This window comes from Salvelinus fontinalis, chromosome 33 (assembly GCF_029448725.1).
Source record: "Salvelinus fontinalis isolate EN_2023a chromosome 33, ASM2944872v1, whole genome shotgun sequence".
Taxonomy (NCBI): domain Eukaryota; kingdom Metazoa; phylum Chordata; class Actinopteri; order Salmoniformes; family Salmonidae; genus Salvelinus; species Salvelinus fontinalis.
The window spans coordinates 27,567,476-27,855,833 of NC_074697.1; the positions used below are offsets into that span (position 1 = coordinate 27,567,476).

The 288,358-nt window shown below is 44.5% G+C and overlaps 4 protein-coding genes and 3 long non-coding RNA genes across 15 annotated transcripts; 2 read left to right on the forward strand and 5 right to left on the reverse strand.

The window, feature by feature from the left end:
* Positions 1-28,906: 28,906 nt before the first annotated feature.
* On the reverse strand, positions 28,907-174,464 carry LOC129831921 (cell adhesion molecule DSCAM-like). 3 transcript variants are annotated; one of them, XM_055895541.1, is made up of 33 exons: positions 173,644-174,464; positions 153,482-153,799; positions 153,229-153,375; positions 77,769-77,915; positions 77,277-77,555; positions 76,846-77,121; positions 74,122-74,418; positions 72,688-72,960; positions 71,081-71,359; positions 70,690-70,809; positions 68,319-68,498; positions 58,066-58,262; positions 57,720-57,816; positions 57,376-57,504; positions 57,050-57,217; positions 55,362-55,432; positions 54,908-55,151; positions 53,082-53,228; positions 51,848-52,003; positions 51,498-51,631; positions 51,140-51,293; positions 50,824-50,941; positions 50,114-50,277; positions 49,864-49,962; positions 48,723-48,911; positions 45,994-46,284; positions 45,638-45,814; positions 45,234-45,264; positions 44,028-44,140; positions 43,780-43,929; positions 42,398-42,691; positions 41,872-42,174; positions 28,907-30,146 (listed from the first exon to the last, which is right to left on the reverse strand). In XM_055895541.1, exons 1-33 carry the CDS (start codon positions 173,684-173,686, stop codon positions 29,731-29,733), a joined length of 6,201 nt encoding a protein of 2,066 aa, XP_055751516.1. In that variant the 5' UTR covers positions 173,687-174,464; the 3' UTR covers positions 28,907-29,730. The 3 variants fall into 3 exon arrangements, with proteins under 3 accessions (XP_055751516.1, XP_055751517.1, XP_055751518.1); XM_055895542.1 differs by having other exon boundaries at positions 42,491-42,691; positions 173,644-174,463; XM_055895543.1 differs by lacking the exons at positions 153,482-153,799; positions 173,644-174,464 and adding an exon at positions 150,674-150,813 and having other exon boundaries at positions 153,229-153,317.
* LOC129831922 (uncharacterized) lies at positions 86,023-88,740 on the reverse strand. Its single transcript, XR_008755830.1, has 2 exons — positions 88,241-88,740; positions 86,023-88,010 (listed from the first exon to the last, which is right to left on the reverse strand). It is a non-coding gene; the product is annotated as an uncharacterized LOC129831922 (long non-coding RNA).
* A 17,199-nt stretch (positions 174,465-191,663) lies between the features above and the next one.
* On the forward strand, positions 191,664-205,346 carry LOC129831925 (beta-secretase 2-like). Its single transcript, XM_055895551.1, has 9 exons — positions 191,664-192,362; positions 200,686-200,774; positions 201,047-201,260; positions 201,823-201,954; positions 202,492-202,626; positions 202,956-203,057; positions 203,344-203,493; positions 203,642-203,810; positions 204,028-205,346. Exons 1-9 carry the CDS (start codon positions 192,072-192,074, stop codon positions 204,264-204,266), a joined length of 1,521 nt encoding a protein of 506 aa, XP_055751526.1. The 5' UTR covers positions 191,664-192,071; the 3' UTR covers positions 204,267-205,346.
* A 263-nt stretch (positions 205,347-205,609) lies between these two features.
* On the reverse strand, positions 205,610-213,914 carry LOC129831926 (uncharacterized). The gene is made up of 3 exons (XR_008755831.1): positions 210,097-213,914; positions 209,883-209,979; positions 205,610-208,463 (listed from the first exon to the last, which is right to left on the reverse strand). It is a non-coding gene; the product is annotated as an uncharacterized LOC129831926 (long non-coding RNA).
* A 2,714-nt stretch (positions 213,915-216,628) lies between these two features.
* On the reverse strand, positions 216,629-265,008 carry atm (ATM serine/threonine kinase). Of its 6 annotated transcripts, none has more exons than XM_055895545.1 (63): positions 264,923-265,008; positions 264,457-264,585; positions 264,247-264,368; positions 263,277-263,422; positions 257,668-257,832; positions 257,095-257,260; positions 256,502-256,740; positions 256,115-256,284; positions 255,767-255,942; positions 255,269-255,640; positions 254,927-255,124; positions 251,941-252,042; positions 251,615-251,840; positions 251,401-251,532; positions 251,186-251,311; positions 250,989-251,078; positions 250,652-250,847; positions 250,222-250,415; positions 249,992-250,074; positions 249,742-249,897; positions 249,568-249,643; positions 249,316-249,446; positions 249,069-249,186; positions 248,810-248,980; positions 247,880-248,043; positions 247,243-247,486; positions 244,751-244,869; positions 244,529-244,655; positions 244,157-244,356; positions 243,843-244,017; positions 243,527-243,685; positions 243,262-243,394; positions 243,044-243,139; positions 242,702-242,873; positions 242,147-242,288; positions 241,845-242,021; positions 241,500-241,677; positions 241,213-241,321; positions 237,823-237,981; positions 237,627-237,735; positions 237,457-237,545; positions 237,253-237,355; positions 236,996-237,144; positions 236,675-236,779; positions 236,451-236,570; positions 235,690-235,924; positions 234,608-234,775; positions 234,371-234,490; positions 234,017-234,234; positions 233,596-233,803; positions 233,268-233,393; positions 233,004-233,144; positions 232,703-232,841; positions 231,966-232,048; positions 231,620-231,760; positions 230,544-230,660; positions 230,077-230,226; positions 229,818-229,983; positions 229,601-229,687; positions 229,380-229,494; positions 229,207-229,270; positions 228,927-229,075; positions 216,629-217,190 (listed from the first exon to the last, which is right to left on the reverse strand). In XM_055895545.1, the coding sequence occupies exons 2-63, from the start codon at positions 264,526-264,528 to the stop codon at positions 217,007-217,009; spliced, it is 9,267 nt and encodes a 3,088-aa protein (XP_055751520.1). In that variant the 5' UTR covers positions 264,529-264,585; positions 264,923-265,008; the 3' UTR covers positions 216,629-217,006. The 6 variants fall into 6 exon arrangements, with proteins under 6 accessions (XP_055751520.1, XP_055751521.1, XP_055751519.1 ...); XM_055895546.1 differs by having other exon boundaries at positions 216,629-217,187; positions 241,213-241,324; XM_055895544.1 differs by having other exon boundaries at positions 241,213-241,324.
* A 274-nt stretch (positions 265,009-265,282) lies between these two features.
* Positions 265,283-277,501, forward strand: LOC129831927 (protein NPAT-like). Of its 2 annotated transcripts, none has more exons than XM_055895552.1 (17): positions 265,283-265,482; positions 265,703-265,821; positions 265,959-266,019; positions 266,127-266,205; positions 266,299-266,339; positions 267,077-267,334; positions 267,521-267,596; positions 270,079-270,202; positions 270,301-270,392; positions 270,516-270,597; positions 270,718-270,814; positions 270,952-271,071; positions 271,176-272,555; positions 274,751-274,863; positions 274,999-275,089; positions 275,179-276,530; positions 276,734-277,501. In XM_055895552.1, exons 1-17 carry the CDS (start codon positions 265,446-265,448, stop codon positions 276,812-276,814), a joined length of 4,203 nt encoding a protein of 1,400 aa, XP_055751527.1. In that variant the 5' UTR covers positions 265,283-265,445; the 3' UTR covers positions 276,815-277,501. The 2 variants fall into 2 exon arrangements, with proteins under 2 accessions (XP_055751527.1, XP_055751528.1); XM_055895553.1 differs by having other exon boundaries at positions 270,091-270,202.
* Positions 277,502-285,819: 8,318 nt separating this feature from the next.
* Positions 285,820-287,397, reverse strand: LOC129831932 (uncharacterized). The gene is made up of 3 exons (XR_008755832.1): positions 287,083-287,397; positions 286,767-286,877; positions 285,820-286,106 (listed from the first exon to the last, which is right to left on the reverse strand). It is a non-coding gene; the product is annotated as an uncharacterized LOC129831932 (long non-coding RNA).
* Positions 287,398-288,358: the final 961 nt, after the last annotated feature.

Genomic DNA, 288,358 nt, shown 5'->3' on the forward strand with positions numbered 1-288,358 from the left:
GATGAACCAGAGTGTCACAACCCACCATTCTAGGATGAACCAGAGTGTCACAACCCACCATGCTAGGATGAACCAGAGTATCACAACCCACCCTGCTAGGATGAACCAGAGTGTCACAACCAGCCATGCTAGTATGAACCAGAGTGTCACAACCCATCATTCTAGGATGAACCAGAGTGTCACAACCCACCCTGCTAGGATGAACCAGAGTGTCACAACCCACCCTGCTAGGATGAACCAGAGTGTCACAACCCACCCTGCTAGGATGAACCAGAGTGTCACAACCCACCCTGCTAGGATGAACCAGAGTGTCTCAACCCACCCTGCTAGGATGAACCAGTGTGCCATAACCCACCCTGCTAGGATGAACAAGAGTGTCACAAACCAGCCTGCTAGGATGAACCAGAGTGTCACAACCCACCCTGCTAGGATGAACCAGACTGTCACAACCCACCTTGCTAGGATGAACCAGAATGCCTCAACCCACCCTGCTAGGATGAACCAGAGTGTCACAACCCACCCTGCTAGGATGGATTAGAGTCTCATAACCCACCCTGCTAGGATGAAATACAGTGTCACAACCCACCATTCTAGGATGAACCAGAGAACGTCAACCCACCCTGCTAGGATGAACCAGAGTGTCACAACCCACCCTGCTAGGATGAACCAGAGTGCCATAACCCACCCTGCTAGGATGAACCAGAGTGTCACAACCCACCCTGCTAGGATGAACCAGAGAACGTCAATCCACCCTGCTAAGATGAACCAGAGTGTCTCAACCCACCCTGCTAGGATGAACTATAGTGGCACAACCCACCCTGCTAGGATGAACTAGAGTGGCATAACCCACCCTGCTAGGATGAACTAGAGTGTCACAACCCACGTTGCTAGGATGAACCAGAGTGTCACAACCCACCCTACTAGTATGAACCAGAGTTTCACAACCCACCCTGCTAGGATGAACTAGAGTGTCACAACCCACCCTGCTAGGATGAAATACAGTGTCACAACCCACCCTTCTAGGATGAACCAAAGAACCACAACCCACCCTATAGGATGAGCCAGAGTGTCACAACCCACCCTGCTAGGATGAACCAGAGTGTCTCAACCCACCCTGCTAGGATGAACCAGTGTGCCATAACCCACCCTGCTAGGATGAACTAGAGTGTCACAACCCACCCTGCTAGGATGAACCAGAGTGTCACAGCCCATCCTGCTAGGATGAACCAGAGCGTCACAACCCACCCTGCTAGGATGAACTAGAGTATCACAACCCACCCTGCTAGGATGAACCAGAGTATCACAACCCACCCTGCTAGGATGAACCAGAGTGTCACAACCCACCTTGCTAGGATGAACCAGAGTGTCTCAAACCACCCTTCTAGGATTAACCAGAGTATCACAACCCACCCTGCTAGGATGAACCAGAGTGTCACAACCCACCTTGCTAGGATGAACCAGAGTGTCTCAAACCACCCTTCTAGGATGAACTAGAGTGTCACAACCCACCCTGCTAGGATGAACTAGAGTGTCACAACCCACCCTGCTAGGATGAACCAGAGTGTCACAGCCCATCCTGCTAGGATGAACCAGAGCGTCACAACCCACCCTGCTAGGATGAACTAGAGTGGCATAACCCACCCTGCTAGGATGAACCAGAGTGTCACAACCCACCCTGCTAGGATGAACCAGAGTGTCTCAAACCACCCTGCTAGGATGAACCAGAGTGTCACAACCCACCCTGCTAGGATGAACCAGAGTGTCTCAACCCACCCTGCTAGGATGAACCAGAGTGCCATAACCCACCCTGCTAGGATGAAATACAGTGTCACAACCCACCCTGCTAGGATGAACCAGAGTGTCTCAACCCACCCTGCTAGGATGAACTAGAGTGTCACAATCCACCTTGCTAGGATGAACTAGAGTGCCACAACCCACCTTGCTAGGATGAACTAGAGTGTCACAGCCCACCCTAATAGGATGAACCAGTGTGCCATAACCCACCCTGCTAGGATGAACCAGAGTGTCACAACCCACCTTGCAAGGTGAATCAGAGTGTCTCAACCCACCCTGCTAGCATGAACAAGAGTGTCACAACCCACCCTGCTAGGATGAACCAGAGTGTCACAACCCACCCTGCTAGGATGAACTAGAGTTACATAACCCACCCTGCTAGGATGAACCAGAGAACCACAACCCACCCTGCTACGATGAACCAGAGTGTCACAACCCACCCTGCTAGGATGAACCAGAGTGTCTCAACCCACCCTGCTAGGATGAACCAGAGTTCCATAACCCACCCTGCTAGGATGAACCAGAGTGTCACAACCCACCCTGCTAGGATGAACAAGAGTGTCACAACCCACCCTGCTAGGATGAACTTGAGTGTCACAACCCACCCTGCTAGGATGAACTAGACTGTCACAGCCCACCCTGCTAGGATGAACCAGTGTGTCACAACCCACCCTGCTAGGATGAACAAGAGTGTCTCAACCCACCCTGCTAGGATGAACCAGAGTGTCTCAACCCACCCTGCTAGGATGAACCAGGGTGTCTCAACCCACCCTGCTAGGATGAACTAGAGTGGCATAAACCACCCTGCTAGGATGAACCAGACTGTCACAACCCACCCTGCTAGGATGAACCAGAGTGTCACAACCCACCCTGCTAGGATGAACCAGAGTGTCACAACCCACCCTGCTAGGATGAACCAGACTGTCACAACCCACCTTGCTAGGATGAACCAGAGTGCCTCAACCCACCCTGCTAGGATGAACCAGAGTGTCTCAAAACACCCTGCTAGGATGAACCAGAGTGTCACAACCCACCCTGCTAGGATGAACCAGACTGTCACAACCCACCTTGCTAGGATGAACCAGAGTGCCTCAACCCACCCTGCTAGGATGAACCAGAGTGTCACAACCCACCCTGCTAGGATGGACTAGAGTCTCATAACCCACCATGCTAGGATGAAATACAGTGTCACAACCCACCCTTCTAGGATGAACCAGAGAACCACAACCCACCCTGCTAGGATTAACCAGAGTGTCACAGCCCACCCTGCTAGGATGAACCAGAGTGTCTCAAAACACCCTGCTAGGATGAACCAGAGTGTCACAACCCACCCTGCTAGGATGAACGAGACTGTCACAACCCACCTTGCTAGGATGAACCAGAGTGCCTCAACCCACCCTGCTAGGATGAACCAGAGTGTCACAACCCACCCTGCTAGGATGGACTAGAGTCTCATAACCCACCCTGCTAGGAAGAAATACAGTGTCACAACCCACCCTTCTAGGATGAACCAGAGAACCACAACCCACCCTGCTAGGATTAACCAGAGTGTCACAGCCCACCCTGCTAGGATGAACCAGAGTTCCATAACCCACCCTGCTAGGATGAACTTGAGTGGCATAGCCCACCCTTCTCGGATGATCTAGAGTGTCATAGCCCACCCTGCTAGGATGAACTAGAGTGTCACAACCCACCCTGCTAGGATGAACCAGAGTGCCATAACCCACCCTGCTAGGATGAACTAGAGTGTCAAAACCCACCCTGCTAGGATGAACTAGAGTGTCACAGCCCACCCTGCTAGGATGAACCAGAGTGTCACAACCCACCTTTCTAGGATGAACCAGAGTGTCACAACCCACCCTGCTAGGATGAACCAGAGTGTCACAACCCACCCTGCTAGGATGAACCAGAGTGTCACAACCCACCCTGCTAGGATGAACCAGAGTGTCACAACCCACCCTGCTAGGATGAACCAGAGTGTCACAACCCACCCTGCTAGGATGAACTAGAGTGGCATAACCCACCCTGCTAGGATGAACTAGTGTCACAACCCACCCTGCTAGGATGAACCAGAGTGTCATAACCCACCCTGCTAGGATGAACCAGAGTGTCACAACCCACCAATCTAGGATGAACCAGAGTGTCACAACCCACCAATCTAGGATGAACCAGAGAATGTCAACCCACCCTGCTAGGATGAACCAGAGTGTCACAACCCACCAATCTAGGATGAACCAGTGTGTCACAACCCACCCTGCTAGGATGAACTAGAGTGTCACAACCCACCCTACTAGTATGAACCAGAGTGTCACAACCCACCCTGCTAGGATGAACCAGAGTTTCACAACCCACCCTGCTAGGATGAACCAGAGTGCCATAACCCACCCTGCTAGGATGAAATACAGCGTCACAACCCACCCTTCTAGGATGAACCAGAGAACCACAACCCACCCTATAGGATGAAACAGAGTGTCACAACCCACCCTGCTAGGATGAACCAGAGTGCCTCAACCCACCCTGCTAGGATAAACCATTGTGCCATAACCCACCCTGCTAGGATGAACTAGAGTGGCACAACCCACCCTGCTAGGATGAACTAGAGTGTCACAACCCACCCTGCTAGGATGAACTAGAGTGTCACAACCCACCCTGCTAGGATGAACTAGAGTGTCACAACCCACCCTGCTACGATGAACCAGAGTGTCACAACCCACCCTGCTAGGATGAACCAGAGTGTCAAAACCCACCCTGCTAGGATGAACCAGGGTATCACAACCCACCTTGCTAGGATGAACCAGAGTGTCACAACCCACCTTGCTAGGATGAATTAGTGTCACAACCCACCCTGCTAGGATGAACCAGTGTGTCACAACCCACCCTGCTAGGATGAATCAGAGTGTCACAACCCACCCTGCTAGGATGAACCAGGGTGTCTCAACCCACCCTGCTAGGATGAACCAGAGTGTCACAACCCACCCTGCTAGGATGAACTAGAGTGGCATAACCCACCCTGCTAGAATGAACCAGAGTGTCACAACCCACCCTGCTAGGATGAACTAGAGTGGCATAACCCACCCTGCTAGAATGAACCATTGTGCTCTAACCCACCCTGCTAGGATGAACTAGAGTGGCATAACCCACCCTGCTAGGATGAACCAGAGTGGCATAACCCACCCTGCTAGGATGAACTAGAGTGGCATTAACCACCCTGCTAGGATGAACCAGAGTGTCTCAAACCACCCTGCTAGGATGAACTAGAGTGTCACAACCCACCCTGCTAGGATGAACCAGACTGTCACAACCCACCCTGCTAGGATGAACCAGAGTGTCACAACCCACCCTGCTAGGATGAACCAGAGTGTCTCAAACCACCCTGCTAGGATGAACCAGAGTGTCTCAAACCACCCTGCTAGGATGAACTAGAGTGTCTCAACGCACCCTGCTAGGTTGAACCAGAGATCCATAACCCACCCTGCTAGGATGAACTTGAGTGGCATAGCCCACCCTTCTCGGATGAACTAGAGTGGCATAGCCCACCCTGCTAGGATAAACTAGAGTGTCACAACCCACCCTGCTAGGATGAACCAGAGTGTCACAACCCACCCTGCTAGGATGAACTAGAGTGGCATAACCCACCCTGCTAGAATGAACCATTGTGCTCTAACCCACCCTGCTAGGATGAACTATAGTGGCACAACCCACCCTGCTAGGATGAACTATAGTGGCACAACCCACCCTGCTAGGATGAACTATAGTGTCACAACCCACCCTGCTAGGATGAACCAGACTGTCACAACCCACCTTGCTAGGATGAACCAGAGTGTCTCAAACCACCCTGCTAGGATGAACCAGAGTGTCACAACCCACCCTGCTAGGATGAACCAGAGTGTCACAACCCACCCTGCTAGGATGAACCAGTGTCATAACCCACCCTGCTAGGATGAAATACAGTGTCACCACCCACCCTTCTAGGATGAACCAGAGAACTACAACCCACCCTGCTAGGATTAACCAGAGTGTCACAACCCACCCTGCTAGGATGAACCAGAGTGTCTCAACCCACCCTGCTAGGTTGAACCAGAGTTCCATAATCCACCCTGCTAGGATGAACTTGAGTGGCATAGCCCACCCTTCTCGGATGAACTAGAGTGGCATAGCCCACCCTGCTAGGATGAACTAGAGTGTCACAACCCACCCTGCTAGGATGAACAAGAGTGCCATAACCCACCCTGCTAGGATGAACTAGAGTGTCAAAACCCACCCTGCTAGGATGAACTAGACTGTCACAGCCCAGCCTGCTAGGATGAACCAGAGTGTCACAACCCACCTTTCTAGGATGAACCAGAGTGTCACAACCCACCCTGCTAGGATGAATTAGAGTGTCACAACCCACCCTGCTAGGATGAACCAGAGTGTCTCAAACCACCCTGCTAGGATGAACCAGAGTGTCACAACCCACCTTTCTAGGATGAACCAGAGTGTCACAACCCACCCTGCTAGGATGAACTAGAGTGGCATAACCCACCCTGCTAGGATGAACCAGAGTGGCATAACCCACCCTGCTAGGATGAACTAGAGTGGCATTAACCACCCTGCTAGGATGAACCAGAGTGTCTCAAACCACCCTGCTAGGATGAACTAGAGTGTCACAACCCACCCTGCTAGGATGAACCAGACTGTCACAACCCACCCTGCTAGGATGAACCAGAGTGTCACAACCCACCCTGCTAGGATGAACCAGAGTGTCTCAAACCACCCTGCTAGGATGAACCAGAGTGTCTCAAACCACCCTGCTAGGATGAACTAGAGTGTCTCAACGCACCCTGCTAGGTTGAACCAGAGATCCATAACCCACCCTGCTAGGATGAACTTGAGTGGCATAGCCCACCCTTCTCGGATGAACTAGAGTGGCATAGCCCACCCTGCTAGGATAAACTAGAGTGTCACAACCCACCCTGCTAGGATGAACAAGAGTGCCATAACCCACCCTGCTAGGATGAACTAGAGTGTCAAAACCCACCCTGCTAGGATGAACTAGACTGTCACAGCCCACCCTGCTAGGATGAACCAGAGTGTCACAACCCACCTTTCTAGGATGAACCAGAGTGTCACAACCCACCCTGCTAGGATGAACTAGACTGTCACAACCCACCCTGCTAGGATGAACCAGACTGTCACAGCCCACCCTGCTAGGATGAACCAGAGTGTCACAACCCACCTTTCTAGGATGAACCAGAGTGTCACAACCCACCCTGCTAGGATGAACCAGAGTGTCACAACCCACCTTTCTAGGATGAACAAGAGTGCCATAACCCACCCTGCTAGGATGAACTAGAGTGTCAAAACCCACCCTGCTAGGATGAACTAGACTGTCACAACCCACCCTGCTAAGATGAAATACAGTGTCACAACCCACCCTTCTAGGATGAACCAGAGAACCACAACCCACCCTATAGGATGAAACAGAGTGTCACAACCCACCCTGCTAGGATGAACCAGAGTGTCTCAACCCACCCTGCTAGGATGAACCATTGTGCCATAACCCACCCTGCTAGGATGAACTAGAGTGGCACAACCCACCCTGCTAGGATGAACTAGAGTGTCACAACCCACCCTGCTAGGATGAACTAGAGTGTCACAACCCACCCTGCTAGGATGAACTAGAGTGTCACAACCCACCCTGCTACGATGAACCAGAGTTCCATAACCCACCCTGCTAGGATGAACTTGAGTGGCATAGCCCACCCTTCTCGGATGAACTAGAGTGGCATAGCCCACCCTGCTAGGATGAACTAGAGTGTCACAACCCACCCTGCTAGGATGAACAAGAGTGCCATAACCCACCCTGCTAGGATGAACTAGAGTGTCAAAACCCACCCTGCTAGGATGAACTAGACTGTCACAGCCCAGCCTGCTAGGATGAACCAGAGTGTCACAACCCACCTTTCTAGGATGAACCAGAGTGTCACAACCCACCCTGCTAGGATGAACTAGAGTGGCATAACCCACCCTGCTAAGATGAAATACAGTGTCACAACCCACCCTGCTAGGATGAACCAGAGTGTCACAACCCACCTTTCTAGGATGAACCAGAGTGTCACAACCCACCATTCTAGGATGAACCAGAGAACGTCAACCCACCCTGCTAGGATGAACCAGAGTGCCATAACCCACCCTGCTAGGATGAACTAGAGTGTCAAAACCCACCCTGCTAGGATGAACTAGACTGTCACAGCCCAGCCTGCTAGGATGAACCAGAGTGTCACAACCCACCTTTCTAGGATGAACCAGAGTGTCACAACCCACCCTGCTAGGATGAACTAGAGTGGCATAACCCACCCTGCTAAGATGAAATACAGTGTCACAACCCACCCTGCTAGGATGAACCAGAGTGTCACAACCCACCTTTCTAGGATGAACCAGAGTGTCACAACCCACCCTGCTAGGATGAACTAGAGTGGCATAACCCACCCTGCTAGGATGAACCAGAGTGTCACAACCCACCCTGCTAGGATGAACCAGAGTGTCACAACCCACCCTGCTAGGATGAACCAGAGTGTCACAACCCACCCTGCTAGGATGAACTAGAGTGGCATAACCCACCCTGCTAGGACGAACCAGAGTGTCACAACCCACCCTGCTAGGATGAACCAGAGTGTCACAACCCACCCTGCTAGGATGAACCAGACTGTCACAACCCACCTTACTAGGATGAACCAGAGTGTCTCAAACCACCCTGCTAGGATGAACCAGAGTGTCACAACCCACCCTGCTAGGATGAACCAGAGTGTCACAACCCACCCTGCTAGGATGAACCAGAGTGTCATAACCCACCCTGCTAGGATGAAATACAGTGTCACAACCCACCCTTCTAGGATGAACCAGAGAACCACAACCCACCCTGCTAGGATTAACCAGAGTGTCACAACCCACCCTGCTAGGTTGAACCAGAGTTCCATATCCCACCCTGCTAGGATGAACTTGAGTGGCATAGCCCACCCTTCTCGGATGAACTAGAGTGGCATAGCCCACCCTGCTAGGATGAACTAGAGTGTCACAACCCACCCTGCTAGGATGAACCAGAGTGCCATAACCCACCCTGCTAGGATGAACTAGAGTGTCAAAACCCACCCTGCTAGGATGAACTAGACTGTCACAACCCGCCTTGCTAGGATGAACCAGAGTGTCACAACCCACCCTGCTAGGATGAACCAGAGTGTCTCAACCCACCCTGCTAGGATGAACCAGAGTGTCTCAAACCACCCTGCTAGGATGAACTAGAGTGTCACAACCCACCCTGCTAGGATGAACCAGAGTGTCTCAACCCACCCTGCTAGGATGAACTAGAGTGTCACAACCCACCCTTCTAGGATGAACCAGAGAACCACAACCCACCCTGCTAGGATGAACTAGAGTGTCACAACCCACCCTGCTAGGATGAACTAGAGTGTCACAACCCACCCTGCTAGGATGAACTAGAGTGTCACAACCCACCCTGCTAGGATGAACTAGAGTGTCACAACCCACCCTGCTAGGATGAACCAGAGTGCCATAACCCACCCTGCTAGGATGAAATACAGTGTCACAACCCACCCTTCTAGGATGAACCAGAGAACCACAACCCACCCTATAGGATGAAACAGAGTGTCACAACCCACCCTGCTAGGATGAACCAGAGTGTCACAACCCACCCTGCTAGGATGAACCAGAGTGTCTCAACCCACCCTGCTAGGATGAACCATTGTGCCATAACCCACCCTGCTAGGATGAACTAGAGTGGCACAACCCACCCTGCTAGGATGAACTAGAGTGTCACAACCCACCCTGCTAGGATGAACTAGAGTGTCACAACCCACCCTGCTAGGATGAACTAGAGTGTCACAACCCACCCTGCTACGATGAACCAGAGTGTCACAACCCACCCTGCTAGGATGAACCAGAGTGTCAAAACCCACCCTGCTAGGATGAACCAGGGTGTCACAACCCACCTTGCTAGGATGAACCAGAGTGTCACAACCCACCTTGCTAGGATGAACCAGAGTGTCACAACCCACCTTGCTAGGATGAATTAGTGTCACAACCCACCCTGCTAGGATGAACCAGAGTGTCACAACCCACCCTGCTAGGATGAACCAGAGTGTCACAACCCACCCTGCTAGGATGAACCAGAGTGTCACAACCCACCCTGCTAGGATGAAATAGTGTCACAACCCACCCTGCTAGGATGAACCAGAGTGTCACAACCCACCCTGCTAGGATGAACCAGAGTGTCACAACCCACCCTGCTAGGATGAACCAGTGTCATAACCCACCCTGCTAGGATGAAATACAGTGTCACAACCCACCCTTCTAGGATGAACCAGAGAACCATAACCCACCCTGCTAGGATTAACCAGAGTGTCACAACCCACCCTGCTAGGATGAACCAGAGTGTCTCAACCCACCCTGCTAGGTTGAACCAGAGTTCCATAACCCACCCTGCTAGGATGAACTTTAGTGGCATAGCCCACCCTTCTCGGATGAACTAGAGTGGCATAGCCCACCCTGCTAGGATGAACCAGAGTGTCACAACCCACCTTTCTAGGATGAACCAGAGTGTCACAACCCACCCTGCTAGGATGAACTAGAGTGGCATAACCCAACCTGCTAGGATGAACCATAGTGTCACAACCCACCCTGCTAGAATGAACCAGAGTGTCACAACCCGCCCTGCTAGGATGAACCAGAGTGTCACAACCCACCCTGCTAGGATGAACCAGAGTGTCTCAACCCGCCCTGCTAGGATGAACCAGTGTCATAACCCACCCTGCTAGGATGAAATACAGTGTCACAACCCACCCTTCTAGGATGAACCAGAGTGTCACAACCCACCCTGCTAGGATGAACCAGAGTGTCACAACCCACCAATCTAGGATGAACCAGAGAATGTCAACCCACCCTGCTAGGATGAACCAGAGTGTCACAACCCACCCTGCTAGGATGAACCAGAGTGTCTCAACCCACCCTGCTAGGATGAACCATTGTGCCATAACCCACCCTGCTAGGATGAACTAGAGTGGCATAACCCACCCTGCTAGGATGAACCAGAGTATCACAACCCACCCTGCTAGGATGAAATACAGTGTCACAACCCACCCTTCTAGGATGAACCAGAGAACCACAACCCACCCTATAGGATGAAACAGTGTGTCACAACCCGCCCTGCTAGGATGAACCATTGTGCCATAACCCACCCTGCTAGGATGAACCAGAGTGTCACAACCCACCCTGCTAGGATGAACCAGAGTGTCTCAACCCGCCCTGCTAGGATGAACCAGTGTCATAACCCACCCTGCTAGGATGAAATACAGTGTCACAACCCACCCTTCTAGGATGAACCAGAGTGTCACAACCCACCCTGCTAGGATGAACCAGAGTGTCACAACCCACCAATCTAGGATGAACCAGAGAATGTCAACCCACCCTGCTAGGATGAACCAGAGTGTCACAACCCACCCTGCTAGGATGAACCAGAGTGTCTCAACCCACCCTGCTAGGATGAACCATTGTGCCATAACCCACCCTGCTAGGATGAACTAGAGTGGCATAACCCACCCTGCTAGGATGAACCAGAGTATCACAACCCACCCTGCTAGGATGAAATACAGTGTCACAACCCACCCTTCTAGGATGAACCAGAGAACCACAACCCACCCTATAGGATGAAACAGTGTGTCACAACCCGCCCTGCTAGGATGAACCATTGTGCCATAACCCACCCTGCTAGGATGAACTAGAGTGGCACAACCCACCCTGCTAGGATGAACTAGAGTGTCACAACCCACCCTGCTAGGATGAACTAGAGTGTCACAACCCACCCTGCTAGGATGAACTAGAGTGTCACAACCCACCCTGCTACGATGAAACAGAGTGTCACAACCCACCCTGCTAGGATGAACCAGAGTGTCAAAACCCACCCTGCTAGGATGAACCAGGGTATCACAACCCACCTTGCTAGGATGAACCAGAGTGTCACAACCCACCTTGCTAGGATGAATTAGTGTCACAACCCACCCTGCTAGGATGAACCAGAGTGTCACAACCCACCTTTCTAGGATGAACCAGAGTGTCACAACCCACCCTGCTAGGATGAACTAGAGTGGCATAACCCACCCTGCTAGGATGAACCAGAGTGTCACAACCCACCCTGCTAGAATGAACCAGAGTGTCACAACCCGCCCTGCTAGGATGAACCAGAGTGTCACAACCCACCCTGCTAGGATGAACCAGAGTGTCTCAACCCGCCCTGCTAGGATGAACCAGTGTCATAACCCACCCTGCTAGGATGAAATACAGTGTCACAACCCACCCTTCTAGGATGAACCAGAGTGTCACAACCCACCCTGCTAGGATGAACCAGAGTGTCACAACCCACCAATCTAGGATGAACCAGAGAATGTCAACCCACCCTGCTAGGATGAACCAGAGTGTCACAACCCACCCTGCTAGGATGAACCAGAGTGTCTCAACCCACCCTGCTAGGATGAACCATTGTGCCATAACCCACCCTGCTAGGATGAACTAGAGTGGCATAACCCACCCTGCTAGGATGAACCAGAGTATCACAACCCACCCTGCTAGGATGAAATACAGTGTCACAACCCACCCTTCTAGGATGAACCAGAGAACCACAACCCACCCTATAGGATGAAACAGTGTGTCACAACCCGCCCTGCTAGGATGAACCATTGTGCCATAACCCACCCTGCTAGGATGAACTAGAGTGGCACAACCCACCCTGCTAGGATGAACTAGAGTGTCACAACCCACCCTGCTAGGATGAACTAGAGTGTCACAACCCACCCTGCTAGGATGAACTAGAGTGTCACAACCCACCCTGCTACGATTAACCAGAGTGTCACAACCCACCCTGCTAGGATGAACCAGAGTGTCAAAACCCACCCTGCTAGGATGAACCAGGGTATCACAACCCACCTTGCTAGGATGAACCAGAGTGTCACAACCCACCTTGCTAGGATGAATTAGTGTCACAACCCACCCTGCTAGGATGAACCAGAGTGTCACAACCCACCCTGCTAGGATGAACCAGAGTGTCTCAACCCACCCTGCTAGGATGAACCAGAGTGTCACAACCCACCCTGCTAGGATGAACTAGAGTGTCACAACCCACCCTGCTAGGATGAACCAGAGTGTCACAACCCACCTTGCTAAGATGAATTAGTGTCACAACCCACCCTGCTAGGATGAACCAGAGTGTCACAACCCACCCTGCTAGGATGAACCAGAGTGTCACAACCCACCCTGCTAGGATGAACTAGAGTGGCATAACCCACCCTGCTAGGATGAACTAGAGTGGCATAACCCACCCTGCTAGGATGAACCAGAGTGTCACAACCCACCCTGCTAGGATGAACCAGAGTGTCACAACCCACCCTGCTAGGATGAACCAGAGTGTCACAACCCACCCTGCTAGGATGAACCAGTGTCATAACCCACCCTGCTAGGATGAAATACAGTGTCACAACCCACCCTTCTAGGATGAACCAGAGAACCACAACCCACCCTATAGGATGAAACAGAGTGTCACAACCCACCCTTCTAGGATGAACCAGAGAACCACAACCCACCCTTCTAGGATGAACCAGAGAACCACAACCCACCCTGCTAGGATGAACCAGAGTGTCACAACCCACCCTACGATGAACCAGAGAACCACAAACCACCCTGCTAGGATGAACCAGAGTGTCACAACCCACCCTGCTAGGATGAACCAGAGTGTCACAACCCACCCTACGATGAACCAGAGAACCACAAACCACCCTGCTAGGATGAACCAGAGAACCACAACCCACCCTGCTAGGATGAACCAGAGTTCCATAACCCACCCTGCTAGGATGAACTTGAGTGGCACAACCCACCCTTCTCGGATGAACTAGAGTGGCATAGCCCACCCTGCTAGGATGAACTAGAGTGTCACAACCCACCCTGCTAGGATGAACCAGAGTGCCATAACCCACCCTGCTAGGACGAACCAGAGTGTCACAACCCACCCTGCTAGGATGAACCAGAGTGTCACAACCCACCCTGCTAGGATGAACTAGAGTGGCATAACCCACCCTGCTAGGACGAACCAGAGTATCACAACCCACCCTGCTAGGATGAACCAGAGTGTCACAACCCACCCTGCTAGGATGAACCAGAGTGTCACAACCCACCCTGCTAGGATGAACCAGAGTGTCACAACCCTCCCTGCTAGGATGAACCAGAGTGTCACAACCCACCCTGCTAGGATGAACCAGACGGTCACAACCCACCTTGCTAGGATGAACCAGAGTGTCTCAAACCACCCTGCTAGGATGAACCAGAGTGTCACAACCCACCCTGCTAGGATGAACCAGAGTGTCACAACCCACCCTGCTAGGATGAACCAGTGTCATAACCCACCCTGCTAGGATGAACCAGAGTGTCACAAACCACCCTGCTAGGATGAACCAGACTGTCACAACCCACCTTGCTAGGATGAACCAGAGTGTCTCAAACCACCCTGCTAGGATGAACCAGTGTCATAACCCACCCTGCTAGAATGAACCAGTGTCATAACCCACCCTGCTAGGATGAACTAGAGTGGCATTAACCACCCTGCTAGGATGAACCAGACTGTCACAACCCACCTTGCTAGGATGAACCAGAGTGTCTCAAACCACCCTGCTAGGATGAACCAGAGTGTCACAACCCACCCTGCTAGGATGAACCAGAGTGTCACAACCCACCCTGCTAGGATGAACCAGTGTCATAACCCACCCTGCTAGGATGAAATACAGTGTCACAACCCACCCTTCTAGGATGAACCAGAGAACCACAACCCACCCTGCTAGGATGAACCAGAGTGTCACAACCCACCCTTCTAGGATGAACCAGAGAACCACAACCCACCCTGCTAGGATGAACCAGAGAACCACAACCCACCCTGCTAGGATGAATCAGAGAACCACAACCCACCCTGCTTGGATGAACAACTTGCTGAAGGTAATATTTCTCCTGAGACGTGAGTAAAAAAGTGTCCTCTAGGTGTTCTGATGTGTGTGTTCCAGCTGAGCCCAGGCTGTAATATTTCCACCTCTCACTTTAGCCCTGTTTATACCTGGTGCTAACATGCGTCCTTTGTCCACATTCTGATTTTGCCCAATTTGCATTTACATGTGGTAATAAAATGTATCGCTTGTCCATCGATTGTGCCTGCATTGTGAACAGAATTAATGATACGGCCTCTGTTTGCAAACGTGTATTTATTTATTTTAAGACATATTGATGTCATAAGTGGTATAATGATGATTTAAATGGCTTCACTGTCCAGATCCATTTACACTTTTAGGTTAATTAATCATTTGGGGGCTGCTTGTATTTGTCCTGTTACACACTTCTACAAGTGTGTCATGAAAATGTGTTTCTTGCATATCCCAACGCCTCCTGAGACACCCGCAGGGAGTGGGGTTACAGCCAAGGGCACCATTGTCCAGCGCCCATAGAGCAATTGGGTTTGGCCTTGCACAGTGATGGATTTTTCACCTTGTCGGCTCAGGGTTTCAAACCAGCGACCTTCCGGTTTCTGGTCTAATGCTCTAACCTTGAGACTACCTGCTGCCTGGCTACCGCCGGAGGTGGTCAGAAACATCTGATCACAATCAGATCTTTTAATCCTCTACACCTGTCCAAAAATGTGGGCACAGTCAGAGTATGGACAAGATCAGGAAAAAGGATGTTAGCACCAGATATGAACAGGACTTTTGAGACAAGTACCTGGAACAGCAATCCTCTCCTTCCTGGTGGGATGATGTTGGAGGGAGAGAGTGGAGGCTGACAGGTCTGGGATGAGGATTGGGATGGGGGGGAACTGTGTCATTAGCATCGCCACTGGGCCGCAGATACCTCCCTGGAGAGGCCCAGGCTGGCGCCCTTCTCTCACCTATAAATTGGAGATAGATTGAAGCACCATGGGGTCAGCCAGCCGGCACAGGCTTCACAACCCAGACATTACAGTTGGATACAGGCCCTAAAATCAGCAGCATCTCTCAGATGAAGAAACTTAATCTCGTTCCACAATCTTAAGGGAAAAACAACACCTTTTTTGAGAAACATAGAGTATAATGGAATTGTGGTGTTACACATAGACATGTACTGTATGATGTGTTAGGGGGACACTTTCACACATAATACACTCAATATTTAACAGAGGGAGAGCCCATCTGAATACTGATACTGTATGTCTACTCTTTTGATAGAAAACCTTTCAAGAGCATGTTCCTGTCATCATAGAAACAGATTCGATTTCTATGGTTATCATCGTGGTGAAATATAATATATCACCCATAGAGGAATAATATCACTAATGGATGACTGTACTCCATAAAAAAATATTTCCCCTGTACTGTACTTCCATTTTAAAGCAACAGTATAATATATGTACACTACCATTCCTCCTATTCTAGACTGGACAAATACACAAATTAATTTCACAGTAGAAGGTTACTGATAATAATTAATCATCCCTATTGTTATGGGAAAGGACAGTTCAGTTATTGTGCCTTGCATCGCTGCACCGACCTACTTCTTCTAAATATGTTTCCAAAAAATTAAAGCAAATAATGTGCAGATCACTTCCTGAGTTCCTGTCAAGGGGTATCCTTCTATAATGAGAGCTTAGGTTCTCCAGACAGCAGTGATCCACGCACTTCCCCCATCTCTTGATTTGTTGGTTAGTACTTTAGTGTTTCCTCTGTTGAGAGAATGATTGTAGCCAAAGCCTACTGTAGATTTCATTCATTATAATTTATATTTTCAGCTAATACAGTAGAATAATAGTTTCAATGATATGGACTAAATTCACCAGAAAATAACATTTGTGTGAAAAAATGTTTGATTGTGTTGAGAGGTTCATCACTCAAGATATAGCTCCATGTTATATACTAATGGAAAAATTACACATGGGGATTATATTTGAACTTCAGCGCTACATTAATAGCTTCCACAAAATCGAATGAAGTTTACCTTCACTGATCCTCAGCTTTTTTTGTTCTTTAGCTCCACTCAAGTCACTTTTGATCAATCCGAGAGCTGGAAACTTTTTTCTGAGTTTCCCTAGATCCTCTTACATAGCAAACGCTTATCCTTGGGGATAGTGTAAATTGAATGCTGAAAGCATGAACAGAAACTTGATTCTGAATGCATTTGTTTGCATTTTTTGACAGTGCTGAACAAAGCTGCATGCTGCTGTTACTCTGAAAGCCTGATTAAAATGTTGATTGAATCCCAGCGTCACTACCAAACTGGGCCAGTGCCAGTAACTCACCGTGTTCACAGAACACATGAAGCTAGGGTTAGGTTTCAGGTCAGGGTTGAAGGTTACAGTTGAACCAGGATGTGGACATGATGCTAAGGTTAGGGTTGTGGTTGAGGCTAGGGTTATGGTTGAACCAGGATGTGGACATGAAGCTAGGGTTAGGGTAGGGCTAGGGCTAGGGACCATAATGGAATTCAGTTTTCAAACTGGCCTGTCAGAGATGGACTATAACAACGTGACGTAGTTAGTGCATTGCAAGTCTGGACGTGAGTGCTTGGCAATGGTTGTCATTTTACTTACTTGGCCTGAAATCAATGTGAATGGTGGCCAGGGAGTTCCTCTGGGATGGAGGCACATGTACTACTTAACAAACCATGCCTTTGTCTGTGTTACCTTCAGATTAACTCTCACACCACAGGTATTGCTCTCTGTATGGAGAATGATCAACTTGCATTTAGAGAAGGTTGAAAGTTCTCAGAACAGGCTATTTAAACAGAATGATATTGGACTAATAGATCTAAAATCAATACTAACACCCTGAAGGAGATCCACCAAGACAAATAATCTAACAGTGAACTTGTCAATGAATTTGATTAAACCTCACGAAAATGGATCTATTCATTTCAAAAGGTATAAATTAATTTCAAGGTCAAACATTAATAAACTATGGCTCAGTGTTTTTGAAAGGACAGTGATCCCCATTATAATATAATCTAATTCAACCCTCTGTGTTTCCATACTGTAAGTCATTGAGAACTCTCTTTTCTTCCACCTTGAACAATGGCCTAGAAATGATTGGTGCAGCCAGCAGTTAAGTTGCTCCAGTAGCCTCACTCATTCTGGGCCACCCCCTGAACTACTGACTATTTCTAACCACTGTAATGGGCCACAACTGTTCACCATCCCGTTATAGACATAGTTCTCAGGTGTGTTTATCCTGACATTTTTTAAATTGATTTTACAGCGTTTCACGTTGCTCCCCCTGTCTTTTTGGAATTCATACATGCATTAATGTGTATTTCCAATTAGAAACAAGAACTGTATCTTAAAGATTAGAAGGTATAGAATAAATAGACACTGTACGAATGTCTACACCATGGATTTCCCTGTTGTGTGAAAAAAGCATGTATTGCACCATTTTGTGGTCATTACAGCGGTGAAAAAATCACGTACGCATATTTCAGGTGTGTAATCTCTCCAAATTGCCAGATTTTCTCCATAGGGGGTCAGCAAACAAAGAAAAAGGCCAACTCTCGCAGCAGGCCTGACTGTCTCAAGGTTGAACATCTACAGTACATGTATATAACAGCACTTTTGTTGTTCATCCTGGTGGTAATAGCTGGATTTAGTCAGATCATGTGAACATGAAGATCAGAATAGATGTGTTGTTACTGTAACAGTCATAATGCTCAGACTAAACTTGCAGCAGCAACCTGATCATCTCTAATGGTTTCGACTTCTATGGCCTCGCTCAAGTAAAGGGACCATTTTACCACGTAAAACACACATAAGTGTAATGAATGCCCTCTTCTTCATGATCAAAATGCTAAATATATTTCAGAGTTAAGGAAAATTGGGGAGAATCCCCAAGAGCATAGAAAGTCTTTGGAAGTACTGCTGTACAGGTCAGACAGAGTGTTAAGTGTCCTTAATGTTAGTGTAGAAACATCATCCCAGGGGTGACTAGCAGCAGGCAACCTAAAATTGTTTGACCAACTCCAGGCAGACTGGTCTACTTACATGTTTTACCCCAGACACTCATTGACTTTGGTTGACAAGGACTGTATAACATCACTAGGATGTCCTATATACAGAGAAGTACTGAACTGACCCAAAACATGCCTTGAATCTACATGGACATGGGTTTTGGACACAAATAACATTGATACATCTTGTAGAATAGAGGCACTACTCACAGAACAATAGAACATCTTACATGTGATAATGAGGTACTATAATATAATGATAATGAGATACTATACAATACTGATGAGGTACTATAAGATTTATTTTATTTTTTTATTTAACCTTTATTTAACCAGGTAGGCAAATTGAGAACACGTTCTCATTTACAATTGCGACCTGACCAAGATAAAGCAAAGCAGTTCGACACATACAACAACACATAGTTACACATGGAGTAAAAACAAACATATAGTCAATAATACAGTGAAAAAAAAATAAGTCTATATACAATGTGAGCAAGTGAGGTGAGATAAGGGAGGTGAAGGCAAACAGATATATGTATAAATAAATAAAAATATAAAAAGGCCATGGAGGCGAAGTGAGTACAACACAGCAAGTAAAATAAAAACTAAAAAAAACACTGGAATGGTTGGTTTGCATTGGAAGAAAGTGCAAAGTAGAGACAGAAATAATGGGGTGCAAAGGAGCAAAATAAATTAATAAATAAATACAGTAGGTAAAGAGGTAGTTGTTTGGGCTAAATTGTAGATGGGTTATGTACAGGTGCAGTAATCTATGAGCTGCTCTGACAGCTGGTGCTTAAAGCTAGTGAGGGAGATAGGTGTTTCCAGTTTCAGAGATTTTTGTAGTTCGTTCCAGTCATTGGCAGCAGAGAACTGGAAGGAGAGGCGTCCAAAGGAAGAATTGGTTTTGGGGGTGACTAGAGAGATATACCTGCTGGAGCGCGTGCTACAGGTAGGTGCTGCTATGGTGACCAGCGAGCTGAGATAAGGGGGGACTTTACCTAGCAGGGTCGTGTAGATGACCTGGAACCAGTGGGTTTGGCGACGAGTATGAAGCGAGGGCCAGCCAACGAGAGTGTACAGGTCGCAGTGGTGGGTAGTATATGGGGCTTTGGTGACAAAACGGATGGCACTGTGATAGACTGCATCCAATTTATTGAGTAGGGTTTTGGAGGCTATTTTGTAAATGACATCACCGAAGTCGAGGATTGGTAGGATGGTCAGTTTTACAAGGGTATGTTTGGCAGCATGAGTAAAGGATGCTTTGTTGCGGAATAGGAAGCCAATTCTAGATTTGACTTTGGATTGGAGATGTTTGATGTGGGTCTGGAAGGAGAGTTTACAGTCTAACCAGACACCTAGGTATTTGTAGTTGTCCACATATTCTAAGTCAGAGCCGTCCAAAGTAGTGATGTTGGACAGGCGGGCAGGAGCAGGCAGCGATCGGTTGAAGAGCATGCATTTGGTTTTACTTGTATTTAAGAGCAGTTGGAGGCCACGGAAGGAGAGTTGTATGGCATTGAAGCTCGCCTGGAGGGTTGTTAACACAGTGTCAAAAGAAGGGCCAGAAGTATACAGAATAGTGTCGTCTGCGTAGAGGTGGATCAGAGAATCACCAGCAGCAAGAGCGACATCATTGATGTAAACAGAGAAGAGAGTCGGTCCAAGAATTGAACCCTGTGGCACCCCCATAGAGACTGCCAGAGGCCCGGACAACAGACCCTCCGATTTGACACACTGAACTCTATCAGAGAAGTAGTTGGTGAACCAGGCGAGGCAATCAATAGAGAAACCAAGGCTGTCGGGTCTGCCAATGAGGATGTGGTGATTGACAGAGTCAAAAGCCTTGGCCAGGTCAATGAATACGGCTGCACAGTATTGTTTCCTATCGATGGCGGTTACGATATCGTTTATGACCTTGAGCGTGGCTGAGGTGCACCCATGACCAGCTCTGAAACCAGATTGCATAGCGGAGAAGGTGTGGTGTGATTCGAAATGGTCGGTAATCTGTTGACTTGGCTTTCGAAGACCTTAGAAAGGCAGGGTAGGATAGATATAGGTCTGTAGCAGTTAGGGTCAAGGGTGTCCCCCCCTTTGAAGAGGGGGATAACCGCAGCTGCTTTCCAATCTTTGGGGATCTCAGACGACACAAAAGAGAGGTTGAAGAGGCTAGTAATAGGGGTGGCAACAATTTCAGCAGATAGTTTTAGAAAGAAAGGGTCCAGATTATCTAGCCCGGCTGATTTGTAAGGGTCCAGATTTTGCAGCTCATTAAGAACATCAGCTGACTGTATTTGGGAGAAAGAGAAATGGGGAAGGCTTGGGCGAGTAGCAGAGGGGAGGGCAGTGCTGTTGTCCGGGGTAGGGGTAGCCAGGTGGAAAGCATGCCCAGCCGTAGAAAAATGCTTATTGAAATTCTCAATTATAGTGGATTTGTCGGTGGTGACAGTGTTTCCTATCTTCAGAGCGGTTGGAAGCTGGGAGGAGGTGTTCTTATTCTCCATGGACTTTACGGTGTCCCAGAACTTTTTTGAATTTGTGTTGCAGGAAGCAAATTTCTGCTTGAAAAAGCTAGCCTTGGCTGTTCTAACTGCCTGTGTATATTGGTTTCTGGCTTCCCTGAAAAGTTGCATATCACGGGGGCTGTTCGATGCTAATGCAGAACGCCATAGGATGTTTTTCTGTTGGTTAAGGGCAGTCAGGTCAGGAGAGAACCAAGGGCTATATCTGTTCCTGGTTCTAAATTTCTTGAATGGGGCATGCTTATTCAAGATGGTGAGGAAGGCATTTTTTTAAAATGACCAGGCATCCTCTACTGACGGGATGAGATCAATATCCTTCCAGAATACCCCGGCCAGGTCGATTAGGAAGGCCTGCTCGCTGAAGTGTTTCAGGGAGCGTTTGACAGTGATGAGTGGAGGTCGTTTGACCGCTGACCCATTACGGATGCAGGCAATGAGGCAGTGATCGCTGAGATCTTGGTTGAAAACAGCAGAGGTGTATTTGGAGGGCAAGTTTGTTAGGATGATATCTATGAGGGTACCCGTGTTTACGGAATTGGGGTGGTACCTGGTAGGTTCATTGATAATTTGTGTGAGATTGAGGGCATCAAGCTTAGATTGTAGGGTGGCTGGGGTGTTGAGCATGTTCAAATTTAGGTCGCCTAGCAGCACGAGCTCTGAAGATAGATGGGGGGCAATCAGTTCACATATAGTGTCCAGAGCACAGCTGGGGGCAGAGGGTGGTCTATAGCAGGCGGCAACGGTGAGAGACTTGTTTTTAGAGAGGTGGATTTTTAAAAGTAGAAGTTCAAATTGTTTGGGAACAGACCTGGATAGTAAAACAGAACTCTGCAGGCAATCTTTGCAGTAGATTGCGACACCGCCCCCTTTGGCCGTTCTATCTTGTCTGAAAATCTTGTAGTTGGGGATGAAAATGTCAGAATTTTTGGTGGTCTTTCTAAGCCAGGATTCAGACACGGCTAAAACATCCGGGTTGGCAGAGTGAGCTAAAGCAGTGAACAAAACAAACTTAGGGAGGAGGCTTCTAATGTTAACATGCATGAAACCAAGGCTATTACGGTTACAGAAGTCATCAAAAGAGAGCGCCTGGGGAATAGGAGTGGAGCTAGGTACTGCAGGGCCTGGATTCACCTCTACATCACCAGAGGAACAGAGGAGAAGTAGGATAAGGGTACGGCTAAAAGCTATGAGAATTGGTCGCCTAGAGCTACTAGAGCAGAGAGTAAAAGGAAGTTTCTGGGGGCGATAAAATAGTTTAAAGGAATAATGTACAGACAAAGGTATGGTAGGATGTGAATACAGTGGAGGTAAACCTAGGTATTGAGTGATGATGAGAGAGATCTTGTCTCTAGAAACATCATTGAAACCAGGTGATGTCATCGCATATGTGGGTGGTGGAACTGAGAGGTTGGATATGGTATAGAGAGCAGGGCTAGAATCTCTACAGTGAAATAAGCCAATAAACACTAACCAGAACAGCAATGGACAAGGCATATTTACATTAAGGAGAGGCATGCTTAATCGAGTGATCAATAAGGGTCCAGTGAGTAGAGGTTGGTTGGGGTCGTGGCGATCCAGACAGCTGGCCGGGTATATGGCTATCGGTAGCAGCATAGGATGGAGGTCTGTTTGTAGATACCTCGTGCGTTTCCGTCGGTAGGGTCCGTGTAGTGGGGTTTTGTTCAGATAGCAGCCGATAAGACAGCTAACGATTAGCGGGCCTCAGATGAGCGTTCAGGTAACGTCGGGACGGAGGTGCCGGTTGGATAAATCCCTCGGGCAGATAACGTCGGCAGTCAGTCGTGAAGGCCCGGTGGGGTTCCGTATCTGCAGCAGCAACAAAAGAAACGGGTCCGGATGGTGATGGAACTCCTCAGCTGGCTAGCTCCAGCATGATTTGAGTTTGCTCCGGGGTCGACGTAAGCCAATAGTCACACGGTATGCAGCTAGCTAGCTGCGAAATCAAGGTGCAAGTGTCCAGAGCCTGCGGTTGGAATCCGGGGAAACTGAGAGAAAAAAAGTCCCGGAATGCTCCGGTCCGAGTCGCGTTGCACAAAAGTGCCGGTAGATTATCGAGCTAAAGGAATAGCTGATGACCGCAAAACGTGGGCAGCTGAAACACCAACGCTAGCCAGCAAACCGGCTAATTTCGGGGCAGCTACAGATTAGCTTCTGGCTAGCTATCGGAGTAGCTTCTGGTTAGCTTTCAGGCTAGCTTCTGAATTAGCCCCTGGCTATCTTCCACGATGGATTTTCAGATTGAGGTAAATAATACTTATTGTAATTGGTGAAGCGGGTTGCAGGAAAGCTTTTGCAGGAAAGCTTTTGTAGTTGAGTTCTTGGATAATAAAATAAATTAAAGATATGTGAAGAAAAGGTGTAAATATATATATATACAGGACACGACACGACAATACGGAAAAAGACGTCTGAACTGCTAAGCCACCTTGGAACAAGATACTGATAATGAGGTGAACATGAGGTACTACAAAGTATGAGGTAGGTTGTGAACAGTCCTAATGACATCCCTCACCACCCCTACACATGACCACACATTTGATTAATTTGCAGTCCCTCATGTACTGTATAGCCTCCATACTGTATGGATAGTTATTAAAAGGAACTAATAAAGAGGATTCAAGAAAGCCACCTGTCAATCAAGACCGGTCTACCCTGAACCAATCAATATCTCAATCAATTAGCTGCATGTTCCTCTAGCCATTTGGAGTGGAGAATTCTGTCTGACTGGTTTAAGAGAACAGTTAATAAACTTGTAGCTTGCACTGGCGGGTTGCGTGTAAATCTCAGACCGCCGCCATGGTTCATTTGGTTTGTAGGCCTACTTCAGAGGAAGTTGGGATGGGGGGGCAAGGAGATGAATACAGTTATGTGGCATAAGATGATAAATCCACCCCCTCGCCAGGAGGATGCCAACCCAACCAAGTCTTCCACCTAGTCCAGTTTGATGATAAATGTTCAAGAGAGACCATTTCTTGTCAGAAGCATCCAGGAGCACAGATCAGATCCTTCAGTTAGGACAAGGACAAGACAGCTTCAGGATCGATAGAGCGAGGAGAGAGAAGAGTGAAGAGAGAGGGAGAGAATGTCAGAAGGAAATTGGGGGAAGACAGACAGATGAAAGTAGCACAGGGTTACCTCCAGGGAGATGCCCAGTATTTTATGAGCTCCAAATTGCCCCCGTCTGATGCATGTTCTTCTGGCACCTCATTATGAGGCTTAGTGGAGAGTGGTGGTCTATTCCAAACCTGCCTAAACTGACACTGCAGCACAATCCCCTCAGAGCCTCCCTAACCAATAGAAGCGTCCTCAGTGCATTATCTCTGACCTGCATTATCTCTGAATCAGCTCGCACACACAGAACTTCAGAATTTCAGCTCATCTCAAAGTGGGTGATGAAACCCCTCCTCTATTGTACATTCACTCCCTGTGAGGCTGCATGACCCTTGAACACTGTGTTACAAACCTACAGTTGAAGTCGGAAGTTTACATACACCTGAACCAAATACATTTAAACTCAGTTTTTCACAATTCCTGACATTTAATCCTAGAAAAATTACCTGTTTTAGGTCAATTTGGATCAACACTTTATTTTAAGAATGTGAAATGTCAGAATAATAGTTTAGAGAATTATTTATTTCAGCTTTTATTTCTTTCATCACATTCCCAGTGGGTCAGAAGTTTACATACACTAAATTAGTATTTGTATTTGTAGTATTGCCTTTAAATTGTTTAACTTGGGTCAAACGTTTCGGGTAGCCTTCCACAAGCTTCCCACAATAAGTTGGGTGGATTTTGGCCCATTCCTCCTGACAGAGCTGGTGTAACTGAGTCAGGTTTGTAGGCCTCCTTGCTCGCACACGCTTTTTCAGCTCTGCATACACATTTTCTATAGAATTGAGGTCAGGGCTTTGTGATGGCCACTCCAATACCTTGACTTTGTTGTCCTTAAGCCATTTTGCCACAACTTTGGAAGTACGCTTGGGGTCATTGTTCATTTGAAAGACCCATTTGCGACCAAGCTTTAACTTCCTGACTGATGTCTTGAGATGTTGCTTCAATATATCCACATAATTTTCCTACCTCATGGCGCCATCTATTTTGTGAAGTGCACTAGTCCCTCCTGCAGCAAAGCACCCCAACAACATGATACTGCCACCCCCGTGCTTCACGGTTGGGATGGTGTTCTTCGGCTTGCAAGCCTCCACCTTTTCCCTCCAAACATAACGATGGTCATTATGGCCAAACAGTTCTGTTTTTGATTCATCAGACCAGAGGATATTTCTCCAAAAAGTACGATCTTTGTCCCCATGTGCAGTTGCAAACCATAGTCCGGCTTTTTTATGGCGGTTTTGGAGCAGTGGCTTCTTCCTTGCTGAGCGGCCTTTCAGGTTATGTCAATATAGGACTCGTTTTACTGTGGTTATAGATACTTTTGTACCTGTATCCTGCAGCATCTTCACAAGGTCCTTTGCTGTTGTTCTGGGATTGATTTGCACTTTTCGCACCAAAGTACGTTCATCTCTAGGAGACAGAACGCGTCTCCTTCCTGAGCGGTATGGCGGCTGCGTGGTCCCATGGTGTTTATACTTGCGTACTATTGTTTGTACAGATGAACGTGGTACCTTCAGGCGTTTGGAAATTGCTCCCAAGGAGGAAACAGACTTGTGGAGGTCTACAATTTTCTTTCTGCGGTCTTGGCTGATTTCTTTTGATTTTCCCATGATGTCAAGCAAAGAGGCACTGACTTTTGAGGGTAGGCCTCGAATTACATCCACAGGTACACCTCCAATTGACTCACATGATGTCAATTAGCCTATCAGAAGCTTCTAAAGCCATGACATAATTTGGGGGAATTTTCCAAGCTGTTTAAAGGCACAGTCAACTTCGTGTATGTAAACTTCTGGCCCACTGGAATTGTGATACAGTGAATTATAGGTGAAATAATCTGTCTGTAAACAATTGTTGGAAAAATTACTTGTGTCGTGCACAAAGTAATGTCCCTTCCGACTTTCCAAAACTATAGTTTGTTAAACAAGAAATGTATGGAGTGGTTGAAAAACGAGTTTTAATGACTCCAAACTAAGTGTATGTAAACTTCCGACTTCAACTGTATCTTATCACTTACGAACCCCAATGACCCTTATTGAATGAGCTCATTAGCTTATACTATAAGTAACACCTTTTTGACATTTGGATGCAGGCTATGATTTAACGGAAAGGTGTGAATCTCTCCTGATTGACACTGTGAGGCATTCACGTCTTGTTTCCCCAGGGGAAGGGCGTTGTGCCTCTATCTAAAATCTGATTCGATTTGGAGCTTCCCTCTCCGCTGTGCGCATTGGGAGGTGGAATAATGGGCTCCGGTCAGAGGAACAGAAGCACTCTATTCCTCCATTCTATACTTACTCTATGAGAGTGAAATCAGCACTCATATATTAAATTCACCCTCTGTACATGACACTTACTTATCACTGTCATGAGGCATATACTGTACATAGGAGCATATTGTTGATGTCTGATGAAAACCTCTACTCTCCAAAACAGAAACTTGATAGGAAATTGAAAAAAATGACCCTAATTTCCCTTTAACAAACATACAATTATAAAACATCAGAACCTGTTTTTAATATTTTGAATACATTTGCATGGTCCTAGTGTCATGAAATGTTCAGAGTACATCGACGGGTTACTGCTTTTAATACATGTAAAACAAAATGTAGTTTTCATCAGACAGCGACGATATGTAGAAAAGATGAGTTATGACCACACTTCCCACGCCAAGAGAGGATAATATTCTCCCCAGTTACATCATGTTAGTATGTACAGTATATACGTGATATCAAGTCAATTAGGAATATGTCATCATGTACTGAAGATGTGGGAAGCACAATAAAAGGCTCCTATGTTTTTCTAAACACAACATATTTTCCCACACCAAGTGCCCATATCTGTCATTACGTAAGCCCCATAGCTGTGATGTGACTCCTCAGGCTGGAGAGTATCATCAGATCTCCAGTGCTACATTATAGGTGGTCTGTCTACAAGTACACCCATTTGGGCAGGAGACAAACCCTAACTTTCAGGGAGGTAGTAGATTCATTAAGATGTCACTACTACTCCCTGTAGTGGCATAGTACTGTGTATGTGTGTGTGTGGTGCCCCATACTCCGGCATAGGGGGATCGGTGTGTGACAATGTGAACCTGATCTGGGACCCAGTGTCGGTATCGGGATGAATAATTGATTGGGTTCTGTGTGGTAGAGTCTAGCGATGCTCCAAGCGGATGGATAGACGACCGCGTGTTCTTGTCCTGCCCTTGAAGCTTCCCATAAGAATGTCAAAATCTGTTTAAGTACTGTACAGCCCTCTCCAAAGCAAAACCAATTTCTCCTCATTTCTTGTCACAGAGGTGCTGTGTTGAGTGACTACACAGCGCCCCCTGTTGGGGGTGACACTCCAGGCAAACCCAGTGAGAGCCATGTAGAGAAGTCAGATCAAACCCAGTGTGACCATGTAGAGAAGTCAAATCAAACCCAGTGAGAGCCATGTAGAGAAGTCAGATCAAACCCAGTGAGACCATGTAGAGAAGTCAAATCAAACCCAGTGAGACCATGTAGAGAAGTCAAATCAAACCCAATGAGAGCCATGTAGAGAAGTCAGATCAAACCCAGTGAGACCATGTTGAGAAGTCAGATCAAACCCAGTGAGAGCTATGTAGAAAAGTCAGATCAAACCCAGTGAGAGCTATGTAGAGAAGTCAGATCAAACCAAGTAAGAGCTATGTAGAAAAGTCAGATCAAACCCAGTGAGAGCCATGTAGAGAAGTCAGATCAAACCCAGTGAGAGCCATGTAGAGAAGTCAGATCAAACCCAGTGAGAGCCATGTAGAGAAGTCAGATCAAACCCAGTGAGAGCTATGTAGAGAAGTCAAATCAAAAGAGCCCAACACTCAGTTAGATACAACCAGTGCTAACGGATTTAAATGACCCCAAAACATGAACTAAGACACAGGAAGTCTCATCTTTCACTAGTTTGTTATCTCCCTGAAATAAGGTCACAATGCTGACAGATATGTCTAGTCAACACCGTTCACTGCAGCGTTCTGGGATTTCAGGTGATGCATGTATTGGATTGCCACAGTTTTCCACATACCAATAAGTCGTCACTAGTGTGGATAAATCATACCTATTTAACCAGAGAGCCCTCTGCACTAAGGGGGAGCGGGTCAATGGAGTTAGATACCCCTGAGGTCTGATAAGGAGCAGTGATGTCTATACCCTGCCTGCCCTCTACTAGCTAATATAATGTGAGACATCCGATCCAGGTGACCTGTTCAGAGTAATTTATCATGGATACACCCAAATCAATTATTGCAGTGTCTACATAGTGAAGGGTGCTTGTGTTACACAACACACAGGCTATGGAGTGATCGGTGTGCTGGGCTCTGTGGTGGCTGAGAGGGTAGAGATGGAGGAAGAAAGAGAATAAGCAGTATTGTCCAAATCTCAAATCAAACCCACGTGTGCAAACATGACTAAGGACTTTATTAACCAAATCATTTTCCCTGTAATATCCACAAATAAAAGTGATCTCTTTTATATATATTCACATTGTATAATTTTCATAGTGTGACAAAATTCTCTTTTGGATTTTCCAGCCATTCCTGTAATTGTCATAGATCAGTCCCCATGCAGTCATTGGAAAGGTTGAAGAATGTAGTAACAATCTATCTGAGTAGATTGAGTCGAAGGCATGGACAGACAGGTTCAGCTTTAATGCAGTTATTTTCCTTGGCTCCTCTCATTATTGAAAAACCACCAGCTATCCAATCATCGATTTGATCACACTGCGACAAACAAAATAAATAAATGAAGAAAGCAATATCCTCCTGCAGAGTGCTCCAGAGTCCTCCTCCTCTTCTTCTTCTTGTTTTTAGACATTTTTTTATTTTTATATATAATAATAATAATGACTATAATTATCATTGATATAAATTCAATAGTATTTTTCTCTGTCAAATTGAAATACATTATTTTGGCAATTTTCATATGGAGTTTAGAATAGAAGAATACTCAAATAGAAAATAAAACTGAGAAATCAGAGAGCAAGAAGAGGAAAGAAGGGAGCAAGAACAAAAGAAAGGAATAGAGAAGAGAGAAGAACGAAAGAAAGCAAGAGAAAGAAATACAGAAAGAATCAAAGTAACGCATCCACTTGGAGTCAGAAATATGTATTAGTTGTTGTTGAAAAGTGTCCATCATCATCATTGTTCCATGCCAGATCTCTGTGTAGAGCTGCAGTACAGTTTACAGTCTAAGTCCTGGAGTGTGTAACGTAACTCCTTGTGTTATACCAGCGTGTAGGACTTTGCGTAGGGGTTGTTGCTCTGTTTTAGGTGTCCTCTGGAGTCTAGCAGGGACTCCTGTGAGCTGCTGAGCTTGGCAGCCTGGGCCTGGGCCAGGTCTCCGGTGGCCTCACGGCCAGTGGGCTCACGCTGGGGCAGGGTGGAGGCAGTCCCTGGCTGCCACTGCTGCACCTCCCTGGACGTGGGCACCTCCATGGGTGTGGGTTCCAGGAGCGGGGGCCGTTTCAGTGTGCGGCTCTTCTGGGGCTCCAAACACGCCTGACCCAACGCCCCTGTCTCCCCTCCTCCTCCTTCTCTTCCTCCGTTACCACCATTGGACCCCCGGCCTCCCGACGTAGAGCCACGGTTTAACAGGAAGTCCATTCGTAGGTACGGGGGCAGGTGCACCAGCTCTCCTCCTGAGGGATGAGACCAAAGAGGCGGTTAGAGGGGTGCCCAGTCAGAAAGGTTAGAGGGGTACCCAGTCAGGAAGTTTAGAGGAGTACCCAGTCAAAACGTTTAAAGGGGTAGCCAGTCAGGAAAGTTGGAGGGGTACCCAGTCAGGAAGGTTAGAGGGGTACCCAGTCAGGAAGGGTAGAGGGGTACCCAGTCAGGAATGTTAGAGGGTTACCCAGTCAGGAAGGTTAGAGGGGTACCCAGTCAGGAAGGTTAAAGGGGTACCATTCAGGAATGTTAGAGGGGTACCCAGTCAGGAAGTTAAAGGGGTGCCCAGTCAGGAATGTTAGAGGGGTACCCAGTCAGGAAGGTTAGAGGGGTACCCAGTCAGGAAGGTTAGAGGGGTACCCAGTCAGGAAGGTTAGAAGGGTACCTAGTCAGGAAGGTTAAAGGGGTACCAGTCAGGAATGTTAGAAGGGTACCCAGTCAGGAAGGTTAAAGGGGTACCAGTCAGGAATGTTAGAGGGGTACCCAGTCAGGAAGGTTAGAGGGGCACCCAGTCAGGAAGGTTAAAGGGGTACCAGTCCGGAAGGTTAGAGGGGTACCCAGTCAGGAATGTTAGAAGGGTACCCAGTCAGGAAGGTTAAATGGGTACCAGTCAGGAATGTTAGAAGGGTACCCAGTCAGGAAGGTTAAAGGGGTACCAGTCAGGAATGTTAGAAGGGTACCCAGTCAGGAAGGTTAAAGGGGTACCAGTCAGGAAGGTTAAATGGGTACCAGTCAGGAATGTTAGAAGGGTACCCAGTCAGGAAGGTTAAAGGGGTACCAGTCAGGAATGTTAGAAGGGTACCCAGTCAGGAATGTTAAAGGGGTACGAGTCAGGCATGTTAGAGGGGTACCAGTCAGGAATGTTAGAAGGGTACCCAGTCAGGAATGTTAAAGGGGTACGAGTCAGGAATGTTAGAGGGGTGCACTCACTACATACTGAGCTGGGAGGACAGTTCTCAATGTCAGCATTACTTGGTTACGTTCTATTAGTTATTTTCTATTCCATATGCGTATTTTCATAAGGTATCTACTTACTGTGAGGATATATGGCATTTGATAGGAAATCAAATGAGTTGAGGAAATACGATTTGAGTTTGGATAATGTAATGTAAACTTTCGTATTGGGTCGGGAGGATACAGATTCTATAAGGGTTTCAAGACGATAGGATTTTTCATGGCTTGATGACGGGATTTATTATCCTTTGATATTGCTGCATTAACCTGTCAGATTCATATTCAAATCACTTTTCAATTTCTTCAGGACTATTATGTCAAACAGCCCTGCCCCACTCTCAAACTCTGCTCATCTGTACCTGGGGATAACTGAAGCAGAAAGGTGGTTCAAATCTCATTTGGAGACAGAATCTTTGCTGTCCAGGAGCCAGAATAAACCAAGCCTGTGATGTAACCCAAGTCTACATTTAGTTAATGACACTGCAGCACTTTAAAAGACTTGGGCTTTTCTACACAGTATTCCCCCATGCAAACAGTGAGTGAATCACTGGACATGGTTGAGTGGATGATGATACAATCACGTCTGCTGTAAATGTATCTCGTCCACTGAATAAACTACGTATTAATTTTAGGAAATTAGCTCATCACAAAGACGTGTCCAGTAGTCGTACTAAATATTTGACACTTGATTAGGAGTGGTGGGGAGACGTGTACTGTTCCATTACTGTTCTAATGGATGTCTTCAATATGAATCTTTCTGAGGTCAGAGAGATCAGCAGGCTTCAGTGACTGGCCTTTTCAATGCAAATCACTATCCCCCACCACCACCATCACCACCTCGTCACACAGAGGAGGACCGGCTCGTCTATGTAGATTGTATCCTACATGTGACCTTAGTGACTGAATTCCAGAGTTCATGGGGAGCATGCATAATTTACTGTTTATATTACAGGCTTTATTATAACAAGTAAAGATGATAAATGGTGACCAGCTTTAATTGAATTAAATATAGATTTAAGCTTTTCTTTGGGAGCTCATTAGGAATTGACTTAGCTGAAATCCATCAGGCTGTAAATTGCAGTACGTGGGTAATGGCACAACTTGTATCAGCTACACAATAATGATTGCCAGCCATGCAATAAGTCTCTAGCTGGGGGGTTTGATGTACAGTGCCTTCAGAAAGTGTTCAGACTCTGACTTTTTCCACATTTTGCTACGTTTCAGCCTTATTTTCAAATGGATGAAAAAAAATAATCCTCAATCTACACACAATATCCCATAATGACAAAGAGTAAACAGGTTATTAGAATTTTTTCTTATATTTTTTTTCATTTGTACTTATTTGCATAAGTATTCAGACCCTTTGCTATGAGACTCGAAATTGAGCTCAGGTGAATCCTGTTTCCATTGATCATTCTTGAGATGTTTCTACAACTTCATTGGAGTCCACCTGTGGTAAATTCAACTGATTGGACATGATTTGTAAAGGCACACACCTGTATATACAGTGGAAAGAAAAAGTATGTGAACCCTTTGGAATTACCTGGATTTCTGCATAAGTTTTACATAAAATTAGATCTGATCTTCCTCTAAGTCACAACAGCAGACATACACAGTCTGTTTAAACTAATGACACAAATTATAGTATTTTTCTTGTCTATATTGAATACATAATTTAAACATTTACAGTGTAGTTTGGAAAAAGTATGTGAACCCCTAGGCTAATGACTTCTCCAAAAGCTAATTGGAGTCAGGTGTCAGCTAACCTGGAGTACAATCATTGAGACGAGATTGGAGATGTTGGTTAGAGCTGCCCTATAAAAAAACAAATTTGAGTTTTGCTATTCACAAGAAGCATTGCCCGATGTGAACCATGCCTCAAACAAAAGAGATCTCAGAAGACCCAAGATTAAGAATTGTTGACTTACATAAAGCTGGAAAGGGTTACAAAAGTAATTCTAAAAGCCACGATGTTCATCAGTCCACGCTAAGACAAATTGTCTATAAATGGAGAAAATTCAGCACTGTTGCTACTCTCCCTAGCAGTGGCCGTCCTGCAAAGATGACTACAAAAGCACAGCACAGAATGCTCAATGAGGTTAAGAAGAATCTTAGAGTGTCAGCTAAAGACTTAAAGAAATCTCTGGAACATGCTAACATCTCTGTTGACAAGTCTACGATACGTAAAACAGTAAACAAGAATGGTGTTCATGGGAGGACACCACGGAAGAAGCCACTGCTGTCCAAAAAAACTTTGCTGCACATCAGAAGTTCGCAAAAGAGCACCTGGATGTTCCAAAATATTCTGTGTACAGATTAAATTAAAGTTGAGTTGTTTGGAAGGAACACACAGCACTATGTGTGGAGAAAAAAAGGAACAACACACCAACATCAAAACCTCATCCCAACTGTAAAGTACGGTGAACAGGACAATGACCCAAAACACAGAAGTAAATCAACAACAGAATGGCTTAAACAGAAGAAAATACGCCTTCTGGAGTGGCCCAGTCAAAGTCCTGACCTCAACCCAATTGAGATGCTGTGGCATGACCTCAAGAGAGCGGTTCACACAAGACATCTCAAGAATATTGCTGTACTGAAACAATTTTGTAAAGAGGAATGGTCCAAAATTCCTTCTGCAGGTCTGATCCGAAACGACAGAAAACGTTTGGTTGAGGTTATTGCTGCCAAAGTAGGGCCAACCAGTTATTAAAACCAAGGGTTCACATACTTTTTCCACCATGCAATGTGAATGTTTACACGGTGTATAAAGACATGAAAACGTACAATTGTTTGTGTGTTATTAGTTTAAGCAGACTGTGTTTGTCTATTGTTGTGACTTAGATGAAGATCAGATCAAATTTTATGACCAATTTATACAGAAGACCAGGTAATTCCAAAAGGTTCAAATACTTTTTCTACCACTGTATAAGGTTCAACAGTTGCCAGTGCATGTCAGAGCGAAAGACCAAGCCATTAGGTTGAAGGAAATGTCCGTAGAGCTCCGAGACAGGATTGTGTCGAGGCAAAGATCTGGGGAAGGGTACCAAAACATTTATGGGGAAGGGTACCAAAACATTTCTGCAGCATGTAAGGTCCCCAAGAAATCAGTGGCCTCCATCCTTCTTAAATGGAAGAAGTTAAGAACCACCAAGACTCTTCCTAGAGGTAGCTGCCTGGCCAAACGGAACAATCGGGGGAGAAGGGCATTGGTCAGGGAGGTGACCAAGACACCGAGCTCTACAGTAACTCTGTGGAGACGGGAGAACCTTCCAGAAGGACAACCATCTCTGCAGCACTCCACCAATCAGGCCTTTATGATAGAGTGGCCAGACGCAAGCAACTCCTCAGTAAAAGGCACATGACAGCCCACTTGGAGTTTGCCAAAAGGCACCGTAAGACTTTCAGACCATGAGAGACAAGATTCTCTGTTCTGATGAAACCAAGGTTGCCCTCTTTGGCCTGAATGCCAAGCGTCATGTCTGGAGGAAACCTGGCACCATCCCTACGGTGGAGCATGGTGGTGGCAGAATCATGCTGTGGGTATGTTTTTCAGGGACTAGGAGACTAAGTACAGAGAGATCCTTGATGAAAACCTGCTCCAGAGCGCTCAGGACCTCAGATTGGGGCGAGGGTTCATCTTCCAACAGGACAACAACCCTAAGAACACAGCCAAGACAACGCAGGAGTGGCTTCGGGACAAGTTTCTGAATGTCCTCGAGTAGCCCAGCCAGGGCCCGGACTTGAACCCGATCTAACATCTCTGGAGAGACCTGAAAATATCTGTGCAGCAATGCTCCCCATCCAGCCTGACAGAGCTTGAGAGGATATGCAGAGAAGAATGGGAGAAACTCCCCAAATACAGGTGTGCCAATCTTTTTCATATATATATAAATGAGCAAAAAAAACATTTTTTGCTTTGTCATTATGGGGTAGTATGTGTAGATTGATGAGGAAAATAACAATTTAATTAATTTTAGAATAAGGCTGTAATGTAACAAAATGTGGAAAAAGTCAAAGGGTCTGAATACTTTCCAAAGGCACTCTAAATGAGTGTTTTAACATTCCGTGTGACCAAGTTAATCTGTGCTGCTGGGGAAGAAGTTGTTCTCATTTTCTGTAATCTGGCCTTCCAATGAGCTTCCACAACTACCCACACACTAGTAAACAGACAGACACACATGCACACACCCCCACACACAAACACACAAATATACATTGACACTTTCGCTTGTTTAAAGGCCCATGACACAATAAACAGTGTTGCAGTAAATGTTTATGAGCTGAAAACCTCAAGATCTTCCTCTATAATTGGCTTCCTACAGTAATTGTACAGGACAGACTGTTTATGAGATGTCACACGGATCATTGCCCAATGTTTCCATCCAGCTTGCGCCAATGACTATGGTCACACACTCACATGAAGAAATGAGCTTGCCAAATGCCACACGTAGTGGACGCACTTAATGTCAAAGTCATGACCCCAGGTTGACCCAGTGTATCAGTATCAGGTGTGTGTGATTGTGATTGAAACGTGTCAGAGTAACAGGAGAGAGGGCTGTCCCCTCCTCCGTGTCACTGTGTGACTGACAGAGGAGGTCACAGGGTCAACTCAGGGCAAAGGTACATTACTACAGAAGGGGGGGGGGGGGGGGGGGGGCAGTGGGCCACTGTCAGACAGACAGACAGATATCCATCAAGCACTTTTGTATGCCATCACTATTGTATGCCAGCATCGACATGTATGTTTTACATTGAAAATATAGCCTTTTTTTCTTGAGGATTCTGATGCTACTATGTGACACTCATTGGGCAAAAACACCATAAAAATGAACTGTGTTCAAACTAACATGGGTGAATTCCACAGTGTGTGCCAAAACAGAGCTGGCTGATGCTATACCAGACTGGCAACAACGGTCTTCAACAGGGACTTATTGTAGAAACCTGTAAAGCGTGTCTACGTGTCGCTGGTGTCGCCCAGCTCCCGCTGGATGAAAGTGACACCAGGGTTAGCACGACGCTACAACAGGCTCTGTGTCTGAAAGACTGATATCGCGCTGAACATCTCCATTGTGGCAGTAAAGTGCTGTTTTGTATTGACAGACTATAGCTTTAGATTGGCTTGACAGATAGCCTCTACTTGCCCTCAGCTGACCGTTTAAGCCTCCCGCTGGCTGATGACTGTGGGCAGCTGGCTCGTGCGTGCACCATGAAAACATAATGAGGAATGGAAACTCAAGACCCAGCTCAGATAGACAAAACCTGTCTACCTTGTCTAACTCAGCCCAACCTAGGTCCTGCCTTCAGACAACATCCACACCAAGCTAGTCTTCATGCACCCAGCCCAGACTGACAACATGGCAGGCCAGGACTTGCTAAACGTACTATATACAATCTGTCTGTGTGTGTGTATTTTTTACAAAAAGTTTTTGAAAAATGTGCATTTCCTCATGTCTATGTATTTCAACCCATTCTGTTTGGTCTGTCCACAAGCTGCGCCAGACAGTGGAACCAATAGGAATAGGAGTTGAGTAGCAGCAGGTCATATGAGGCCAACCTGGGGGAGGACAGTGTCAGACAGACGGACAGACGGACAGACAGACAGATGAACAAACAGATCCTCCATGTGCAGACATTGCTGCAGAGCACTGAAGATGAATACAGCACTGTGAGAGGGGTATTACTGGGGTTTTAATGGTGTTTGTACTAGAGGTCGACCGATTATGATTTTTCAACGCTGATACCGATACCGATTATTGGAGGACCTAAAAAGCCGATACCGATTAATCGGCAGATTTTAAAAATGTATTTGTAATAATGATAATTACAACAATACTGAATGAACACTTATTTTAACTTAATATAATACATCAATAAAATCAATTTAGCCTCAAATAAATAATGAAACATGTTCAATTTGGTTTAAATAATGCAAAAACAAAGTGTTGGAGAAGAAAGTAAAAGTGCAATATGTGCCATGTAAGAAAGCTAACGTTTAAGTTCCTTGCTCAGAACATGAGAACATATGAAAGCTGGTGGTTCCTTTTAACATGAGTCTTCAATATTCCCAGGTAAGAAGTTTTAGGTTGTAGTTATTATAGGAATTATAGGACTATTTCTCTCTATACGATTTGTATTTCATATACCTTTGACTATTGGATGTTCTTATATGCACTTTAGTATTGCCAGTGTAACAGTATAGCTTCCGTCCCTCTCCTCGCTCCTACCTGGGCTCGAACCAGGAACACATCGACAACAGCCACCATCGAAGCAGCGTTACCCATGCAGAGCAAGGGGAACAACTACTCCAAGTCTCAGAGCGAGTGACGTTTGAAACGCTATTAGCGCGCACCCCGCTAACTAGCTAGCCATTTCACATCGGTTAACCAGCCTAATCTCGGGAGTTGATAGGCTTGAAGTCATAAACAGCGCAATGCTTCAAGCATTGCGAAGAGCTGCTGGCAAAACGCACGAAAGTGCTGTTTGAATGAATGCTTAAGAGCCTGCTGCTGCCTACCGTCGCTCAGTCAGACTGCTCTATCAAATGATAGACTTAATTATAACATAATAACACACAGAAATACAAGCATTAGGTTATTAATATGGTCGAATCCGGAAACTATTATCTCGAAAACAAAACTTTTTTTTTTGTGAAATACGGAACCGTTCCGTATTTTATCTAACGGGTGGCATCCATAAGTCTAAATATTCCTGTTACATTGCACAACCTTCAATGTTAATTCATAATTACGTAAAATTCTGGCAAATTAGTTCGCAACGAGCCAGGCGGCCCAAACTGTTGCATATACCCTGATTCTGCGTGCAGTGAACGCAAGAGAAGTGACACAATTTCATCTGGTTAATATTGCCTGCTAACCTGGATTTCTTTTAACTAAATATGCAGGTTTAAAAAATATATACTTCTGTGTATTGATTTTATGAAAGGCATTGATGTTTGTGGTTAGGTACAGTCGTAAAACGATTGTGCTTTTTTCGCAAATGCTCTTTTGTTAAATCATCCCCCGTTTGGCAAAGTTGGCTGTCTTTGTTAGGAAGAAATAGTCTTCACACAGTTCGCAACGAGCCAGGCGGCCCAAACTGCTGCATATACCCTGACTCTGTTGCAAGAGAAGTGACACAATTTCCCTAGTTAAAAGAAATTCATGTTAGCAGGCAATATTAACTAAATATGCAGGTTTAAAAATATATACTTGTGTATTGATTTTAAGAAAGGCATTGATGTTTATGGTTAGGTACACGTTGGAGCAACGACAGTCCTGTTTCACGAATGCGCACCGCATCGATTATATGCAACTGTCAGGGTTTTCTTGCATTGGTGAAGGAGAGGACCAAAATGCAGCGCGGCTAGTGTTCAACATATTTAATAAACAAAGAGACGAATACGTGAACACTATACAAAATACAAAATAACAAATGTGAAAACCGAGACAGACCTATCTGGTGCAGAACACAAACACAGAGACAGGAAACAATCACCCACAAAATCCCAACACAAAACAAGCCTCCTATATATGATTCTCAATCAGGGACAACGATTGACAGCTGCCTCTGATTGAGAACCATATTAGGCTGGACACAGAAACAGACAAACTAGACACACAACATAGAATTCCCACCCAGCTCACGTCCTGACCAACACTAAACAAGCAAAACACATAAGAACTCTGGTCAGGACGTTACAGTACCCCCCTCCTGAGGTGCGGACTCCGAACACGCCCCTAAAACTCAAGAGGAGGGTCTGGGTGGGCATCTGTCCGCGGTGGCGGCTCCGGCGCAGGACGAGGACACCACTCCACCATTGTCTTTGTCCCCCTCCTTAGCGTCATTTGAGTGGCGACCCTCGCCCCCGACCCTGGTCTAGGAACCTTCACAAAGGTCCCCCCTAGATAGAGGAGACAGCTCAGGACAGAGAGGTAGCTCAGGACAGAGAGGTAGCTCAGGACAGAGAGGTAGCTCAGGACAGAGGGGCAGCTCCGGACTAGTGGCAGCTCCGGACTGAGTGGCAGCTCCGGACTGAGTGGCAGCTCCGGACTGGCTGGCGGCTCTGGCAGCTCCTGACTGGTTGGCGGCTCTGGCAGCTCCTGATTGGCTGGCGGCTCTGGCAGCTCCTAACTGGCTGGCGGCTCTGGCAGCTCCTGACTGACGGACGGCTCTAACGGCTCGGGACAGACGGGCGGCTCTAACGGCGCTGGGCAGACGGATGGCTCAGACGGCACTGGGCAGACGCATCGCTCAGACGGCACTGGGCAGACGGATGGCTCAGACGGCACTGGGCAGACGGATCGCTCAGACGGCACTGGGCAGACGGATGGCTCAGACGGCACTGGGCAGACGGATAGCTCAGACGGCGCTGGGCAGGCAGGCAGCTCAGATGGCGCTGGGCAGACTAGCAGTGCAGGCGGCGTTGGGCAGACGGCCGACTCTGACCTGCTGAGGCGCACAGTAGGCCTGGTGCGTGGTGCCGCAACTGGTGGTACCGGACTGGAGACACGCACCTCAAGGCTAGTGCGGGGAGCAGGAACAGGGCACACTGGACTCTCAAAGCGCACTATAGGCCTGGTGCGTGGTACCGGCACAGGTGGTACCGGGCTGAGGGCACGCACCTCAGGGCGAGTGCGGGGAGAAGGAACAGTGCGTACAGGGCTCTGGAGACGCACAGGAGGCTTGGTGCGTGGTGCCGGAACTGGAGGTACTGGGCTGGAGACACGAACCACAGGGAGAGTGCGTGGAGGAGGAACAGGGCTCTGGAGACGCACTGGAAGCCTGGTGCGTGGTGTAGGCACTGGTGGTATTGGGCTGGGGCGGGAAGGTGGCGCCGGATATACCGGACCGTGCAGGCGTACTGGCTCCCTTGAGCACCAAGCCTGAGCCCAACCTTACCTGGTTGAATGCTACCCGTAGCCCGTCCAGTGCGGGGTGGTGGAATAACCCGCACTGGGCTGTGTTGGCGAACCGGGGACACCATTCGTAAGGTTGGTGCCATGTACACCAGCCCGAGGAGACGTACTGGAGGCCAGATATGTTGAGCCGGCTTCATGGCACTTGGCTCAATGCTCAATCTAGCCCGCCCAGTGCGGGGAGGTGGAATAACCCGCACCGGGCTATGCACACGTACAGGAGACACCGTGCGCTCTTCCGCATAACACGGTGTCTGCCCGTACTCTCGCTCTCCACGGTAAGCCCGGGAAGTTGGCGCAGGTCTCCTACCTGACTTCGCCACACACTCCCCTTTAGTGTTCAACATATTTAATAAACAAAGAGACGAATACGTGAACAGGAAACAATCACCCACAAAATCCCAACACAAAACAAGCCTCCTATATATGATTCTCAATCAGGGACAACGATTGACAGCTGACTCTGATTGAGAACCATATTACGCTGGACACAGAAACAGACAAACTAGACACACAACATAGAATTCCCACCCAGCTCACGTCCTGACCAACACTAAACAATCAAAACACATAAGATCTCTGGTCAGGACGTTACAGCAATGCAGGACACGCTAGATATCACGATCGTCGTATGGAATGGACCAAGTTGCAGCGTCGTGAGCGTACATTTTTCTTTATTTGCAAATGTCGCCAACAAAACAATAATACAACAAATTAACGTGAAGCTCCGTAAGGCTATACATGCACAAACGAAGACAACTACCCACAACTACCAAAAGGAAAAAAGGCTGCCTAAGTATGATTCCCAATCAGAGACAACGATAGACAGCTGGGTCTGATTGAGAACCATACCCGGCCAAAACATAGAAACAAACAACATAGAATGCCCACCCCAAATCACACCCTGACCTAACCAACTAGAGAAATAAAACGGCTTTCTAAGGTCAGGGCGTGAGTACCCCCCCCCCCCCCCCCCCCCCCCCCCAAGGTGCGGACTTCCGGCCGCAAACCTGAACCTATAGGGGAGATCTACCCTCGGTGGCAGCTGCGGCTCAACCTGGTCAAGAACTACAGGAAACGTATGATCTCTGTAATTGCAAACAAAGGTTTCTGTACCAAATATTAAGTTCTGCTTTTCTGATGTATCAAATACTTATGTCATGCAATAAAATGCAAATTAATTACTTAAAAATCATACAATGTGATTTTCTGGATTTTTGTTTTAGATTCGGTCTCTCACAGTTGAAGTGTACCTATGATAAAAATTACAGACCTCTACATGCTTTGTAAGTAGGAAAACCTGCAAAATCGGCAGTGTATCAAATACTTGTTCTCCCCACTGTATATATTTTTAAAATAAATCGGCCAAATACCGATTTCCTATTGTTATGAAAACTCGAAATCAGCCCTAATTAATCGGCCATTCTGATTAATCGGTCGACCTCTAGTTTGTACTTCATCAAGCATTCCAGAGGTGTTATCTGAGGAAGTGTACCTTATGACCATGATCATTATTTTGCAATAGGCGTTTTGTAATATGCTGGGTTAAATGAAAGCTATGAAACGTTGAACTTTGAACAGGCCTAGAGAGCTGTGGAAGTTATAGTAGTAATGCAGTGGCACAAGGTCTAATTGGGGCAGAACACTTAATTCAACTTGTCAAGGGCTTGATGAGTAGAATCAGGTATGCTTGTCCAGGGCCACAACAAAAATATGTACTGTTGGGGGTACTGGAGGACCGGAGGTGGAAAACACTGATCTAGAGTAATGAGGAAAATAATGAAGTTTCAGTGAGGTTTGAACTGTACTGTGCGTGTGTTCTGTATACCCGGTCTGTGGGCCTTGGGTGCTGCCATGTTCATAACCCGGCTGACGTCCTGAGGCTTGGGCGGGGAGGCGGTGAACCTGCAGATGCCTGACTCGGATGGCGTGCTGGACGTCAGGCTGTCTGTGTAGTCATTGGTGCCGGCAGTCATTTGCTCTGAGGAGGTGTCGGAGATGAAGCATTCTGTGATGGTGAACTTGGCGTGCCGCAGGTGCTCCTCCATCTTAGCGTGCTCGTATGCTCGGGCCAGCTCCTCGTACGTGGACGACGCGCTCTCTGTCGACACCATGCTGCTCCGCGCACGGTCTGCGTAGTCACACACACACACACACACACACACACACACACACACACACACACACACACACACACACACACACACACACACACACACACACACACACACACACACACACACACACACACACACACACACACACACACACACAGACAAAGAAGCAACATCCATTATAGTACATGCATATAGCTGAAATTTCCTAAGATATATAGGAAATATCTTAAAACATACCGTGAGCACTCTGACCCTTCCACGTACAGTAGTAGTGGTCTCCCCTTTGCTGCAGACTAATGTTGTATGTGAGACATAGGGTCAGTCCAGTACCTGTGTCCTGCGATGGGCTGACGCTGTAGCTATCGCTCTCCTTGTCCACAGAGCCGGCGGCGCGCGGTGTGGGCAGTCTCCAGTCTGTGCTCAGGGTGTGGGAGGAGGTGGGTGGTTGGGGGGGGTTCAGGGTCCACTGGCTGGCGTATCGGTTCCTGCTGGCTGCAGGGCCTGCTTTGGCAGTGCGGCGTGCTGTGGGGTCTGGGGGTGAAAGGGCCAAGGTCATTACTGATGAGAGGCTTAGGCAGTGTCGGAATTGGCACCCTATCTCCTATGTAGTGCAGTACTTTTGACCAGAGTCCCAATGGAATAGGGTGCCATTTCATACGTACCACTGAAGTGCTACTAGACAGTAAATAGCATACATTGAGTATTAATTTTCTGTGTATCAAATTACAGAGACATCTATTGATCAATAATAATTAATAGCTTTGAAACTATCATCCTAACCTTTCACAGTAGATATAATATTCCCCAAAGAAAAAATAGTATCATATTCGGTCTGACCCAGACATTTAACCTACTGTGCTATGCATCAATGGCACCAAATCAGAATGTCCCTTTAGAACGGCCATGATTAGATTAGGCCAGGAGAAGCCAGAGAAGAATAGCAGTGGTAATAGTAATAGGTCAGAGTGGAGTAATTCCATCAGTGGGCTGGAGACTGGAGCACCAGGCAGTGTTTGCCCAACACTCTGGATAGATATGGCTGAGTCAGAAGATAAGGTTTAGGCCCACAGTGCTGCCCAGCCAGCCTCAAAGAGCCCAATCAGGTGAGCTGTCAGGTGGAGCCAGATGCCTCTCCTCTCTTCATCAGTTCAGCTCCACTGAAGCTCAGCAGCAACAGAGCCTCCATAAGCCACTGTGCAGCCACTGGCTTGGCTCACACTGCTCTGGGATGTGGGCTCTGTGAGTGCATCTGAGGGTTGAAACTATGATAAGCTGAAAATTCTAGTTTGCTTAAAATGGATTTGGGATCAAGGTATGTGAATACATTGAGGTTTATTGTTAGAGCTGTTGTTTATAAAAACTAGAGTCTAAACATTGATTGAAGGACTGGGGTCCAGTTACAGGCACCTGAGAGATAAATAAATATGTACAATGATTTAAAGTTACAGCAGATGCTTGGATTGAATGCAACTATATCAAAAAATAAGAGAGCATTCTCTTATTTCACATAACTACAAACAAATAAACAACAATGAATTATCCCTATTCTTCCAGGGGACGACAGAGTAAAGGTGGTGAGGGGTGGGATATAGAGGTGATTAAATGGGTAAAGCTCTTACTGGTTCCAGGCCGGGCATCGGAGACGTCCACCAGTGGGCCGGTGGCCTGCGACAGGGACTGGTAGTGGACTGTGTGCGTGACAGTGGACGACTTCTGTTTGGACGTCTCCCCAAAGTCATTATCAGTCAGCAGCACTGTCGACCTGTCGTCTGAGAGACAGAAAACAGGCAGGAAGACATTGAGTTATTAGAAAAGATTAGCAAATATAACATGCAAGGGATAAACTGGCGTGGCAGACTTGTCTCACCGATAGTCTCCATAGTATCTCTCTCTTCGATGAGCAGCTGGGCTCGGGGGATGTCGATGTGCATTCTCATGGCTTGCTGTTTGTTCGATGTGTCTGGTGTCCGTGTGTTTTTACTAGGAGATAGAAATGTCAGTAAGGGACTTTTGTTGTATTGTTTGTAAGTTTTCTGTCATAGTTTTAAAGTAACTGTCCAGTGAGAATCTCACTTTTAAAAGTTAATCTTATGTTAACTCATACCAACATTGAAAAACAGCTTCTATCTCAAGGCCATCAGATTGTTAAACAGCCATCACTTACACAGAGAGGCGGCTGCCTACCTACAGAGAGGCGGCTGCCTACCTACTTACCAATTTGCTAAATGACTTAAATGTAATGTTAAATGTACAGACTTGATATCCTTGGCCACTTTAATAAATGGAACACTAGTCACTTTAATAATGCCACTTTAAGAATGTTTACATATCTTGCATTACATATCTCATATGTATATACTGTATACTGTATCCTTCACTATCTATTCTATACTATCTATTGCATCTTAGCCTCTCTGTCACTGCTCAACCATAATTTTATATTTATATATTCTTATCCCATTCATTTACTAGATTGTGTGTATTAGGTTTTGTTGTGGAATTTGTTAGATATTAAGTTTTGTTGTGGAATTGTTAGATATTACCTGTTAGATACTGCTGCACTGTTGGATCTAGAAGCATAAGCATTTCGCTACACTCACAATAACATCTGCTAACCATGTGTATGCGACCAATAAAATTTGATTTGATTTGATTTGTTGCCTCGTCCTTTGGCTTTGTGGCCAAAGCATAAATTGGCCGCAAAAACCCTACCTCAAACTGAAAAATACTTTTTATTTCCTAATAGAGTATGATGTCATACTCCTGAGGAGGATGAGCTGGCCAATCAGCAGTCTAGAGAAGGATGAGCTGGCCAATCATCGGTCTACTCCCGTTAATATTTTTAATGACTGGTATATGCCCACACCATTCCGTTGTTGGGGTACGCCCACACCCTTCCAACACAAAAAAGCTGCTTTTTAACACACTTAATTACCATTTTTTTTGTTACTATTTTACTCATATTGTAAGTAATTATAGGTCATATTTCACAGAAATCTAGAAACACTGGACAGTTACTTTAAAGTATTTTATGATTCCTATCTATAGTTAAGATTTATTCCTCTTCACGTACCTCATCAGCATTTCTGCCAGGCTTTTTGCATCTGTGAAGTCAGCATACAATAAGTTAGTAACAATGCAGAGTTGTGGTTGACAAAAGCTAACATATTACAATCATAGGCACCAAGCCAATTTCCTAGATTTTCAAAACTAGAACATTAGAGTGTTTGCAAATTAATAGTGGAACACTAGATCTGATCAGACCGTTCTACGGTGTTAGCTAAACTCATAGCCTCCAAATTACATAATGAAAGTCAATAGTCACAAACTCACAATTCTACTCTGCTCAAGTTAATTGATCCTCACTCTCTTGAGCATAAATCTCTAAAGTGCTTGTGTGTTATTGTTTGCCTTGTTTCTATTGTGTGTGTGTGTGTGTGCGCGTGTGCGTGTGTGTGTCTTTATGTTCTGACTCACCGCGTAGCCTCTTGAGCCTCTGCTCCCTCCTCCTCCTCTTCAGCACCATCAGGAGGATGAAGACCATGACAGCAGCCACCAGAATACAGGTGATGGTCACCATCATCTTCAGCCCCTCGTTGCCTGACATGTTGTCTGTGATGGGGTCCACTGTCTTCAACAGAGGAGGGATAGTGCCTGTGGGGAGAGGAACCATCCCGAGTATTAGGCATGACTATTTATCACCAGGGCTGGACTTGGGAGGACTAAGAATCGTAGTCAAATATGTTTCTTTGGAAGGACTTCTTTTGTGAATGAAACTCTCATGGTTTAGGAAAAAATATTGTCATCCTAGAGGACCACCGAACTGAACTTACTTCCATCTGCGTTGAGCGTGGCGAATGTGATTTTCTTCTCGGCGAAGCCAGCGCTGTTGACCACCTTCATCTGCAGCTCGTACCAGGTGGCTTCCGCCAGGTCGTACAGGATGTAGCTCTTGGTTAGTGAGGTGCGCTGGGCCATGGTCCACATTGCTGTCTCCACCGGACGGTACTCCAGGGTGAATGAGGTGATTGGGCAGCCGCCATTGTTCCACCCAATTAGATTGAGCCTGACCCGGGTGGAATTGATGCTGGCAAACAGCTCGTGTTCTTTGGCAAACTGGGGCTCTGGAAAAAAGAGGGGTGAAGAGACCAGATGTAGACTTTTAAGGATGCCAGTAACATTTTATTCATGAACCAAATCAGGTCACAATAATTGAGGAAGTTCAAGGAATTGCTTGGTAAATTCTTTAGATAGGACTTGAGTTAGAGTCAGTTTTAAGGGGACAGTGGTGGGGTGGAGATGCTATAGAGCAGAGATGAGCAAATTTGATGGGGGTGGGGGCCACAAAAAAGTTGCTTTCAGGTCTGCGTACCCACATGTGCATCCCCCCACCCACCACATTGCAAGCAAAATATTTTAGCAGCCCCACTCTTGACCTCGGAGAGAAATGTTTTACGTTTTAGAGTTAATGTCGTGCAATTCTACTCATTTTGCCATGGGATATAGAGAAAATGGTTATTTCATCCAATTCTACACATTTTGCCATGGGATATAGAGAAAATGGTTATTTCATCCAATTCTACTCATTTTGACATGGGATATAGAGAAAATGGTTATTTCATCCAATTCTACTCATTTTGACATGGGATATAGAGAAAATGGTTATTTCATCCAATTCTACTCATTTTGACATGGGATATAGAGAAAATGGTTATTTCATCCAATTCTACTCATTTTGACATGGGATATAGAGAAAATGGTTATTTCATCCAATTCTACTCATTTTGACATGGGATATAGAGAAAATGGTTATTTCATCAAATTCTACTCATTTTGCCATTGGACGGGGGAAAAGTTGTCATTTTACATTTTGCCATAGGGTGGAGAGAAATGTTTGCAGTTTTTAATGTGATACCTGAGTGAGACTGAGAAACAAAATCAATGGGGCTGGTAATTCATCCATGATTACTAAGTTTAGATTGCTGGCCGCTAGACTAATTTATCAATCTAAAAAATGTTAGCTGATATGGGCTAATTGAGTGACTATCAGTGACTGACATAACACATTTTTTATTACACCATGTCTATTCTACTATTCTAACTTGCAACTGTAAATTGAGACTCGACTGAGTTTTAAAAAAAAGAAATAAAAAATGTATCCGAGGGCCAGTAGCCCATCCCTGCTATAGAGACTCTACTTACATCCCATCCCCGCTACAGAGACTCTACTTACATCCCATCCCTGCTATAGAGACTCTACTTACATCCCATCCCTGCTACAGAGACTCTACTTACATCCCATCCCTGCTATAGAGACTCTACTTACATCCAATCCCTGCTATAGAGACTCTACTTACATCCCATCCCCGCTACAGAGACTCTACTTACATCCAATCCCTGCTATAGAGACTCTACTTACATCCCATCCCCGCTATAGAGACTCTACTTACATCCCATCCCCGCTACAGAGACTCTACTTACATCCAATCCCTGCTATAGAGACTCTACTTACATCCCATCCCCACTACAGAGACTCTACTTACATCCCATCCCTGCTACAGAGACTCTACTTACATCCCATCCCTGCTATAGAGACTCTACTTACATCCCATCCCTGCTACAGAGACTCTACTTACATCCCATCCCTGCTATAGAGACTCTACTTACATCCCATCCCTGCAATAGATACTCTACCTATAGCCCATCCCTGCTATAGAGACTCTACTTACATCCCATCCCTGCTATAGAGACTCTACTTACATCCCATCCCTGCTATAGAGACTCTACTTACATCCCATCCCTGCTATAGAGACTCTACTTACATCCCATCCCTGCTATAGAGACTCTACTTACATCCCATCCCTGCTATAGAGACTCTACTTACAGCCCATCCCTGCTATAGAGACTCTACTTACAGCCCATCCCTGCTATAGAGACTCTACTTACATCCCATCCCTGCTATAGAGACTCTACTTACATCCCATCCCTGCTATAGAGACTCTACTTACACCCCATCCCTGCTATAGAGACTCTACCTATAGCCCATCCCTGCTATAGAGACTCTACCTATAGCCCATCCCTGCAATAGAGACTCTACCTATAGTCCATCCCTGCAATAGAGACTCTGCCTATAGCCCATCCCTGCTATAAAGACTCTACCTATAGCCCATCCCTGCAATAGAGACTCTGCCTATAGCCCATCCCTGCAATAGAGACTCTACCTATAGTCCATCCCTGCAATAGAGACTCTGCCTATAGCCCATCCCTGCTATAAAGACTCTACCTATAGCCCATCCCTGCAATAGAGACTCTGCCTATAGCCCATCCCTGCAATAGAGACTCTACCTATAGCCCATCCCTGCTATAAAGACTCTACCTATAGTCCATCCCTGCAATAGAGCCTCTACCTATATTCCATCCCTGCTATAAAGACTCTACCTATAGCCCATCCCTGCAATAGAGACTCTACCTATAGCCCATCCCTCCAATAGAGACTCTACCTATAGCCCATCCCTGCTATAAAGACTCTACCTATAGCCCATCCCTGCAATAGAGACTCTACCTTTTCCGTGGGTCTTTGCTTCAATGATCTCACTGATGCGTCCGGGGCCCACTCCGTTCTGAGCAGTCAGGGTGAACTTGTACCAAGTGCCACACTTCAGGTTCTCCAGACGGTACGAGCGCTCGCTAGGGCTAATGGGAAAGCTTCCCCACTGCTCACTGTTGTCCTCTGAGTACTGCAGGATGTAGCCTAGAGAGAGAGAGAGAGAGAGAGAGAGAGAGAGAGAGAGAGAGAGAGAGAGAGAGAGAGAGAGAGAGAGAGAGAGAGAGAGAGAGAGAGAAACTGTAACATCTCTCCCAACACACTCCAAGTTAATCTAATAACCTAATAACTACATTACCCAGATAATCTCTCACAGTGCTGGCACAGCAAAGTGGAACCTTGAAGTATTTGCGCTTAGACATGGGCTAAATACTTATAAACATGCCAATGAAACTGATTAACATTACATGTAACATAAGGCAGGACCACAGCACATGATCATAGCCAATATTTACTTTATATTTACAGAAATAAAAGGAAATATGGGACTGTATTGGGGTAAGTGCAAGACTAGACAATATACTGTACGCATGACATGAAAACAAATACCATAGGAAATCACCCTGGACATCCCGTATGATCTCTGTTAAAAAGCCTGAGAGGCCAGAAGCGCAATGTTGTGTTCCAGTGATGACCAGTGATGACCATAAATCACCAGTGCTACTCCTTCAGTGATTGGGCTTTCTTCTTGACTGAGTGGTTTAATCTTCCACTTTAACCCACCTAATCTTCTTTGTTCCTTTTTTAATCTATTCCCTCTCCACTGTTTTAGCACCCCACTCAGCGCAATTACTAAGCCTGTCTAGGATAATGAGAAGTGGGGGGACTAGTAAGATTATTTTGTTCACCCAATGTCCTAATAGGGTCCCAGCCATGTTACTGAAGTGCCATTGGTGTGTCTTAGTAGTTACCAGTGAATTTTTGAGGTGTCGTTGGAGTACCCGAATGGAGGTCTACTTTATCTCTTGTTGAAATGTCATTAGTTAGTGGGTGTGAATGGGAATATTTGTCTTGTTGAAGTGTCACTGGGGTATCGGAAAGAAGGTCTATGCCTTGTAGAGGTGTCTCTTCTGTGTCTAAATGGCCTAATGTCACTCACCTCTGATGGAGCTTCCTCCGTTGTCCCCAGGTATCCAGGACAGAGTGATTGACGTGGTGGTTGTCTTGGTAACTGTGAGGCGTGGTTGGTCTGGAGGAACTGTAGAACAAAAGGAATGATGTTTATAACAAAATACATGACAACAAAGCATCTGTGCTACATCAAACTAGCCACAAAGTGTCCAAACTAGCCACAAATTGGTATTGGACAGTATTGGACAATTATCCTTGGGCATCTCTCTCTGTCTTACCTTGAACCTGCAGGTTGAGCGTGATCTCATCAGAGCCCCAGTTGTTGCTGGCCACACAGCTGTAGTTCCCAGAGTCCTCTGCTTTCACCGTTCGGATGATGAAGCTACCGTTGCTATGGACACTGCGGCGTCCGTCAATCAGAACAGGGGCAGGGGTACCATTGCTGTTGAGAGGTAGAGTTGACCAGATGATGTTCAGTACAGTATGTAAAAACGTGATTACGATTGCATTGTGCTGAATCATGTGACAGATAGGCCTTGACCATAGAGATGTATAGAGATCATTACTTGGAAATTACCTGGTTTTGCATGGACATTTGCCATTGAAGGCTTCCATAATTTTAAAGTAGTCAACTGGGTGGGGATTCCTATGGGTTGGGAGCGATCAGCCAATGATCAGAGCATTGCCTTCTTCTTCAAATTGGTTTGCATAGTTTGTAAATGGCTTAAAGCTATATGACCGCCCTAGTTTGTAAATGGCTTAAAGCTATATGACCGTCATTTAGTGGCCACAATAAATGAAGGACAATATTTGGTTCAAGACTCCAGCACTGCAAATGGCGGTAAGTCACCAATATTAGACTTTTTTCATACATCAAAAGAAGAAGAAAATGTAGATAGCTTCAATGGCGCTGCCAATGCTGTCACAGATGCCATAATGGTACAGATAGAACGTTGTGATCTCTATACAGCTCTATGGCGTGACTTACTTTCCCTTCAGCCACTTGATGGTGGGGGGTGGATCTCCGACCGCCTTGCAGGGCAGAATGATGTCCTTCATCCAGGGTGTAGTCACTGTTCCGTTGAACGTCAGGATCCTGGCAGGAGCTAGGGGGGTTACACACATGCATCCCTGTGACTTTACCATTCTATTCCAATGGATAACAATGATGAATAATAACAGAGTGCAAGCAATATCCTAGATGTCATATCAATCAACATCATACTGCAATCACTAATATTTCAGAAACATCAGTTTTGATTCCCAACGTTCAATAGTTACACTGTTACACAGGCAGCCCGTACCTTTGGCCCGAGGTTCCACTGTGATGGTCTCACTGCTGTTGCCTCGCCCAGCGGCTGTCACGGCAACCACCCAGATGCTGTACTTCCTGTTGCGGGCCAGGTTTGGCACTCTGTAGAAATACACATCAGGAGAAGCCTCAAACTCACTCATCACCTGAAGAGAGGGAAGGAGAAAGGGAATGGGGTTACACATCTACGTATTTATCATACAACTTGAACAGGGGAGTAATCTTCATGAGCTTTCTCTCTCCCTACAGGACTTTCTAATACAGCCCAGAATGGGAGAACTGGAGGCAGTGTTGTAATGAGCATTCAAGGCTGCTGTGAGAGCTGTGTTAATAATAATAGAGCTCCGTACCGTGGGGTGAAGGTTGGAACAGAAGACAATGTACTTCCTGATGATGCCGTTGAGTTTGAGAGGAGGGAGCCAGGACACAAACACCACGGAGCTGGTGGCGGCTGCACTCTTAACTCCCGCTGGAGGCCCAGGGACTAGAGGGAGGAAGGAGGGGCATATTATGTTAAACATACATATATACTGTATATATGAATAGAAACAGTGAAGATGGGCTTATATGGCCTCATTGCAGACAGTGCTTTATTACGTGCATAGCTTGAACTTATGCAGGAATCATGCTTTGATGTTAATGTGAAAGCAATGATCCACATCTATCTCAAGTGTATCTCAAGCCAGGATTTGTATCTCACCGTCTTCCTTGGTCCGGGTGAAGATCTGCTCGCTGCGCACCCCGTCCCCGGCCCGGGTGAAGGCCAGAACCTGGATGCTGTAGTTGGTGTATTTCTCCAGACCATCCAGTTCCAGAGATGGGTAGGAGGTGGTCACGTTCCTGATCTCTCCCAACTCTGTCAATGTCACACAACGGTTACAAACAACCTTTTATCACTCACTCTCATGCCATGTCAAATTAAGTCTATGATCCAGTGTGAAAGCATTATGAGAAAAGAACTACAGTGACCACAATAATACAATAATCCTAGAACCAGAGGTGGAATAAGTACTCAATTGTCATACATGAGTAAAAGTAAAGATACCTTAATATAAAATGACTCAAGAAAAAGTGAAAGTAACCCAGTAAAATAGTACTTGAGTAAAAGTATACATACCCCCAAAAAACGACTTAAGTAGTACTTTAAAGTATTTTTAATGAAGTACTTTACACCACTGCCTAGGACCACACTGCAAACTACCATACTAGACGATGCACATACACAGTGATTTTTGTGATTTTTGACCGAGGTAGTATCTGGGATATAGTAATGACTGAGTACTGGCAGTAGTGCTCTGTCTGCTGCGTCTCCTGTGTCCTTGACTGAGTGTCCTTGTAGACAAAACTGAAGCAGTGACCCTCAGTGAGTTACTGCATCTTGTGAATTATTGATGGAGCCCCGAGAGGCTGCAGGCTGGATCCCATCCACAGGGCCTGGGAGCAGGGTGTTAGCTCTGGGTGCTGCCCACTCTGGCCCCGTGGTACCTCCATCCAAATAACCCACCTCATCTAGAATGAAGCTACTGAACAACTAATAAACTACATTATATACAGAACAGGAACCCGTTTTAAATGGATATGTGTCTATTGAGATATAATACTCATTGGATAGTTGATTTGTAAGTAAAGCTAGAAGTGTCATTTGTAACTAATTTGAACCAACACTGGCAGAATGAAATTGAGGAGGAAATAGCAACGTTGCTGAGATATTGTAAACATTCAACAAGGCACACCCATGATCTAGTGTTGCCTTTTGAGAAAACTAAAAACTAAACCATAGCCTCACCTAGTGGCACAAATCTGTCAAGATGAATGACATGCTACATAGCAGTTAATATAGAAAATTAAAGAATGGGCTAAAACCATTATGATCATAGTGCTCACACCACCAGTGGTCCGCTAAGTATTCTGAGCGTGTGTTAATAAGCCCCTACCTCCGTCTGGCAGGTTGGCCCAGTAGATGACTCTGTAGCCCTGCAGGTTTCCATTGAGGGCCTCTTTGGGCAGGGTCAACCAGGACAGAGAGATTACTTCTGGGGACTTGGCCATGGCCAGGACATTCTCAGGGGGACGCGAGGGGACTGTCAAGGGACAGGAGGGGAACCAAAGTTAGGACATGTATAGACAATGGTACACTGAACAAATATATATATGCAACATGTAAGGTGTTGGTCCCATGTTTCATGAGCTGAAATAAAAATGTAAATAAAATGTTCTATATGGACAAAAAGCTTATTTCTCTCAAATGTTGTGCAAAAATGTGTTTATATCCCTGTTAGTGAGCATTTCTCCTTTGCCAAGATAATCCATCCACCTGACAGGTGTGGCATATTAAGAAGCTGATAAACAGCATGATCATTATACAGGTGCACCTTCTGCTGCAAACAATAAAAGGCCACTCTAAAATGTGCAGTGTTGTCACACAACACAATTCCACATATGTCTCAAGTTTTGAGGGAGCGTGCAATTGGCTGCAGGAATGTCCACCAGAGCTGTTGCCAGAGAATTGAATGTTCATTTATCTACCATAACCCACCTCCAACGTCGTTTTAGAGAATTTGGCAGTACGTCCAATTGGCCTTACAACCGCAGACCACATGTAACCACATCAGGCTTCTTCACCTGCAGGATCATCTGAGACCAGCTACCGGGACAGTTGATGAAACTGTGGGTTTGTACAACCGAATAAATTCTATGCAAACTGTCAGAAACCGTCTCAGGGAAGCTCATCTGCGTGCTTTTTGCACTTACCAGGGTCTTGACCTGACTACAGTTCGGCGTCGTAACCGACTTCAGTGGGCAAATGCTCACCTTCCATGGCCACCGGCACGCTGTAGAAGTGTGCTCTTCACGGATGAATACCGGTTTCAACAGTACTGAGGCAGATGCCAGACCGCATGTATGGCGTCGTGTGGACCAGCGGTTTGCTGATCTCAACGTTGTGAACAGAGTGCCCCATGGTGGCAGTGGGATTATGGTATGAGCAGGCATAAGCTACGGACAATGAACACAATTGTATTTTATCGATGGCAATTTGAATGCACAGACATACCGTGACGAGATCTCGAGGCCCATTGTCGTGCCATTTATCCGCCGCCATCACCTCATGTTTCAGCATGATAATGCACAGCATGCTGCAAGAATCTGTACACAATTGCTGGAAGCTAAAAATGTCCCAGTTCTTCCATGGCCTGCTTACTCACCAGACATGTCACCCATTGAGCAAGTTTGGGATGCTTTGGATCGACGTGTACGACAGCGTGTTCCAGTTCCTGCCAATATCCAGCAACTTCGCACAGCCATTGAAGAGGAGTGGGACAACATTCCACAGGCCACAACAACCTGATCAAATCTATGCAATGTGTCGCGCTGCACGAGGCAAATGGTGGTCACACGAGATACTGACTGGTTTTCTGATCCACGCTCCTACCGTTTTTAAGGTATCTGTGACCAAAAGATGCATATCTGTATTCCCAGTCATGTGAAATCCATAGATTAGTGCCTATATGAACGTTAACTCAGTAAAATCTTTGACGTTTATATTTTTGTTCAGACTAGGCTGCAATATCTCCTCCTACTAGCTTCTTACTGTATTAGTTATTTCACATCTTTTGGTTTGAGGTAATTCATCCAGAAGATGGTAGTGTACCTACGGCAGTTACATTTTCACACTGCAACATTCTCATGCTATTATTAAGAAGTAAACTAAACACAAACACACATCCCTACCCCACCCCTTAACCCCCTGATCCGTACTAACCATCCTCCAGTGTTTTGGTGATGACCTCCTGAGAGGAGGGGCCGGTGCCAGCACGGTTAGCTGCCTGCACCACCACCCCATACTCAGTGAACTTCCTCAGGTTGTCCAGGGTGATGCTCTCGCTGCTCTCCCCAGTGGTGTCCATGCTGATGATGTTAAACTGGAAGCTGCCTCCAGAGCTGTACTCTCTGTAACCCACCTGGTAGCCCCGGATCACCCCATTCTGAAGGTGCTTGTGGGGGGCCTGAGGAGGAGGAAGAGGATGGGGGACAACGACAATATGTTAAAACGCTGCAAAATATGTTCAAATGCTGCCATCCTTTTGCTTATAATTAGGGTAACACGTTTGGTCAAATGCTCTGCATTACTATTGTCATATCATACGATCAGACTGTACATAGACATCGATAGAAACAGGAAAATAGCTCTGTTTAACACCATGAGGACACAGTACCTTCCAGGTGACTTTGATGCTTTGTGGAGAGGTGGCCTCCAGTTGTACTTCCTGTGGAGGGCCATCGGGGGCTGTAGAACAGGTGTAATATTAACACAAAATACTCTTATGAGACAGTCAGTTGACTGTTGCAGAGATGATAGAGAAAGCAAGACATTTCATAGGCTCCTTTTTTTCTGGTTGGTGCGTGGCGTGTGAACTAAGTAGACCAGCTATCGCATTGGTGCCTATGGGAGAGCCACCCCTTAAGTAGACCAGAACTGTGAAACAAAAATACAATGGTAAAAGTCCTTTTTGAATAATTTTTATAACCCACCATCATTGACTGAGTCAATTCAGACATTAATTATTTTGAGTAAATATCTCACTAGATGGTGCTACAACGCTAGGAATCCCTTTGCTCTAGTTATGAACGAGTGATGGACCTTTTTTTAATTAATTTTTTTATTTCACCTTTATTTAACCAGGTAGGCTAGTTGAGAACAAGTTCTCATTTGCAACTGCGACCTGGCCAAGATAAAGCATAGCAGTGTGAACAGACAACAACACAGAGTTACACATGGAGTAAACAATAAACAAGTCAATAACATGGTAGAAAAAAGAGAATCTATATACAATGTGTGCAAAAGGCATGAGGAGGTAGGCAATAAATCAAATAATTACAATTTAGCAGATTAAAACTGGAGTGATAAATCATCAGATGATCATGTGCAAGTAGAGATACTGGTGTGCAAAAGAGCAGAAAAGTAAATAAATAAAAGCAGTATGGGGGTGAGGTAGGTAAAGTGGGTGGACTATATACCGATGGACTATGTACAGCTGCAGCGATCGGTTAGCTGCTCAGATAGCAGATGTTTAAAGTTGTTGAGGGAGATAAAAGTCTCCAACTTCAGAGATTTTTGCAATTCGTTCCAGTCGCAGGCAGCAGAGAACTGGAAGGAAAGGCGTCCAAATGAGGTTTTGGCTTTAGGGATGATCAGTGAGATACACCTGCTGGAGCGCGTGCTACGGGTGGGTGTAGCCATCGTGACCAGTGAACTGAGATAAGGCGGCACTTTACCTAGCATAGCCTTGTAGATGACCTGGAGCCAGTGGGTCTGACGACGAACATGTAGCGAGGGCCAGCCGACTAGAGCATACAGGTCGCAGTGGTGGGTCGTATAAGGTGCTTTAGTAACAAAACAGATGGCACTGTGATAAACTGCATCCAGTTTGCTGAGTAGAGTGTTGGAAGCTATTTTGTAGATGACATCGCCGAAGTCGAGGATCGGTAGGATAGTCAGTTTTACTAGGGTAAGTTTGGCGGCGCGAGTGAAGGAGGCTTTGTTGCGAAATAGAAAGCCGACTCTAGATTTGATTTTGGATTGGAGATGTTTGATATGAGTCTGGAAGGAGAGTTTGCAGTCTAGCCAGACACCTAGGTACTTATAGATATCCACATATTCTAGGTCGGAACCGTCCAGGGTGGTGATGCTAGTCGGGCGTGCGGGTGCAGGCAGCGAACGGTTGAAAAGCATGCATTTGGTTTTACTAGTGTTTACTTTACTGTATTCAAGAAAATATCATAATTGAAAACAACACGTATCCATGGCTAAAATCTGAAGACCAACAGAATATGTGTCAAACTGGTTTGGAACATAACTACATGATGTTTTGACCCAGTGAAGGACAGATCTGCGTGGGCCGACCTGCTTCGTCAGTGGTGATGGTGAGCTCGTTGCTGGTGTCGCTCTTGCCGATGTCGTTCTTGGCGAATATGCGGATGTTGTAGGTAGAGGAGGGGTGCAGCTCTATAATGGTGGCCTGGTTCAGCTGGGGGGACACATCTTTGGTTATCTGGGCTGAATTCCACGAGGCTAGGGGGGGCCAAACGCAATGAACCTATTAGCATCTCTGTATGACATGACAACAAACAAATTAGCTAATGCAAAAAAACGATTTAGTTATAACTATGTCATATGCAATTTCATGTGGATTTCTCACATTATTCCATAGGCCTTTGTGCCAGCCCTACCTGACTTGTTCTTGCACTCAATGTCATATCCTGTGATGGGGCTGTTTCCGTCAAAGCCCATGGTCCAGCGGAGGGCAATTGTCCGGTCTCTGACCTCTCGGATCTCCACCTCGGGAGGGTCCGGAGGTTCTAAAAGGGTTTAACACCACACACAACACACACACAGATTAGATAGAGAGGTTTATCTGTTCACTTAGTTGACCTGACCAGGAGAAAACAAACTGCAGGCTCAAGTTAACTAAGGCCCAGAGATATTAGCTGATGTGGTCAGGAAAAACTTACAGAAGCAACAAAAAGGTACCACTATGGAGAAACAGCGTAAGAAGCTGGAGCCAGGAGTTTACCTTGCACTGTTAACTGAATGATCCCTCTGTCTTCACCATAGGAGTTGATGGCATGGCAGGAGAAGAATCCAGAATCCTCCCGAACAGTGGGCAAAATCTGAGGAGAGGTCAACATAGTTTTCAACCAGGAAACATCTCCATAATACACCAAAACAGTTTGGTATTCAACTGATCATAACCTCTGGGTATTTTATAGGCTACACAAAATGTCCAATATCAATCACTGCAAGCACAAACGCTACTATGATCATTCATGCTTTATTGAGGACGTACTACACTAATACCAGCTCAGTATAAACACAATAATACACATCACCCCCTTTTGAGGTGGAGGCCTCAGGCGCACCTTCAGAGTGGAGATGACCTCGTCAGCCACCTCTTTGACCACGACGGTGTAGCGGCTGGTCTCTGGGTTGATGATGCGTTCCTCCTTTTCCCAGCGCACCATGATGGGCTTCTCCCCATGGGCTGTGCAGCTCATCTCTTTCTGCTGGCCCACCGTGGCCATGGTGGTGTTGGGGTACGACGTGATCATGGCCGGAACTGAGAGAGAGGGTGAGAGGAGAGAAAGAGAGAAAGGGAGAGAGTGAAGCAGAGGATGGAATTTCTATGTAACTTAACAGAGGCTCATACATCCTCCTTTAACTGGCCTCTGCCACCCTAAAGCCTGAAGGAGTACTCATTCCCAACGTCACGGCTGAGAATAGTCAACTATGGAGAGTCATGAATTCCTATCTAGATCTCCCTGATTCCCACAATGCATTGACCACTAATGGTTCAAAAACAGGCCTTCAGGTAAGCAATCAAACAGACAGCAACTGTTTATGTGTTGTTCCTGAGGCAGAGCGTCTCAGACAGAGACAGAGACAGGGTGCTACAGAGCAGAGGAAAGCTGTGACTAGTCTGAACTCCCCGCGGTGTGTGTAGAGCTCGTCTGGCGTTGCGGCACTACGACGTACCACGCTCATTAGCAGCGGTGCTGTGTGTGTGTGTGTGTGTGTGTGTGTGTGTGTGTGTGTGTGTGTGTGTGTGTGTGTGTGTGTGTGTGTGTGTGTGTGTGTGTGTGTGTGTGTGTGTGTGTGTGTGTGTGTGTGTGTGTGTGTGTGTGTATTTCGGGAAATACCCCAGTTCAGCTATAAACAGCTGCAGGTGTCCTCTACTACTGTACAGACACACAACACAGTCATGTACTGTCTCACATAGGTTTGTGTATATCACAGTTACATTGAAAGCCTTGATGATACAACCTGCTGTACTGATATCTGATACAAATGCTGCACATACTGTATGTGCAGTGCACTGTTGCTGATGTTTCAGAGAGGAATGGACTTCAAGGCAGACAAAAGAATGTACTGTATATGAATGTGTAGGTACATACGGTATGTCTACTGTACGTGTTTAACAAGATCATATATACAGTACATCCTACTGGCTAAGACAATGGGATACGTCTGGGGGCTGGTGCTCTAGCCATTCTCCTCTGTGTGTCTGTCTGTCTGTGTGTGTCTGTCTGTGTCTGTTAAAGAAGCTGTTTCTCCAGGAACTAAGTGGGTAGTACGAGCAGAGAGGACTCATGACAAGTCTCAGAAACACTGTCTGAGAGCATGTTCCCCTGCAGCAGTGTAACTGTGATCTCTCTCCTCTCTCTCTCCTCTCTCTCTCCTCTCTCTCCTATCCCACCAGGACGGCTATGATTTAATGATGAGAGCCCACTTTGATTATTCATACACAGCAGACAAGACTACTCCTCTGGCCCCACTGCTGTCTCACTACCCCTCCACACACACACTCAGAACCTCGACCTCTCCTCTGTCTTCTACACACACAGTCACACACCAACACAGAACACACACACATCTCCACAAGAAGGCAACACTCACACGGAACACACATACACACCCACACAAATTCTGAAAAACAGAGAAACGCATGCAGCAAAAACAAACCACACATAATCCCAGGTGACACACTCTCTCCATCTCCCTCATTCTCTCTGCACCACCACGTTTGAGGTTCTCAGTGCAGAGGAGGGGTGTGTGTGTGTGTGTGTGTGCGTGTGTGTGTGTGCGTGTGTGTGTGTGTGTGTGTGTGTGTGTGTGTGTGTGTGTGTGTGTGTGTGTGTGTGTGTGTGTGTGTGTGTGTGTGTGTGTGTGTGTGTGTGTGTGTGTGTGTGTGTGTGTGTGTGTGTGTGTGTGTGTGTGTAGGAGGGGGTGTGGCTCCGCTAGCTGACAGCCCCTCTCTGACATGATTGAATGTGTCACACTAAGGTCTGCCAACATTTAAGCCTCATCTCTTATTCACTCTCAAGCTACGCCAAAGAACGCTGATTTATTTTGCATGACAACTATGAATTTTAAGTGAGGCACATTAAAATATCCTCCTCAGCCTTCTCTAAATGTTATTGCTCCTTAACAAGGGTAGTTTCTCCGTACATCTGAGGTAGCAGGCAGCGCCGTGGCAGGAGGCGTCAGCAGGAGACCTGCCTGATGTTTTCCTACTCCTGCCCCCGCGAGACGGAGGGCATGCCTTGATGAGTGCTCCGCCTTTGAGGAGAGGAGGGAAGAGGGGGAGCTGGAGGAGGGGAGGACGCAGAATAGAAGAAGAATCCTAATTCTGACATACCTTTCAAACAACACAGGCATACGATCTGCTATTGTCATCACACACGTGGCTCTGGCACAGAACCCTGCTCCTCCACTGTTCCACCTGATCAAATTTCAGGGAAATGTCTGTCTGCTCTGGCTGCTTGTTAAAGCTAGAGACTGGCTGCTCTGTGCTGTGTGCTTCCACAGTGTCATACTCAGTTTGCTGTGACACTCCCAATACTGATACAGTAAAGGCCTCGGGTGTCAAAGATGACATAGAACAAACAGGCAGCTCAAGGTGTTCTCCATCTTAAACCATCCTCACAACAACCTGAGACTTGTTAAAGAAGGTCGTGGGGACAACAAAAGGCTGCTCCCAGCCAGTCTCCTCTCTCCTGCCTACATTCACCACACAGCCCTCAGTAGCCCCCCAGGCTACCAGTATTCTTTTTGATAGCCCATAATTGCTTGGTTGATGTATATTTTTTAATATCCAGCGATGTTACAGAGCCTGGTAATAATGCGCAGGAGAGAGAGAAAGAGGGAGGGAGAGAGAGAGAGAGAGCAAGAGAGAAAGAGAGAGAGAGAGAAAGAGAGAGAGAGAGAGAGCAAGAGAGAAAGAGAGGAGGTTTCTATTCCTATCTGTCTGTCAGGTGCCAGTCAGGGCTGGCTGTGTGTCACTGGGCAGAGGGAGACTGAGGAGGAGGTTTCTAACCTGTTGAGGCTAGGGGGTGCTGTTGTCACTATTTATGGAAATCGTGTAATTTTTGAAACGGCTTCCTACTAAATTCTTGATCGTACAATATGCATATTATTATTATTATTGGATAGAAAACAGTCTCTAGTTTCTATAGCCGTTGAAATTTTGTTTCTGAGTGGAACAGAACTCATTCTACAGCAATTTCCCTGACATGGAGTCAGATTTCACACATTTTGGCCCCTGATCTGGAGTCAGTTAAAAGGCCACTGTTATTGCTATGAGTATACAGACACTGCTTACGTCTTCCCCTGGATGCCTTTACGTGATGACGATTTGAATGGTATCGATTGCGCAATCACAGCCCCTATAAAACAAAAACACGTGTAGGTAGGAACTCTTTTCCAGGTGCGTCAGGCGCGCGGAGGACACCGACCTACTCTTTTTCCAAGCATTAGTGTAGCCAGTTATATTTCTCCGGTCATGTTTCTACTCGTTATAGGAGTTAAAAACATCATAAGGTAGTTAATTTAAACCGTTTTATAGCAATTTATATCCGTTTAGTGCGATTTTGGGACATTTATTTCTGAGACACTGTGAATCTCTGGGCACGGTTCCAATTCATGCCGAACGCAATGGGCATTTCTACATGGCAAGAGGACAGCTTTCGACCAAAAGACGATTAGACCCAAGAAAGGATTCTTTGCCCAAGATTCTGATGGAAGAACAGCTCAAAGTAGGAACAATTTATTATGATAAATCGTGTTTCTGTCGAGAAATGTTAATCGCTTATGACGCCATCTTGCTAGACGTAGCTTCGCTTGACGCAAACTGTATTGAAAAGTAAGGATAATTAAAAAAATGTAAATCAGCGATTGTATTAAGAATTAAATTGTCTATCAATCGCTGTCCACCCTATATTTTTTAGTCACGTTTATGAGTATTTATGTATACGACTAGATCACTGTCTAATATGGCGCACGACATTGTCTGACCAGCTGGGCAACTTTTGTCATTGTCTAACCATGATTTTGGTGGCTAAATATGCACATTTTCGAACAAACTGTATATGTATGTTGTAATGTGATGTTACAGGAGTGTCATCTGAAGAATTCTGAGAAGGTTAGTGAAAAAATTAATATATTTTGGCGATGTTTACGTTATCGCTCTCTTTGGCTAGAATCAATGCTCTGGTAACGTTTGCATATGTGGTATGCTAATATAACGATTTATTGTGTTTTTGCTGTAAGACACTTAGAAAATCTGAAATATTGTCTGTATTCACAGGATCTGTGTCTTTCGATTACTGTATGCTGTGTATTTTTACGAAATGTTTGATGATTAGTAATTAGGTAAACACGTTGCTCTATATATTTATTCTAGTCCATTTGTGACGGTGGGTGCAATTGTAAACTATGACATCTACCTGAAATATGCACATTTTTCTAACAAAACCTATCCTATACCATAAATATGTTATCAGACTGTCATCTGATGAGTTTTTTTCTTGGTTAGTGGCTATCAATATCTTAGTTTAGCCGAATTGGTGATAGCTACTGGTGTTGGTGGACAAATAAAAGATGGTGTCTTATGCTAATGAGTTTAGCTAATAGATTTATATCTTTACATATTGTGTCTTCCCTGTAAAACATTTTAAAAATCGGACATGTTGGCTGGATTCACACGATCTGTGTCTTTCATTAGCTGTATTGGACTTTAATGTGTGAAAGTTAAATATAAAAAAAAAAAAAAAAAAAATGAATTTCGCGGCCTTTTCAGTGGAATGTGGGGGGGGTGTGCCGCTAGCGGCACCCCAGTCCTAGACAGGCTAATCCTATCTGTCTGTCAGGTCCCAGTCAGGTCTGGATGTGTGTCACTGGGCAGAGGGAGACTGAGGAGGAGGTTTCTATTCCTATCTGTCTGTCAGGTCCCAGTCAGGTCTGGATGTGTGTCACTGGGCAGAGGGAGACTGCGGAGGAGGTTTCTATTCCTATCTGTCTGTCAGGTCCCAGTCAGGTCTGGCTGTGTGTCACTGGGCAGAGGGAGACTGAGGAGGAGGTTTCTATTCCTATCTGTCTGTCAGGTCCCAGTCAGGTCTGGCTGTGTGTCACTGGGCAGAGGGAGACTGAGGAGGAGGTTTCTATTCCTATCTGTCTGTCAGCTCCCAGTCAGGTCTGGCTGTGTGTCACTGGGCAGAGGGAGACTGAGGAGGAGGTTTCTATTCCTATCTGTCTGTCAGGTCCCAGTCAGGTCTGGCTGTGTGTCACTGGGCAGAGGGAGACTGAGGAGGAGGTTTCTATTCCTATCTGTCTGTCAGGTCCCAGTCAGGTCTGGATGTGTGTCACTGGGCAGAGGGAGACTGAGGAGGAGGTTTCTATTCCTATCTGTCTGTCAGGTCCCAGTCAGGTCTGGATGTGTGTCACTGGGCAGAGGGAGACTGAGGAGGAGGTTGCCATCTTGGATGGAGATGGACTACAACAGATTGAGTAAACAATCATCCAATAGCATTATTAAAAGGTGTGAATTGCAATAAATGCCAGTCTTGAAATTGTGCATGATGAACAGACTATTATAGAGTTACATTTTTTTGACAAGAAATCCCCAAAACATTGGTATATAAAATAAAATGAAAACATCTTACTGTAGGATTTCTAGTTGGCTAGGGTGTACACACTTTGAGTAAAATGTGTTAGCTGCACAGCAGTAGTAAAATCCTCAGTTGTTTTATCTTTCTGATCTGAACCCTTTCTCTGTAAGAGAGGGACTGAAAATAAGGTAGAACTCCACATGCAAATAACTGTTCCCCTGGGCCCTTACTTAGTCTGTCTCTAATTGAAGTATTGACGGGTTTAAATGAAGCAGAAACTCACTGAAGAGCTTCATCGGCCTGGGACACACACACACACGCATGTACACATGCACACATGCACACATGCACACAGAATAGTTAGGGCAGACAGGCAGCAGAATAGTTAGGGCAGACAGGCAGCAGAATAGTTAGGGCAGACGGGCAGCAGAATAGTTAGGGCAGACAGGCAGCAGAATAGTTAGGGCAGACAGGCAGCAGAATAGTTAGGGCAGACAGGCAGCAGAATAGTTAGGGCAGACAGGCAGCAGAATAGTTAGGGCAGACAGGCAGCAGAATAGTTAGGGCAGACAGGCAGCAGAATAGTTAGGGCAGACAGGCAGCAGAATAGTTAGGGCAGACAGGCAGCAGAATAGTTAGGGCAGACAGGCAGCAGTGCATACTGAGACACTAATGGTGTTCTTTTTCTATCCACTCAAGCGAATAAGTACACTTTTACAGAAAGCATCTTGAGTCTGAGTGCACAGTTCAGGGTTTATAAGGCATGAAATGTGATATTTTGATGAGTGACAAGAGTACAGCTGTACCATCATGTAATGACTGAGCTTCCAACCCCCCAGTAGCAAGATGGATACAACTAACAAAAGCCCCAAAGACATCGCAACTCTGGGCTTTCTGGATAATCAGAATGTTCTCATTTCCAAGATGTCAATCATCATTAAATTTAAGTAGTCTTGAGAGATTTGAGTAAAACTAAACAGGAAATGAGAGTAGGCTATAGGAGAGAACGAGCAGAAATCTATACACCTCACTACACGGAGACACGCTCACAGAGGGTCCCCTTTACAATTAGTATTACTGTAACACCCCTTACTGTAACAGCCCTAAATCTCCCTCCGTCTACCTGATTAAGCTTTTGAAGGCTTGTGGAATCTGGTGATAAGGAGCAGCTCTCAACCTAACTCCTCCATCCTGCATAGACCTATAGTACAGTACAATGTAGTCAGCTCACACATACACACACTTACAGTAGGCTATGAAACGCTTTGAGACTGATACATTAAAAGCAAATCTCTTGCTCTCCCCTCCTCCCCCTGTACATTCCCAATGATATCGTGTGTCCTGGGGCGTGCTGGTCTCAGTGTCAGGGTGGAAGCTGATCTGGGGCTGAGGCTGGGGCGACGGCGCTGTGTGAGGATAATATGCTTCAACCCTCATTTTATCATCTCCTCTCCTCGCCGGGCATGCTGGGAAAGTAGGCCACCACGCCATGCAATGCCTCACTGGGCTATACCCCCCAAACACACACACACACACAATGAAATGCATATAGCCTATAATACACCCACACACAGAGATGTACACTACACACTCCTCAGGCCGGTCCAGTGTTCTTCTTACAGGCCATACAGTACAGTGATGACAAGTTGAGTGGAGCCACTCTAATGCCCTGTTCTCCTGCACAATTACTCTCTCACACGTCAGGAGACAAATACCTCCTGGGAAAAGAAGGCAGAGAGGAGAGGAAGAGGCTTTCTTGTGACTGGAAGCGTCTTGCTGTTGTTGGGTCTGGCTACGGTGTACAGCCAACTGTTTGTCAGTGATAATTAGGCATTAACCAACTGCATAGCTACTGTTTATGGCATGCTGACCAATGACCTGGGTGGTAATGTAAAAAAAAAAAGAAAGAAAAAAAAGAATGGTGCCCGGGCTGTCTCACAGGTCCAGCCACTGCATGGCAACTACGGCCTCCAGTGAGCTAATGTACTGATGGAAACACAGAGTGCTACATAAGCACTTCCATGTTAGCCTCATTAACTATGACAAGCTCATACTGTACAGTACACTGGGTGGGGTAGGCCAGGGCATCGTAGCCATGCTGGCTAGCATACAGCCAATGTCTGTTGCCTCTTCTCAGTGTCTTAGCCACACCATGATCAGAGACTGTTTGTTTAAATAGATGGTTCATGCTTGTTTGCACAAATCAGTGTAAGTATATAAAACGCAAAGGTATGGAATGGAACCTAAAAGTCTGTGCACGTCTGTGTGTATTGATGATGGGATGTGTATTTATGGTTACTGATGTGTGTGAGAGTGTGTATTTATTTACATTATGTGAATCTGAATGGATGCATGATAGAGAAATAGTGCACGTGTGTGTGTAAATGTGGGCTTGTGTGTATTGTAGGAGCGCACGTGTGTTACCATCTTTGCGTGTGTTTGTTTGTGTGTGTCTGTTTGCATATTTGTGCAGCAGGCAATGCCAGGAGGGAGCTGCCTTTGGCTCTGACAGAGAGAGCGGCTTAGCGGGGGGGCTCCTGCAACAGCTTGATAAGAACAGCAACAGAAAATAAGCTCTACTCACATCTGAGCACCATCAAATGAGAATACTTCCCCCACGCAGCGAAGCCAGACTAGCAGTGCCAGGAGACTGGTGACCAGGGTCATTAACTTATTAGGGCTAGGCCCCTTTTTTCTCCACTTCCTGCCTGAATGACATGCCCAAAGTAAACTGCCTGTAGCTCAGGCCCTGAAGCCAGGATATGCATATAATTGGTACCATTGGAAAGAAAACACTTTGCAGTTTGTAGAGATGTCAACATAATGTAGGAGAATATAACACAATAGATATGGTAGGAGAAAAAACAAAGAAAAACCAATCGAGAATCTTTTTTTTTGTTGAGAGAGAGAGACCATCCTCTTAGAAATGCAAGAAAAAGGTCATATTGACAATGAGCCCTGTATGCAATTCCTATGGCTTCCACGGGGTGTCAGCAGTCTATATCCAAGGTGTCAGGCCTGTAACTTCAAAAACAAATAAGAAATAACAATTTTAGTAGAAGGACACAGTCTTGGAAACTCGTGTTTGCGCACACCATGAAGACATTACGCACCTGCTAAAATCTGTTTCCTATTGAACATACTTATTTCGGAAATAAATATTATAGTTTGATTACATTTTAGGGTATCTGAGGAGTAAATAGAAACATATTTTGACTTGTTGAAACAAAGTTTAGGGGTAGATTTTCGGATTCCTTTCTCTGCAAGTTGAATGAGTGGATCACTCAACTCGATGGCACCAACTAAACAGACTTTTTGGGATATAAAGAAGGATTTTATCTAACAAAACGACACTACATGTTATAGCTGGCACCCTTTGGATGACAAATCAGAGGAAGATTTTCAAAAAGTAAGTGAATATTTCATCCTTATATGTGAATGTATGAAACCTGTGCCGGTGGAAAAATATTTTGATGTGGGGTGCCGTCCTCAGACAATCGCATGGCATGTTTTCGCTGTAATAGCTACTGTACATCGGACAGTGCAGTTAGATTAAAAAGAATTTAAGCTTTCAGCCGATATGAGACACTTATATGTACCTAAATGTTTAAAATCCATAATATTAATGATTATTTATTTGAATTGCGCGCCCTCCAGTTTCCAGCTAGCGCGACACCGATCCTTATTAACATACTCCACATGCTGCAACCACACCAGTCAACACAGCAGAGAGAGACAAACTGTCTGGACTCCAATACAAAACCATGCCCTGTCCTTGTTTCAGTATGTCATGATTCATTACTCAGACTGTATCTGTTTTAACTGTGTGATGATTCAATGTACAGTTACTACAGTAGCCTATAGGCCATCTGAGTAACCCTAAGGTCAATTGTTTAATGACTAAACCTTTGAAATGACACAGCATCTAATGAGTGACCTTATGTCACTGAACTGTGTCCCAGTTCCTCTCCAAGTCCCACTGACATTAATGACGCCATGGCCCAGGCCTTGGCTCTGTCTCAGGTTGGTTTTGTAACCAGAAAGTGATTAGTGATGCTACAGTTACATTAGACTGCTGCTGGTACTGATTAAAATAGACCTGGCAAGCAGGCCCTCTACCCCTTGTCGGTTAAACATGATGTCTACAAGGCTATAGGAGAACACTGTATTACAAATCAATATGCAGCCAGGGACAGGGCTAATACCAGAAGATAACATATAGGGTGGTCACATTTCTGTGACTTCAGGGAAATACAGATTGAGAGATGGCATACTGATGACCTTATGAAGGTGCTATATGTCATGTTAAATGTGATGTAGGTGATGTAAGACAAGTAGGGTAACAGAATCATTATCAGAGAAAGAGAGAGAGAGAAACAGAGAGGGGGAAAGAGTGAGATAGAGAAAGCAGGCCAGAGAACAAGAGAGCGGTGTAGTGCTCTGTCCCTCTCTTTTGCAATTGGCAGACTCCGCTTGAATGAAGAGTTCAGCGTGTAATGGACGGGACATAAGTCCTTAGCCGCTCACGCACACACACACACTCAGGGCCAAAGGAACAGTGACTATACTGTGGGATCAAGATTTTACCCTTATATTCCCCTCATTTGCTCTGACCCAAACTCACAGATGCGATACACACTTGTCATTTGATGCTTCACCCAACAATACCAAACAGAGTTATTCTAATAAGGAAGTCAGAAAGAAACTTTACAGTGTTTTTGGAGTCTTACTTTTGATGGTGAGGTACATGGATTTGCTGACGTCAGCTCCCACATCGTTGCTGACCTTACACAGGTAGTAGCCGCTGTCCTCCTCCAGCACGTGTTTGATGAGCAGAGAGCCGTTGACCAGCAGCTGGATACGGGAGCCAGAGTTCAGGGCGATGGGCTGGAACTGGGGAACCCCGTTACCTAGGGAAAAGACAGGAGGGACGGGGCCACGAGTCATGGATGATATGACCTGAGATCCACATTTTAAATGCATTTAGCACCTTTCAAAAGTGTGTACATATTTGTAAAGGACATGTAAGTCTACAACATACTCTAATCCTTAATCTGAAACATTGTATTTGGCATAAGCAATGTAAGGTTAACAGCACATGGGGGTGGTGTGCTACAATTTCCCCTTCCTAATTTAAATCCAAAGCTACTACTGTTTTTGTTTTTAATGCTCATGTTTTGGGTCAAGACTATTGACAGATGCGCATCCTTATTTGACTTGTACAGTGTGTGTAACGCTTTAGTGACAAAGCTTTAGGGATTTAAGGGCAGTAAACATGTATCTTAACGCCCCTAAACCTCAGCAGCTGCTGTGGAGAATGTAGCCACTAAAATGAGGTAATCATTAAAGAGATAGTGCTCATGTTCAACACCAGAGCAGATTGCTGAGGAAGAAAACAACAAGACTGCAACGTGGCCTTGAAACAAGGAATCAGCCAATAAAATGCAAAGCAGTTTCCTTTACACAAAAAAAGTACTTTTCTTTTCCTTTGTTTTTCCTTGATTTTCTGTCTGTAAGCCATGTTTGGTATCCTTCATGTGAACAACATTGAACATGTAAGCATGTACATTTACAAATCTACACATCAAAGACTGAACATTGTATTGTACATATTTTTTGGGGTAAATACAACCTAATCTCCAAAGCATTGGTTTTGTCTTGGTGAAACACAAAGATGAGTATTAGTATGTACATGCTTTTTGTAGGTCAAATATTCTTCATTTGTTGGGCACATCTCCCTGGTGGTGAGGTATTCTTCAGCATACTAGCATACAGCATTATACTTTTCACATATTAGGGAACAAGTTATTTTCTATAATCATCCATGTTTCTGTTGGAGGTAATGTTGGACAGTTTCATTCAAAAAGGTCAAAATGACTTCAGTACTGTAGGAAATGTTTAATACTGAAAATGTTCAGGTCAACGAGCTGCCTGGGAATGGAAATCCACTCAGAGCTGTAAGTGGTCTACCTATGTTACAGCAACACATCCAGGCTCACTCATAGAGTATTAAACATATGTCTGAACTGGGCCAGATATTAGCATGCGATAAAGTTAGCGTGTAAAGATAAGGACATTTAGTGAACTGTGGGTTTTGGTCCTTAATTAAAAATCCAGTCAAGTGCCTATGGTTAGCGAGGGGTCAAGTGGCAGTACTATTCCCACTCTGCTGCCTTGTAGACGAGACGAGAAGAGAGAGAGAGAGAGAGAGAGAGAGAGAGAGAGAGAGAGAGAGAGAGCAAGAGACGAGGACGTGCTCTTGAATGATGGATTTTGCATATCCAGAGGGAGCTAGCAGTTATGCTAATACCAGCTGACCTTTCCTTCTTCACTGTTCTATCTCTCTGTGGCTCTGCTCTGCTAGCACCTGACTGGGAGAATAAAAAGCATTATCCAGAACCACAACATGCAGCAACACACGCACTTACAAATTAGAGGTACATCTCAGATAAAGGCCCCGGCTGAGTCTTCACTCTGCCATCGCCGTGGCGACAGACCAAGGTTCTGCCAGACATTTTTAATCAGACAGGAGGTCTAAGACATTGAGGAGCGTCTCTCTCACATCAAACCCAATCTCCTCTCGGTCCCAGGGAGCCAAAATCACAAACAAATCCCATCAAAGCCTGGCTGCTGTCTGTCTGGCCCTGTCTCCACGCCTTTGATGCCCCTCACACGGCCCCCCACGCCACCCAATTGGTTGGATTGGTTGTTGTCTCTCCATTGTGGGAAGCTTTCATCCCTGGTTATGGACGAAGCAGCAAACAGCTGGGTCCCCTCTTCAGCTAGCCAGGTCAAGTGCTGTGCCACTTTGTTCACCTGCTCTCTCACACCTCACTGGTAGCTCCCCCACCTCACAACCCACAGTGGCTGTACACCTGCGACCTATGACAGTGTGTGTGTACACCTGCAGTTGTTGAACCACATCATACACGGGCTGTGGATGAAACAGATGGAACCCATATGCCTTCAACTACTACTACCGTTACTCCCTCCAAAAGAGCTGCCGTTACATCCCCAAACAATGTCTATTAATACGTTTGTATAACCATTTAATTCATGCTACCAACAGTCTTCGGATGCTTGATTTCCATATATGTTTACCTTTGGAGTGCTTCCATACCAGGGTGGGGCGTGGATAACCCTCAGCAGAGCAGTTGAGGGTCACAGTTTTGCCATAGATCCCATCCTGGTCTGTGGGCTGCACCACAAACTGGGGAGGAACTGGAGGAGCAGAGGGAACCACACACAGACTGACTTACTAGTACTTCTGAGACAGAAAGATAGTAGAAGAGATTTATTAAGAAAAAGACTGCAGTGGAGAGAAATCACAGTATAAAGACAGATGAGAAGCAACGGAGAGAGGAGCAGAGAAAGAAACAGAAACAGAGAGAGAAAGAAAGACACAGTAGGAGTCAGGGAGCAAGAGGAGGGAACCTAAGAGAGATACATCTAGAGACAGAGACAGAGGAACAACGTGCTAGCCTCCTCTCACCCCTGACAATGAGCTGACTCTGATGCTCAACGGCTGCAGCCTCGTTGCGTGCAATGCAGGTGTAGTTTCCGTTGTGGTCTGGGGACAGGTTGGAGATCCGCAGTGAGCTGGTGAACTCTATGTTGTCGATGGTGACCCCCAGACTGGCAGGGATTGGCCGCCCGTCCTTCTGCCAGGTGATGTCCAGGGGCTGGTCACCTGACATTACCACGCAGGGGATGAAGACGCGTTGACCAATGGAGAACCGCTGGAATGCAAAGGGCTGGATGTACGGTGGAACTGGAGGGGAAAAGGGGGAGAGGTGACCATAACCACATTAGGCTGAGAGACAATACACTATACCGGTACAATCTCCTGTGTGTCATACTTCAATATTCTATCAATCCCTTTGGTCATTGGAAATCATTGAATAGACTCTGAACTCAGAAGGACTGAGAGTGAATCATCACGTAATTCAACCTTAGTCCTTCCTCCATTCTAGCCGAACATTCTGTACTCTGAGTCGGAGCAAACAGTACCAAGAACAGGTGTACTATTCCATAAACACTTGAAGGGGTGATTCTGTATTTTGGTGACTCATGCCACATCAGTCTGTCTAGAAAACCTAACGACCCTCAAGAAGGGAAGAAACAACATGTTATACAAAAGAAATGGAGAATCAGGCCCCATGCTAGACTAGATAACGACCTAGATGTGAGATCCTGCTCAGTAAGTCCACTGTGGCACCTTCTCAGGGGACTCTCCAGCCATCTCGCAAGTCAGCTGCATTTGAGAATCAATGAGTTAAAATAACACTGAAATAAGCAGCACTTGAGCACTGATTTAATTCACAACAAAGTAGGGATAATGGACTCCTGGGATCTCCCCAGCCGCTTTCAGATTTTGAAGCTTGAGCAGAGCAAATTAACTAAGATACTTGTAGCGGGGAAGTGTTGCTTTATATCATGTGGTCCCCCTTTCCCCCGCCCCGCCCCAGCCTCATCTCCTGGAAATGTTTTAAGCAGTGGCTGCATCATTCATGACATGGATATGAGGCATGGGGAATCACTCGTTAACATTCCCATTACGTATTCTGGGTCTCTGGTAATCAAGCTCAATCGCTACTGTATGTGCAGTCATACTAATGACTCTAGTTTAGTCTCACATACCAAAGAAGCGCAATCATAGCAGTGGTGAATGTCAGGCAGTGTTTCTGTAGCTTATGATGGCCCTGGCCAATGGGAGTATGACCTGCGAGGTCACTTCCTATCTCTGGCTACAGCGTTGTCATGTTCTACTGTCCACACTCTCATACCTCTTAGAATGCTTATGAAGCACATGGTGATGTGTGTAACCTACTCCTCAGCCTGAAGTGTCCCCACTTGTGCCAGTGAATAGCTAGCTTTTCATGTGGTGCCGACTGGTAAGATGCTTCAGGAGGGTGGTCATGTATGCTAGCAAGACAGAGTTCGTGCCGGGTATGGGTTGAATCGAGAGGAAGTGGTATTTGCTAAGAAAGCAGTGTGACTTCCTTTACACTTTCCAAATTGTTGTATGCTAGTGTGGATATTAGAAAAAATACTGTGTACTGTCACAGTGCATGAGTCAGGGAGGCAGACTCTTCCTACCTTTGACATTGAGATGGACGCTCTGATTGGTCTCCTGATGAGGTTTGACCAATACCCTGCAGTTGTACTCTCCCTGGTCTAGCTCCTGCACGTTGGACAGCTTCAGAGTGCCGTTGTTCTCGAAGGCCCGCTGCCGGTGGTTAAAGGGGAGCAGGTGGGAGTTCTTATACCACTTGATGGAATAGTATGGGTAGCCAATGACGCGACAGTGGACGTACGCATCCCGCCCTGCGATGGCTGTGATGTTTTTCATTGGACGGATGCTGGCAGCCCCTAAAAATACAGAGAGGGAGAGAGAGCTCTCTATAAACACATTTATGGGTGAGAGGATTGTGAAATGACAGTCAACAACATCAAGCCGTATGTATTGACAGCACACCCAAATGTGTTTGTTTTTACCACAGGACCTCATGGTAGACTCTGAAGAGAGGGCTGTGAAATCAGGACCAAATTAGACAAGGACAAGGTAGGGTTGGCTGACAGCTGAAAGACAGAACATTTTAGTGGACAATATTCACTGTATGAGTTATCTGCATTACAAATCCAAGAGCCACTTGAAACTAACTGTCTCGTTGAATAAATAAACTGTACATTCAACAACAAAAAAGTAAGTAAGAAACTAACCAAGGAAACAAAAGAGAGAGAACTATAATCCCTTTTACAGTCTTAAGATAAAACCACCACCAGCATAGAAACATGCAGTACAAAGTTGACCAGTATACACCACACTGGGCTGAAAACCTGCCTGTCAGTAAGGCCTACAAATAAAAGAATAATACATTGGTCAAATGTGTTCAAACATCTACACATGGAACAGCAGTGTAAATCAGCTGAAGGGAATCATCTCTGCAACAGTGATCTGTGTAGAGGATCAGATTACTATTAAAGACAGGAAGAGAGGTATTATAGCAAATAGAACCTCCCTGTCCAACAAATGAGACACCATCAATAGAACAGACATGTTATGGATGGATCACACATACACAAACACACACTGACAAAACATGATTGGTTGTGACCTGGCAATGTCTTTGACAGTATGAGGGACTGACATGCAAACAGGCCAACAACATATGGGCGACTAGAAATAGCAGTGTTAGAAAATAAAAAGCTATAGAACTGGAGTATCACAATCATACAAAGAGGGACAATGTGACAAGAGAAATTCACGCAGGGATAAAAAACAACATGGAGGAAATTAGGAGAAACTAAACAATGGAGTCCGAAGCTGCAACTGAAACTGAGGAATAAAGGAAGAAAGAAAGAAAGAAAGAAAATGAGCTCAAGTAAAAAGGTTAGGAATATGTAGGCACTTAGCAAAGGAGGGAGAATAGAACAAAAACCTAAAAGAAACAGGCATTTAACTTGGAAACCAAACAAAAATCAGTTAGGTGTATGTTTTTGTTGTTTTGGAGGAGCTGATCTGACAAGCACCTCTTACGTTTATTCGAGCCTGGTGGTAGACCGCCCCGGCCGAGTTCCTGCAGGTGCAGCGGTACACCCCTCCGTCCACCTCCTTGGTGTGGGTGATGTTCAGCTGGCTGACCACGTGGCCCTCGTGGGTCTCGTAGTGGCCAGGGTGGTGGTGACTGTCCTTGATGACCGGGTCGTCGTCCAGGTTCCAAGTGCAGGAGGGAGGGGGAGTGCCTTTGACGTTACACACCAAGAAGACTGGCTCGTTGGGGTTGACCACCTTCTCACTGAAAGAGGACAGAATCTTCGGAGTGCCGTCTGAAAGGGGAGAGAGAGGAAGACCATGGGTAATGGTTAATAGGACTACAACGGGAGGCTTGGACAGAAAAACCTGACAAATCTCTGCATCATGTACTGTATGAACATTGTAAACGTATTCTATACATTAATCAGCTAAGGTATCGCTCACATAAAACAATTCAAATAATTCCTTACAAGTGTGAAAATAATGTGCAACACAAAACCAAGAACAATTCTTAATGATAGAAAACAGCTCTGTCTTAGAGTGGCCTGCTGTTGCCCTCTGATAACCCTAGCATGTTCTACATCATTATAGATTATCAATATCCTCCTTATACAGTTCCGTGGCCAGGCGAGACAGTTGTCCAAGCAACCAGGCTCAGTTAGGCAGTTTAAAGCTGACTGGGGTAGTAACCCTAATAACAGTTGCTGTTCTGCCGGAGCACAACACTGGCCCTGTATCGATCCAGGGCCAAAATCCCTTTCTGCTAAGTCACTGCTGCTGCAACTACACATACAGTACCAGTCAAAAGCTTGGACACACCTACTCATTCAAGGGTTTTTCTTTATTTTTACTATTTTCTATATTGTAGAATAATAGTGAAGACATCAAAACTATGAAATAACACATATGGAATCATGTAGTAACCAAAAAAGTGTTAAACAAATCAACATTTATTTTATATTTTAGATTCTTCAAAGTAGCCACCCTTTGCCTTGATGAAAGCTTTGCACACTCTTGGCAATCTCTCAACCAGCTTCACCTGGAATGCTTTCCAACAGTCTTGAAGGAGTTCCCACATATGCTGAGCACTTGTTGGCTGCTTTTCCTTCAGTCTGCGGTCTAACTCATCCCAAACCATCTCAATTGGGTTGAGGTCGGGTGATTGTGGAGGCCAGGTCATCTGACGCAGCATTCCACCACTGTCCTTCTTGGTCAAATAGCCCTTACACAGCCTGGAGATGTGCTGGGTCATTGTGCTGTTGAAAACAAATGATAGTCCCACCAAGCGCAAACCAGATCGGGATGGCGTATCGCTGCAGAATGCGGTGTGTGCCTTGAATTCTAAATAAATCACAGACAGTGTCACCAGCAAAGCACCCCCACCCCATCACATCTTCCATGCTTCACGGTGGGAACCACACATGTGGAGATCATCCGTTCACCTACTCTGCGTCTCACAGAGACACGGCAACTAGAACCAAAAATCTAAAATTTGGACTCATCAGACCAAAGGACAGATTTCCACCGGTCTAATGTCTATTGCTTGTGTTTCTTGACCCAAGCAAGTCTCTTCTTATTGGTGTTCTTTAGTAGTGGTCTCTTTGCAGCAATTCTACCATGAAGGCCTGATTCACACAGTCTCCTCTGAACAGTTTATGTTGAGATGTTTCTGTTACTTGAACTCTGTGAAGCTTTTATTTGGGCTGCAATTTCTGAGGCTGGTAACTCTAATGAACGTATCCTCTGCAGCAGAGGTAACTTTGGTTCTTCCTTCCTGTGGCGGTCCTCATGAGAGCCAGTTTCATCAAATTTTCCAGATTGACTGACCTTCATGTCTTAAAGTAATGGAGTGTAATTTCTCTTTGCTTATTTGAACTGTTCTTGCTATAATATGGACTTGGTCTTTTACCAAATAGGGCTGTCTTCTGTATACCACCCCTACCTTGTCACAACACAACTGATTGGCTCAAACGCATTAAGAAGGAAATCCCACAAATTAATAAGGCACACCTGTTATTTGAAATGCATTCCAGGTGACTTCCTCATGAAGCTAGTTGAGAGAATGCCAAGAGTGTGCAAAGCTGTCATCAAGGCAAAGGGTGGCTACTTTGAAGAATCTCAAATATAACATATATTTTGATTTGTTTAACACTTTTCTTGGTTACTACATGATTCCATATGTGTTATTTCATAGTTTTGATGTCTTCACTATTATTCTACAATGTAGAAAATAGTAAAACTAAAGACAAAACCTGGAATGAGTAGGTGTGACCAAACGTTTGACTGGTACAGTACATGGACACAAAACATACACACAACATAAAACCGTAACCACTCATGCTATAGTCAACTTCCAAGCAGTACAGTACACATGACAAAAAAACACATGGTGATATATTCTAACCACTGTCTTATTATAAGAACACCAATATATCAAATAACTGCCATAGTAGCATTCAAATCAAATCAAATCAAGTTTCTTTTATATAGCCCTTCGTACATCAGCTAATATCTCAAAGTGCTGTACAGAAACCCAGCCTAAAATCCCAAACAGCAAGCAATGCAGGTGTAGAAGCATGGTGGCTAGGAAAAACTCCCTAGAAAGGCCAAAACCTAGGAAGAAATCTAGAGAGGAACCAGGCTATGAGGGGTGGCCAGTCCTCTTCTGGCTGTGCCGGGTGGAGCATTGATCTTTATAAGAAACCTGTACTGTATCTCACCCTCCAAAATGACCTGAACAAAATCCTGAGCGGACATTTTGTTCTTCCTGGCGAAACATTGGTAGGCCCCGCCGTCGCTCTTTGCCATGCCCTCCATGATCAGGTTCTCTCTGCTGATGCCTGTGATCCGCACGTTGTTGCCGGGGTAGATGATCTCTCCGTTACGGTACCACGACAGTTCATACTCATCAGAGCCACTGACACTGCAATGCAAGGACACCTTACTACCCACGCTGCCCTTCACCTTTCGTGGGCTGACCACCGCCTTCAGGGGCTCTGGACACAAGAGAAAACACAGAACACACATCAAAAACATTATTAAGAAATAGATAAACAAAGTTACAGGGCTAGAGCAGCTAATGCAGAAACTTCATGGCACCCAGGCTGGGATAGCTCCTGATGTGTGAGTGTGATGTGGTGTTTGGACTCACGCTTGACCAGAAGCCGGCCCACCACCTCAGCGTTGCCATAGCTGTTCCACACTTCACACACGTAGGTGCCAGAGTCGGTGGGCTGGGCGCTCTCTATCAGCAGGCCCGTGACACTCTGGCGGAAACGTGTATCGGGCTCCAGAGGACTGTTGTCCTTCAGCCAGCGGTACTTGGGCATGGGATGGCCCGACGCCTTACAGGGCAGCTCCACCCGATGGGACGCCATGACCTCCCGACGATCAAAGCCATCCAGAATCCCCGGCTCTGAGTTGGTGGGATCTTATGAGAGATAAGAGAGATAAGTTGTTATGATAAGAATAGAGTTCACTATTAGAAGAGATAGTGTTACGATAGCATTCACTGTGTTGTGGACTTTGCAGTGTATGAAGATGCAGAAGTTTCTGATGTATTACTGCAACATGGTGTACTGTACAGATATCTAGATGTTTCTGGGGTACCGTTATTTAGGTATTTAGGGCAGCACAGACTGACCTGACACAAAAAGCCGGGCGCTGTTGCTTTGCCTGGTCTCGCCCGTGTAGCGATGCCGTGTGGTGCAGCGGTAGTTATACAATCCATCCTCATTCTGAACGTCCAGAATATACAAGGCTCCTGTGGTTGTGATGAGAAATCTAGGTCCTGGAAGAGAAAAAGAGAGAGAAAGAAAGGAGGGATTATTCACATTAAAAATACAGGAGCCAATCAGCTCATAGGAAGCTACTGTAGTACGCCATCCAGCTGGAAAAGACACCCGGTCCCGCATAATCCATGGCATTCACAAACAGTACTGAATTATCTAGATAAGTTCTATTATACATACATATCCTGAAACATATCATACCAAGACCTTTTACCTGAGATAACCTTTACATTTGGCCTCTGCCCTCCCTAGCTCCAGCAATCTATCTGTTCTAAACCTCTGCTACAGCAACCAAATCCTCTTTGGGTATCACTAGCAGTTCAGTCTGTGAAGTAATATTATGTTAATTCTGGGGATCAAACCCGACTGAGTGGGGTTGTCAACATCCATAAGGAATGATACCTTCCTCTCGCAATCATATGCATGCGTTATCCCCAGGAGAGCAGATTGATGTCAAAACTGATCGAAAAAGCAATTTACAGGAGATTGTCTTCACTGTGCTGTGGCGAGCATGCTAAGACAGAGACAGCTTAGTGAGCATTTAGGCCCCAAGGAACACCAGCCAGGGGCAGCTTCAGTTAAAACCAGCTACAGTAGCAGCGCTGTGCCTTGTCTCTGACAACGAGGAAGGTGTCTTTAGATAAAGCCTGATCAAAATGGACTGTAAAACGTCATGCACCATTCTGGCCTAAAATCTACAGAAAATCAATGACAAGTCAAGCATAGGATATCAGTGTTTTTTTTGGGCAAAGTTATCAATTGGTAAAAAAATACAAAAGGACCGGATAAAGAAATATTTTACCTGCATTTAATATTGGCATATGTAATAATTCATTCAATATCTATTGTTCATACAAATAAATACAAATAAAAAATCCACTTTTGAAAGGTAGTAAAAATAAGGAGAGGGAGGAGAGGGAGAAAGAGTCTGCAGCTATTGTAAGAGTTGACCTAGTTAGAATAGACACCAGAGTCCATGGATTTGATATCCTGAAGGGGTTTCTAGCTCCTGATTTAAATGCAGTTGTGTGACGGGCCACCAGCAGTGTGATCTGTAGAGGGAGGGTGGTGTGTGTGTGTGCGTGTGTGTGTGTGTGTGTGTGTGTGTGTGTGTGTGTGTGTGTGTGTGTGTGTGTGTGTGTGTGTGTGTGTGTGTGTGTGTGTGTGTGTGTGTGTGTGTGTGTGTGTGTGTGTGTGTGTGTGTGTGTGTGTGTGTGTGTATGCCCTTATCATTGCAAGGCATTTCTTTAAAGGTTGAGGAGATCAGATACATCAAAATTATATCTCTTTCATATTGATATTCATAAATGATATGTAGGATTTACTTCTTCAATATTCAATATTGTCACAATACATTGTGCAATCAAAGTGAAAATATAAAATGTTGTGATTTGTATCAGAGTATTTGATATCACCAACATAGGCCAATAGCAATTATGTAAAAAAAACTAGCTTTTTTAAAGGTTCTCCATTTTGATTCTGTCTTTGGTACCCTACCCTGCAATCTCACAGGGGAATCCATCTTGTGCGAGACAAAATGGTATTTCTCTCTAGCCGCTGAGTAGCCTGTGTTCTGCAGCAATTTTCTCCCCAAGCACCTCCATGCTCCTCCAGTGTCTTTTAAGCTGTCAGACCTCTGTTATTGTGTTATGACAGACTGAAGAGCAGGGAGAGGGGATACTAGAGAGAAGACAGGGGCTCAGCAGACTGCAGCAGAAAATCTAAATGAAAGAAAATCTATTGTCTTTCTCCTATCTCGCTCTCCTTTCTATTTGTCTTTCTCTCTCCTATCTCGCTCTCCTTTCTATTAGTCTTTCTCTTTCCTTGCCTCTGACTCCTTCTCCACCATCTGGCTTTCACAGCACTCAGCGATATTCTGTCCCTATCAATGTTAGCCTGTATCGGATCCTCCAGACATACAGTACTGTTATACACCGAGTATACACAGAGTATACCAAACATTAGGACCACCTTCCTAATATTGAGTTGGACCCCACCCCCTTTTGCCCTCAGAACAGCCTCATCTAGTTGGGGCATGGACTCTACAAGGTGTCAAAAGCGTTCCACAGGGATGCTGGCCCATGTTGACACCAATGCTTCCCACAGTTGTGTCAAGTTGGCTGGATGTCCTTTGAGTGGTGGACCATTCTTGATGCACACAGGAAACTGTTAATGCTGCGTAAAAAAACGCAGCGTTGCAGTTCTTGACACAAACCGGTGCTCCTGGCACCTACTACCATACCCCCTTCAAAGGCATTTAAATATTTTGTCTTGAATGGCACACATACACAATCCATGTCTCAATTGTCTCAAGGTTTAAAAATCCTTATTTAACTGGTCTCCTCCGATTAATCTACACTGATTGAAGTGGATTTGACATCAATAAGGGGTCATAGCTTTCACCTGGATTCACCTGGTCAGTCTATGTCATGGAAAGAGCAGGCGTCCTTAATGTTTTATATACTCAGCATATTTGCATGTATAGATTAAGCTTCTGAACCTGAGGTGAAATCATTGAAACAGGCAGCCTGGTGTTTGTGATAAAGGCAGAGCATCAAAAGAGCCAGGAGTGCTGCGTAGTCTTCCATGTGCAGCCCAGCCCTGCCCTGGTCTTCCCAGCCCTGCCCTGGTCTTCCCAGCCCTGCCGTGCCCCACCCTGCCCTTCCCAGCCCTGTCCAGCCCAGCCCAGCTTAGCCCAGCTCCACACATTCCCTTCCCAGCCCTGCTGATCTGAAGGAGCTAGCTCTCCCTTCGTTCTCCAGAAACACACTTAATCTAATCACCCTCACTTGCTAAGACACAAATACAGATCTGTAGTCAAAGACATGGAAATAGCATTACAGAATGCTACAATGCCCAAAAGCATTGTCGAAAACCTCAATGGGAAAAATGTATGGGAAATAGGTATGGACATTGTAGGGACAAGGATCTTTGCTCCGCCTGCTCCTCCACACTCTCTCCTTGTCCTCCTGGACAGGGTGTTCTTTTCTGACGGCATGTTCGGAGTCTAATTGGTGGCTGCTCCGAGGTCAGTGTGCCGGGGATCTGATCTCTAATCTGGTATAATTGAGGTCAGGTCACTGGGCTGCTGACCTCACCATGCAAGGACAGGGAGTCAGGGAGCTCCTCCTCAGCCAATAGCGCAGTAGGGTGGATGCATGGACACTCGGCTGGCTGACAACATGGCTCCATCATGGCTGTCATAGTGTACGTCAGCTACATTCACCAACAGCCCAGTCCTCACACCCTGGATAATATAAAACATACTCTGCCCTTTCTCTGGACCTTCCTCTCCTTCATCCACCGCTCACTACCTCATCCCATTTTAACATCCTTCCCACTTCTTTCTGTCCTCTCTCTGTCCTCTGTCTGTCCTCTTTCTGTCCTCTCTCCCTATTCAGCTACATGTACAGTATGTGTCCTGACTCCTGTTATTTGAGGTTAGAGGGGTTTGCAAGCCATCCAATAGATATAATAATCTTATCTCTTCCAGTACACAAAGCCCAGCCCACTAGACAGCTGGCCCAGCCACACCACACCGACCCACGTGTATGGTAGGGACTCAGCGCACTGTGGAGCGTTAATAATGAATGTGTGTGGAAGGGTGACGAAGCGTGTCACCATCTCCCCTCTTCTCCTTTGTGCTACATCAAAACACCACTTAAGGACACATAGTAACTCCTTTGATCCATCACTCAACCCTAATCCTCTCAAAGATCAAAGATCTGTTAAATCAAGAAGTGATTTGAGAGGAATTATTTTATGGCTTGTTGTGATTGGCCTGTAAAGAAAGCGTCCTCCATTTTGCAGTGAGTGACTGGTGTTATTTACCTCTCCTCAGTAAATTAAAGATGCCTTTTTATTCATCATAAATCATTCAGCTGGGTTGAATCAATCCATGCAAAAAATGCCCAGCTGTCATGAGATGAACTATGCATATTTAAACACAAATCTTCCATGTGAAATATGTCATTTGAATAAATCATGCAGTTGTTTTCTACTCTCTTTAGTTTTGATCAAAGTTCTGGTTTGAACCTTTGATTCAGGACTATATTTGAAGGATAGGACTTTATCTGAAATAGCATATAGAATGAATGTACAGTATTTTACAGAAGAAACCCTCTTAAAATATCAAACAAAAGCATATGCTATACAGTAGGTCTGATATGCTAGTACCAATTATAGCTAGATTATACAACGATAAAAAAACATTTCCGTGAGCACTATTGGCACATATCCAAGTAAACTCTTGAAGAGGTTGAGCCTTGCTCACTACACGATGAGAGACAGGCGGCAATTAAAATCCTAGTTTTGATTGTGAAGGAGCGTATAAAAAAATTCTGGTAGCCACTAACACATATGAACAGTGTAGTAGAGTATAGAATGACCTGTACAGTACCTAAGCACAACCAACAATGGTTGTCCTGAATTAGCTTGTTTTACACATCAATAACTGACTGAACATAAGTTAAAATGCAGCTTGTAAATATTTCAAACTCCTTCTTCAAGTTGTGATATCAATGAGCCTTCAACCCTTCTTCGTAATATAAGGCCTATACAGGAGATTATTGGACTATACTAGCCTCTTCAAAAACGTCAATAGAGCTCCAGCCTGCAAAACCTCTGGGACCTGAGTTGTTCAGTACTGTGGATCCTATAAACTTAGGGCTCAGACAGACCAATAGAGTTTGCTGGCTGAGAGTACTTAGCACCTCAATGTAATTTGTGAACCAAGTGTGTACTGATTTTACATGTAGAATTGCATGAAAAATGTCGGCAGTTTGACGTTCTACAGTGGGTGGTCCCTAAAACACAGTGCGCTGAAAGATCGGCAGACGAATGGCAGATGCACATTCAGTGCGATGTGTGTGTGAGCCTTTAGTTTGAGCCTGGCTGGGCACAGAGGCAGCAAGCAGGCAGGGAGCTACTGTATTGTACTTGCATATATAATTAATCCACCTTCCCTCCATGTGCTCTCTGCATACCTGGTGCCATTGTGGAGGTGTTCTCCCTCCATGCCATTCCACGACCACGCACCAACCAACCACTCTCATCTCCACACGATACTGCATAATGAGGGAGTGCTATTCTTTCTCTCTGACTCCTGGCCTGATGAAAGGTATTCAAAGTTCTCTTTTATTTCTTTCTTCCCTCTGCTCTGACAACAACAGAGGCTCCGTGCTGCTTCCACGCAACCAGAAGCCAAGGTCAGTACAGTGCAGAGAGAGAGAGACAGGCTAACCACCCTTAGATGTACTCTACTACAGTTGGCTCCTTGTATCAGCACCTCTAGCCAACAGTGAGAAAACGTTCCTGGATTAGCTTTGGTTGTTGATGTGGACTGAGCATGGTGGGATTTTAGCTGTGAGGTGTGATTTTTGTATGTGGGTGTAATCTTCTTCATGGCAGTTAGTTATCCCTGAGAGATGCCTGGTGGGCTGGCTAATGTTAGCTTCAGCACAAACAGACAGCACACTGCAAACAAAACCAATCAACTGGGAGGACAAAGGCTGGTGTTTGCTCCAGCCAGAGACAACAACATTCACACTTCTCTCTGTCAAATTATTACCTCTTGTCTGAAATGTCTTTGTATCGGAGAGCAACATTCTGTGTAGGCTACAAGAGAGAGGACAGCCAATGCCACAGGAAACCCTGTACGTTTCACATTAAACCAGCTAACTAACACCACAGCTGGAAACACTTCCACTGGCACTAAATGTATATTTGATGATGTAGAATATCCACAGATTGTAAAATGAGTAATTACATTTAGCACTCTATTTTCACCAACCAACAGTTCTGTTTATATGGTTTATATGGGCTCTGGGTTTATATGGGCTCTGGGCTAAATAATATGGGCTCTGGGCTAAATAATGTGCCTTGAGCAGTCTGCCATCATAACCTTATTATTGCAGCAGCTTAAAAACAGCAATTAACACATTTCCATCCCATCAGACGACACTAATTTGTGAATTTCATTCTCTCTCCATGCAGTCCCCAACCAGAGAGAAACAACAGTATTCTCCACTGAGCTACTGGCAACACCAAATCCACATATATAAAGCTGATGAAATTGCTTATGGTAATTGAGGTTATTTTAAAGCTAGGTTTAAGCTTTAAATTAAACTTTAATGAAATTAAAAGTTAATCATTTTGGGGTTTGTTTTGGCCTCTATTTCGTAAAACAAAAGTGAGGCTGGAAATAAATTGAACCTGCCATAGAAATGTTCATGATGTAGCGTTGTGCCGTTTTAATGTCATATGTTGAACAATGTTGAACATCCTTTTACTGTCTATAATGCTGAACTGTTATGGACTACTGAGATCCTCCAAGCGCTCTCTCTCTCTATCAAGAGAAAGGGTCATAAAGTGGGCCTTCACACCTAGGTGTGATACCATGTGACCTCACAGGACTACAAAAGGTCTCTGACGTTAGCCTCTTATCCTGCTGGACGTCTCAAGCTGGACCTCTCAAACTGGACTTCTATCGAGGAGGGAGAAGAACCTCCATGTTCAGTAGGCTGACAACAGGGCCTGGACCTTCACCTTTAATGTCAAGAACAAGTGAACTGATAAGTCAGGGAAAAAGTACATGTTGGGGAATAGTACCTGTAATCCAGTACAGAAACTAGGATGGAAGAGCCCATGAACTAAACAGTCTCAGAAGGAGACTTAGTATTAAAGAGTTAGTGCGGCCTGAACTGTACATTTAAGCTAACCTTCTTCAAGGAAAGAAGGAGAAGACAATTTAGAGCACAGCCTCTGCAACTCAAAGGAAGAGCCAGCAGACAGAGTAACCTGGGACACAACCCAGAGGAGCAGCACACGAGGGGCCTTCCAAACTCAGAGGAAAGGAGCAATAAACCACCACAAAGAAACCCCTCAACTAAGGACAAAGGAGGACACTGCCATCTTGCCTCCATGTGGCCATCTTCACCTCCATGTGGCCTAACTAGAGCCAGGGACAACAGACTGTTCACAGACTGAGTATCACATCTTTAATATTCTGATATCTTGGTCTCTTTCTTGTATTTCATTCTATTTCCTACCTTTTTATGATCCCTCATTATTTAGGTAAATAATTTGATTTGCATTATTAAATGTTGTTTGTATAAAAAACTTGTGTTTGTCTTTTATTCTGGAAAATAAAAACAAAAGATTCTTAAAGAATTCATACCTTCAGATTAAATCAATGTATTGCTATTATTCAAATTTTAGTCTTACAAAGTTATTGTAAATAACTCATAAGTCAAGTCATATAATACCAATTTTGTCCAAGAAAGGACTGGTGCTCCGTTAATAATTTCATAGTGATAAGCATTCACACTACCTTCCAATGCAGTGTCTTTGTAGACAAATTACTGCCCCCACACACAACTGGAAGCACCTGTGAAGGGAGTCTACTTGGTAAGAGAAGTAGGTTTTTATCAGCACCCAAAACCATCATGTGAATTTATTTGAACATGGGAAAAAGCTCCTCCTATGTACTGTAAATACTGCAGTGCAGTTCCATTGAATTGAGCCCTATGTCTATTACCCCCTTGCCTGTTCTCCTACAGTATTTCTGTCTGAGTGAGTAGAGTTCTGGACTTAAGGACCTTAGTATACGGGTTGTCTACATCAGCCTCCCAGAGATGCAGCTGAATGATAGGCCTAACCATGAGGCTCGACACTGAATCTGAAGCCCTGGCTTTTAATAGGGTCTGTTCTCAGTAATTATGCTGACACAATTTGATCAGTGCAGGCTAAGTATCTTCATCTGAAGGAGATGGGGGGAAATTAACGCTGATGTAATAAGTACCATTTGTCACTATTAAGACGGAGGTGTTGACAACTACTGACGTTGTCAGGGAAACTGTTGTCTCTCCCTCACTTCCAGCAAGCACCCTATCCCCCCCAAAATAATCCGTGGTGGAAAAAGTACACAATTGTCATACTTGGGTAAAAGTAAAGATACCTTAATAGAAAATGACTCAAGAGTAAAATACTACTTGAGTAAAATACACTTAACTATCAAAAGTAAATGTAATTGCTAAAATATCAAAAGTACAAGTAAAAGCATAAATCATTTCAAATTCCTCATATTAAGCAAACCAGATGGCACCATTTCTTAGTTTTTTATTTATTTATGGATAGCCAGGACACACTCCAACACTCAATCATAATTTACAAATGAAGCATGTGTGTTTAGTGAGTCTGCCAGATCAGAGGCAGAAGGGATGACCAGGGATGTTCTCTTGATAAGTGCATGAATTGGACCATTTTCATGTCCTGCTAAGCATTCAAAATGTAACAAATACTTTTGTGTGCCAGGGAAATTGTATAGAGTAAAAAGTAGATTATTTTCTTTTGGAATATAGTGAAGTAAAAGTAAAAGATGTAAAACATATAAAGAATAAAGTAAAGTACAGATACCCCCAAAAACTACTTAAGTAGTACTTTAAAGTATTTTTACTGAAGTACTTTACACCACCGCAAAAATGGAGTCAAATACTGTACTCTGCAGTACACACACGCATGCACACATACACACACACATGCAAAATAACCATTATCCCTCAGGGCGCTGTGTATCAGGCAGTCCCCCGTCATGATTGAGAGCTTCTGTATGCTGCCTTGAGCTGCCGTACTTCAACACTGGGGGGGTGCAGTCACTGCTATACACTGGCCTGGCTAGTATCGGCTTTGGAAATAGTTTGCAATAAACAATGCACAAAGCCCACATGAAACAACATGAAAGAGTGGTAATAAATCTGTCAATCGATTACAGCACAGAGGGAAAAAAAGCCATCAAAGTATTGACAATGCATTTCATAAATTATGCATGGTTTGTCAGATCACTGAATCAAATCTTATTTGTCACATGCGCCGAATACAACAGGTGTAGACTGTATTGTGATATGCTAACTTACAAGCCCTTTCCCAACAATGCAGTTAGAAAGTAAGAAAAAATAGCAAAAATAAATAACAAAGGAAATGGTAACACAATAAAATAACGAGGCTATATACAAGGAGTACTGGTACCGAGTCAATGTGCATGTAGGCCAGGGCAAAGTGACTAGGCAATCAAGATAGATAATAAACACAGTAGCAGCAGTGTATGTGAAGTGTGTGAAAGTGTATCTACAGTGCATTTGGAAAGTATTCAGACCCCTTGACTTTCTCCACATTTCGTTATGTTACAGTCTTATTCTAAAATGGATTAAATAGATTTTATTCCTGATTAATCTACACACAATAGCCATTTCTGACAAAGCAGCAACAGGTTATTAGAAATTTGGGCAAATTTATTACAAATAATCTGAAATATCACATTTACATAAGTATTCAGACCCTTTACTCAGTACTTTGTTGAAGCACCTTTGGCAGCGATTACAGCCTCGAGTCTTCTTGGGTATGACGCTACAAGCTTGGCACACCTGTATTTGGGGCGTTTTTCCCATTCTTCCCTGCAGATCCTCTCAAGCCCTGCCAGGATGGATGGAGAGCGTTGCTGCACAGCTATTTTCAGGTTTCTCCCGAGATGTTAGATCAGTTCAAGTCCGGGCTCTGGCTGGGCAACTCTGGCTGGGCCACTTGTCCCGAAGCCACTCCTGCGTTTTCTTGGCTGTGTGCTTAGGGTCGTTGTCCTGTTGGAAGGTGAACCTTCGCCTCAGTCTGAGGTCCTGAGTGCTCTGGAGCAGTTTTCATCAAGGATCTCTCTGTACTTTGCTCTGTTCATCTTTCCCTCGATCCTGACCAGTCTCCCAGTCCCTCCTGCTGAAAAACATCCCCACATCATGATGCTGCCACCATCATGCTTCACCGTCAGGATGGTGCCAGGTTTCCTCCAGATGTGACACTTGGCATTTAGGCCAAAGAGTTAAATCTTGGTTTCATCAGACCAGAGAATCATGTTTCTCATGGTCTGAGTATCACGACTCTGGATATGACCCAGATGCAGACACAGGAGGAAGATGGTTCGGTTGTCAGAATAGTTTTTATGACAGAGGGCAGGTCGAGGACAGGCAGAGGTTTGTAGTCCAAGGCAGATTAAAAACGGGACAGGATGGCAGCAAGGGTCAGGGCAGACAAGAAGGTCAGAACTGGAAAGACTAGAAAACAAGAACTAGAGAGAAGGTAACACACAGAAAACACACTGGGACGACTTGACGAGACAAGACGAACTGGCAACAGACAAACAGAAAACGCAGGTATTAATACACAGGGGACAATGGGGGAAAATAGGAGACACCTGGTGGGGGATGGAGACAAGCACAAGACAGGTGAAACAGATCAGGATGTGACAGTACCCCAACTCCTGGCATCCTATCTTGGCACATACCTGGTTGACCGGGGTGTCGGCGGCGGAACTCAGTGATGAGGGCTGGGTCCATGATGTTCCTAGAGGACCCCGATCGGAGACCATGTTGTCCGGATGTCCATGGATCCGGAAGACGTGCTGCACCATAAGCTGGGTTGTCTCCTTGGCTGAGGGTAACTTGGGAAGGGGAATAAAATGTGCAGCTTTGGAAAACCTATCCACCACAGTAAGTATGGTGGTGTTGCCATCTGACGGAGGGAGACCAGTGACAAAGTTCAGGGGAGATGAGGAACAGGGAGTGGTTGAAGGAGACCAGCTGTAGCTTGCCACAAAGTCTTGTTCTGTGCGCACACAGTGCAGGCAGCAAAGAATGTGGAGACACCCGGAACCATGGTGGTCCACCAAAAACTTTGGCGGATGAAAGCCAGGGTCCGACGGCATCTGGGATGATATGTGAATTTACAGGAATGGGCCCATTCCAGGACCGGGAACCGGGCCGAATCTGGGACGAACATCCGGTATGCCGGGCCCCCCCCCCCCCCCCCCCCCCCCCCCCTCGCTCCGGGGTCCGGGGTCCGGCTGTGAATGCTGCTCCTTGCGGACCCAGCTTTCAATACCCCATACTAGTGTAGCTCCTAGACAGGAGGTAAGGAGGATGGTCTCAGGGTCAGAGGGTGTAGTAGCGGAACTATACAGGCGGGAGAGAGCGTCAGGCTTCACATTTTTGGACCCAGGGCGATAGGCAATGGTAAAATTGAATCGAGTGAATAACAGAGCCCAACGAGCCTGCCTTGAGTTGAGGTGCTTGGCGGTGCGGAGATTTTCCAAATCTTATGGCCGGTCCGCCAGAAGCTCCCAATTTTCCACTTCATAGTTCCTCTCAGCAGAATTGAGACGATGGGAAAGGAAAGCGCAGGGATGCAGTTTTGGGTCCTGGACAGAACGCTGGGACAGAACGCTGGGACAGGACGGCCCCACTCCAATGTCCAAGGCATCAACCACCACCATGAACTGACGGGATGGGTCCGGATGGATTAGGATGGGGGCTGTGGTGAAATGGTGCTTCATATCCAGAAATGCCCAGTCAGCAGCTGGGGACCACATAAACGGAACATTGGGAGAGGTGAGAGCAGAGAGGGGGGAGGCCAGGATGCTGTAGCCCCCAATAAACCGGGCCAATCCACCACCACTCTCATCTTGTCAGGATCCATCTGAATGCTCCCTGCAGCGATGACGTATCGCAGAAAGAACATAGTTGAACGATGGAACTCACATTTCTACGCTTTTATAAACAGCCGGTTCTCCAGGAGGCGCTGGAGGACTTGTTGGACATGAAGAACATGTTCTTAAGCCGACAAGGAAAAGACAAGGATGTCGTCGAGATAGACAAACATAAACCGGTTCAACATGTCACGGAGCACATCGTTGACCAGGGCCTGGAACACTGCGGGAGCGTTGGTCAGACCAAATGGCATAACCAGGTACTCGTGGTGTCCACTAGCCATGTTGAAGGCTGTCTTCCACTCATCTCCTTCCCGTATCTGAACCAGGTGATAGAAACTCCGAAGGTCCAACTTTGAAAAGATGGTCGCCGAGGAGAAGAGTGGTAGCGGGTAACAATTTTTTACAGTGATGTCATTGAGGCCCCGGTAGTTGATACACGGGCGCAGGGTTTTGTCCTTCTTTTCCACACAGAAAAACCCTGCCCGGCAGGGGAGGCAGAAGAACGCATGATCCCGACAGCTGGAGAATCCTCAATGTATAACTCCATAGTCTTGGTCTCTGGGCCAGACAGGGATAAAGCCGCCCTCGAGGTGGTGTGGTGCCCGGGAGGAGGTAAATAGTGCAATCGTAGGGTTGATGCGGAGGAATGGATGTGACTCGAGCCTTGTTAAGAACCTCCTGGAGGTCCTGGTACTCCGCAGGAAAGGCGGAGAGATCCAAAGCTTTTCCCAAGCCCGCAGAAGGACATCCCAGGGCAGGTTGCCCCGCCTTAAGGCAATGTTCATGGTAGAACGGGATCCAACCCAGTAGTCCAGTCGATCAGGGGGTTGTGCCTCTGGAGCCATGAAAATCTCAAAACCACAGGTGTATGAGGAGATTCAATTAGTAGAAACTGTATGGAACCGTACTGTGAGTGACCCTGCCAATGCAGCGTCTGTCCAAAGCTTTGGCGTCCATGAGAATGGAGAGAAGTTGAGTAGAGATACCCAGCTCAGATACCAGGGTAGCATCCATGAAGCTGTCGTCAGCCCCAGCGTCAATGAGCACCCGGAGAGATTTTGACCGGTCACCCCACAGCAGGATCGTGTGGAGAGGAATACGAGTAATGGGAGTTTGGAGACTCCCTTTATGGCCCACCAGCGTACCCGTACCTACTGATGAGCCTGGTCTTTTACTGTATAGATGGATATGTAATGTCCTGTAGTACCACAATACAGGCAACTGTTGGAGCTCTGCCTGCGTAAACGTTCACTAGGAGACAATGGTCCAAGGTTGAAACCATGGACGAGCGAGTGTGGCTGAAAACAGACCTCCTCTCCCGCCTGCGTTCCCGTAGGCGTCCATCGATCCTTATAGTCAAGGCTATGAGGAAGTCAAAGTCCCTGGGTAACTCCCGGGCTGCGAGTTCGTCTTTGATTTCCTCCGAAAATCCATAAAGGAAGGTGTCGAACAGGGACCCCTGGTACAAGGCACTCTCGGCAGCCAGTGTGCGAAAGTCTACTGTGTAGTCTGCCACACTGCGGGAGTCTTGACGCAGACAAAGTAGCTTCCAAGCTGCCTGTCTCCCAGACACCGGGAAATCGAACACCTTCCTTAACTCCGCCACAAAATCCTCCAGACTAAGGCAAATGTCGGATTGTTGATCCCACACCGCCGTAGCGCTTGCAGACATCAGCATTATAAGATACGCTATCTTCGTCCGATCCGAAGGAAACGAAGAGGGCTGTAGTATAGCGCTCCAGAGAAGGTAAGCGGGGTTCTAGGGAAGCCGGGGTAGGCTTGAGAGAAGCATTGCTAGTAGCAAGGTTACTGGGCGCCCGGGAGGTTTCCATGGTGGCTTGCTCCAGTAATGACTTGAGCATATAGTCATGGCATTCCTCCAAGGTATGGAGTCCCTCCATAAGGTTCTGAAGTAGTTCCTTGTGTCTTCCAATGGTGGCTCCTTGCAGGGGGACAGTGTTGTGGAGCTGGTCTGAGTCTGCTGGGTCAGTCGTGGCCAATTCGTACTACCACGACTCAGGATATGACCCAGATGCAGACACAGGAGGTGGATGGTTCGGTTCTCAGAATATTTATTATGACAAAGGGGCAGGCAAAAGGGCAGGTTGAGGGCAGGCCGAGGGCAGGCAGAGGTTTGTAGTCCAAGTCAGAGTCAAAAAGGGACAGAACGGTAGGCAGGCTCAGGGTCAGGGCAGGCAAAAAAGGTCCGGAAGACTAGAAAACAAGAACTAGAGAGATAGTAACACACAGAAAACATGCTGGGATGACAAGCGGGCTGTCATGTGCCATTCACTGAGGAGTGGCTTCTGTCTGGCCACTATACAATAAAGGCCTGATTGGTGGCGCAATGCAGAGATTGTTGTCCTTTTGCAAGTTTCTCCCATCTCCACAGAGGAACTCTGGAGCTCTGTCAGAGTGACCATCAGGCTCTTGGTCACCTCCCTGACCAAGGCAAGGCCCTTCTCCCTCGATTGCTAAATTTTGCCGGGTGGCCAGCTCTAGGAAGAGTCTTGGTGGTTCCAAACGTATTCCATTTAAGAATGATGGAGGCCACTGTGTTCTTGGGGACCTTCAATGCTGCAAAAATGTTTTGGTACCCTTCCCCAGATCTGTGCCTCGGCACAATCCTGTTTCTGAGCTCTACTGACAATTCCTTCGACCTCATGGCTTGGTTTTGCCTCTAACATACACTGTCAACTGTGGGACCTTATATAGAAAGGTGTGTGCCTTTCCAAATCATGTCCAATCAATTAAATGTACAACATGTGGACTCCAATGAAGTTGTAGAAACATCTCAAGGATGATCAATGGAAACAAGATGCACCTGAGCTCACTTTCAAGTCTCATAGCAAAGCCTCTGAATACTTATGTAAACAAGGTATTTATGTTTTTATATTTTCAATGAATTTGCACAAATGTAACCTATATTCGTTTTGTCATTAAGGGGTCATGTGTGTAGATTGATGAGGCCATTTATTTTACATATTTAAATGTAACCTTTAATTAACTAGGCAAGTCAGTTTAGAACAAATTCTTCTTTACAATGAAAGGCCTACCCCAGGCCAAACCCGGATGACGCTGGGCCAATTGTGCGCCATCCTATGGGATTCCCAATCACGGCCAGATGTGATACAGCCTAGATTCGAACCAGGGACTGTAGTGACTGAGTGTGATCTAAGTGCCAGTATCAACTTGTGGTGGTAAATTGGCAGCTACAAAAATATGGCATATCATGAGGTATTCTAACTCAGGCTAGCAGAACCTGGAGACTTCCTTAATATTAGAGATCGTACACCAGCTGTTGTTAACAAAGACACACAGCACCCCCCTTGTGTTTACCCGACGCTGCCCTTCTGTCCTGCCGATGTACAGAAAAACCAGATCGATTTATATTTTCCATGTCCTTGTAAAGCCACGACTTGGAGAAACGTTGGATATTACAGTTCTTCAGATGACGTTGATCTCAAGAACTTGAACAGCGTTCTTCCAGTTAATTCTCCAGTGATTACTGTTCTATTGACGAACGTGCAGAGGCAGTTTATCCATTCGCCGATGTAGTCTCGTCAGGTATCCCGCACACCGGCCTCCATAACGCAGTCTCTTGCTTTTTCGAGTGTCGGGATTTGGGCCTGGTCTGGGATGAGCAGTTTGTCCTTCGCCGTCGCTCGTTGAAGTAGAACTCCACATCCAAATCGAGGTTAGTGATCACTGTTCTGATGTCTAGAAGTTATTTTCGGTTATAGGAAACGATGGGGGAAACATTATGTACAAATAAAGTTAAAATCAGCAAAAAACACACAAAATAGCACAATTGGTCAGGAGCCACTGCTATTCTTTCCAGCTCCATTATGAGAGCATATATAGTTACTGATGCATGCACTTTTAAAAGTTTGTAGAAAAGGCTGGCTTTACATTAGGTCAGTACTGAAGTATGATTGTGATATTGTAGTGTTGCAATACTGCGGACAACTTCTGTATCTTGAATAAACTAGACCTAAATAGCCCACATTTCTTGTCCCACTTTTAACACATTTAGCCAACAGCTAAAAAAAGATCAGCCAACAGCTAAAACTAAATAAATAAATACAAAATGATCATATCTATTATCTAATACTGAACAACAATATAGACCAACATAGAAATAGACCTGGGGATATAATTTATCTGAGAGAGGGGGGGAGGGGGAGAGAGAGAGCGAGAGAGAAAGAGAAGATAGAGAGAGAAAGAGAAAGACAGAACAAGAGAGAGAATGAGAGAGTGAACAAAAGAGGGAGAGACAGAGGATGCTACAGTAATCAGATGACACACATGGCTTCGTAAGGCTGAGCTCGTTAAACACCCAGGGGCCCAGGGTTCGTCCATCTTAGGGCCCTGTCTCTGTCTGAGGCTTCGTCCCAAATAAGCCCTAGTCAAAAGTAGTACTCTATATAGGGAATAGCGTTTCATTTGGGATGCAGCCCAACACTGCCCCTCCTGCAGAATCTCCTGTTCTGTCATTCCTCACAACACCGTACTGATACGGTCATACTCACCATGCCTCGTCTTTCTCCGGCCTCCGTTCTCTCTGCATCCTCTCTTTCCTTTTTCTTCCTCCCTCCTTTTCTCCTAAGCTTTTATGAGTTAGAGTATTATCTTGGTGCTGATGTTTGTTGTAAAGTTCAGTAGGAATGGGACTTATGTGATCACTTCTGTACACCAACACTCAGAGAGAGATGTGCACTTGGTGATAAAAGAGGCCTTTTTCTCTTTTGTGTGTGAAGTTTGACTGGGATGTGAGCATTTTTCGACATGAATACCCAGAAATATTTTGAAACGGATGTGTATCCACAAAACATGTCTGACGTCAAAACCTCAAATCAATGAAATACACCCAATGTGGGTTTTCAGAACACCTTAGCATGCTGATTCTATAAAAGGTAGTGTAGAGTAGGAACCTTCCTGTCCATACATATAAGCGCACACGTCTAGCATCCCTCGCTAATTTGCCCCCCCCTCCCACCCTTAGGGAACCCGCCTCCTACACCCCACCGCCCTGCCCCTGCCTCTCCTTTCCAGCTGACTGCCCTTCGTCCATCCAGACCACTCACAGGGACAATTAATGTGGTCCGCCTTGCCTGCTCTACACTAAAATAGCTCTGATGATGCCTCTGTTTCAGGGGAGGAAAATGGGGGTTGGAAAAAAGTCCTGTCATGTTGTGTTGGGGTGACATGAAAGCCTGTGACGTGTGACATTAACCAAAGGTCACATGTGAACACATTCAGCAGCCATGCAGGCAGAAAGCCTCTCTGGGTTACAATATCAAACCATCAAAAGACGATATTGAAAGCTCAACAGAAAGGGGCGCTTTAAGCTGTGTGACTACATTAGAAACTACAGATAATTACACAAAAATGTTTAACTGATGAGATGATAATGGTCATAAAGTGATTGCATCAGTGAGGATTTTCTCAAATCTCTGTCCTGTAATGGCAAGCCCCTCCGCACATACACACACACACACACACACACACACACACACACACACACACACACACACACACACACACACACACACACACACACACACACACACACACACACGCCTGACAAGCTGTGATGTATAATCTCCATGTGCTGTTTTGTCAGGCAAGTAAGTGTGTGTGTGTGTGTGTGTGTGTGTGTGTGTGTGTGTGTGTGTGTGTGTGTGTGTGTGTGTGTGTGTGTGTGTGTGTGTGTGTGTGTGTGTGTGTGTGTGTGTGTGTGTGTGTGTGTGTGTGTGTGTGTGGGTGGGTGTGTCTATGGCCTCAGTCAGCACTTCTGCAGTGTGTGGTGTCTGTCCAGCTGACGTCACACCTGGGGAAGGCAACTCCAACTCTACCAGGTAACCCCTGACCCTATCCGCACAGAAATAGGCAGACAATACAGCCAGACAATTACTATCCACAAAGACAGGGAGACATCTACAGCCTGAAAGAATAAATCAAAGGCATAGCATTTTATCTAACTCTCCCAGTGTGTCTTTCTCTCACTGCCTCTCGATCTCTCTCTTTCCCCTCTGTCTTTGTATGTGTGTGGATGTCTCTCTCTCTCTCTCTCTCCATTTCTCTCTCTCACTCTTCCTCTATCTCTCTCCACACACTGCATTCACTGTTCATAATCTCCACCCATGACAGCAATCCTCCTCTCTCTCCTCTATCTACCCTTTAGAGTGTCACTGCAGGGCTGGCACTCAGTATGCAATGCTGTGGCCACGTGTCCGAACAATGGCTCATTTCAACCTCAATTTCCCCTGAAATGAATGGCCGCCCACCCCTGCGCACGCTGCATGCCTTTTAATTGGCCCGAGTTAGATTCAAGCCATTAAACCACTGATGTCTACACCTCTCCGCGGCGCCCATTGTCCTTTTTTCCTTGCTGGCAGAACATAAACGTCTTATCTCTGGGCCCCCGCGAGCACGCCCCATGAATATTCAGCATTCAGCAGCCTTTCTCTGTTGTTTCGGTTTCAGGCATCATACAACAACACACCCTAGGCTTTTATCCTACATACACTCCTCTCAAACCATCCAGGCATCCTTATGCTGCGATGACTTCTGGTAATTTGTCTCTTACTTGCTATTTGATATTAGTTGTATAGATAGATCTGATTAGAGATGCTGATGAAGCACCTGACAACAATTTGAATCCGCTGCCTACACTACAATATTTTAGTTTCAAAACTATAACTTTTTTTGTATTATTATTATAATTTAACACAGGGAAATATATGTATATGGCTTACCTAATTCCAGAAGAATTCCAAGGTATGCATGGAAGAGAAAAGAAGGGGTTTAATGGGTTATTTAATACTCCAGCAGTTAACCTATAATATATAGCTGTTGCGATTGTGTAGTCAGCACTAATCAACAACAGCAATAACTATAACTACTTGTTTCTTGTGAACAGTTCGTAACACAGAATGTAAACTAAGTCAAATGGACAAAAACGGTATGTGCTGTATGAGGTTCCACTGTCTAGATGCATTTGAAGATGTAATATCTGGAGGCAGGTTCCCAATCCGTTGCATAGAAGACAGGTAATAAATAGGTAGCCTAACATTAAACAATTCTTCATAAACTAAACCCGGCCCTGAGGCGAGTCATTGCGCAGTAGTTTTCAGAGGCAGAAACAGCAATTATCGGTCTGGGTGTCATCCTGGTTAATCAATGTCGGACTGTATTATCAGGTTAAAATGAAAGGCATTTTGATCAGAAAAGAAGACAAGACAACAGGTGCAGCAACCCTTAGATTTCTACCCAGCAGCATAGAGACAACATGGTAGAGGAGAGATGAATCTTCAGTTCTGCGACCCCTTTGAAATATTTCACTCCAAAATTCACAATATCCCAAACCCCAGTGGATGTTGTCAGAGATGAAAGAGGGAGTGCTCTATCCACATGCTCTCTCGCTCCCTCTCTCTCTCCAGCACAAGAAAAAGGAGAGAATGCTCAAGCAGCCCTCTCTCCAACCATTTTACACTCCTCTCTTTGATCTGCTACAGCATGCCGCCGTCACAGAAACCATGGATAAACCCCGGGAACGTCTTTGTATTAGAAATTGTATTTCTCCATTAATCTGACTTGCATGCATTCATTTGAATCTCTCTCTCTCTTTCTCTCTCTCTCTCTCCCTCCCTTTCTCTCTCTCTCTCTCTCCCTCCCTTTCTCTCTCTCTCTCTCTCCCTCCCTTTCTCTCTCTCTCTCTCTCCCTCCCTCTCTCTCTCTCTCTCTCTCTCCCCCCCTTTCTCTCCTCTATAAAAACTCTGCTCTTGGCTGGGAGGGTTTTCCTCCTCGTTTAGCTCGTTAGAGCTCGGCGGTAGCCAGCAGGATCAATTACTGGGAATATGCTCTCCCGTCTCGGTATCATTACCCAGCAAAAATATATTAGCTCAGTCTGAGGGGGAAAACAGAAGAGGAGTCATTATTACTGTCTGTATGCTGCTTCTGGAGCATCGTCTGCTGCTAGCTTTTCTCTCTGGCCTCAACACATTTGTTCCTTAACTTCAAATGCTACGCTGTGTTTACTTACTTGATGCCAATGACACAACCAACACAACGTAGAGATATATTGAATATGGTGAGACAAAACAAAATGAGTATGGATGCTGCTTTACATTTGCTCCAATAGTGAATTATTTTGTTTGTAATCATTCTTGTCAGCAAAGGTCAATGTGTCACTGTGAGAAATGATGGCTCTGTGTCATAATGTGAAAGTCCATGACTGCCGTCTCCTTATCTCCCTGTGTTTTTATATATCTTATGCACAGATCTAGGATCAGTTTATCATCCCCAAATCCTAAATTTAACCATTGTGCGGGGAAATGTAAAACCAACCTTAAATTGGTGCTATAGGTGCAACGTTGCTCTGTTTTGATGCATCTCATACAGTATCTCTGGTGATTCCTCATCATCACATATTTAGCGGCCAGACTAGAGGAGGCATGCTACAGAGAGTAACACATCCTCATCACCAGCTGTCTATGAGGAAACCAGTCCCTTCCCCTTCCTCCCTCCCTCTCTCTCTCCCCCTCACCTCCCTCTCTCCCTCTGCCCCTCTCCTCTTCTCCGTCCTTCCAAAGTGTCTGACTGCCTGAGATGGGTGCAGTGAGCTGTATTCTGTAACGTGAGATTATGATACAAATTAGAACTCCTTAATCTGTTATGGAAGCCACCCAATATGGCATCATGTCTTCTGCCAAGGCATGAATAACCCAGCAGACTTCACTGGGAAGAGTCTTTGAGCAGATTTGACATGAGAAGAAAATCACCTCACCAAAACCCAACATGATCTAATCTATGGGATGATGGTGATTGGCTGTGGAGGGTCCATTCATGAATTAGTGTTTCGGTCCTCAAGCATTAGGCCTCCTCCAGAGCTCTGGGCCTCCACAGTTGGTCGTAATGCAATATTTACTGTTAAGGGATCATCCTCAGATCAGAGCTAGTGACTGCATGAACAATGCCCAGCTGTTGCGTAAATTGTCAAAGTACTGCATGACAACAAACATACAGCCAGCAGTTAAAGTGGTGGGGAGTGAATAAGAGCTCCCTGTATCATTTAAGGCCTACAGAATGATCAAATCAATCAATAAATCAAATAAACCAATCACAATTATTTTATAAAGACCTTTTTATGATGTTGATGAGAGCATTAAATGTAGGTAATAATCTCATTCATGTCCAATAGGGCGGCGCACAATTGGCCCAGCGTCGTCCGGGTTAGGGGATGGTTTGGTCGGGTTTGTAAAGGTTTTCTTCCAGGGGTAAAGGAGAGGACCAAAATGCAGCGTAGCCAGTGCTCAACATGTTTAATTAAACAATAACCATGAACACTTAACAAATAACAAAATAACAAACCGTGAAAACCGAGACAGTCCTATCTGGTGCAGAACAAACACTGAGACAGGAAACAAACACCCACAAAACACCAGTGAAACCCTGGCTGCCTTTGTATGACTCTCAATCAGAGACAAACGATACACACCTGTCTCTAATTGAGAATCATACCAGGCCGAACACAAAACCCCACATAGAAATAGAACACCTAGACTAACCCACCCAACTCACGCCCTGACCAACTAAAACAAATACATAACAAAGGAAAACAGGTCAGGAACGTGACAGAACCCCCCCCTTAAGGTGCGAACTCCGGGCGCACCAGCACAAAGTCTAGGGGAGGGTCTGGGTGGGCGTCTGTCCACGGGGGCGGCTCTGGCGCTGGGCGAGGTCCCCACCCCACCATAATCACTCCCCGCTTCCGTATCCCCCGCCCAATGACCACCCTCCAACTAAACCCACCTAAATGAAGGGGCAGCATCGGGATAAGGGGCAGCACCGGGATAAGGGGCGACAGGTCCTGGCTGAGGGACTCTGGCAGGTCCTGGCTGAGGGACTCTGGCAGGTCCTGGCTGAGGGACTCTGGCAGGTCCTGGCTGAGGGACTCTGGCAGGTCCTGGCTGAGGGACTCTGGCTGGTCCTGGCTGAGGGACTCTGGCTGGTCCTGGCTGAGGGACTCTGGCTGGTCCTGGCTGAGGGACTCTGGCTGGTCCTGGCTGAGGGACTCTGGCAGGTCCTGGCTGAGGGACTCTGGCAGGTCCTGGCTGAGGGACTCTGGCAGGTCCTGGCTGAGGGACTCTGGCAGGTCCTGGCTGAGGGACTCTGGCAGGTCCTGGCTGAGGGACTCTGGCAGGTCCTGGCTGGCTGGCGTCTCTGGCAGGTCCTGGCTGGCTGGCGTCTCTGGCAGGTCCTGGCTGGCTGGCGTCTCTGGCAGGTCCTGGCTGGCTGGCGTCTCTGGCAGCTCCTGGCTGGCTGGCGTCTCTGGCAGCTCCTGGCTGGCTGGCGTCTCTGGCAGCTCCTGACTGGCTGGCGTCTCTGGCAGCTCCTGACTGGCTGGCGGCTCTGGCAGCTCCTGACTGGCTGGCGGCTCTGGCAGCTCCTGACTGACGGACGGCTCTAGCGGCTCCTGGCAGACGGGCGGCTCTAACGGCTCGTGGCAGACGGGCGGCTCTAACGGCTCGTGGCAGACGGATGGCTCAGACGGCGCTTGGCAGACGGATGGCTCAGACGGCGCTTGGCAGACGGATGGCTCAGACGGCGCTGGGCAGACAGATGGCTCAGACGGCGTTGGGCAGACAGATGGCTTAGACGGCGTTGGGGAGACGGGCAGTTCAGGCACCGCTGGGCAGACGGCAGACTCTGGCCGGCTGAGACGCACAATCGGCCTGATGCGTGGTGCCGGAACTGGAGGTACCGGGCTGAGGGCACGCACCTCAGGGTGAGTGCGGGGAGGAGGAACAGGGCTCTGGAGATGCACTGGAAGCCTGGTGCGTGGTGTAGGCACTGGTGGTACTGGGCTGGGGCGGGAAGGTGGCGCCGGATATACCGGACCGTGAAGGAGGACACGTGCTCTTGAGCACCGAGCCTCTCCAACCTTACCAGGTTGAATGGTCCCCGTAGCCCTGCCAGTGCGGCGAGGTGGAATAGCCCGCACTGGGCTATGCAGGCGAACCGGGGACACCACCTGTAAGGCTGGTGCCATGTACGCCGGCCCGAGGAGACGTACTGGAGGCCAGATACGTTGGGCCGGCTTCATGACATCCAGCTCGATGCCCAACCTAGCCCTCCCAGTGCGGCAAGGTGGAATAGCCCGCACTGGGCTAAGCACGCGTACTGGGGACACCGTGCGCTTTACCGCATAACACGGTGTCTGACCAGTACGACGCCCTCTCACTCCACGGTAAGCCCGGGGAGTTGGCTCAGGTATCCAACCCGGCTTCGCCACACTCCCCTTTAGCCCCCCCCCAAGAAATTTTTGGGTGAGCCTCTCGGGTTTCCAGCCACTCTGCCTTGCAAGCGCCTCATAATGACGCCTCTCCGCTTTTGATGCCTCCAGCTCCGCTTTGGGACGGCGACACTCCTCTGGCTCTGCCCAGGGTCCTTCTCCATCCAGAATCTCCTCCCATGTCCATTCCTCCTTGTACTGCTGCTGCTGTTGCTGCTGCCCGTTGCCACGCTGCTTGGTCCGGGTTTGGTGGGTGTTTCTGTAAAGGTTTTCTTCCAGGGGTAAAGGAGAGGACCAAAATGCAGCGTAGCCAGTGCTCAACATGTTTAATTAAACAATAACCATGAACACTTAACAAATAACAAAATAACAAACCGTGAAAACCGAGACAGTCCTATCTGGTGCAGAACAAACACTGAGACAGGAAACAAACACCCACAAAACACCAGTGAAACCCTGGCTGCCTTTGTATGACTCTCAATCAGAGACAAACGATACACACCTGTCTCTAATTGAGAATCATACCAGGCCGAACACAAAACCCCACATAGAAATAGAACACCTAGACTAACCCACCCAACTCACGCCCTGACCAACTAAAACAAATACATAACAAAGGAAAACAGGTCAGGAACGTGACAGGGTTAGGCTGTCATTGTAAAATACAAATTTGTTCTTTAACTGACTTGCCAAGTTAAATAAAGGTTAAATGTCTGACGTACAGTATATACAGTACAGAGAGGCAATCCTGATGACTTGAGTAGGGTTGCAAAGGGAGGTCATATAACTGGTAACTTTTGAAGTTTACCAGGAAACTACAGGGCTCCAGACTAATGTTTTCCCCGGGTGGCATTGGTGCCACTAACATTTTAAATTAGTTGCACCAGCCATGAAAAAAAAAGAAAAGAAATCGGATCATGAAGTTGAACGAATAGGAGTAATCATACTAATAGTCATCATCAAGTAATTCACAATGTTTTATTAAGAAGTGTAATAGACTACTGAGATTGTATCCAATAAATACGTTTCATATAACATGTCCATGCAGGAATGCATGATTGAAGATATTTTTATATGCAACCTAATCTGGGATATAGATTAATTTTGTGTTGACAATTTGTGTTATATTTTACTGTCAAAATAGGGCTCCAGAATGATCAGATTTGTTTATTCAATAGAGATTAATTTTCCTTCATCTTTATGTGCACTAATATTACATATAGGCCTATTTCCATTGGTGTTAATTCACCACCTGAGGAAATGGAAACTCAAAACACATTAGCTAAATCGTTGACTCAAAATATAAAACCTACTGCTAGTAGCCATATACTAATCTAACAGTAAATGTAATGTCCTAAAACAAACTTGGTAGTCGTAGTAGGCCAATGAGGCAATGGTCGATGTGCATTTCGAACGGTCCATATTTCAAAGCCCTATCAGATAACTCGATTGTAAAACAGTGTGCTTTGATCTCAATATTGAAAATGTTTTTATACCCACAGAAAGCGGAGACCATCTTTGACCAAAGTTTAGTTTTTCACGCCATTGCATTTTGAAATGTTATACATTTACATTTACATTTAAGTCATTTAGCAGACGCTCTTATCCAGAGCGACTTACAAATTGGTGCATTCACCTTATGATATCCAGTGGAACAACCACTTTACAATAGTGCATCTAACTCTTTTAAGGGGGGGGGGGGGTTAGGAGGATTACTTTATCCTATCCTAGGCATTCCTTAAAGAGGTGGGGTTTCAGGTGTCTCCGGAAGGTGGTGACTGACTCCGCTGACCTGGCGTTGTGAGGGAGTTTGTTCCACCATTGGGGTGCCAGAGCAGCGACCAGTTTTGACTGGGCTGAGCGGGAACTGTACTTCCTCAGAGGTAGGGAGGCGAGCAGGCCAGAGGTGGATGAACGCAGTGCCCTTGTTTGGGTGTAGGGCCTGATCAGAGCCTGAACGTACGGAGGTGCCGTTCCCCTCACAGCTCCGTAGGCAAGCACCATGGTCTTGTAGCGGATGCGAGCTTCTTATACAATGTCATGACTCTCTCTCCTCGGTGAGGATCAAAAGGACCCATCAGCTAGGCATATGTTTGAGGATAGCCAGACCCCCCTCTCTCCCACAGGAGAGCTGAGGGGGGAGTTTGGCCTGTTTTATGGCCTGTTCTGCAGAAATGGAAGGCTGAAAATCCTTTGTTACACAGAGACTTTGCTGCCAAAACTCCAACATCCAAAAGTGGATAATGAAACAATATTTCTAACATAAAGAATGTGGGAAATGGTCGGTGGGGATTTAAAGAACAATCCTGTCAAAGTGTTTATTATTTTGTGATATCACAACATTTAGATGCAAACCTGACAACTAGAATATGTACACCCTCAGAGATACAGTTGTTTAATTATACCACAACTAAATAACTGTGTCTCTGAGGGTGTACACATTCTAGTTATCAGGTTTGCATCTAAATGTTGTATAAAATATATAATTAAGTATGACAATACTTTTGTGAAGATGGCAATGTGATTTTAGCCTTCTAAATGAGATAATGTTTTTTCATATAAACTTGTGCCCAGTCAGTAGCCACGCCCAAGTGAGCTCAGAGTTCATGTCAACATGATGGAACCGCGAACCAGAGTGCTTAAAAGAACTCGCTAACAAAATTTACATTAGACCAAAACATACCGGGTTGCTGCCGGTGTGTAAAGTGGTTCTAGTTGTACCCTGAATAATCAACCATTGAGACCAGAGAACGTGAGGCCGTGGTCCATATGTTGAAATGGTTAGAAATGTCGCAAACCAGACCAAAACATGCACCATCTGCAGCTGTGCATGTTAATCAGTCTAGGACATTTGACCAAAGACGAGAGGGAAGAATATATCCCTCTGAACACCATGTGGTACATCTGAAGTATCTATTCTAATGAACACTCCAGAACAAAAGAAGCCTACATCTAAAGAAGGACATTGTGACCTCTGGTGGGCAACCAGAGACCTATATTGAACCACTTCCCATAGACGGATTGAGTGGTTTCAACAGAGACACGGCAGAGAAAGACATCTACGAGTAAATATATGAGTATCCGAATGAGCGGTTGTTATGGTGCTAAGGATTCTGGTTATGGTGAGCGTAGTTTGCAAGTGTATGTATGATAAGTTGACTCGATTTGTCTCTCCTTCCAGAATACGTAACCAAACGGTCATGCTTTTGTTAGTCCGCTAGGGAGCTGGTTTCATTGTATTATGTATGTAATCAATAACCTATGCTGTGTGTGTTTATGTATTCTGTGTGATGATTTAGTTAGTTAGTAAATAAATAATGAACTTCTCTAGGATGGGGGCAGAGTTTTCACTTTGGGAAAAATAGCGTGCCCAATTTCAACCTCCTTCTACTCATCGCCAGAATATAAGATATGCATATTATTAGTACATTTGGATAGAAAACACTCTGAAGATTCTAAAACTATTTGAATCATATTTGTAAGTATAACAGAACTTATGTAGCAGGCAAAACCCAGAGGAATAACCATAAAACATTTTTTTTAAATGAAGTCACTGTCTGTTCATTGGAAAGCCAGATTTCTAATCACTGTGGTCTCAGTTCCTACTGCTTCCACTGGATGTCACCAGTCTTAGGAAATAGGTTGAGGTTATTCATTTGTGCAATGAAGAAGAAGGCCATCAGGAAGTAGAGTAACGTCATGTGTACTGTTTGAGAGTTGCGCAAGACTAAAAAATGTAGCGTTTGTTTGTTGATCTCCTGTATTGGAAACAGATAGACCCGTCTTCAATTTGATCGATTATTAACGTTTACAAATACCTTAAGTTGTATTACAAAAGTACTTTGAAATGTTTTGGCAAAGTTTAGAGGTAATTTTTTTGATATTTTGTAGTGACTTTGCGCAAATTGGACGCTGTTTTTTTCTGGATCAACGGCGCCAAATAAATGGACAATTTGGATATATATGGACGGAATTAATCGAACAAAAGGACTACACTCTCTTTGTTGACATTGTGCTATCATCAGATAATAGCATATTATGCTTTCGCCGAAAAGCCTTTTTGAAATCTGATATGTTGGCTGGATTCACAACGAGTGTAGCTTTAATTTGATATCTCACATGTGTGATTTAACCTGTTGGGGATGGGGGCGCTGTTTAGACTATTTATGCTAATGTGGCTAATTTTTTAAACGGCTTCCCACAAAATCCTTGATCGTACAATATGCATATTATTATTATTATTGGATAGAAAACAGTCTATAGTTTCTATAGGAGTTGAAATTTTGTCTCTAAGTGGAACAGAGCCCATTCTACAGCAATTTCCCTGACATGGAGTCAGATTTGAGAAACGTTGGCCACTTTTCTGAAGTCATTTAAACGGGCACTGTCGTTGCTATGACTATACGGACACTTCTTACGTCTTCCCCTGGATGCCTTTACGTGATGACGATTCCAACGGGCTCGATTGCTCGTTCACAGGCCCTACAAATGAAAAAAACCTTTAGCTAGCAAGTCTTTTCTTGCTGCGTAACGCGCGTGGAAGACACCGACCCTCTCCTGTTCCAAGCGTTAGTTTAGCCTGTTATATTTCTCCGGTCATCTTTTCACTCGTTATAGGAGTTACAAACATCACAAAGTAGTTAATTTAAAGCGTTTTATAGCAATTTATATCCGTTTAGTGCGATTTTGGGACATTTATTTTTGCAACGATGTGAAAAGTTGGTCACGCTTTTCAGTTCATCCCGAACGTAGTTGACATTTCCACATGGCAAGAGGACAGCTTTCCACCAAAAGACGATTTCTCCCAAGAAAGGATCCTTTGCCCAAGATACTGATGGAAGAACAGCTCAAGGTAGGACATTTTTATTATGATAAATCGTGTTTCTGTCGAAACATTTTAGTGGCTTAGGACGCCATGTTTTTTGACGTAGCTTCGCTTGGCGCAAACTGTATTGAAAAGTAAGGATAAATTAAAAAATGTAATAACGCAATTGTATTAAGAATTAAATTGTCTATCAATCCCTGTCCACCCTATATTTTTTAGTCACGTTTATGAGTATTTATGTATAAGAGTAGATCACTGTCTAAGTGGCGCAAGGACGTTTTCTTTACCAGCTTGTCTACATTTCACATTGTCTAACCATGATTTTGGTGGCTAAATATAAACATTTTCGATCAAACTGTATATGCATGTTGTAATGTGATGTTACAGGAGTGTCATCGGAAGAATTCTGAGAAGGTTAGTGAAAAAATTAATATCTTTTGGCGATGTTGACTTTTATCGCTCACTTTGGCTAGAATCAATGCTGGGCTGCTAATTGCTATGTGCTAAGCTAATATAACGATTTATTGTGTTTTCGCTGTAAGACACTTAGAAAATCTGAAATATTGTCTGTATTCACAGGATCTGTGTCTTTCGATTCGTGTATGCTGTGTATTTTTACGAAATGTTTGATGATTAGTAGTTAGGTAAACACGTTGCTCATTGTAATTATTCTAGTCCATTTGTGATGGTGGGTGCAATTGTAAACTATGCCATCTACCTGAAATATGCACTTTTTTCTAACAAAACCTATCCCATACCATAAATATGTTATCAGACTGTCATCTAATGAGTTTTTTTGTTGGTTAGAGGCTATAAATATCTTAGTTTAGCCGAATTGGTGATGGCTACTGGTGTTGGTGGACAAATAAAAGATGGTGGAATATGCTAATGTGTTTTTAGGTAATAGATGTACATCTTTACATATTGTGTCTTCCCTGTAAAACATTTTAAAAATCGGAAATGTTGACTGGATTCATAAGATCTGTGTCTTTCATTAGCTGTATTGGACTTTAATGTGTGAAAGTTAAATATTTTAAAAAAATATTTTTTTTGAATTTCGCGGCACTGGTTTTTCAGTGGGGGGGGGGGGGGAGTGCCGCTAGCGGCACGCTGATCCTAGACAGGTTAATGAAAGTTTGATTTTATATAATTTTTTTGAATTTGGCGCTCTACATTTTTCCTGGCTATTGGCCAGGTGGGATGCTACCGTCCCGCTATCCCAGAGAGGTTAAGCCAATTTATGTATTGCTGATTCATCACTTAGGTTAGGGTTCGTGCAGATATCCAAGGATTATGCGACATTCAGAATGAGATTCTTGAGGTAATAATTAATGTAAGAGATATTTAGATCATCTTTAGAGTTTAAGTCCGGAGATAGTAACTCGGTAAACCACTGTTCCCGTGGTGCCCCAAATTCCTAATGAGTTAATTGTTACATTATTAATTTAATCGAGTAATAATTAAACGTAGTATGTAATTATTCGATAAATAGCAGTCATCACATTAATGATAGTCACGTCACGACAACAATCACAATGCATTTTTCAGGGGAATGAGGGGGGAGAGAAAGTGTGAGAGGCTTGCTCATTACAGCAGCTGGCCCCAGCTAAACAGGCACAGTGGCAAGGAAGACACTTTCATTAGAAGAATTATGAGGATAATGCACTTTACTGTTTACCAAATCATGGTTTTATCCGCCCCAAAAATAGGACATTTTGATTGAGGTGACCAGGTAGAATGTGCAGCTCGCACCGATGCAACCAATTAACATTTGTACTGACACAGCCATCTAAGGCTGTTTCCACAGCCACCCTAAGTACCCAGATTTGATTTTCTTTCTATATCCAATCTTTTTTCTGACTGTCCACACCGTATTAAATTTGATCCAATTCATATTTGTGCAGATTTGCACAAAGATGCAATGCTCATTACCTGTGGGGTGGCTGTCATGGTATTGGCAGGTCATGTGCAAAAAACATAACCACAAAAAACAGTTCAGAGCAAAGAAATCTGATCTGAGCATCCTGAAGGAGTCTGGATATGGAGGATCGGGTTTGTATCAGTCAATCACAAAGATCTAACTGAGGGAAGGCTACTGTATGTGCATATGTCCCCATTCCCCACTGTCATGCACGGTTGTGTGGACTTAGACTCCTAGGCTGTGTTTACACAGCCACTCTACACATTTGCAAAATAAAATGGAAACATACATGTTATTCAGTCATTTCATCCAAACTGCTTGCGCTTGTCAACGGGCATGTGCGTAGACAGGCGCTAAAATATAACTTGGTTCTACTTTAGATGCACTGCAAGTCCCGCCTCTCCCATCTACTCATTGATTTTTACGAACATACTAGCCCACGTGGGTGATTGAAAGAGGAACAAGGTCCACATTCCACCCAACATCCACATTCCAATCCAGTTGGTGGTGGTAATGCACCTTAAAGTTGGTTGCCAACCGCCAAATAAAGTCCACAGAAGAAGGATGAATGAGGAGAGATTAATTAAAGAAAACTAACTAAAACCTAACTAGGTTTATCCTTTTATCTGTGGATTAATTGTCAGAGTAGAGAACATGATTTTGTATGATTCCAAATGGGTAGAAATTCTTCAAAGATCTAGCAAAAAAGGACCATATGCGTTTCAGGTAAAATAACAACTTGTCCACAAAATATATGTGGTTGGTTGACAGTTGGTTTTAAATAGACAAAGTGGAGCCGGATTGGTCAGCATGTAAGAACCCAAATCTGATTTTCTTTCTATATCCAATCTTTTTTTTCCTGAATGTCCACACACAGTTTTACATGTAACCCATATCAGATTTGAACATTCACACTGATGTAGCCTCTGAAGTAGCACATACAGTTGAAGTCGGAAGTTTACATACACCTTTGCCAAATACATTTAAACTCAGTTTTTCACAATTCCTGACATTTAATCAGTGTAAAAATTCCCTGTCTTAGGTATGTTAGGATCACCACTTTACTTGAATAATGTGAAATGTCAGAATAATAGTAGAGAGAATTATTTATTTAAGCTTTCAAGTCTTTCATCACATTCCCAGTGGGTCAGAAGTTTACATACACTCAATTAGTATTTGGTAGCATTGCCTTTAAATTGTTTAACTTGTGTCAAACTGTTTTGGGTAGTCTTCCACAAGCTTCCCACAATAAGTTGGGTGAATTTTGGCCCATTCCTCCTGACAGAGCTGGTGTAACTGAGTCAGGTTTGTAGGCCTCCTTGCTCGCACACGCTTTTTCAGTTCTGCCCACAAATGTTCTATGGGACTGAGGTCAGGGCTTTGTGATGGCCACTCCAATACCTTGACTTTGTTGTCCTTAAGCCATTTTGCCACAACTTTGGAAGTATGCTTGGGGTCATTGTCCATTTGAAAGACCCATTTGCGACCCAGCTTTAACTTCCTGACTGAAGTCTTGAGATGTTGCTTCAATTTATCCACATCATTTTCCAATCTCATGATGCCATCTATTTTGTGAAGTGCACCAGTCCCTCCTGCAGCAAAGCACCCCCACAACATAATGCTGCCACCCCTGCGCTTCACGGTTGGGATGGTGTTCTTCGGCTTGAAAGCCTCCCCCTTTTTCCTCCAAACATAACGATGGTCATTATGGCCAAACAGTTCTATTTTCTTTAATCAGACCAAAAGACATTTCTCCAAAAAGTACGATCTTTGTCCCCATGTGCAGTTGCAAACCGTAGTCTGGCTTTTTTATGGCGCTTTTGGAGCAGTGGCTTCTTCCTTGCTGAGCGGCCTTTCAGGTTATGTTGATATAGGACTTGTTTTACTGTGGATATAGATACTTTTGTGCCTGTTTCCTCCAGCATCTTCACAAGGTCCTTTGCTGTGGTTCTGGGATTGATTTGCACTTTCGCACCAAAGTACGTTCATCTCTAGGAGACAGAACGCGTCTCCTTCCTGAGCGGTATGACGGCTACCTGGTTCCATGGTGTTTATACTTGCGTACTATTGTTTGTACAGATGAACAAGGTTTGGAAATTACTCCCAAGGATGAACAAGACTTCTGGAGGTCTACAATTTTTTTCTGGGGTCTTGGCTGATTTCTTTTGATTTTCCCACGATGTCAAGCAAAGAGGCACTGAGTTTGAAGGTAGGCCTTGAAATACATCCACAGGTACACCTCCAATTGACTCAAATGATGTCAATTAGCTTATCAGAAGCTTCTAAAGCCATGACATCATTTTCTGGAATTTTCCAAGCTGTTTAAAGGCACAGTCAACTTAGTGTATGTAAACTTCTGACCCACTGGAATTGTGATACAGTGAATTATAAGTGAAATAATCTGTCTGTAAACAATTGTTGGAAAAATTACTTGTGTCATGCACAAAGTAGATGTCCTAACCAACTTGCCAAAACTAGAGTTTGTTAACAAGAAATTTGTGGAGTGGTTGAAAAACGAGTTTTAATGACTCCAACCTAAGTGTATGTAAACTTCCGACTTCAACTGTAGATGTACTGCTCATTTCCTGTCACTGTTACTTTAAATTTTGGGGTGGTTGTCATGGTTAGGGGCAGGTCATGTGCAAAAAATCCACTTCAGAGCAATTGTATCTGATCTGAGCGTCCAGACGTGTCGGATATGGAGGATCAGGTTTGCATCAGGATTAAGATCCATAATTGGAGGTGTAATAAATCGGTCATAAATCAAAATATATATATGGTTTAAGTCAAAAGATCAGATTCCTGTTTGCACATTAGGGGAAAGAGCAGATAGGTACAGTCTGTATCAGATATAAAAATATCTGATTTGGACTGCCTGTGTAAAAACAGCCTCAGGGACTTTATTTTGCATTTCTACATGTGGAGGGGGCCAAAGCCCATGTGCCTAGAAACGTAATAATAATATTAATTAGGTGGGTGCTTACATTTGTCCTATTTCACGCGTGTATTATAAGCATGTGAATTGGAAATCAGGTTTTTGCATATCCCACTCCCCCTGCGACACCCTCGGAGAGTGGGGTCACAGCCGGGGATCAGCCATTATTGACCACGACCCTGGAGCAATTAGGGCACAGACAGCTTTTTCACCAAGTCGGATCGGGATTTGAACCAGCGACCTTTCGGTTACTGGCCCAATGCTTTTAACTGCTAGGCTACAATGACATGATAGATAAAGTTGGTCTAGAAATCCACACGCCACAAGGTCAGAGTCCTCACTGAGTAGGGCAGATTCATTACAAGATCCTCCCAGGATTTGTGTCCATACCCCAAAGGGGTACAGTACACCACTGGCCTGTCTGTAACAGTGCCAAACTTCATGGCTATGGTGACTGTAAGAGGTCTTTAATGTCTGTAACTATGATGGAAATTGATGTAAAGCAAACATATGTAGGCCGGTTGTTATGATGTTATCATTGTATTATCTTCTCATTGGATTGAGTAGCCACCAACATTTTTTACGCTCCACTCATATTGCCATTTGGCCTATATATTGTCTTCTTTTTTCTCTACAGATAGGCTATTACTAATATCCCTGTTACATGTACCCTGAAGCAGTTCTGAAACACCAACTTAGGCATACCGTATGTCAGGGTTCCTCAACTGGCGGCCCGTGGGTAGTTTTATTTGTCCCTCCAATTTTTCTGTGCAAAAATATATTTACAGTACCAGTCAAAAGTTTGTACACACCTACTCATTTAAAAAAAAAAATCACCTTTATTTAACCAGGTAGGCAAGTTGAGAACAAGTTCTCATTTACAATTGCGACCTGACCAAGATAAAGCAAAGCAGTTCGACACATACAACAACACAGAGTTACATATGGAGTAAAACAAACATACAGTCAATAATACAGTAGGAAAAAAATAAGTATATACAATATTGGCAAATGAGGTGAGATAAGGGAGGTAAGGTAAAGGCAAAAAAAAGGCCATGGTGGCGAAGTAAATACAATACAGCAAGTAAAACACTGGAATGGTAGATTTGCAGTGGAAGAATGTGCAAAGTAAAGATAGAAATAATGGGGTGCAAAGGAGCAAAATAAATAAATAAATACAGTAGGGGGAGAGGTAGTTGTTTGGGCTAAATTATAGATGGGCTATGTACAGGTACAGTAATCTGTGAGCTGCTCTCACAGCTGGTGCTTAAAGCTAGTGAGGGAGATAAGTGTTTCCAGTTTCAGAGATTTTTGTAGTTCATTCCAGTCATTGGCAGCAGAGAACTGGAAGGAGAGGCGCCCAAAGGAAGAATTGGTTTTGGGAGTGACCAGAGAGATATATCTGCTGGAGCGCGTGCTACAGGTAGGAGCTGCTATGGTGACCAGCGAGCTGAGATAAGGGGGGACTTTACCTAGCAGGGTCTTGTAGATGACCTGGAGCCAGTGGGTTTGGCGACGAGTATGAAGCGAGGGCCAGCCAATGAGAGCGTACAGGTCGCAGTGGTGGGTAGTATATGGGGCTTTGGTGCCAAAACGGATGGCACTGTGATAGACTGCATCCAATTTATTGAGTAGGGTATTGGAGGTTATTTTGTAAATGGCATCGCCGAAGTCAAGGATCGGTAGGATGGTCAGTTTTACAAGTGTATGTTTTGCAGCATGAGTGAAGGATGCTTTGTTGCGAAATAGGAAGCCAATTCTAGATTTAACTTTGGATTGGAGATGTTTGATGTGAGTCTGGAAGGAGAGTTTACAGTCTAACCAGATACCTAGGTATTTGTAGTTGTCCACATATTCTAAGTCAGAACCGTCCAAAGTAGTGATGTTGTATGGGCGGAAAGGTGCAGGCAGCGATCGGTTGAAGAGCATGCATTTAGTTTTACTTGTATTTAAGAGCAATTTGAGGCACCGGAAGGAGAGTTGTATGGCATTGAAGCTCGTCTGGAGGGTTGTTAACACAGTGTCCAAAGAAGGGCCAGAAGTATACAGAATGGTGTCGTCTGCGTAGAGGTGGATCAGCGACTCACCAGCAGCAAGAGCGACATCATTGATGTATACAGAGAAGAGAGTCGGCCCAATAATTGAACCCTGTGGCACCCTCATAGAACCCTGTGGCACCCTCATAGAGACTGCCAGATGGCCCGGACAACAGGCCCTCAGATTTGACACACTGAACTCTATCAGAGAAGTAGTTGGTGAACCAGGCGAGGCAATCATTTAAAAAAAAACAAGGCTATCGAGTCTGCCGATGAGGATGTGGTGATTGACAGAGTCGAAAGCCTTGGCCAGGTCAATGAATACGGCTGCACAGTATTGTTTCTTATCGATGGAGGTTAGGATATTTTTTAGGACCTTGAGCGTGGCTGAGGTGCACCCATGACCAGCTCTGAAACCAGATTGCATAGTGGAGAAGGTATGGTGAGATTCGAAATGGTCGGTAATCTGTTTGTTGACTTGGCTTTCGAAGACCTTAGAAAGGCAGGGTAGGATAGATATAGGTCTGTAGCAGTTTGGGTCAAGAGTGTCACCCACTTTGAAGAGGGGGATGACTGCAGCTGCTTTCCAATCTTTGGGAATCTCAGATGACACGAAAGAGCGGTTGAACAGGCTAGTAACAGGGGTTGCAACAATTTCGGCAGATAATTTTAGAAAGAAAGGGTCCAGATTGTCTAGCCCCGCTGATTTGTAGGGGTCCAGATTTTGCAGCTCTTTCAGAACATCAGCTGACTGGATTTGGGAGAAGGAGAAATGGGGAAGGCTTGGGCGAGTTGCTGTGTGGGGTGCAGTGCTGTTGACCGAGGTAGGGGTAGCCAGGTGGAAAGCATGGCCAGCCGTAGAAAAATGCTTATTGAAATTCTCAATTATAGTGGATTTATCGGTGGTGACAGTGTTTCCTGTCCTCAGCGCAGTGGGCAGCTAGGAGGAGGTGTTCTTATTCCCCATGGACTTTACAGTGTCCAAGAACTTTTTTGAGTTTGTGTTGCAGGAAGCAAATTTCTGCTTGAAAAAGCTAGCCTTGGCTTTTCTAACTGCCTGTGTATATTGGTTTCGAGCTTCCCTGAAAAGTTGCATATCACGGGGGCTGTTCGATGCTAATGCAGAACGCCATAGGATGTTTTTGTGTTGGTTAAGGGCATTCAGGTCTGGAGAGATCCAAGGGCTATATCTGTTCCTGGCTCTACATTTCTTGAATGGGGCATGCTTATTTAAGATGGTGAGGAAGGCATTTAAAAAAAATAACCAGGCATCCTCTACTGACAGGATGAGATCAATATCCTTCCAGGATACCCCAGCCAGGTTGTTTAGAAAGGCCTGCTCACTGAAGTGTTTCAGGGAGCGTTTGACAGTGATGAGTGGAGGTCGTTTGACCGCTGACCCATTACGGATGCAGGCAATGAGGCAGTGATCGCTGAGATCTTGGTTTAAAACAGCTGAGGTGTATTTAGAGAGCTAGTTGGTTAGGATGATATCTATGAGGGTGCCCGTGTTTATGGCTTTGGGGTGGTACCTGGTAGGTTCATTGATCATTTGTGTGAGATTGAGGGCATCAAGCTTAGATTGTAGGATGGCTGGGGTGTTAAAACTTCTTATGAAGAGGGGGCGCTGTTTTCACTTTGGGAAAAAATCGTGCCCAATTTAAACGGCCTCGTACTCTATTCTAGATCGTACAATATGCATATTATTATTACTATTGGATAGAAAACACTCTCAAGTTTCTAAAACTGTTTGAATTATATCTGTGAGTAAAACAGAACTCATTTGGCAGCAAACTTCCAGATAGGAAGTGAAAAATCTGAAAACGATGCTCTGTTCCAGGTCCTGCCTATTGAATTGCCTTATATTTATGGATTTGCATGCACTGAATACGCCTTCCAGTAGATGTCAACAGGCAGTGGAAGGTGGAATGGGGTGTTTAGCTTGATCTGAGGTCGAACAAGAGCTCTTGGAATGGCGTGACCAGAATTTCCTTTCTCTACCTAGGCGCGGGAAGGACACCAACATTGGCTTCCGAAAAGCGTTCGGTATACACGGTGGATATCTCCGGCTCTGATTTTATTTGATAGATGTGATAAAAACATCATAAAGTAGTTTTTTTCAACCGAGTTGTATCAGTTTATTCAACGTTTATTGCAACTTTTGGAATTTTCTTTTCTTTGCGTCAGGAGAAGATGGGCATGTTCGCGCCACATGGCTAGCTAAGGTTGCTAATTCGACAGGAGAAAAGGACATTCTAAAACCAAACAACGATTTATTTATAACAACGACCTAGGACTCTAGATTCTGATGGAAGCACAGCAAAAGTAAGAACAATTTATGATGTTATTTCGTATTTCTGTGGAAAATGTTGAGTCCTATTTTCCGCCCTTTTTGCGGGCGCTGTCTTGCTATAACGTAAGCTGTTTGTTATGGTAAAGTTATTTTTAAAAATCTAACACGGCGGTTGCATTAAGAACTAGTGTATCTTTCATTTGCTGTCCAACATGTATTTTTTAGTAAAGTTTATGATGAGTTCTTTGGTCAGATTAGGTGAGTGTCCAAAATATCTCCGGACAATTTGGTGAATCGATGCTACATATTCACAATGTATAACCACGGTTTGCAGCTCAAAATATGCACATTTTCGAACAAAACATAAGTGTATTGTATAACCTGATGTTATAGGACTGTCATCTGATGAAGTTGGTCAAGGTTAGTGATTAATTTTATATCTTTTGCTGGTTTTCGCGATCGCTACCTTTTGCTGCTGATAAATGCATTTGTGTGTTTGGCTATTGTGGTAAGCTAATATAATGCTATATTGTGTTTTCGCTGTAAAACACTTAAAAACTCTGAAATATTGGCTGGATTCACAAGATGTTTATCTTTCATTTGCTGTACACCATGTATTTTTCATAAATGTTTTATGATGAGTATTTAGGTATTTCACGTTGCTCTCTGTAATTATTCTGGCTGCTTTGGTGAAATTTTTGATGGTAGCTGCAATGTAAAACTATGATTTATACCTCAAATATGCACATTTTCGAACAAAACATACATTTATTGTATAACATGTTATAAGACTGTCATCTGATGAAGTTGTTTCTTGGTTAGTGACTAATTATATATCTATTTGGTCGGTTTTGTGATAGCTACCTATGCGGTAGAAAAATGGTGAAAATATGTGGTTGAGTCTTTTGCTATTGTGGTTAGCTAATAGAAATACATATTGTGTTTTCGCTGTAAAACATTTTAAAAATCGGAAATGATGGCTGGATTCACAAGATGTTTATGTTTCATTTGCTGTATTGGACTTGTGAAAATTATATTATATGATATCCCTGTCGCGTTAGGCTAGGCTATGCTAGTCAGCTTTTTTGATGAGGAGGATCCTGGATCCGGGAGAGAGAAGCGCTAGAGGTTTTAAGCATGTTCCAGTTTAGATCGCCTAGCAGCACGAGCTCTGAAGATAGATGGGGGGGGCAATCAGTTCACATATGTGTAACAGTATAACTTTAGACCGTCCCCTCGCCCCGACACGGGCGCGAACCAGGGACCCTCTGCACACATCAACAACAGTCACCCACGAAGCGTCGTTACCCATCGCTCCACAAAAGCCGCAGCCCTTGCAGAGCAAGGGACAACACAACTTCTAGGTTTCAGAGCAAGTGACGTAACTGATTGAAACGCTAGTAGCGCGTACCCGCTAACTAGCAAGCCATTTCATATCCGTTACACTCACCCCCCTTTCAACCTCCTCCTTTTCCGCAGCAACCAGTGATCCGGGTCACGGCACCAATGTAACAGTATAACTTTAAACCGTCCCCTCGCCCTGACACGGGCACGAACTAGGGACCCTCTGCACACATCAACAACAGTCACCCACGAAACATCGTTACCCATCGCTCCACAAAGGCCACGGCCTTTGCAGAGCAAGGGACAACACTACTTCTAGGTTTCAGAGCAAGTGACGTAACTGATTGAAACGCTAGTAGCGCGTACCCGCTAACTAGCTAGCCATTTCACATCCGTTACATATGGTGTCCAGAGCACAGCTGGGGGCAGAGGGTGGTCTATAGCAGGCGGCAACGGTGAGAGACTTGTTTTTAGAGAGATGGATTTTTAAAAGTAGAAGTTCAAATTGCTTGGGTACAGACCTGGATAGTAGGACAGAACTCTGCAGGCTATCTTTGCAGTAGATTGCAACACCGCCCCCTTTGGCCGTTCTATCTTGTCTGAAAATGTTGTAGTTAGGAATGGAGATTTCAGAATTTTTGGTGGTCTTCCTAAGCCAGGATTCAGACACGATCAGAACATCCGGTTTGGTAGTGTGTGCTAAAGCAGTGAATAAATCAAACTTAGGGAGGAGGCTTCTAATGTTAACATGCATGAACCCAAGGCTATTATGGTTACAGAAGTCATCAAAAGAGAGCGCCTGGGGAATAGGAGTGGAGCTAGGCACTGCAGGGCCTGGATTCACCTCTACATCACCAGAGGAACAGAGGAGGAGTAGGATAAGTGTACGGCTAAAAGCTATGAGAATTGGTCGTCTAGAACGTCCGGAACAGAGAGTAAAAGGAGGTTTCTGGGGGCGATAAAATAGCTTCAAGGTATAATGTACAGACAAAGGTATGGTAGGATGTGAATACAGTGGAGGTAAACCTAGGTATTGAGTGATGATGAGAGAGATATTGTCTCTAGAAACATCATTGAAACCAGGTGATGCCATCGCATGTGTGGGTGGTGGAACTGAAAGGTTGGATAAGGTATAATGAGCAGGGCTAGAGGCTCTACAGTGAAATAAGCCAATAAACACTAACCAGAACAGCAATGGACAAGGCATATTGACATTAAGGAGAGGCATGCTTAGTCGAGTGATCATAAGGGACCAGTGAGTAGTGAGGTTGGTTCTGGTAACGGCGATTCAGACAGCTAGCTGAGCCATCGGTAGCAAGCTAGCATAGAATGGAAGTCTGATTTTAGCCACCTCGTGCGTTTCCGATGGTAGATTAGTGGGGTTTCGTGTGGTAGAGGGGATCAATCCAATTGGCAAAATAGATATAGTTATAGTGACCCAAGAAAAATTGTCCGATAGATAGACCTATTCAGATAGCAGCCGATAAGACAGCTAACGATTAGCGGGCCGCAGATGGGCGTTCAGGTAACGACGCGACGGAGGGGCCAGCTGGATAACTCCCTCGGGCAGATAACGTCGGTAGTCCAGTCGTGAAGACCCGGTGGGGCTGCGCATCGGCAGTAAAACGGGTCCGGATAGGTGATTGTAGCCCAGGAGTGGCTGATGGAACTCTTCAGCTGGCTAGCTCTGGAATAATTGATGTTTGCTCCGGGATCGACGTAAGCCAATAGTAACTGGGATAGCAGCTAGCTAGCTGCGAGATCCAGGTGTAAATGTCCAGAGCTTGCGGTTGAAATCCGGGGATATGGAGAGAAAAATAGATCCGGTATGTTCTGGTCTGACTCGCGTTGTACATAACTGGCGATAGCTTTTCGAGCTAAAGTATAGCTGATGACCACAAACTGTGGTTAGCTGAATACTAATGTTAGCCAGTAAACTGCCAGTAAACTAGCTTCTGGGAAGCTTCTGGCTAGCTTCTGGTTAGCTTCTGGGTAGCTTCTGGCTAGCTTCTGGTTAGCTTCTGGCTAGCTTCTATTGTGGATTTCAGATTTGAGGTAAATAATACTTTAAAAAAAAAATTGGTGAGGCGGGTTGCAGGAGAGTGTTTTGAAGTGGAGTTTTTGGAAAAAGAAAATATATAAAAGATACGTGAAGAAAGATATATATATACATATATATAAATATATATATACACGGGACACGACAAGACGAGAACAAAGGACGTCTGACTGCTATGCCATCTTGGGACACAGTTCATTCAGTTCATTCAAGGGTTTTTCTTTATTTTTACTATTTTCTACATTGTAGAATAATAGTGTAGACGTCAAAACTATGAAATTACACATATGGAATTATGTAGTAAACAAAAAAGTGTTAAACAAATCAAAATATGTTTTAGATTTTAGATTCTTCAAAGTAGCCACCCTTTGCCTTGATGACAGCTTTGCACACTCTTGGCATTCTCTCAACCAGCTTCACCTGGAATGCTTTTCCAACAGTCTTGAAGGAGTTCCCACATTTGCTGAGCACTTGTTGGCTGCTTTTCCTTCACTCTGTGGTCTCAAATTTGGACTCATCATACCAAAGGATAGATTCTAATGTCCATGTCCACTGTCTAATGTCCATTGCTCGTGTTTCTTGGCCCAAGCAAGTCTCTTCTTCTTATTGGTGGCCTTTAGTAGTTGTTTCTTTGCAGCAATTATACCATGCCGCCCTGATTCATGCAGTCTCCTCTGAACAGTTGATGTTAAGATGTGTTTGTTACTTGAATTCTGTGAAGCATGTATTTGGGCTGCAATTTGAGGTGCAGTTAACTCTAATGAACTTATCCTCTGCAGCAGAGGTAACTCTGGGACTTTCTTTCCTGTGGCGGTCCTCATGAGAGCCAGTTTCATCATAGCGCTTGATGTTTTTTGCGACTGCACTTGAAGAAACTTTAAGAGTTCTTGAAATGTTTGCTGTCTACAAACTATTTGTAATAACGTTCCGGACCCCCAACCGTCCGCTCAATATTTATTTTTTTTTGCGGCTGAATATAGTCGAAGATCCCTGGTGTATGTCTTACATATATCCACACTTTCCTTTTCTCTAGCCACAATATCACACACACACAAGATTAGTCCCTTCTCATAGAGGAAGTAGGCAGCCACTCACTTAACAATTCTAATAGGGTGATTTCCAGTGTTAAGATCCCATTTTAACAGCAGAGAAGCGTCATTAGACTCCTGCTGCAAAGATAGATTGTCACCACAGAGACAGAAACGAGACACTTCAGGATTTGCATAGAGTTTAATTTGATCTACTTGAGATTACGACTTCCTCCACTCGATGTAATTAAACTCAGATGTGACTAATTAAGTTGACGGAAAAACTGGAATGAATCTCAGCGCTGCTCAGTGATATGTTCACGTAGGAAACGGCAGACGACTGTTAATATTGTCACTTGATTACTGAACATACTACACAGGGACTGATCTAGTCAGAGAAGTTAGTGGATTGAGGAGATCTTGACATGGGTGATCACGTGTGAATTTTATGTTCTAGAGAAGAGGACTGTTCATGTACAGTACTGACGTCTGACTGTTCTTCTGATTGCTTCTCAGTATTATATAACCATACCTTATTTATAAAGTAAACATCTATACGGTTCAAGTCGCAACCCAGATACACACAGATAGCCAATGTGACCCTTCCACAAGCCATCCAACAGCCTCATATTGGCAATGGGCAACAGTCCCACCCTGCCAGTTCAGCAGGCCACCCTGGGTCAGTCATAACACAGGGTTAAGGTGTGAGATCCATTCCCTGTGCTCTAACTGTGTTAACGGCTGTCGAAATGTGACGTTAATCACACAAACAATTAGTGGCCATGTAAACTGGCCTTGATTAAACCTGGGTTAATTGTCGATGAAAGCTAATAAAACAGCATTAAAGACTGCTGACTATTTCACAGAGAGACAACAGAACGCCGATAATATATGCATATACCCACACACACACACAGGACCGAGGCATAAAACAACAGAACATTTTACATGTACCTCTGGTCAAGACTTCACACTCGTCGCCAAACCCACTGGCTCCAGGTCATCTACAAGACCCTGCTAGGTAAAGTCCCCCCTTATCTCAGCTCGCTGGTCACCATAGCAACGCCCACCCGTAGCACGCGCTCCAGCAGGTATATCTCTCTGGTCACCCCCAAAACCAATTCTTCCTTTGGGCGCCTCTCCTTCCAGTTCTCTGCTGCCAATGACTGGAACGAACTACAAAAATCTCTGAAACTGGAAACACTTATCTCCCTCACTAGCTTTAAGCACCAGCTGTCAGAGCAGCTCATAGATTACTGCACCTGTACATAGCCCATCTATAATTTAGCCCAAACAACTACCTCTTTACCTACTGTATTTATTTATTTTGCTCCTTTGCACCCCATTATTTCTATCTCTACTTTGCACCTTCTTCCACTGCAAACCAACCATTCCAGTGTTTTTTTACTTGCTATATTGTATTTACTTCGCCACCATGGCCTTTTTTATATTTTTATTTATTAATATATTTTATTTGCCTTCACCTCCCTTATCTCACCTCACTTGCTCACATTGTATATAGACTTATTTTTCACTGTATTATTGACTGTATGTTTGTTCTACTCCATGTGTAACTATGTGTTGTTGTATGTGTCGAACTGCTTTGCTTTATCTTGGCCAGGTCGCAATTGTAAATGAGAACGTGTTCTCAATTTGCCTACCTGGTTAAATAAAGGTGAAATAAAAATAAAATAAATAAGACAGGTATATAAATATAATCAAATACAAACCACGGCCATGATGTTGGGGAAGCTTTTTCACTCAAATTCCCATCATCACCTGCTCTCATTTGTGTTTGGTGGCTCTATTCATGTGCATAATTGGCAATCTGGTCTGGCCCTGGAGGCTTGATTCATGGCTCTGGATGGGGCTTTTATGGCACCACTACAGACATACAGGAGTTAAAACAGTCTTGTAGTGTTGAGGAACAGATGCTCACACACAGCAGGGCAACAGGTATGGAGCCATTGGCAACAGCTGTACTGTAGGTCTAGTACAGGTCTCTCCAACCCTGTTCCTGGAGAGCAACCCTCCTGTACATTTTCACTCCAACCCTGTTCCTGGAGACCTACCCTCCTGTAAGTTTTCACTCCTACCCCAGTTTCAGCTAACCTGATTCAGCTGATCAACCAGCTAATTACTAGACTCAGGTGGGCTAGATTAGGGTTGGAGCGAAAACCTACAAGATGGTAGTTCTCCAGGAACAGGGTTGGAGTGAAAACCTACAGAACGGTAGCTCTGCAGGAACAGGGTTGGAGAGAAAACCCACAGGACGGTAGCTCTGCAGGAACAGGGTTGGAGAGAGAACCTACAGGACAGTAGCTCAGCAGGAACAGAGTTGGAGAGCCCTGGTCTAGTAGGTCTCCTTGTACAAGCCTACCTCGAGCACTAGTAGCAGGTGATTACATTCAACTCATTGAGTATGAATTGAGCAGAATGCACCCGAAATCAACAGTGCCAGGAACATTTACCTTTAATTGAATGTTAATCTCTGATTGTAATCACAATTTCCGTAGTCCAGGGTAATTAGCCATTAACAAAAGCGTTATTGGATGTCTATGGACATGCACAGGTGGTGATAGACACTGTTCCCTATTGTCAGGTCATAAATAGCGCTGGCGTGGTTCATTTTCTCGCTCAGCTGTTCCTTTTTTAGAAGGATTCTTTGGTCAACTGACAGGGAGGTGAAGAATCTGATGTAGTGTGGGGGATAAAGAAACAACATAAATTCAGCCATACTGCAGAATGCAATCTTTTTCAGTTTTATCCCTCTCGATCTCTCTGCCTCTCCCCTAGCTCTCCATTTCCCTCCCTCCACCTCTCTCTCTCCCTCATTCTCTCTCTCTGCCTCTGCTCTCCATTCCCCCTTGCTCCATCTCCCTCCCTCCCTCCCTCTTCCCCTCTCTCTTTCTCTCTCTGTCCTCCAGCAGACACACTCATCTCATTAGGTGTGACTGCGGAAGGAAGGTGAGATGGTTACTGTGACAACGGCAGGGAGTCACAGGCGGTGCGGGGCAGAGCGATGCTGAGCGGTGTGGAACAAAGCGTTGACAAGAGCAGAGAGCAGTGGTGTACACCTCTCTCAGCTCTAAGAGGCCTATCACAAACATGTGCCAGATGGGGGGACTGGGAGACCAGAGATCCGCCCAGTTCACCCAGGTAGAAAAGCCCAGACAAAGACGCCATCATCCTCTCCTGGATAACTGCAGTCCTGTGAGAGAGACTGTCACACTAACCAGCTCTGCCTCACTGAGATGCTACAGACAGTGTTTCAAGTTTCAAGCTTTAATATCACATGCACAAGTACAATGAAATGCCTTTCTTGCAAACTCAAAACCCAACAATGCAATAATCAATAACAATGTATACAAAAAAAAGAAAAAGAAATAAATAAATAAAAATAGGAAATATGAAATACACAATAAAGTAAGTAAGAATAATATATACAGGAGATATTTAAAAAGTCAGATCCAATAATACCATGTTAACATGTGCAGTGTGTTTGTAATGCTGCTACTGTACAGTAGCTGACATGTGAGATGATGTCTCAATTTGTCTTCTACAATATCTATGGGGTAACTAGGCTACATTTTGGTACAAAAAGCACTGTACATCACCTTGTGGTGTATAACTAAGTCGTTAACATGATCTATTTTACAGAAGTGTATTTACAAATGCAGAGTACTGTAAGTAGATGAAAACAATCTATTTGAAAAACAAAACACTAACCAGAACACTCAGCCACACTCAAGTGGATATCTCATTGAATGGGAGTCAGTCAGACAGAGTCAGTGTGGCTCTGTTTGTTTCCACTGTGCCAGGAAATTAAGGCCAGTACTGATGGGCAGGGATAACTTTAGATCCGGTTGAGTGACAGCCTAGTAAACCCAATTGGAAGCATGCCACCCATCAGAGGTACCCACTGTGTTCCACCAGAGGAAAGCCAATGTATTGAATGTACAGTGTGTACAGTACAGGTGCAGCCCAGCATTAACACACAGAGAAAGACAACACTGATACAACCCATGTATTGTGAATTGTCCTTACTGTACGTAGGGTATCAGGTCAGGTGACCAAGTGGGGAAGGGAGGGAGTGTTGATGCTTCTGGGCTGTGACACGGAGAAGTGTCACCCCTGTGACCCAGAGAGAGGTCAGCAGACGCCCATAGCGAAGCAGAGGGGGAGTGAAAACAGCCTGGCGGGGTTTCTGAAGTGTGGACGCTGCCCCCTGTGGTGTGGATGACCTTCGCACTGCGTCAGCACTATGAGGCTCTGGCAGGTCCAGCTGGGAGGTGCCAAACTGTTCCAGCCCTCTCCCTCACAACACAAACACACACTTACAATATAGACACACACAAACTTACACACACAACTCAGCTCAAGGCTCGATTCAGTCTAAAACACATCCAAACGTAAAGCTCACATATTATGGGAAAAGAGAGTAAAAAAACGGGAGAAAATATCTAAGCTGATATATTTTCTGCGTGCAAATTACCAAAAGCGCAAGCATCAAGATGCACAGCGATCATAAGACAGTAACAAGGAAGGGTGTATGGGGTGAGGCGGGCTTTCTAGCTCAAGGGGAGAACTAAATAGCATTTGAAAGCTTTTGCTGAAAATGTCCTTTTCAACACTAATTACCGTCACAGAGCTGGACAGTAGGCAGAGCAAGAGAGCGAGCGAGCGAGAGAAACGGAGGAGAGAGAGAGAAAGAGAGAGAGAGAGAGAGAGAGAGAGAGAGAGAGAGAGAGAGAGAGAGAGAGAGAGAGAGAGAGAGAGAGAGAGAGAGAGAAAAGGAGGAGAGAGAGAGGCAGAAGGGGAGGGGTGAGAGAGAGAGAAAAGTGTGTGTGGGGGGGGGGGGAGTGGGAGTGTGTGCATAAATGGGGCAGAGTATATGTAAGTCATCAGCTTGTCTGACACACTGACACACTAGTACTCCCTTCAAGTCACCTTCTGAAAACCAGGACCTTTCAAACACAGGGGACAAACCTGGCCTCGGCCCATCCAGGGCAGGCGGGTCATAGGGTTAAGAGAATGAACAAGCTTCAGTCACATACGCTGCAGGTCCTCCAATGTAACCACAGCTGGGCCCAGCCCAAATTGCCAGACGTTGGACTGCGCTCCCCACCCCAGATTGAATGAGAGGTAATCTGATTATGAACCAGCTGTCACAGATGGCCTTTGACGTACAGTACCAGTCAAAAGTTTGGACACACCTACTCATTCAAAGATTCTTCTTTATTTTTACTATTTTCTACATTGTAGAATAATAGTGAAGACATCAAAACTATGAAAAAACACATATGGAATCATGTAGTAACCAAGAAAAGTGTTAAACAAATCAAAATATATTTTAGATTTTAGATTCTTCAAAGTAGCCACCCTTTGCCTTGATGACAGCTTTGCACACTCTTGGCATTCTCTCAACCAGCTTCACCGGGGAATGCTTTCCAACAGTCTTGAAGGAGTTCCCACATATGCTGAGCACTTGTTGGCTGCTTTTTCTACAGTCTGCGGTCCAACTCATCCCAAACCATCTCAATTGGATTGAGGCTGGGTGATTGTGGAGGCCAGGTCATCTGATGCAGCACTCCATCACATAGTCCTTATACAGCCTGGAGGTGTGTTGGGTCATTGTCCTGTTGAAAAACGAAATGATAATCCCACTAAGCGCAAACCAGATCGGGATGGCGTATCGCTGCAGAATGCTGTGGTAGCCATGCTGGTTAAGTGTGACTTGAATTCTAAATAAATCACAGACAGTGTCACCGGCAAAGCACCCCCACACCATCACACCTCCTCCTCCATGCTTCATGGTGGGAACCACACACGTGGAGATCATCCGTTCACCTTCTCTGCATCTCACAAAGACACAGCGGTTGGAACCAAAAATTTCAAATTTGGACTCATCGGACCAAAGGACAGATTTCCACTGGTCTATTGTCTATTGCTCGTGTTTCTTGACCCAAGCAAGTCTCTTCTTATTATTGGTGTCCTTTAGTAGTGGTTTCCATGAAGGCCTCATTCACACAGTCTCCTCTGAACAGTTTATGTTGAGATGTGTCCATTACTTGAACTCTGTGAAGCATTTATTTGGGCTGCAATTTCTGAGGCTGGTAACTCTAATGAACGTAGGTAACTCTGGTTCTTCCTTTTCTGTGGCGGTCCTCATGAGAGCCAGTGTCATCAAATTTTACGGATTGACTGACCTTCATGTCTTAAAGTAATGATGGACTGTAATTTCTCTTTGCTTATTTGAACTGTTCTTGCAATAATATGGACTTGGTCTTTTACCAAGTAGGGCTGTCTTCTTTATATCACTCATACCTTGTAACAACACAACTGATTGGCTCAAACGCATTATGGAAAGAAATTCCACAAATGAATAAGGCACACCTGTTAATTAAAATGCATTCCAGGTGACTACCTCATGAAGCTAGTTGAGAGAATGCCAAGAGTGTGCAAAGCTCTCATCAAGGCAAAGGGTGGCTACTTTCTCAAATATAACATATATTTCGATTTGTTTAACACTTTTTTTGGTTGCTACATGATTCCATATGTGTTATTTCATAGTTTTGATGTCTTCACTATTATTCTACAATGTAGTAAATAGTAAAAATAAAGAAACACCCCGGAATGAGTAGGTGTGTCCAAACTTTTGACTGGTACTATATTTTATCGGTCTCCTCATACATGTGTTCATACATTCAGGACAAAAGCTCAGGCAACCTTGTCCTAAGGCCAGAGCACTCAGACATCAGGCTTAATAACATGGACTGTCATTAACATGCATTACAGGCTTGCAACGAAGGGGTAGCATCTGGTCAGTTGGGACGAATAGCCTCTTTGAAGACAGTTATGGTCCATCTCATCCATTTCAATATAACCCTACACACACACACTACAGGCTGCCACCCTTGTCAGAGCGCCAGCCATATCCAAACTAATGGGAAAAATGGAAATGCCACTGTCAATCAGCTGTGGATTAGAATGTGGTGACGTCAGGAGCTGGGGTTTCCTTGCGATGGTGACAGCCCCACAGAAAGACGGGCGGTGATGAAACAGCTGGGGCGTCACACAGACACAGGAGAATTAGCCATTTGCTGGAAACCTGTTTGCTTCAGTACACCCAGTGTTCCCCATCGTAGGGGGAATGAAACAGACTACATTATGCAGAGAGATGGAGAGAGAGAAGAGAGAGAGACATGAACACGGTGTCCCTGTGATCACATCCACCCGCCACACAGCATAAATCATAGGGAAAAATCGACTCTTTCATCATCTGAGACCCGTTTGCAGAGGGAATAGCTCTCTGTCATTTTACTGCAGAGGGAAGTGTGTGCGTGTGTATGTACCCACAAATAGCGTGGCATTTGGTACCTTGCTTCTTGGCGATGACAAGTGACAAGTTAACAGAGTAGTCGGCAGAGGGTAGGCTACGCAGGGGGAGAAGGTTGGGTAAGGGGGGACGGGGGCTTTACTAAACGCTCTCATCTGTTCATGCCCTCCGGCGCTACAGTACTCTTTTATGTAGATGAATCTGTAACAGGGCCTTCCATTTAGCTGTGATATATAAATACATTTGAATAATGGGGAGCTAATGCTACAGTGCGACGACTTGGAACGCAATGTCAACAGTCACCTCAGGGCACAGTCTTTTACGGTGTATCAATTAGAAAATAAAACGTAGCATTTCACTGCCCCCCGCCTCCTCTCCCCCTTCAGTGTTAATTACTGGCCTCTCGAGGGACTTGCTGCTGCCCCGAGAGACTCAGCTTCTTGGTTGGAATCTTTGAGAAAACAAACAGATGCTTAAATGAGTACCTCTTTTCTCAGCCAGAACTAATTTGCCTTCCCTTTTGTTATCAATTGGCACATCTAACACTGTACAGGAGCCATAGGCCCAGGAACAGAGACCGGAAAGATCCAGGCCTAATATCCTACTCAGAGCCTTACATACAGTTAGGATATATTCTCTAATGTTGGATTTTATCCTCAGTCTTCACTCATTGTTTCATTTTCTCTCAAAAGAAGTGAATGGGGTCTTAACCTCTGAATTACATGTAATCACCTCAAGGCTAAGCTTGATATATTATTGCTGCTAGTTGCCTGTACACATTCTGTAGATCACGTCTTGTAAAATATATCCAATCTCGCTGTTTGGTATAGTAATTGGATATGATTCATCCTAGTCCCTCTAAATTGCAGCACATTCAAATTAAGAGGCTTTTAAATTAAAGAAAGGGGAAAATTGGACAGCTTCCACCCCACTCCTCCATTCTTCCCTCAGGTTAACTAATATATTATGATGCTTCAGGCATAATACACTGTGTGCTAGTATTAGGCTAGGCTACTATTGAAGTACCAGACAGTGACACAGGCTTTATGCATAATCTCACAGCTTCAAACCATACTACTTTAGTACAAAGACCAAAACTATGTATGGAGATGGGTGATTATTCACAGATAAAACCCTTTCCCTCGAATCTAAATTCGCCTAGCACGTAGCCTAATGTTAACCAGGGGACAACTCTGTAGGGCTAGCATTAGCTAAAACTAGCTAGTGTTAGCGTGTAATCTATTGTGATATCTGAGTCATGTGTCCACCATACTGATTGCTGACACAATCGAGTAGAGGGCCCAGGCCTTGTAGATAATAGAAGTCTATTTTTAGAGCACTAATATATATATTTTTTTAAAGAGACGGGACGGAGAAAAAATTTCATTGACATTGACAATTTTGTAACATTGGAGAACTGAAGGAAGAAGGAAAATGTTATGGGCAACCAAGCAACTAATAAGCTTGAACCTCAGCACTCTGCGTAATGCGACAGCTCATTACAGCCCAATTAGGCATTCAAATCTTTGCTTACCCAGGTTTATTGATGCAAATCCGCCTGGAAAAGATACCCTGGTGCCAAAAAAAGGACTGGATCGACAGGGAATGAAAATTGTTGTAAGTACAGGCTCTGTGGCTGGTTGATCGATTTACAAACTCTCTCTGGGGGTAGGTCTATCCAAACCTAAGATGTGATGCTGACACCTATGGAGGACTTTTTCCCTCCGCAATCAAATGGCTTGGCTTCCATCTTAGGTACACTGGGGCATTGAGAACACTATGGCTATAAAGGGGATACCAGCTCTAATTCTACCAACAACTGAGTTGTTAATGATGTTGTTGTTGTTATTAGATGATTTAGAGATGAGTGCTAACAGACGTTGGTGGTAAAAAGCTGAATCCGTTTCAAGACCCACCACACACGGGTCAGACAATTAGGCCTTAATGTTCCCTTATTGGACGCTTTAATTTCTGTATTTTCTTGTGGAGCGCTAATTCCTCTCGTCTCCATATGCTCCCAGTATTACCACATGGCAGTACATTCTGTGTGGATGAGGCCTGACTGGGGTAATTACTGTAGAGGCCTGTCACTGTGTGTGTCCGCCTGACTGACGGCCTGACTGTGACTGAAGGCCAAGACATCAATCTCTCACTGACTAGCTGTGGTGGTCCCTAGGACTGAGGTCAGGGTGAGGTGAGGCCCACCGAGTCAGTGTCTCACCACACTAATGGAGAAGCAGGGATGAAATGCAGACAAGTTCAATTTGGGTTAACCGACAATACAAAGGAAATGGAAAAGGGGCTCATCTTCACTCTCAGTTTGCCTTTAATGATGGACAGGATGTCAAGTCACACAAAGTAACAGAAACATTGTGTGTCAGACAGACAAAAACTGCATAATAATCTCTGGGAGTCTTCTACGGTCTACTTTAAAACAACATGTTTGTAGGACATATCTATTTTCTCTCTCAGGCACCAGTTATTTGAAACAAGGCAGTTGTGAACATGTAAACAGTATGTACTGTGTGTACGTACCATCCCTACAGTGAGGCATGGTGGTGGCAGAATCATGCTGTCTGTCACGAGCGGCGGGAGAGCGATTGTTCCATCTGAGACGGATGAGGAGCGCTCAAGAGTTCACACTGGACTTCAGAACTCTGGCCGCTGAGTCATTGCACGGGGCGCGCTTCTTCACAAAATTGGACCTCAGGAGCGCTTACAACCTGGTGCGTATCCGGGGAGGAGATGAGTGGAAGACGGCATTTAGTACCACTTCTGGGCACTATGAGTACCTCGTCATGCCGTATGGGTTAATGAATGCTCCATCAGTCTTCCAATCCTTTGTGGATGAGATTTACCGGGACCTGCACGCACAGGGTGTAGTGGTGTATATAGATGACATTCTAATATGCTCCACTACCCGCGCCGAGCATGTGTCCCTTGTGCGCAGGGTGCTTGGTCGACTGTTGGAACATGACCTATAAGTCAAGGCGGAGAAATGTCTGTTCTTCCAACAGTCCATCTCCTTCCTAGGGTACAGGTTTTCCGCGTCAGGGGTGGAGATGGAAAATGATCGCATTTCAGTCGTGCGTAATTGGCCGACTCCAACCACGATAAAGGAGGTGCAGCGGTTCTTAGGGTTTGCCAACTACTACCAGAGGTTTATCCGGGTCTTTGGTCAGGTAGCGGCTCCCATTACCTCCTTGCTGAACGGGGGACCGGTGCGACTGCAGTGGTCAGCTGGGGCGGACAGGGCTTTTGGTCACCTGAAGGCTCTGTTTACCTCGGCTCCCGTACTGGCTCCTCCTGATCCCTCCTTGGCATTCATAGTAGAGGTGGACGCGTCCGAGGCTGGGATAGGAGCTGTGCTGTCTCAGCACTCGGTTACGCCACCAAAGCTACGCCCCTGTGCTTTCTTTTCGAAGAAGCTCAGCCCGGCGGAGCGAAACTGTGATGTGGGGGACCGGGAGCTGTTGGCTCTTGTCAAGGCTCTGAAGGCGTGGAGGCATTGGCTTGAGGGGGCTAAACACCCTTTCCTCATTTGGACTGACCACCGCAATCAGGAGTACATCCGGGCGGCGAGGAGAATGAACCCTCGCCAGGCAAGGTGGGCCATGTTCTTCACCCGCTTTGTTTTCACCCTATCCTACAAACCAGGTTCCCAGAACGTTAAGGCAGACGCACTGTCCCGGCTGTATGATACAGAGGAGCGGTCCACGGATCCCACCCCCATAATTCCAGCTTCTCGCCTGGTGGCACCGGTGGTATGGGAGGTGGACGCGGACATCGAGCGGGCGTCACGTGCAGAGCCCACTCCCCCTGAGTGTCCAGCTGGGCGTCTGTATGGTCCGTTTGATGTCCGCGATTGCTTGATCTGTTGGGCTCACACGTCACCCTCCTCTGGTCATCCTGGCATCGGTCGGACAGTGCGCTGCCTTGCTGGGAAGTACTGGTGGCCCACTTTAGCTAAGGACGTGAGGGTTTATGTTTCCTCCTGTTCGGTATGCGCACAGTGCAAGGCACCTAGACATCTTCCCAGAGGGAAATTACAACCCCTTCTCGTTCCACAACGACCGTGGTCACACCTATCGGTGGATTTCGTGACGGATCTTCCCCTGTCGCGGGGTAACACCACGATCCTGGTCGTTGTGGATCGGTTTTCTAAGTCCTGCCGTCTCCTTCCTTTGCCCAGTCTCCCTACGGCTCTACAAACTGCGGAGGCCCTGTTCACCCACGTATTCCAGCACTACGGGGTGCCTGAGGATATAGTTTCTGATCGAGGTCCCCAATTCACGTCTAGAGTCTGGACGGCGTTTATGGAACGCCTGGGGTCTCGGTCAGCCTTACCTCAAGTTTCCACCCCGAGAGTAACGGGCAGGTGGAAAGAGTCAACCAGGATGTGGGTAGGTTTCTGCAGTCCTATTGCCAGGACCGGCCGGGGGAGTGGGCGGTTTACATCCCCTGGGCGGAGATGGCCCAAAACTCCCTCCGCCACTCCTCTACCAACCTATCACCATTTCAGTGTGTGCTGGGTTAACAGCCGGTCCTGGCACCATGGCATCAGAGCCAGATCGAGGCTCCTGCGGTGGATGAAGGGTTTCGGTACTCGGAGGAGACATGGAACGCTGCCCATGTGCGGCTACAACGGGCCATCAGGAGACAAAAGGCGAGTGCCGACCGCCACCGCAGTATACCGGGAGATGGGGTCTGGCTCTCGACCCGAAACCTGCCCCTTCACCTGCCCTGCCGGAAGCTGGGTCCGCGGTTTGTGGGGCCATTTAAAGTCCTGAGGAGACTGAACAAGGTTTGTTATAGATTACAACTCCCCCCCTGATTATCGTATTAACCCCTCGTTCCATGTGTCTCTCCTCAGGCCGGTGATGGCTGGTCCGCTCCAGCAGTCTGAGGTGCGGGAGGTTCCTCCGCCCCCTCTGGACATCGAGGGGTCCCGGCGTATACTGTACGAGCCATCATGGACTCAAGGCATCGGGCGAGGGGCCTTCAGTACCTCGTGGAGTGGGAGGGGTACGGCCCAGAGGAGAGACGCTGGGTACCGGTGGAGGACATCCTAGATCCTTCTTTGCTATAGGAGTTTCACCGTCTCCACCCGGATCGCCCTGCGTCCCGTCCTCCGGGTCGTCCCCGAGGCCGGTGTCGGCGTGCTGCTGGAGCCGCAGCGTCAAAGGGGGGGGGGGGGGGGGGGGGTACTGTCACGACGTCCGCCGAAGTCGGCCCCTCTCCTTGTTCAGGTGGTGTTCGGCGGTCGACGTCACCGGCTTTCTAGTCATCACCGATCCATGTTTCATTTTCGTTTTGTTTTGTCTGTATTACACACACCTGGTTTCAATTCCCATATCATGTTGCTTATTTAACCCTCTGGCATACCTTTCTGTTCTGTCCGTGATTGTTGGTGTCTTAGTGGTTGTTGTAGGTGTTAGTTTGTAAGTATTTTCCTATTTGGAATATTGCTTGATTTTTGTGAGTAAACTCAGTTGTGTTGCTCAAACCTGTGTCCTGCGCCTGACTCCGCTACATCTCTGCACCCAATCGCTGACACTGTGGAGATGTTTTTCAGCGGCAGGGACTGGGAGACTAGTTAGAATCGAGGGAAAGATGAACGGATCAAAGTACAGAGAGATCCTTGATGAAAACCTGCTACAGAGCGCTCAAGACCTCAGACTGAGGCGAAGGTTCACCTTCCAACAGGACAACGACCCTAAGCACACAGCCAAGACAACGCAGGAGTGATTTCAAGACAAGTCTCTGAATTTCGTTGAGTAGCCCAGCCAGAGCCTGTACTTGAACCCGATCGAACATCTCTGGAGAGACGTGAAAATAGCTGTGCAGCGACACTCCCCATCCAACCTGACAGAGCTTGAGAGGATCTGCAGAGAAGAATGGGAGAAACTCCCCAAATACAGGTGTGCCAATCTTGTACCATCATAGCCAAGAAGACTTGAGGCTGTAATTGCTGCCAAAGGTGCTTCAACAAAATACTGAGTAAATGGTCTGAATACTTATGTAAATGTGATATTTAAGTTTTATATTTTTAATACATTTGCAGACATTTCTAAAAATCTGTTTTTGCATTGTCATTATGGGGGATTGTGTGAAGATTGATGAGGGGAAAAAACTATCTAATCAATTTTATAATAAGGCTGTAAGATAACTAAATGTGGAAAAAGTAAAAGGTTCTGTCACGTTCTGACCTTAGTTCTTTTGTTATTTCTTTGTTTTAGTATGGTCAGGGCGTGAGTTGGGTGGGTTATCTATGTTCGTTTTTCTATGTTGGTGGGTGTTTATTTTCCGTATCAGTGTTTGTTCCATATGGGACTGTGTTTGGACTGTGTTCGGTTTTCATTTATTCTCTTGTTTCTTTTGTTTTTCTGTTTCCAGTGATATTTCATTAAAATATACACTGCTCAAAAAAATAAAGGGAACACTTAAACAACACAATGTAACTCCAAGTCAATCACACTTCTGTGAAATCAAACTGTCCACTTAGGAAGCAACACTGATTGACAATAAATTACCACACGGTAATTTACCGCACGGTGTTGGGCTGTAAGCACAACCCCCACCTGTGGACGTCGGGCCCTCATACCACCCTCATGGAGTCTGTTTCTGACCGTTTGAGCAGACACATGCACATTTGTGGCCTGCTGGAGGTCATTTTGCAGGGCTCTGGCAGTGCACCTCATTGCACTAAGGCGGAGGTACCGGTCCTGCTGCTGGGTTGTTGCCCTCCTACGGCCTCCTCCACGTCTCCTGATGTACTGGCCTGTCTCCTGGTAGCGCCTGCATGCTCTGGACACTACGCTGACAGACACAGCAAACCTTTTTGCCACAGTTCGCATTGATGTGCCATCCTGGATGAACTGCACTACCTGAGCCACTTGTGTGGGTTGTAGACTCCGTCTCATGCTACCACTAGAGTGAGAGCACCGCCAGCATTCAAAAGTGACCAAAACATCAGCCAGGAAGCATAGGAACTGAGAAGTGGTCTGTGGTCACCACCTGCAGAATCACTCCTGTTTTGGGGGGTGTCTTGCTAATTGCCTATAATTTCCACCTTTCGTCTATTCCATTTGCACAACAGCATGTGAAATGTATTGTCAATCAGTGTTGCTTCCTAAGTGGACAGTTTGATTTCATAGAAGTGTGATTGACTTGGAGTTACATTGTGTTGTTTAAGTGTTCCCTTTATTTTTTTGAGCAGTGTATTATGGACACATACCACGCTGCGCATTGGTCCGGCATTTCTTACTCCTCGTCGGAGGAGGACGAAGAGAACCGTTACAGGTTCTGAATACTTTCCCAATGCACTGTACAGAAGGTTGTGTCTTGTAAATACCACCTACCTTGTTACACGTACATTGTGTACTAAAGTGGTAAGATATTATCAAGGTAGCCGTTACATCTAGCAGACAGTTTATACAGAGTGAGAAAATGGTGGTCTCCATTTTGATTCTCTCCCAAGGTCACAGTAAGGGAAGAAGATATTGGAGTAGACTTGCTCTTCACTCCATCTTATTCACTAGGAGATATCCTCCTCCATCACTGAGCCACACACACAGCCTCAGCACCACACAGCCTGAGCACCTGCCTGGCTCAACCCAATGTCTACACGTGTCAGGTGGGTAGGACAAGGGAAGAGGGGTTTGTCGTAGCATCACAGAAGCAGGCTGGTTATTTTTGAATTGGCCAATGGTGTAACCTGATAAAGGGCAGCGATCCATCTGTGCTCCACAGTCAACTCTGACTCGGTTTCCAAGGAGACGACACCCGCGGGAAAGCCAGGGTGGGGGACCTTGAGGGGGAATATTCTCCTGTGCTGCCTGTCTGAAAACCAGTAGGAGTGAGGGAGGGTGGGAGGGATGGAGGGATGGGGGACAGAAGGGAGTGATGCACCAGCCGCTTCACAGGGGTTAACTATAATCAGACATGACACACACCCTCCCCAGGAAAAGAGTGACAAACGCAACTAGAAATACATGTAGGGAGAGTGACACACACACAAAAACACACACACATCACTGCAAACTACTATCAAGAGACCCTTTGTGAAATACGAAGCAACATCCCAAAATGACATGTCATATTTCATTTTCACATCATTTTCTTTGCTACCATAAAAAGACAAATGGCTGACAGACAAAAACCTACTGATGCAAATGGCTAGGAAATAAATCCTGCAGGGTTATCATGATATGAAAATCATATACTGTCATTTATAATAACATCTTACATTAATGATATCACATCATCATCCATCATACAGTACAGCTGATCCTCCCCAAAAATATATAATATATAGTACCAGTCAAAAGTTTGGACACACCTACTCATTCAAGGGTTTTTCTTTATTTTGACTATTTTCTACATTGTAGAATAATAGTGAAGACATCAAAACTATGAAATAACACATATGGAATCATGTAGTAACCAAAAAAGAGTTAAACAAATCAAATAACATTTTATATTAGAGGATTTTTCAAGTAACCACCCTTTGTCTTGATGACAGCTTTGCAAACTCTTGGAACGGCGACTCCGAGCCAGGCCTAATAGCCCAACATCAGTGCACGACCTAACTAATGCTCTTTGGCTGACTGGAAGCAAGTCCCCATAGCAATGTTCCAACATCTAGTGGAAAGCCTTCACAGAAGAGTGGAGGCTGTTTGTCACGCCCTGACCTTAGAGATCCTTTTTATGTCTCTATTTTTGGTTTGGTCAGGGTGTGAGTTGGGGTGGGCATTCTGTGTTTATGTTCTATGTTTTCTATTTCTATGTGTTTGGCCGGGTGTGGTTCTCAATCAGAGGCAGCTGTCTATCGTTGTCTCTGATTGAGAACCATACTTAGGTAGCCTTTTCCCACCTGTGTTTTGTGGGTAGTTGTTTTCTGTTTTGTGTCTGCACCAGACAGAACTGTTTTGCTTTCGTTCTCCTGTTTGTTGTTTTTGTTTGATTTGTTTTTTTGGGATTAAATCATGAACACTTTAAACGCTGCACCTTGGTCTACTCTTCCTTCAGCCCATGAGAACCGTTACACTGTTATAGCAGCAAAGGGGGGACCAACTCCATATTAACGCCCATGATATTGGAATGAGATGTTCGACGAGCAGGTGTCCACATACTTTTGTAGTGTATATATACAGTGCATTCCGAAAGTATTCAGACTTTTTCCACATTTTATTACGTTACAGCCTTATTCTAAAATTTCAAAAATAATTTTTGTATTATCTTTGCAAAAATTTCTAAAAACCGGTTTGTGCTTTGTCAATATGGGGTATTGTGTGTGGATTGATGAGGAAAATAAACAATTGAATCCATTTCAGAATACGGCTGTAACGTTCCAAAATGTGGAAAGAGTCATGGGGTCTGAATACTTTCCGAATGCACTGTATATAGTCACATGAAATGTGTTGTTTGGAGCAAATTAGGGTTGAGTGTCTTGCTCAAAGGCACATTGACAGTTGTTCACCTTGTTGGCTCAGGTATTCAAACCAACAAACTTTCAGTTACTGCTCCAATGCTCTATCTGTTTGGCTACCTGCAACCCCGTAAGTGTAGGTGTGGGGCGCCATGCATGTCAAACACATGCAGCTTGATGCCTTCCTTCCCTCCACACAGACAGACACACCGCATCCCTCCCCTCCCTCTGAAGCAGCATGACAAACACTGTGTAATAGAACAGCCTAATCCATAGTCCTCCTCGCTAGATGCTATTTGTATTCTGACAATGGCCCTCACAGCTCTGCTGATAAGAGACTGGCTGTCCTGGTTAGCTGCCTGCTCCCTGCCTCCCTGTCTGGCCCCAGAGCAGAGCAGCAGACATGGCTGTTCTGTTCCCAGGCTTCCACTACACTACAGCAACACCACAGCAGCCTCGCCCTGCCTCCCCCATTAAAAGTGGTAACCTTCCACAATCCATCTGCCAGAGGCCCGAGCACAAATTCTGAGCAAATTAGATGAGAAAATAACCATTATTACCAGCAGCTAGCTGGAGCTGTCTGTACAGGGAGCCTGATCACCTGCCTCGTACACACACACTGTTTAACTCCCTCTTTCTCCCTTCATTTCTCTCATATGCACACACATTCTTACCTTCCTTCTTCTCATGCACACAAATACACACACATACACTACCGTTCAAAAGTTTGGGGTCACTTAGAAATGTCCTTGTTTTTGAAAGAAAAGCACATTTTTTGTCCATTAAAATAACATGAAATTGATCAGAAATACAGTGTAGAAAAGGGGCGGATCCTTAAGAGGTTTAACCTTCTTGATTCCAATGTTTACTATACATCTTTCACTGCATGGATACTGATTACATTATGTGTGCAGTCCAACTACACTGTATGACATTGCCACAATGGAACTCGGGTAGAACAACCACAGCAGCACCCCTGATTTCCATAAAGTCATCCTGGTTTGGAGTTTAAACTGGGATCAAGTAATCCAACAGAGCAGCACACCAGTCAGTCTCATCACTCCTACTGCACCTCAAGAACCCAACCGTGAATTGGCTAATCCAAGATGATGCCTCTAATCCAAGGAGTAATGCACAACATCTGCAACTGGCCATCTAAAATGCATATTGTATCCTGACAAACTATTTTGATTGATACAGTAAACAAGTGTCAAATATAATATACACTATATATAGGTCACTATCCTGTATTAAGAATAAACACAACAACAAAAAATGATTATGTTTTAAATACTTTGTATAGATTACAGGGCATTCGGAAAGTATTCAGACCCCTTGGCTTTTCCCACATTTTGTTACGTTTACAGCCTTATTAAAAAATGTTTTTTCCCTCATCAATCTACACACAATACCCCATAATAAAAAAGCCAAAATAGGCTTGTATACATTTTTGCAAATTTATTACAAATAAAAAAGCTGAAATATCACATTTACATAAGTTTTCAGACCCTTTACTAGGTACTTTGTTGAAACACCTTTGGTAGCGATTACAGCATTGAGTCTTCTTGGGTATGACGCTAAAAGCTTGGCACACTATTGCTTAAATACAGTATAGTGCTATGTCTGCTTTTTCTGCTCTCTTCTATGCATTAACACCTTTGCTACAACATAAATTAATCAATCCAGTAGTCTGTTTCTGCAGGTGTCAACGCTGTCCTTTTCAGAGTGCATAATGGAACAGATCATCAATTATCAACAAAAACCTCCAGCCAGCACAGAGCCTCTAATTTAGACCGCTCTCTCCCTTGGTGTCCACTGCGAGGTGTGATGTCAACGGCGAATTTTCTTTTTTTTCTTTCTTCCAAACTGCAGGAGACCTTCTCAACGAGCATAGCAACAGACCCGTCTTCCCTGTAAAAATAGGATGGGCTTGTGTGAAGCAGTCTCAATGCTTGGGGTACAACACACACTTCACTTCATTGATTATGCACCCCAGCCGTTAAGAGCACAGCTTTACAAGCAATTTCTTCTTGTCTCCTTCTCTTTTCCTTTTTTCATCCTTCTTTCAGATTTGGAGCCATTTACCCTGCACTGGCATAAATATTTCAACCCTCCAGGATGCTGAAATTCCCTTTTTTTTTATATACATTACTTTTGTATCACACTGGTAATGAAATGTTAATGTTATTTGTGCCTGACAGACAGAAACAGGTCAAAGACAGGGATGACAGCCATGTTGTAAAGACGGGATGTGTATGTGGAAGTCCCCCCAAAAAGTCAAAATAAATAAATAAGGGGTACATTTGATTTCTCACTATATTCTATGGTTAATTTTCTTGCAGCCCTCTGGTATGACTGGTCTTGGTATGTGGAATATGTAGCATGCTTGCATATTGAACTAGCTTTCAGCATCTGTCCCTTACACCCAAGCACACAGAGCACACACTGGTCTTGGAATACAGGCGCCAGGGCATAAGAGTCTGAGCAAACAAACACAGGAGAAAAGGGGAGAAACCGACAGATGTATTGAGGGCTGTTCAATGACAGGTTATACAGACACATATACAACGCCATGTGTTGTTGTAAAACCATCCGAAGGGGGCCATTTAAAATAAAATAAAAACACAAGACCATATGTGTCATTCATGACACAATTTAAATAGAAATTGATTGCTCAAAAACTGCTGCTCAAAATCTAGATTTAAAGAAAGCTTTAATGTGCTTTATTTTATATATCTGAAATGTTTGGTTTATTTTCAGCCTTGTCACCAACTTTCCTATAATTGTCTTAAAACAGCATGTGCTCATTAATGTTCCCTTTCACTTATATTTCAATGTCATTTTAAAGAACTTAGATTATGGGTTAGCCTGGTTTATGCAAAGGACCCTGCGCACGCATGCTTATCACTTTCATTTCTTTGTCCTCCCAATGATATTCATGCAAAATCCCAAAGTGCCATATCTTTCCTCACAGCTGGCAAGTGTAACTAAAGGATTATGCAAGCAGCTTCCACAAGCAAATAGATTTCTCCCACTTCAGAAGAACTGCTAGTTATGCAGCCTATATCTGTACACCAGGCATTCACAATAGTTGTTTCAAATGATCACTTTTACTTGTTTTAGTAGTGCATTTCAGAGGGAAAGTGGGAGAGAGAGAAAGAGGTGAGAGTCAGGGAGAGGGGGAAGAGAAGAAAATGGTAAACACACACTGAGTGTGCAAAACATTAGGAACTATTTCCATGACAGATTGACTAGGTGAAAGCTATGATCCCTTATTGATGTCAATCAGTATAGATGAAGGGGAGGAGACAGGTTAAAGAAGGAACTTGAGACAATTGAGACATGGATTGTGTATGTATGCCATTCAGAGGGTGAATGGGCAAGACTAAAGATTTAAGTGCCTTTGAACAAGGTATGGTAGTAGGTGCCAGGCGCACCGGTTTGTGTGTCAAGTACTACAATGCTGCTTGGTTTTTCACGCTCAACAGTTTCCCATGTTTAGCAAGAATGGTCCACCACCCAAAGGACATCCAGCCAACTTGACACAACTGTAGGAAGCATTGGGGTCATCATGGGCCAGCATCCCTGTGGAACGCTTTCAACACCTTGTAGAGTCAATTTCCCGAAGAATTGAGGCTGTTCTGAGGGCAAAGGGGGGTGCAACTCAATATTAGGAAGGTGTTCCTAATATTTTGAACACTCAGTGTATATAAACTCACAAAAAAAATAACTAATAACTCCACAGATCTTCATTGTATAGGGTTTAAACACTGTTTCCCATGCTTGTTCAATGAACCATAAACAATTAATGAACATGAACCTGTGGAACGGTTGTTAAGACACTTACAGACGGTATGCAATTAAGGTCACAGTTATGAAAACTTAAGACACAAAAGATGCCTTTCTACTGACTCTGAAAAACACCAAAAGAAAGATGCCTTTCTACTGACTCTGAAAAACACCAAAAGAAAGATGCCTTTCTACTGACTCTGAAAAACACCAAAAGAAAGATGCCCAGGGTCCCTGCTCATCTGTGTGAACGTGCCTTAGGCATGCTGCAAGGAGGACTGCAGATGTGACCAGGGCAATAAATTTCAATGTCCGTACAGTGATACGCCTAAGACAGCGCTACATTGAGACAGGACGGACAGCTGATCATCCTCGCACAGTGTAAGACCACAGTGTAACAACAGCTGCACAGGATCAGTACATTCGAATATCACACCTGCGGGACAGGTACTGGATGGCAACAACAACTGCCCAAGTTACACCAGGAACGCACAATCCCTCCATCAGTAATCAGACTGTCCGCAATAGGCTGAGAACGGCTGGACTGAGGGCCTGTAGGACTGTTGTAAGGCAGGTCCACACCAGACATCGCCGGCAACAATGTTGCCTATGGGCACAAACCCACCGTCGCTGGACCAGACAGGACTGGCAAAAAGTGCTCTTCACTGACGAGTCGTGCTTTTGTCTCACCAGGGGTGATGGTCGGATTCGCATTTATCGTCGAAGGAATGAGTGTTACACCGAGGCCTGTACTCTGGAGCGAGATCGATTTGGAGGTGGAGAGTCCGTCATGGTCTGGGGCGGTGTGTCACAGCATCATTGAACTGAGCTTGTTGTCATTGCAGGCAATCTCAATGCTGCGCGTTACAGGGAAGACATCCTCCTCCCTCATGTGGTACCCTTCCTGCAGGCTCATCCTGGCATGATCCTCCAGCATGACAATGCCACCAGCCATACTGCTTGTTCTGTGCGTGATTTCCTGCAAGACAGGAATGTCAGTGTTCTGCCATGGCCAGTGAAGAGCCCGGAACTCAATCCCAATGAGCACGTCTTTGACCTGTTGGATTGGAGGGTGAGGGCTAGGGCCATTCCCCCAAGAAATGTCCGGGAACTTGCAGGTGCCTTGGTGGAAGAGTGGGGTAACATCTCACAGCAAGAACTGTCAAATCTAGTGCAGTCCATGAGGAGGAGATGCACTGCAGTACTTAATGCAGTGAACCGCACTTTGTCCAGGGATAAAGTTTTCAAAAGGCCTGTCCCCAACAATTAAAAAAACATAAGTAATCAAAGAATATTAGGCAAGTCTTTCTCTCAATCTTTAAAGGTGCATTTGTCAAAATATGATTTTGGCCATGGGGACTTTGATTGATGGTGTGCAGGTAAACACCAGGTGTCCAGTTAAGACTAGACCCATGCTTTTCTACAGGTAAACACCAGGTGTCCAGCTAAGACTAGACCCATGCTTTTCTACAGGTAAAAACCAGGTGTCCAGCTAAGACTAGACCCATGCTTTTCTACAGGTAAACACCAGGTGTCCAGCTAAGACTAGACCCATGCTTTTCTACAGGTAAACACCAGGTGTCCAGTTAAGACTAGACCCATGGTTTTCTACAGGTAAACACCAGGTGTCCAGCTAAGACTAGACTTATGCTTTTCTACAGGTAAACACCAGGTGTCCAGCTAAGACTAGACCCATGCTTTTCTACAGGTAAACATCAGGTGTCCAGTTAAGACTAGAACCATGCTTTTCCACAGGTAAACACCAGGTGTCCAGCTAAGACTAGACCCATGCTTTAATACAGGTAAACACCAGGTGTCCAGCTGAGACTAGACCAGTGATTTTCTACAGGTGAACACCAGGTGTCTAGCTAAGACTAGACCCATGCTTTTCTACAGGTAAACACCAGGTGTCCAGCTAAGACTAGACCCATGCTTTTCTACAGGTAAACACCAGGTGTCCAGCTAAGACGAGATCAATGCTTTTCTACAGGTAAACACCAGGTGTCCAGCTAAGACGAGACCAATGCTTTTCTACAGGTAAACACCAGGTGTCCAGCTAAGACTAGACCCATGCTTTTCTACAGGTGAACACCAGGTGTCCAGCTAAGACTAGACCCATGGTTTTCTACAGGTAAACACCAGGTGTCCAGCTAAGACTAGACCCATGCTTTTCTACAGGTAAACACCAGGTGTCCAGCTAAGACTAGACCCATGGTTTTCTACAGGTAAACACCAGGTGTCCAGCTAAGACTAGACCCATGGTTTTCTACAGGTAAACACCAGGTGTCCAGTTAAGACTAGACCCATGCTTTTCTACAGGTAAACACCAGGTGTCCAGCTAAGACTAGACCCATGGTTTTCTACAGTACAGAATGTCTTTATCAAAACAACAAAGGGCTAGGGGAGTAACATATGATCACTGTACCATAACGTACATGGATACGTCAGTCAATATCCCTCTAGTTAGGACTATTAATTAGTATTGATATGTAAGAGAAAGTTGGGATATGTCCCACAGAGTGACAGGACAATATCTGACTTAAAATATTGAGGAAACAGGTGACCCCAGAGTCCCCTTTGATACAAAGTCAAAAGGTTGAGAAGCCTCCCAGGCCTTTTTGCTGAGTGAGCATGCTCACTGCCCAGCGACGCAGCCCCAATTTCAGCTAATTATTCCTGTAGGAAAACGAGAGCACTCTCTCCCTTCTCATTTGTGTAGGAAATATAAAGCCTACGTGAGGTAAAGACAGTATGGGAGAGGCTTGGTAATGGCAGTTTCTGTACATCCCTACAAGCAGCTACTTACATTATAAATGCAACAGTCCTTTGCAATAGGCAAAAATGTATATTCAAATAGAAAATGGGAGAAGCGAAGGCATTCATTTATTGCTAGCAATGGTACACATAGTACACAATCTTTGTACGATTGTGATTAGAGACTGCTAGATGCTAAACAGGCAGGTTCATAAAGCTACAATTGTAGAGACTCCAGGAGGAATATATCCTTGAGAATGTTTTTTTATTTGATCGGTAGATGAACCATTTGAGAGAGCTGGAGAATTTGGCTTTGAGAAACAGACAACAATTACACTTGCCCTAGGAGGCCAGGGGAACATGACCAGGTTTCCATGGTAACTCAAGTACAGCAGAAAGTACCAGGAAAATCAATTCAGATTGAGCTTTTTTTCTATATATTATTTCTACTAAGGCTACAAAGCATGCTTTTGCTCTAAAACCCAATTTAACCATTTTTCTACCGACATACTTAACTACAATGATTGAGGCACTGAACATTTCTCAAACAGCATTAAAAAAAACAGCGCCTCAAATATGTTTAAGCACACTAGCTATATCACACAAGCAATGTACCATGAAAATTCAATTTGAATGCAGTGCTTTAAAATACATGGATATGTGCTGGTACAGGCAGAGGAAATCATCCTCTTTCTCAACCGCAGTAACACCCCCCCCCCCCCCTCCTCATGGCTCCATCAGAGGGGCAGCAGCAGCTGTAGGCAGGTGATAAGACTGTGCAGCAGCAGGAGCTGCTCTGATTGGCTGGCTGAACACCTACGCGGATGTGAAGATTGCAGGCTGCGTCTGTCAAAAGGTCAGTCTCCACGGCCGCCACCTTGTGACGTCACAGTCAACAACACTATGAAAGGCTCCATAATACCAAAGGAAGACAGGGACAGATAATTGCTTCCCCTTTCACTACGGTTTACACAAAATGGAAAATGTCAAGAGTGCACCTACCAACCCCAAGGCAGATGTCTGTGCATCACAAAATCAATCGCATCCCTACTTTACCAGCCTCACTTTTGTTTTTTCAGGTAAGCTGAATCAGGTTTGTTACATTAGTGCAGGGCTGGAACAAAAGCATGCACACCCAATTAGCTATACAGGAGAGTTGGCCACCCCTTTTCTAGACCATAAGCATCTTTGTGACAGCCAGGAGAGAGCCACACCTCCACCCTGCTGCCACCAGAAGCACTCAAAATGCTCAATCCCTAAACCATATCACCATGCTAACACTAATCGCTATACTCTTCTGATGAGGAACCATCTGTACGCCCGTCCTGGATAGATGGCTGGATGAATGGCTGGATGAATGGATGGATGGATGGATGGATGGGTGGGTGGGTGGGTGGGTGGGTGGGTGGATGGATGGATGGATGGCTGGGTGGGTGGGTGGATGGATGGATGGCTGGGTGGGTGGGTGGCTGGGTGGGTGGGTGGGTGGGTGGGTGGATTGATGGGTGGGTGGGTGGCTGGGTGGGTGGGTGGGTGGATGGATGGAGGGAGGGAGGGAGGGAGGGAGGGAGGGAGGGAGGGAGGGAGGGAGGGAGGGAGGGAGGGAGGGAGGGAGGGAGGGAGGGAGGGATGGATGGATGGATGGAGGGATGGATGGATGGATGGATGGGTGGATGGGTGGATGGATGGATGGATGGATGGGTGGGTGGGTGGGTGGGTGGGTGGGTGGGTGGGTGGATGGATGGATGGATAGATAGATGGATAGATGGATAGATGGATAGCAATGCACACAAACCCACCACAAACCGCAGTTCTGATACTCACACTCAGGGGAGACATACTGTGGTGTAGGCTGAAGGGGGAAGGAGAGGTAAAAGACATGCCACTGGGGCACTTTGTCCATGTTCCTATGGTTAGTGCTATGGAGGAAGGGAGAGGGGGAAAGGACAAGAAGGAGTTTGCCATATTGGGCAGTAGAAAAGGGGCCAATGAAGGCTGATGTTTCATCCATCAAGACAGAGATGGAGGGTCACCTTAAAATAATAATACTGGCAGGCAGCAGTGGACGAGGAGCACTGCTACACTGTAGACACACTGTATAGTAACACTAATAACCGATTAGTATCTAATATTCTAAAAATGCATGATTCAAGCTCAGCTTTGAGTCAACGTAATTGTAAAAAGATATAGATATCCACCAAAAACACCCAAACTGCAATGCCATTTGTTGTCTGAGATGAGGTTCTTTGTTGCACAATAAGCATTGACACTCCACTTGATTAGTTTACTTCAGTGTTTTAATGTCTTGAGCATTTCCAATCAGCGCTAAGGCCCCCAGTATGGGCAGAATGGCTCACAGATTTAGTGTGAAAGTTTAAAAGGACTAAATGCAATTTACTGTATTTTCTAGATTGACCACCCTGAGAGGAAGATGCATTCATCTCAGATTGGAAGGATGAAGGAGAGAGAATAAAATCTCTTTGGTCAGTCTGTGGGTGCTTTGTCTTCAAGTTCTTTTTTTCAAGACTTTTAAGATGGGATCAGAGACTGTTGCATTCTAGGAGGTTGATTGAATATCAATTGGCCTCTCTTCTTTGTGTTTATCCAGTGTTCTCCAGACCATATAGGAAGCGCCCGCCACAACACTCGCCACCAACACACCCCGACCAGGGGACACCTGCCCCACTGCACTATGGGTAAATACAACCCCAAATCTAGGAGTGGTTTATAAACCTAAATTAGTTGGTTGTTCCGCCCGTAATTATTTCACGCCACGTTTATTACTAATCTGTTTCTTGGCCTGCTGCCATGGTGTAGGCTGGCCCGGGTCCAGTCCACCTGTACAGCAGTGTAATCCATGTGCACTAGAAAGGCCCGTTCCCGTTCTGACGACTGATGCCAAACTGCAACATACCATAAACCCATCACTGCTTATTAAAGATGAAAACATGCTTAGTACCCATCGCTCCACAGATCGCCACCTAATCATTTTCATCCTAAGTGGCCTAATGGCTGCCATATTGCTTTTACTTATCAGTAAACTGTGATTAAGAACGCCTGCTCAGAGCTATAACGGGGATCAACAGCTGTTGGTTTCTATAGCTCTGATAGGCTGGGTGGCAGGCAGGCACTGTATCAGCAGGAACTCTGGTGCTCGGCCTCCTCAATGGAAAATTGCTATAATACTGAAGTAATACTGCAGTAATGAATCAGCAGGAAATCTGGTGCTCGGCCTCCTCAATAGAAAATTGCTATACAATAGTAATACTGCAGTAATACTCTGACTACTTACTGTATACGGTGCACCTCATACAATGTGAAAATACTCACATCGTACAATGTGAAAATAGACAAACAATTCTATCCCTCCCTCCATGGTTGGGGTCATACACACAATACCCCAGAATGACAAAGCAAAAACAGTTTATTAGAAATGTTGCACATTTATAAAAATTTCAAAAACTGAAATATCACATTTACATAAGTATTCAGACCCATTACTCAGTACTTTGTTGAAGGACTTTTGGCAGCAATTACAGCCTCGAGTCTTCTTGGGTATGACGCTACAAGCTTGGCACAACTGTATTTGGGGAGTTTCTCCCATTCTTCTCTACAGAACCTCTCAAGCTCTGTCACGTCCCGAACCCACTCCTGCATTGTCTTGGATGTGTACTTAGGGTCGTTGTCCTGTTGGAAGGGGAACCTTCGCCTCAGTCTGAGATCCTGAGCGCTCTAGAGCAGGTCTTCACCAAGGATCTCTCTGTACTTTGCTCTGTTCATCTTTCCCTCAATCCGGACTAGTCTCCCAGTCCCTGCCGCTGAACAACATCCCCAAAGTATGATGCTGCCACCACCATGCTTCACCGTAGGGATGGTGCCAGGTTTCCTCCAGACTTGATGCTTGGCATTCAGGCCAAAGAGTTCAATCTTTGTTTCATCAGACCAGAGAATCTTGTTCCTCGTGGTCTGAGAGTCCTTTAGGTGCCTTTTGGCAAACTCCAAGTGGGCTGTCATGTGCCTTTTACTGAGGAGTGTCTTCCGTCTGGCCACTGTAACATAAAGGCCTGATTGGTGGAGTGCTGCAGAGATGGTTGTCCTTCTGGAAGGTCCTCCCATCTCCACAGAGAAACTCTGAGGCTCAGTCAAAATGACCATCGGGTTCTTGGTCATCTCCATGACCAACGCCCCCGATTGCTCAGTTTTGCTGGGCGGCCAACTCTAGGAAGTGTCTTGGTGGTTCCAAACTCCTTTCAATTAAGAATGATGGAGGCCACTGTGTTCTTGGGGACCTTCAATGATGCAGAAATTCTTTGGCACCCTTCCACACAATCATGTCTTGGAGCTCTACGGATAATTCCTTTGACTGCATGGCTTGGTTTTTGCTCTGACATGCACTGTCAACTGTGGGACCTCATATAGACAGGTGTGTGCCTTTCCAAATCATGTCCATGTATGTCCATATAACAAATATAGCACTGTGTGATGTACATTTAGATCAACAACCAACCCCAGACCATCTCCTCTGCTCACTCCACTCCCATATAAAAGGATCCATTATCCCCCACCCCAATTCCCCAAACACCCCTTCACACAGCATTCATGCTGCAAATGCACAAATGCATCCTTCAGCTCATGTTCCCATAATTCTCTCTGGCAGCCGTGTGATTAATGCACACAAGTATTGATATTTCTGAATTGTATCGTTCTCAACACACACACACACTCACAGACGTGCATACACACACTCCCAATACCTCATCTCCCCAAGCTTTCCAGCAGCTGTGCATGAGTAGACTATGAACTGGGATCTAGTGAAAGATGAGGGTCAGCATTTCAGTTGCTGCTGCTCTGGGTGGAGCAGGAGTAAAATTATGTGCTGTGTTGTTTCATAAGGTTTTGCTGCAGGGTGGGAGGAATAGCACACGCAGGCACCACGCACGCAGGCATACACACAAAAACACACTAGCTCAGGGCTGCCTTGCAATCGTTCTGTGGTTAGATAGAGATCATGCTTTCCCTCCTCCTGAGAGAGAGAGAGAGAGAGAGAGAGAGAGAGAGAGAGAGAGAGAGAGAGAGAGCGCGTGAGAGAGAGACATAACAATGTGGCCTATGCAATGCAGTGTGGACGCCTTTGTTTACCAAGGGAAGCTTCTGCCTCGCCCACTCTCCTCTCCATCTTCTTCTTCCCTCTCGGCAGACCAAGCGAACCAGTGATAGCTTATTTTTGCCCTCTTTTCAAGGTTGGCCTGACTTTGGGTTGGATCCGAGTTGATTTAACTGTCCTGTCTCTGCCTGCCTGTAGGTGCCCTCTGTCAATCCCAATGAAAAATGGGGAGGCGTCATGAAGCTGACTAGATTCATCCCTGCTGTGTGATGATGGCTTCCTTCCTTCCCTACTGTAGTTTATGTAAGGGCATCCCAGACATTATGGAGATTGGCTGGTTAAGACACTGATGCTATTAGCAGGCAAACTCCTTGATAAGCTTTGATTAGCACTGCTCAAGTACCTTGAATGAGGGTGAGTGGTGTCAAGAGCAGTGTGAGAGATTCCCGAGGCATTTAAACAGTTAGTGTAAAGTACACAGTTGTGAAGCAGCCCACATAAATATGACGGAAAAAATGTATCCAGGGGCTCTGGTATTGCTCCGAGCATTGGATGGCTAAATTTGCATAAACCAAATAGAAAACAGTGTTTTGCAGCCAGCAGGAAATTGACTTGGGCCTTCTGCCAAGTGTTATGCAACGGAGGAAGGCAGGCTGGCAGTCAAGGAAGAAGACTCACTGATCATCCAGGATAGAGACTTTAAGACTGCATCAGTAGAATCGTAAGGCCCCTTTCCCTGACCACCACGACCCCTGAGTCCTTATAGAAGGTCAAATCCAGAAGATTATACAGTATATACAGTACCAGTCAAAAGTTTTAAAACACCTACTCATTCAATGATTTTCTTTATTTTTACTATGTTCTACACTGTAGAATAATAGTGAATACATAAAAAAAAATAACATATTTGGAATCATGTAGTAACCAAAAAAAGTGTTAAACAAATCAAAACATATTTTAGATTTTTCAAATAGCCACCCTTTTCCTTGATGACAGCTTTGCACACTCTTGGCATTCTCTCAACTAGCTTCACCTGGAATGCTTTTCCAACAGTCTTGAAGGAGTTCCCATATATGTTGAGCTGCTTTTCCTTCACTCTGCGTCCAACTCATCCCAAACCATCTCAATTGGATTGAGGTTAGGTGAAAGTTGAGGCTAGGTCATCTGATGCAGCACTCCATCACTCTCCTTCTTGGTCAAATAGCCCTTAAACAGCCTGGAGGTGTGTTGGGTCATTGTCCTGTTGGGGGAAAAAAGTGATAGTCCCACTAAGCGCAACCCAGATGGGATGGTGTGTCGCTGTAGAATGCTGTGGTAGCCATGCTGGTTAAGTGTGCCTTGAATTCTAAATAAATCACTGCCAGTGTCACCAGCAAAGCACCCCCACACCATCACACCTCCTCCTCCATGCTTCACAGTGGTAACCACGGAGATCCTCTGTTCACCTACTCTGCGTCTCACAAAGACACGGCTTATCAGACCAAAGGACAGATTTCCACCGGTCTAATGTCCATTGCTCATGTTTCTTGTCCCAAGCAAGTCTCTTCTTCTTATTGTGTCCTTTGGTAGAGGTTTCTTTGCAGCAATTGTGTTGGTCCAGTAACCGAAAGGTTGCTAGATTGAATCCCTGAGCTGACAAGGTACAAATCTGTCGTTCTGCCCCTGAACAAGGCAGTTAACCCACTGTTCCTAGGCCATCATTGTAAATAAGAATTTGTTCTTAACTGACTTGCCTAGTTAAATAAAGGTTCAAGCCTGATTCACACAGTCTACTCTGAAAAGTTGATGTTGAGATGTGTCTGTTACTTGAACTCTGTGAAGCATTTATTTGGACTGCAATTTCTGAGCATGGTAACTCTAATGAACTTATCCTCTGCAGCAGAGGTAATTCAGGGTATTCCTTTCCTGTGGCGGTCCTCATGAGATCCAGTTTCATCATAGCGTTTGATGGTTTTTGATGCTGCACTTGAAGAAACATTCAACATTCTTGAAATGTTCCATATTGACTAACCTTCATGTCTTAAAGTAATGATGGACTGTCATTTCTCTTTGCTTATTTGAGCTGTTCTTGCCATAATATGGACTTGGTCTTTTACCAAATAGGGCTATCTTCTGTATACCACCCCTACTTTGTCACAACACAACTGATTGGCTCAAATGCATTAAGAAGGAAAGAAATTCCACCTTTTAACTTTTAACAAGGCACACCTGTTAATTGAAATGCATTCCAGGTGACTACCTCATGAAGCTGGTTGAGACAATGCCAAGAGTGTGCAAAGGATGGGTACTTTGAAGAATCTCTTGTATTATACTTTTCTGGTTACTACATGATTCCATATGTGTTATTTAATAGTTTTGATGTCTTCACTATTATGCTACAATGTAGAAAATAGTAAAAATAACGAAAACCCTTGAATGAGCAGGTGTGTTCAAAGTTTTGACTGGTACTGTATATGACTGCATTTAATACCATTATGGTATTGTACCAAAACTGGGAACTAGGAAAGACGCTAGTATGCAATGCATTAACCAATAATAACAAATATCTTTCAACAACATTCCTTATAAGTGAGCAAGGGAAAGAGGTGACGAGAGAGAGAAAGAGAGGAGAGAAAGAGAGAGGAGAGAGAAGGAGAGGGAGAAACAGAGGATACAGAAGAGGAGGGAGAGGCTTACAGTCATCCCTCTCCTCCAGCATTGCAGTAAGCCTGTGCCTTAATGCTTGAGAAAAGCTTCCCTTGCACCATCTCCAGCTTAATCTTCAGCTTGAAAAGATGAAAGGCATGTGTGTTTGTTCTAATGAGAAAGCACTATCTCCAGGCACCAGAGGACCAGTCTCTACTTTTCCTCCCAGCAGCAGTAGACAGACACTGGCCGTCTCGCCCATACACAGGCCTTGTACCTGTCTGTCTGTCTTTCTGTCTGTCTGGGGCAATGTGATGCAGCAGCACTATCGCAACATCCTGACACTTAAATGAACATTTAAATATTTTCAAATGTTTGCAAAGGCCAGCAAACAACATGTGTAAGATACTGTATAAACAGTAAGCTGTTTGCTCAAGAGAAAGTCCCACCTCACATGGATGAATACAAGTTTCCCAGTAGGTGCAGAGTGTAGCATCATTGGAGGAGACTGAAACCCAGAGGACCAATGCAGGGACATGCAGGGCCGTGGTCTGAATGAGACGGGTTCACTGTGCAGCAAACCCCACCTCTGCCTCATCCAACAAAACAAAGAGGAAGAGTGTGAGAGAGAAGAGAGGAAGAAGTTGTTATTGTATAACCATAGGACTCATAATTGCATTGTAAATCACCCCATCCAAGGGGAATACACACTTGTATGACAACATGTTGTATGCATCTCTTAGAGAGATAGTTTTGATCAGCCTTTTTCCATCAAGGCCCACTCATTAAATTGGATCACATGTGAAAGGTGAGAGACAAAGGCAAAGCAGATGCGGAAGACAAAAAGATATCCAGCCCGTCCCGTATTCAACAGCCTCACCACTTGATACATAAAAAAGCTGGAGATGCATTAGGCGTCCCATATAAAAGGCAGCCGCGCTGCAAGCTCCACTCCTCTGCTTTGTTCTCTTTCATCTCCCTATTAGCTCTGTCAATTGTTTATCAAAAGCAGAGAGGAGCCAGGCGGCTGCTGTGAATTTGAAAAGCCGCACGGCGAGGAACATTTTAAAATGCATGACAGGTTAATGGTAAGTTAGTGGCAACATTAGGGCTTGTGAGTTGCGGTGCTCATTCAGATTGAAAACAGGGCCACTTCAAATGACTACTAAGCAGTCCTTATTTTAAGAGGTCATTCATATTGTAATTAACTTTTCAATCACAGTTGATTAATTAAGACCGGCCCTAGTCTGTAATTATACATATTCTTTCCCCTGACATGAATCAATGGAAATGTACAGGTTTCAGATGAGACACAATGCAAACCAGTCCCTTGTACATATTAAAATATGATTTATAGGGTAACATCTTATGCTAAGGTGTCTACTTTAAAGGGATTATATGATACAAGAATATATCAAATACATACATATTTGACTGAACAACCACAAAGAAATGACTGTATAGTGAAAAAAATTGCCAAATCTATAATAAACATTACATTAAAAACCAACATTTATAATAACTGCCATCAGAGGCCCTGGTTGAGGTGGATCTGTTGTGTGTGGAATGTGTTTTAGTCTTTGAATTCCAATAGAAAGTCTGACTGCGGATGTGTGCTTGATGTAACTGTTCCCAACCGAAACCTTAGATGAATAATTTAGCACAGCGGTTGGATAGCTTATTTTTGTGTCCACCGAGACAAAGTCTTCTTTCATGAAAAATGTAGAGGGCAGGGTTGGCAACCCTCAGAGAAGAATAGGTTGGGTCAAACTTCTCTGTTTCCAGGCCTGGTTGATAACCTCATGCTAACACATTTACAAACAAACACACACACACACACACACAACCTGGGATCAAACCCCTGGTAAAGAAATAAAACACACACACCTTTAAATGCACTTTGTAAACATACGCAGTAAACATACCCTCTCCATAACTGTGTAAGGTGCGCATTTGCTCATGTATCAGAACATCATCAAATATTTAGCAAGGAAAGAGCACTGATCCTGACCATGATACTGATGCTTCTGACAAGCCTGCTGTGGCTTGATAGTTATTGGAATAAACAGGGAACAATCCCATCTAGGTTGTTTTTAATGCATGTAAAAGCACTCCGAAGAACTGGGTGATGATAAAACATCACTGCTCCTACACGTTATTCACCTTTAGAACACCCTGGCTGTTTTGTAGTAAAAAATAAAGGTTCCATAGGACTACAATACTGCATGACCTAATCTCACTTAAAAACCCACTAACTATTATAAACTTGCCCTGTGTTATACAGTTCAGCACATAATTAAAATGAGAAAAGTCCAAATTCCGCTTTCCATACTACTCTACTTTTCAAGGCCATGAATGTTACACAGTAAAAAGTGATGACTTCTAGGTTTCCCAGATTCTAGCATCTTTTTTAGTCTTGTCTGAATCTGCAAAACTCATGTGCAGTCATTATAGACCATATCATATCTCCTTACAGAAGCAGAAACAGCAACCAGTACACACAGACATGGATCACAGAAGGGATCTTTGTGCTTGAGCAGACACATTTAAAATGTCACGAAAACATGTCCTACAATATAAAGCAAAATTGCCCAGAGGTTGGTTAATAGTCTAACAGGAGAGTTGTCGTTTAATGTACAATATCAACCTGTGCAATGAATGGTTCCAATCGAGGGGGGTGGGATCAACATGACAGACAGACATTAGCCTGGCTAGTACTGTAGGTAGACAGGATTCCATGGAGCTCCAGTAAAGGTTGACTGAGACCACAAGCAGGTAAGTCACAGAGAGACAGAGAACAGTGGCCCAAGCACACAGAGCAGAGCAGGGAAGGCTTCCCATTCAGAAACTTTGGGATCCATAGCACTGTCTGTGTAAACAAATCTTATTTTGTTAGCTACACCTACGAATCATTCCACTGAACGTGTAATCCAATAGCTGATTTGAAGAGTCCAAGCAAGGAATTGAACAAAATTCTGACCAAGATATACGAATGTTGTCTTACCTGAGGATAGTGAGACTGTGTCTTTCTCCCACGATACGACAGTGACGTAAGCCTCCACGGAGGCAGGGATAATGCACTTGAAGACCGCTACATTGCCTCTCATGGCTTTCTGGTCCTCCACCCGGACCGTGTAGGGTTCCCGAAATACTGAGGATAGCAAGAGTGGTGCCATTTGGCAAAGGCAAATGAATACATACAAGAAGAAATTAAGGAATGACAACAACGACAGCTACCATTTAAAATAAACACTTACCGGCCTTAATGTGGACATCTTGGCTTCTTATTTTCCCTGAAGGATTTTCAGCTGTGCAATAGTAGGTATTGTCATGGATCAGCTTACTAAAGCTGGAGGGGAGGAAGTTAAAGATCTGGAGGGTGCCATTGGGGTGCACGTGGCGGATTCCGGGCACATCGTAGATCTCCTCTCCGGTGGCCAGGTACCAGCGCAGCGAGGCGGGGGGCACCCCTGCAGCGGGACAGGGCACCAGGGTCCCTGTGGTGCTGGCAAACACTACCTCTTGCAGAGATGCATTGACAAAATATAAGCTGGAACGTAGATCTTCACTAAAAACTGCAAGAGAGGAGAACAAAGAGTACAAAAACATTAGATGACAAGACAACTGACTTGAATGGGTATACTACAGGAGTAGGATCTTAATTGTATCACTTTTTTGTTGCTGATAATTTTCCTGCTGAGAAAATGCAGATGAGCACACGGTTATATTAACAATATTACAACTGTCACGTAGCCTATTTTTAGCCCGCTAATAGCCTATCCATTGATCAAGCAATATTATGGACTAATCTTTCAAATCCTGTTGCTGCAGGATTATTTTGCTGCGACAATACTGGTCAAATTAAGATCCTTATGTATGTTTACTTCTAAATACATCAAGACAGTAGTTATTTACTTGAGCATGATGAAACGAATGAATTATTTGTTATGGATCTGGGCCCAGATTCACAAAACACTTCTTACGCAAAAAACATAAGAAGCTGCTTAAGAAAAAAGATAAAGAAGTTCATAAAATAATTTGTAAATGCAATTCCTCAACAAAATCTTAAGATTTCATGATTTTCTTACGAACTCCTCAAATATCTTCTTACATGCCTTCTTAAGATGTTTGTGTAACAGTATAACTTTAGTACGTCCCCTCGCCCCGACCTCGGGCGCGAACCAGGGACCCTCTGCACACATCAACAACAGTCACCCACGAAGCGTCGTTACCCATCGCTCCACAAAAGCCGCGGCCCTTGCAGAGCAAGGGGCAACACTACTTGTAGGTTTCAGAGCAAGTGACGTAACTGATTGAAACGCTAGTAGCGCGTACCCGCTAACTAGCTAGCCATTTCACATCCGTTACACTCACCCCCCTTTCAACCTCCTCCTTTTCCGCAGCAACCAGTGATCCGGGTCACGGCACCAATGTAACAGTATAACTTTAAACCGTCCCCTCGCCCCGACACGGGCGCAAACCAGGGACCCTCTGCACACATCAACAACGGTCGCCCACGAAGCATCGTTGCCCATCGCTCCACAAAGGCCACGGCCCTTGCAGAGCAAGGGGCAACACTACTTGTAGGTTTCAGAGCAAGTGACGTAACTGATTGAAACGCTAGTAGCGCGTACCCGCTAACTAGCTAGCCATTTCACATCCGTTACATTTGTTACTAGGCAACTGATTTACCTAGCTATCTAACTAGCAATGGCAATCATGTTAGCACATTTCCAACTGAGATTACTGTTGTAAAACATGTTCTTGGCTTTAAAATAATAAATACTGAAACTTTCAGATGAAGTTTGTGAGTAAATTAAACATGTTCAATTGCTTTCATGAGCTTTTTCTCTCACTGCCCTGAGTTTAAGACAAGAGTTTAGCTATCTTGGAATTTAAGAACATTTCCAATAACTTTATTTTCAAGAATCTAATTTCTTCTTAACTTTTTGCCTAAGGTGAAATATAACAAACAGCGCAAGAGAATTTCCAAAAACCTTTTTGAGGAATAGCAACTTTGCTTATCTTTCTTCTTAAATCTAGAGTTAACAGGCCCTGAAGTGAGGCCATTTGCTCATACACAGCATTGAACATGTATGCTGCTTTGGTTGAGCAGGGGAGCAACAAGCGGGAAAGGAGTGTTGATGATGTAAAAGTGTGTGTCGTTATGTAGCTCCCTTGAAAGGGAGAGAAACACGAAGTGGGACCAATTAGCATCAGTTGGCTGGCTCAGTGCTAATCGTTAGGTGGTTGATTTCTGAGTGGTGTATAAACTGAGTGTACAAAACATTCTGAACACCTGCTCTTTCATGACATATTGATGTCACTTGTTAAATCCACTTCAATCAGTGTAGATGAAGGGGAGGAGACATGTTAAATAAGTATTTTAAGCCTTGAGACAATTGAGGCATGAATTGTGTATGTGTGCCATACAGAGGGTGACTGGGCAAGACAAAATAATAATATATGGCAAGATTTCTTTACCTTTGAACTGGGTATGGTAGTAAGTGCCAGGGCTGCTGGGTTTTTCATGCTCAACAGTTTCCCATGTGTATAAAGAACGGTCCACCACCCAAAGGATATCCAGCCAATTTGACACAACTGTGAAAAGCATTGGAGTCAACATGGGCCAGCATCCCTGTGGAACGCTTTTGACACCTTGTAGAGCCCATGCCCTGACGAATTGAGGCTGTTCTAAGGGCAAATATTGGTGCAACTCAATATTAGGAAGGTGTTCTTAATGTTTTGTACACTCAGTGTATAATTTCTCCTGGCTGAGCATGGCCCTGTGCCTGCCTGCTGCCTACCTCTGGATCTCTGTCTGGTGTCAGAGTCGGTGCCTAGTAGTAAATGGCTTACCAGTGACAGCTATCTAGGCCTCCCTGTGGATAAAACATTTTAGCACTTCATAAATTTCGAACAAGGTTTCCAATCGCAATGGTTTCCACCCTCTCTCTGCTCCAGGGGCTTTGACCCGCAAAGAGATACACTCAAACACACAACCATGCACGTACACACACACAAATAAAAAATAAAAACCAAACTGACAAAAAATTGTGTAAGTAGGCTACCAATTAAAAATGTTGTAATTATGTGGGAATCCAGTGTCTATAGTTTGGTTTCCATCCAATTGGCGACAGATTTTCAGGTGAATATTCTAAAATCCACATAATGAAAATGTGCATTTTCCCACCAGTGTTGTGTTCGCACCAAACTAACTTGTTGAGGATAAAAACCAATGCGATGACAAGTAGTGCACACAAAATGTACCTTTTTGCTTTAGTTTTCATGTCCCAAATAAAAATAAAAAGTTCAATGTGTTTCTATCGCATTTTCAACTCTACCGATAGTTTTGTCACAAATGTGCTACTCTGGTCTTGGCACATGTGCTCTAGCCAACAGCTCTCAGATACAGTGTGGACAGGCTGTGCGGGTAGGCTAGTCTACATGATGATATTATTATGGATAAGAGCAAGATTTCTGGGGGGGTCAAATGGCAGTTAAGCATTGATCATCATGCCATGACCCTCGATATGAAAGGAGCATAAAGCTCAGAGCCATGAACTTTCACCACTCTGTGAAGTTTATCACAACTTATTTAATCTGTATCCTAATAAACTGCATAGTTTTCCGAGTCGCAGTGGAAGGACCACACGCCATATGACTCCAAGTTTACTTTGATATCATGGTTATTATATCAACATTGGGCACAAAGGTATTACCACCGCCATTTCTCGCATAATACATTTTACAGACACAAAAAGAACCCACCATGTTGAACAAACAAATTATCTGTCAGCACTTATATATTTGTATCTCGAAACTTCCATATTGATCTACCCTGATTTGAGAGTCTGTTCAGTCCAGAAGTAAGTTGGGATCAAATGGTAGACACTCTGACTTATCAATTGACCCCATTTACTGTAGAAGGCATTAACGAAAACAACGAACTGGGAGAAAACACAATCCTGTATAACCTGTGGCTCATCCATAACTGTATTTCTATGGCAGAGAGTCGGACTGAGAGAATCCCTGGCTGTGACTGAGCTCATTCCTTAGTAGGTGATGGAGGCGCTAGCTGAGCATTAGCCTCCTCAGATAGATCAATCTGTCAATGGCAGTCGCACACACAGAGGACAGACGATAGGGATGACTCATGGCGCACACCCACACATGCTTTCACAGACACTTAGGGGTATCCTGAGTCTAGCTGCGTGACGCCCATGACTTCCAACAGAGAGGGCTACCCAGGACACTGATTTTTCTCTCTCTCTCTATCCCTCCCTCCCTCTATCTCTGATTGATTCTAGCTTGTTTCTGTGGTACTAGCATCTGCAACATAGCTCCGGGAAGGTTTGAATGTTGTCTATGATGGACCTAGGCTTATCCATTTGTAACGCGGTTAATTATGTTTCCACTTGCCAATGCAGAAATGTGTATTTAATGTTTATGTATTCTGATTGGTTCTTTTAAGTCAGAAGTCAATAAGTGGTAATGTCATTGGCTACGCTTGCAGAAAGGGGGAGATTGGAAACGTAAATTCTTGCCAGTCTGATATTGACATGCAAGTGGTAGGTCACGTTCTGAAATACTGTAATCTATTTCCATATTTACAACGTGTACATTTCCTAATATATATACATACACACACCCACACACATACATATGTGTACGGTACCTGTTAGATATTGGGGGCATCCTGGGATGTGCTTTTCTATGTTATTGTTGAAAGAGTGAGTTAGCTAGCATGCTCTTATTGTAATGGTCACATTAGCTCTCTGCTAATTCACAGTTATTTCCATGCTAACTGATGAATCATGAATCTACAACCATCAAAATATTGTTGTTCTGCACATCTAATGTGCTTCCTTGTGTCTATCGTCAGAATAAACACCAATCATCTGGGACCGCTGGCTTGACTTTCTTTAAAAACACAACACAAGAGAGTTATGAAGTACAAACACATCTGTTACACATTGAAGCCCATCATGATTTGCCCAATAACAAATAAATAACATTGATTGAGAGAAAAAAAATACTAATTCTATCTAGGTTGTGCCTGTTTAAATCTTTTAAAATGGAGTGAAAGTCTTATTGCTATGTATGGGTGTGTAACTGCTTTAAAGACTCAATTGAAAAGAATACATCAAAGTCATATCAAATTGTAATTCATTCCCTTTTGCAGCTGGGGCTGAAGTAGAACCCTTCCTTGTGGCATATTGATAATACAGCCTCAGACATGAGGGAGAGATCAAAACCAACCTGTAGGTGTGCCAAGCAATTTTAATGAAAAATCCTCTGAAATCATCAATGTGTATAGGTAGGTGTCTTAAATAATTAATCAATAATTGGTGATGTTGTTCATATTTTAGAAACATTAAAATCCCTATTTCATTGATAAAACGTAAGATATGTTGAATATAATATTTGACGGCTTTCTAAAATCCTCTGTCTCAAACATTTCGGTGATACAGATCTTTGGCGGTTTATCAAGAGCAATCTGAGCCAAAGGCTGAGAAAGAAAACAGATGCAGCACACATTAGATTTATAACACTAGCGACACAAGAAGTTCTTTCTAGTCATTTCATACAGAAACAACACTGTCCAATACAATTCCCAAACAACAAAACGTTCTATTAAATTTGACTCAAAAGCGTTCCACAGGGACACTGGCCCATTCAGGGATACTGGCCCCTTCATCTACACTGATAGAAGTGGATTTAACAAGTGACATCAATAAGGGATCATAGCTTCCACCTGGTCACTCTATGTCATGGAAAGAGCACGTGTGCATAATGTTTTGCACAAGCAGTCTATACTCTGAAAGCAGAAAATGCCACAATAGTAAATGCCTGGAGAGAAGTACATCAAAGGAGTGTGACATTTTGAAAAGCTTGTATTCTGCGAGAGTACTGAAAATAAATAGCGGCAGTGGGCTCAGTATGGCATATTTCACATCCGTCATATTTCACATTCTACTGAGCCTTATTTACTTTATGTTAGTTTTCTTATATTTTATTATTTCTTATTGTTGTTGCATTGTCAAGAAGGAACGTGCAAGTAAGCATTGTGTTGGACGGTGTATACCAAGTGTATCCTGAACATACGACTAATTAAACTTGAAACTCATAAAAGCGACTCAATTTAGCACCGCGTAGTCATAACAAAGATTGTTATGATAAGACCAACTGCAGAGAAGTCAAAGGTCCTTGTGGATCTAATCATACTGAGTACCATGTCACTGCACTACTACACCCATTCCTAACGGAGCAGCTCTACATGAGTTACTCTACAAGGGTTCATCCAACCCAGGTACAACCTCCTCAGAGGCCCCACTAAGGGTCATGCTTCTCATGCCCGAACAACTTCTCTCAAACCTAACCACTTACTAAATAACCACAGAGGTCATTTGTAATTGCCATAATTTTTCATGAGCTGAACCGTAAAGACGAAAGAAGTGACACTGTTCAATAATGTATTATATCCATCTATAATTAACCAAGCTTACTTTTTTGCTATCAGCAAAGCTGGAGGGAGAAGAAAAAAGACAAGGCCACTCCATTGCCACTGTCTTTTTCAGTGAGAAGGGGGGAGGATTCTAGTTGGGAATATAAATCCAGAACATTTTATACACACAAACATATCCCCGAACAGATTTACATTTCCTAGATTTGTAAATGTTGTAGATGTTAGATAGCCCAGAGATGGGCATCCAACCATGAAAAACAAGGAAAATGTGTATGCCAGAGGCAAATGATGCCTAGTGTTAAGACCACATATCTAGCAACTACTGTACTGTAGCTACATGCACCTGGGAATATTCACAGTATACCATTTCTGTGAATGCATGTTTAATTCCTGAGCAACTGAACAGAGCGGTGCATGAAATAATGAATGTATATGTACAGAGAATGATAGCTTAATCATTCCATTAAATACGTGGTATCATAGCACTAGATTGGTCAAATAAAACAATACTGCTAATATGAAAACATCTAATGAAAACCATAATTGATCAGTAAATCTGAAAGTGTACCACTTGAGAGTAACAACAATCATTTGTAATCTATTATATTATCCATTTACTTCAGTATTGAAATGATGCCAATTAGCATCAATATTCCATAGCACCAAATGGCTCCTCTCTCATTTTAATATGAAAATAACTCTCAATCACCCTGTCATTATGCAACTGCTGTGTTGCGATTGGACAAACATCAAGATGGAATATTTTTTGATGGAATGCTGAGCATGATTATTATCTGCACACAAAACAGCCCCTTGTATTAACATAGAGGTACAGTGTGAAAAAACGATATTTACATAACACATTTACCGTGAAAATGAACATAAATATGAATATTCACACTTTGAGTGAAGCTGATCAATCAAAGGCAGTAGAATTCATCAGCTGACAGGCAGGTGTAATCAGCCATCACAGAGTGCTTTCAGGACTACCGAGGCGCTTCATTTAATTCAACGTGTAATCGATGCTGATGGGACAAACACCAACATGTATGCATGCTTTAACCCCTTACTGCCTCTTTCTTTAATGAATACAGCCACATGTACAGTTTATGTAGTGCATTTGCTTGGAAGTTTACTGTTTAAATTGTGCTTCATCCATGGGTGGTATTCCATATTTTGCCATCGTTTTATCATGAGCTCATCTGACAGACAGACATCGAGAGCAGAAAAAGAGAAATCCAGAGAGACTGGGAGGGTGGATTGATCAACTGGGTCCAAGTATTTTATAGGGTACCCATGTCACGTCTGGTGAGCCAGTGGCCTGTCGTCGGGGCTGCCAGTGGGCATAGGCACACGGGGCAGAGTGGGGCGGGGCGGGCAGCTGCTGCACTGTGACAGGCTCTGTCAGCCAGGAACCCTTGGTAATTAAAGCAGCCCTCTGTGCTATGCCTGGGGGGTGGCCTGGGACCAGGAGCAGAGACAGGAGACAGGGGAGGAAAGGAAACAGGGTAGGGGGCAATGAGGGGGGTTATCCAATGTGAGTAAGCATTCTCCTCTTTCTGCCCAGAGGCTATACACAGGGCTTGTACAGGAACTTGCCAAATGACAGTCTCCCAATTTGCTTTCATGAATATTAACCAGGACATGACAGAAGGGGCCGTTGTCTGCTCTGCTCTGCTCACTGGTGATATGCAAAGACAGATCCATTGTATGATGTCAGAGGAGTAGGATATGGTAAAGCATAGCCCCATGGTGTACCTCTAGATCTAGTTTTATTTTCATGCGTTAAACGGGTGAGAGTGGATGTCTCATTAATAGAGGAGGCAGCAGCAGCATATCTCAGTAGGGAGAATGTCAGCGCTCCAGACGTTGATGTCTGAATTATGCTGCTGATGAACCAACAGGAGGGAGAGAATCTGATGGGGGATTACAGTATATACCAAACTATAGCAGCTCCCTCTGCTGCTACTACAGCTGAATAAAAAGTACCTGGGTAAAAATAAAACTGTTTCGTTGCGCAATATGAACACTGGAGGGTGGAGAAAGAGTTTATTTCAAATCAAATCAAATTCCATTAGTCACATGTGTAGTAGACCTTACAGTGAAATGCTTACTTACAAGCCCCTAACCAACAATGCAGTTTAAATAATAATAATAATACGAATAATAAAAATAAATAAAAGTAACAAGTAATTAAAGAGCAGCAGTAAAATAACAATAGCGAGACTATATACAGGGGGGTACTGGTACAGAGTCACCGGTTAGTCGAGGTAATTGAGGTAATATGTACAGTACATGTAGGTAGAGTTATTAAAGTGACTATGAAATAGATAATAACAGAGAGTAGCAGCGGTGTAAAAGAGGGGGGGGGGGCATTGCAAATAGTCTGGGTAGCCATTTGATTAGATGTTCAGGAGTCTTATGGCTTGGGGGTAGAAGCTGTTTAGAAGCCTCTTGAACCTAGACTTGGCGCTCCGGTACCGCTTGCCGTGCGGTAGCAGAGAGAACAGTCTATGACTAGGGTGGCTGGAGTCTTTGACAATGTTTAGGGCCTTCCTCTAACACCACCTGGTATAGAGGTCCTGGATGGCAGGAAGCTTAGCCCCAGTGAGGTACTGGGCCGTACGCACTACCCTCTGTAGTGCCTTGCGGTCGGAGGCCGAGCAGTTGCCATACCAGGCAGTGATGCAACCAGTCAGGATGCTCTTGATGGTGCAGCTGTAGAACCTTTTGAGGATCTGAGAACCCATGCCAAATCTTTTCAGTCTCCTGAGGGGGAATAGGTTTTGTTGTGCCCTCTTCACGACTGTCTTGGTGTGCTTGGACCATGTTAGTTTGTTGGTGATGTGGACACCAAGGAACTTGAAGCTCTCAACCTGTTCCACTACAGCCCCGTCGATGAGAATGAAGGCGTGCTCGGTCCTCTTTTGCTGTAGTCTACAGGCATTAACCGAGCAAACAATGTGTATATTCAATCAAATGGATGGGAGAAAACAATTGTTGTTACAACTACTCATATGAGAATACCAAGTTCTTAAAATTGCTCAATGATTGTCCTCCTCAGTGCCCAGACTTTTCTAGGTTGATTCAATCTATCTGTGCCAATGAGGGAATACTAAGGTTTTTTTGCAAATTTCTCAAGAAATTTCGAGTGCAGCATTTTCTTCATATTGGGTAGACTTTCCACAAACAAATTAACAGAAATTAAAACAACATGATGTATTTATGGCAAGCTGGAGCTAATCACCTTGTCAAAGTCTGTGAGCGGCAGAGGGAAGAGCAAGGGGCAGTCAATACGTGTAGACTAAACTAAACCACTGCTTAAACCTACAGGGATAATGCCAAGATGCTAGACCATCTTGATTTAATGACATCCAAGTAGACCAATGCTGGGTGGCAACATTTTAGATGAGGAGGACATGGTCACACTGGACTGTTTGAATAAAGAATGAGCTGTGAACCTTTTGAGTATAGTATGTTGAATCTTTCTTATATCCTTTGTCAGATTCCTTTGTACCAGAAATGGTACTGTACAACCAGTTGAAGACAGGGTGACTATGGTGGCCCAGAGGGTGATTGTGTATGGTGTGCTGCACAGGTTTTTGTGATTTCTAATGGTCACATCCATATTGATCAGGGCACACCTCGCCACACCCACCAAACGGGATCAAACATACACTACATGGCCAAATGTATGTGGACACTAGCTTGTCAAACAGCTCATTCCAAATACATGGGCATTAATGTGGAGTTGGTCCCCCCTTTGCTGCTATAATAGCCTCCACTCTTCTGGGAAGGCTTTCCACTTGTTTCACTCTTGGAACATTGCTGCGGGGACTTGCTTCCATTCAGCCTAATTGCCCACTGATGTTGGGCGATTAGGCCTGGCTCGCAGTTGTCTTACCAATTAATCCCAAAGGTGTTCGATGGGGTTGAGGTCAGGACTCTGTGCAGGCCAGTCAAGTCCTTCCACACCGATCGCGACAAACCATTTCTGTATGGACCTCGCTTTGTGCACTGGGGTATTGTCATGCTAAAACAGTAAAGGGCTTTCCCCAAACTGTTGCCACAAAGTTGGAAGCACAGAATCATCTAGAATGTCATTGTATGCTGTATAGTTAAGATTTCCCTTCACTGGGACTAAGGGGCCTAGCCCGAACCAGGAAAAACAGCCCCAGACCATTATTTCTCCTCCACCAAAGAGGTGGCACGATGCATTGGGGCAGGTAGTGTTCCCCTGGCATCCGCCAAACCCAGATTTGTTCATTGGACTGCCAGGTGAAGCGTGATTCATCACTCCAGAGAATGCGTTTCCACTGCTCCAGAGTCCAATGGTGGCAAACTTTACTACACACCAGCCAACGTTTGGCATTGCGCATGATGATCTTAGACACTCGGTCTCCCAAGTGGCGCAGTGGTCAAAGGCACTGTATCTCAGTGCAAGAGGCATCATTACAGACCCTGGTTTGATTCCAGGCTGTATCACAACCAGCTGTTATTGGGAGTCTCATTAGGGTGGCGCACAATTGGCCCAGCATCGTCTGGGTTAGGGTTTGGCCGAGGTAGGCCGTCATTGTAAATAAGAATTTGTTCTTACCTAACTTGCCTAGTTAAATAAAGGTTAAATAAATAAATAAAAGACTTGTGCGCTTGCTCAGCCATGGAAACCCATTTCATGAAGCTCCTGTCGAACAGTCATTGTCCTGACGTGGCTTCCAGAGGCAGATTGAAACTTGGCAGTGAGTGCTGCAACCGAGGACAGACTATTTTACCGCTCTACGTAGTTCAGTACTTGGCGGTCCCGTTCTTTGAGCTTGTTTGGCCTTTGAGCTTGTGTGGCTGAGCTGTTGTTGCTCCTAGAAGTTTCCCCTAACAGCATTTACAGTTGACCGGGGCAGCTCTAGCAGGGCAGAAATTTGACGAACTGACTTGTTGGAAAGGTGGCACACTATGACGGTGCCACATTGAAAGTCACTGAGCACTTCAGTAAGGCCATTCTAATACCAATGTTTGTCTATGGAGATTGCATGGCTGCATGGCTGAAATAGCCAAATCCACAAATTTAAAGGGGTGTCAACATACATTTATACATATAGTGTACCTCAAAGGCTGTTAAAGAATGCAGCATTTTGGGGAAATGTGTCGTTCAGTACAAGCCGTAACGTAGCAAGCGTTAAACTGAACTGAACACACCCCAGGTCAAGAAGAGCACATGGGCTCAACAGTATTTTGACAGACAACCCTGCTTAGCTTCCTCACACAGAGTTAGAGTAATTAAGTTTATTACATACTGTTGATAGTGCAGTTTGAGGGTTATTTAGATGGTGGATGGATGGATGACTGTCTATGTAGACAAACACTGGAAGGAGACAGATTACACATCTGCAGAATTAATGATGGACTGACCACAGTTACTGCCATCCATGAACACAACTACTTCCTGTTCTCCTCCAACCATTAACCTAAATCTGCCCAATCAGAATAGAACAAAGTAGTTGCTAGGTAGATAAGCAATTACTGTTACAATTCCAAACAATTGATTTTCTACTTTTTAGAACTACACAACGGTGACTTTGAAAATAATAATATCTCTCAGAAAATAAATGATGCACTATTGATAGTATTAGCAGTTACTCAAATAGTATTTTGTAATTGGTTCCCATCTTACAACACGACAGGTCTGGCCGTGAGGTGTTTCTTGTTGGTCAGATATTCTTTTTACATCAGCCTCACATACTGGGGATAGCATGTACTGGTCAACACTCCTTATTATGTCACCAAACGGTGCAGGGACATCAATGATGTTGTCATGCATATATACATCCTTGCCAACCTGCATGCTCGCTATGGGAACAGGATCTTCCAGAATGGTGGCAAATGTAGACATACTACAGTGTAGAGGAGAAATTCTAGAGAAAATTAAAATAGGTGAACAGGTGATACCCAGGTGATCATAAATCATGTAGCAAATGTAAAATATGTTGCAAACGCTCCATTTATTGTTAGACAGTGATGTAACACTAATTGAGAAACCAACAGAAGTGATGTCATCACATATTGTTGTTACTTCCATTGATCCACATTCCACTGTTGTCAAAGAGAATTCAGTCATGAACAGCTGGCGTTGTGATGTGTGTCAGTGCTAATGTCACAACAGCTGGCTCCTGTCATCTTATTAGCTGCCCCATAACCAGGGCCCTTTAAATATGCTATGTGCCACACTCACTTAAATACTCCAGACCTATTTGACAATCTTTATAGACATATTATATTAAACATTTATCACATCCAATCCGTAAAGCAAACATATGTATTTAACACTAAGGAGCACAGCATGTGTTCCCTAAAGAACCCCCTAGCCAAACTGCCCCCTCCTCTCTCTTCTCAGTCACTACCCTTGCTTTCTTTGTTATCCCACTTCCTCACTACACACCATCCCTCCAAAAAAGGTAATGTTCCTCCTCTCCTCTAGGGTTGTCCCTTTCTCCTATGTGTTCGCTGTGTGACAGGGAACGTTAGCTCTGTAAAGCCAGCCAGCCAAGCAGAAGCAAATGTATTCAGAGCATTTAGTACTCCGGATTAATCGAATTATAATTTAATCATCTGATCAAACAGCAATTAGCATAATCACTTCTGGGGAAAGGCTGATAGAGAGAGAGGGAAAGCAACACATAATAAAGCTCAGGCTAGCAACACTCTAATGAGACATTTGCCAACATTCACAAAGTTACTGATTCCTGGGGACTCTTTAAATATGATCCACCTCTTTTTAAAGGTGCAACTCTGCATATTAAAACATCAAATTGGTGACTGATCCAGATTCATTTGAATGCACACTCATTCAAACACTGTGGTTTGTGTCTCTTTCTCTGTATTCTGAAATCAGATATGAAGTTTGAATATTGTGAACCCAAACAGTATTTGCATCTTACAGAATGACTGATTGAGAAGTTTAGCTGTGAAAAGGACATAGATTAAACACTAAAAAAGGTAAAAGAGTGTAGATCAATAAGACAAAGGGAAGCAGATGAAATGTGAGCAACCTGCCAAGCTCAAAGCGATCCAGGGACACACTGTGAGAGTCACCAAGGTGGTCCAGGGACACACTGTGAGAGTCACCAAGGTGATCCAGGGACACACTGTGAGAGTCACCAAGGTGATCCAGGGACACACTGTGAGAGTCACCAAGGTGATCCAGGGACACACTGTGAGAGTCACCAAGGTGATCCAGGGACACACTGTGAGAGTCACCAAGGTGATCCAGCCATACAGTACCAGAGCAAACATGTGCATTGGGCATACAGGGATCCATCCAGTTCATTCCCATGGCTGTGGAGTTCAAAGCATGAGCATTTGGGTACTAGATTAAGTGACCGATTAATTCTGTCCCTCAAAAATGATATGTGATCTTTGTGACTTTGTGAATAGTTATCGTTACTCTTTGAATATTTATTTCTCATGCTGTTACTTTTCTATTATTTATCTTTTCTTTCTGCATTGTTGGAAAGGGCCCGTAAGTAAGCATTTCACTATTAGTCTACATCTGTTGTTTACAAAGCATGTGACAAACATAATTTGATTTGATTAGCCACACTTCCAACATCTGTTCTGTCCACTGCACTCTTATGAGTTGCTCTACATCATACTTGAGCTCTATATACACACCACTCATATAGAGTAGTCCTAATCCAACATACAGTATGTGCATTAGACATAGGTAGAATGTTTACATTTTACATTTTAGTCATTTAGCAGACGCTCTTATCCAGAGCGACTTACAGTAGAGTGCATACATTTTATTACATTTTTACATACTGGGACAAGGATATCCCTACCGGCCAAACCCTCCCTAACCCGGACGACGCTATGCCAATTGTGCGTCGCCCCACGGACCTCCCGGTTGCGGCCGGCTGCGACAGAGCCTGAGCGCGAACCCAGAGACTCTGGTGGCGCAGCAAGCACTGCGATGCAGTGCCCTAGACCACTGCGCCACCCGGGAGGCAAAGACATGACATGTTAGTGCATGTATTTCTTTTGTCAGTGTTCTCTAAAAACTGGTTTAGTCTCATTGTTCCTTCACCATGCAACTTTTCTAAGTGCTCAGCCTTTTAAAATAACATTACATAAAATAACATGTCATGTCTTTGCCACGTAAATCTGTGTGAGTTTTTTCCCCAGCCGATGCTAAACAGTATAGTTAACATTTTAATGTGAAAGACATTTACATGGTGCTCATGCAATTATATTGTTCTGATTCAGCAGAATCCTTAAGGATACACAGTCTGATTTGTAATTAGATTTTACATTCAGTGAAACATACCACCACCCCTGTGAGTCTCCCATGCCCCATTACTAATTAGACTGCAAGACGGTTGCTGAACATCTTTAGTAGGCATCTTCATTATGCAGTCAGTATGTGTGAACTGGGAGATCCATTATTACACATCAGGGTCTCCATCATCAGACATTACCATTAGTAACAGTTCCTCAGGAATAACAACAACGCAAACATTCACAGTTTTCACCAGCAAACACTCTCTCAAAGGGGAACTACTCTAGAGAACAATTGACCTTAAACAAGTGCTGAATTCATGTTTGAACTGAACTCACATTTACTTCTCAGATATGTATCTATCAATGCATACAGAGCGACTATATTTTATTGCCTTACTATACCCATTTTCATAGGTAGGTCAACCGTGCTGCTCGGATACCTAGTTGACTGTTGGGTCATTCCATTTGATTTCAATCACTTTTTGAACGCACCCCATTTGATTTGAAATATACTTTTTATACATTTTTGCCCATGGTAGAAGTGTTCAGAAAGTACGTTTTTGTACCTGATTGACCAAACATTTAAGTGTGCTCAAAGCATACCCCACCTTACCATGAGACCCTCATATCTTCATCACTGGAAAAGATAAACAGTTGAGTTTGCTATAATTTCCCCTCCTCTCCCTGTAACTATTCCCCAGGTTGTTGCTGTAAATGTGTTCTCAGTCAACTTACCTGGTAAAATAAGGGTTAAATAAATACAATTACAAACAAGATTGTCAAACTGTTATATCATTTCATTTTTTTTTTTATCATCATTTTTTTTCAACTTTTAACCTTTAACATCAATTATGTAGTTTAGACCCTATTTTACATCCTCTGAGGTGTTTGTGTTGTGTCCGCCATCGTTTGAGACACAGCATACTCTTGAGTGTGGGTGGCATGTTTTGGCTGAAAATAGTTTTTTTAATAAATTATAAAATAGTTTGACAACTCTGCTGGTAAGCTTTTAAATTATATCAAACTCAACTGTTTATTTTTTCCAGTGATGAAGACATGGATGTCTCATGGTAGGGTGGGGTATGAAAAACTTTGATCACATCTGTCTCATAAATGTTATATCATTCAAGTTTGAAAAGTCACTTTCTTACCACTTCTACCATGGGCAAATATGGATTGAACGTTTTGTTAAAATGAAAAGCGGTGCGGTCAAAAAGTGATTGAAATCAAATGGAACGACCCTGTTCCCTAACTGGAAATAGGTTTAAACAAATAATACTGATTTAGATTTAGATCTAAGTCCTCCTCAATTGCCAGCATGAGGCCACTGCTACCAAAAGACGGTAAGTCTTAAAGATCTTTAAATAGATATGGAGGATTCAAGGGCATAAGTCTTACAAGAGGAGCACCTCACTATACTGGAACAGATGGATCTCTAAATCGGTGCGCTGCCTTAATTGCCCCCAGCATATTACCTCCCCTGAAACACAGGTTCCTCCTCTCAGCCAAGTTTTGTCAAATCAATCTGCCCCCAGTCTCCAATGCATTTTCCTTCTCAGGTTTCTAATGTGTTGTCATGCTAACTTGGCAGGCTAAGTGATGTTGGCAGCTATTTAGATGCCCTACGAGGACTATCTTTTCTGAAAAGGATTTTGTACATAGAGTCATCCCTCGACAATGAGAAAGAAAGGCATTTTGATTGAGATAGAAATGTGTACATGAGAAGTGTACATGACCCATTGACCTTACATTTACATTTACATTTATATTTTAGTCATTTAGCAGACGCTCTTATCCAGAGCGACTTACTGTAGAGTGCATACATTTTATTACATTTTTACATACTGAGACGAGGATATCCCTACCGGCCAAACCCTCCCTAACCCGGACGACGCTATGCCAATTGTGCGTCGCCCCACGGACCTCCCGGTTGCGGCCGGCTGCGACAGAGCCTGGGCGTGAACCCAGAGACTTTGGTGGCGCAGCTAGCACTGCGATGCAGTGCCCTAGACCACTGCGCCACCCGGGAGGCCCATTTACCTTAGTGTAAATGTTAATTTATTGAAGACAAACGAAGGTGTAGGCCATCTCAAATGGCCTTGCTCAGGTCTGTCTCTCAATCATTGTGCTGAAATCTATGGTTTGCACCTCAGTCACTTCGTTGCGTCATGCCATTGTTATGAACATTCTCATGCAGCCCTCCGCCATAGTGGTGCCCAAAAAGCTGCCCAGTCATTCTGAACGGAGGCTAATGACTGTTTTGTCTAAATTACACTATAGTGGGCTGGAAATACATTGAGTAGGAAACAACTTCGCCATGATTATCATGTTGTCAAATTTACTTTAGACAGATGGCAATGTCATCATTAGCTAGCAAAGTTGGTAAAAAATAGCTAGTAATGCTAACGTTAGCTAGCTAAAATCCGGTGCTCTCCCCTCAATCTTAGTTAGCTAGCTAACATTATACTACATCTAAAGTCAATCTAACAAAGGGTTTTCCTAATCATTATTTGGCTCCTTTTGAAATGTCATTGCATTTCCAAGCCACTGTAATGCACTTTTGATGAAATCTTCATCAGCGCTCATTGACAATGCATTGAGCAGAATGCTCAGTCGGGCATCAGTCCTGAAATGAATGTTCAAAACAATTGTGAGGAAACGTGCAACACATGAATAATGGCCCTATGTGAGCTGCCTCGCCGCATAATGTATTTAAAAACAGAATTGGAGCTTGGATTGGTTTTGCCTTAAGGCATCTTTTAGAGAGCAAAATCCTCAGCCATCTAAATATAACTATTATAGCCTACTTTATCTCTTAATTACATTTCAATTTGAATAAAAATTATAAAAGTTAACCCACAGTACACAAAATAAATACATATTTTAATTTCCATATTGCATTATTAATTCATGTTTTATAAATGCTTTAATGGTTCAAAAATAAAATCCCAATATCTTTGGATAATATGGATAAATGGAGTTAATATGAGAGCACAATGTCTAAATAGGCCAGAATACAAATTAAAAGAAGGCTTAAAAAGATCATACCTGTCGAATGTTGTATTTGGAGGCTAATTACAACAGAGAAAACTAATCTACTGACCCAGTTCCCTCAAAAATTATATATTTTAGCTGCATCTTTTATTGTGCAATTCAGGTATAATTCCCTCAATTATCATTATGCCAGAATATGCTAAATAAGGGCACAGGAAGTGGCTTTGCCCTTATCAAGCAATTCCCGGCCACCCACCCAGTGTATTGCCTTATTTAGTCAAACTCACACTTTCCTGACACCCATAATGGAGGTTTCCATAGAGACAGGCCAGTGAACATGTGATAGACCTGTAGATTTAGGAATTAGAATACGAATTTGGTATTTAGAATAGTAATTTAATAGGATCTCCATAGACAAACCTAACTCTAAAAAGCAACAATTAACTACAAGGTCGTTCATTCTGCCATTGTCAGCTCAGCTCAGTCAATACAGACCTCATCATTATCATGATAATCACCATCTTCAGAAACCAACCACAAAATACAATGAAATACAGTGCAGCGAAATAAAACAAGATTCCAGCTCCAATTGCATTCTATACCCATCGTCCAAAAAGGCATAACATAGATAACAATAGAACAACACAGAAGGGTGAAGCCATTTCTAAATAATAAAATACATTTTGCATGTACCCTCTATTCTATTCTTATATTAGGTTGCCAATATAAGGCTTCTGAGACTATATATGGATCCAGCCTGGCCTGACAGTTGATCTAATGTCACGGCACAATTATAATGATTAATCACGAATCCTTATTGTTATTTTAGGAGTTTCCACAGAAGACAGTGTGAGTGAGGGAGATACCATTTTATGTGGAGTAGAGATGGAATAGCCTAACCTGGATGTCAATAAGCAGCTGACTGAGAATAGCCTTACAAGGAAAAAGGGAAGATAGTCAAATATGTATAATTTAAGATTATTTTGGGGGGAGGGGAGTGGAGTGAAACAAGGAACTAGATAGGAACCACTGATTTTCTTGCCAAGTGGTTTGGGTTCACCTAGTCACATCTGCGTTGGTATAAAATGAATGTCCCTCAATGTGCTACAATGGGTTAATCCCAAACCTCCAATGCCCCCTTTTTGCCTGATGCGGTAAATTCAGCGACCCTCTACGACATAACCACAACCAGAGGTTCTACCCTGTTTACTAAAATATCTGCAACGCCCCCATCTTGTCAGCTTGTACAGTTTGTAAGAAGATATATTTTCTTTCCGTTTCCCCCCCTTCTTCAACCTCTGTGTTTTCTCAGTCTCCATCTCCCCCTTTCCATACACACCCAGCCTTGTCATAACCCCCTTCCTGGGGAAGGGATTATAATGGTTTATTTGATCCTGTGTAAGTAATAAATTGTATACATTTACTGCTTTCACCGATCAGCTTCACATTGCAGATTCATAGATTTATGAAAGCACACACAGTACACAAATACACACACACACACACACACACACACACACACACACACACACACACACACACACACACACACACACACACACACATACACACATACACACATACACACACACACACACCTTTTAAGTGAATGCATAGAGAAAGTCTTTCTATCATTTATTGGTCCTTTTAATCTTTGAGGTTGCAAATCAATGTGAATTGATCACATGAAAGGAGACAGTATAATTCTGTGTGTAACATTCTATAATATCATTGTTTTTTATTTCTGTTACATGATATATGAACTGCAAGCTCTTTCAAATCTATTTACCAGCATTAATCTCAATAAGAAATTACAACAAAAAATGATATTTGTCTGCAGTGTCTACAGGGGTGCCTTTCCCTTTTGCATCATTATCAGGTTCTGGTGGCTTACATTTTCTTATCTCCTTTGCACACAATTATTGTTTCTTTACAAGTCTTCATTTGTCTACACCCCTGTGAAACGGGCTAGAAATGTATCGCATTGTTTAATGAAAACTAATGCATTTATTCAAAATCAATGTACTATTTTAATCTAATATCATACATCTCTAAGGATAGAGTAAAATGAGCTATTTCTAGCTACATGATCAAGCTTTACATGTGTCTAATATCCTTTCGAATTTTAATACCCTACATTGAACTTGAAAATATACAACTCTAAATAAATAGCTTGGATGGGGGAGGGGAAGGGGGTTAAACCAAATTTCCAGTATATAAAATACGTCAGTCATTATTGAGGCCCATGCTACTACTGACTGACATAGTCTACAGGCATAAACATCCAGGCATGTAAAAAATGATTAAATTCGATGTAGTAATTGCAACTGACAACAATTAAGGTTTTAACCTTAAGGTCACGTCACTTTATCAAGCCTCTCACGAACATCAATTTATTTCCTCAGCAATCAATGAAATATGCAATTGAAGAATGAAGGCATCATAAAAAATATGTTCATTGCCTTAACACAATTTATGTGAATCTATCAAATATTGACCAATGATGTGGCGTATAGTTAAAATAGATTAAAGCACATTTCACTCCCGTTCCTCTCTCCCTAGCACTGTTGGCAACCACAAAATGTGTAACACAGGTGACCTCCACCCCCCTCATCTACTTTACATTCTTCACTGAATTACTGACATAACTAATGAACATTAAAATTAGAAAATTAAACTTACCATTTAAGATGCTCTGGAAAAAGATAACAGCCAATATCCACATCCCCTGCTCCGTTCAATCACCCCAAGCTATGCTTTCTCGTCTTCCTCCGCACACTTTGACAGCTGCTTTCCTATAATTATGTTTTGTGTGGCAGGTGTAATGTTAAACATTTGCTACTAGCTTGTAGTAACCAGTCCAACTCTCTGCTGATAATAATGTCTTTACCGTCTCCTCCTTTTTTCTCTATAACGCCCTCCCTGGTGCTCTCGAAGCCTACTCTTCCTCTCCCCTTTTCAGACCCCTCTTTGAGCTTGGAGGATATGTGCCTCTCTGAATGTCTTGGTTAAAGCTGTGATATCCGACTCTACGCAGCTCTACGCTGGTCCTCCGTGCATTGCTACTTTCCCTGCTCTTCAAAGGGATGCTCGAGGGGGCTACAGTGCTCGCCTGCAGCCCAGGTGTGATGCTGAGTCAGGGTAGTGGCACGCGGGCAACCGTAGGTACTAAAATAAATCTCCGGGTGTGAAACGGGGACACCTAAACAATAACGATGTGGAATCCACAAAAACGCATCTTAAAACGAAAACTGAAAAATAAAATCAGGTTTGGAATCAAAATGTGACAAATAAAATAACTTAAAATAAAGAGTCAATGTTCAGTTCAATAAGAATGAAAACCCAATCCGGATGAGCTGAAGTCAGACCATCTTCACCACCTCTCTCCGTCCAGCAAGAGGCAAGCACGCGCATCTTCCCACTGCCCTTTTAATCGCATTGGTCCATGCGCTAACCCTCGCTGCCTCAGAGCATTACAGAATAACCCTCTCCCCTGCCTTTGCAGCCGCTTTAATTCCTCATTGCCTTAAAGGAGCAGAGGCGATAGATAGCCAGTCCTCCTATGCGCTAGGTGAGAGCATTTACAGTAAGGAGGGGGATTTTGCAGTTAAAGAAGGCGCACCTGAAGAGCCGGTTAACAAGGAGAACATTTTACGCACAGTGTTATACAGGCACAAAGTGCGTGCGTAAAAATGTTTTACTTTTATTAAGGTAAACTAGGAACATGACTAAAAACGTATTTTCTATACAGGAGAGGTACACAGGATTACGCCTTCAAAATGTTCTTGACTCAAGGTTCTTGAGGTTTTTAAATTATATGCTTGTGGGAAATAATTTTATAAAAAACATTATTTTTAAATGGAGTTAAAAATAATCATACACACATCTAGCATTAGATTAGTAAAATGCATGTAAAATATGTCATGATATCTTTGTGAAACAAATGGAAAAAGTCATTTTTTCTTAATTTCTTTACTCTATTTTGGGTTGGCATTACATTTTGGCATTTTGTTGAAATAGGCTATCATTCAATATTTAATTTTAACATCAACAATTATTACCACATTTGTTTTGATGGGGAATTCTAACTGGATTTGGTGCATTTTACATTGACCTGCCTCTGGTCCTTTCCCCACCCAGCCTCTGCCCAGGAGCAGGCCCTGTCTGATAAGCTTCCAAAACCATCAGACCTGCCCAAGAGGCCATTCACTGCAAACAGAGGACCTGTCTGTCAGCATCTGTCTGCAGCCACACATTCAGTACCAGCCCCTATGTCACGACTTCTGCCGAAGTCGATGCCTCTCCTTGTTCGGGCAGTGTTCGGCGGTCGACGTCGCCGGTCTTCTAGCCATCGCCGATCCATTTTTCATTTCCATTTGTTTTGTCTCGTTTTCCCACACACCTGGTTGTCATTTCCCTCATTATGTGTTGTGTATTTAACCCTCTGTTCCCCCCCATGTCTTTGTGTGGTATTGTTTATTGTAAGTGCTTGTGCACATTTTGTTTGACCGGTTGTGCGTCGGCATATTGTGCCCATACTTAGTATTTTTTATGCCATTGGTTTAACTTTTAAACTGCTCCGGCTATTATCAAGTTCTGCTCTCCTGCGTCTGACTTCCCTGCCACCAGATACGCACCCCTTACACCCTAATCCCTCTCCAGGCATATAGCCTGCTAAATTAAATGTATGTACAGTTGAAGTCGGAAGTTTACATACACTTAGGTTTGTCACGTCCTGACCATAGTTCTTATGTGTTTTGCTTGTTTTAGTGTTGGTCAGGACGTGAGCTGGGTGGGCATTTTATGTTGTGTGCCTAGTTTGCCTGTTTCTGTGTTCAGCCTAATATGGTTCTCAATCAGAGGCAGCTGTCAATCGTTGTCCCTGATTGAGAATCATATATAGGTGGCTTGTTTTGTGTTGGGATTTTGTGGGTGGTTGTTTCCTGTGTCAGTGTTTGTGCAACACGGGACTGTGACGGTTAGTTCGTTTGTATAGTGTCTTGTCTTTGTGTATATTAAATCATGGAAACTTACCACGCTGCACATTGGTCCTCCGATCCTTCTCGTCCGAGGAGGAGGAAGAGCTAGACTGCCGTTACAGAACCACCCACCAATCTCGGACCAAGCAGCGTAGCAACGGGCAGCAGCGGCAGCAGCAGCGGGACCAGGAGAAATGGACTTGGGAGGACGTGTTGGACGGAAAGGGTTGCTACACATGGGAGGAGATCCTGGCTGGTAAGGATCGCCTTCCATGGGAACAGGTGGAGGCAGCTAGGAGAGCGAAAGCAGCTGAGAAGGGGAACCGGTGTTATGAGGGAACACGGCTGGCCAGGAAGCACGAGAAGAAATCCCCAAAATTTCTTGGGGAGAGCGGGAGTATGGGCAGACACTGTGTTATGCGGAAGAGCGCACGGTGTCTCCTGTACGTGTGCTTAGCCCGGTGCAGTACATTCCAGCTCCACGTATCGGCCGGGCTAGAGTGAGCATTGAGCCAGGTGCCATGAAGCCGGCTCAACGCATCTGGCCTCCAGTGCGTCTCCTCGGGCTGGCATACATGGCACCAGCCTTACGCATGGTGACCCCGGTTCGCCAACACAGCCCAGTGCGGGTTATTCCACCTCCCCGCACTGGTCGGGCTACGGGGAGCATTCAACCAGGTAAGGTTGGGCAGGCTCGGTGTTCAAGGGAGCCAGTACACCTGCACGGTCCGGTATATCCGGCGCCACCTTCCCGCCCCAGCCCAGTACCACCAGTGCCTACACCACGCACCAGGCTTCCTGTGCATCTCCAGAACTCTGTTCCTCCTCCACGCACTCTCCCTGTGGTGCGTGTCTCCAGCCCAGTACCTCCAGTTCCGGCACCACGCACCAAGCCTCCTGTGCGTCTCCAGAGCCCTGTACGCACTGTTCCTTCTCCCCGCACTCGAACTGAGGTGCGTGCCCTCAGCCCGGTACCACCAGTGCCGGTACCACGCACCAGGCCTATAGTGCGCATCGAGAGTCCAGTGTGCCCTGTTCCTGCTCCCCGCACTAGCCTTGAGGTGCGTGTCTCCAGTCCGGTACCACCAGTTCCGGCACCACGCACCAGGCCTACTGTGCGCCTCAGCAGGTCAGAGTCGGCCGTCTGCCCAACGCCGCCTGCACTGCTCGTCTGCCCAGCGCCGCCTGCGCTGCCCGTCTGCCCAGCGCCGCCTGCGCTGCCCGTCTGCCCAGCGCCATCTGAGCCGCCCGTCTGTCCCGAGCCGTCTGAGCCGCCCGTCTGTCCCGAGCCGTCAGAGCCGCCCGTCTGTCCCGAGCCGTCAGAGCCGCCCGTCTATCCCGAGCCGTTAGAGCCGCCCGTCAGTCAGGAGCCGCTAGAGCCGTCCGCCAGTCAGGAGCCGCCAGAGCCGCCTGCCAGTCCGGAGCTGCCAGAGCCGCCCGAAGGTCCGGAGCTGCCAGAGCCGCCCGCCAGTCAGGAGCTGCCAGAGCCGCCCGCCAGTCAGGAGCTGCCAGAGCTGCCTGCCAGTCATGAGCTGCCTGCCAGTCATGAGCTGCCTGCCAGTCATGAGCTGCCTGTCAGTCATGAGCTGCCCTCCAGTCATGAGCTGCCCTCCAGTCATGAGCTGCCCTCCAGTCATGAGCTGCCCCTCAGCCCGGAGCTGCCCCTCAGTCCGGAGCTGCCATTAGTCCGGAGCTGTCCTTCAGTCCAGAGCTGCCTCTCTGTCCAGAGCTGCCTCTCTGTCCGGAGCTGCCCCTCTGTCCTGAGCTACCTCTCTGTCCTGAGCTACCTCTCTGTCCTGAGCTACCTCTCTGTCCTGAGCTGTCTCCTCAATTTAGTGGGGACATTGGTGAGGATTCCTAGGCCAAGGTCGGGGGTGAGGGTCGCCACTCAAAGGATGCTAAGGAGGGGGACAAAGACTATGGTGGAGTGGTGGCCTCGTCCTGCGCCGGAGCCGCCACCACGGACAGATGCCCACCCAGACCCTGCCCTTGAGTTTTAAGGGTGCTTTCGGAGTCCGCACCTCAGCAGGGGGGTACTGTCACGTCCTGACCAGAGTTCTTATGTGTTTTGCTTGTTTTAGTGTTGGTCAGGACGTGAGCTGGGTGGGTATTCTATGTTGTGTGTCTAGTTTGTCTGTTTCTGTGTTCAGCCTAATATGGTTCTCAATCAGAGGCAGCTGTCAATCGTTGTCCCTGATTGAGAATCATATATAGGTGGCTTGTTTTGTGTTGGGATTTTGTGGGTGGTTGTTTCCTGTGTCAGTGTTTGTGCCACACGGGACTGTGCCGGTTAGTTTGTTTGTTATTTTGTATAGTGTCTTGTCTTCGTGTATATTAAATCATGGAAACTTACCACGCTGCACATTGGTCCTCCGATCCTTCTCGCCTCTCCTCGACCGAGGAGGAGGAAGAGCTAGACTGCCGTTACAAGGTTGGAGTCATTAAAACTCGTTTTTCAACCACTCCACAAATTTCTTGTTAACAAACTATAGTTTTGGCGAATCGGTTAGGACATCTACTTTGTGCAATTGACAAAAGTAATTTTTCCAAAAATAGTTTACAGACAGATTATTTCACTTACAATTCACTGTATCACAATTCCAGTGGGTCAGAAGTTTACATACACTAAGTTGACTGTGCCTTTAAACAGCTTTGACAATTCCAGAAAATGATGTCATGGCTTTAGAAGCATCTGATAGGCTAATTGACATCATTTGAGTCAATTGGAGGTGTACCTGTGGATGTATTTAAAGGCCTAACTTCAAACTCAGTGCCTCTTTGCTTGACATCGTGGGAAAATCAAAAGAAACCAGCCAAGACCTCAGAAAGAAAATTTTGGACCTCCACAAGTCTGGTTCATCCTTGGGAGCAATTTCCAAATGCCTGAAAGTACCACGTTCATCTGTACAAACAATAGTATGCAAGTATAACACCATGGGGCCATGCAGCCGCCATACCGCTCAGGAAGGAGACGTGTTCTGTCTCCTCGAGATGAACGTACTTTGGTGCGATAAGTGCAAATCAATCCCAGAACAACAGCAATGGACCTTGTGAAGATACTGTAGGAAACAGGTACAAAAGTATCTATATCCACAGTAAAACGAGTCCTAAGTCGACATAACCTGAAAGGGCGCTCAGCAAGGAAGAAGCCATTGCTCCAAAACCGCCATAAAAAAGCCAGACTACGGTTTCCAGCTGCACATGGGGACAAAGATCGTACTTTTTGGAGAAATGTCTTTTGATCTGATGAAAGAAAAATAGAACTGTTTGGCCATAATGACCATCGTTATGTTCGGAGGAAAAAGGGGGAGGCTTGCAATCATGTTGTGTGGGGTGGCAGCATCATGTTGTGGGGGTGCTTTGCTGCAGGAGGGACTGGTGCACTTCACAAAATAGATGGAATCATGAGGTTGGAAAATTATGTGGATATATTGAAGCATTATCTCAAGACATTAGTCAGGAAGTTAAAGCTTGGTCGCAAATGGGTCTTGCAAAGGACAATGACCCCAAGCATACTTCCAAAGTTGTGACAAAATGGCTTAAGGACAACAAAGTCAAGGTATTGGAGTGGCCATCACAAAGCCCTGACCTCAATCTTATACAACATTTGTGGGCAGAACTGAAAAAGCGTGTGCGAGCAAGGAGGTCTACAAACCTGACTCGATTACACCAGCTCTCTCAGGAGGAATGGGCCAAAATTCACCCAACTTGTTGTGGGAAGCTTGTGGAAGGCTACCCCAAACATTTGACCCAAGTTAAACAATTTAAAGGCAATGCTACCAAATACTAATTGAGTGTATGTAAACTTCTGACCCACTGGGAATGTGATGAAAGAAGTAAAAGCTGAAATAAATAATTCTCTCTACTGACATTCTGACATTTTTTAAATAAAGTGGTGATCCTAACTGACCTAAGACAGGGAATTTTTACAAGGATTAAATGTCAGGAATTGTGAAAAACTGAGTTTAAATGTATTTGGCTAAGGTGTATGTAATTTTCCGACTTCAACTGTACCTCTGTCCTTGAGCTGTTTTGTCCATTCTTGTTCTGTATTATGTCCTGTTTCATGGGGACCCCATGAAGAGTAAATGCTGCTTTTGTAACAGCTAATGGGGATCCTAATAAAGTCCTAGCTACTGAAAAGGAGCAGGATACGTTATGGTGGACATTGCTGAATAATTTACTTAAAATCAGCGATTTTAAAAGGATGAATGCGGGTCAGATTTTCTGTTGATAGTTTTTATCTCTGTCTCTCAACTTGGTGAGGAGGACGGTGCTGTAGGAGGACGTGTCCTCTTCCTGGTTCGAAGTGCAGTCTCTCTTGTTCGCTCACAACACACTGTTCCAGCATCTCTTGTCAACAGCATTCCTTTGTTCAGTAACAGCTACTTACACTAGACTGTTCTCAAGACACAAGAAGAGATTTAATCAAAATAAAATGTTCTAGCTTTCATTTAATTTGGTACACTATCTATTTATATCATATGAGCACTCCAATAAAGTGAGGTCAGGGAAGGACAGGAAGAGGAGTTAGGCCTGTGGGTCAACAAACCTGCAGGCCACTTACATTGGATTTAGAATGATCTGCTCTAGTATGGAACTATGTGCATGTGTTTGTAAGCTTGTTCATTTGTAGTAGCACAATTGACCCAGCCCCAAGGAAAAGGAATGTAGCTTTGTGAGGCTGCCTGTTCAGTGGCTTTGGCTGTTTACTGGTGCTTATTGCTGATGTGATGTCCAAGACAGAGATGGCCTGTAGATGCAACCTCTGTTTCCTACAGATGACGAGAAGTGATCCTGTTAGCAGACCACCTGAGGGGCTCGTCTACTCCAGCTCCTTCTCATTATCAACCAGGCTGCTCAATGGGCCTGCCATGGCTGCTCTGCACTCTCCCAGCTGAGGGGATGGACATGGAATTATGATGCATTACACATAAAGCATCCAGCGCCATGCCAAAAACTAAAAACAGGATTTCTTTTGAACCTGTTAATGATACCGGTTGTTAAGCTAGCAATAGTTATTTTTTCTGCTACATAGTTTAGACAGGGGATGGACAGAGTAGAGGAGGGGTCTGGTCGCTTTATTAGACGGAAGCCACTCCTGAGAAAAATGCACATGACATCATACCTGGAGTTTGCAAAAAGGCACTTGAAAGACCCAGAACATAAGGCAAAAGAGTATGTGGTCTGATGAGACAAAAACAATGAATGGAGCCAAATATAGGCAAATCCTTGATGAGAACCTGCTTCTGAGTGCAAACAACCTTAGACTGAGGGGTAAAGATTTACGTTCCTAACGGGACAGTGACCCCAAGCATACAGCCAAAGCAATGCTGAAATGGCTTCAAAACAAGAATGTTAAAGTCCTTGAGTGGCTCAGCCAATGTCCAGACTTGAATCCCATTGAAAATCTGTGGAAAGACTTGAAGATTGCTGCTCCACCACCGCACCCCATCTAATTTAAGAGAGCTTGAGAAAATCTGCAAGGAAGAATATCCCTAAATCCAGATGTGCAAAGGTGATACAGACATACCCAAGACAACTGAAAGCTGTAATTGTGCTTGTAACTGTAAAGGTGCTTCTACACAGTATTGACTCAGGGGTGTAAATTATATATTTCAGTTTTTCATTTTCAATACAATTGCAAACATTTCTAAAAACATGTTTTCACTTTATCATTATGGCATATTGTGGACGGTTGAGAATTTTTTTCTCTTTCATCCATTTTTAATTCAGACTAACACAGAAAATATTTTTTGAAGGCACTGTAAGCCATTAAGCTCCATACCAACTGGAGACTAGACAAGAAACAACTAAAACTGATTTTAATTTGAGTATGTTCACGATATCTGTCATCAAGCCAATTATGGAGATCCTTATTAAAAAACTGGAAGTGCTTCATAGTTTGGACATGAAATACTGCAGTTGTGTGAATCCCTTTGATAGTGTAGTGGTTGTTTAGTTAAAGTATCATCACAAACATAATGTGTCGCCACAAGTGAGACATTTGTGTAATACTTATGTTACTACATAAATAATACGGGTGTAATAACAATGCATCATTGTTATCCTGTCACCAACAGGATTCATTTCCAGGCCAACCTCTCTCTGAAGGTACCAATCCTCCATCTGTCAGTGGAAAAATGGCTCCTTCTCTTGGCAGGAACAGGAAGGGATGGGGCCAGAAATCCCATGTAAGCCCTTTCTACAGACCGGCATGTCCTTGTGAATCTCACCAATGACACCTTCTCTAATTGTTGTGGTCTCAGGTAATTTCGAGTGAGTCTCTCATGTCTTTATGGCCACCATTCAGCAAAGTGCATACTGTAGTCCAGTGATGACATCGGTACTGCTCGTTGTTGATATTCAAGTTACATAAAAGTGAAACAAGGGAGAATAAATAGCTATGAATAATAGAATGTAAAATAGTTATCCGAGGTCAAGAATCTCTTGAGTAGGTGACCTTCTACAATATTTTCATATCATCATTATGCTCCTCCTTCACACTTGGTTTCTTGTGTGTTTGGTGGCAAATAAACATACCAGATAGCATCAAAGGGGATCTAATAACCTTCAGTGAACTGCCTATAAAGCTAATAGACCTAAATAATAAGGTACTTCACATGTTTGTATCAAGGAGGTTTGCGTTAATGGACATCTAAAATAAAACAATTATACAATACCACTGTCATAAAATAGATTTTCAGCCATGTCTGATGTATACAATAGGATCTTAATCATCCTGTTGCAGGAGAACTTTCCTGCAATGCAGGACATTTAAAACTGGTAATGTATTTGAGGTTTAAAAAGGCTTCTGAAGTTTGAAATTTCCACTTCCCCTACAAAAATGTCCATTAATTATAATCCACATTTCCAGTTGCTGCAGGATTATTTTCCTGCTGTAGCAAACTGTCTCAAATTAAGATCCAATATCTGTAGGCAGCAAGAGGTAAAGTGCCCTTTTACATTATGGGCTATAATTATGAGAATAATGTCATACATCTCTGCCGTATTTAAAAATGTCACACTCAATGGGGGAATTTTGTGAGTAGGTGATACGCATCTATCAAATGTTACAGTAACCCTCAATTCTTTATGGATAACAGGTGCTTTAATTTATCACTTTGCTGCAGTGACAGCTGTACAATCTCTGTGGCTTACTTACATTGTGAAACACAATACCGTCATTCACACTCCCAGAGCAGTGGACCACTGACTGTTCACAATGTACTAGCTGTTAATGAAGTAAGGCTAAGTAAGCATAGATGGTTAGTTTTCAGTGAAAAAGTAGCCACTCCAATGCAGGTTTAACAGTGTAAATGTATTTCATATGTTCTGTATACACAGATAATAGGAGGACTTCTTTTATTACATTTTGAATATGGCGTGGGGTTAGGTGGGGGTGGGGTGTAATTTAGCCTCCCAGCAAGTTGTTCAAATACTGGTAAATACATCTGACAATGAGGCCCATGGGCTACTGCAGCCTTGCCCTTGCTGTGGGTTTGTGTGGGACAACAATGGAAGAAAGGTCTCTATATTGAAGGTCATGACTCCCCATAAACACACACTCCCTAGAAATACACACATTGCTTTCACAAAATGGTTTGAATTGTTGTGTTGCTGACATTTCTTCTGTGTCATCAAAGCCAACACAAACTGTGGTCATGCAACAATATACTAACACTTTTACAGTATTTTCAGTTACTTAAAAATGTTCATATTTTTGGTAAAAAGACATAAGGATGAAGGCTTATTTTTTTATTTCCATCTTAAACAAAGAAAGAGATCTAATTAACTCATTATTTCTGCTGCCTTTATCCAGTCTGCCCATCCACCCTCTCTCCCATCAACATTCCCCTGGCCTTTCCATGGCGCGTGTGCTGCAGACGTTGGATCAGGGGTAATCGCCCAGGAACAACATTCATGTTTTGACAACTCCTCTGAAGCCGGGTGTCTCTTACAACAAAACACAGACTTACCTATCATCAGCAAAATGTCAGGCTGCCCTTTTTCAAGTCACCCAAAGGAGGATCAGGTTCCCTCTCACTATGCAACCCATTAGCTCAGAATAGAACTGTCCACAGCACCAGTAAATTATCCCCTTTGTTGCTTAAAACAATGATGCTGATAGGGGACAAACTGTGCATGTGGCTCCAAATAACAATGTGTAGAGTTACAAGTTGGCTGAGTTAGAATGGTGTTCTGTTGGTGTTCTGTTACCAACCATATATCACTCTCAAGGGAGATGAACACTTGAATCAGTCAATATCAACTACATGAGAGAGCTTGGAAAAATGAGCAATGGTTTTATTTTGGTCAAGAGAAAAGGAACATGCCAACCGTTGAAAACAGTAATACAGGATCAATAAGAAAAGCATTTTGCATAAACAAATCACAAATATAGACAATAGAAATATATGTATTTGGTTTACAAATGCATGCATTCCATTGTCTTTCTCCCTCTACGACTTGTCACCCATTCCCCTTCATCCATAGAGATCAGTTATCCACCCCCAACCTCTCCTCCCCGAGCAATCCGGTACCAATCCACAATACCAATGCCCCACCCTGATACCGCAACCACAGCCTGCCTTCCATTTGCTAGCCCCAAGGCACGGAGCAGCATATCTGTAGCCAACCTTGACGTGCTAAACTAGGGCGCTGAGGGGGCTAGAGTGAGAGGAGAGAGGGAGGAAAGGAGAGAGAGGACGAAAGGAGAGAGGGAAGATAGGGGGCTGTTTGGTGATTTGGTGCTTATAGCTGCATTCCCCTTGTCTCCCTCTCTCCCATTCCTCACTGGAAAAGTGAAAGATCAATAAATCATCATTATGCATTTCATCTCCAAAATGATCAACCCTTTTCAACCCATCATGATCATCATCTTTATCAGTACACATGTGGAATGCAGATCATTTCACCACAATGTTATTATAGTGTCATAACAATGGTGTAATACCATTTTGATATTCTCTTATCAATTATGTGTTTGCTTTAATCCCTCAAAGTCTAAATTAGTTTCTCGGTCTTGACACAGACCATGCACGGAGCTGTGAGCTGCCCGATTGATAACAAACGCAGAAGCATGGCGGCAATAAGAATGTGGAATTTGACTTCTCAGCTTCACAACTCAATCCAACACAGGGTCGCAGTGTTGCCTAGTAACAATGGCACACAACTGACCTTATCTATGTGGTCATAAAAATGTATGAAGACCCCCTTTCCCCCGCACCTCTATATTTATTTATCTCCCCGTCTCAGAGCACAATCACCAGCACACAGCCAGAGGGCAAGCACACTCTGCACTCTCTTACCCCGGCCCGGGCAGCAGTGGGGTGGGTGTTTTTGCCTGGAAGCGCCCGTCTTTCATTATAGAAGGGTATCTGAACCAGAAAACAGCCACACAACACATACAGCACTGGTGGGCGGGAGATAGTGGAGATGCAGATCGCATGCCATGAAACAGATAGATAGCTGTAGCACAGAGGGACTGAGCGAATCACAACAGATATTCAATAGTATTTCGCAAGCTGAATAATATAGTAAAAGCAGCTACCACAGAATTATTTTCTTTGCAGCCTTTCCTTTGCTCTCCTCCCTTTAAAACAACAACAATAAAACAGACATTAAAACTCTCCTGCAAGAACAATACATTTTTACAATAACGTATGCAACTTTTTTCCAAAGGGCTTTAGAGAAGAATTAATCAAACTGAACCAATTTGCTATGGAACATAGACCTACAGATAGTCAAACAAATCTGGTAAATCAATCTGATCGCTCACTCTCTTGGCCATAAAACCAAGTATAATGCCTCTGATTGCCTACTGTATGTGACTTTGGAGATATGAAATCATCCGGGGAGCTCTTTGGAGTTACTGTTTCTTCCCCAGGTGATCCTGTACTGTAAACACCATGCCACGAAAACTGCTCTGCTCTGCCACCAGCCACCAGCCTCCCGTCCTGCTGCTACCATGGGAACATCTGTGTTGAGCTGCTGTGCGCATCTGGCGGGCACCATGCTAACACAGATGGTGTGTGTGTGTGTGTGTGTGTAATACTGCTGCAAAAGATGGGTAAGGGTAGTGATCCTGACTCCTACAGGGACTGCTGTGCTGTTATATCCTACTACGTATCATATGTGTCCCCAATAATCCCCATTTTAAGGGTCAGCGAGTGACTTTAAGTATAAATATTTCTGTAGGGCAACAAATAGTAAAATGTGATTCGTATCTCTTTGCAACAAGTATGAGGCATTACAGACTTTCTGACCTCCACAATAATCTGAAGCAGAGTAGGTAGACTGAGAATCTCCATACAAACAATGCTATTGCCTGTCCAATAAAAAGGTGCAGGCAGGGTGAGGGTAGAAAATTAGATTTGCAGCAGAAACATGTGGCCAGGTCATTACGCTTCTTCCCCTTTAATCCCAGCTTGTCCAGCTCTTTCCTGGCTGTAATTACACAGTATCCAATGTCACATGGAAATGCCAACAGATGCACAGCGTCTAAGACGAGCATTATGTACTTAGAGATGTCCTAGTCATTAGGCCTGTTGCACAAGGCATGCTGATTGCACCATTGTTGTGCTCTGGCTAAGGCAATGGGGTGAGGTGGACGGAGGGAAGGACAGGCAAGCATAACAGGTGGACAACTCTAGGGCCATTGTGTGAAGCCAATTCAGAGGATGCTGTCAACTGTGGTCATAATGACCAGTGACCACAAGAGTGAAAGACACCAATAATGCCTAGTTATTACACAGATCTGATCATTGCAGCCTGAGTATGCAATGCACACAACTACTACAGCTAATACTGTATTATACAATCATGATGTGTGCAATCAAATTATCATAGTATGAACCAAAAAAGTTCTCAGCATATGTTTACGTGTACCTGACTTGTAATGTGTTAGGCTGAGAAATTTCATTTAATCTAGAAATATGTGTACATATAAACTCTATAATTTGACATGTATTCATTGTAAAGATTGGGAGATGGCTACTCTGAAGGTGATTGGGTGGAGCTGTGGGTGTATTGTGATGATGAAAGAGGTGGAGGGGGCAGGGGGTGATATGAAGGAAGAGCTGTTTTTCTTTCTCTGTGTGGTCATCTCTCCGGTCTCTCATCAGACATAGTGATCAGATCTCTGTGAGGATTAGGAACCGATGTTCCTCTGAAGAAGCTTTGCACAGCACTGTGAGGCTGTTTACTCCCATAATCTGACTAATTTGCTCACCAGTATGTCACAGCGCCTCCAGTTTACATGGGAGCAAGGTAATGGACAGGATTGCCCTCTTCTGGTCATTGTTGGAGCAGCAATAAGGTAGTGAGGGGATTCGATTAATGCCCCCGGCACGCCCTGGGTAAACCGGGTTATGACTAAATGTGATATAGTTTTGTCATATTTTACTTTTCGTATCAGGTTAGCATAACAAAACAAAAGTGACATAGATTAAGCACATGGAGTAATAAGTAGGATTCTGTGTTTTCACATGCAAAAGTGATTGTTTTCGATAAAAATGCTTTTTGCCTTCCCAATGAAAACTAGTATGAAAATGCTAACATATATTTTATGGAAAAGAGATGCACCATGCTGCATTGTTGACAATACGACAGAGCGGTGCAGATTACCAGTCCATTTTAGCAAAGCGCACCTCCCACACCGGCTTCGTCCTGTCACAAGACGGGCCATAGCCCAGTTCAACCTGGGGCAGCTTAATCAAATCCCCTCAATGTGTGCAAGGAAGAATTTAAAGCTCTCTTTGTTCTGATTGTCTGAGTTCTCATGATGGACAACAGGCCCATTGAGGCCCTGCACAAAGACACACACAGTCAAAATTATAAATGACCATAAGGGTGCTATGAGTTTATGATAATAATGTCTTTCCAGGAAGCTAAGAAGGATAGAATGCAGACCAAGAAAACACAAGACCAATTCCAGCAGAGCCAGAGCCAGAACCAATTCAAATAAATTCTAAAAAAATATCATAAATTTTTTCCAGGCAAATTATCCAAAGGATAATTACTGAACTATTATGTTTTCAAACAAACATTGTATTCATTGTTTTCATACCACAGCCATTTTGCTTTCTTATCCCTACTCACATGACCCCATACTTAAAGTGACAGGTATAATTTTGGCCAATCAACAGAATTTCAACCTGACATATAAATCATGGCATGGATCTACAAATATTTCATTAAAATGTAAAATGTAACCTTTCTTTCTGTTTAATTTCATACCACATTTAATGTGGAGATGTTACAACTGAAATGTTGACTTGCAGACTGCCTGGAATACATTTCTTGACTTAAAAGGCAGAGGCCAAAGGAAAGCATTGAGGCTAACATTGCGTGCATTTTATTTACAGGAACATCAGGTGTTATATAAATGGTGATATCCATAGTAGGCACCATTTGATTATGTCATGTGAGCACATAGGCCCTATAGTGCATGCAGCTGTATTGCTACGGAGCAGATTGGTAAACGATTTTCCCAGGTTGTAGGCTGTGGAACTTCATTGAGGACATGTGACACTGGAACTGTTTTAGCCCAAGTGGAACTCATTGGGGCTGTGCGGGGAGACAATGCCTGTCTCTGTGCTGCTCTAAGAGAATGAAGCATGGTGATGTGGTGTGTCATATTGATCCCTCTGACAACTACGGTCTCCCTCCCTCCACTTGTGGTGACAGAGACAGACTGGATGGTTTGCTGGTCATCCACCACATTGGTCAAGTGAGTGAGACAGGGCCTAAAGGGAATCCACCTTAATGACACTTTGCAGCAGATGATTGGGTAATTTTTAAGCAATCATGTGGATCAGCAGTTGTTGCCTGCGGTAGGACGAGGAGGGCAAGGGTCAATCCAGAACACAATGCAAATAGGACAATAGCACCTCTCTGTGCACGTGGGTCATTATGTGGCAAACTTCTGTTTCACCTTTGACAAATACTAAATCATTTCCATATAATTCTGCCATTTACAATATAAGCTCATGTATGCCTATTTATTTTGTATTTTACAAAAAATGTTCTCAATGAAAAAAACATGATTATTTTTTCCTCTAGCTAAAGACTAGCCATACAGCACAGAAATCCCTTTTAAAGGTCCAATGCTGCTGTTTTTATCCTCATATCATTTCTGGGTAACCATTAAGTACCTTACTGTGATTGTTTTCAATTAAAATGGACAAAAAGAAAAATTGCTTCTTAGAAAAGAGCAATTTCTCAAGCTAAAATTTTGCTGCAACTGTCTGGGAGTGGCCTTTGCCAAGTCCTCAACCACCGGATGTTCCGGTTTTCAGGGGAAATGGAAAGAGAGCCTATGATGTGACTTCCGCTTTTGGAAGTTAAACTCTACGGGATCGGTGTCCCCCCGCGGGACGGTTGAGCTAACGTAGGCTAATGTGATTAGCATGAGATTGTAAGTAACAAGAACATTTCCCAGGACATAGACATATCTGGGCAGAAAGCTTAAATTCTTGTTAATCTAACTGGACTGTCCAATTTACAGTAGCTATTACAGTGAAAGAATACCATTCTATGAGGAGAGTGCACAATTATAACTTGAAAATGTTAGGCACATTTGGGTAGTCTTGATACAACATTTTGAACAGATATGCAATGGTTCAATGGATCAGTCTAAAAGTTTGCACGTACACTGCTGCCATCTAGTGGCCAAAATCTAAATTGCGCCTGGGCTGGAATAATACATTATGGCCTTTCTCTTGTATTTCAAAGATGATGGTACAAAAATATTTTTAAAATTACATGTTTTTTCTTTGTATTATCTTTTACCAGATCTAACGTGTTATATTCTCCTACATTAATTTCACATTTCCACAAACTTAAAAGTGTTTCCTTTCAAATGGTATCAAGAATATGCATATCCTTGCTTCAGGTCCTGAGCTACAGGTAGCTAGATTTGGGTATGTCATTTTAGGCTAAATTGAAAAAAAGGGTCAGATCCTTTTAACAAGGTGGCACTCTATCTTAACATCTCCTCCACATTTACTGGATTGGTTGACAATGCAGAAGAGAACCTCCCCCGATAGTTTTTTCTCTTCTCCTCAACACCAGTATGTAGGGGAACTAGTTTCATGCATTTCTTTTATGCCTGCTATGTTAGGTTAGTCTGGGAGTGATCTGAGTGGGGAGGGGAAAACAGAAAAATAGCTGTTATTGGTAGAGAGGTTTGGAACTCTCTTTCTTGTTGGTCTATTAACTAATTTAATGCATGGTGATGTCACTCCATCCCACCAAAACAGACTGAAATTTCAGCCTGTCTTTTCAAACAGCTCTTACACTAAAATGGCATTATTATCATGTTCACAATTTTACAGTATTATTCCAATCTCAAGGTGTGGAAATATATACAAAACACAGAAAGAAATCATGTTTTTGACGTCTCTGGGCCTTTAAAGGGAGATTGGTTGACTGACATCAAATTGTTGCTACATATGGGAAAAACTGAATCTATTTTGTTTGGAACAAAACATAGATTGCTTAGGGCTGACAAGATAAACTGTGCAGGGAAGGAGATTGAATCTAAAACAAGTGTAAATTCTCTTGGTGTGTCCCTAGATCAATCTCTTTCTGGGGACCTGATTGCTGCTAAAAAAAATCAATGAAAATGGTGAACAAATTGACAGTTTTATAGTGTAACACTAGATATTTTAACATTAAAGTTAAGAAACTGCTTGTCTCAACCTTGATTCAGTGTCATTTTGATTATGCTGCTCTGCTTGGTATAGTGGGCTATCAAAAAAGCTGAAAAAGAGAATGCAGGTCATGCAAAATAATGTTACAGGTATATGCTGAATGTCCCCCCTAGGACCCACATAGGGGTACAGGAGTTCTGAGAGGTGGGCTTGTTGCCTTTGGAGTCCAGAGTGGACCAACTTAAACTGAATCATATGTTTAACATCTTAAATGATCGTGCCCCAGGTTATATGAAAAACCACATTGATATGGTCTATCATCAATACAGTTACAATACCAGAGCTAGTGTTGTCTTGTAAAATCCCAAAGGTAAACAGTTCTGCCCCCTACTGCTGGTCAGGTGTATTTATTTGAAGGATCGGTATGATAAAAAAAAATGTAACCTTTATTTAACTAGGCAAGTCAGTTAATTAAGAACAAATTCTTATTTACAATGACTGCCTACCCTTAACCAGGACAATGCTTGGCCAATTGTGCGTCGGATTGTGGGACTTCCAATCACGGCTGGTTGTGATAGAGCTTGGAATCGAACCAGGGTCTGTAGTGACTCCTCTAGCCCTGAGATGTAGTGCCTTAGAACACTGCGGGACTCGGGAGTCCTGATATGCAATTAATAGATTGTTTTAATGTGAAATGAATATGGATGATTTTTAGGGTTAGGGAGAATGCAGTGAATCGTGCCGCTTTTTAGGATGTCAATATAAATGAATGTATCTATGGTTGTTTGTAATTTTGTCTTGCCTTTTAATCATTATATGTGATATTGTTTTTACCATCGAGGACCACTTTGGAAATAATACTTTCAAGTGATATCGCCTGGGTCCACATTGTACATATTGTTGTATATGTTGTCTGTTACCCAAAATAAAATAAATGAAATTCAAAGGCTGATAGAGGCCTCTAGTGGCCAAAAGACAGTTTTAGCATGGGCAGGACCTCCAGCATGCCCCCACCATTTTAAAGTAGTCTAAGTAGTCATCCAGGTGGGGATGCCTATGGGTTGTAGCCTCAGTGGCGCTGCCCGTGGTGTCACAGACGCTATAATGGAACATATATAAAGATAAGTGCTCTATCTATCTCTATGGTGCGCCCCATAGGCGCCCTCCAAGCAAATCGTCCTTGACCAACAAAAAATCTCGTCACATCCGCGATATGGATTTCAGGAAGTAATCTAAAATAATAAAGTGGTGAACAACTTTCAGAGAGAGGAGTAAACGTCTAAATGCCAAGCGTCTAAATGTAAAGCCGGAGTTGTTTCTTATGAGTTTCTATAGCGTCGTTGTCGGGACATCACGTTCACCATGATTACCACACTGTAGGTTTCATGTTGGCCAAGCTGAAAACTAAGGAGCAAACTTTGAACAAGGCGCTGGAATTCTTCTGAAGTTTGACTTGCCCAAAATAATATTTGCCATGGATTACCATAAAGGTTCTATTCCTTTTAGTGCATTATTTATCATGCTTTGTTTTGGAATGGCAAAATCTCTCTATACCATTCCACTTAAAATATTTATAGGGACGTTTAACTCTTCTTTAGATTTGGATTTAACTCCTATGAAACGAATACAAGCCTCAGGAAATGGACTGTCCCTGGCATCTGATCCAGCTGGAATAGTGAACTTTTTGGACATGGTCAATAACTTACAAGGCGACTCTGGCAGAGGTTACTACATGGAGATGACACTGGGTACCCCTGGTCAAAAGGTATATGAGAATATGACATATTGTTGTTTTTAAATTTTCAATGTGGAATACATTTCTTGACCTCTTTGGTATCACAGTCCAAATGTTTTCAAATTAAGGAGATATGCATACACACACTACCGGTCAAAAGTTTTAGAACACCTACTCATTCAAGGGTTTTTCTTTTGACTATTTTCTACATTGTAGAATAATAGTGAAGACATCAAAACTATGAAATAACACATATGAAATCATGTAGTAACCCATTTTTTTTTTTTAACAAATCAAAATATTTTGGAGATTCTTCAAATAGCCGCCCTTTGCCTTGATGACAGCTTTGCACACTCTTGGCATTTTAAAAAAAACTTTATTTAACTAGGCAAGTCAGTTAAGAACAAATTATTTTCAATGATGGCCTTGGAACAGTGGGTTAACTGCCTTGTTCAGGGGCAGAACGGCAGATTTTCTTTACCTTGTCAGCTCGGGGATTTGATCTAGCAACCTTTCTGTTACTAGCCCAGCGCTCTAACCACTAGGCTGAGAGAGAGAGAGAGAGAGGCTAGGGTGGGAGGGAGGGATGGGGGGAGGCAAGGGTGGGAAGAGGAGAGAAGAGGGGAGAGGAGAGAAGAGGGGAGAAGAGGGGAGAGGAGAGAAGAGGCGAGGGGGGGAGAGGAGAGGCGAGGGGGGGAGAGGCGAGGGGGGGAGAGGAGAGGCGAGGGGGGGAGAGGATAGAGGAGAGGTAGGGAGAAGAGGGAGAGAAGAGGCGAGGGGAGAGGAGAGGAGAGGTAGGGAGAGGAGAGAAGAGGAGAGGTAGGGAGAGGAGAGAAGAGGAGAGGTAGGGAGAGGAGAGAAGAGGCGAGGTAGGGAGAGGAGAGAAGAGGCGAGGTAGGGAGAGGAGAGAAGAGGCGAGGTTGGGAGGGGAGAGGTGAGAAGAGGCGAGGTTGGGAGGGGAGAGGTGAGAAGAGGCGAGGTTGGGAGAGGAGAGGTAGGGAGAGAAGAGGCGAGGTAGGGAGAGGAGAGAAGAGGCGAGGTTGGGAGGGGAGAGGTGAGAAGAGGCGAGGTTGGGAGGGGAGAGGTGAGAAGAGGCGAGGTTGGGAGAGGAGAGGTAGGGAGAGAAGAGGCGAGGAGGGGAGAGGAGAGAATAGGCGAGGTTGGGAGGGGAGAGAAGAGGCGAGGTTGGGAGGGGAGAGGTGAGAAGAGGCGAGGTTGGGAGGGGAGAGGTGAGAAGAGGCGAGGTTGGGAGGGGAGAGGTGAGAAGAGGCGAGGTTGGGAGGGGAGAGGTGAGAAGAGGCGAGGTTGGGAGGGGAGAGGAGAGAATAGGCGAGGTTGGGAGGGGAGAGAAGAGGCGAGGTTGGGAGGGGAGAGGTGAGAAGAGGCGAGGTTGGGAGGGGAGAGGTGAGAAAAGGCGAGGTAGGGAGGAGAGAAGAGATGAGGTAGGGAGAAGGGGAGGGGAGAGGAGAGATAGGGAGAGGAGAGAAGAGGCGAGGTAAGGAGAGAAGAGGCGAGGGAGGGAGAGAAGAGGCGAGGGAGGGATGAGGCGGGGGAGGGATGAGGCGAGGGTGGGAAGAGGAGAGAAGAGGCGAGGTAGGGAGAGGAGAGAAGAGGTGCGAGGAGAGAAGAGGTGAGGGGGGAGAGGAGAGGCGAGGGGGGGAGAGGATAGAGGAGAGGTAGGGAGAAGGGAGAAGAGGGAGAGAAGAGGTAGGGAGAGGAGAGAAGAGGCGAGGTAGGGAGAGGAGAGAAGAGGCGAGGTAGGGAGAGGAGAGAAGAGGCGAGGTAGGGAGAGGAGAGAAGAGGCGAGGTTGGGAGGGGAGAGAATAGGCGAGGTAGGGAGAGGAGAGAAAAGGCGAGGTAGGGAGGGGAGGAGAGAAGAGAGAAGAGGCGATGTTGGGAAGGGAGAGGAGAGAAGAGGCGAGGAGGGGAGGGGAGAGGAGAGAAGAGGCGAGGTTGGGAGGGGAGAGGAGAGAAGAGGCGAGGTTGGGAAGGGAGAGGAGAGAAGAGGCGAGGAGGGGAGGGGAGAGGAGAGAAGAGGCGAGGTTGGGAAGGGAGAGGAGAGAAGAGGCGAGGAGGGGAGGGGAGAGGAGAGAAGAGGCGAGGTAGGGAGGGGAGAGGAGAGAAGAGGCGAGGTAGGGAGGGGAAGGAGAGAAAAGGCGAGGTAGGGAGGGGAGAGGTGAGAAGAGGCGAGGTAGGGAGGGGAGAGGAGAGAAGAGGCGAGGTAGGGAGGGGAAGGAGAGAAAAGGCGAGGTAGGGAGGGGAAGGAGAGAAGAGGCGAGGTAGGGAGAGGAGAGAAGAGGCGAGGAGGGGAGGGGAGCGGAGAGAAGAGGCGAGGTTGGGAGATGAGAGGTTGGGAAGAGAGAGGAGAGAAGAGGCGAGGTAGGGAGGGGAAGGAGAGAAAAGGCGAGGTAGGGAGGGGAAGGAGAGAAGGGGCGAGGTAGGGAGGGGAGAGGAGAGAAGAGGCGAGGTAGGGAGGGGAGAGGAGAGAAAAGGCGAGGTAGGGAGGGGAGAGGAGAGAAGGGGCGAGGTTGGGAGGGGAGAGGAGAGAAGAGGCGAGGTAGGGAGGGGAGAGGAGAGAAAAGGCGAGGTAGGGAGGGGAAGGAGAGAAGGGGCGAGGTAGGGAGGGGAGAGGAGAGAAAAGGCGAGGTAGGGAGGGGAGAGGAGAGAAGGGGCGAGGTTGGGAGGGGAGAGGAGAGAAGAGGCGAGGTAGGGAGGGGAGAGGAGAGAAAAGGCGAGGTAGGGAGGGGAAGGAGAGAAGGGGCGAGGTAGGGAGGGGAGAGGAGAGAAGAGGCGAGGTAGGGAGGGGAGAGGAGAGAAGGGGCGAGGTAGGGAGGGGAGAGGAGAGAAGAGGCGAGGTAGGGAGGGGAGAGGAGAGAAAAGGCGAGGTAGGGAGGGGAAGGAGAGAAGGGGCGAGGTAGGGAGGGGAGAGGAGAGAAGAGGCGAGGTAGGGAGGGAGGGGAGAGGAGAGAAGAGGCGAGGTAGGGAGGGGAGAGGAGAGAAGGGGCGAGGTTGGGAGGGGAGAGGAGAGAAGAGGCGAGGTTGGGTGGGGAGAGGAGAGAAGAGGCGAGGTTGGGAGGGGAGAGGTGAGAAGAGGGGAGGTGTGAGAAGAGAAGAGGGGAGAGGAGGAATAGGGTACGGAGGGGAGGTAGGGAGAGGAGAGGGGAGGGAGGAAGGAAGGTAGGGAGGAGAGAGAAAAGGGGAGGTAGGAAGAGACGAGACGAGGGGAGGTAGGGAGAGAAGAGAAGAGGGAAGGTAGGGAGGGGAGAGAGGAGGAATAGGGTACGGAAGGGAGAAGAGGGGCGGTAGGGAGGGGAGAGAAGAGGGTAGTGTCGTGTCTTTGGCTATGCCGGATTAAGTGTTATGACATGCTATTCTATAAAATACTTTCTACGTAATTAATATTACCTGATTGAACTAATCATGTAAATGTAATTAACTAGAGAGGAGGGGCACCACAAAATAATATTTATAGAGCTGTTATCTTCCGAATAAACTCTTAAAGACCTAGTAATATTTTACATCAATAGCAGTCAATATTAATCGTCACCTTATTTCAGTCTCATCTGAAAGTTGTAAATTCTTGGTTATCTTCACGAACCCTGGCTAACAAGTTGAATCAGCAATACAAAATTGGGTTTAATTATTTATTTACTAAATACCTAACTAATCACACAGAATTACATATACACAGAATGAATCATACCTTGATTACAAATTAGATCATAAATGAAAACGTCCCTAGCGGGCGGAACAGATATGACAGGTTGCTACTCAAAAGAAAAGGAGCTGGGTTTGAGTGAAAGAGCAGGAAGACTGAGGAACAAAGGGCGAAGCTCTGCTATCGTAAATACAATATCTTATGCATTCTAAATTACTGCCCATTTGGAAAAGGAAAATGCAATAAATATTTACTCTGAGCTGCGCTTCGGTAGGTTGGTGGTAGATGGAAGGCCGTGGTTCCCAACCGGGTCCTTTGTCCTTTGAAGAATGTCTCTGCTGCTAGTAAATTGAATACGTTGTAGTAACGTCGTTGGGTGGTAGACGGGATACTCTTGTCTGTCCTAATTTACGTTTGCAGCTGCTGTTGCTAACTCAACGTCTAGGAGGTATCACTTCTATAGTGAATAAGAGTTCAAAGTTCATACCATTCGCAACCAAAGCTCATGCTGAGGTTGGCTTAGTTCTGTAGTTGACATGTTATCTGAACCAATCTGACATCGGACCGTCGTCCTCACATCCTCGGAACAGGAAGTTACATTTTCGTCAATGGCTTATATAGTGGAGGGAGAGCGGTGTGTCTGAAAAGTTTATAACCCATGTCTCTTCATAGGGGCGGGCCACTGGTTGAGCAGAGCCCTAACCTTATGAAAACCCAGATCTCTCATTTGGAAGCTAAAATTACATTTCATCTCTTCACCAATAATTTCATATTCAAACATTTGAATTGAACAACAATTCCATGTGAATCTGATAACTCTGATGTGTAGACTTTCCACAGTAGAGTTTGTCATTCTATCATTGATGAGAATGTGCCAGATGACAACCGAACTGACATAATATACCTTAAGTACCACCGCATATGTTCAATTGGTCGGATTACCAGAATATAGTTCATTTCCCCCCAACTTCTGATGTTCCCAGAATCTCTATGTGAACCAAGGGGTTTTCTAATGTCACATCAGTAGAGTAGGGAGAGGAAAAAGGGGGGAAGAGTTATTTATGACTGTCATAAACCTACCCCCAGGCCAACGTCATGACAGTAGGTAGAAAGAGGAGAGAAGAGGAGAGAAGAGGGATGGGGTGGAGGGGAGGGAACAGAAGAGGGGAGAGGAGGAAGAGGGTAGGGAAGGAAGAGAAGAGGGAAGGTAGGGAGAGAAGAGGAGGAAGATGGTAGGGAAGGAAGAGAAGGGGGAAGGTAGAGAGAGAAGAGGAGGGGAGAGGAGGAAGATGGTAGGGAAGGAAGAGAAGGGGGAAGGTAGGGAGAGAAGAGGAGGGGAGAGGAGGAAGATGGTAGGGAAGGAAGAGAAGGGGGAAGGTAGGGAGAGAAGAGGAGGGGAGAGGAGGAAGATGGTAGGGAAGGAAGAGAAGCGGGAAGGTAGAGAGAGGAGGGGAGAGGACGAAGATGGTAGGGAAGGAAGAGAAGGGGGAAGTTAGAGAGAGAAGAGGAGTGGGAGAGGAGGAAGATGGTAGGGAAGGAAGAGAAGGGGGAAGGTAGAGAGAGAAGAGGAGTGGGAAGGTAGGGAGGGGAGAGAACAGAATAGGGAAGGTGTGAGAAGATGGGAGGCAGGGAGAGATGAGAAGAGGGTAGGTGGGGAGAGAAAATGGTAGGGAGGGGAGAGAAGAGGGGAGGTAGGGAGAGAAGAGAAGAGGGTAGGTGGGGAGAGAAAATGGTAGGGAGGGGAGAGAAGAGGGGAGAGAGAATGTGGAGCGGAGAGAAAGAGAGAACAAGGGGAGGGGGCACAATAACACCAAACCTCAAACAGTTCTATCTACAGTAGGATGTAATTAGAGGCCTGATGTTAAACAAGGCGTTATTCAAATGATCCACTAATTGCCACATCTGTTAGCCCCGTCACAGCAAGGCTGAGGTGTTGGCTGGAGTGCCTCACATCTGGTAATTGGTACAAACAGGTAGCAGATGTACGTCCCCGCCACTGAGCCTCTGCTAATTAGCCAGGCAGGCCTCAACCACAGGCGACCAGGCCGCCGCGCTGGCTCAGGGATGGAGAAGAGGAGGGATTTGCCTGGCAGTGGCCCAGCCAGGCTAGGGGAGTACGGAAGAGGATTGAGAGGGTTGGAGGTGCAAAGAAATGCCCCTATTTTTCCCCAACAGGCTGCGTCAGGATGGTCTCTCCAGTTTGGGCAGTGGATTGCTGCCATCGGTGTGGTGGCAGTAGGGTTTCAGATGTCAGAGCCACGGTGGTGGGACTTCGGCCAGTCCAACTAGGAAACACAGATAGGGACGCAACATAGAGCTTTAAGGAAGTACAGTGCCTTCAGAAAGTATTCACACCCTTTGACTTTTTCCACATTGTCTTGTGTTACAGCCTGAATTTAAATTGGATTAAATTTAGATTTTGTGTCACTGGCCTACACACAATACCCCATAATGTCAAAGTGGAATTATGTTTTTAGAAATGTTTACTAATTAATTGAAAATAAAAAACTTAAATATCTGGAGTCAAGTGTTCAACCCCTTTGTTATGACAAGCCTAAATAAGTTCAGGAGTAAAAATGTACTTAAGTTGCATAGACTCTGTGTGCAATAATAGTGTTTCATTTTTTTTAATGAATACCTCATCTCTGTACCACACACCTACAATTATCTGTACGGTCCCTCAGTCTTACAGTGAATTTCAAACACAAAGATCAGGGAGGTTTCTGATGCCTCGCAAAGAAGGGTAATGGTAGATGGGTAAAAATAAAAGAAACAGACATTCAATATCCCTTTGAGCATGGTGAAGTTATTAGTTACACTTTGGATGGTGAATCAATACACCCAGTCACTACAAAGATACAGGTGTCCTTTCTAACTCAGTTGCTGGAGAGGATGGAAACCGCTCAGGGATCTCACCATGAGGCCAATGGTGACTTTAAAACAGTTACAGAGTTCAATGGCTGTGATAGAAAACTGAGGATGGATCAAAAGCATTGTAGTTACTCCACAATACTAACCTAAATGACCGAGTGAAAATAAGGAAGCTTGTACATAATACAAATATTCCAAAACATGCAACCTGTTTGCAACAAGGCACTAAAGTAAAACTGCAAAAAATGTGGCCAAAAAATGAACTTTATGTCCTGAATAAAAAGTGTTATGTTTGGGGCAAGTCCAACACATTACTGAGTACCACTGTTCATATTTTCAAGCATGGTGATGGCTATTTTTTGGGTTGATAAAAAGAAATGGAATGGAGCTAAGCACAGGCAAAATCCTAGAGGAAAACATGGTTCAGCCTGCTTTCCAACACTGTGAGACAAATTCACCTTTCGGCAGGACAATAACCTAAAACATAAGGCCAAATATACACTGGAGTTGCTTACCAAGATGACATTGAATGTTCCTGAGTGACCTAGTTACAGTTTTGACAGAACTTGAAGAATTTAAAAAATAATAATACAAATATTTTAAAATCCAGGTGGGCAAAGAGCTTAGAGACTTACCCAGAAAGGCTCACAGCTGTAATAACTACCAAAGGTGATACTAACATGTATTGATTGACTCAGGGATGTGAATAGTTATGTAAATTAGATATTTTTGTATTTCATTGTCAATACATCTGCAAAAATGTCTGAAAACATGCGGTATTGTGTGTAGATGAGCGAGATTAATTTTTATTTAGTCCATTTTGAATTCAGGCTGTAACACAAGATGTGAAATAAGTCAAGGGGTAGAAATACTTTCTGAAGGTACTGTAGATCCCGCTAGGGTTTTTGTTTACCGTATATTGTGAGGAATAGCTAGGCCTATTTACTCAGTGTCCGTCATCAATACTTCCTGCTCATCTGTTTTTTTCAGAACAGGGTCGACAACACAAGAATGCAGAATACTCGTCAGTAGCCTATTTATTGAGAGCAGAATGCTACATTTGTTCTGTCTGGGTGTCAAGTAAGGTCTTCAAATGAAAATCTCTGAGTAAGTCGCTTCTTATTCTTAGCTTTGATGAAGCCCATGCTTTAGTTGAATGGAAACAAATATCCAGAAAATCCTGTTTTCCTCGGGCTGCTTTAGGGAAGACACCGGAAGTAGAATGTCACACCAGCAGACCGCATTCCTGTGTGTTTCCTTTGTTACCTCTCCTCCATCAATCCAAAGTGCCTTAAAGACTAGGTATGCAGCCTAACATGATTTGAGGTCATGTTTAAATGGCAAAGAAACTCATTTTGAGAGCCGTGGAGGGCACTGTTTATTATGGCCTCTTTAATGATGAGGAATGTTAAGTAATGACTCTTCTGTGCCGGTCACCGAGGTGACAGAAGTCGGTTATCTCATTAGTTCCCCCTCGTTGAATTGATGCCTGAGACAACATCATCTCAACTGCTGCTTTGCTAGCTCATGCTCCGCTCCTGCTCGCACACAGCCGACAAATACCAAGTTGGAGGGACATTTAGACTCTGGAACAATGGGTGAACGTTTTTCCCAAAGACTACCAGACCAGAGAGCTTTTTTTTTATCTTCAGACGTCAGAAGCATAGTAAATACCCTGTTCAGCTCAAAGCACGATTACTGACTGTGAGTCAGTTTGTGTGTTTATTGCGTGTATTAAGATGAATGGGGTTGAGTTGTTCTGTGTGCTTAACCCAGATGGTTGAATGATTGATAAAGTACTCACTACTCTCTTTTGTTTTCCAGCTGAATATCCTGGTTGATACAGGAAGCAGTAACTTTGCAGTGGCTGCAGCAGCACATCCCTTCATCACACACTTCTTCAACACAGCACTGTGAGTCATCAGGCTCTCATATTTGCTCTCAGTGGAATAGCTCTTTCTATAAGGTCAATAAGAAGCCTACGTTATCTACACATTATATTTGGTGGCCCCAATAATATTAGAAAATGCCTTAATTCAATAATCAGTGTTTCACATCAATCTCATAATTTATACAACAATCTGATTGTGTTTATTTTTGTTTAGAATTCGCTCAGGCATGCGTTTGATAAGATTTCCTTTGTCTAAGAGTACTGGTTACTCACCCTGTCCCTCCCTGTGTTCAGCTCCAGTACGTACCAGTCCACTGGCAGGGGCGTGGCCGTCAAGTACACCCAGGGCAACTGGGAGGGCGAGCTGGGCACCGACCGCGTCCTCATTCCCAGCATCCCCGGCACCCCCACCATCAACATCGCCACCATCCTCTCCTCTGGCGGATTCTTCCTCCCGGGGGTCAACTGGCACGGCATCCTGGGCCTGGCCTACCCCCTGCTGGCTCAGGTAAAGGGAGTGGGCTTGATGCCCCCTGGGACTCTGGATATGAAGGAAGGGGTTCCATGCCTATCGCCATGTCTGTTTGATTTGGCACAGTGGTGTACGTGAGCGTGGTGGGGCATGAAGAGCTGCTGAATGTTATCAAAGAGCAAATCAAGGTTCACACACATGATATTGTTCATGTTCTCATCATCACATAGACCCATGGGGCGTGGTGGCTGAGGCTATTCTGAGCTGACACAATGTATGCCTTATGCAGATTTTGAGGTCAACCATTTTAAATCATTAACATGCAAGAACGTACGGTGACCACTCTGTACTGCAGTTCTCAGCTTTTGTTCAGATGATTTGCAGAATGTTTGTCAAACATCACATGCATATATCTGGCCTTTGACATATACACCATGTGAAGTCAAGGTATATGGGGGGGTCCTGTTTAGTCACGGTGATAACTGATAAGACTTTATGCTGTCATTCTCTGTGCTTACAGCTTCACTATTGACCAATAGGACAGCCAAGACATTACACTGTTTTATACTAAGTTTTGTGTTTGTCTCCTGTTTCTCAGCCTGACTCCTCGGTGGAGCCCTTCTTTAACTCCATGGTACGACAGACAGGCATCCCAGATGTGTTCTCCCTCCAGATGTGTGGAGCTGGGTTGTCAGACAGCTCCACTGCTGACCCCGCGGGGGGAAGTCTTGTGAGTAGTCAGGTGGAGAAAGCTAAAGGCTATGTATGGGAGGAGTGAATGCTGGGGGGGAGACTTCCTTACAAAGGCTGGTTATTGTACTGCAAAAGAGGATGATTATTGAGGCTGTTCATCTCACGCACGCTAGGCTGACTCTTGGCATAATATTGCTCCCAACGCCCAGACCAGATAAACCTTTCAAGGGCGGATGAGACTGAGCGGCATGATCATTTTTAGAAACATGATCGCTAGCAAGTCTCTGCACCTCTCAATGCGTTTCCCCATTGGACGCCCAATCTAGTTAGTGAGTGGCTAATTAAGCTAAGAGAGCCCCCTGCCGAGAGCAGGTCTGTCAGTGTTATATGAGCGGTCGAGCCGACCACGTGAGCCTCTGAGAGGGGCAGGTGGGAGAGATGGTGGGGTGTAATCACTGTATGCAATGCCATACCAAACTGTGCCAAGGCATTCCATTGTAGTTTTATTATATTATTCAGGCTATCATTGTATTCAGTCATTTGTACGGTGAATGAAAACCCAGTTTTGTTTCAGGTCATGGGAGGGGTTGAGCCAACATTGTATTCGGGGTCCATGTGGTACACCCCTATAAAGGAAGAGTGGTACTATCAGGTGGAAGTATTAAAGCTGGAGGTTGGGGACCAGAATCTAAACCTGGACTGCAAAGAGGTATGAGACAGACTGGCCCCCTGTTGTTTTCTAAATGTTTCAATCTGCACAACACGTCAGGAACAAAGACTAACCTTGGCCCTAAGCCTAAGGCTGTTTCTAGTCAGCATTCTTGGTGGATTAGCCTGTAGAGCAGGTTTGGAAAGAGGAAATAAAGCAACAGTTAATAAAGACAACAATATGCTAATCCTGTTTCTGAAGCCTTCCAGGAACCAAGGTGGACATTTCAGCTTTTTGTTTGATCAAGACTTTCTGAAAGGAAACCATGTAACTGAAGATGTTTTTTTGTTTCTTTATACATCTTCTCACTCCTTCTCTCTATCTCTCAGTACAACCAGGATAAAGCCATAGTGGACAGTGGAACCACTCTGCTGCGGCTGCCTGTGAATGTGTTCAATGCTGTGGTGGAGGCCATCTCAAAAACATCTCTGGTATGTCAGCCTCTGTGCCCATGATCAAAAAACCAAGGACTTCTAGGATTACCTGGTTGTCTGAGGACACTTCTGTAACTGTGTAGACTGAGGACACTGCAAGTTATTTCCTTTTCATACAGTATGACCATGGCCTGTATTTTTCCACCCCAATATGACCAACTTTGTTCTGGTCTACAGATCTGAGAGAAAATGTGTAGTCATCTATGTAAAAGTACACTTTTTTTCACAACTCAGTAGTTTTGTTGGAGTCTTAACAATCAGTCACTGTCTTTCTATGGACTAGATCCAGGACTTCACCTCAGGGTTCTGGGGTGGTACTAAACTGGCCTGCTGGTTGAAGGGAGAGACACCGTGGAGGTTCTTCCCCAAACTGTCCATCTACCTGAGAGCCACCAACACCACCCAGTCCTTCAAAATCTCCATCCTTCCTCAGGTGACAACAAACGTCCCCCATGTTGCCCCCGTGTGTTTTGTTGTTTGCTTACTCCAACCAACATCCGCCATCTTGTTATGAGCTTTAGATCTGTTTGCCGACAGCTCTTTGATTGACAGTAGTGTGTCTGTGTGGCTCCTCCCTGCAGCTGTATATCCAGCCAATCACAGACGTGGACGGTAAGCTGGCCTGCTTCCGCTTCGGCATCTCGTCGTCAGCCAACGGCCTGGTGATAGGAGCAACCGTCATGGAGGGCTTCTACGTCATCTTCGACCGGGCTGAGAAGAGGGTGGGCTTCGCTGTCAGCAGATGTGCAGGTGAGGGCTGGAGACACTTAGGGCATAAAGGATATTATTGGGTCTTACATAAAGCCTTGGTCTTCCAATACAATATGGTTATGGCTCTAGCATCAAAAAATATGAAATTTTTTGGGCTATTAAATGTTTATCTGTTTGGTCAAGTGCCCTTCATATCCAAAATATCGCATTCCACAATACGTCAGTCATTATAGCCCCGGACCCTCCCTCTCTCTAGTGAACGGTGGGCTAGCCGTGTCAGAGATCTTGGGGCCCTTCTCATCTGCAGACGTAGCATCTGACTGTGCTGCTGGAGGGCTGCTGAAGGAACCCCTTCTCTGGGTCATCTCCTATGCCCTGATGGCCGTCTGTGCTGTCGTACTCCTCATCCTGCTCCTCCTCCTGTCCTGTCGTCACCGAGACCGGTCCAGCGAGATCACTGATGAGTCCTCGCTGGTCCGCCACCGCATCAAGTGACTGAGGCGGGCCTCGGGTGACACGACGGCGGCCACCGGCAGTCCCAGTTCTACTGAGGCTGGGAAAGGGGAGGGGTTGGGGCTTCACTGACCAATAGGACTGTTCTCTGGACACATCATGGGGGGAAAAAACGAACCAGTTTGACCAGTGAACACTTAGCTTAGATGTTACCAGTTCTTTGCACTCCAGTTTTACATCAACCTCTGATTAATTTAGACACATGTTATAAGACTGAAGGTTGGGTAGCAGAAAGGAATCATGCTATCCTTATGCCAGCCCAGTCCCTTATTGCACATATTACCTGCTGATTCTCCACTGCCTACAACATGATAGTGAAGCACACTGCTCTCAGCTGAGAGACAAGGTCCCAAGAACTCTTAAACAGTCAGGTTTCTTTTTACTTCTTAGAAGCCTCAACTCAAAATAGGATATTGTAAATGATGCTTTGAAGTTTGTTGAATGTTCCCCACAGGTATCAATACCATTATTTCATGGCAACTTCTTCTCTGCGATAAAAGGAGGAATGTTTCGTAGCAGTTTCTTAGTTTCATTCACAAAGCACAACCAGGAGTTCAGACAATTGAAGATGCATGTTGGGGTAAGAAAATCACTTTTGATATCATACTTCCCTTCTGGTTTACAATGTTGTCATATGGGAACTAGCATGGTTGGCAACATTTTTAATTGCACTTTTCAAATACTGATCAAAAGTGTCAAAAAAATGAAGATCAATATCACTGCAACTGTGTTATAGGATTTTGTAACAACATTGTTGAATTATGTACTTTTACTGCTATACATATTTGAAATGTCAATGTGATTGTATAATATTATTTAAAAAACTTGCCGTTAGTAGACACATACAGAAAACTGATTTGTAAGGGCATATATATTTCTATCCTAATTAATATTTTCTAAATACCCAAAGTTACCCACGATTTCAAAAGTTAAAGAAAATATTTTGCAAAGGTGTTGGTGCAGATGATGATCATGTTTGTTTAAATGTGTTTTAACTATATCAGTGCCAAAGTTGTGATTGTATATAATTACATTGACCAGATTAAAGTAACAGCTCTCTCATTCCAGTGTGATAATAGGACCGGCCTCTATTCCAACAGCCTTCAACCTGGATAAACAATCCACCATTCACTTGACTAGTATGACTAAAGAAAGAGTTACACAAGTAGAGGGCACCATGGTGCAGGTTCACTTTCTCTAATCTTGAGCTCAAGAGGAACTACCAAGAACACTCAAGCACCATCTGGTGGTCAAAGTGATACATAAATGTAACGACTTTTCAAACTGTACAGTATATATTACACAAAACAGTATCAGGATGTAGAAGTAGTAATTTAATGATTCAATTAATACATACAAATTCAATATGTAGCACATAGCGTCGGAATTTCTGATGACACACTGTACATACAAAAAGTAGACAAACATCTCTTTCTGGCTTTTCTATTCAGAAAAAAATACAATGTTTCCACCATTTCATCCTGAATGTCCACCAGTAATTTCTCAGTTTATCTTTATTTCTGCAAAACCAAACACACCATAGTTACAACTTCCCATTATTAAAAAGTGTATGCATGTAAATCACAACAATGGATTTAATGGTTTCTTATACCTGCATTTGTTCATAGATCCAGCCTAGGAAGAAGGCGACGTTTCCATAGACGCCTGGTTTGTTCCTCTGGGCACAGACATCTCCCCAGCTTGTGTCCCCTACCAGCCACCATACTGAGTCCTTCTCTGTCACAAGCGGGCCACCACTGTATCCCTTGGAGATAGAGTCCATGCCACATTTAAGGAATGGTGCAATACACAATCCAAGAGTCTTAGAGGGTTTCTTCTATTTATATGCTATTAACTGCAGTTTCATTGAGCTTGTTGTTCTGTAACTGAATAAGCAGTATTGATGTATTACAGGCCACTTTATCACATAATGTGCTAGTGGACATGCACAACACTCACCCACTTAAATCAAATCAAGTTTATGTTATATAGCCTTTCGTACATCAGCTAATATCTCGAAGTGCTGTACAGAAACCCAGCCTAAAACCCCAAACAGCAAGCAATGCAGGTGTAGAAGCACGGTGGCTAGGAAAAACTCCCTAGAAAGGCCAAAACCTAGGAAGAAACCTAGAGAGGAACCAGGCTATGAGGGGTGGCCAGTCCTCTTCTGGCTGTGCCGGGTGGAGATTATAACAGAACTTGGCAAAGTTCAAATGTTCATAAATGACCAGCATGGTCAAATAATAATAATCACAATAGTTATCGAGGGTGCAGCACCTCAGGAGTAAATGTCAGTTGGCTTTTCATAGCCGATCATTAAGAGTATCTCTACCGCTCCTGCGGTCTCTAGAGAGTTGAAAACAGCAGGTCTGGGACAGGTAGCACGTCCGGTGGACAGGTCAGGGTTCCATAGCCGCAGGCAGAACAGTAGCAAGGCCAGGTGGACTGGGGACAGCAAGGAGTCATCATGCCCGGTAGTCCTGACGCATGGTCCTAGGGCTCAGGTCCTCCGAGAGAGAGAAAGAAAGAGAGAAGGAGAGAATTAGAGAGAGCATATTTAAATTCACACAGGACACCGGATAAGAGAAGTACTCTAGATATAACCAACTGACCCTAGCCCCCCGACACAAACTACTGCAGCATAAATACTGGAGGCTGAGACAGGAGGGGTCAGGAGACACTGTGGCCCCATCCGATGATGGATATAACCCCACCCACTTTGCCAAAGCACAGCCCCCGCACCACTAGAGGGATATCTTCAACCACCAACTTACAATCCTGAGACAAGGCCGAGTATAGCCCACAAAGATCTCCACCACAGCACAAACCAAGGGGGGGCGCCAACCCAGACAGGAAGATCACGTCAGTAACTCAACCCACTCAAGTGATGCACCCCTCCTAGGGACGGCATGAAAGAGCACCAGTAAGCCAGTGACTCAGCCCCTGTAATAGGGTTAAAGGCAGAGAATCCCAGTGGAGAGAGGGAAACCGGCCAGGCAGAGACAGCAAGGGCGGTTCGTTGCTCCAGAGCCTTTCCGTTCACCTTCACACTCCTGGGCCAGACTACACTCAATCATATGACCTACTGAAGAGATGAAGTCTTCAGTAAAGACTTAAAGGTTGAGACCGAGTCTGCGTCTCTCACATGGGTAGGCAGACCATTCCATAAAAATGGAGATCTATAGGAGAAAGCCCTGCCTCCAGCTGTTTGCTTAGAAATTCTAGGGACAATTAGGAGGCCTGCGTCTTGTGACCGTAGCGTACGTGTAAGTATGTACGGCAGACCAACTCGGAAAGATAGGTAGGAGCCGTATTTAGCACTAACTGAAGTTTATTTAGTGCTTTATCCGGGTAGCCGGAAAGTAAAGCATTGCAGTGGTCTAACCTAGAAGTAACAAAAGCTAAAGGCACAGTATATAATGGAGGTTTTGTTTGACCAAGGTCAGAGAGCATGTTACATAAAGGCATGAAAACCCTCTGTATGATCTGTTCAAAGCGTAGGAACACCCTTGATGTCACTGCTATGTTTGTACAGGATAAGTGGAATTGTATGATTCCACTGGTATGATAGTCTTGTTTGACTTTTATAGAAACAGAACAGAGGTACATTGCTGTGGCAGTGTGAAAGCCTTATCCAACTGTCTTCAAACATCTTGTTTATAAGTCAAGATGTTCTGAAATCAGAATGACACCATGAATGAACAGAGCAAGTGATCAAATCAAACATGATTTAGGCTCCTGATACTTTCATGATATAATAGATCATCAATTGTCTTTATTTTTCTTAACCTTCAAATATATTTTGTCATTCAGAGTAAACAGAATTTGAGTGGGGCTCTAAGTTTTTCTAAAAACCCTTAATCGGACCAGTAAAAACTCTGGACATAGGGACCTATCCTGGGTACCAGACCTGTTTGTTCCATCATTCCACTCCTGGCATATGACAAGGAGGGCAAGGAGTGGAATGACTGCACAACCAGGTCTGGTACCCAGGCTAATGGGGACCTATGAGGCAGAGGGGTCAGTTATCTTTTACCTGGCATGAGTCCACTCCTACCTCCAGCCTGCCGGCACATTTCATATCCTGTGTGATCTTCCCATTGAAGACAGAGGAGCTGTTAGAGATGGTCCTGTCTATCAGTGACACCTCAGCTTCCATCAAAGAGCTGGAGCCTGAGCCTTGGACAGACAGGTGAACACATTGAACATCTCCCTTCATCATACTCAAAATAACAGATCTTAGCTATATCTTAGCTACAAAATATCTAATGGCTTCTGATTGTATTGATGTGTAGGGTATTTATTTTGACACCAACTAGGTTGGCAATATGCTGTTACTCAACACCTCTTTGCTTGACATCATGGGAAAATCTAAAGAAATCATTGTAGACCTCAAAGTCTGGTTCATCCTTGGGAGCAATTTACAAACGCCTGAAGGTACCACAATAGTATGCAAGTATAAACACCATGGGACCGCTCAGGCGTCATACCGCTCAGGAAGGAGATGCGTTCTGTCTCCTAGAGATTAACGTACTTTGGTGCGAAAAGTGCAAATCAATCCCAGAATAACATCAAAGGACCTTGTGAAGATGCTGGAGGAAACAGATACAAAAGTATCTATATCCACAGTAAAACAAGTCCTATATCGACATAACCTGAAAGGCCGCTCAGCAAGGAAGAAGCCACTGCTCCAAAACCACCATAAAAAAGCCAGACTACGGTTTGAAACTGCACATGGGGACAAAGATCGTACTTTTTGGAGAAATGTCCTCTGGTCTGATAAAAGAAAATAGAACTGTTTGGCCAAAATGATCATCGTTATGTTTGGAGGAAAAGGGGGAGGCTTGCAAGCCAAAGAACACCATCCCAACCGTGAAGCACGGGGTGGTAGCATCATGTTGTGGGGGTGCTTTGCTGCAGGAGGGACTGGTGCACTTCACAAAATAGATGGCATCATGAGGGAGAATTATGTGGACATATTGAAGCAACATCTCAAGACATCAGTCAGGATGTTAAAGCTTGGTCGCAAATGGGTCTTCCAAGTGGACAATGACCCCAAGCATACTTCCAAAGTTGTGGCAAAATGGCTTAAGGACAACAAAGTCAGGGTATTGGAGTGGCCATCACAAAGCCCTGACCTCAATCCTATAGAACATTTGTGGGCAGAAATGAAAAAGTGTGTGTGAGCAAGGAGGCCTACAAACCTGACTCAGTTACACCAGCTCTCTCAGGAAGAATGGGCCAAAATTCACCCAACTTATTGTAGGAAGCTTGTGGAAGGCAACCCGAAACATTTGACCCAAGTAAAACTACCAAATACTAATTGAGTGTATGTAAACTTCTGACCCACTGGGAATGCAATGAAAGAAATAAAAGCTGAAATAAATCATTCTCTCTACTATTATTCTGACATTTCACATTCTTAAAATAAAGTGGTGATCCTAACTGACCTAAGACAGGGAATTGTTACTAGGATTAAATGTCAGGAATTGTGAAAAACTGAGTTTAAATATATTTGGCTAAGGTGTATGTAAACGTCCGACTTCAACTATATATATATAAGTATATTCTCATGATATTGCATAAAATATGACTTACCACGAGAAACTGTCCTGCCAAACCCTGAAATCCAGAATGTCTGGGGAGCAGTGAAGTCCTGCCCAACATTGGGCAAAACACACAGGCCTTATTTGATCTACATAGGAAAGAAAGCACCGTAAAGAATTTCTGAGCTATGAGAAAAATATTAACTGCATAAAGTGCTGAAATAGTCTGCTGAGAAGGGAGAACAACAAGAGAATGTAAGTCCTACCATTAATCTGCAATGGTTTAATGAGTCTAATGGGGGCGTTGTCATTATTCCCCGTCTCTGTGTTGTAATCATGGTTGACAATGTGGCTCACTGAAGAAAGGCCACGGCTGAAGTGTGTAGATATTTGATTCCCAAATCCTGCATGTACTGTCCAGTCTTCAGGATAAGAGCGACTGAAATTAAAGACAACTGAATTAGTCAATTTAACCGGGATGCCACAGATTCAAAAGAATACGCTCAGAAGTGGACTGTGCTGGACATACCCAATGATATACACCACCGGTCAAAAGTTTTAGAACAATAAAAAATTGAAAAAATGGGAGTGAAATTCACACAGTTTAATGTCTTAATGTACTCAAAGTAAAGCATAAAACAAATAAACAATTGGAGACAAAATAAATCATGGAATGCTTTGTTTAACAAAATTGAACCTACATTTTTGACTCAAAGTAGCCATCTTTTGCAGACATAACAGCCGAACACAGTCGTGGCATTCTTTCTACAATGGAAATCAAATATTGTTCGGAAAGTTCTTCCCAACAAATGTGTTGCACTTGTAGGTTGCTTTGCTTTCACCATTCTGCCCCATTCATCCCAAACCAGCTCAATGGGGGTAAGTCTGGAGACTGTGCTGGCCATTCCACGATTTGAAGCCTACCGTCTTGTTCTTTTCTTCTAAGGTAGTTCTGACATATCCTGGAGGTTTGTTTTGGGTCATTATCTTGCTGTAGGATGAACCCCATAGCCTGGAGGTTTGTTCTGGGTCATTATCTTGCTGTAGGATGAACCCCATAGCTTGGAGGTTTGTTTTGGGTCATTATCTTGCTGTAGGATGAACCCCATAGCTTGGAGGTTTGTTTTGGGTCATTATCTTGCTGTAGGATGAACCCCATAGCCTGGAGGTATGTTTTGGGTCATTATCTTGCTGTAGGATGAACCCCATAGCTTGGAGGTTTGTTTTGGGTCATTATCTTGCTGTAGGATGAACCCCATAGCCTGGAGGTATGTTCTGGGTCATTATCTTGCTGTAGGATGAACCCCATAGCTTGGAGGTTTGTTTTGGGTCATTATCTTGCTGTAGGATGAACCCCATAGCTTGGAGGTATGTTCTGGGTCATTATATTGCTGTAGGATGAACCCCATAGCTTGGAGGTATGTTCTGGGTCATTATCTTGCTGTAGGATGAACCCCATAGCTTGGAGGTATGTTCTGGGTCATTATCTTGCTGTAGGATGAACCCCATAGCTTGGAGGTATGTTCTGGGTCATTATCTTGCTGTAGGATGAACCCCATAGCTTGGAGGTTTGTTTTGGGTCATTATCTTGCTGTAGGATGAACCCCAAAGCCTGGAGGTATGTTACGGGTCATTATCTTGCTGTAGGATGAACCCCATAGCCTGGAGGTATGTTCTGGGTTGTTATCTTGCTGTAGGATGAACCCCATAGCCTGGAAGTATGTGCTGGGTCATTATCTTGCTGTAGGATGAACCCCATAGCTTGGAGGTATGTTCTGGGTCATTATATTGCTGTAGGATGAACCCCATAGCCTGGAGGTATGTTCTGGGTCATTATCTTGCTGTAGGATGAACCCCATAGCCTGGAGGTATGTTCTGGGTCATTATCTTGCTGTAGGATGAACCCCATAGCCTGGAGGTATGTTCTGGGTCATTACCTTGCTGTAGGATGAACGCCTGACCAACTAGGCGTACACCAGAAGGTATTGCAAGGTGCTGCAAAATGCTGTGGTAGCCGTTTTGGTTCAGGGTGGCACTCACTCTTTGCAAGTCGCCGTCTCTGAATTCAGCAAAAGAGCCCCAGACCATCACGCTTCCTCCTCCATGTTTGACAGATGGTGTCACACACTGTGGAACCATCCTTTCACCTACTGAATGGCGCACAAAAACCCTGCGTCAAATGTTGATTCATCGGTCCATAAGACCTTCCAGTCTTCAGTAGTCCACTGGCAGTGCTTCATGGCCCTGGGAAGCCTCTTTTTCTTATTTTGCCATCTTAGCAATGGCTTTCTTACTGCCACTCGACCTGTCAAACCTGCAGCTCGAAGTCTTCTCTTCACATTTGAAACAGACTTGCTTACTTCGACCAGTGTTAAGCTGTGCTTGAAGCTGTTGTCCTGTGAGCCGCCTATCACGCAAGCTGTTGACTCTCAGAAACTTGTCTTCTGATTCTGTTGTGGCTTTGGGTCTGCCAGACCTCTTCCGGTCAGAGTTTCCAAGTGCCTTTTGATGGTGTAGGAAACTACTCACTGACACCTTGGCTTTCTTTGCAATTTCTCTAAAGAAAAGACCTACACTTTTAAGGGTTATAATGGTGTCTGTCTTTGTTTGTTAATTGCATTTTTCCTCACCATTATGATAGCAATATACTACTTCTTGCAGTACAATACTGTCCAAATAATGCTTAAAAGTGTGTAGTAACACAGTCTGTTCCAACACTGCTTTTATACAGACAGAGTGTTGGTAAGTAATCAACAAAATGTGGGACACCTGTAGGAAACGTTAGCATCAACTTTCAAGGCTTAATTTACTTCCATTGCTCCAGAACAGCTGTATGTTGTTAACCCATTACTTGTTCCCTGAAAAAGGCCTTTTCTTATAACACTGAAATGTACATTATTTTTCAGTTTTTTGGTAACCTAAACTATTTGTAAAACATTTTTTTTTACCTCTGGCAGTTTACTTCTTACCTTTGTACCATTTCAGGTTATTCACTGGACATGAATTGCTTATGTTTCAAAAACTGGAAAAATGGGCGTGTTCTAAAACTTTTGACTGGTAGTGTATATTTCAATAATATAGTGCACATACTGTACAGTATGTATGTCTATGGACTTACTCCACTACGCAGTGTGCTCCCATCACTATCCAGTATGGGGTGATGATGGAACCGCTGCAGACGTGAAAGACCTGGAGGCTGACCTGCCATGGCAAGGCCCCCAAACTAGCCTCCTGGCCCCCCACTACACGACTCAAATTGGAGACTACTCTGGTACCACAGTCTGGAGCCAGAGGTTAATCAGGTGGTAACACTTTACATGAAGTTGCTCTATACCTAATTACTGAGAAAGTTACATAATGACTTACCTATGCACTTCAGGGTCACCCCATGAACACTGGAACAGGTTTCGCCGAGGAGAGTAAAAGGAATCACAAAAATACAGATGGTGTTATCAAGAGTTTAACATACCGTTGGGAAATGGTATGATATGAAATGCGATTGGCTCACATTTCTTTCACTGACGCTCAAGCTGTTGCATTATGGGTGTGTCAGGGCTTGACCCAGACTTCAGCATTAAGAATCCACTGGCATTTGTCTTTTGTTGGCCAGATTTAACATATGTGTCTCTGTGAACCCATAGCAAACAAATTAAATAAATTACCATAACACATGCTCACTGTTTTACATTCACGTTTACGCTAGCTTGACTATCTCACAATGCATATGGGGAAGATTCAATTCTCTATACTATACCAATGGGCATAAATATAAAAACAAAATAAATCTCAATCTAGATACAGTATGTGTCTCACCTGCTGTATCCTAAACGCTGTTAGGCTGCCTTCCCATGGTGATCTGCCCATCCATCTGAGCACACTGTCCTCCACGATCCAATGTCAGACAAATAGGCTTGCAGAAGAAAACTGGAGCCACACAGCTTCACTGTAAAAAAACAAATAGCACAACACACAATGTTAAGTAAAAGAGCAAAAACAAACATACGTAGACACACAGTACCTGTACAGTAACATTTCCCAGCCAGGTCTTTGACAGGGCAGATGACCAGAGGTCTGAATGGGTAAAGGTAAAGCATCCGAAAGCCTATCTTCAAAGAGTACCTCGTTTGAACCCTCTAGCAAAAATAAATTAAATAACCTTACACTTACTGTTGTACTTGCCTTTCTTGCACTAACACTAACGCTTCTCTTTTCTTATTAGCTACGATTTTGCTGATAGCTGCTTTATTAAGAAAAGTTTAACTTACAATCACTGATGTGGTTGTTATACTACCTTAAGTGCAATGCACTGAATGTAAAGTGTTCTGGATTGGAACATCTTCTAAATTACCAAAATGTAATGTAAAACTGAATACTTACAACACTGAGCTTCATCCTGCCCTGCTGGACAGTCTCTTACCCCATCACACCACTAAGACTGCCTGACACAGCGACCATCGCCACATGCAACCCCACATGCACAGATGGAGGACACTGAAGGGTGAGAGGGTGAGGTTAAGGATGGTCAGAAGGGAACAAGTTAATTCATCAAATTGAAGTGAATGAAATGCACCTACACTACATGACCAAAAGTATGTGGACACGTGCTCGTCCAACATCTCATTCCAAAATCATGGGCATTAATATGGCGTTGGTCCCCCCTTTGCTGCTATAACAGCCTCCACTCTTCTGGGAAGGTTTTCCACTAGATGTTGGAACATTGCTGTGGGCACTTGCTTCCATTCAGCCACAAGAGCATTAGTGAGGTCGGACAATGATTTTGGGCAATAAGGCCTAGTTCACAGTCTGCATTCCAATTCATCCCAAAGATGTTTGATGGGGTTGAGGTCAGGGACCTGTGCAGACCAGTCAAGTTCTTCCACACTAATCGACAAATAATTTCTGTATGGACATCACTTTGTGCGCGGGGGCATTGTCATGCTGAGACAAGAAAGGGCCTTCCCCAAACTGTTGCCACAAAGTTGGAAGCACAGAATCATCTACAATTTCATTGTATGCTGTAGCGTTAAGATTTCCCTTCACTGGAACTAAGGGGCCTATCCCAACCCATGAAAAACAGCCCCAGACCATTATTCCTCCTCCACCAAACTTTACAGTTGGCACTATACATTGGGGCAAGTAGCGTTCTCCTGGCATCCGCCAAACCCAGATTTGCCAGTCGGACTGCCAGATGGTGAAGCGTGATTCATCACTCCAGAGAACTCGTTTCCACTGCTCCAGAGTCCAATGGCTGCGAGCTTTACACCACTGCCGACGCTTGGCATTGCACATGGTGATTTTATGCTTGTGTGCGGCTTCCCGGCCATGGAAACCCATTTCACGAAGCTCCCGACGAACAATTGTTCTGCTGAAGTTCCGTCCAGAGACAGTTTGGAACTCGGTAGTGAGTGTTGCAACCGAGGACAGACAATTTTTACGTGCTTCAGCACTCGGCGGTCCCGTTCTGTTAGCTTGTGTGGCCTAACACGTCGAGGCTGAGCCGTTGTTGCTCTTCGACATTTCCACTTCACAATAACGGCACACACAGTTGACCGGGGAAGCTCTAGCAGGGCAGAAATGTGTTGAAACTGACTTATTGGAAAGGTGCAGTGGTGGAAAAAGTACACAATTGTCATACTTGAGTAAACGTAAAGAAACCTTAATAGAAAATGACTCAAGTAAAAGTCACCCAGTAAAAATACTGCTCGAGTAAAAGTTTCTGGATTTAAATCTACTTAAGTATCAACATTAAATGTAATTGCTAAAATATAATTAAGAATCAAAAGTAAAAGTATAAATCATTTAACATTTCTTATGTTAAACAAAACAGACAGCACGATTTCCTTTTTTTTTTTTTTAACTTACGGATAGCCAGGGGCACATTCCAACACTCAGACATTATTCACAAAGCATTTGTGTTTAGTGAGTCTGCCAGATAAGAGGTAGTAGGGGTGACCAGGGATGTTGCCATGATTTGTGTGAATTGGACCATCTTCCTGTCCTGCTAACCATTTGAAATGTAACGAGTACTTTTATGTGTCAGGGAAAATGTATGTAGTAAAAAGTACATTATTTTCTTTAGGAATGTAGTGAAGTAAAAGTTGTCAAAAATATACATAGTAAAGTACAGATCCCCCCAAAAAACAAATGAAGTAGTACTTTAACTTAAGTATTTTATACCACTGGAAAGGTGGTATCCTATGACGGTGCCACACTGAAAGTCACTGAGCTCTTCAGTAAGGCCATTCTACTGCCCATGTTTGTCTATGGAGATTGCATGGCGGTGTGCCCGATTTTATACACCTGTCAGCAACGGGTGTGGCTGAAATAGGAGAATCTACTAATTTGAAGGGGTGTCCACATATTTTTTGTATATATAGTGTATATAGTGTGTGTTTTAGGGTAGAGGCCAAATGATGAGGGAAAAACACTAATACTTACAGTAGTATCCAAGCAAGATCCCAGCAACCAATAGGAGGCGCACACTGATGACCGTGGTCATTAAGTACTTGATGCGCCTGTCCCTCACACCTTAAACAGGTTAAGGTATATGGACGAATTCCTCTACATTCTTCTTCAACATAACATCAAAGACTACTAAAAAAGTTGTAATTTTTTGTTGTTGTTGCTTAATTACAATAACACAGTCTGACAGGAAGAGAACCAAATGTATACAGGTAACAAGGTAAAGAGGCAGTGCTATCAGCGGGAGGTGCAGGGCCCAGTTCATGTACAAACTGGGGTAGTTCCTCCGCAGATGGTTTGAGAGGGGATCTCCTGAGTCAATTAAATCTCCTCATCTCCTGAATCAATTATCTCTTTATTATCTTACATGTCAGCTATTTACCATCCAACGGTACAATAAACATATTCAAGAACAACCATTTTTCACTTTAAAAGTGACCAAAAAAAATCGACTTGATATATAATCTGACACTTGATACAAAGAATTCAGAGCAACACAAGAAAACAAGTCATTTACACATGTTGCATTAGAAACCTAATAATTGATTACAGTCTATTAAGTGCAGAAAGCTAAAATATCAGCTGTGATTGATAAGGAAGCACATGGTGCATCAAGTATGTCAAAGCATAAACATTCATTATTCATACATAGTACTTTGTAGAAAGCGGACTAAGATTGACCCAGGCCCCCTGGTTTCTCCCAGTATGTTAGCCCTAGACCCAGGCCTGCCAGCCGTGGAAGAGGCGGCTGAGATTGTTAGGGTCCATTGCTTGCTGGATGAGGAGGTTGACCTGCCCTCCTACACTGAGCACCCTGCCATCCTCCACCCCCTTCAGCTTCTCCTGCAGCCGCAGCAGCACGCGCTCCGCCACCTTGTTAAAGCTCTGGCTATCACTGCTGAGAGAGAAGAGACAGGATATTGTGCAGCCAATATATGAGATTCGTTAAAAATATTTATAGCACAAATGTAAATGACGAACACCAAGCCTTGCCACATGCTTTTCTTTAACGAGTCCGACGCGAAGGATATACTGCTTTCTGTGGAACGGGCCCAAATCCCTGTCATTTGCGTGAAGAAAAGACGGAGAAAAAGGGGGCGGTGGTCGGGCTGCCTTCTATTGGCCAACGTGCAACCATTGGAAAACAAAATGGATGATATACGATCAAGACTATCCTATCAACGGGACATAAAAAACTGCAATATCTTATGTTTCACCAAGTCGTGGCTGAACGATAATACGGATAATATAGAGCTGGCGGGATTTTCCATGCATCGGCAGAACAGAGAAGCTACGTCTGGTAAGACGAGGGGCGGCAGTGTGTGAACATTTGTCAATAACAGCTGGTGCGCGATGTCTAATATTAAAGAAGTCAAGGTATTGCTCGCCTGAGGTAGAGTATCTTATGATAAGCTGTAGACAACATTATCTACCAAGAGAGTTCTCATCTATATTATCCGTAGCCATCTATTTACCACCACAAACTGATGCTGGCACAAAGACCACACTCAACCAGCTGTATAAGGCCATAAGCAAACAAGAAAATGCTCGTGGCCAGTGTCATGGAAATTGCAAGATTATGTTATAACGCTTGTATTACATTATAATGGTTGTTTTATTCGACAGAATAGAGTATTCTGTAAACTTCTTATGGCTGGGGGTGCTATTTTCACGTTCAGATGAAAAGCATGCCCAGAGTAAACTGCCTGCTACTCAGGCCCAGAAGCTAAGATATGCATATTATATTTGGATAGAAACACTCTGAAGTTTCTAAAACTGTTTGAATGATGTCTGTGAGTATAACAGAACTCATATGGCAGGAAAAAATCTGAGAAAAATCCAACCAGGAAGTGGGAAATCTGAGGTTTGTAGGTTTTTTCCAAGATACAGTGTAAATTTGGTCCGATTTCACTTCCTACGGCTTCCACTAGATGTCAATAGTCTATAGAACATTTTCTCAGGGTTCTACTGTGAAGGGGGAGCAAATGAGAGCTGTTTGACTAAGAGGTCTGGCAGAATGCCATGAGCTAAGTCATGCGCAGCCGGGAGAGCGAGCTGCGTTCCTTTTCATTTCTAAAGACAAATTATTTGTCTGGTTGGAATATTATTGAAGATTTATGATAAAAACATCCTAAAGATTGATTCTATACATCATTTGACATGTTCTACGAACTGTAATTAAACTTTTTGACTTTTCGTCTGGACTAAGTACCTGCGCCTCGTGAATTTGGATTTGTGAACTAAACGCGCAAACAAAAAGGAGGTATTTGGACATAAATGATGGACTTCATCGAACAAAACAAACATTTATTGTGGAACTGGGATTCCTGGGAGTGCATTCCGATGAAGATCATCAAAGGTAAGTGAATATTTATAATGCTATTTCTAACTTCTGTTGACTCCACAACATGGCGGGTATCTGTATGGCTTGTTTTGGTGCCTGAGCGCTGTACTCAGATTATTGCATGGTGTACTTTTTCCGTAAAGCTTTTTTGAAATCTGACACAGCGGTTGCATTAAGGAGAAGTATATCTTTATATCTGGAATGGGACGCAAGCGTAGGATTGATCACCCTGTCGCTGACCGCCTTTGGGGAGGGTGTATAGTGTGAAAGGCCGAAACACCCTAGGAACCAAAGGTACACTACTGACGATGCGCTCCCCAAATTTCACCAGGCTCACTGTTCATGAACTCTTGGAAGTGCTTGCACAAAGGATAGTAACATCTCATCCTGTGTTCTTGGAATCTTAATTCCATGCATAACACTTGTATTTTCATCAACATTTATGATGAGTATTTCTGTAATTTGATGTGGCTCTCTGCACTTTCACCGGATGTTTGTTTGAGACAATGCATTTCTGAACATAACGCGCCAATGTAAACTGAGATTTTTGGATATAACTAAACATACATGTATTGTGTAACATGAAGTCCTATCTGATGAAGATCATCAAAGGTTAGTGATTCATTTTATCTCTATTTCTGCTTTTTGTGACTCCTCTCTTTGGCTGGAAAACTAAAGTTTTTCTGTGACTAGGCGCTAACCTAACATAATCACATGGTATGCTTTCGTCGTAAAGCCTTTTTGAAATCGGACACTGTGGTGGGATTAACAACAAGTTTATCTTTAAAATGGTGTATAATATTTGTATGTTTGAGGAATTTTAATTATGAGATTTCTGTTTGAATTTGGCGCCCTGCACTTTCACTGGCTGTTGTCAAATCGATCCCGTTAAGATATTAACTATTGTGTGTGTGTTCTACTGAGGATGGGCCTCTATGAGATAACACTGACAGAGGAGATTTACGATGTCTTTGGGTGATAAAACCTACAGAGCATTCCAGAGAACATGAGCTAATGGTTCTGTTCTATACCGTACCAGGAAGAGATGGTTCCAGTTTGGAGGAGGAGGGCCAGACACTGGTCTATACAATGAAAACTGTTGACATAGCAGTTGCTGTCTGCTATGTATTATAGATATCTTTTATACAAATCTTAACCTTGTGACAATTTTATGTATCTGTTGTTCGTCATGTAGGTTGAGAGGGGTGTATCTTGGCTATAAAAGATCTTTGTACTTTTGTGTTGTCACTCAACGGTTCATTAGAAATAGGGAATCCGGGGGACAAAATGGCGCCGTAGAGGGAACACTGTGTTTTAGCGAGCTCCCGTGGCATTCGTAAATTAATTTTTTTACATTAATCTCCTGGCTTGTAAAAGTGGTAGAATTGGCTAAATAAGTTATTCTACAATGAGTCTTGACGGCTATTTCTCAAAAATCTCCGACAACATGCCCAACAGAACTACTAAGAAATCGACCAAAACCACCATCCCTGTAGATGTGCAGGAGGAGCTAGCTTACGTTAGCGAAGCTAACACCATTGCGGATCCAGGCACAATGGACCTGGTGATTCAAAAGATGACGGATAACATTACTAAAGTGATCGATGTTAAGATAAGAACGGTCTTGGAAGCAATAGCAGGCCATTCAGCTGAACTACAGAGGGTTGTCAAATATGTTGATGAGGCAGAAGGAAGAATTGCTACAGTGGAAACTTCAACTACATCTATGGACACTAAGATAAAAGCACTTGAGAAACAGGTGCGCGAAATGGCGGAGCACAATTTGTAAGTCGCTCTGGATAAGAGCGTCTGCTAAATGACTTAAATGTAAATGTCATGTAAATGTGTATGTACATGGAACATTAGAGGGAGCCATAACCCCATTAAAAGGAAGAAGGTACTGTCTTTTTTGAAAAAAGAAAATATTGATATTGCCCTGTTGCAAGAAACTGATTTGGATGATAAGGAGCATCTGAAATTACAACAAGGGGGGTTTGGTCAAGTGTTTTTCTCATCATTTACATCCAGAAGTAGAGGTGTAGCAATTCTTGTGAAAAATAACTTAAGGTCTTGAATTGTGTGAAAGATACATTTGGTCGCTTTGTTATAATTAAATGGTACTTTACAAGGGCAGAACATTTCTATAACGAATATTTACTTCCCCCCTGCCCACCCCCCTGATTTCCTCACTAAGGTATTTCTAGACTTTTCAAAATTAAACTCAGACACTGCAGTGGTTGGAGGATATTTTAATTGTTTGTTGAACCCCCTTATTGATAAGTTTCCCAGCGGTATAGCTTCACTCTCTCCTCGAGCTAAGTCACTTAAAGTTATTTGTAATGATCTGGGGTATGCTGATGTTTGGAGAACTTTTCACCCCTCCAACAGAGTTCACTTTTTTCTCTGCACCTCATGGATGTCAGACTAGAATAGATTACTTTTTTTATGCCCAGGACGTCTTTGCAGTCTGTTTTATCCGCTAGGATAGGAAACATAGTCATATCTGATCATGCGGAGGTGATCCTGGACATAAAACTCATTCAATCTGTCAAGACATTGGAGGTTGAATACAACCATCCTTAAAGACCATACATTCACATCATATTTTATTACAGAGTTTAAAGCATTTTTCTCTATTAACTCTCAATCAACAGATAACCCCTCGCTCCTTTGGGAAACCTGTAAAGCGTACGCCAGGGGTCTGATTATGTCATACACAGCCACTAAGAGGCGGAAAAAGCGTGAAAAGCAAAAAACGTTAGAGGGTGAATTAGGAACTAAAGAGAAGGACTATATTAAAACTCCCACTCCTGCCCTATTAAAGGAAATATCAGTTCTTAGATCAACGTTGGACTCTCTCCTAACACAGGACGCTGAAAAGAAAATTAGATTTGTCAGGCAAAAGCTATATGAACATGGCGATAAGCCAGGAAAGTACTTGGCGTACCTAGCTAAAAAGAGAGCTGACTCACAGTCAATTGCTACTATTACTGATTCTGATGGCAATCATTTATATGAAAATAAATTGATAAATGACTCATTTAAGACATTTTATGCAAACCTTTATGCCTCAGAACTGCCAAATGATGCACCCAAATTAACCTGTTGAGGAAGGGGGCGCTGTTGAGACTATTTATGCTAATTGGGTAATTTTTGAAACGGCTTCCCACAAAATCCTTGATCGTACAATATGCATATTATTATTATTATTGGATAGAAAACAGTCTATAGTTTCTATAGGAGTTGAAATTTTGTCTCTAAGTGGAACAGAGCCCATTCTACAGCAATTTCCCTGACATGGAGTCAGATTTGAGAAATGTTGGCCACTGTTCTGAAGTCAGTTAAAAGGGCACTGTTATTGCTATGACTATACGGACACTTCTTACGTCTTCCCCTGGATGCCTTTACGTGATGACGATTCCAATGGGGTCGATTGCGCGTTCACAGGCCCTATAAATGAAAAAACCCTGTAGCTAGCAAGTCTTTTCTTGCTGCGTAACGCGCGTGGAGGACACCGACCCCCTCCTGTTCCAAGCTTAGTTTAGCCTGTTATATTTCTCCGGTCATCTTTTCACTCGTTATAGGAGTTAAAAACATCATAAGGTAGTTAATTTAAAGCGTTTTATAGCAATTTATATCCGTTTAGTGCGATTTTGGGACATTTATTTTTGAAACGATGTGAATAGTTGGGCACGCTTTTCAGTTCATCCCGAACGCAGTTGGCATTTCCACATGGCAAGAGGACAGCTTTCCACCAAAAGACGATTACTCCCAAGAAAGGATCCTTTGCCCAAGATACTGATGGAAGAACAGCTCAAGGTAGGACATTTTTATTATGATAAATCGTGTTTCTGTCGAAACATTTTAGTGGCTTAGGACGCCATGTTTTTTGACGTAGCTTCGCTTGGCGCAAACTGTATTGAAAAGTAAGGATAAATTAAAAAATGTAATTCCGCAATTGTATTAAGAATTAAATTGTCTATCAATCCCTGTCCACCCTATATTTTTTAGTCACGTTTATGAGTATTTATGTATAAGAGTAGATCACTGTCTAAGTGGCGCAAGGACATATTCTGACCAGCTGAGTTACATTTCACATTGTCTAACCATGATTTTGGTGGCTAAATATAAACGTTTTCGATCAAACTCTATATGCATTGTGTAATATGATGTTACAGGAGTGTCATCTGAAGAATTCTGAGAAGGTTAGTGAAAAAATTAATATATTTTTGGCGATGTTGACGTTATCGCTCACTTTGGCTAGAATCAATGCTGGGCTGCTATGTGCTATGTGCTATGCTAATATAACGATTTATTGTGTTTTCGCTGTAAGACACTTAGAAAATCTGAAATATTGTCTGTATTCACAGGATCTGTGTCTTTCGATTCGTGTATGCTGTGTATTTTTACGAAATGTTTGATGATTAGTAAGTAGGTAAACACGTTGCTCAATGTAGTTTTTCTATTCCATTTGTGACGGTGGGTGCAATTGTAACCTATGCCATCTACCTGAAATATGCACTTTTTTCTAACAAAACCTATCCCATACCATAAATATGTTATCAGACTGTCATCTGATGAGTTTTTTTGTTGGTTAGGGGCTATAAATATCTTAGTTTAGCCAAATTGGTGATGGCTACTGGTGTTGGTGGACAAATAAAAGATGGTGGATTATGCTAATGTGTTTTTAGGTAATAGATGTACATCTTTACATATTGTGTCTTCCCTGTAAAACATTTTAAAAATCGGACATGTTGACTGGATTCACAAGATCTGTGTCTTTCATTAGCTGTATTGGACTTTAATGTGTGAAAGTTAAATATTTTAAAATATTTTTTTTGAATTTCGCGGCACTGGTTTTTCAGTGGGGGGGGGGGGGGGGGGGGGTGTGCCGCTAGCGCCACGCTGATCCTAGACAGGTTAATGGAGAACTTATTTTCTAAGATTAAGCTCCCTACTATCTCCGAAGAACAGAGGTCTCACCTTAATGCCCCTATTACCGAGGAAGAGATAATGTTCGCAATTAAGAATCTGCAAAATGGTAAGGCCCCAGGACCAGACCGGTTTTGTAGTGAGTTCTATAAAGAGTTCCATGGCCTGATCCTTGAGCCATTGCGTGATATGTTTAACCACTAATTTTCAAATGACCAGCTCCCTCAAACGCTGAGAGAAGCCAACATATCACATTCTCAAAAAGGGAAAACCTCCCTCTGCAACTGGATCCTTTGAGATAAATACCTATTTTCCACCATAAATTGCAAATAAATTCATAAAAAATCCTACAATGTGATTTTCTGGATTTCTTTTTCTCATTTTGTCTGTCATAGTTGAAGTGTACCTATGATGAAAATTACAGGCCTCTCTCATCTTTTTAAGTGGAAGAACTTGCACAATTGGTGGCTGACTAAATACTTTTTTGCCCCACTGTATTCTGGGCCCGAGATGCAGGCAGTTTAATTTGGGCATGCATTTCATCCAAAATTCCGAATGCTGCCCCCTACCCTAGTGAAGTTAAATAATGCAAAAACAAAGTGTTGGAGAAGAAAGTAAAAGTGCAATATGTGCTATGTAAGAAAGCTAACGTTTGAGTTCCTTGCCCAGAACATGAGAACATATGAGAGCTGGTGGTTCCTTTTAACACGAGTCTTCAATATTCCCAGGTAAGAAGTTTTAGGTTGTAGTTATTATTGGAATTATAGGACTATTTCCCTCTATACAATTTGTATTTCATATACCTTTGACTATTGGACGTTCTTATAGGCACTTTAGTATTGCCAGTGTAACAGTATAGCTTCCGTCCCTCTCCTCGCTCCTCCCTGGGCTCGAACGAGGAACACAACGACAACAGCCACCCTCGAAGCAGCGTTACCAATGCAGAGCAAGGGGAACAACTACTCCAAGTCTCAGAGCGAGTGACGTTTGAAATGCTATTAGCGCGCGCTAAATAGCCAGCCATTTCACTTCAGTTACACCAGCCTCATCTCAGGAGTTGATAGGCTTGAAGTCATAAACAGCGCAATGCTTGACGCACATTGAAGAGCTGCATGGCAAAACGCACGAAAGTGCTGTTTGAATGAATGTTTACACGCCTGCTTCTGCCTACCACCGCTCAGTCAGATACTTAGATACTTGTATGCTTGTATGCTCAGTCAGATTATATGCAACGCAGGACACACTAGATAATATCTAGTAATATCATCAACCATGTGTAGTTAACTAGTGATTATGATTGATTGATTGTTTTTATAAGACAAGTTTAATGCTAGCTAGCAACTTACCTTGGCTTACTGCATTCGCGTAACAGGCAGTCTCCTTGTGGAGTGCAAGGAGAGAGAGGCAGGTCGCGTTGGACTAGTTAACTGAAAGGTTGCAAGATTGGATCCCCCGAGCTGACAAGGTGAAAATCTGTCGTTCTGCCCCACTGTTCCTAGGCTGTCATTGAAAATAAGAATGTGTTCTTAACTGACTTGCCTAGTTAAATAAAGATTAAATAAAAGGTGTAAAAAAAATCTTACAATTTTTTTTTAAAGCGGCAAAATCGGTGTCCAAAAATATCGATTTCTGATTGTTATGAACACTTGAAATCGTCCCTAATTAATAGGCCATTCCGATTAATCGTTCGACCTCTAGTAGGCATGTTACTTCTGTGGGTAAGAGGAGGCTTTACAACATCCTTACCTTTGCAGCAAGGAAAAACATCCTTTTACAGTGGATTAGTGATAAGGTTCCTTCTATTAAAGATTGGCATGAGGTACTATTTGAATGGGTGCCTCTGGAATATGTGACATGTACATTGCATTCTAAAACAGATCAGTTCTACAAAGTATGGGTTTATCTAAATTACCTGCAAGGATTCTCTTAGAATGGTGGTGATCTATGTATTTCAGAATTACACTGTACGTTCCATGTGTGGAACCTAACTTCTTAGTTTAAACTGAGCTTTTTTGTTTAATTTCTGTTTGTAAGTTTGTTTAAAATGTATGTATTGAGAGACGCAATGATGGGGATGGGGTGAGAGAAGCGCCGAGCGGGGAGAGGAAAATGGTGTACGTATGTATGGGTGTGTATGTGTGTGTATGTATGCGTATGTATGTATGTATGTATGCGTATGTATGTATGTATGTATGTATGTATGTATGTGTAAGTGAGTGCTGTTTTTTTTTGTTGCTTTGTCTCTTTTGTTGTATCTCTTAATATGGGTGAAAATTGTGAAATTCCAATAAAAATACTGTTACAAAAAAAAGAAAATAGGGAATCGTTGAAAGTCATTGCTATTTCAAAGCTCTTATTATTAAAGATGTAGTTTAAGTATAACTTTGACTGGTGTGTGAAGTTTGTCTCTCCTCATTTGGTAATACAGAAATGAACCACCACACCGGGGACTTTAATGCAGGCAAGTGGTCAAATGACGCAGACGCTACGCTACAGGACTGTTTTGCTAGCACAGACTGGAATGTCCAGGATTCATCCAATGGCATTGAGGAGTATACCACCTCAGTCATCGGCTTCATCAATAAGTGCATTGACGACGTCGTCCCCACAGTGACCGTACATACATATCCCAACCAGAAGCCATGGATTACAAGCAACATCCGCATCGAGGTAAAGGCTAGAGCTGCCGCGTTCAAGGAGTGGGACACTAATCCGGATGCTTATAAGAAATCCCACTACGCCCTCAGACGAACCATCAAACAGGCAAAGCGTCAATAAAGGATTAAGATTGAATCCTACTACACCGACTCTAACGCTCGTCAGATGTTGCAGGGCTTGAAAACTATTACGGAATACAAAGGGAAACCCAGCCACAAGCTGCCCAGTGACGCGAGCCTACCAGACGAGCTAAATGCCTTTTATGATTGCGTCGAGGCAAGCAACACTGAAGCATGCATGAGTACACCAGCTGTTCCGGACAACTGTGTAATAACGCTCTCAGTAGCCGATGTGAACAAGACCTTTAAACAGGTCAACATTCACAAAGCCGCGGGGCCAGACGGATTACCAGGACGTGCACTCAAAGCATGCGCGGACCAACTGGCAAGTCTTCACTGACATTTTCTACCTCTCCCTGACTGAGTCTCTAATACAGGGGTCGGGAACCTTTTTGACTAAGAGAGCCATGAAAGCAAAACATTTGGAAATGTATTTCAGTGAGAGCCATATAATATATTTTAAAAGTGAATTCAACTAAATGTCAGTATAATAAGCTTCTGAATTTGTCGAAGTGCCGCTTTACATTCGACCGTTTCATCGATGTAATTTTGTCATTGCAAATTAGACACACCGCAGAACCTGCTCTCTCCACAAAGGCGAATTCTTCGGTCCATTCGTCCTGAAATGTACGATACTCGTCATCTTTTTTTCTTTTCGCCATCTTCTTCGTCGAAGGGTTAGCTTTGAGCTAATGACCGAGCAGACTGATTCAAAAGGAGGCGTTTACCTGTTTAACCTAGCAACGGCCAACGTAGGCCAGTATCATTTAATTAAAATAATGGACAATTGCTCCTGCAGCCCTGAACAGGACATGAGCAGTGAAAAATCGATGGATGGATTAAAACAAGGGAGAATAGGCCTCCCGGGTGGCGCAGTGGTCCTGGGTGGCGTCCGGGTTATTGAGGGTTTGGCCGGTAGGGATATCCTTGTCTCATCGCGCTCCAGCGACTCAGGTGGTGGGCCGGGCGCAGTGCGCGCTAACCGAGGGGGGCGGGTGCACGGTGTTTCCTCCGACACATTGGTGCGGCTGGCTTCCGGGTTGGAGGCGCGCTGTGTTAAGAAGCAGTGCGGCTTGGTTGGGTTGTGCTTCGGAGGACGCATGGCTTTCGACCTTCGTCTCTCCCGAGCCCGAACGGGAGTTGTAGCGAGACAAGATAGTAATTACTAGCGATTGGATACCACGAAAATTGGGGTGAAAAGGGGAGAAAAAAATAAAACAAATTTTAAAAAAAGTGAGAATATTTTGTTTTATCTGCGAGCCAGATACAATCATCAAAAGAGCCACACCTGGCTCGGGAGCCATAGGTTCCCGACCCCTGCTCTAATACCTACATGTTTCAAGCACACCACCATAGTCCCTGTGCCCAAGGAAGCAAAGATAACCTGCCAAAGTGATTACCACCCTGTAGCACTCATGTCGGTAGCCATGAAGTGCTTTGAAAGACTGGTCATGGCTCACATCAACAGCATCATCCTGGATACCCTAGACCCACTCCAATTTGCATATCGCCCCAACAGATACACAGATGACACAATTTGAAACGCACTCCATACTGCTCTTTCCCACCTGTCCACAAGGAACACCTATGTGAGAATGCTGCTCATTGACTACAGCTCAGCGTTCAACACCATAGTGTCCAAAAAGCTCATCACTAAGCTAAGGACCCTGGGACTAAACACCTCCCTCTGCAACTGGATCCTGGACTTCCTGACGGGCCACCCCCAGGTGGTAAGTGTAGGCAACAACACGTCTGCCACGCTGATCCTCAACACTGGGGCTCGTCAGGGGTGTGTGATTAGTCCCCTCCTGTACTCCCTGTTCACCCACGACTGCGTTGCCAAACACGACTCCAACACCATCTTTAAGTTTGCTGATGACACAACAGTGGTAGGCCTGATCACCGATAACAATGTGACAACCCATAGGGAGGAGGTCAGTGACAACAGCCTCTCCCTCACTGTGAGCAAGACAAAGGAGCTGATTGTGGACTACAGGAAAAGGCGGGCCGAACAGGTCCCCATTAACATCGACGGGGCTGTACTGGAGCGGGTCAAGAGTGTGTCCACATCACCAATGAACTATCATGGTTCAAACACACCAAGACAGTCGTGAAGAGGGCACGACAACGCCTTTTAACCCTCAGGAGACTGACAAGATTTGGCATGGGTCCCCAGATAGTCACTTTAACCCTACCTGCATGTACAAATTACCTCGACTAACCTGTATCCCCGCACATTGACTATGTACCGGTACCACCTCTATATAGCCCCGTTATTGTTATTTTATTGTGTTACTTTTTATTCGTTTTTACTTTAGTTTATTTGGTAAATATTTTCTTAACTCTTTCTTGAACCGCATTGTTAGTTAAGGGTTTGTAAGTAAGTATGTCACTAAGTTGTATTAGGCGCATGTGACAAATAAAGTTTGATTTGATGTTTCAAAAGCATGTGGAGGGTTTGGTGAGTAACATCAGGACTGAGACAGGACTGAGAGTGTGCTCTCAGGTATATGATTCCACTTGATGGTATACTAGTAGGCAGAGACCCCTGATGTGGGGGGTTTATAGTACTGAAGAGTACCTGGACTTGCGGTGGGCCTCCAGGATGTCTCCCCCCAGTGTAGAGTTGAGCGTGGCCTGGAGCTCAGCCTGCTCATCATGCTGCTGCTGCAGGTAGAAGGCCTTGAGAGGGTTCATGGTCCAGTCAAACAGAGGGTCGTACAGCAGTACCTACACCACAGGGCAAAGGAATAGCAGGAGTTATCACATAAACATGTAATGAACATACACTCCAAGCTCTCATACAGACATTGAGTGAATGTGAACAGTATTTGTGTGTGTGTATATGTTTGTGTTTATACCTCTACAATAGTCAGCAAGGACTCTTGTGAACTCCTCATGACTTCCATGGTCTTCTCACAGCATCTGAATGGTAGAGATGAACACAGTAAAAATGATATCCTGATAAAAAAAATGTTTTGCTTGAATAAAATCCATCCAGATCTATCTGCATTGGGTCTCGTTGTCTGCTCACCTTCTGAAAACGCCCTCCACCCCCGTTATGCCCATCCCATCCACAATATCTCTGGATAGCCTGAAGGGAACAGTCTCAGGAGTTGGGAGAATCTTGCCCTGTTCAAACGCTACACCTGAAGAGAGATAAACGCATTACACCAAATACCTAACCCAAAATGTTCTCAAGACACGTTCCTCAAATGTTTACTCAGACACAGCTATTATGAGTATCCTCCTTACCCAAATCAATATGCACCAGTTCAGCTGTCTGTTCGTCTATAAGGATGTTCTGAATGTGCCTATCCCCCAGTCCAACAATGTAGCCCACTGAGGAGAACAAACACAGAAACAAAGGAAGAATGTGTTGAAGTACATCAGATGAATAGCCCCAAAACATTGTGTAGGTATGGTAATGATTGTATTGTGTTGTGGAGAGCAGAGGTGATGGTGTTTGTACCGATGGAGGAAGTGGCCACACTGCGAGTGTAGGCCAGCCGTTTTTCCAGCCACACTGCCGGGTCCAGGAATCGCTCCATGCAGAAGTACCGGAAGACAGGGCGGAAGTTCTGACACACCTCACTGAAAGCCTGGGTCTTCCCATCGGAACCAAGCCTCTGAGACTCCTACAGTAAAAACAATATGTTACTACGAAATCACAGTACTACACAATTCAGCCATCAAGGGACTAAGAATAAATGAGTCAAAGTGAGACTCACCATCATCTTTTTCCTGCAGGTTATGCTGGTCCAGTCTTGGGGGCAGAAGCGTGTGTGAGCGCCCTTTTGTGGGTCTATGAGGAAATCCCCTATAGGGACGGTCCCCGAGCACCATTCTAGAACCCCACTACGCTGGGAGAAGGGCACCACCTGGGGGCAGAGACAGGGGCCTCAATCACTCCCATCCACCAAAATTGATAACAGCTCCTTAAGAATATGTATATGTATTTTTACATATAACATAACAATGATATGATGAGGAATAGTCAACTGAGTAATTTAACAGAAGCTTGTCTCTTGTGGATCTATGTCTGTGAAATGTTAAGTTGTCTATTGTGTAAGTAGATTAAAAATAAATAAAAAATCGTACCCCCCCTCCCAAAACAGAAACTCGTCTACAGAGCAATTTACAGTACCGGCAAATGTATTTAAATAAATTGAGCTGTGAGACTGGGGCAGTGAGTGACCTTGTAGCGTCGGATGTTGAGTTTCCTCTTGCGTGTCTCAGTGTTGCGCTGCAGCAGCATAGAACACATGTGGAACACCTGCTGCATCACAGCATCCTGCCGCAGGTCATCCTGGCCCTGAGGATACAGAGTGGCAAAGGTCACAGGTGGTAACAAACGACATAATATCAAAATAAAACACTACACCGGAACTGACCAATTCTCTATAGAGTTTGTGTGATGGGTGCACTGCCACATGCTATGTTGAGTGAATTTGCCAAAAAAGAACGTCAGAAAACGGTCTTAATATACCAAATATTTTTTTCCAGGACCATCAGGTAAGTATTTCAAGACTGATTCCTTCTTGGCATTTTCCATGAGCTAATCTGTTATTTCATCATGAAACTCCAACATCTTGACTGTGCATTTATTAGACTGGTAGTGACAAGTTTTCTGGACCTGAGCCCTAGGACCATGCCTCAGGACGACCTGACATGATGACTCCTTGCTGTCCCCAGTCCACCAGGCCGTGCTGCTGCTCCAGTTTCAACTGTTCTGCCTGCGGCTATGGAACCCTGACCTGTTCACCGGATGTGCTACCTGTCCCAGACCTGCTGTTTTCAACTCTCTAGAGACCGCAGGAGCGGTAGAGATACTCTTAAAATGATCGGCTATGAAAAGCCAACTGACATTTACTCCTGAGGTGCTGCACCCTCGACAACCACTGTGATTATTATTATTTGACCATGCTGGTCATTTATGAACATTTGAACATCTTGGCCATGTTCTGTTATAATCTCCACCCGGCACAGCCAGAAGATGGCTGGCCACCCCTCATAGCCTGGTTCCTCTCTAGGTTTCTTCCTAGGTTTTGGCCTTTCTAGGGAGTTTTTCCTAGCCACCGTGCTTCTACACCTGCATTGCTTGCTGTTTGGGGTTTTAGGCTGGGTTTCTGTACAGCACTTTGAGATATCAGCTGATGTACGAAGGGCTATATAAATAAATTTGATTTGAATTGCATTGAACACACAGTTTACTCACACAATGACTTGCAGGGGGAACAGCGATATAAATCTATGATTCACAGTTCATCTCACCTTGACCAGTTGTCGTCTGCTCTTCCCGTCTGATCCCACACAGTCAATGATCTTGGGCAGGTTGACCCCTCCGGCCAGGTGAAAGTGAGGCTTGAAGGACTTGATGGTCACCAGGTTGTCATATTTACCCGAGGGGTCCACCTGTTAAAACAGAGACCAATATGGACACAAGTCCTTCTTACATCCCTTTTCAAAGCATGCCATTGGTGTGACATGGTATATACATACATTACAGTGCAAACACTATACAAACTGGCTGCAAAACATCCTATTGCATAACAAAAATCCCCTTATGTCAGGTGATTGACTAGTGAGGGATCCACAGATGATCAAACACATTCTCTACCTTGATCTCCATTGTAGGAATGATGACATCATCTAGGTTCTTAATCTGCATGATGGGCTGGTCAGAGGGGATGAGGATGGCTTCTACAGAGGAACACAAGGTACAATAACTTCACAAACACAATAGCATGTGGTAAAAACTAGGTAGTCATTCATGAAGGTGGTTGTGTTTTTCTATTTTATTTAGGTAAATTGACTGAGAAAATATTCTAATTTACAGCAACGACCTGGGGAATAGTTACAGGGGAGAGAAGGGGGGATGAATAAACCAATTGGAAGCAGGGAATGATTAGAAGCTCCATGACGGTATGAGGGCCAGGACACCAAGGTTAACACCCCTACTCTTACGATAAGTGCCATGGGATCTTTTAGTGACCACATAGTCAGGACACCCGTTTAATGTCTCATCCAAACTACACAGGGCAATGTCCCCAATCACTGCCCTGGGACCTTTTTTTAGACCAGAGAAAAGAGTGCCTTCTACTGGCCCTCCAACACTACTTCCAGCAGCATCAGGTCTCCCATCCAGGGAGCGACCAGGACCAACAGTGCTTCAGAGGCAAGTCAGCAGTGGGATGCAGGGTGACATGTGCTTCTACACCGGCATTGCTTGCTGTTTGGGGTTTTAGGCTGGTTTCTGTACAGCACTTTGAGATATCAGCTGATGTACGAAGGGCTATATAAATACATTTGATATGCTGTGTTCAGTGCTGTAAGGAGTGTGCCATTGTCACTCACTTTTCTCTGTCTTGTGTCGACTGGCGTCCATGTAGGCCAGAGTGATGTAGGCATCACAGAGGACCTCTATGCCTCTGATCATCTGGGCTCTCTTCTTCCTGATCTTGTTCATTATCCTCTGGGCCACCTCAGACCGCTCCTACAAGACATCACATCTTTCCTTCATTCTCACGCGACACACACTAAAAACTAACTCAGTTCCTAAGAGAATTCCAACAAGACAGTAACAGGTCATGCACACAGTAGAGACCCAGTTCCCTCTTTCTTTTATTGGCAGTGTTTAGCTAGGTGTTGGGCCTACCAGGTCCAGTTGGGAGGAATGGCGCGGGGTGCTCTTGGACAGGCGGCTGCGGGAGAAGCTCTCGTCCTTGTTAGCGTTGACCAGAGCCAGGATGATGAAGAGGGTGTGGTGAGGGTGCTCCAGACACGACAGGCAGATCAGCTGTGATGGAAGGATGGATGAACAGATGTATGGATGGATAGATGGAAACATGCTAAGCTGAGGAAGACAACTCTATAGTTCAAACAGACTTCTGTTGCCTATTGAAACATATTGAAGTCTCACCTCATTGAGAACACCATGGAAGCCCACATCCTCTGCCACTGTAGCAGACATTTTGGTCCCCATGCGGGCAGCCAGCTGGTACATGAGAGGCAGAAACTTATAGGACGGGATCCTGTTCACACCTCCCTGAAGCACAAGAAATAGTCAAACAAATTGTAGTTTCTCTCATGTGAATGGGAAGACACACTAATGCCAGGTAGCCTGGGATCCAAACAGAGAGATTTCAGTTTGGAATGGAGCCCAGACTAAACAAATAGTGCAACAAACAATATTGTATCAATGTAGTGAGTGTTTGGGGATGTTAGTTAGTGTGATATCACTAACTCACCTTCATCATGTCGTTGACTATCTTGACGTCAGCGTTCTCCAGCCACAGTGAGGCCAGGCGGAACACCCAGGTGTCGTGCTCCTCACCCTGCTCCAGACAATGGATGTAGTTCTCCACAGCCTTACACAGGAACCTCCTTCTGTCAGCCTGCAGGTTGGACAGAGCCCTCTCATCCAGCTCCAACTCCCTCTGCACCTTCACTGTGTACCTGGGAGAGGGAGTTGGAATATCATACACACACAGTAGGTATTGAGCAGAGAGGACAGTGGAAAATAAAATCTTCACAACAGCTCGGAGGCCAACTCTCTTTCAGTATCTGTCACCTACACTCAGCCGGTGTAGAACCTGCACAAAACAAGCTGATTCAAATCCGCACAAGGTTAACAGTGCTCTCATTCTCTGCTGTGAGTTTGTGTCTGACCTGTTGGTGCCGACCTTGCGCTCCCTCATCAAGTCCACCTCCTCCTTGGCCTTCTCCAGCAGAGCCTGTTTGTTCTCAAACTCAGATGACTTCATGTAGTTATCAATGCCCTGGTACTGGGCATCTGAGAACCTGGCCAGGGACAGGAAGGCCTGCGTCCTCTGGCTCTGCAGCTTGGTGTCTGAACCTATCGCATGGCCCTCGATCAACTCCACTGCCTACAGGAGGTCAAACACACAGACCCAGACAGTCACACAGACCCAGACAGTCACACACACACAGACCCAGACAGTCACACACTATAGATCAACTGTGCCCAAGGAGTGGATTATACTATATGGGCCTTAGTTTTACCCTCTCCAGGTACTTCTCCAGGATGACCCCAGGGCTCTCCAGGCACGTCTCTGCCAGCCAGTTCCCACACAGCCTCAGGCACTCCGTGAACACCGGCACCAGGGCAGGGTTAAAGTTAACCTGGCCAAGACAAAGGAACAAAATGAAGCTCGTTATAGGCCTAGAGTTTTTCCCTGGTCAACAAAAACTCCTGTCCCCAAGACTGAGTAGTTAACATGTAGACTGACTCCCACTGACCTGCTCCTCCAGAGTGTGGATCATCTTTCTCAGTAGCCCCAGAGCAAGACCCTGCTCTCCCTTCGCCCAAAACACCTGTGCCTCCTCCAGCTGCCATGACGACGCTGTGGAGCCCCGCCCCCCTCCTCCGCCATGCTGCTTCATCTGGAAAAGTGCCCGCTCTGCCAGCTGGGGAGGGGTGAGGACGGCACAGGGGTGAAAAGAGCACAGCAGTAAGACAGACGACACAGGGGTGAGGGGGGCACTATATAGTCCCTCACACACAGAGACCAATATAGTCCCTCACACACAGAGACCAATATAGTCCCTCACACACAGAGACCAATATAGTCCCTCACACACAGAGACCAATATAGTCCCTCACACACAGAGACCAATATAGTCCCTCACACACAGAGACCAATATAGTCCCTCACACACAGAGACCAATATAGTCCCTCACACACAGAGACCAATATAGTCCCTCACACACAGAGACCAATATAGTCCCTCACACACAGAGACCAATATAGTCACTCACACAGACCAATATAGTCACTCACACATAGACCAATATAGTCACTCACACATAGACCAATATAGTCCCTCACACATAGACCAATATAGTCCCTCACACACAGAGACCAATATAGTCCCTCACACACAGAGACCAATATAGTCCCTCACACACAGAGACCAATATAGTCCCTCACACACAGAGACCAATATAGTCACTCACACACAGAGACCAATATAGTCACTCACACACAGAGACCAATATAGTCACTCACACACAGAGACCAATATAGTCACTCACACAGAGACCAATATAGTCACTCACACATAGACCAATATAGTCACTCACACAGAGACCAATATAGTCACTCACACAGAGACCAATGCAAATGCATGTTGTGCTGCACTATTTAAGAGAACATACCGGTAAATGGTTGAGTGCTGTGTGAATCCAGACCAAAAAAAACACGTGCACTCATTCTCCTCCTGTTACGTGTAGAGTAGACACACTATACATGTGGAACACACTATATAAACCCTATACATGTATGAAACACCCCCACAGTGAGCGCTGAGCTCCAGTCTACCTGTGTGTTTCCTGCGGCGCGGGCCAGTTGGCAGAGCTCCATGAGGTGGGAGGTGAGGACAGTGCTGAGGTACTTGTTCTTTTCAGGGTCTCTCTCCTGGGAGATTAGGGTCTCCTGGGCCACGGAGCGCAGGGCCAGGATGGGCTCCACCAGCGTAAAGTCACTGTCCACCAGCAGCTGGGAGTGCTGCTGCCAATGGGAACACACCTCGGCCAGGCCTACGTCGGTCAGGGGCCTGCCACAGGCCAGGGGAAATATAAGTTACATGACTTGTATTACCTAAGAGATTAAAGTATCAAAACCCTGCACTCTCTAAAAAATCTGATCATGTGTTTGTATGTTTTTTTAATAATAATTGAAAGAGGGAGGAGCCTACAAGTCTCTCTGTTTTTTTAATTTAACCTTTATTTAACCAGGAAAAGCCCATTGAGACCCAGAGTCTCTTTTTCAAGGGAGACCTGGCCAAGAAGGCAGCAACAATCAATGCATTACAGAATTAAAACATACATGATCCAGCCTGAAAAAAGCATTTACACTTCTCCGTAACAGTCTCCCATGTTCTTTTTGTTTACCTGTAAAACCATCATATTGTTTTGTATTTTTTGTGTGTGTGTAAAAATAAAACATTTATAAAAAAATACAAAATCTCTAGGTTTGTGGATGTGCATTGTGTTGAGGTATCAAATATAAAATACACTATTTCTATACTGTATAAATATTTGAAATTAGCGATGTTGACATGCTGGGAAGGAAGATCATACTTGGAGAAGAGTTGTCGGATGCTCTCCAGCTCACTGATCCTCTGGAGGTTCCGTAGAGCAGGGTAGAGAGAGGACACTGCCTCCAGACTGCCTCTGCACAGTTCCTCCACCTCATTACCCCTGATGCCACACACAAGTCATTTCAATGAGTATAGTTGTTTGTGTGGTGATATTTTGATGGCTGAGAGATAGTTGTTGATTTCCATGAGGGAAACCTTGTTTACCTGGCATATTTAAGAGTTTGATCGAATGTGGAAAACTCTTTGTCTCTCAAAGCCTGCAGGGAGCAGAACACTGACTCGTTGAAGCCAGGGTTCAATTTCTCATTCCTGAAACAAGCAAGAAGGCAAGACACCAAGGGCACATGTCAATCCATTTAGCAATATTTTATTCACCTTCAAAAATACCACCCCAGGAACCCTTACTTTAGTACCCCTTGTCTTCCACAGGCCCCTCCCACTCACCTTTCCGATAGGCCACAGTCCCAAGGCCCCTCTCACTCACCTGTCTGATAAAAGTCACAACCCGAGGCCCTTTCCACTCACCTCTCTGATAGGTCACAGTCCCACTGCATGTTCCTCCAGGCGGCCTGAAACCTGAGCTCCCTTAGCTCCGCCCCCCACTCCACCCCCTCACTCTCCAGACCCCGCAGGTAGGTGGCCAGGATACTGCTCAGACCAATGTTCTGCAGACCCTGAGGGACCATTGGACAAGCAGCATTAGGTTTTGTCATCTGTCCCCAACAATGGTTTACACAGACAGAGACGATACAGATTTGGAGTTCAAACAAGTTTCTGCTTACCTCCACAATGCCCACTTGCCGTGTGCCATCAGGAAGATTGGAGTGGAGGTCGTAGGAGGTCAGAGCCTTTCCCCACATCGCCTCATGCTCATAGGTCCGAATCCTACAAAACAGACACACAAAAAGAGAATTCTCAGCAAACAGAACTTTGAATATAGAACAAAAGAACAAAAGATAGAACAAAAGTAGGATAACAAAGTTCACCTGGTGAGAGCGCTGGTCATCTTCCCACCTCCACACCCATACAGACTGTCTGGCTCCCCAATACTACGATACACCTCAATCAGTAGGTCCTAAGACATGGTAAAGAAATGATAGTACAGAGCTATGCATTGGACAATAACACTAAAGGTTAATTGCAAAATCAACTCTACCTGTAGACTGATACCAGAGTCTTTCACACTCTCCTCTGTCAGACTGAAGATAGGGAAGTTCTGACTGCTCTCATCAAATGTGATTCTGCGCGACGCTCTGGCCGGATTTCTGTAAGCAGAGGTAAAGAATGATGAGAACAACACAGAATAAGAAAGGCATAAGAGACATCAGTATTTCCCATCATGTGTAGTGTACCTGCGGTTCTCCTCCATGTTAGTCTTGATCTTGTCTACGTAGATCTCAGAGTAGAGCAGGGCTGTGAAGTGGGCTGAGCAGGACTGGGCCGCCCTGGCCACCTCCAGGTAGTTCAGCTCCAACCAGAAGTTAGAGTGGCACACCGTACCACACAAGTTACTAGAACCAACACAACAGCATCAAACTCCGTACCACACAAGTTACTAGAACCAAAACAACATCATCAAACACCGTACCACACAAGGTACTAGAACCAACACAACAGCATCAAACAAGTTACTAGAACCAACACAACAGCATCAAACTCCGTACCACACAAGTTACTAGAACCAACACAACAGCATCAAACAAGTTACTAGAACCAACACAACAGCATCAAACTCCGTACCACACAAGTTACTAGAACCAACACAACATCATCAAACACCGTACCACACAAGTTACTAGAACCAACACAACAGCATCAAACTCCGTACCACACAAGTTACTAGAACCAACACAACAGCATCAAACTCCGTACCACACAAGTTACTAGAACCAACACAACAGCATCAAACACTGTACCACACAAGTTACTAGAACCAACACAACAGCATCAAACTCCGTACCACACAAGTTACTAGAACCAACACAACAGCATCAAACTCCGTACCACACAAGTTACTAGAACCAACACAACAGCATCAAACAAGTTACTAGAACCAACACAACAGCATCAAACTCCGTACCACACAAGTTACTAGAACCAACGCAACAGCATCAAACTCCGTACCACACAAGTTACTAGAACCAACACAACAGCATCAAACACCGTACCACACAAGTTACTAGAACCAACGCAACAGCATCAAACTCCGTACCACACAAGTTACTAGAACCAACACAACAGCATCAAACACCGTACCACACAAGTTACTAGAACCAACACAACAGCATCAAACTCCGTACCACACAAGTTACTAGAACCAACACAACAACATCAAACACCGTACCACACAAGTTACTAGAACCAACACAACAGCATCAAACTCCGTACCACACAAGGTACTAGAACCAACACAACAGCATCAAACTCCGTACCACACAAGGTACTAGAACCAACACAACAGCATCAAACAAGTTACTAGAACCAACACAACAGCATCAAACTCCGTACCACACAAGTTACTAGAACCAACACAACAGCATCAAACAAGTTACTAGAACCAACACAACAGCATCAAACTCCGTACCACACAAGTTACTAGAACCAACACAACAGCATCAAACTCCGTACCACACAAGTTACTAGAACCAACACAACAGCATCAAACACCGTACCACACAAGTTACTAGAACCAACGCAACAGCATCAAACTCCGTACCACACAAGTTACTAGAACCAACACAACAGCATCAAACTCCGTACCACACAAGTTACTAGAACCAACACAACAGCATCAAACACCGTACCACACAAGTTACTAGAACCAACGCAACAGCATCAAACTCCGTACCACACAAGTTACTAGAACCAACACAACAGCATCAAACTCCGTACCACACAAGGTACTAGAACCAACACAACAGCATCAAACAAGTTACTAGAACCAACACAACAGCATCAAACTCCGTACCACACAAGTTACTAGAACCAACACAACAGCATCAAACAAGTTACTAGAACCAACACAACAGCATCAAACTCCGTACCACACAAGTTACTAGAACCAACGCAACAGCATCAAACTCCGTACCACACAAGTTACTAGAACCAACACAACAGCATCAAACACCGTACCACACAAGTTACTAGAACCAACGCAACAGCATCAAACTCCGTACCACACAAGTTACTAGAACCAACACAACAGCATCAAACACCGTACCACACAAGTTACTAGAACCAACACAACAGCATCAAACTCCGTACCACACAAGTTACTAGAACCAACACAACAACATCAAACACCGTACCACACAAGTTACTAGAACCAACACAACAGCATCAAACTCCGTACCACACAAGGTACTAGAACCAACACAACAGCATCAAACTCCGTACCACACAAGGTACTAGAACCAACACAACAGCATCAAACAAGTTACTAGAACCAACACAACAGCATCAAACTCCGTACCACACAAGTTACTAGAACCAACACAACAGCATCAAACTCCGTACCACACAAGTTACTAGAACCAACACAACAGCATCAAACTCCGTACCACACAAGTTACTAGAACCAACACAACAGCATCAAACTCCGTACCACACAAGTTACTAGAACCAACACAACAGCATCAAACACCGTACCACACAAGTTACTAGAACCAACGCAACAGCATCAAACTCCGTACCACACAAGTTACTAGAACCAACACAACAGCATCAAACTCCGTACCACACAAGGTACTAGAACCAACACAACAGCATCAAACAAGTTACTAGAACCAACACAACAGCATCAAACTCCGTACCACACAAGTTACTAGAACCAACACAACAGCATCAAACACCGTACCACACAAGTTACTAGAACCAACGCAACAGCATCAAACTCCGTACCACACAAGTTACTAGAACCAACACAACAGCATCAAACACCGTACCACACAAGTTACTAGAACCAACACAACAGCATCAAACTCCGTACCACACAAGTTACTAGAACCAACACAACAGCATCAAACACTGTACCACACAAGTTACTAGAACCAACACAACAGCATCAAACTCCGTACCACACAAGTTACTAGAACCAACACAACAGCATCAAACTCCGTACCACACAAGTTACTAGAACCAACACAACAGCATCAAACTCCGTACCACACAAGTTACTAGAACCAACACAACAGCATCAAACTCCGTACCACACAAGTTACTAGAACCAACATAACAGCATCAAACTCCGTACCACACAAGTTACTAGAACCAACACAACAGCATCAAACAAGTTACTAGAACCAACACAACAGCATCAAACTCCGTACCACACAAGTTACTAGAACCAACACAACATCATCAAACACCGTACCACACAAGTTACTAGAACCAACACAACATCAAACACCGTACCACAAAAGTTACTAGAACCAACACAACAGCATCAAACACTGTACCACACAAGTTACTAGAACCAACACAACATCATCAAACACCGTACCACAAAAGTTACTAGAACAAACAGAACAGCATCAAACACTGTACCACACAAGTTACTAGAACCAACACAACAGCATCAAACACCGTACCACACAAGTTACTAGAACCAACACAACAGCATCAAACAAGTTACTAGAACCAACACAACAGCATCAAACACCGTACCACCTAACAGAGAGAGGGGTGCAGTAGATTCTATAGTCGTACAGGTCAGGAAATTAAGAGCAAATGCATCTACAAACCTATCAGATTCTAGAGGTCTTTGTTGCTGCCTCAGATAGTTAATGACAGAGAGCATGGTGCGCAGAGAGGCCTTATCCAACGGACCCTGGTTGGAGATGTCCGACTCTCCTGCTGAGATAATAAAAATCACTGTAATGACCTCATCTTCAGGAGAAAAAGCTACTAGAAATGTCTAAAGTCAAACAAACAGTGAGCGAGAGAGCTAGAGAGAGAAAGAAAGCTAGAGAGAGAGAGAAAGAGCTAGAGAAAGAAAGCTAGAGAGATGGAGATGGAGAGTAAAACCCACCAGAGTCTGAGGGGAGAGGAGTGGTGGAGCGGCTGGAGGCCCGGGCACGACTGGAACAGCTGGTGAAAAAGTCCTGGATGTGTGTGGAGAGGAGCTTCCTCCAGGAGCCGTCAGAGTCCCCCAGCAGGATGTCATGGATGATGAGCGGCAGCACCCTCTGGCAGAAGTCTGTTTTCACCTGAACACATGTGAAATGATAGGGGTTAGAGACTGGGATATCTGACTGGAAAGATGAGCCGAAATTGAACATGTGTGTACAACGGCAATAGCGAGAGATGCCCGACTGAACAAGAAATTAGCATTAGCACAAGTGCTGGCCTAGAAATATAACAGCCATGCCCTCACCAGACACAGGGGCCGGGAAAGCAGCAGAGCCTCACTCCTGACCCCTCCACTGTCCAGCAGAACCATGCAGAGCGTCTTCAACCAGGCCTTATGGCCGCCAGCCTCAGGCACCCACAGGTCCTGGCTCTCCAACCGCTCCCTAGCCACCAAGCTCACCTCCTCACTCATCCCGACCACCTGCACAGGTGAATGAATAATTAACACACCGACACATGTATGTATGCAAACAAATTCACACACTACGAAATTCAGACACACATACGAGGATGTGATATTTCAGGTCTTCAAAAGTCTGTCCAAACCTTCTTCTTGGTAGATCTAAAAGGGTTGAGGTAAGCCAGCATGGGGTCACGGTTGTCTTTATGGATCTCCCAGAAGTCAGCTCCAGCCTGAGTGGCCAAGATGTCCTTCAAACTCTGGACAGCAGCTTGCCTCACCTCAATACTGACAGAAAAACACATGGGACCACAACAAAACATGACAGCATGTCAAGACACACTCACTATATGAAAACCTTATGACAATACAGTAGCTACTTCCCTGGGCTAAATTCAGTGTTGAATTAGTAGGAAAGTGTCATTGTACTTTCGGGCCATTAGATACAGTATATGGCAGGGCTCTAAACTGCTACCATTATGTACACATATGCTCCTAAATATGTTACTGTGCTACCTGGAATTGTATTTTGGGAGCACCAGTGCCCCTAAAAAATGTAAATGTATTTTGTAATTGGTGGCAATTCTTATCATTTATACCTATAATATTTTTCTATACTAAAATTCTAAACCTACATTTTTCAACTTTGGAGCAAATGTGCTCTTTGAAAACATGTCAGCGTAGACCCCTGTATGGTGTACCAGTGGTGTGTGAGGGCGTTGTTGATGCAGTTCAGGATGATGTAGAGCCACTGTGGTTCCACTGGAGAGAAGAGTGATACAGCTCTGGCATTGAGCTGGTCCTTCCCATGGAGTAGAGCGATGGTGGAGAAATCCACAGGCCCCAGCTCTCCCAGACAGCTCCCTGCAGCCTCTATGAAAACATAAGCACATGGTCAAGGAAAAGACTAAGACCCTTTTCACACAACGGTGCCAAGCCGGCCGAAACTACTTCCTATCACACTAACAATTATTGATGCTTTCTTGGGCTGAGAGAGGAAACATACGCAGTGCCAACAGTGAGGTTGTGGTAACCATACATACCTAAGATGTCTCTTCCTCCAGGGTGATTGGCTGCTAGCTTACAGAGTTGTAGTAGGTTAAGGACCAGCAGCACCAACACACTCTCTTCAGGGTCCGCTAGAATGAAGAGGTACAGAGATAGGATTCAAAAAGGGCAAACTAACACACACTCACCCCCACACACAGATACATGGGTCTGGTAACATATCTAGACTACGGTATCCCCCCCCCACTCTGACCGAGGCACTCTCTCAGCAGCGGTCTGATCTGACTCTTGTTGTTGTGGAGCTGTCTCCTCAGGTCCTTCAGCCCCTCCAGTCTGGTCAGAGGCAGGGAGTCACAGGAAGCCACAGACAGGAAGTGGGCTATCTCCTGTGGACGAGACACAGAGAGGCTCATGGGATGTGGCAATAGTGTGCCAGAAGTGTGAATCAGCTGTAGAGGTCATACATGAGTGGTTAGAGGGTGTGTGCTGTGCCCTGTGTGTGAAGGGGGTGCCCTTACCTGTCTGAGAGTGAATTTCCCTGTGCTGTACTTCAGTGTGTGCTGCACGGCCCTCAGCTCTCTGAACTCAGGTCGGTCTGGGAAGGGCTCTAACTTCTGGATGGCACTCTTCAGCTTGTCCTGACTCTCTACGACCAGGAACTTCAACAGACTGAGCACCTGAGAGAGAGATCAACAGAGAGAAAGAAAAAAAGAGCGAGAAGAGAGGGGAGAGAGAAGGAAAAAGAGAACAACGAACAGTGTAATACCTACTTAGAGCAAATTATTATTTGTCATACAAAGAGTCTATTGGCCATGTAATACAACCATGTCTTACCTGCTGTGAGATAGCAAGTTGGTTTGTCACCTGGGCAGTGAGAGTACCAACGATAACCTGGAGGTGGCTCTCCACAGCATCGTCACAGAATTGCACGGCCGTGCGACACACAGAGGTCAGTAGGTCACAACACAGGGAGAAACTACGGCTGGACACCTCGTCCAACTGGGCAGGCCTGTCAGAAAACAAGAACAGGCAGAAAAACAGTTAACTACTAGAGAGAGCAAAAATGATGAGTCACTCCATTGGATCTGTGTGTGAGCAGCAGACTTTGTGTGTGTGTGTGTGCGTGCGTGCGTGCGTTTACCCCTAACCTGCTGTTGATGTGGTGGATGAGTGTGTAAATGATGTCTCGGAGGACGAAGGCCCAGGCTCCCCCCAGGCCGTCCTTGACCTCCTTGAGCAGCAGGCTGACAAACAGATAGTACATCAGCAGGATGCGGTGCCTCTCGTAGGCATTGATCGTCTCAGCTGCCTTCTGACACACCGCCAGTAGGATCCTCTGGATGGACATCTAGAATCACAACACAAGAGGATCACAGAATCCGGATTCCTTTCCAGATTAAACGTTTTGAAAAATTGGGCTCACGAAACCACTCAACTTTGTAAAGCCCTATTCTGTTCCATTGTGTAATAACTTTTTACAGACATTGCAATACAATGATGAGAGCAGGAGAGCATTTTACCGGAGTCTTGGATAAAATGGCCACCAGGGACTTGAGATTGGCACTGTGACACGAGCTGAGATAGTCCAGTGTGGCTTTTATGACATAGGAGCTGAAATAGGGTGGGTTTGGGGCTGGGTCCAGTTCCCTACAGAGAACATTAACATCACAGTCAATGAAAGGTTCTGAATGCAATTAAGGATGGTTGTGGAGTGGTAAGAAGTGATGTGTAGTGAACATTACCCTATGAACCTTCTCAGGTCCCCTCTGCCCCCCTCCTCAGTAGCAGCCCCTTCATACAGGGTCATCAACAGCTCCACCACAATGTCTGACAGGTTACTGTGAATCAGGCTGTCGATTTGCTGTGGAAAGTCCAACAGTGATACAGTAAGTTAGGTCTGTGAGAGAGACAGACATTCAAGACTGCTTTTACAGCTTCTAATGCAGATTCACTTGACTGCTGCTGCGGATTGTAGCTAGCTCAACCCGAATGGGTTGTATGGTGGGAAAATTAGAAACTCTGTTATGCACATACCCTGTATAAGCCTTAAACCTGTACATTCCCACTGTCTGTTTCTGTCATGTAAGAAGAAGCTAGTGTTCTTCCACTCGAGTAACTTAGTCACGCGGCCAAAGACAAAGAGCCGTCTGAGAGTGACCACAATTTTTGGTCCATCCTGTTCTTTTTGTATCTTTCAAGGGCACAGCTGTGTGGAGATATGAAGAGAACAGAAGCTAGCTTGAGCAGCAGCAGCTAGATAGCGTACAAACAAGTGACAACACCAGTTTTGCTACTATGTTCCCACCAGGCTCTTACACATTTGCTAAACTGCCACGTAGACAAAGGTTATAAAAGCTGAGACCCAAATCTTGCTAGTTGGGCTCTTAATTCTGCACTATTGAGTGAATTGTGAACCGCTCCAGAATAATAAAGATTTTATTTGAAGAATCTACAGTCTCTTTCTTCCTTTCTGGTTAGAATTTCGACGACAATTCTTGGCGACGAGGATGGGATGGCCAACTCCGTTTGCTGATCGGACACCAAGGTCAACAGCGCGCAGTCCTGAAGTACTATAGATACCAGGACAGGGTCGTGATGAAAGTGTTCCAGGACAAGGTCCTGAAGTACTATAGAGATACCAGGACAGGGTCGTGATGAAAGTGTTCCAGGACAAGGTCCTGAAGTACTATAGATACCAGGACAGGGTCGTGATGAAAGTGTTCCAGGACAGGGTCCTGAAGTACTATAGAGATACCAGGACAGGGTCGTGATGAAAGTGTTCCAGGACAAGGTCCTGAAGTACTATAGAGATACCAGGACAGGGTCGTGATGAAAGTGTTCCAGGACAAGGTCCTGAAGTACTATAGATACCAGGACAGGGTCGTGATGAAAGTGTTCCAGGACAAGGTCCTGAAGTACTATAGATACCAGGACAGGGTCGTGATGAAAGTGTTCCAGGACAAGGTCCTGAAGTACTATAGATACCAGGACAGGGTCGTGATGAAAGTGTTCCAGGACAAGGTCCTGAAGTACTATAGATACCAGGACAGGGTCGTGATGAAAGTGTTCCAGGACAGGGTCCTGAGATAGAAGTAAAAAATATTCCTGCATTATAGAAAAATATTGTAAAAGAAAATGTATTAATCAATGGACTGGTAAAACAGTTGGTTATGATTGGGAAACCAGCTATACATTTAAAACCTTAAATGTGCATAGGAAGAAATACCATGTGGGTACAAAATCAAAAATATTTTGATGAGAAGAAATTACTCCTTTTTAATTATAAGAAAGGAAGACGTTCCTAACCAAATACTGTTTGTTTTTGTTTCCTGAGTGTGTATTGACGAGAGATTCATATTATGTACGGACGATGAACCCCATCAGGCCCAACTGGCTGCACTGTGTGATCGCATAAAGGAACATTACCCACCAATGACTGATTGGTCAGCCATCCAGATGCACACAGTATGTATACATATATTTCTGTTTATTCTACATTTCTTAAACTAAGCAAGTCAGTGAAGAACATATTCTTATTTACAATGACGGCCTAGGAACAGTGGGTTAACTGCCTTGTTCAGGGACAGAACGACTGATTGTTTACTTGTCAGCTCGGGGATTCGATCTAGCAACCTTTCGGTTACTGGCCCAATGCTCTAACCACGCCTACCTGCCGCCCCAGAAAGCCAAAGAGTCACTGGAGGACTACATTGGAAAACCGTGACAGATTAGGTGGAAGAAGAAGCAGGAGGTCGACGCTGAAGCCTGGCAGTGTGGACAGTGTCAACGTGATGATTGCCCTCTTTGTACAGACAAAGGGTGTACTCCTGTGTAACTGTTCAAATGATTTGTAACTGTTTAAATTATTTGTAACTGTTTAAATTATTTCCATAAGAATGTTTTGTACCATATGAAGGTAAAAAAACTGCCTCAACAGAAGCCATTTACAAAGACAATGTAGTAGTGTAAGAAAGCCCTGTCCTACAACTTTTTATATTTTGCTTGGTTGAAGTTTTGAAGAATCTACAGTCTTTCTCTTCCTTTCTGATAACAATTTCCACGACAGTTAGCAAACCTGGCACCGGGGTTGGAGTCAATTCCATTTAAATTCAGCCCCTTCAGGGGATGAAGTGAAAAGGAATGGATCCCAAACCTGGTTTATACATGATAACATCCTACAGAGTTTTAAGCCCATCAGCTGCAGGCACAGAGACTCCAAGCGTGTCTTCCTCACCGGTTTGCCCAGGCAGTTGCTGTCCTTGAGTAGGTCATAGACCCTGTGGGCCTTCTCTCTCTGCTGGGCCACTTGGGCATCCTGGCCCGACACGGCAAAGTAGGGCAGGATGTTAACCATGATCTTAGGGAAGCAGTTGGCCAGCAGCTTCTTCCAGTCCTTACCCAGGTGGGTGCTGATGGACTTCACCTGCTTAAAGTTATCCAGGAAGACCAGGTGTGGGATAAGGACCTGATAGGAGGAGCTGGGATAAAACAAAGAAACAACAAATAAATCTATCTTATTTAGATGCATCATTCATTCTTTCCTTAAGGTGATCTGACATGATTGAATAGGTGAAAGCAATATGGTAGAAACTCTACTTTCACCTCAATTCTGTCAGATCAGTAAATTCACAAAGTCATTTTATGGACATAAAACGTATGGGATGCGCCGAATTTGAGTAGTAACCAAGTTAAATAAAGGTTAAATAAAAAATGAAATAAATATAAACAGGTGCAGACCTTACCGTGAAATGCTTACTTACAAGCCATTAACCAACAATGCAGTTAAAAAAAATAGAGTGAAGAAAATGTTTACTAAATAAACTAAAGTAAAAAATGAAATGTAGAACGTAAACGAAGCTTGGGGCACCTACCTGTAGAAGTCCTTGAGAGTGGCGTGGTTGAGCAGAGTGTATGGGAAGGACTCCAGAGTGTAGCCATGCTGGCCCAGCCACTCTGCCACCAGGTAATCCAGGTGAGAGCTGACAAATGCCTCCACACTCCTGTAGCCCAGAGCTCTGGACACACTGCCCAGGACCTACAGGGGGTGAGAGACAAACCAGGTTAACATTCAGTCTGTCAATATCATAGCATATTGATACAGTAGTCAGAGAGATACTGTATGTAGTGACGGTGGAAAGCAGTTGTGTAAAGTACTTAAGTAAAAATATTTGAAAGTACTACTTAAGTCATTTTTTGGGGTATCTGTACTTGACTATTTATATTTTTGACAACTTTTACTTTATTACATTCCTAAAGAAAAGTATGTACTTTTTACTCCATACATTTTCACTGACACCCAAAAGTACTCGTTACATTTTGAATGCTTAGCAGGACAGGAAAATTGTCTAATTCACACACTTATCAAGAGAACATCCCTGGTCATCCCTACTGCCTATGATCTGGCGGACTCACTAAACACATGCTTAGTTTGTAAATTATGTCAGTGTTGGAGCATGCCCCTGGCTATTCGTATATAAATAAAAAACATGAAAATGATGCTGTCTGAATTGCTTAATATAAGGAATTTGAAATGTTTTCAACTTTTACTTTTGATACTTAAGTATATTTTAGCAATTACATTTACTCAAGTAATATTTTACTGGGTGACTCACTTGAATCCTTTTCTATTAAGGCATCTTTACTTTTACTCAAGTATGACAATTGGGTACTTTTTCCACCACTGGTGGAAAGGGCGAGTTACCTACATACACTATAAAGTGCTTTCAGTTTAAGAAACATGAATACAAAACATAATAATTGATGAGACCGTAAATATGTGTAGCCAAATTAATTTCCCTTACCTTTTTGATGAGCGGCTCCTCTATGTTGTTCTCCTTGTAGGACTGGAAGAGGGCGAAGAGGGACTGTTTCTCACAGACGGGGCTGCAGCACAGCACCACCGACACACTCTTCAGCAGCGTGGCCTTGCGGTTAAAGGTCTCGTCACTCAGGTCTTCAGGAGAGCTGTTCTTCTGTGACACACCAGGGAGAGCAGAGGGATAGTGAGACGGACTGGCCATAAAAACCTCTGTCAGAGTAATATGTAAAAGACAGGCTTACCTGGACCCTCATCCCTTCTTGGGCTTTCAGGTAGATGTTCTCAAAGGCTGTCTGCTGGCATTTCAGAGGAAGCATCTTTCTCTTGTCTAAGCTGTCTGGTGTCATCTCCAAGAACAGCCTATGGATGGAAGAGAGCATGCATGGTAGATATGTCAAACATGTAAATATTTACTTTTTAACTTGAGAGACATTAGCCTCTGTGATGGAATTAAGGCTGGTGAGAGAGTGTTCTGTCGGTAAAACCAACCTTTCCACTGTCATGGCTGCAAGCATTCGTACGTGATGGTGAGAGTCGGACAGGTGGGACGGGAGGATGACGGACACTGGAAGCTCCTCCTCCCTCAGGGTAAGGACCGCCCACTTACAGCAAGGGTCAGCCTGACATAGGGGGAGAGACAGGGAAGTAAATGTTTGGTGTTATTACCCTCTATCTACCTAAAGACAGGGTGGTTATCATGGGCAGTTACTATGCTGTGATTTTAAAACATTGTGAGCTCACCTCCAGTAGAGCCAGTAGACAGTGAATTAATGCCACCTTTACAATTGCTGTGCATTTCCCCGTTCTGCCCAAAATGCTAGAAGAGACCATTAAAAAGTTGTAAGTTCAATTCTAGAACAAAGAAAAAGAATTATCGTGAAGTCAAAATACAAAAATCGAGACTTTGGTGCTGACCAGAATCCAGAGACCACTTGGAGCAGAGCTCCCTGGACGTGTCTCATGTCATTATGCTGGTCCTGAGTACGGCCCAGACTACGGATAGACGGTAGCAGACCCAGCAGCACTGCAGCACAGATCTCCTGGTCCTGGCGGTACAATGAGCAAAGATTCCTGCAAGCACAAAAAAAAGCCCTAATGTCTCCAGCACCTACTGTATAGCATAGCATACTTGACATATGAATCTAGAAACATAGGCCTTCCTTACGCCAGAGGTCTGAGGAGTGAGTCAAACTCTTCAGCTGCCAGCGATGTGTCCTCAGCAGGTAGTTTCTTCAGAAGGACCAGGTACTGAGAGGGGACAGGAAAATAATGAACTATTAGTATTCCATGTTAGAGATAAAAAGATCATCATCCGTCATCATTTCCAACATGATTGGTAGGGAACAACGATTAGCTGTGCAACATTGACCACACTACACAGTCCTGGTCACTCACCATGTTGAGGTGTAGTGGCTTGGTGCAGTCTATCTGCTCCAGCAGCAGTAGTAACTTGCGGCGGACCTCCACTGGTTTGAAAGAGAGCCCGTGGATAAACTCAGCCGATACACACAGGGACAGGAACTCCAGACTGGCCAAGATGGCTAAATCCTGCTGGGCCAAATGCTCCTCAGCCAGTAGGCTTTTAGCATCTAGGAGAAGATAGAATATTTAAATGACCATCTGGTCATTCATAGAAATGCTTGGAGGACAATGCCTGGTCTGATTATCATCCCCCAAGCCCCTACCTCTGGAAATATCTCATTGATCTGAGAGAATCAGATGGGGTGTACACAATATGTCAATAGCTCCACCTCAACCTATATTATCCTGGCATAGCGGCTGACGCTGAGGGGTTAATTTTACATGTGGGTTATCATCCACTTGCCAGGACCACACTGGGTGTCATTGGGGTCCACATTCTGTCTGTGAGTCCCCTTAGATGTGCTGGTCTGTGGTTCGTCTCCATCATCAAACAGGTCAATGTCCTCCTGCTGGTCAGCCTGTGTCCTCGTCATGTCCCAGTCCTCATCTGTGGTCTCCTCCTCAATCCCCACACTACCTCTCTTACAGGAGCTGTTCAGCTGTGAGTTAGAGAAACAGACACAGGGTGAGCTTACAGAATTCAGATCATTATAGAGTGGTTATATAGGTCCAAATTATGGTTATTAAAAATGGTCAAAACGATGGTTGATGGGACAGAAAGCAAACTGTCCATGACTCACCAACAGTTTGCATATTTCTGCCAGTTCAGTCAAAAGTCTCGCAGGGAAAATCTTCATGAACAAGTTGCAAGAGACAGAGCTCATACTGTCCTGTGGGAGAGGATATGTGGAAGTAAATGAAAGTACAAATATAGAGCCAGATTTTAAACACAGATGTTGATGGTGATGATAACGACGAGGAAGAATGCTCGTTTTACCTTAACCCCTCTGTTGACACACTGTGTGCACAGCCGCATGACAGACCTGAGTGTGGTCATGGTCCCATCCTCTGCCATCTTCACCTTCACATTAGATATGTACTCACTAAAATCCTGAACCAGTGCCTTCGAAAAGCCAACAGAATATACAATGAAATACATATATGTGGCTTTCAGCAGGCATTAAAGAAATGTTATCAACCCGTTCAGACTACCTTGGCCTTTAGGAAGAGTTGGGAATGGCAGGCTTCTTCCTCAGTCAGGAGACCAGTAGAGACATATCCTGCTAAAACGCCAGTAAGGAGACTTGAACAACGAACCAGGCATTCTGGTGGTGTGGTCTGAGACTGAGGAGAAAAGACACACAGTACTTACTTTGAACATACACCAACTCACACAACCATGGTTCTAACATAGGCATTCACTCACATCTGGGGAGTAGCAGTTGAGTAGGTGGTCAGCCACAGACAAGAGGCCCTGCTCCAGCTTGTGTTTTAGGCTGGGGACAACAGTGAGCTGGGTGCCGGCTGAGGACACCATCTCTTTCACCATGGGGTTAGAGGGCATCTCGTCAAAGCTGAACTGCAGGTACATGCTCTCAATCTCACTCAGGGCACCTTTAACTTCCACTGGTGTTTGATCTTGCATCACAGCACTTTAGGCAGAGGGAAAGATTGAAGGCGGCATGAAATCTATGGAGTTATGTTGACACAGTATGGGTGAATTTATCGGTTTTAGATAAATATTTCCCTCACCTCTCAAGTCCCTTTGCTCCAAGGAGAAACATAATGCCAGCTCGGGTGTCTTTGAGGGTCAAAGGCACAAGGATTCTGGGGATTAGGTTATGAGGAAAATCCCTGTTAAAAAGAGGAATAAGACAAACTCTTATTAGGAATGTGTTAAAACAATTAGACATAAAACATTGTACCAAGACAAAATAATCCCACTAGTAAATAACAGCTGGTGCACGATATCTAAGGAAGTCTCAAAGTTTTGCTCGCCTAAGGTAGAGTATCTCAAGATAAGCTGTAGACCACACTACCTACCGAGAGAGTTTTCATCTGTATTCTTTGTAGCTGTTTACATACCACCACAGTCAGAGGCTGGCGCTAAGACAGCATTGAATGAGCTGTATTCCGCCATAAGCAAACAAGAAAACGCTCACCCAGAGGCGACGCTCCTAGTAGCCGGGGACTTTAATTTAGGGAAACTTAAATCCATTTTAACAAATTTCTATCAGCATGTATATAAATGTGCAACCAGAGGAAAAAGAAGTCTGGACCGCCTATACTCCACACACAGAGACGCATACAAAGCTCTCCCTCGGCCTCTATTTGGCAAATCTGACCATAATTCTATCCTCCTGAATCCTGCTTACAAGCAAAAAAGAAAAAAGAAAGCACCAGTGACTAGATCAATAAAAAAGTAGTCAGATGAAGCAGATGCTAAGCTACAGGACTGTTTTGCTAGCACAGACTGGAATATGTTCCTGGATTCATCCGATGGCATTGAGGAGTACACCACATCAGCGATTGGCTTCATCAATAGGTGCATCGATGACGTCGTCCCCACAGTGACCGTGAGTACATACCCCAACCAGAAGCAATGGATTACAGGCAGAATCCGCACTGAGCTAAAGCTGCCGCTTTCAAGGAGCGGGACACTAACCCGGAAGCTTATAAGAAATCCCACTATGCCCTCCGACGAACCATTAAACAGGCAAAGATCCAATACAGAACTAAGATCGAATCGTACTGCACCGGCTCTGACACTCGTCGGATGTGGCAAGGCTTGCAAACCATTACAGACTACAAAGGGAAGCACAGCCGAGAGCTGCCCAGTGACACAAGCCTACTAGACGAGCTAAACTACTTCTATGCTCGCGTTGAGGAAAATAACACTGAAACATGCATGAGAGCACCAGCTGTTCCGGAAGACTGTGTGATCACGCTCTCCGCAGCCGATGTGAGTAAGATCTTTAAACAGGTCAACATTCACAAGGCCGCAGGGCCAGTCAGATTAACAGGACGTGTACGGCGAGCATGTGCTAACCAACTAGTGTCTTCACTGACATTTTCAACCTCTCCCTGTCCGAGTCTGTAATACCAACATGTTTAAAGCAGACCACCATAGTGCCTGTGCCCAAGAACACTAAGGTAACCTGTCTCAATGACTACCGACTCGTAGCACTCACGTCTGTAGCCATGAAGTGCTTTGAAAGTCTGGTCATGGCTCACATCAACAGCATCATCCCAGAAACCCTAGACAGACTTCAATTTGCATACCACCCCAACAGATCCACATATGATGCAATCTCTATTGCACTCCACACTGCCCTTTCACACCTGGACAAAAGGAACACCTATGTGAGAATGCTATTAATTGACTACAGCTCAGCGTTCAACACCATAGTGCCCTCAAAGCTCATCAATAAGCTAAGGACCCTGGGACTAAACACCTCCCTCTGCATCTGGATCCTGGACTTCCTGACGGGCCACCCCCAGGTGGTAAGTGTAGGCAACAACATGTCTGCCACGCTCATCCTCAACACTGGGGCTCCTCAGGGGTGTGTGCTCAGTCCCCTCATGTACTCCCTGTTCACTCATGACTGCGTGGCCAGGCAGGATTCCAACACCAGAATTAAACTTGCCGATGACACAACAGTGGTAGGCCTGATCACCGACAATGACGAGACAGCCTATAGGGAGGAGGTCAGAGACCTGGCCGTGTGGTGCCAGGACAACAACCTCTCCTTCAACGTGATCAAGGCAAAGGAGAAGATTGTGGACTATAGGAAAAGGAGGACAGAGCACGCCCCCATTCTCATCGATGGGGCTGTAGTGGAACAGGTTGAGATCTTCAAGTTCCTTGGTGTCCACATAACCAACAAACTAACATGGTCCAAGCACACCAAGACAGTCGTGAAGAGAGCACAACAAAACCTATTCCCTGTCAGGAGACTGAAAAGATTTGGCATGGTTCCTCAGATCCTCAAAAGGTTCTACAGCTGCAGCATCGAGAGCATCCTGACTGGTTGCATCACTGCCTGGTATGCAACTGCTCAGCCTCCGAACGCAAGGCACTACAGAGGGTAGTGCGAACGGCCCAGTACCTCACTGGGGCTAAGCTTCCTGCCATCCAGGACCTCTATACCAGGCGGTGTCAGAGGAAGGCCCTAAAAATTGTCAAAGACTCCAGCCACCCTAGTCATAAACTGTTCTCGCTCCTACCGCATGGCAAGCAGTACCGGAGCGCCAAGTCTAGGTCCAAGACGCTTCTAAACAGCTTCTACCCCCATACCATAAGACTCCTGAACATTTAGTCAAATGGCTACCCAGACTATTTGCATTGCTGCCCCCACCCCCTCCCCTCTTTACACCACTGCTACTCTCTGTTGTCATCTATGCATAGTCACTTTAATAACCCTACCTACATGTACATAGTACCTCAACTAACCGGTGCCCCCGCACATTGACTCTGTATGGGTACCCCCCTGTATAAAGTCTTGCTATTGCTATTTTACTGCTGCTCTTTAATTACTTGTTACTTTTATCTCTTACCCGTATTTTTTTTAAACTGCATTGTTGGTAAGAGGCTCGTAAGTAAGTATTTCACTGTAAGGTCTACAGCGGTTGTATTTGGCGCATGTGACTAATGAGATTTGATTTGATTTAGACAACACTAGCAGAGAGGTTAAGCGTGAATACAAATGTGATATGAGCCCAGTGATAAACTGCCCACCTGCAGATGATGGGGTGTGGTCTTGAGCTCTCCTCTGCCTCTTCACTCTGTTCGTTCATCAGCAGCCAGCTCATGATGTTCTCCTTGAGGCTGGGTGGCCCGACCCCCTCCACAGCCCCTGCATGGTCCCACCCAGTGCCCAGGCTCTTAAGAACAGGACACTTGAGAAGGGCCTGGGCCAAACACAGAGCAGCAGCACTGCAGACATAGAGACAGAGGATGAAATCGTCCTTCAGAGATAAAAACATAAAGCACTATAGTTTGCAAAGAGTAAATTAGTCAATCAAATGTTGAGGAAGTGACTTTATATGACAAAATCATTCATTAAAGCCAAGGACTCACTCAGAGGGCTTGCAGGCCGAGCCAGAGAAGAGCTTCCAGAGCTCTCTGTCAATGGGAATGAAGGCTCCCTGGAGGATGGTGGACAGCAGGGCCAGACTGAGGGCCTCAGTCTGGGGGGAGCTGACCCCCCGTAGAGCCAGGGCCCAGACACGGCCCCACAGCCTGCCCAGTTCAACCCTGTAGGATTGGGCCCTCTCTGGGTGTGTGGCCTGGCAGCGAGCCACCTCCCTCAGGCAGCGCAGCACGTAGGGCCCCCTGTCACCCCGCCGCTGCTCCCCCAGCAGCTGGCACAGGACAGACAGCAGAGGAACCAGCTCCTGGCCAGGCACCATGGAGGGGTACTTAGAGGTCAACACTGATGTGATCTGTAACCTAGATAGGAACATTGTATTGTTGAGTTGGGGAACACAGAGGATATGGAGTTTGATTGTACTAAATATAAGGATATTTGGCAAGTTAATGAGCACTGAACCTTGGTGCGATATTGTCTTTTCTCACCATGGTATGATGTCAAAGTCACTATGGTGTGGCTGCAGGTGGTCTCGGAGAACCTCCCAGCCCAGCTCGATGCGTCTACGCTTGCTGGGCGTGCCGTGTGGACTGCCTCTCTGGGTGGCTCTGAGGTGGGCCTGAGTCACCTCCAGAATCTGGAGGTTACAATCCTCGCTAAAGAGCTGAGAAACAGTCAAACACCCAAAACATGAAGATGAGACCAACAATACTAAAATCATCTATTTTCATTCTTAAAACAGGAGAACTATGTCAGATGATATCAGCACAGCTCAGGTTTTAGTCTTGAACTAAATGAAGTCAAGATGGAAAAACGAAGGATCTTAGCTTTATCACCTGATGGCAGATTTCTGCAGTTAGCTCCATAAGGTTCTCCTTCACAGCGATGTGGCGCGACCCTGTGGCATATTTCCCCCGGCTCCCAATCTGGCTGATCTCACTCACCAGGGCATCATACAGGTTATAGAGTAGACTCTGCCATTTGACCCAGTCCTCAGCGTAGGCTCCTGGAGTAGTGAGGTGTGGAATGGTCAAGAAAAGTTGTCAGATGGGCTGTATCAATCATGATCTATAATATAATTCTACTTCAAGGGTTTCCGTGATGAACACTTCACAATTGTCTGTTGTTCTACACCATTTTTCATCGTTCAACATCGAAACAGATTCATAAAGACAATGGTGTTTTTTCAAATTTTCAGTCTGTCCACAAAATTCCAGCCATACCTGTGTCTTGTGTCTTTGATCCTTTGGGATGATGTACACAGAGCTGCAGGTTGAAGAACTCTACTATCTCCTCTTTGAGAGTGGTGCTGGGCCTCATCTGTGTCCACACATAGAGCACAGAGGGCAGGAGCTCCTCACCCAGCCGACACACCCTGATACGGCAGTTCATGGCAGCAGACCTCAGGAACACGTTCAGAGCAGAGACCAAGTGCTCCACCACTGCCAAGTGTCTCTCCTGCCTGGAGAGAGAACATATCACATGCAGTGTAATGGATGAAGTCTCTTGATGGTAGGTCTCACAGTAGACCAGAGGATGGAATCAATGGAACAGTATCAAACATATGGAAACCACATGTTTGATGCCGTTCCATTTATTCAATTCCAGCCAATAAAATGAGCCCGTCCTCCTATAGCTCCTACCACCAGCCCCCACTGCTGTAGACTCAATTTCTAAGAGTTCAGTTTAGTAGGTTTACACATTAGACAACGTACACCTACAGTCTCTGAGGCGCATAACTACTGGAAAATGACGGTGGCAAGTAGCAACTCCCTTGCATGATACAGGTCACCTCTCGCAGTTCTTGTCATCGTACCTGGCATTGAGCAGTGCTCTGGAGAAGAAGCTGAAGAGTGTATGGCTGAAGCCCTCAGTCTGCAGACAGCAGCCCTGGACTGCAGTGTGGATGATCCTGCTCACAAGCACACGATTTATGGCCTTGGAGGAACCAGTGAAAAGGCCACAATACAGATCCAGCAAATCTAGATGATTAGAGAATTCATTGTTTAGAAACTAACAAGAATGAAATTAAAATCTGGACAATACATTGCATTGTAGACCCATTACTAGCTGCAATTACTCCAAAACATCACCAATTACTTCCCCCTAACATTCATAGATTACATTCAACAGGGGTGGCAGGTAGCCTAGTGGTTAGAGTGTTGGGACAGTAACCGAAAGGTTCGCTTAATCACCTGACGGCAGATTTCTGCTGTTAGCTCAAGGTAAAAATATGTCATTTTGCCCCTGAACAAGGCAGGTAACCCACTGTTCGACGGTAGGGCGTCATTGTAAATAAGAATTTGTTCTTAACTGACTTGACTAGTTAATAAATAAAAAAAATTGAAGTCTCTGCTGTATTGAGAGAGGAACAATAAAAACCACTGACTGTGCCACTGCTGCTGGGTGATCTCACACCAGTACTTGCGGACAGACAGGATGTTCTTGAGCAGGATGCTGCTGTAGTCCTCCCCATAGGCCGAGCAGCTGAATGAGCTCCGCAGCACCTCCATCACATGATTCAGGAGCTCACCACAATTCAGCCGAGGCCCTCCTGTAGGGAGAGAAGTGGAGGGTTACAGTACCCAGAGGGACTACAATAAAGTCAGTACATCCAAAATGGTACTACTTTACATCAGAGCCCTACAGGCCCTGGTCAAAAGTAGTGCACTATATAAGGAATAGGGAGCCATTTCAGACACATATTGGTGATTCCCCTTACCACTTTATTGTTAAGCCAACTGGTTTAAGTTTTGTCTTGCCTTCACCTACTCAACATGGCATCTTATTGGCTGGTTTGCGTGACTTACTTGAGGGGGGATGTTTAAGTTAGAATCGTCCCAGTGAACAAGCACCAAACCAGCAGTAGGTTGTTGGTTGCAAAGCCCACGTCAAAAGTGATTTATCACTCCCAAGTGATGATTTGAATGTACAATTTATTTGTACATATTAGAACATCACATAAGATTAAGCGTTTTTTGTGCATTTTGTTGTAGAGAATTCCAGCTAATGCTAGCTAGCAACTTACTGTGTCTGGTGTGGGGGTTTCGTACATGTTGTACAGTGCTTGAGTGCAGAGTCGGATGGTGAACCGTGCATTGCATAACGTGCAATTTTGTGCTACTTATCAGGTACATTGTTGAAAATATTACATTGTGTATTGTAATCGTTTGTAATCGTATTATTTTGGTAACTACGTTCCCCAGTGAATAAGCACCAAACCTGCGTGCGTGAGTGCAGAGTTGGATGGTGAGCCGTGCATTGTATGACGTGCAATTTTGCGCTATTTCTATCAGAATAAATCTCCATGACTTGTGCTACAAATTGGAGGCCGTGTCGATGATTGTACACAACACAAGAAGAGTAGCGTTGCAGTGGTGCCGTGACCGTTCTTCTGGATCGGATCATCCTTCGCTGGATTTCCATATCAGAAATCCGCGGTGGTTGCCATTGGAGAATCACATAAGACTTTGCTAGTGCAGTTTATGGCGATATCGCGTTTCGCCACAAGAGGGTGTTAGTGCACCATTTTTTGATGACTTAAGTTGGTGATTTCTCTTATTGAGACTTTCTATATTGATTGGAACTTTCTTTTCACGGATAAACGATAACTTCTGTGTTACTTGTTTATTTGCAATTCTAGTGTATAACTATGCTGGGTTTTTACCATTGTAAATGTTACATTTTGAGGTGAGTTTTTATTTATAAATGTTTTGCATTTTTGTTTTAGTGTGTTGATTTCCTGACATTTAATCTGTCACCATCTGTTGGTAGGGGTTCAGCCAGAATTCTGGTTGCTTCTACACACATGCCTAAACTGGAGGGTTTTGGGGGGTTTGATGATAGTTTCAACAAGGATGTGAATGAAAAAGGTTTGCCAAAAACAGGGAGCTATGACATCTCCATGGATTTCAGAGCAGACATTGTTTAGCAGATTGGTCATTCCATTGGGGAAAACATTTCCTCCTGTTTGGAGTCAAAGGCAATTGTTGGACATGTTGGGGACAATGTTATGGGGAATGCATGCAGATCTAGGGTTATGGATGTGTTGGGCCTGAAACCTGGTATTGAAGTCTATCAAGGAGCCGGTGTACTTTAGGGGGGGATGGCTCTGAACAGTGCACAGTGCATGAGTGGGAGGATATGGTCATGGTTTACATGCGTAAGAGGGGCGTATCTATGGTGGACCAAGCAGATGAGGTTATGCGTAGGCTTATGAGAAGGGTCCGCAATGTTGTTAAAGTGGGCATACGCAGCAATCCCTCTGTTGATTTATATAAAAGGCCCAAGTCCCATCTTTGACATACTGAAACAACATTTTAGTGACACTTCTTTTTCAAGCATGCCCCTCGCTGACTTTTATGCCACATTACCTCTGACTGATGAACAACCATTTGACTATTGGCTCAGACTAAACAGGGCTATGGAGGTTGCTGAAGATTGTCTAAAAAGACAAAAGAAAAGTTTTGAAGACCCATCTCGTGAGCTCACAGTCATGTTCCTCAGACATTTCCCTAACGCTGAACTGTCGCTTATCTTTAAATGCAAGCCATTACAGTAGTGGACCGCTGAAGATGTTCATGAGAGGGTGGATGAATACAGGAGGGAGCGTAGGTACTCTCACTTATCTAAGGTGAGTCCAGCATTCGCAACAATGAAGCAGGAAGTTGGTGGTGTCAGGCCGCTCACCATGGAATCACCTAATGCGTTGCCTTCCCCAGACCAGGCTCCCCAGACCAGTGCCCAGGGCTCTGAGCCGATGGAATGTATCCTTGCAATGCTGGAGAAAAATGTTTTGTTGCAGATGCTTTGAGCAGATAGCCCTTCATACGACTCAGTGCACTCCATAGAATGACAAGGATTCGGTACGAGACCTTACTAGCTGAAGCTAACGCTGTGCGCACAGACAGAGTGCAAGGTGTGTTTCGCTGGTCCAACCACCCCTTTGACAAAGCCTCTGACACCAACGAGGTAGTTATTAGCTGCCAGGCTACTGTTGACCCCCCCCATCTGGTGCTTTATCAAGACAAGAAGTTGTTGCGGTTCTTCATTCACACAGGTGCTGGGATGGTGATGTGGGCTCACATGCACTGCTGTTGCCACAGCTTCCGCAGGCTGTAATGCCATCAGAGCAGACAAATGTCAATGTCCTGCCACACAATCTACTGATGAGTAAGCAGCGTGATGAGCAGAGTGATCTTCTTTATGGAGAGGGGGAGAAGACCATCCTGGAGAGACCGTGCCCATGAGTGTTGAGGTTTTGTGTCTTCTCAGAAGTTGGGACAAGTTGACCATGAAGATGGGTGTACTGTATTGTGTTTCGAAGAATGTGGTTACAAAGAGAAATGTATCTGTATGTGGTTCCAGCCTCCATGAACGCGATGGTGTTGAAGGGTGTCCATGATGAAGCTGGCCACCAGTGACAACAGAGAACAGTCTACCTGACAAGACAAGAGGTTCTTCTGGCATGGCCTGGAGAGGGAGGTAAAGGAATATGTTGTGCTGCAAGAGATGCATCGTGAGCAAAACTCCTGACCCGGAAGCCAGAGCTCCTCTGGAGAGCATAATAACAACTGAGCCTCTCAAACTAGTGTGCATCGACTTTTTGTCTGCTAAAAATTCTTCAAACAAGTCCTTGGATGTGTTGTTACTGGCCACTTTACAAAGTTGGCTCATTCCTTATTGTGTCCGAACCTGTCTGCTAAGTCTGTTGCTCATCAGTTGTGGAACAAGTATTTCTGTGTCTATGGGATGCCTCGCCGTATACACTCGGATCAAGGAGCCAACTTTGAGAGCGCTTTAATAGCAGAACTCTTGAGGGTTGCAGGTGTTCAGAAGTCTCACACCACGCCGCACCATCCGATGGGGAAAGGTTCTTGCGAAAGGATGAATAGGATGTTGGAAAACATGATCCGGGCCCTGCCAACGAGAGCAAAGCACAGATGGCCTCAGGCGCAGAAGTCTCTTACGTTTGCATACAATTGTACAATCCACGAGACCACAGGCTTTGTCCCTTTACTGTTAATGTTTGGGAGGACACCAAGACTGCTTGTTGATAGTCTTTGGCTCTGTCAGAGTACCCAGAAGTTGTCGACTATGACCAGTTTGTTCAGTCCTTGAGGAGATATCTGAAAGAAGCCATGAATACAGTACATGCATCTGCAGCTAAGCAGTTGAGGCATGTTGACCTGTACGACAGAAGAGTCAGAGGAGCACCAGTGTAGATTGGTGATCGAGTGTTGCTGGCTAACAAGGGGGAGCGCGGAAAGCAGAAGCCCGCTGACCTTTGGGAGGATACTGTCTATCGTGTCACTGGATTGAAAGCTGACAGTCACACCTTTTAAGATTCAGAACAGCTCCACTGGACAGGAAAATATGTTACATCGCAACCTGATAATGCCAGTCAACTTTCTTCCTCTTCCCCATGCTGCGGTTGATGATGGAACAGATGTCTAGATTAACAGATTCTGAGGACGGCTTTGTGGTCTCAGCTGCCATGGAACTGCCGTGGGTGATGAGGATGCTGAGTAGAGAACAAAAGTGTGGGTGTCGGAGTTGCCTTCTGAAGGAACAGGTGACCCAAGCTTGGAGGGTATTGTGCGATCCTTGGATGCTCAGGACATACCACCTTTGGATTCTGTGGAAGATGTACTGCAGCTGGAAGGTCTGCCTCGGTCAGAGAGTCTTCAAGAATCTGACCCAGACCGTAACAGTGTAGTGAGTGAGCTAATTGACCAGTCTGCTTACAATATCCGTACTGACCTACCAAACTCGGACCATTCCTTACCTGATCAGTTACGCACTGACTGTGTTGACAGACCCACTATTGCGACACTACACTGTCACTCTTTATGCAGTTGAAGGTACTCTGGGTCGTATTAGGTAGGAAGACTATTTAAACCAGTGTCTAGACTGATTGAGATTATGAATCAGCAGAAAGTTAGCACTTGAAGGTTAATATGTGAATACAGAGGGTCAATGGTATTGACATCTTTTATTTGTTTTGACATTGTGACCATGATTAGAGGTTACAAGATGGTAATGTGACGAATATGATAGTCTCTTATGGTGGTTTATTTTATTACGTGGATGTTTTAAAGTCGTTGAGTGTAATTAACATGTAACAGGCACTTTTACCTATGAGGGATATTGATCAACCACTTTTCACTCTAATTCTCATGGAGAATAGTCTAACAACTGGAATATTTAGTGACTGTTTTAAAGCAGGGTCTGTCTCCAGTCAACCTGGCCGTGCTGCTGCTCCAGTTTCAACTGTTCTGCCTGCGGCTATGGAACCCTGACCTGTTCACCGGACGTGCTACCTGTCCCAGACCTGCTGTTTTCAACTCTCTAGAGACTGCAGGAGCGGTAGAGATACTCTCTATGAAAAGCCAACTGACATTTACTCCTGAGGTTCTGACTTGTTGCACCCTCGACAACTACTGTGATTATTATTATTTGACCATGCTGGTAATTTATGAACATTTGAACATCTTGGCCATGTTCTGTTATAATCTCCACCCGGCACAGCCAGAAGAGGACCGGCCACCCCTCATAGCCTGGTTCCTCTCTTGGTTTCTTCCTAGGTTTTGGCCTTTCTGGGGAGTTTTTCCTAGCCACTGTGCTTCTACACCTGCATTGCTTGCTGTTTGGGGTTTTAGGCTGGGTTTCTGTACAGCACTTTGAGATATCAGCTGATGTAAGAAGGGCTATATAAATACATTTTATTTGGTCTGCATCTTCAATATACGCAGCTTTACCTTTTAGTTTTATCTATTAGGTGGTCCAAAAATATTTTTTTAATTATATCAATTTTTTGTAAATATTATTAGATCATCACACAAGATGCTGTGTATCAGAATACATCTCCAAGACCTAGTGCTACAAGTTGGAGTCCGTGTCGATGATTGTACACAACCCAAGAAGAGTACTGTTTCATGGACATTAGGCTCTATAGGTCTATGATCTTATCTGGTATGTGATTCTCCAAACCCTTACTCTTGTTGGCACAGCGGATGAAGTATTTGACCAGGCTGCTGATCTCCTGCATCTTCTTCTGACGGTTAGCCTGTGTGGTGGCTGACACGTTGGCTTTCCCTGACTGGAGCAGCTCAGTCTCTTTCTGCAGATACTTCTGCAGAAACCTGAAAGAAAAGCAGTGAGAACGCAAACAGTGCGAATGCAAACAGTGAGAACGCAAAGCGATGGACTTAATCAATAAAATAGTAGCCTGGCTACACCTTACACGGAACCCAAACCGGCTGCGCGCGTGCGCTATCGTGCGCTATCGTGCATAAATATATTTTGTCCCCTTACACCAAACGCGATCACGACACGCAGGTTAAAATATCAAAACAAACTATAAACCAATTACATTAATTTGGGGACAGGTCAAAAAGCATTAAACATTTATGGCAATTTAGCTAGTTAGCTTGCACTTGCTAGCTAATTTGTCTTATTTACTAGCTTGCTGTTGCTAGCTAATTTGTCCTGGGATATAAACATTGAGTTGTTATTTTACCTGAAATGCACAAGGTCCTCTACTCTGACAATTAATCCACACATAAAATGGTCAACCGAATCGTTTCTAGTCATCTCTCCTCCTTCCAGGCTTTTTCATCGTTGAACTTATATGGTGATTGGCATCTAAACTTTCATAGTATTACCACGACGACTGGCAAAACAGTTAATCTTTCAATTACCCACGTGGGTATAACCAATGAGGAGTATAACCAATGAGGAGATGAGAGAGGCAGGACTTGCAGCACGATATGCGTCAGAAATAGAACCTGTTTCTATTTTAGCCCATGGCAACGCAGACGCGAGCAGTGTGGGTGCAATAATTGAATAACATGGATTTCTAAATTTATTTTGCAAAGCTCACGTTGCGTGCGCGAGCGGTGTGGTCAGCCTATTAGTCCCCTAATAGTGGGAATTGTGTCATACACAGTGTAGGAAGCAATAGTACCTGAAGACTGCATTCCAGGTGAGCTGCTTGGAACTTTTAGCAGCTCTGGTTCCAGAAATGCGATCCAGCTCCTCCACTGTGTCAGGAGACCGGATGAGCTGTCTGAAGCGATCAGCCTCTTTCTGGATACAAGAACAGAATGTTCTGTGTACAGATGTTGAAATAGGCCTATTGATTCAATGCACTGATTTTATGAGTGACATAAGTTACCTTTCTCTCAGTTGCTTTGTCATTCTCTAAACCTTTGCAGCAGACCAGGAGCTCGTGTAGGACCAAGCTCATGATGCTCTAGGGTCGTGTATCAGGTTCCATCAACAGATTTGGGGGGGGCATGCATCTCTAAAAACAAATGATCATGACATGCATGATGTTGATGACAAGTATGACAAATGAAACAGATATGATGCATTGATCAAACAAAAGTGTCAACAATTTCATCAGTTTGGAAAGAGTGTAGCAAGCCTAGCTTCATAACAAATCATACTAATTCACAATGAATACTCCTGGTTGATGAAAAATAGCTAGCTAGCTAACTAGCAAGCTAAAGCTGCTGCAGTTAGCTTGCAATAATAGCAAGCATGGTATTGAATTCACACATAACACCAAAATAATCCATTTTAAAAGAGTCACATATCAAACCCATCACATTTGATATTGATGCTCGGTTATTTCATACCTTGATGTTTTTTTCTCCTCATATAAAGTGAAACTTCCACCAAAGATAGAAGGGATTTTGGCATGTTGACGTGCGCACGCAGCAAAACCGCGCCCCCCACGTTTGAAAAAGATACTTCACAACCGGGTCACAGAGAAATCGCACGAGTGTCTGGTTTTTAATGGTGTTGGCAAAAGTGAGTCCATTTACTGTAATAATAATCAACAAAACAAACTCCAATGACAAACTGACATCAGCTTATATCTGTAACTTCGTGGAAGTAACTTGAAATGTGCTAAAAACTGAAAGTGGACACTCACCATTTAAACATCATTTCCCATAATGCACATCTGCTAAATATTATGGAAATTCCGGGTTACATGTGCTCGAGTTCCCCGCCTTTTCACAACTCGTAGGACGTTCCTTACACAACACACTTTATGTTTTGACAACTGCACTTGCTTTATTCGAGATTAAATGTATTCTTACTTGATTTGACAGAGAATGTAATTTGTAATTGTTGCAATAATTCGACATTGCAGCCATGTTGCTTCCGTCTGACATGGCGCGTCTCGTTTTAGGTAAATCTTAACTGGGTCCTGTTTGTGTTGCTAGCTAACCTAACAACTGAAAGATAGCGAGCTATGGCAGTAGCAGGAAGCTAACTAATGTTAGATTACTGTCTATAAGATCTTGCTGATGATATTGCAAGGAGGGCTGCACTGTAGTAAGCAAAAATCTAGATGATTTTGACAAGCTGAGCCTCCTATTCAGCTACTCTCTTGTACACTGCTTTTACAGGATACCTGCAACAAGAGGGACTGTGTAATACAAGCCAGGCATTCATTCGCGAAAGCCCCAATTTGAAGGAGTACGCAGAACACAGCTCAGATGATGGAACTATTCCTGCTTGTGTGTTTGTAAGTAACGTTATGTTGTCAGTTCAGACTGCAAATAGCTGTGTTCAACTCTTTCATTGTAATGACTATCTAGCTACAGTCAATTCTTTAGTGGATTACTTAGCTAGGTAGCTAAACCATGTGTACTCCCATTGCAGTCCCTCTTCGGGAAAAACCTGACAACCATTTTGAATGAATATGTTGCTGTCAAAGCTAAAGGTAAGCTTAACCTATGACCTCTACCACTTTCAGTAAATGAGTACAGGACTTTCATGTGTATGTATTGTATTATTGTTTGTCACCCCCCCCCTGCTATTTCTGCTTAGAGACCAGTGAAGAGACTCAGATACCCATCATGATGACATCATTGTGGAAAAAGCTTGATTTCACACTCAATCAAATAAAGTAAGAAACTCACCAACAGATTGCTGTTTGATGGTGTCACTCAGTCATCTTGCACTTACTGACGTCTTCAATTCAACTTTTTTCTTTCCTTAGGTCTATGCAGAACTCCCCAGCTGTTAGCCAGAATCAAAGACGTAAGTGCTTTATTAAATATTCTTGCAAGTTAAATGGTTATGATCTTAGTATGACCTATGAACTTGGATTTTATTGTCTCTTTGTAATGTTGTGTGGCTCAAACAGTCATGCAGAGCGCAGAACTCCATGTCTGTATGGCAGGGGTCCCTAATTACATTCAGCTGCGGGCTGGACTTGAAACATAGTAAAGAATAATTTGGAGTGGCTGTGGTTCCAGATTTTCTGGAGTCAGACTTGCTGTTGCAAAAAAGACAAAGATTTCTGCGCATGCAGGATCCACTAGCCTACCTCCTTTCAGTTGCTGCTCAGTCACTCATGACGCTGCCAATGTTCACAAAACAGCAGTCAATAGCGATTGAATGCTCTTTTTCATGGTCATTGCAAACATTGGCTAAACAGGAGGCAGACTGCTGGCTATATGGCAGCATAACTATAAAGTTTACATCACACAAAAAGCTAATTGTTGTGTACACTGCAAATTGACCATAAGAATCCTAAACCAGGTATTTGAGAAAAAAATGAATAATTTTCAACCTTCATTACATTGGTATACGATCCAATATTCCTCCATGGGAATATTCCTCCATGGGAATACACATTTCCTGGTGACTTTTATGTCCAAGCAATTATATATTTTCTGCTCAGAAAATATGGTGGGCCGAATGAATTCACTCCCTGGCCGCCTATTGGGGAACCCTGCTGTATGACGTGATTCATAAATCTATTTCCTCTGCAGTCCGCACACGTAATGGGATCGTGAACATGAGGGGGCGACAGAAAGCCTTGTCATCAACGCAGTCCCCCAGCTCTGGGTTTCTGTCATCGTCAGCCCCTCTATTGGCCCAGGGCATTGCCAGCCCCATTGATACCCCTCAGAACATCTTGGGACACTCCACTCCAGTCTGCTACAGCTCCCAGCTGACCAGACCCTCCCCCATCTGCAGCACATTGCCCCAGATCCAAGATGGAGGACGTCTGCTCATCAATGTGAACCGTAAGTAAACACAAACACGTCCATGAGCAGCAGTGTACTGGGGAAGGTTGTTAAAGTAGGTGTATGTCTCACATCTCATTTTAACCATCGATTACTGTAAATATTATGGACATTAATACCAACTTGTAGGAGAAGTTGTCAATAAAGCTTCATTGAATAATCAACCCTTTTTTCTTTTTTTTACAGGAGAGTCACCTTTGCAAATAATGGTTCCAGACAACCGGTTAACACCAGGACCATTATCCCCAGGGCGTCGGAAATGGTGAGATAGTCATTGTCATCCATTTGTAAGTTCTTAGAAGTTCTTCTTACCCGTGTGTAGATTCTAGTGATGTAACGATTCAACTATACGCATTGGTCCATTATTAAAAAGTCCGTGGACCCCAAATAAGTCAAATGTAGCATGCATCGGTCAGGAAATTGATTTAAACATTACGGGGGGGGAAATTGCTCATATTACATTGTTTCTAACTTCGGGAAATACCTCACCTTTGTTGACAACAAATGCATCCTCTCCTTGTAGATCAATGACTCTCAACAGTTACAGTGCCTTCAGAAAGTATTCAAACCCCTTGTCTTATTCCACATTTTGTTGTTACAGCCTGAATTCAAAATGGAAATCATTTGTTTGTCTCACCCATGAACACATAATGACAAAGTGAAAATGTGTTTTGAAAAATGTTTGCAAATTTACTGAAAATGGAATACATATTATTCACACCCCTGAGTCAATACTTTGTAGAAGCATCTTTGGCGGCGATTACATTTTTGAGTTGTCTTGGGTTGGTCTGTATCAGCTTTGGACATCTGGGTTGGGGGATTTTCTCCCATGCTTTCATGCAGATTTTCTCAATCTCTTAAATTAGATGGGGCATGGTGGTGAACAGCAATCTTCAAGTCTTTCCACAGATTTACAATGGGATTTAAGTCAGGGCTTTGGCTGGGCGACTCAAGGACTTTCACATTCTTGTTCTGAAGCCATTCCAGCGTTGCTTTGGCTGTATGTTTGGTGGTCATTGTCCTGAACGTAAATCTTCGCCCCCAGTCTGAGGTAAAGTCTGCGTAGTTCCATATTTTATCCATTTCCCAATGATGGAGACCACTGCTCTTGAAAACTTTCAACATTCTTGAAATTGTTTTATACCCTTCCTCAGATAGAGTTGTGATGAGGAATATATCTCGGAAATCTACTGACAGTTCCTTGGACTTCATGGTATAGTTTCTGCTCTGACATGGACTGTCAGCTGTGGGACCTTACATAGACAGGTCTTTCTTTCTAAATCATGCCCAAACAATTTAATTGTCCACAAGTGGACTCCAATCAAGTTGTGACATCTCGAGGATGATCAAAGGAAATTGGATGCACCTCTGAGCTCAATTTGGAATGTCATAGCAAAGGGATGTAAATAAGATGAGTCTGTATTTTATTTTCAATAAATTAGAAAACATTTCTAAAAACATTTTCACTTTGTCATTATGGAATATTGTGTGTAGATAACTGATAGAAACATTTAATGTAATCAGTTTTGAATTCAGGCTGTAACACAACAAAATGTGGAATAAGTCAAGGGGTAAGACTATTTTGTGAAGGCACTATAACTGTGTCAGTCATTGATCGGCATTCAAAATGGCTTGTAGAACAACCCCGGGCAATATCAGTAGCCTAGTCAAACTGTGCACATCTGCGCAGCACCTTCAGCATTCAAACAGTACAATGGCTTGCATGATATTAGGATTTATTGTTTGAGTGACAACCTATGTAATTTGCTAGGTTATTGTTATCTATGCACTGTTGAAAATGTTTTATTACTGGAATAAAAGTAAGCTATCAGAGACGCAACTCTCATCTGGCTATATCTGCTGAATGGGGTTTACAATAGATTTTATTTGGATTGTTCAGTTTCACCATCAGCAATAGTTTGTGTAGTTTTGCTTCAAACAATCAGTTTATATTGTCATAAAAAAAAGTAGTACAGTGCCCCTGGAGCAAATTGTGGTAAAGTGCCTTGCTCAAGGGTGCATTGACAGATACTTTTTAATTTTTTTATTACCTTGTTGGCTCAGGTATTCAAACCAGCAACCTTTTGGTTACTGGCCCAACGCTATAACCGCTAGGCTACCTGTCGCACCGATATACAGAGTAAAGTTGATCATTTCATAATGAGGATAGCAATCACTTTTGCGAGACGGACTACATGGCCGACGCGAAGGAAGATCATTCAAAACCATTTCATTTTGAGATGGGGGGGTGAAATCCAAAGTTGTTGCTATATATTCATTGGCTATGTCATAGCTAGTTTGTAAATTATAAATATTGATACATTACATTATTAAATTACAATTTAATTAGTGGGTGACGGTGACATGAAAACAGGCTACATTGCCAATCTGGTAGTGGGATGGTAGAAGCCTCCTTTATGGTTCAGCTCAGGTGCCTACATAGTACATACACCATAGACATGCATAATTCACACACCACACACACCGAAGTCAGCTCAGAGAGGCCCAGCTCATGAGCTCCCATCAGCAGCAGAATTTTAATGTGTTTATGCAAGAAATGTTAGTGTATCGAATCACATCGATTTGTTCTCTAATCAAACCGAATTGCACCAATTAGTTGAAGAGTAAAACTTATTGTTCCTGTAATGTTTTGAAGCCAAAGTATCTAGATGCATATCGAATCATCTTGAAAATGAAAGATGCCCATCCCTAGTAGATTGAGTTATGACGAGTAATCTTCCCAGTGACTCCCCCAGGAGGAGAGGTGGGGGCTTCAGTGGATCTGGTGGGACTGGAAGAACCAACATGGCGGCCAGTAGCCTGACGGCTGAGCCCCAGAGTGAAGAGACAGTCACAGAGAATTTCCCTGTGAGTACAAAACAAAGTTAATACTCAATTTTTCTATAAATATGTTGCATTTGAAAACTCCTAACCTGTTGAATCATTGAATTGTTTTGTCTTTGCAGCAAATGGTGATACAAAATGCAAGAGAGAGGATTCTAAATGACAAGTCCTTACAAGAGAAGCTTGCTGAAAACATCAACAAAATCCTAGCAAGGTAATAATAAAAGTACATCTTCTTTTGTAACATTTGAACAGTACTGACTTAATTACTTATTACATTTGGCTGTTGAGTAGATATTTCTTACCTGTACATGTGTTTCTTTCTCTCTACTTGTAGTGATGGCAGTCCACAGGCTTTAAAGGCATCATGCAGCACCATGGAGCCTGACCAGTCCATAGATGAAATTCTGGGCCTGCAAGTAATGTCATGTTCTGACAGACTTGCTATTCCTAATTTATCCACTTGACCTAAGGGAACATTGTCAGTCTTTAGTGCATAGTGTGGAAATGTGCTTTCTCCTGACATTTACTTTGTGCAGGGGGAAATCCATATGTCTAATGATGTTATACAAGACATCTTGGAGCAGACAGAGTCCGACCCAGCCTTCCAGGCTCTCTTTGACCTCTTTGATTACGGTAAACATTTTCAACTAATCATGTGCAGGATTTTGTTGCTCCTGACAATGCATGAAGTGGGCCTGTTGTTTTAATGTTTGACTAAGATGATATAAAATCACATTCTTCCACTAAATCTCTTGATTCTTTGCATTAAGGCAAAAGCAAAACCAGTGAGGATACTGAACAAGGAGCTGGGAACGTGAGCAATACCACCACAGAGAATGGTGAGACTGAGACTAGATGTATTGATGGCTCTCCTGAGACTGGAGATTCAGGTATGGACAAAGTCCTCATGATCTGATGGAATCATATACTAAACAATATTGCTGCTTCATCAGAAACATCTTTCTGACAATGGGATTTCTCTCTCATTTCTCAGGCACTGGGCCTGAAAATTCGACACAGGGGCAAGAAACAACAACTAGAGCAACAAAGACAAAGTCTAGTCAAGAGCCCAAGAGTAAGAAAACAAGGAAATCTGCACCTCATGTTTCAAGCACTTCAAATGCAACTCCTGGACCCAGTACCAGAGGGTCGAGAAGGGGAGCTAGCTCAACAACTCCTGGACCCAGTACCAGAGGGTCGAGAAGGGGAGCTAGCTCAACAACTCCTGGACCCAGTACCAGAGGGTCGAGAAGGGGAGCTAGCTCAACAACTCCTGGACCCAGTACCAGAGGGTCGAGAAGGGGAGCTAGCTCAACTCAACCGTCAGCACATATCGATAAACTTACTGTTGCTGCCTTTTCTGCTGCCAAGGACTCTGATACTGTTGACTCCGGCTCCATCTTTGATCAGGATGGATCAGGCGTGGATATAGATGAACCTCTGAATACTCCTCCCCTTCACAGTATAGCTCTCCCAGATCTCTTTGAGCCGGTCAGACAGGAGAGTGGAACAAATAATCCGGTGTCAGCATGCAATGCAGCTTCATCTGAAACCAGTATGGTCTCTGCTGTCAAAAACATATTAGGCAATGAGAACCCTACCGGGGTTGATGATGGACAAATGATGGATAACCAAGCATCACTTCTTAACTCTTCACCTGGCCTGTCCAATTCCATGCTAGCGCTGGATCAGTCTCACAAGGCTCCCATACAGGCCTCTAACCTGTCTCACAGGAATATGACCCCTCCCAGCAGTGTAGAAATTTCCCAACCTCTACCACAGACCATACCCTCTATGGCTGTCCCATCAACATTTAAAACATCAACCACTCCTGCTGCTCCAACCTTCATCCCCAACCCCACAGGCAAGGAAGTTGACCCCAGTAAGATTGTAGCCCTGAAGATCATCATCAGTGATGAGCAAGGGGAGCCCTCCTGTGACTCAGCCCTGAACCAGGCTGTGTCCAGCATCACTGGGGACAGGATCCCCACCATCTTCCTTTCCTCCCCCACCAAGTCACCTGCTAAGGCCCCGGCCCTCAGTGGCGCCCCCATGGCTCAGGAGGAGACGGTGCAGGCGGTGACCAGTTTACAGAGGACAGAAGTCCTCCAGCCAGCAGAGACTAATCCTCTTAGTGAGAAAGCAGGGGAGGTGGCAGCATTGGCAGGGACGTCATCTGCGTTGACACAACCAGGCTACTACATTCAGCTCCCCTTTGATTCAGCCACATCCACCAACAGCTACATCTTAGTGACAGACACAACAGCCACAAACCACCAATCCAACAAGGTGATGTTACCCAGTGGCGCCCCACAGGTACCGACTGTATCCCCGACCTCATATGCTCTGGCCACTCCACCCCGCTATTCCCCTGGTAAGACTGAGTTTAAATACTTAAAGATGCACTATGCAAAAATTCGAATAGTTCGCCTAATTTCAGTTTGTGGCAAAACAAGCAAGTATAGTGAAAAGAATCATTGTACCATCTAAACTGCTGTGAAATATATTTTCCATAACTAAAGATATTGTATTTTCAGCTGTTGGAAGCTTGTGTACAAAACTGAAAGTAAGACTCAAGCTAAACATAAGAACGGGAAGCATAGAAATAGTGCACATAAAACTGATCTACCGCTTCTTAGACTTGCATTTAATCAGATTGACAGATCTATAACACACATTTCTATGTGAATTTGGTCGGGTCGCCCAGAAAGTTACATATTGCAGCTTTAATATTTTGGACTTCATAACGCTATAGGTAATTTACATGTAAAAGGACCAATGAGCACCAACATATGAAGTTCATAGGAGCATGTCAAATTGGGTGTCAATTTTCTGACCATTTTCCATCCTAAAAATTAGGAATAGGCAAATGCTTTGATTTCTGGTCAAACAGATGTAAAAGGAGTCTTAGAAAACATCTACCAGAATAAGTATTAGAAATACATCAAAACACAATGTTAACGAAATGACCTCTGCCAACTTATATCAACACTTGTATGTAGTTTGAGAAATTGTTCTGCTTTCTGTAAATTTAAGAAACATGGCCTTGTACCTTGAAATTTCATTACCAAAAACCCACACGATCTTTTCTAATTTATCTTCCTCGTGAAGAGGGAGGATCATGGAGGTAGACCTATCAATTAGTTATAGTGCTTTTACTGATATCAATTTTGTTTATGAATTAAGTGATTAAAACTTGACTTTCTGAAAAATCTGTAACAATGTCTGCTATTGAATTGGTTATGTTAGGTTCTAATTTTCAGAGAAACTCTACGGACACTATGAAAGCTTAACCAAGTTTATTCTTCCCAGAGGATCAATACAGCTGCATTAGACAAAAACATTTTCACACAAGCACTGATATTTAACCCTCCCAGGCTGAGTCTCCTCCTACACATCTGAACAAACATTGTATCTTTACTGCTAGGCAGAACACTAAGTGATACGGGCCATAAACTTTTCTTTCTCCCTTAACGTGACATGACCTCGACCCCCTTTGTCACTAATCCATGGCTCTCTCCCCTTATCAATGCCTGCCACGTGATCGCTTTCCCTGCATTCAGTACATTCCTAGCTTAATTGCACACGCTATATACCTTCCTCCCACAGATAACCATTAACTTCTGGTGTAGACCCTCTAACCTTAAGCACTCAATAGGACACCTGATCTAATGTAAATGTTATACATTACCCTTGCTCCATCAGTGACATGAATAACTATATTTCATATTCTCAGAACCCAACAGCTACAATGAAAAATCATAGTAGTCACAAACCACAGTTTGGTTCACAAGTTTGAACAGCACAGTACAGTAGAGTAAGGAAAAGTAGAGTATAGTTCAGTGCTGTACTGTTCTGTACTCTACTGAGCTCTACTGTGCTGTGCTTTGATGTCCAAACTTGTGAAACATAGACGTCTATTATTGGTTTAGATTTGGACCAAACAAATTTGGTCTCGTTTGGGGACAGAGCTCATTAAAATAATAGCCCGTGTGGACAACAATACCCAAATATGCAAAGGAGGATATGGCATTACACCTTTTGTGTACCTATTTAGGATACATTACCATGAAGGGAATGATATTCATAATTATGCATTTCTGTGTAGGACAGATCAGGGATCCATGATGAAATTCCGTTACCGCAATTATGTTACCGGGTGTAAATCCACTTCAATTACTGTAGTTCAATAGCCAAAATATATATATATTTTCAAAGTCAATGTGTCATTACATAGTGTAATGACACATCATTCTTTCTGCAGTCATCGTTAAATCCTAATATATTTAAAACGTGGACACATTTTTTTTTACCCCAAATTATGTTACCAAACTTTGCATCTGCCCAGTTAAAGTAAATGTTATAATTTTTTTTATTCCGTGTAAATTGTTAAAAGTAGTACTTGTGCATAAAGTTGTATGGTTTGTTAAACTTTGAAATGAATAGCTTTTGTTTGGCATACTTAAGTCTCAACGCAACTCTCTTACTGGGGAATTACCCATTAGTCATCACTCATTTTGCCATGCTGTTTTGCTGGAGGGAAATGTCTAACCATTTATATCCTTCCAGGATCTAGACTCATCATATCTTCACCAGTTCAGCCCATGCTGCAACACATGGTGGTTCCTGTATCTGTTGTTGGGCAGAATAATGCAGGACAGTTCTCAATAGTTCCTAATCAGGTAGGCACTCCTTTTTATTGTATAAAGAAGAAAAACAAACTGTTTTACATATTTGCATTTAATCCCTTTTCTTTAACTGATAGGCTACCTTAGCAACAGTAACATGTACATCCAGTGATAATTTGTCTGTTACAGTTGATAGCCATGCCTAGCCCTGTTTCAGCAAAGCAGCCAGCAGCAGTGAAAACCAAGCCTAAACTGGCACCCAAGGACACCACAGTCTCAGGTAAGGATTAGTGTTCAGTTATATATAATGTCATTGTCTGTTTACTGTTGTTTTGTTCACAACTGTTGTTGCTTGCGTGTGCATTTCAGACAAAATGGGAGCTTCTGGATTGAATATGATTACAAAGCAGATTCAGGGGCAATCCTCTGAAAGCACAGAGCAGCAGAAGGTAGCAGTTGGCTTGAGCCCCAGCCATAGAAGGATGCTTTGCTTTGATGGGTCTGCTAGTAAAACTTCTACTCAGACCAGAAAAACTGCTTTCTCCTCCAAAGCTCCAGCAACAGCTACTCCTGTATCACCTTCTGTCCAACAGTTGGAGAAAGAGAGAACTAAATTGGCCTCAGCAAATTCTGCTATCTTGGGTAGCAGTAGGCCAAAAAGGAGAATAGAGACTGTAAGATGCACGGACAACACTCAAACATCATGGACCGGAACAGAGACCGAGAAATCCTCCACTGACCAAAATCAGAAAGAGACTGTGAAAAAGACCCCTTCAAAGAGGGACGCAGATCAAAATGCTAGAGGTCAAACTGCAAGTACCAGTAGATTTCAGAGTGCTGGTAGCAGTAAGACTGATGCCTCACAGTCAGAGTCCAGAAAGAGATCACAATCAGCAGACCAGAAGGATGATGGTGGAACAGAACCTAAGGATCCCCAGAGCTCTAGGTCTTCTTCCTCTGATCACAGACTGAGATCAGGGAGCAGGAAAGAAAAGGAGGAAACAAGTAGAAAAGAGTCTACTGAGAAATCTCCTGCCAAGGAGTGGGAGGGACGGACCGAGAAAATGACATCTTCTCAGGACCCCCCTCATGTCACTGCCAATAAGGAGAATGAGCTGGAGGGAGGCAGGCGAGAGCAGCAGCCCACACCAGCACCAAGAGAGTTCAGCCAGGCCCCAGTGGGCTCACAAACCCCTGTCCACCAGGCTAGCTCCAGTAAAAACCCCTCCAAGACCAGCCCGCTGACCAAGCAGGCGGCCGAAATGCTCCACGACATTCAGGGTCTAAACCCTCCCTCAACCCCTTCTAAGAGGCCAGGCATGGGCTGTCCGGACCTGCCTCTTCCTCTGACCCCTGGCCGTTTCCAGGAAACTCTAGACTTCCCCAGGACCCCTGCACGTCAGAGGCTAGGCAGGGATGGAGAGGGCACCCCCAGGGCCCTGGTCCCTCCCGCCACCCCGGACCTTCCCTCCTGCAGCCCAGCCAGTGAGGCAGGGAGTGAAAACAGCATCAACATGGCGGCCCACACACTGATGATCCTATCCCGAGCTGCCATCGCCAGGACAGGCACCCCACTGAAAGACAGCTTGCGCCAGGAGGGGGCTGGAACAGTGGCCACTGTAGTCGCCAAAAGCAAGAAGCGCAAGCAGCCCGAGCCCCTGGCCAGCCCACCAGCAAAGAAAGATCTCTCAGGTTCATCTGGTAGTAAGAAGAAAGCAAAGGTGTGCAAAACATACAGAATTTTCTATTCAAGCTGTGTATCCTAATCTTTCCTAAGGTTAAAAATTGAATGTAATCGCATCAACCCAATCTTAGATATTTGACATAATGACCGTGAATTAAATGTGAATGTTTTCTTTTTGCTTGTATAGTGAGAAAGCACATTAAAACAACTGCGTCTCTATTATTATTTGTTTCCCCTCAGAAACAGCAGAAACTAATGGATTCCTTCCCTGATGACTTGGATGTGGATAAGTTCCTGTCTTCACTGCATTATGATGAGTGATGGGTTGAGTTTTAGCGGTTTGACAGTGAGATGGGAATCTCCCAAACACTACCTACCTACCTACTCTCCAGGAATAGAACAAGCCATGATTTAGTGTCACAGTGCCTATGGTTAACCCATCATGCCTTTTAGGAGTTAGGCATCTGTGGTCTAGTGAAGCATATCCTCAGATTTTCTTTTTCTTTGTACTGTCTGCTTGTAGGGTGTGTCCTATACCCTTGGACTTAACTAATTATACATGTGATATATGAACTGTATAGTAATTATTGTAGAAATGCTAGATAGCGAGCACTTTGATTCCATGCAAGGACTGTAATGTTAAGAATGGTTTCCCAATCTTGTATCAATAATTTCAAGAAAACAACCCTTTCCTTGGTCAATGTTTGACTGTGTCTAAACTTTAAATGATCCATCTTACACACTATGGCTGCATTTAGACAGGCAGCCCAATTCTGATCTTAATTTCACTAATTGGTCTTTTCACCAATCACATCAGATCTTCTCATATTAGCCCTTTTTCAGAGCTGGTCTGATGGGTCAAAATACCAATTCATGGGGGAAAAACATCAGAATTGGGCTGAATGTGTAGATGCAGCCTAAATGCAGACTGTGTTGTGTGTAAAGTATGTTTCTGCAGATGTTTTCTTCACTAGTGATTTTATATTAAACAAAAATTAAGAATCTTAAGTAATCATGATCTTTTTCTAGAAAAATCGAGTTCCATTTAATATCGTCTCTGTGCAGGTAAAAACTGACCAGTTTTCTGTCCAAAGCATCACGATCAGAATAGCCTAACAATATAACCAAGTTAATATTGCACTATTTTATTCACTTGAGTAAATGACTACTATATAGTAGGCTTACAGTTGAAGTCGGAAGTTTACATACACTTAGGTTGGAGTCATTAAAACTCGTTTTTCAACCACTCCACAAATTTCTTGTTAACAAACTATAGTTTTGGCAGGTCGGTTAGGACATCTACTTAGTGGATGACGCAAGTAAGATTATTTCACTTACAGTGAATTGTATCACCGGTGGGTCAGAAGTTTACAAACACTAAGTTGACTGCCTTCAATCAGCTTGGAAAATTCCTGAAAATTGTCATGGCTTTAGAAGCTTCTGATAGGCAAATTGACATAATTTGAGTCAATTGGAGGTATACCTGTGGATGTATTTCAAGGCCTACCTTCAAACTCAACGCCTCTTTGCTTGACATCATGGGGAAATCAGCCAAGACCTCAGGGGGGGGAAATATAGCTCTCCACAAGTCTGGTTCATTTGGGAGCAAGTATAAAAACCATCGGGCCACGCAGGCATCATACCGCTCAGGAAGGAGACGCGTTCTGTCTCCTAGATATGAACATACTTGTGCGAAAAGTGCAAATCAATCCCAGAACAACAACAAGGGACCTTGTGAAGATGCTAGAGGAAACGGGTACAAAAGTATCTATCCACAGTAAAACGAGTTCTATATCAACATAACCTGAAAGGCCGCTCAGCAAGGAAGAAGCCACTGCTCCAAAACCGCCATTAAAAAAAGCCAGGCTACGGTTTGCAACTGCACATGGGGACAAAGATTTTACTTTTTGGAGAAATGTCCTCTGGTCTGATGAAAGAAAAATGGAACTGTTTGGCCATAATGACCATCGTTATGTTTGGAGGAAAAGGGGGGGGGCTTGCAAGCCGAAGAACACCATCCCAACAGTGAAGCACGGGGGTGGCAGCATCATGTTGTGGGGGTGCTTTGCTGCAGGATGGACTGGTGCACTAAACAAATTAGATGGCATCATGAGGGATGAAAATTATGTGGATATATATTGAAGCAACATCAAGACATCAGGAAGTTAAAGCAAATGAGTCTTCCAAATGGACAATGACCCCAAGCATACTTCCAAAGTTGTGGCAAAATGGCTTAAGGACAACAAAGTCAAGGTATTGGAGTGGCCATCACAAAGCCCTGACCTCAATCCTATAGAAAATTTGTAGGCTGAACTAAAAAAGTGTGTGAGCAAGGAGGCCTACAAACCTGACTCAGTTACACCAGCTCTGTCAGGAGGAATGGGCCAAAATTCACCCAACTTATTGTGGGAAGTTTGTGGAAGGCTACCCGCAACGTTTGACCCAAGTTAAACAATTTAAAGGCAATGCTATCAAATAGGAAATGAGTGGATGTAAACTTCTGACCCACTGGGAATGTGATGAAAGACTTGAAAGCTGAAATAAATCATTCTCTACTATTCTGACATTTCACATTCTTAAAAGAAAGTGTTGATTCTAACTGACCTAAGACGTGGAATTGTTACTAGGATTAAATGTCAAGAATTGTGAAAAACAGTTTAAATGTATTTGGCTAAGGTGTATGTAAACTTCTGACTTCAACTGTATATCTCACAGTGATAGAAGAATCTCCACTGCCACTAATCTTAGTTTATAACAATTCTACACTTTGCCACGGTAAGACATTCAAGCATGTTAAAGGACAACTGTCCCCCAAAATGATCTTTTGGCATTTGTTTCATTAGTCCATTGATATTATCCTACAATGTTTTGAATGTCAGCAATCAAGTTTAAGGTATGGAACTTTCAAAATACAGAAATCTGGTCCGTATGATGCGGCAAGGTAAGTAACTCCAGTGTATATTTGGCCTTGTGTTTTCGGTTATTGTCCTGCTGAAAGGTGAATTTGTCTCGGTGTCTGTTAGAAAGTAGACTGAATCAGGTTTTCCTCTAGGATTTTGCATGTGCTTAGCTCTATTCAGTTTCTTTTCACCCCCCCCCCCCCCCCCCCCACAAAACCACGACCCTGTCCTTGCAGATGACAAGCAAATGACAAACAAAAACCATAACATGATGCACTACCACCATGCTTGAAAAGATGAAGTGTTTCTCTGATGTTTGATTTGCCCCAAACAACACTTTGTATTAAGGACATAAAGTTGATTTGCCACATTTTTTGTAGTTTTACTTTAGTGCCTTATTGGAATATTTGTATTATGTACAAGCTTTCTTATTTTCACTCGGTCATTTAGGTTAGTATTGTGGAGTAACTACAATGCTTTTGATCCATCCTCAGTTTTCTATCACAGCCATTGAACTCTGTAACTGTTTTAAAGTCACCATTGGCCTCATGGTGAGATCCCTGAGCGGTTTCCATCCTCTCCAGCAACTGAGTTAGGAAGGATGCCTGTATCTTTGTAGTGACTGGGTGTATTGATACACCATCCAAAGTGTAATTAATATATTCACCTTGCTGAAAGGGATATTCAATTTCTGCTTTTTAAAAATTATTATTTTACCCATCTACCAATATGTGCCCTTCTTTATGAGGCATTGGAAAACCTATTTAATTCACTGCTCGACTGAGGGACCTTACAGATAATTGTATGTGTGGGGTACAGAGAGGCAGTAGTCATTCAAAAATCATGTTAAACTAATTGCACACAGTGAACATGCAACTTATGTGACTTAAGCACATTTTTACTCTTAAACTTATTTCGGATTGCCGTCAAAAAGTGGTTGAATACTCTTTTTTTTTAAATTCACTTGTAAAAATGTCTAAACATAATTCCACTTTGACATTGGGTATTGTGTCCATTTTTAATTCAGGCTGTAACACAGCAAAATGTGAAAAAGTCAAGGGGTGTGAATACTCTGAAGGCACTGTATGTACATATAGATCGGGATAAAGTGACTAGGCAACAGGAAAGATGATAAACCGTACCAGCACTGTATGTGAAGTCAGTGCAAAATGGGTCAATGCAGATAGTATGGGTAGCTACACTATATATACAAAAGTATGTGGACTCTCCTTTAAATTAGTGGATTCTGGTATTTCAGCCACACCCATTGCTGATAGGTGTATAAAATCGAGCGCACAGCCATGCAATCACCATAGACAAACATTGGCAGTAGAATTACCTTACTGAAGAGCTCAGTGCTTTTCAACGTGGCGCCGTCATAGGATGCCACCTTTCCAACAAGTCAGTTGGTCAATTTCTGCCCTGCTTGAGCTGCCCCGGTCAACTGTAAGTGCTGTTATTGTGAAGTGGAAACTTTTAGGAGCAATAACCACTCAGTTGGGAAGTGGTAGGCCACAAACTCACAGAATGGGCCTGCAGAGTGCTGTAGCACGTAAAAATTGTCTGTCCTTGGTTGCCAAACTCACTACCGAGTTCCAAACTGCCTCTGGAAGCAACATCAGCACAATAATAGTTGTTTGGGAACTTCATGAAATGGGTTTCCATGGCCGAGCAGCCACACACACGCCTAAGATCACCATGCGCAATGTCAAGAGTCAGCTGGAGTGGTGTAAAACTCACCGCCACTGGACTATGGAGCAGTGAAAATGCGTTCTCTGGAGTGATGAATCACGCTTCACCATCTGGCAGTCCAACGGACAAATATGGGTTTGGTGGATGCCAGGAGAACGCTACCTGCCCCAGTGCATAGTGCCAACTGTAAACTTTGGTGGTGGAGGAATAATTGTCTGGGGCTGTTTTTCATGGTTCGGGCTTGGCCCCTTAGTTCCAGTGACGGGAAATCTTAACTTTACAGCACACAATGAGATTCTAGACGATTCTGTGCTTCCAACTTTGTGCCAACAGTTTGGGGAAGGCCCTTTCCTGTTTCAGCATGGCAATGCCCCTGTGCACAAAGCGAGGCCCATACAGAAATGGTTTGTCAAGATCTGTGTGACCAACTCCATATGAATGCCCGTGATTTTGGAATGAGATGTTCAACGAGCAGTGTCCACATACTTTTGGTCATGTATTTGGATAATTAATTACTACAGTCTTATGGCTTGGGGTTAGAAGCTGTTCAGGGTCCTGTTGGTTCCAGACTTGGCGCATCGGTACCGATTCCCGTGCGGTAGAGAATGGTCTTGGGTGGCTGAAGTCTTGACAATCCTAAATACGTCCTCCGTGCATGTGGAGACCAGCTGGCTGGAGTGTTTACAGACATATTCAATCTCTCCCTATCCCGATATGTTGTCTCTACTTGCTTAAAGGTGTTCACCCTTGTTCTCGTACCCTAGAAAGTGAAGGTAACTAACCTAAATGACTATCTCCCTGTACCACTAATTTCTGTCATCATGAAGTGCTTTGAGATGCTCGTTAAGGATCATATCACCTCCACCTTAGCCGACAGCCTAGACCCACTACAATTTGCATACCGCCCCAACAGATCCACAGACAAAACAATCGCCATTGCACTGCATTATGCCCTATCCCACCTGGTTCATTGACTACAGCTCAGCCTTCAACACCATAGTGCCCTCCAAGCTCATCAGTACGCTCAGGGCTTTGGGTCTGAACCCCTCCCGGTGCAACTGGGTCTTAGACTTGCTGATGGGCCGACCGCAGGTGGTGAAGGTAGGCAACAACACCACCACGTGTGTTTGTAAAGTACGTTTCTGTGGGGGCCCCAAAGGGGTGTTTGCTTAGCCCACGCATGTCTTCAACTCAATCAGGTTTGCTGACAACAACAATGGTAGGCCTGATTACCAACATGGACAGCCTACAGGGAGAAGGTGGGAACACTGGCCGAGTGGTGCCAGGACCTGATCGTGGACTACAGGAGACCGCAGAGCGAGCACACCCCCATCCACATTGAAGGGGTTGCAGCAGAGAGGGTCAAAAGCTTCAAGATCCTCAGCGTGCACTTCGCTGAGGATCATCGGGGGCACACCTGCCCTCCAGGACATCTATAGCACCCAGTGTCACAGGAAGGCCAATAAGATTATCAGGGACCTCAGCAAGCAAGAAGGTGCAGACACTATAGGTGCCTCAAAGCTGTGACAAAGAGACAGATGTTTATCAATCTCCAGGCTATCAGACTGTTAAACAGTCATGACTAGCCGGCCTCCGCACAGGACCCTTCCCTGAACCTTAGACACTGTCACTAGCCGGCTACCACCGGGTACTCTACCTAGCCTGGGCAGCCGCTAGTTGGTGCTAAGGATCTCCACTATCACCTGGGCTTGATGTGACCAGCCGGTAATACACGTGTGCCCCCTGGCGCCCGGTTTGTACATTAAACATTCTCACCCTTACAAAAAAAGATTGCAGCTTTGAAACTGCAGTAAAAGTGCAGTAACTGCTGTCGACAGTTGTTTTGGACGCTGTAATTACAGAACAGTGTACTGCACTCTGACTGCAATCTATTTCATAAAGTGTAGGCATAGGCCTACACACTTGTGATTTGAAACAATCCACAGCAATAATGATCCTCTATGGCTAAGTCATGCTCCTTAGTGAAGTATTTTGAATGATTTTATGATTTTATATCATTTTGGCAAAACAAATTTAATTAGCATCCTAAAAGCCAATTTATGCTTGATCTGAAAATGTGGTTGGAGGCTACTTATGGAGGGTGTGACGCAGTTGCGGAGCCTCTGGAGACATGTAGAGGCCAACTTGAGCTCCCTAAGGCATCCCAAATGTTGTAACAATACAGAGGTCTCCATATAGCTCCGCATTGACATGACTGGGTGATGGTAGGTGGGGACGGGAGGTCCTATATAAACACAAACTCACTTCTTTCAAAACGTCTCTGCTCAACAGCTCTGCTCAACAGCTCTGCACTGCCCCGTAAAGCACCTAAAGTATGAATGAACTGACTTCTGCAGAGGCAGCTGCATGGCCAATGCAGATGTCGGATTGACCATGCTGCGCCTTTATTAGTGCCAACTTTCCTTTCCAATTCACAAGAGGCTGAAACCAGAGATCTGTATATAATGACGAGATTCACATGTCTTCGCCATAACAATGGGAGTCTTCGTCCCAAAAGCTGGAAGGCAGGCGATAAGATTAAGTCTGCATATAATGCCCATAGAAACGCATTGGGCTAAAAGGCGCTGCATGGTCAATCCGAGTCTGCATTGGCTGTGCAGCATTTACTGTGACATGACCTCTGCAGAAGTCAGGGCATCATACTCCTTGCGAGGGATGTTGTGAATTAAGTTGTCAAGAAAGTGAGTTGGTGTTTATACAGGACCTCCCGCCCTCACTTACTGTCAACCAATCATGTCAATGCGGACCTATAAGTAGCTCTGTGCATTGTTACAAACTTTTAAAGGCGCACAGGGTGCAGTAGAGGCCAATTTGGTCTCTGCGTGCCTCAGAAGGCTCCCCAATTGCGTCACACCATCCATAATGCGCCGCTGACCACATTTTTGGATCAAGCATAAATTGGCTCTTATTCTGGACAGATTTTGACAAGTGAGCCCTCTCGCTTCGGATTTTCCTCTTTGCTGAAACTAAATCACTGGAGAAAGCATCCGAGTGAGCAAAACAGCTCCCCTCTATATGTAGCCCATGTATCTGATGCCGTCTGGCCAGAAACAGTATGACATGCAATACTCCTTTGGTGCAGACAGCATCAGATACATGGTCTACACATACTGAGACAGAGGGGCACCGTTTCGCAAGCTCGGGTGCCTGAACATAGATTGAGTCTTTCTGTCGGTGCGCGTCTCGGTAAATTAAATTATTAATATTTCTGTATTTTATTTGTACAGGAAAGAAGATTACGGTAGGCCGGGCCAGGCCCTTAAGGCCGGCCCATAACGCCGGACCTGGGGGGGAAAGAAGTAATACCATCTACCAAACTTTATGCATAACTAATATGATCTGTCTGGAATGTCTTAAAATCCATGCCTTTTAAGATGCGTTTTCAGAGTTTCCTTTAAAGAAAATCTCTTCCCACACTTGGACCACTGGTGAGGTTTCTCACCCGTGTGAATTAACATGTATTTTATTTTCCCTGAGAATGACAATGTTTTGTGCACAGGGTGCAGGGGTATGGACACTCCCCTGTGTGAAATCTTTGTACATGAATCTGAACATGGCATGCTGCTTTGAAACCCCTTCCACAACGTTCACAGATGTAGGGTCATTCTCCTGTGTGTGTGATCATGTATGCAGCATTAGTTCTCCTGAGCTAAGGAATGCCTTACCACAGATGCTACATAAATAGTTTTTCTCCCCTGAATGCATGTGTCTAGCTAGATGTTGAACAGATGTCTTCCCACAAATGGTGCAAGAGTAGGGACTCTCCACAGTGTGTGTGTGTACATGCATTTTGAGTGAATATGCACACATCACAATGGTCTTTCCCCTGTGTGAGCTCGCTGATGTCTTTTGAGATCTAATCTGGTCGAGAATCTTCTCTCACACTGGTTACAACAGAATGGAAATGTGTGAATTCTTATGTTTTTCCAGGGAGTTGAAGTTTTGGTAAACATTCCCACAATGAGGGCAACTTAGAGTCATGTTATCGGGTCTATAGGGGATAATTTTTGTGCTTGAGGGAAGGTTTTCTGTCCCAGATTCTTCAGAGTGTTGACACTTCCGTTCATCCCCTTGGTGCCTAGTCCGTACTACTGATGAAGTAGTTTTGTGCTGCGTGTGGGACAGGAATTATCATTCCCAGATTCTTTAGAGTTGAGATGCTTCCAGTTCTTCATTTGGTGCCTAGTGCTGATACGCTGAGGGAGTTTTGTGCTGCTTGAGGAAAGGTGCTTTCAGTCCCAGATTCTTTAGAGCATAGACGCTTCCTGTCCTCACCGCCATGCCTAATCCTGATGTGCTGGTGGAGTTTTACCATAATATGAGAGAATGTGCAGAGGGAGCAGGCAAGGACCTGGGATAACATGTCACTATTCAAACCTGCAATGCCAAAATTAGGAGGGCAGATTGCTTAAGATGTCCAGATGAATTAATTATCATTTGAGAAAGCAATTTTGAGTAACACTACATTTAACAACTTGCTGACTACCAGGTATTTACTTACAAAGTACATAAACAAAAGATAAGCATTGATGTTATTTGGCAAAGAACACAAGGATGTACCAATTGTTATCAAGAATTTACCGATTCTGTTCATTTCCAAGTTGCTAATTACGATATGGAACCAATTGTTAAGTAATTTAATTTTAAATACCAGATAAATAACAGTGATAATAATGCTGTAAAATGAAGTCAAATATTTTAGCAATTACCTGAATTTCCATGCCGTTGCTGGTTACTGGGATACACGGACCAGAATTTTCTGCAGTCTTCCTTTTCCCAGTCCTCTTCAGTCTGCATATCTTTTTCCTCCTCTCTGACCCCATTAGATTGTCCTTCACTCTCTTCTCCATCTCCTGCTCTCTCTGTCCCATTCTTGAAGCATTTATCTCCATCTGAGCATGACCTCATTTTGTCAGAGCTGGCCTGCTCCGAGCTAATGACAACTCTTATTGTTGGAGGGAGGAACAGGATGGTATCTGCAGTGTAGTAAGATAAATAACCTAGGAAAGACAGAACATACTGATCCAGTAAGTTACACTCTTGCCATACATTGTCTTCCACTACATACCAGACTTGAACATACTCAGTAACAAATACATAATTATGGATGGAGACTTACTCTTTTTCAGGTTTCCATGATGCTGGTGGTGCTACATAAATTTGTAATCGATTACATTTCAGTGTTTTTCAATGCTTTAGATTTGCAATTGAATTCAACACTGTGTATCATTGGTATTGTTCCTTCTCTGCATGCCAGAGCCTTGCACATTGGGTAGATGTTTTCCTTCAGCTCACCACAGTCCTCAGTCCAAATAGTTTTTTAAACAGTGTACAGCACTCAATACTTTTTTTAAACAATTTTTCCCTCTCTTTTTTCTCCCCAATTTCGTGGTATCCAATTGGTAGTCACAGTCTTGTCCCATCGCTGCAACTCCCGTACGGACTCGGGAGAGGCGAAGGAAGCCAGGCGCACCAATGTGTCGGAGGAAACACCGTACACCTGGCGATTGTGTCAGTGTGTATTGGAGTCGCTAGAGCGTGATGGAACAAGAACATCCCTGCTGGCCTAACCCGGACGACGTTGGGCACAGCTAGCACTGCGTCACTTGGGGGGCACCGCAATACTTAAACTTAATGGGCACTGATGTTTCAATCTGTACCTGTCTGAAGTCTGGTACAGGTAGCAGCTCCTCCAATCTGGAGAGGAACTCCCACACCAGTACCTGCAGTGCTGTGTCATACTGAGGGCCATAATGTACTGGGAACACCTCCTGAAAAATTGACCATTTAACACACAATAAGTCCGGTGGCAAGTATTTTCTTCAGCATGGCTTTCGTGGATCATTTTTAATGTGGAAAAGTCTGCAATCATCTCCTGTTAATGTGACAATTAACAATGTCAATAATAGCAACACTTGGCTTTGACGTGACTACTGTGCCAAAAAAAATGCACTTGCAGATGCATTAAATACACACCTCTCAGAAGGGTCTTCCAGCAGGGTTTGGACCAACTCCACAAAGTTAGACTGTAGCCTCCAACTCATCATCATTACTCTGTCAGTAAGCATAAACAAAACAAATTACTTCAGACATGAACTCAACCTCAACATAGGGCTGAAAAAGTTCATATTTTCTTCAACTTAAAGCATAAGTTAACTTATAAACGTATTCTGTTAACAAATGGATTTTGTCCAGGTGAGGCTGGATGGACAAGGTCACCGGTGCTCTCCCTGAGTCACAACTCCAGAACCAGCTGAAAATAAGGTAGACGTGTGAGAAGCAGCCCCAGGGGAAAATATATATATATATATTTTCTTTACATTTAATTTTACCCCCTTTTCGTGCTATCCAATTGTTAGTAGTTTCTATCTTGTCTCATTGCTACAACTCCCGTACTGGCTCGGGAGAGACGAAGGTCGAAAGCCATGCGTCCTCCGAAACACAACCCAACCAAGCCGCACTGCTTCTTAACACAGCGTGCATCCAACCCGGAAGCCAGCCGCACCAATGTGTCGGAGGAAACATCGTGTACCTGGCGACTTTGGTTAGCGTACACTGCGCCCGACCCGCCACAGGAGTCGCTGGTGCGCGATGAGACAAGGATATCCCTACCGGCCAAACCCTACCTAGGCCAATTGTGCGTCGCCCCACGGACCTCCCGGTTTGCGGCCGGCTGCGACGGAGCCTGGGCGCGAACCCAGAGTCTCTGGTGGCACAGCTAACGCTGCGATGCAGTGGCCTAGACCACTGCGCCACCCGGGAGGCTGGGGAAAACATACTTATTGTAACTTGTAGATGCCCATACTTTATCAGAATCCTTTGCATTTCCACCTTGCTCTCAGACCCAGGAGGAGTTGGGTCCTCTGCCTGGAACTCAGCAGCTTTGGAACCATCTCTGTCGCCAAAGTCACAAACTCCTCCAGTTTCCCATAATGCTTTACAATATGCTGCCGAGCCACTTGCCACCTGAATGCTGACATCAGGCGTAATGGTGGAGCAAGGGGACACAGCGAGGACAGCTTTAAACCGGGAACTACAGTGGGAAACACAAACAAGAAAATATCATAGCGTAAAAGCCAATGACATATTGGAAATACTGTAGGCGAGTTATAAAAAAAAATGTAACCAGAAAAACATTAAGAAACTAGCTACTTAACTAGCCAGTCACCATTGTGAAAGCCCTCACACAAACTACAAAAATGTACACAGTAAAAGTTAACTTACCAGTCTTCTGCTCCTGGAAAGGAATAAG

What these genes read in the sequence shown, in the direction of transcription:
- LOC129831921 (XM_055895541.1), bottom strand. Translation starts at nt 173,686, where the DNA reads ATGTGGATATTGGCTGTTATCTTTTTCCAGAGCATCTTAAATG. An exon ending in CACAGTCTCACTATCCTCAG is followed by an intron (nt 77,916 to 153,228) that starts GTAAGACAACAT and finishes TTTCTCTTCCAG; the next exon opens with GACCTAGATTTCTCATCACA. An exon ending in CATGTACCTCACCATCAAAA is followed by an intron (nt 58,263 to 68,318) that starts GTAAGACTCCAA and finishes CCTCTCTCTCAG; the next exon opens with TTCCGGCCATGATCACGTCG.
- LOC129831925 (XM_055895551.1), top strand. Translation starts at nt 192,072, where the DNA reads ATGGATTACCATAAAGGTTCTATTCCTTTTAGTGCATTATTTATCATG. An exon ending in CACTTCTTCAACACAGCACT is followed by an intron (nt 200,775 to 201,046) that starts GTGAGTCATCAG and finishes CCCTGTGTTCAG; the next exon opens with CTCCAGTACGTACCAGTCCA. An exon ending in CGCTGTCAGCAGATGTGCAG is followed by an intron (nt 203,811 to 204,027) that starts GTGAGGGCTGGA and finishes CCCTCTCTCTAG; the next exon opens with TGAACGGTGGGCTAGCCGTG.
- atm (XM_055895544.1), bottom strand. Translation starts at nt 264,528, where the DNA reads ATGAGCTTGGTCCTACACGAGCTCCTGGTCTGCTGCAAAGGTTTAGAG. An exon ending in AGGAGCCGCTCATCAAAAAG is followed by an intron (nt 248,044 to 248,809) that starts GTAAGGGAAATT and finishes CACCCCCTGTAG; the next exon opens with GTCCTGGGCAGTGTGTCCAG. An exon ending in ACTGGTGCATATTGATTTGG is followed by an intron (nt 229,495 to 229,600) that starts GTAAGGAGGATA and finishes ATCTCTCTTCAG; the next exon opens with GTGTAGCGTTTGAACAGGGC.
- LOC129831927 (XM_055895552.1), top strand. Translation starts at nt 265,446, where the DNA reads ATGTTGCTTCCGTCTGACATGGCGCGTCTCGTTTTAG. An exon ending in CTTTGACCTCTTTGATTACG is followed by an intron (nt 270,815 to 270,951) that starts GTAAACATTTTC and finishes CTTTGCATTAAG; the next exon opens with GCAAAAGCAAAACCAGTGAG. An exon ending in TCCTGAGACTGGAGATTCAG is followed by an intron (nt 271,072 to 271,175) that starts GTATGGACAAAG and finishes CTCATTTCTCAG; the next exon opens with GCACTGGGCCTGAAAATTCG.